Below are 288,358 nucleotides of genomic sequence, written 5' to 3'. Positions count from 1 at the left end.
TATAATTTGTGGAATTTTTTACTCGATCCTGGGGTGAAGTGTCCCGTTCCCCCCCCCCCACCCCTGCAGATGCACATGACCATATGATTGCATTTTCATTGATGTATGAAAGTTTTGAGAGTGCATAGCACATCGGCACCTATCTTAATTGCTCCAATGCAATTAATTGCTGGATAACTGAATAAGTCTGCATACAGTGAAGGAACAATCTGTTTGTTTTAGGATTTATTAGAAAACAAGAATTAAGGAGAATGCTATATTTGGTTGGTATACTTGAAATACCCAAAGATGTGAACCATCTTTTATAAGACATGTGAGAATAGGAAATGAAAGTAAACAATAAGTGAGAGCAAAAATACTTTCATTAATGGAAAACGAATTATTAATAATTGAAATTTGCAATATGCGTGTATCCTATAAGTAGCTGGGTAGAGAGAATAGCATGATCCTATAAAGTCTAGACATGAACAAGTGAATTTATAATGGTGTCACATCGTTACTTTCTCTTTATTTGAGGTAGAATAGGTCGAATAAAGAGAAAGCCTGCTTTCTAATCTACTGTTGTGCCTTTAAAATATTAATTCAGTACTATTTCCTTTTCGGATATTGGCAAAATTTATTTTATGTTGTGCCAGCCAATATCCTATAACAGAAGAGACTCTTGTTCAGGGAAACAATTCTAAATTCAAGAGGGATGCACACAATAATTAATCTTACACTAGCGCTGTGCAGATTCAGTTAGCAGTCGTGACCTGAATCTCACTTAAGCAATAATATCTAATTCCTCCCAGCCAAAAGGTTCTATTTCATAAGTGGTGGTTTGAATTCATAATCAGGCATAAACTCAGGTATAAGGTACAAAACATGTTTATTGGAAAAACACAAAACATTTCAGTTAAGAAAATTCAAATAGAACAAAACTCACTCTAAGTTAAGGTTCATACTAAATCACAACAATGAATTTGAGTAAGCTAAATCCTTCAGTTACAAAAGGATAAGATTAAGTGTAAGCATAATGCTACTAGGATATAATTCCTTTCACAAGTTATTCACAGAACACGCATTGAACACTTTCATTAATACACTATCAATAATATAAATTCTAAATTTCATTAGTCAAGCCTGGTCATTCTCAATCAAAATACTGCCTATCAATAATTCTTCTTTGTTCCACGTGGTCTTAACTAATTCAATCAAATTCTCACTTAAAAGTTCTATATTAGTGTCCTTAGTTTACAGTATACACAAATTTCTTATTCTTCTAAGCGATTTTTAACATAGAATGAAATTCTTTACATTACCAGATCCTTTCAGATTTCATGCTGCCATTTCATGCAGATATGGATTACCTTACTGTATAGTTATCGGCCGTCTTTTGCACCTGGCGATGCACTACGCTTTTCTTTGAATCATTTACAGACTGTGGCGTGCTGTCTACCACTCTGCAGGAAATTTTCTCCATTCTCCTCCGATGAGACATTCTGCTAAGGCTCGATTCTGCATAGGCCCTCATATCGCGATCAGCTCCGCTTGGAAATCCTTAAGCGTTCTCCTTAAGAATAGGCCTCGTCGTCCAACATCACAGTAGTCGACCCACTGCTCTCTCTCACAAATCCCCCGACAAACCTCCTAAAACTGGAATCCAGGAACCAAAGAAGAAAAAAGCCCTGTAATATCACGTGCATCATCTTTTATTCACCCTATCAGGTGCCCTCTTTTCGATGTGTTTTTTTTACCCACGAACCCCATCGTTCATGCCCCTTGGGTGATCCTACACTCTCCCTAATCTGTTGGGTTTACCCTATTCCAGGTAGTCATTCTGACATCACTTTCTGTGTAGGTACAGCCTCCATCGCTACGCTAGACTCGTTCAGATTATACACGATTATTCCGGATTACTACTTATTATCTTTCTGGAAATTTCGTAATGTACTAGACAGCTTAATGGGATTTACAAATAACTTAACAATTCCCTTACATAATTCTTACTATTCTGACACAAAATTCTCTGCTTCTCGTTTCAGTTATACAGGAATAAATTTCACTATATGGCACACATGGACTACACATTATCACATAACATAAAATAATTTCTCATAATTATTAGCTGGTATATTAATAATTAAACCTTAATTAGTAATATTTATCATGTTAAATCCTGAATAAAGAATTTACTTGTAAAGTTCTCCATTCAGAATCTAACAATGGCATAATTAAAAAAAACTTACGAGGAGAAGTATGGCAGGAATAAATATGGTTTGCTGGAGCAGCAAATCATTTCATAAAATTTGCAGCCCATGTTATGTGTATTTCTCTGGTTTGTGTATATTTTGCTCCATTTTCCATGATTTTCTTGTATTTACAGAGACTCAGTGTACATTACATCCCATCATTATCAGAATTATCCACACTTTTGGGAATCCTACATTGATCAGTTTTTTTTTTTTTTAGTATCAGCAGTTTGTCTGTCTTATCTCATATATGGTGGTATTTTTTGGTAGATCAGCAACGTCTTATAATACACAGATTATTCATTTTTATTCAGGAATGGATATTTTTTACTGTCTGTTGTTTCCGAAGACTAGAATAAAAATGTCTCTATACCATTAAAAAACTATGCAACCTCAACAGATGCCATACTACACAAGCAAGAGAAACATTTAGGCTTTTTTCTCCTAACATCCACTTTCAAATTTTCAGTTCCAGAAAACATGTGTAACAGCTGTTTGTAATACAGCCATCAGATACAGAAAGCACTTAACTCATGACAAGTGACAATGTTCAATTGGATTGGTTGACACAATAACCAATCACAGGTACTAGGTGCTGGATGAGCTCACCCAGCCTCACCTTCTGAGCAGTTTAAAAATACTAGAACGCTAAAAATTTGACCTGCTGTGCCCTCTTTACATCTTTTCAAAGGGCTCAAATGTGTATATGCATTTTGAAAGCACACCAGGGCTATTAATGTGAATGTGATGCAATGTTTACACGTCGAAAAGTGCCCTCTTCGAAGCACTAACATGTACATGGACATGTATAAAGCATTATACATGTCCGTAAGGATATGTCCTTTGTATTATGGGATACTTAGGTAAGTGATCAGAGCTTATACCACCTTTACCATGAGTTGCCTCGGACCTGGAAATACTTCAGGCGCAAACTTGGCTTGCTTGCTTGTTTGCTTACTTCGGAAAAAAAGGATTAAAACCAAGTATATAAAATTTAAAAACATGATATAGACTGGAATGCAACATCAAACATTCATATATGCCACAATGAAGTGTAATGCCACATAGTTGAATCCAAAGAAATTATCGTAGACTGTTCTCACATAAACAGTAACCTTAGTTATAGTTTGCCAGACTCACATAGCTCTGCCATCAGATACTGGTACACTCGTGAAGTCACACGCTCGTATATGCCTAACAATAGAACTTTAGCCCAGACTGTAGCTTCAGATCAAACTTAATTTCAGTTCATAGTCTGTTATTGTAGTGTACTATGTTTCTTTATGTTGTTTTTTGTGTTTGCTTTTAATGTTCTCACGCCTGAAGAAGTCAGCATTCCGAAGAAATATGTTGTGTGTTAGATTAAATTAATTTGTTTTTCTAATTCTCGGAATTCAGTCAGTAAATAATATGAGCATATATATATATGTGTGTGTGTGCATTTTTTTGTGATATGCTGCAGATGTAAGCAATTGTGATGAAGTGATACATTGTGTTTTCAATTTTGAAGATAAAATAAATGAACCTTAAAAACTAAAATAAAGTGATCCACACTTGACGGTCCACTCTCACATCCTGACTATACTTAATCCTATGCTTAAAGCTCCTATAACATTATAATGCAGTTATTTTTTTGGAAAGAGAATTTTTTTAGGGGGGAGGAGGGGGCTTTCTTTATAACAAAGGCCAAAATATGATTGGCTTGGGGTTAATGCTAGTAAAATTTGAACCAGTCCACAATATACATACATGCATAATGGATGTGACACTGATGTAAGGGCATGAGCTCAAGGGGATAGGGACAAACAGATGGCAGCATGGGAACAGCAAACTTAATTTTGCTTAGACAGTTGGCTAGAAGGCATATAATGTGAGTATAGAGTACAAGTGGCACTGGTAAGTGCATAATATGTAATATTTTTTTTCAGTTAATTCAGTGAACCATCATAAATTTTAAGTCCTGGCTCAGTAAACCTCCACAAATTCAAACTACCAGTTCCCACAAGCCAATGCAAACGGGCCACAGCCCATGACTCATTTTGAAACTCTATATATTTCAACAACCAATTTACTAATGTGTTCTGAAATGCAAATAAAATTCATTTTCAGTAGAACAAAATACTGACAAATGCTAAGAAGCAAATATATCTTAAAATTAAAAAGTCAAAAAAATTCAAATTCCTGACATGTACCTCACAGGGTGTACAGGATATTATGATAGTACTACATGAAGAACTACATCATTATTAACTTCCTATCAACAATTTTCCACCAAATCAATCAGTTATCTGTCAAGACTCCAACATAAACAGATCTTATATTTCTGTCTTCTAAGGCACTTTTTACTGTATCAATCCACCTGTATCTTGGTCTTCCTCTGGGTCTTTTTCCTGCAAACCTTGCAGAGAACCCTTGTTCTGCTAATCTTTCCTCTCCCATTCTGTTTTTAAGTGACCATACCACCTGAGATTAGCTCTGCTAACATATTCCTGGAATCTTGCAGACTTGTACTAGATTTATTTAAAAGTACATCATCTGCATAATGTAAAGATCTGAGATTAACATCTCCAATTTTGATAACAGGTTTAATACTGCTTTCCTTCATGATGTGATCCATATAGATAATGAATAACAGAAGGGATAATGTACATCCTTGTCTGACACCAGATTTAACATCAAACCATCTTCCTCTACTTCCTTCAATTCTAACTGCTGACTTACAACTCAAATAAAGACTAAGTATTGCTTAATATAATGCCCCATTGACACATATAACTGTAGTGTTTTGAATAGCTTTTCTCTTGGCACCTTATCATATGCCTTTTACAGGTCTACAAATATATTCCCACGATTTCTCAACTATTTGTCTTAAAGTGAAAATCTAATCCTGACAGCCTCTATTTGGTCTGAATCCAGCTTGTTCTTCACCACGCTTCCCTTCTGCAATCCTTCTCAACCGTTTCTCAAGTATATTGCATAAATCTTACCAGGAACACTCAGTAGGGAAATACCTGTGTAATTCTCACATTCAGTTTCTTTCCCTTCTTTTTTGTATATGGGTACTGTTATATAGCCTTTCTTCCTTTAACCGATGTTTGTGATTTTATATAACGATACTGATAACACCCTTCCTTGATAACACGGGATGCCTCTGGTTAACAAGAGAATTGGCTCTAGGAGGAGTCGATCCCAATGTCTCAGTCCTGAGATCAACTTCTCAAAAAGTTCCAAGATATTTATATTTTGGGACTGCACCTCTTAGAACTAAAGAATTTTATAAGTTATATTAAAAGAGAGATGATCTCAGGAAGGAACACAAGTGATATCTTAAATCTGCAGGTGTGTCCAAGGTCTTATTCCTTAATTCCCTGCTGAGGTTCTCATTAATCTTTCTATAAGCGATGCATCTGATTCCACATACAGACAAGTTGATTAGATTAAAGAAAACAAAGGTTTAATGAACATTATAAATGATACATAGAGATTAGAACACTACACAATTTCAGTCAATGGTTAATATATCAAGATATTAAAACTCTAACTGGGCCCAATCATTCCATGCTTAGTATTATCAATGATATTAACCAATAAATTTTCTTACAAGGCTAGAGACATGCAGCAATAATCACTTTTAGACTAAATGCTAACAGGCTATTCTGGATATCAGCATTATCATTAAACTCAATACAAAATTCTAGTAGCACTATCATTAAAACCATAATGCTAATCTTCAAAACCTTTTCTGAATCATCTCAACATTCTCCTAGTTAGTACAATAACTCAGCACTGCTACGAAACTACAATATTTTATCGTTCAAGATTCTGATCGCTACAGTCCATTCTTATGTTATCATTAATGCTCTCTCTTTAAATCGACCACTTAAACAATTCCTTTCATCCACAGCAGCTAGCAATTAAAAGTTTCTACTTATCTATCTTGGAGGTCATCACCGTTGTCGACTTGTTGGAAGCTGGCTTTCTTCAATAGAATGTCTCTCTTTTCCTTTCCTTAACTGAAAACAGTGGCAGGTGGTTCTCTGGGCTGTCAACAATTCTCCTCAACCTCCGTACAACAAAGGCATGGTCCCTCCTTCTATGGATGGCAGGCTCGGCTGTAGATCTACGGGACTTCAGATCTATTGTCTCTGCTGATGCATCATCCAACCAGCTCTGGAGTGGAGGGTCTGCCACTTTCATCCAACCTACAACCTCGGGAATCCCAATAATGTGAGACGATTCAGGAACAAAAGAGAGAGAGCAGGGGTGCTCTTGACCTTTTTATTTCCCGCTGGTCATGGGGATTCCCATACTCTATGATATTAACATAACGTTGAAAGCCTTATTCACGTGGGTCAAACGTCATAGCGACTACCTTCTCTTTTACCCCTCTCCTGCGCCGTTGGTATGCGATCGCCGGGGCGAACCGTCCTTCTCATATTAATGTTCCGGGACTTTGGGTGACACTCCCTTCCAAACTTCATGCAAGTCATGCTGCAACAGTCTGAAAGCTTGACCTATCCACCCAAGTTGAAAGGTGGGACAAAAATTGCCATATGCAGCTCAATTCAAGCAAAGACAGCAGGACCCTGACCTTGATTGATACTGGTATTGTGATGACAAAGGCATATCTTATGGACAACTTACAAACAACAAATTTTAATGTAAACTATACAACATTTGACACATTTACTTAGTTGCATTCCCGACAGGACCCTGCCCTTGATTGATACTGGTATTGTGATGATAAAGGCATATCTCATAGATAACTTGCTAACAACATAATTTAATGTAAATTATACAATATTTGATACACTTACTCAGTTATAGATAACTTGCTAACAACATAATTTAATGTAAATTATACAATATTTGATACACTTACCCAGTTGTATTCTAACATACTTAGACAAGGAAAACTGTACAGTATGGAACTTGGATATATTTACAAGGTTACACTACAATATACTCAGAGATAACACATTTATTTATTCAATCTCTCTAGTTTTGAGTGTTAAATTATGAAGAGACTGGAATTTCTATATTCTCAATCGATCACAATTTAACAGTACTATGAGAGCTCTGCTCCAATCATCTGGAATTCATTCCTCTGTCCAGGCTTTATGAACTATGCAACCACTGCAAGACTTTTATATTTCCATACTTGAGCATTTCTGCTCAAATATCATCCACTCCTGCTGCCTTTTCACAATTAAGGCTTTTGATGGCTTTTCAATACTCCAAGTATTGATATGTATTCCTGATTGCATACTTGTTGAGTGTTTTTTACTACTGTGCTGTCAATGCTTGTTTCATTTAGCAATTTTTCGAAGTAATTACTCCATGCATCAAGGATATCTTTTTCTCCAGTGTTCATGTCACCTTTATCATCTCTGATTCCTTTTACAACACTCTTTCCTCCATTTCTGAGCTTTTTCCACAACCTCCAGAAGATTTTGCCACCTTCCTGATATTTATTTTCTATGTTCTTGCCAAAGTCTTTCCATGACTTTTGTTTATCTAGTTTTACACCGTTTACATTACACAGTGCTTTCTTACATTTGTCTTTGTATTCTCTAAGAGCACAAGTTGACTTATTTGCCAGGAACTTTCAATATGCTTTCTTCTTTTTCTTCACTGCCTCTTTAACTTCCAGTGTTCACCACAGAGTTCTAAATTTTCTCCTTGCAACAACCTCACCACATGTGTATTTCTGTCTATAGCTCATCTGAGAGCTGCTCAACTTTTATTCATTTTAAAACTTTCTTACGTGTTCTTCTTTTTCAATAAGAAATTCAATTTTATCCTGCTCAAGACTAAATGGTGATCACTTAAAATTTCAAATCCTCTGTACACTCATGTTCTGCACCAGTGAGAAAACATCACTATCAACAATAACATAGTCAATAAGACTTTTCTTATTCTTTGCCTTTTCTCTCCATGGGAATTTGTGCACATTTTTATGTTGGAACATGGTGTTAGTAATAACCAGTCCATGTCCTTTGCAGAAATCCAACAGATATTTGCCATTATTATTAGCTTTGCTCTTTTCTCCAAATTTTCCCAAAATATTTTTGTATGTCTGACAATAATTTCCTACTTTAATAAATTTAGTTTAATCCTTTATCCAAGTGTGAGCAAACAAAGTTTGCGCCTGAAAGTATCTTCAGGACTGGGGTAAGGTGGTACAACACTAGGGCAACTCCTTGCAAAGGTGGTGCGAGCTACCAACACTCCTATCTCAGTATCTCCTATAATGTAAAATACATCTCCTTGCGGATATGTCTAATGTTATGCATTAAGGGAAGGGCCACTACCCAGACTAGTTTCGACCTTTATTGAGGTCTCTTCAGTGGGAGCCAGGCCCAAGTGGAGATACCAGGCAGAAGCATTAGCAAGTCATCTCTACCTATAGGAGTTGCCAAATGGTGTGCCACCCTTTTTTAATAAATTACTCTGGATTTAGAGAAAGATGTTGAAAGTTTATTTTTCACTTGGTTAGAGTATAATAAATTTAGTTAAATCCTTTATCCAAGTGTGAGCAAACAAAGTTTGTGCCTGAAAGTATCTTCAGGACTGGGGTAAGGTGGTACAACACCAGAGCAACTCCTTCTTTGCAAGGAGTTGCCCTGGTGTTGTACCACCTTACCCCAGTCCTGAAGATACTTTCAGGCACAAACTTTGTTTGCTCACACTTGGATAAAGGATTTAACTAAATTTATTATACTCTAACCAAGTGAAAAATAAACTTTCAACAAATTTCCTACTCTGCTATTTAGATCCCCAACAAGCACCAACTTTACCTTTTTCATTGTGTCAGTTGCTGTTTTAAGGACACTTGTGACATAAGATTGAATGATATATTCACGTTAACACAAAAATCCAAGAACATCAATCTTCCATTCTTCACAACAAACCTGAAAAGTCTAGATTTGTTCAACACGGGATTGAAACTGACCACAGCATCTTTTGGTTCAGGACTCACCTCTTACATAGATCCCGTTATAGGTTTGAACATTTGTTCAAGGAAAGCGTGGAGGCCTTGCTCCATCGTCCCAACCTGAATCTTAATGACTGTATATCTATATCAAAAATCTGGGAAAGTCTAATCAAGATTACTCATTAATTTTTTTTTTTTCCAGTCATGTCTCTACTTCAAAATATTCCGTTTCATACTTAGTGATATAACATCATACGGCGTGTTCAATTTTTAATGATCTATTGTTAGTATTCTAGCTTGTATTTTTTTTTTTTTAAACTGTTCTTGTAATACCACTGGGGATGGTCTGCTATTTCCAGACCGAAATATTTGGTTAAATAAATATCTTTGTTGTGTTTACGTGAATATATCATTCATTGTGTCAGTTGCTTTCTCTAAATCCTCAAAAAATTTCTTAATTTCTACCTTAGTAGAATCTTCTGTGGGACCATAGGCACGAACAAGTCTCATTGTCCACTTCCCCATTCTTATGTTTGCCCACATCACTCTAATATTGCCTGCCATTCAAGAAGCTTAGCCTCGTATTCAGTGTTGAATACTATGGCTACTCCTTCTTTTCCTTGATTGTCATTGTCTGAATATAACATTTTGGATTTATTGCCAGTTCCATTTCTTTGCCATTCAGGCTTCTTATGTTGAGAGTACCAATCTTAAACTCTGGTAATGATGAGTAGGTGTGTGTGTGTGTGTGCGCGCGCACACGTGTCTCAGGATTTCTTCCAGTAGTTGACTTTTCGCTGTTCGCCTGATTCCCTGGAGAAAACAATGGGGGGGGGGGGCCTTATTTAACTGGGTGACACTCCAACCTGCATGAAATTCTGTCATGTTGTACCATCATTTTAATCGTGGTTTAAGCCAATAAGCAATAAGAATACAATTTGGTCAGCTAAATCCCAAACTGCCAGTCCATCCTCGTTCGTTCAGTATCCAGTTAGATACCTAACAGGGTGCACCATGAGAAGGTGAGGACTGGACATTAGATCAGAAGCTCTGGTCAGTTCTCTGCATTTTTATAGCTATGCGTAAGTCTCCACTCAGTTATACAGCTTTGATCCTTAAGCATCCCAATGATAATTCAATAAATCATAATTAGCAAGGAATTATGTCCTTGTTTTATCCTTTACCCCAGAATGAGCAAGTGAAATAACTTGATAACTAGGCTTTATGTGTGCATGGAAGTAGATGAATTCACATCAGCATACTTCCTTTTGGATGTGTATATTGCCATATATTATGGAAAGGGTCACTATCCAGACTGGTTTCAATCTTTGCTGCAGTCTCATCGGTGGAAGCTAGGCCTGTGGAACAAAGAATCTTACTATAACCATATGTCCTTCAGAGTATTTTAATAATATGGTGACAAACATTTTCCTATTTGTACATGGAAATATGATTTCTGCTATGGATTAAGCTCTCAGTATCTCTATAGGTCTAGCTCTGATAAGACCTTAAGTCAAAACTGGTATAGGATAATGATCCTTCTCATAATGCATGGCAGTATACACATCTGAAAGGAAAGTGCTGCACTTCATGGAATATTGCTCAATTTGATGGGAAGTTATTTGCCTCCATATACAAGTAGCAGAATCAGGTTTACTTCAAGTGCTTACACTTGGTGAAGAACAAGAATATGATTTCTAGTTAATTTTAATTTGCTTTATAAAACCTTGCTAAAACAATAATTCAACTTGTAGAATATGCCTAAGAAAAGTTTGTTTCTAATGAATAAAAATTCCTCTTATAATTAAAGACAACAATACTCACAAGAAGGGCAATTTTTGTAGTGTTAAGAGACAAGTCAGTACTGAAACTTTCACTTCAGTGTGCACACTTGTTTTTGGCTTAGAAATTACAACATATTTTTACATGCAAATTTAAACTGCATATGGTTTCAAGACAATAAAGCTTTTGGCTCTACTAATGATTAAGATATACAAAATTGTTTAACTGCATTCAGAAATCCTTTTAATAAGATTTAAAAATTCATATCAACTTACCCTTGTCTTCTATTATTTGCATGGTACAAAGATCAATAATATCAGACTCTTCTGAACACTGCTCATACTAAAATATCAACAATTATTTTTAAATAAAATAAATTAGGTAAATAAGTATGTCTGAATTTGGTAGCAACACTGTTTTTTGAAACTTTTAATATACACATTAATTATTGTATAACCGATAAACAGTAATTGACTTATTATCTGATTGCGGGTTATTCAAACCAGTCCACCACCTACATAACCAGCATGGAAATTCTGTGATAACATCAAAAACAAAACAAATAAGAACAAACATAAATGGCTAATTTGACAGCTGGATTTTCATTAGTATTTTGTACATAACTACTTTATGCTCTTTAGTTCAGTTGGTCTGTGACAACAACACATATTATTATAAGACAGGAACATGATATTCAAGAGGTACATTGTATCACAAACTCTTTCATACAGTGATTAAAATTCAATGTTTGCAATGACCACCACTCTTTTGAACAATGAATTCCACTCACTCAGCAAAAAATGTTGAACTCACTCATTTATGCTCATTTAATTGATTAAATCACCTCACCAAAACTGTAACACTCAAAAATGGACAACGCTGATATCTGAATAGTATCCCAGAGATGGAAAGAGAGCTACAGAAAGACCAAAGAGATAGTGCAAGGATGAGATTAAAGAGACAGTTAGAATCCATTGGCATAGAAAAGCTCAAGGTAGGAGACAGGAATGAATGGAGGACTCTGGAGGAGGCATTTGTTCAGTAGTGGACAGAAAGTGGCTAATATAAAAGGTCCAATACCACTTTGTTCATAGCAGACAGAAGGCAAATTGTATCATGCAGTACTTGTCTATGGGCAGGACACAACAAATCGTGACATGTACTTTCCAGAGAAACCAAACTGATGTAGAAAATTTTAGGCTATATAAATAACTGAAAATTCAAATAGTCTATATATTTCAATGATGGACAGGACATGTTTCCCATACGGAAAATTACAGTATTCCTAAGAAAACAATAAATGATAAAATCCTTAGTAAAAGACCAAGGAAAACCTAGATCAAGATGGATAAACACCACTGGTCAAGATAGCAACATCACATTACAATATCTAAACTGGAGAAGCTTTGGATAGACAGAGTAGAAGGCAACAAATCCTGGAGACCAAGTTTTGATTTCGGCTATAGAGCCATATGAAGAAAAATATTTAAACGATATATTTAAATTACTAAATGTGTTGTGAATATATTTGATGTGTCAACCTACATTAATAAGCATGTCCATTTAAAAATGACCCTCCCGACACAAAGCAAAAGTAGAAGTTTTATAGTGTCTCTGATTAACTGATAAGGATTATTTATTATGAGAAGTTTCAACTTTTATTCTTATATCCTAAGAAAGAGCTTTTTAGTTTTCAGTGTTCATTTCCAAGAAAATACTTAAATCTCTTTTTATTTTTTTAGAAATCACTTAACGTAAAAAAGGCAGAAATAAGAAACTGTGAAACTTTATGCTAAATCTTCATTTCCAAACCAGTTTAAACTAGGGATTTTATCTGATACAGAATTTGTGATATGTCATAAGACTTGGATTGAGAATTTTCTTTGGTAAATGAAATCTAAATCAAAGAGAGTATACGATTATTTTATAAAAAGTAACAATGACTTTTGTGTGTGTGTGTGTGTGTGTGTGTGTGTGTGTGTGTGTGTGTGTGTGTGTGTGTGTGTGTGTGTGTGTGTGTGTGCACGCGCGCACGTGCATGCGTGCACATGCACGTGTTTTTGCAATGTTTTATTATATTTTTCTGTGACTGCAGGAGAGATAAATGGAAATTCTACCTCACATTGTGATTCTCTGTTATTAAAATAATTCAATAAAATGAGAATCATTTCGACATCTAATGAGCATAAATGAGAACATAAATGAGCAAAAGTGAAACATGGTTGGATGAGAATGATTCATTCTGACAGGAATAGAGATGAAAGGGTATGATGTTTTTCATGAAGATAGAAAGGATAAAAAGGGAGGTGACATGCTATTGACGATAGAAAACGAGTTATGTCCATACAAGGTAGAAATGCAAGGGGGGGGGGATATAGCGGTTGTGGTTTTGAGGAAATATGGTGTGAGACAGAGGTGAATAGAATGAAATACTTTGTCAGATGTTGGTATAGACCTGGTAATGTGGAGGATGGTAACCATGAAATGTATAAGCAAATTAGCCAAGCAAACAGGAAAAGGGTGATCATTATGGGTGATTTTAATTATGACTTATGACAATATATATTTCAATGACGAGAAAGCAGCTGTAACTAAATAAAAATTCATTTCTTGAGTTCGTAAGGAATAACATCAGAGGATTTTATTATAAATGAGGTGTCAAATCTCCTTCCTCCCAGATATGATCATCTCATCAGAGGATTATTATCAATGAGGTATTAAATCTCTCTTCAGTTGGATTGCAGCCATGTGAGGCCTTCTGTGAGGAAAGGGCATATGTGGAACCACCAGGCTAGTGATTATGAGAAACTCAGATTTGTGTGTTTGTGTGTGTGTGTGTGTGTCACACAGCTTACATGTATACATCTTGCCACAGCTTACAGTTGTGGCAAGCAATGGAGAGTTGGGTGAAAAGGAGGGTACTATTGCTGCTTGGGTACCATTTAAAAATATCTACTAGAAGTAATGTATAAATGTATTCCAAGGGTCAGAAGGATAGGTGCAAAATGGATGAATGAATGAAGAGATTAAGCATACAATACAAAGAAAGAAGGCATTATCGAGGCAACATAAGATGAGTGGTACTAATCAATTTCATGAGGAGTGCAAAGAATAGTCAAGGAGGGTGACTTAGATGGTAAAGGTAGCAAAAGTAGAGTATGAACAGCAGTTAGCTAATGAAACCAAAAAAAAAAAAAATCCTAAGTAGTTCTTTCAATATATAGCCAGCAAAAAAAAAATAAAATAAATATTATGTTGAAAGTAGGATAACACTGATTGGAGAAAATGGTACAACAGTTGCAGAGGATATATAGTTGAGACATTTAATGAGTAGTTCACAAAAGTCTTTCATTCTTGTGAATGTGATGTCATGGAGAGTTTGAGAGCAGTGGATGATGGGGACTGTGAGTGAGCAAGTGGTATATGGGGAAACGAGCAAACGTGATGTTAACGAGGCTGTAGGACTTTATGATATATCACCAGTTATTTTGAAGGAATGAGCAAGGGAGTTAACTGCCTTGGCATATTTGTTTAATGAGTCTTACATTGGGTCAAGTTCCAAAGGAGTGGAAGGAAGGTAAGATTTTACCACTTCATAAGGGAGATGACAAAACTCAAGCATCAAATTATAGGCCAATCTGTGTGTGTGTCAGTTGTGGTTAAAGTGCTGGAGAGACTAGTGAGAACCAGGATCCAGAATTGGGTTAACAACAGTGGCATTTTCTTTGACAGACGGTATGGATTTGCTAAAGAGTGGTCATGTTTTAGTAATCTACTTATTACGATAAGATGACAGCTGCACTGGATGAGGGAGATTGATACACAATAGTAAACTTAGATTTTGCAAAGGCTTTTTATTGATTGCCACATGATATGTTATTAGGCAAACTAGAGAGGATGGGGTTGGATATTAGACTTGCACATTGGACTGGAGATTGGCTATCTAAAAGGTATCAGCAAGTTGTGTATTGCAGGAGGGGGGGGGGCAATATCCCAGAAGAGAAAAGTCATTAGTGGTGTGTCTCAGGAGTCTGTTTTAGGGCTATTGCTGTTTAACCTGTATGTTAATGATATTGGGGAAAGATTTGAATGGGGATATTTAGTTGTTTGCAGATGATACAAAGTTGGGAAGACCTATGAGGAGTAGAACAGATGTGGTCTTATAAGAAGACTTGAACAGGGTGGGTGAATGGGCACAAGGGTGGAGATGCCAGTTCAATGTAGCAAAATGTAAGGTTTTAAAATTTGGAAAACAAAGATGTAATGCAGAATTTACTCCTGGCAGGGTCATACTGTTGGAGGTGGAGGAAATAAGAGATCTTGGAGTGTTGGTGAATAAGAATGTAGTTTAAAGGACACATTGACAAATTTAGAGATCGACACAAATTCTGTCAATGATGTGGAGGACACTGACTTGTAGAAGCAAGGAGATTCTGGTTCCATTGTGTAAGGCCTTGATTAGGCCAAATATGGACTACAGTACACAGACTTGCTCAATCAGTTTTCAAAACAATGAATAGAAAGGATCTAGATGCAACTGACTAAGATAGTCTCTGGAATGCTTAGTATGAAGAAAGATGAGAAGATGCAATTTGCAAAGTCTAGTGGATAGAAGGAAGAGGGGTGATATTATATAGATATACAATTTGGTAAGGGGGGTTATTATACGATTATTGTTGAAGTGGTTTTTCATGAGATGGAGGGAGAATAAGAGGTTATCCCTGGAAGCTGTATAAGGAGGGTGTGAACAAATGGAGTGAGAAGCAGTTTTTTGAATAGAGAGTTGTGAATGATTGGACTGCACTGACTGAGATTGTGGTGTCTGCAGAGAATCTGGAAGGAATGTATTTAAGGCATGGTATAATAAGCTGTGTGTATGATAAATGGACCTCTGGGATGAGAATAATAATAATGAAACCACCACTTAGAAAATAATCAGTCATTATCATTCAACACCCAGGCTCTGGTGTTAAAAGGATTTCAATGTTCTCTCTCTCTCTCTCTACTTTAAAAGTACTTCCGAACAAATATCCTGAATTCTTCGCAAATGCAATCTATATACTACTTTCAAACCAGCATGGAGGTTATTTTCTTTCCTAACATCTACTAAGGATTGGCCATTCTACCGATATCAGAATCCAAAAACACTAAGTCTACATAAGATTTTTAGAATCTAAAGGTTCTGGCCTTACTTCTTATGTCACAGACACCAGACAGTGTTCACTGGAACCAAACCAAGATTTTGTACTAGATTTAAATTCAAACATCTATTCCTTGAAACCTGCAAAACCTGATGTCATCACCATAATCTTAATCAGTCAGACTGCATATAAAAGTTTTGGAAAGTAATCACTATAAGCTGTTGATACACATACATAATATTTAATGTTAACCTTAAATTACAAAATTATTCTTGTTTCTTTGGAACTTCAACAGTACTTTCTCCTGTTCACTCAGATGTGACACATGAGACGGATATCTCTGTCTCCAGTCTTCCTGCCAGCCAGTCTTCTTTACTATCATTCTTTGTTAAGTTAATTTATGCCTTCCCCTTTTCTGTTTTTCCTTCTGAGATCCATGTCAAAGTCACTCTAGGAATTTCTCTGCTGTCCATTCTCAGAATGTCCAATCCATTTCCATCTGCATTTTTTATTTCATCATTGATGCTTTTTAGCACAGTCAGTTTATATAATTATTATACATTGGGATCAAAATATTTTTAATATTTGATGCAAACATTTTGTATGAAAATTATTTAATTTAGCTTCCTGTTTCTTGGTCAGCTTCCATGTCTCTGATCCATATAATAATATGGCCTTAACATTGCTATTGTAGATCTTCATTTTAGTTGTTTTACTATGGTATTTTAAAGATTTCCATATATTATTTAATTTTCAAATATTAAATTAAATTAGATATCAAATTCTAATTTTCCTTACATATTACTAATAAAAGCATTTATGAACATGTCGCAATGAGTTTGAAGAAATTCCAACTGACTATCACCTTTGCACCTGTGAACCATATCTGCAACCGCTTACCTTCTCCAGATAAACTGTCACCATTGCTGGTACGGTAAGTTTATCAAGATCCATGTTCTTGCAATTAGTTTTTATTTTGATCAAATGGGAAATCAGTTTAAAAAAAAAAACTTCAGAATACCTGAGTCACATCCAGCTATCAGAACTTCATAAATCTATTCTAGCTGAACATGTACCTGATAACACTAGTACAAAATCCAATGGAATACCAAATTTTTGCATAGCTATCTGAATAATTTTTCAAATTTATAAATACAAAGTGAAGCCTTACTCCAGAAGCTTAACTAAAACTGTAATAACTGCTTTTCTATTACAAAGGTATGGGAAATTGTTATCCTCATATTATACACATCACACACACACACACGATCAAAAGTATTTTAACCTCATGATTATGTGACTGAATGTTTAGAAGATTGCATTGTGACATTTGTCTGTTCATCTGTATTCAAATTTCTTTTGTTCTTCAACTCATAGTGATGATGTTTTATGCTACTTAAAACAAAATATTTGTGATTAATAAATAATAATTATTTCATATATGTGACATACATGTTTTTGTATAAATCATCAGCTAACGCCTTTTTGTTCCCCCGTATAGGGAGTAGGCGAGGCCGTTTTAGCCCTATATAACTTTTGGAGACAAAAATGGGCAGTTCAATCTCCACTGGTAGCCAATCAGAGATAGCTGGCTCAAGACTATCACTAATTAATCAGTATGCAGTGAAGAAGGTGGCTAACAAGTGCTGCCATCTCATGGATCCTAAGCCTAACACAAGATCCTAAGCCTACACAAGATATTTCTGAAAATAGTGCGGGTTCGATGGCCGATTTTCTTGAGTTTACTTGACGAAAAACCAGAGTTTCCAGGAGAAAAAACCTATTTGCCCATGCCAGAGATCAACTAAATCAGGAATCAGTCAAAAAAAGGTTTAGAAAAAGTTCCTCAAATCAACGATTAGACTCAAACTTATAAGCCTTTCTTCATGCAGTCAAGCATAATAAAGTGCCACTTCTACTGAGCTACACAGGCCATCTGTATAATTTTGTATAATTTAATATAATTTTTAAAAAAATCAGTGAAATTAATATGATAGTGTTAATATCCTAAAACTTGTAACATCATTCACAAAAAAAAAAAAAACTTCCTATAGAAATGGAGACTGTAGAAGTCAGATTTTTCAGAAAATAGTAACCTGGTGCCTTTGAAAGCTATACACTCTTATCTACCAGAGTACAGAAAGCAATAGTCAATTTTTTAAATTGCTTTATTAGAGATTGCCATTATTTTTTATATACTTATATGTGATTTAATTTGGGGTGTTGGGGGATAGAAGCAGATCACTAATTTATTAGTGATTTTATCCCCCACACCCCAAATTAAGAAAACAGATTTTTACAGATTACTTCTTAATTTTTTTTTTTTTTTTTTTTTTCGGATTACAGCTTGTTAAGAGATTCAAACAGAATGTAGAATTGTAATAGATGTAAGATTCTCTAGGGAACTGCTTAAGGATCAAAGTTAGAGAATGGGGGAGGGGGGATACCTCCATATAACCTTTTAAGGAATATAGAAAACTGAATGGACCTTCTGACTGATGCCCAGTCCTCGCCTTCCCATGGTGTAATCAGTTAATTGGTTTCTATCTAGATATTAAGTGAAGAAAGATTGACTGGCAATGTAGGATTTAACTGATCAAACAGTATTCACATTAGCTTAAACTGAAAGACAATAATGGTACAAGATGAACTGTCACACTGGCTAGGGTATCATACAGTTAAAAAACACTCCACTGTTTCATCACTGAACCATGACAAATAATAAAAAGTCAGCTACCAGAACAAACTCCATTGCAACATCAGGATCAAGATGGACACCATTAATGTAAGTATCAAAGAAGGGAAAAAAAAGTACCAGCAATGGTGACAGTTTTAGAGAATTAGAGAAATACCATGTTGACACAATTGGTGTTACTGAAAAATTAGAAAAACAGATTAGACTTTTTTACTAAAGAACAAATAAAAAATGTTATGATTAGTCAATAATAATCAGGAAAAGTGAGGAGTAGCTATAGTATTCGACACCAAGGTAATTATCTCAAATAGCAGAAAATTTCAAGTGGTGAGGATTTGAAGCTAGATGTCCAAGATGGTGTCAAGCCTATGTATGCTCCATATGAGGATTGAACGAAGGTTTTTGTGCGTGACAAAAACTAGTTGGGAGGCAGAGGAACAGAGACATGACAGATATGTATCAGTACTAAAGAGATTCTACAGAATTGATGCAATTCAAATTTTTCAATACATGACAGGAGGGGGAAAGAACAAGAGGTCACCAATAGCAGTTCAGTAAAAGTATAATGTGGCAAAAGTGTGAGGACAGGATTTTTTGCTTAGAGGATTGTGAACTAGTGGAATGGATTGTAGGAAGTAAATGTGAGTTCCTCGTCAAGTGGTGATGAGTCTTTAGACTTTATGGGGATTCCCTAGTTAATAAAATCGATTGCAGTAGAAGTATTGTTTCATTCAAACTTATATTAATTTATATCACACGACTGCTATTTTCTACATCATCTTTAAATGATTAAAATAAACAGGAATTTATTAATAGAAGTCGTTAAATTTATCTCACTTACCTTATGGAAAATATTTTCCATAGCATTCTGGAAGCGAAGATGAGAATTACGGGATATTTCATCCAAGATGCACTCTTTATCTGACAACATCATGTGTATATACGACTTGAGCAAAAATCTTTAAAAACAAACGTAGACGATCAAATCATAACGCTATAGCAGACAACTCTAAACCAAACAAACCGCTGAAATATTTACGAGAGACTCGTGGTTTCTATTTACAAAATAAAAGAATTTATATGAACTAATAGCAAAATGTAGCCCAAACGTTTATAAGACTATGATTTAAAGAAAATGCATTTACAAGCATAGATCATTTCTACAAAAACTCTATGTGGAGAGTACGAAGTAAATGTAGGAATGCAATACCAAAATAGATCATTATTGAAAACATTACTCAGTTCATTAGGCAAATCGTGTAGGATGCTGTATGAAGCGGTTAACAAAAGTCACGATTGTGTGATCAAGAAAGCAAGTTAACACAATTTTTTTTTTTTTTTTTTTTTTTGATTGTGGAAGGGGGAATGGAAGTGTAGACAAAACACAGAAATAATACACTGATTCTGATACCTAGCACTGCCAGATTTATATAACCGATTTAGAAGAATCTGACAACCGGTGTTTCATAATACTGGTTGTCATAAGCGAACGAGTTTACATGATAGCGCATGTTAAGTGATCACCATAAATAATCCTCTAAGCGTTAGAAGGCGCTTTCATAGTACCTATTGGAAACCTTATTACTTTGCTGACAGAATCTATTCAGCATAGATTTCGCAGCTCAATAGTTACTACTACAGAGGCAAAAATTCCCCACTTCATTCTGATGAAGGGGGGGGGGGGGGGATTACGATAATCGTTCCAATTACCGCAGACAGTAGTTGAACGAAGACTTGCAGTACAACACTTATTAGTAAATGATTTCATGTAGAAACTGATTACATGTGAAATTTCATTGACTGGTGATGGTTTACAAATTTGAAAAATATAACTTCGAAAAAAATATAACTTCGTTGAAATCAATAACCGCAATATTCACAGTATGTAGCCTCGTGAAAACACCCATGGAAGAAAGGTAGGATTTTTCATAAGACGAAAGAAATTTTTATTACACCTCACCAACAAAAATCAGTCATAGAACTCTCGATATCTTACACAATAATATACTAGGATCAGGAGCATACAATGATAGCAAGTGCTAGCCATATTCTCGTGTCACTTTTTCTCAGTGGCGCACTCAGGATTTAATCTTGGAGGGGGCCCGAACACTGAAGATTTAATCTGGGGGGGGGGGAGAGCTGAGTAGATGATTTACGAATACGCATTGCATACGACCTATGACTCAGCATCTGCAGTGATCGCCAATACATGACAAATAGTATAGAAATAGAAGACACAACATAAATTAAAAAAAATAAATTTTAATTAGGAAAAGATTTTTGGAAAAATTTCTAGTGTTTATTTCCTTTTTCTTTTTTGGGGGACCAGGGCCCCTTGGCCCCCTCCCTGGGTGCGCCACTGCTTTTTCTATCAGGGAAGAGACTGCGTGCCACGCATAAAGTACACAAGCCTATAGATTCCACTCTCACATTACATGGAGCATCTCAACCTAAGTATAGCTAACTTTCCTCAGATAAAATGCACTCAGCAGAGTACAGCTTCTCTTCTTAAAAGTTGTAGCTTAGAGTCACAACAACATTAAATACGCCCCTCTATATAGAGAGAGTTAGATAAGATACAGAGTTAGATAAGAGAAATAAATATGATGCGATAGTTTTTTTGGAAAGGCAGTTAACAGAATTCCACCCGTAAAGGATTATTGTTGCACTGGAGATTGTAATAACAAACTTGAGGGACGGATGTGCAAAATTCACTTGCGACAGGGACAGGAGAATGACTGTGCAGCAGGCATTGGAGATAGCATTTGGTGGTACCGAGTCTAAGATAAGGAGGGTGACCAGTGGAATACCACAGGGTCCTGTACTACTTCATCCATTGCTGTTTAACAACTTGCATATTGATGATATTAGGACTAAACTTAGTAGTTAGGAAAGTTAGGAAAAGTTAGGGGCATTTCCTGAATAATGATTCTATGGGCAAATCACGATGATCATCAATTCAGTGTTGCAAAGTGCATAGTTATGCAGTTTGTGTGAGGTCGTTGGAGTTCAAGTATTACACTTATGACAGTTAGCTACAAAATGTCAATGAAGTTAGAGACCTGACGCTAATGGTAGACAGAGAATGCAAGTGTAGAGACCACAATGATTTAACAGTAATTCCAATGACAACATTCGCATGCTAAGAATAAGAAAGTTACCACTGTACAAGGCCTTGATAAGTTGCCATGTTGACTACTGTGTTCAGATTTGATACCTCTGAACGTACTTACATCAGACGTCATGAGGAGATGAAGCGACCCACAGAAAGGCGACGAAGATGATATTTGGTCTATGAAATTGTACTCATGAGAAAAGACTGAGGAAGTGTGGTTAATGTTTGAGAAACATATGAAAGAGAAGAGATATGATAGAAACATATAAGTTGATAAGAAGGTCTTACAGTATAGATACTAGGGAACTGAATTTGCCAAGAAATTATATTCTTGTTTAATCCAAGTGTAAGGAAACAAACCTTTTACATGGCGCATCTTAACGACTAGATTACTTGTATATAGAGATTGATAACGTCACATTAATTGATTTAGTATCCCATAATGCAAAGCATGCTTCCTTTCAGTAGTTTATTTAAGCAAGATGTATTTTATTGCAGATTAGTTAAGATTTTTAAGCAAGATGTATTTTTTATTTTTAAGCGCCTCCGTAGCGCAATTGGAAGAACGACGGTACATTGCGCCCTTCGATTGGAATAGGCCTAAGTTCGATTCCCGTCGCGACGGGGGGAATCTTTATTTGGACGATTTCAATCGAAGGTGAGTTAGCCGATCTCATACGGAGGTAGCAGGGATTTTTCTCCCGGAAACAGGGTTTTTCATCCCGCATACACACAAATCGGCTCTTCAGAACACACGCAATTTACAGACAAAAATACTAGTTGTGGTGGATGTGGGCGGTAGATGGCGTTGATGGAGATGATTCGTAGTAGAGGTTTGGTGTAGTGGTTGAGACAGTTGTAGGTGTTTTTCCGCGATGAGTCTTCCGACTCCTTGGAAGTATCAGGAATAATAATAATAATAATAATGAGATGCATTAAAGGAAGGTCACAACTCAGACGGGTTTCGACCTTTATTCAGGTCTTATCATAGGAAGCCAGACTTATCTACCAATGTTGAATTAATGCAGAAGTAGACTGACGATATTTTTTTGAGACAAAAACGGGACATTAGGATGGCAAAAACGGGACGGGGTTTATGTAATATTCTGTATTCACGAAAAAGTAACATGATAAAAAAAAAGTTTTATTATTCAGTGACAGAACCCATGCAAAAATTAACGTTTACATAGATGGGGAACTGCATTTCACCACGATTGTACCGTGAATATTTCTCCAATGAAGTGATTTTAAGCAGCAATTTTCGGTCTTTATATACTTTATCATAAAACTTCTCACACTCCATGATACAATTTTGTAAGACAAAATTGTATCATGGAGTGTGAGAACTAACATAGCCCTCATTGTCTCAACACTTATTCTAGATTTCTCCTTTGACCACATACTTTTTATAATATTCTGTTGAATATTATTTTCTTTGTTGAACAGAATATTTTCTGTTGAGAACAGAAAATATTCTAACATAGAATAAAAGCCAAAAGGCTATTTCTGTTGAGAGAACAGAAAATATTCTCTCAACAGGTGTTTACTTCCTGGAAGACAAAGAATAAACTCTGCAATATTAAAAAGTCTTAAAGTCTAGGCATTTTTCGCTCATTTCAGAAAAAATCTCTACCCATCCATCAGATACAGGAATGGTTTCTTTATTCTATATATCCAGCTGCCTCACAATTATAGATTTTATGAGGGTTCACTGAATTCTTTCTGGAGATCGTCATTAAGACTGCAGTTTCGCCTCTTTGACATTGCAAGGATAGACTTAAAACTTTAAAAAAATATGAAATTTAAACCACCGGCATTGAATAACAAAACCACCGGTTAGCATAGGCAAAACAAAAACTATCGCGATAGCAGAACAGACACCGCGACTGAGACGCTCAAGTGTTTCCAACATGTAGGTTTTATTTTATCTGAATAAACCACTGCAGATATCGATATTTAGTATCGAACAATGCGACTCCATGGTTATACAAATTACTGGTACCATGATATTGATATACGATTATAGTTTATGAATAATAACTTATGACTGACCAATATTAAAGTATATTTATAGTTTTTATTGAAAACGGGACAAAATTGGCATTTTATTAAAACGACTGGACGGCCAGGAAATATGAAAAAAAAAAAAAAAAAAAGCGGTACTGTCCCGTTCAAAACAGTAAGTATGATCAGCCTATGCAGAAGTGATGTTTTCCATATACAAGTATCCAAAAGGTGCAACACCTTTTTATTAAAATACTCCGGATCAGAGATAATAGGTCTAGAAAGTTTTTCAGTTGATTACAAATTAAATTAAACTTGAAATTATGTTTGGCGATGAACACATACAGACACTAGTGCGATTTTACAGTTCATGGTAACTGGAGAGAATTTAGAATCATCCTTAGAAAATGAGCGTTAGTAGTAAGAAGCATGTGAGATCAAGTTCTTCTCTTGGAGTATGGTTAGGGATGGAATGTTCTACTAGTGAATGTTTTGAATACAACTTTAGTGAATGTTTTAAAAGAAACGTATATAGCCATTAAGGCAATGTGTGACCTGTATATGGCATTTATATAATGAGTCCTTTGCTCCCTGGAAGAATAGGCCTGTGTAGACCTGGGAGATGACGTTTGTATTCTATAGCACTAGTTCGCCGAAAGAAAGATTGCATTAAGTTCGATTCTATTCGCTGAGTAGAGGAACTATTTTCTTAGTCTTTTTTCGACAGTAAACTCAAGAAAATGCACAGCAGAACCCACACTTTTCAGACAGTAATATATTGTGTTACGGTTGTTGACCGCGAGATGGTGGTAGGTGTCCGCCATACTCTCTTTGCCGGATGCCATTTAATATAATTCGTAATATTGGCAGCTATCCCTGCTTGGCCAAGGCTGGAGATCGAGTGTGTGTCCCTATTCGATATATATATATATATATATATATATATATATATATAAGTAATTTTATATAAACTTTGTTTTTAATCCTATTTCCCAAGTGAGCAAACAGACAAGTAAGTCAAGTTTGTGCCTGTATGTAGTGCAAGTCTAGGCAACTCATGGTACTGCCACTGGCAACTCATGGTAGTGCCATACTAGGCAACTCCGGGTAAAGGTGGAATAACATCTGATCACTTTCCTTAGTATTTTTCCCTTAATGTAAAGCACATCCCCTTGTGGTGATGTATGATTCTATACATTAAAGGCAATGTCACTATCCATACCGGTTTCGACCTTTATTCAGATCTCGTCAGTGGGAGCCAGACCTGACAATTCTAATGTTAAAGTAATGCAGATCTTATGAATTTTACCTAAACAAGTAGCCACAAGGTGCTTTTACCTTATTAAATAAAATCTTGGGATGAGAGAAAGATGTAGAAAGTTTTTTTTTTAACTTGGGTTTATTATGTATTCAAGATACCAAGTAATTTTATATAAACTTGGTTTTTAATCCTATTTCTCAAGTGAGCAAACAGACAAGTAAGCACTTGGGAAATAGGATTAAAAACTAAGTTAAAAACGCAAAAATACAATTTGCATTTGTCAACGGAGATTAGATAATCTTCCATTTCAATACTAGACAACACAACTGAGCCCTATTCCCCACAAAGCAAACCGTTTCTTTCTAATGTTATCAGTGTTTTTCAATGTGCGGGTCGATCGATTAGTAGGTCATACCAGCTTACATTGATTATCAAAAACGAATTTTTATATAATGTTACCAATTCTAAGAACCGGTAATAGCTGTTTTCGCATTTAAAAAAAACTGGGTGGTGACAATTTGATTTTAAAAAAAATCAGCTAACGCCTTTTATTTCCTAATAGGAAGTAGGCGAGACCTTTATACCCTATCTAGCATTTGGAGACTGAGTAGCCAATCAGAGATAGCTGGCCCATGTCTATCACTAATTATAGCAGACACCGATGAAGAGGTTGGCAAACAAGTGCTGCCATCTCTTGGTACCTAACTCTAACATGATATGTTACTGTTTGAAATAATGTGGGTGCTACGGTCGATTTTCTTGAGTATACAGGATAAAAAACCAGAGTTTCAGGGAGGAAAAGCCCGCTTGCCCGTGCCAGGGAATCGGTCGAAGAAAGGCTTAGATGAAGTTCCTCCAGTCGGCGACTAGACTTGCACTTAAGTCTGCCTTCGAGCGACCAAGCGCCACTTCCACTGAGCTACACAGGCCCCAATTTAATTTAATTAAGATTTGTTTTCAGTGTGCTTAATTAAATATGACATTCCAATCACTTTGTTGAAAACAAAAGTTTCCTAATCGATCTACACACACTCCCTTTATCCACCATGACTATTTCTGACAGAACCAGCACGATATGTGATATTGAACACACACACACACACACACACACACACACACACACACACACACACACACACACACACACACACACACACACACACACACACACACATGTAGAAAGTTTTTACCTTGGGTATAATATACGTTAAAAATACCAAGCTATTTTAAATATAAACCTGGTTTTAATCCATTTACCAAGTAAACAGACAAGTTTGCGCCTGCAAGTAGTGCAAATCTGGATGACCAGCACGTAGTGAAAATCTTAGGCAACTCGTGGTAAAGGAGAAATAAGCTCTGATCACTATTCTTAGTATTTACCCTTAATGCAAAGCACATCTCCTTGAGAGATGTATGATGCTATACATTAAAGGCAAGGGGTCACTACCCAGACCAGTTTCGACCTTTATTGAGGTCTCTTCAGTGGGAGCCAGGATTAGAAATACGAAGATTTAAGTAATAGAGCGCTTATAAGTATTTTACCAAAACAAGTTACCATAAGGTGCTTTGACCTTATTAAATAAAAATCGCAGGATGAGAGATAGATGTAAATTTTTTTTTACCTTGGGTATAATATACGTTAAAGATACCAAGCTATTTTAAATATAAACCTGGTTTTAATCCATTTCCCAAGTAAGCAAACAGACAAGTTTGCACCTGCAAGTAGTGTAAGTTTTAGACAACTCGTGGTAAAGGTGGAATAAGCTCTGATCACTATTCTTAGTATTTACCCTTAATGCAAAGTACATTTCCTTGAGGAGATGTATGATGCTATGCATTAAAGAGGGACCACTACCCAGACTGGTTTCGACCTTTATTGAGGTCTCGTCAGTGGGATCCAGGTTTCAATATAAACCTGGTTTATATACCAAGCTATTTAAAATATAAACCTGGTTTTAATCCGGGTTTATATTTTAAATAGCTTGGTATCTTTAACGTATATTATACCCAAGGTAAAAAACTTTCTACATCTATCTCTCATCCTGCGATTTTTATTTAATAAGGTCAAACCACCTTATGGTAACTTGTTTTGGTAAAATACTTACAAGCTCTATATTACTTAATGGTATTTCTAAGCTTGGCTCCCACTGATGAGACCTCAATAAGGCCGAAACCGGTCTCGGTAGTGGCCCTTTGCCTTTAATGCATAGCATCATACATCTCCTCAAGGAGATGTGCATGGCATTAAGGGTAAATACTAAGAATAGTGATCAGAACTTATTCCACCTTTACCACGAGTTGCCTAATACTTGCACTATAGGTCACCCAAACTTGCACTACTTGCAGGTGCAAACTTGTCTGTTTGCTTACTTGGGAAATGGATTAAAATCAGGTTTATATTTAAAATAGTTTGGTAGCTTTAAGATATATATATATATATATATATATATATATATATTTAACGTATATTATACCCAAGGTAAAAAACTTTCTACATATATATATATATATATATATATATTAAAAAAACATAGATTTAATGACTAAAAACCGAGATAACTTATAAAGATTTTAATAAGAATAATACAACTAGTTTCAGCTTATAACAGCCTTCCTCAGATATTCTTAAAAGAAAAGAATAGTAATAAACATTGAAGTATCTGGAGCTGTAACAAACTGGAAATTACAGGTAAAAATTCCACACATAATTGATAGATAAAAAACGTTGTACTTTTTCAAGTTGTTCTAACAGGTGTGCCATTGTTTATTGCAAGTGTGCGTGCAGGCTCACGTGAACGCCAATATTGAATAACTGCAGCATGGCTATCTGGGATGTTATAACTCAAATTGTTGTTTAAGTGGACAGGGTTCAGCAGGATTTCCCTTGATTCTACAATTTTCCTCTCAAACTCATCATCCCAGATAGCGATGCTGCAGTTATTGAATATTGGCGTTCACGTGAGCCTGCACGCACACTTGCAATAAACAATGGCACTCCTGTTAGAACAACTTGAAAAAAGGACAACGTTTTTTATGTAGCTTCAGGTGCCTTGGGTTCTATATATATATATATATATATATATATATAGAACCCAAGGCACCTGAAGCTGGACCACGCCTTACTTCATGTAATAATATACAAGTGTTATATTATGTGTAGACTTGTCCCTACTCTTCTTTCCCTTTGTATTACTTTTCATCTTGCTCCTTCCCCCCAATGCTGTTAGAGTATTCGAGGGCTAGGGGTGATTCTTTCTTATTTTCCTATTTTTCATCTCATGCACCTGCCCATCCCCAGTTAAAAATGGTGAAGACAAATCAGAACTCTATACCGCATCGGTCGTCGCGCGGGTTAGCAAGGACCGCGCTGGATGTTAGGCTTCCTGGACATCCAGTGACAAATGAACTACAGGAACAAGATCCACAGAACTCGAAAGTAATTACTAGGAAAAAGTGGAGCATGGTCGAAAATCGACAAGCCGTGCATTGCTCTGCAGTTCAAACCCCTCAGTTAGGAGATTTCAGAAACGAATGTTCCAACTTTGGCTTGAACGACACCCAAATTCGGAAATTTCATTCGAAAGGCTGATGCAGCAACGCACCTTCATTATCAAACGCAAGATATTTAGTGAACTTGAGCTGGAAGCACTGAAACCTGGAGCTGTAAAAGGAGACTGTACTGACCCTGAAGTGACCAAGAATATGAATGGAGCAGAACCAGATTCCAACGTGCAGATCTTGAAAATCTTGAAAATATACAAATAATGGAAAGGAATCTATCAGAGAAGGAACAAGAACTCGCAAGATAAATTATCGAGCAAATGAACAGCAATCTGGAACGAGTTAGGCTTCCAGTATTGAGACAAGTACCTAAACAAAAACTGAAGGAACTCCTACAAGAGCCCAATTAAGTTGCAAGGGCTATTCCTACTGGAACAATTGGACAAACGAATCAACTTATGTACTCAATAGCCTACGTTGTAACATCTGAATTAGGATATAAGATTAGTGAACCCAAAAGCAGTAAGGCTCAGGAACCCAAATGGAAGCATCGACTTGAGAATAAAATTCTTAAACTCAGAGCAGACGTGAGCAATTTGAAAAAACTTTAAGGAAAAGAAGCTGAAAAACACGAAAATGCGAAATAACCTGATAAAGAGATATAATACTGGAACATGACCTGTTGATGAAGTGTTAGAGGAGCTGAAACAAAAAATAGTTGCAGTTGCAGCTAAAATAAGAAGATACAGTGCAAGAATTGAACAGTCCAAGTAAAATTCGATGTTTCGCGCAAATCAGCAACAATTTTACAAGGAAATTGATTGCTGCAGGAATGATAATCTTAAAGAAAACATAAATATAAATACCAAAGACAAACCAAATATACTTAAATTCTATAAAAACCTATGGGACAATTTTAAGAGGCACAATAACAAGGCAAAATGGTTTGAACAAATTACGAACGAATCTCAAGACAAAAAATGGACCAACTGAAAATAACAACTGAAATGGTTCAAAAGCAAGCTAAAAGATAAAAAATTGGTCAACACCCGGGAAGAATGAATTACATGGCTAATGGTTGAAATATTTAACAGGCTTTGACCAATTTTATGATATTTTAGAAGGACAAAGCAAAGAAGAGAGGCTCACAGCAGGGAAAACGTTTTCGATCATAAAGGATAAAGAAAAAGGTCCAAAACCAGAAAACGTCCGACCAATAACCTGCCTGCCAACAACTTTTAAGCCACTCACAGTCATACTAGCTGATAAAATTTACAGCTATCTTAAAGCAAATTCTCTTTCCCAATTGAACAAAAAGGTAACAGAAAAATTCAAGAGGCACAAAAGATCAATTACTGTTGATAAAATGATTCTGAAAAACTGCAAACGTAGAAAAACCAACCTTCATATGGCTTGGATAGATTATAAAAAAGTTCGGTGCCTCATAGCTGGATTTTAAAACGCACAGAACTATTCGACATTAGCGAAAACGTACAAAACGTTTTGCAATACAGCATGAAAAACTGGAAAACAACGTTGGTTCTGAATAGAGAAAAAATTGGAGAGGTAAACATCAAAAGGGGTAGCTTTCAAGAAGACTCGTTATCTCTTCTATTGTTTATCTTGTCATTGACCCCCTTAACCAGAATTTTAAATAAAACTGCTCATGGTTATCAAACTGTGCAAAAAGTGCAAAGATATCTTACCTTTTATACATGGACGATCTGAAGTTGTATGCAAAATCAGAGAATGAACTCGGATTATTGCTTAATATTGTGCACATATTCAGTCAAGATCTATCAATGGATTTTGGTTTATACAAATGTGCGAATGCTGGAATAACAAGAGGAAAGTTTGAAGATCTGAACGAAATCGAGCTGTTCAATGGTGAAATAATCAAGGCAATAAAATTCGAAGATAGCTACGTATATTTGGGAATTTTAGAAGCATCAGAAATCGAAGAGAAATAAGATCAAAGAAAGAACTAGAGCAGAATACATAAGACGACTAAGAAAACTCCTTAAGTCAATGCTTAATGCTGGAAATTTGATAAAAGCAATTAATACCTGGGCCATACCTGTTCTGAGATATTCAGCATGCATTGTTGAATGGACCTAGCTAGAGATGGAAGATTTAGACCGAAAAACTCGAAACTTAATGACAATGCACCATGCCCTCAATCCTTGCAGTGATTTTGATAGGCTTTATCTCTCATGCAAAAAAGGAGGCAGAGGATTATTACAAGTAAAGCAAGTTATCGAAGAAAAAAAACGAAATTTAAATGATTACCTGCAGCAAACAATGAAACATTTTCTAATTGAGGTAAGGAAAGAGGGTTTATTTAAACCCATGGAGACAAAATTGGAACACAAAACCAACCAACCAAGTAAAAGTAAGAACTCAAAGATGGAAAAATAAGGCATTTCATGGAAAATACCTTCACAGCATAGAGGACAGCGCAGACAGCAACTTGACCTGGCAATGGTTTGAGAAATGGAGCACTAAAGAAAGAAACAGAATCGGTAATTTTTGCAGCACAAGAACTGGCCATTAAAACCAACGTCATGAAGGTAAAAATACAAAAAATTCAAGAAGACAGTAAATGTAGATTGTGCAAAGAAAAGGAAGAAACGGTAGACCACATTATAAGTGGGTGCAGCAAAATCGCACAAATTGAGTACTGTAAAGGGCATGATAACGTAGCCAAGATAATTCACTGGCATTTATGTAAAACGTATGGGTTTAAAGTGTCTAAAGACTATTGGAAGCATAACGTTCACCAGAAAGTGGTTGAGAATGAAAAAGCTAAAATACTCTGGGATTTCAAAATCCAGACTGACAAAAGCTTGGAATGTAATACACCTGATATAACAGTGGTTGAAAAAAAGTGAAAAGAAGGGTGTTAAGTTTATCGAAATATCAGTACCAGGAGAAAGTCGGATTGACGACAAAGAAAAAATTATAAAGTATCGCGATTTGCAAGTCGAAGTTGAACGAAAGAAAACTAAAGTTGTTCCCATAATAACAGATACTTTAGGCGCCATCCCTAAAATATTGAAAAAACATCTAGAAGCACTCCAGTTAGATGGAGCTCGAACTTTATATATATATATGTAGAAAGTATTTTACCTTGGGTATAATAAATGTTAACGATACCAAGCTATTTTAAACCTGGTTTTACTCCATTTCCCAAGTAAGCAAACAGAAAAACAAGTCAAGTTTGTGCCTGCAAGTGTTGCAAGTCTAGTTGATCCTGTACGTAGTGCAAGACCAAGGCAACTCATGGTAAAAGTAGAATAAGCTCTGATCACTAATCTTAATATTAACCCTAAATGCAAAGCTTATTCTACTTTTACCATGAGTTGCCTTGGTCTTGCACTACGTACAGGATCAGCTAGACTTGCAACACTTGCAGGCGCAAACTTGATTTGTTTATCTGTTTGCTTACTTTGGAAATGGAGTAAAACCAGGTTTAAAATAGCTTGGTATCGTTAACATTTATTATTTATTTTTATTATTGTTCCGGGCAACTGCAAGGAGTCGACAGACTCATCGAGAGAGGCCCTAACATCATGTCAAGAACAACTATTCGACATTGACACAGTATCTATCATACCTTGCCGTGAAGTCATTCACGGCCGTAGCACTCACAACAGACTCTGGAAGCTTATTCCACTCATTCACCACTCTCCAAGTAAAAAACATAGCTCTAACACCCTTGCTAACCATATTCTTGCCCAGCTTCCATACATGGCCCCTAGTCCTCCCACCACCAGTCATATTTCCAAAAATATCTTCTGGATCAATCTTATAGAAACCCTTCAGTAATTTGAATGTCTCAATCATATCTACCCTCCTTCGCCTATCGTGCAATCTCTGCAACCCACAAATCTTCAAACTATTCTCATAAGGTTCATTCCACAGACCTGCTATCATCTTGGTCACTCATCTCTGGATCCTCTCCACTTCCTCCCCATCACGAAGAAACCCTGGTGCCCGTAACTTGGCACAGTAGTCCAGATGGGGTCTTATCAAGGCTCGATACAGAGGAACAACAACTTGTTTGTCTCTGCATGTTAAAGTATTTTTCAGAAGCCAAGTGATTTGATGAGCTGATTTAGTCACTTTTGCAATGTGCCCGCTAAACTTCAATTCCCTATCCACCAACACTCCCAAATCCCTGGCCTCATCAATCTCCTGGAGTACGGTTCCACCAATGCGATATACTGCTGCTATTCTCTTCACCCCAAAGTGCATAACCTTACACTTTGGCACATTAAATTGACATCCATTTTTCCTAGCCCAGTCCTCCAAACTATCCAAATCATCCTGTAAAATTTTGACATCCTGTGCACTCACAATTGCTCTACCCAACTTTGCATCATCAGCAAACAAGTGAACACTTGCTCTCAAATCCTTTCCTATATCATTGATGAACAAATTGAAAAGCAGTGGTCCAAAAACAGAGCCCTGCGGCACACCACTAGTCACAAGCCGTCTTTTAGATTCCACTCCTGCATAAACCACTCTCTGGTATTTCTCCTTCAACTACCCTCCTATCCATCTCACCAACCCTATATGGTATTCCATGTGGTATCCTGTCAAAGGCCTTGGCAAGGTCCAGTAGTATCACTGTAAACCCATTACCCCTATCCAGTTCAGCCGTCACTGCGTTATAAAACGTGAGCAAGTTACTGAGGCATGATCTACCCTTCACAAAACCATGTTATCCCCCAAAAAATATCCCATTTTCATCTATCCAATCTTGTATTCTTTTCTTGACTAATTTCTCTAAGACCTTCACAATGATTCCTGATATGCTAATCGGTCGGTAATTTACAACAGCAGTCTTGGAACCACCTTTATGCAGTGGAACTATTTTCCCCTCTTTCCACCCCCTCGGGACTAACCCAGACCCGAGACTCAAATTAAACAAAATGGTTAAGGGAACTGAATTCTTTAGCTGCTTCTCGTACGACACGAGCTGGAATTCCATCCAACCCCACGGATGTATTGACATTGAGGTTATGCAATAGACTACCCACCTCCACTTCATTCACCACAATTCCCGTATAATCTACTGGTTTATTCGTTTCTGCAATGTCACCACTTAGATGATATATACTTGCAAAGTGCTCACTCAGTAACTCAACTATATCAACTGATTCAGTTACCTCCATACCATCGGCATTCTTTAACATGTTCATTGCCAATCACGCGATATCGCGCGATGCGAGTTCTCACCAAGCGGCCGATCAAGTGTTATCGCGTTGACGTCGCTAACTAAATAAAAAAGTAAAAAAAAACTTGACCACCACGAAATTCCAATTTTCAGCTTGGCAATGAACGATATCGCGCAATCACGCGATGCGAGTTCTCACCAAACGGCTGATCACGCGTTATCGCGTGGACGTCGCTAACTAAATAAAAAAATAAAATAAATATGGCCACCACACGAAATTCTAATTTTCAGCTTGGCAATGAAAGTGTTAAAATCATTCTGCCATGTACATTTTTCCTTTTACTTGCTACATATCTAAAAAACTGTTTAGGATTCTCTTTAGCCTGCATGGCCAATGTTCTTTCGTAATCCTTTTTTGCTTTTCTTACCACACTCGTTACCCTTCTGGCCTGCGCTTTATACCGTTCATGTGCCTGCCGGTCACCTTTCTCCTTAAATTCCCTCCATAGTTGTTTCTTTTTTTGCAGCTCAAGCTTAATGGTGCTATTCATCCATTATACCCCTACTTGATTTTTTATTCGGAATCTAGGTATACAGTCAGCCATTGCTTCATGCAAACACTTCTTAACTGCCTGCCATGCACTATCAACATCTGGTCCTTGCAGTTGTACATGCCATGGTACTGAACCAATCAAACTCCTAAGCTTGTCATACTTTCCAGCCCAATAATTCCACATGTACCCTGTCTTAATTGAAAATTCCACACCTTTAGCCACCTCCCAAGGTCAAGACCCTATGATCACTCTCACCAATTGGTGACAATGTGGTCATATTTGTTACAGCCAAATGCTCAGATGTAATTACTAGGTCAAGCACTCTCTGACCCCTAGTATTTTCCATTACATGCTGTTGCAGATAGTTACCCATTAATAACTGCATAAAATCCAATTCCCTCCTCCCGTGTGTCCTCTCCTCACTCTACTCAATGCGACCATAGTTGAAATCTCCAATAATAATTACCCTCCTTCCGCTCATTTCTTCTATTTGCTTGTGCATACTGTCACCACCATCTTTTCCATCACCTGGTCTATAGCAGCACCCAATTTTATATTTAGTTCTGCTAGCCACAATCTCACACCAAATGGCCTCAAATATGCTCTTTTCTCTGTCCTGCAATTCAACTTCTATTCTCCTTGGCTGTAGCTCATCAGCTATCATCAACAATACTCCTCCCCCACCCCCATTTTATTCTCCCTGTCATTCCTGAACACACTTTACCCATCACATTCAATCCCACTAGCTATATCATCTACAGTCAGCCATGATTCACTAATACCAATAACCTGTGGTCTGGAAGTGCCAACCATGGCCAAAAACTCTTCCTTCTTGTTCCTAATACTCCTAGTATTAGTGTACATGAATTTAAGACCCCCATTAGCCCCAACCCTACCTTGATGCCATATATTAACTATCCCACTCTGATTTGTTGTCCTTATTCGCTCGGGCATATTATATTCATACAGACATTCAACTGCCTCCCTAAGGACTGTATATCTACCCCCCCCCCCCTTAATAAATCTAGTTTCCCTGAATTTGCACATCCTCTACATTCAGCAACACTTTCTCAAGTCTCCTTACACCATAACCATTCAAATGCAAGCCATCCATCTTATATACTGTAGATCCTTTCGCCCATCGAACTCACTCCACACATCCACAAATTCCACACCACTCGTCATACAAAACCCACGTATAAAGTCATTCGCAATTATGGCCCTCCTTTTAAACATTTCACTGTCATACCGTGGCAAAAGACTAATCATTCTAACTCTCTCACTCTTTGCTTTTGCTACCTCAAACAATTCATTCAGGTCTTCTATCATTTCCATTTTATCTCCTTTCAAATCATTCGTACCTGCCACAACAATCATTTCTTTCACCCTTTCCTTTTGCTCTCTAATAGACTCAGTTACGTTCTTGATGGTCGCACCAGGTTGGTACGATTTTGTCAAATCCTCTACTAACACACCTCATACTAACGAATCTCCATATAGCACTCTCTCCTTCATTTTGTTTATGTTCACACTCATACGCCTATTTTTCCTGTCATACTTTTTATTATTGGCTGGTTCATTCAGTCGACTTTTGCTCATACGCTCTAGCTGCTGTTTTGCCCTTTGTATCGCACCATTCAACAACGCGATCTCACTCATTGCATCTATCTCATCTTTTTTATTCTCTGTAAAACTATTAATACTATCATTCACATTTTCTACATTCACACTCTCACAATTCTCTGGTACAACCTCGCCATTTCTTGTCCTATCCCGATTTTCTTCATTCTGAAGTTTGACAAAAATATCACACTCACGATCCGAAATACACTTCAATTCCTCATTCTCCCTACATTTTCTACACATATTCACTCCTTTATTATCATCTAACCACACTCTGACCACACTCCGCAAAGCGTACATTTCGCAGATAGTACACTGAATCATCTCCTTTGCATTACCGTTCTTGAAAGAAGATGGCGAACCATCATTACTGGCCGCCATTTTCCTTCGTACTGGAGCCATTACTTACTAGTAACGTATTTTATCAAATTATAAATTATAAACACCAAAAACACACAAACAGAAACAAACAAAACTACGCAAGATTAAATGAAATTAATCAACGATAACTGAAAATAACGCTTATCTTATCCGGAGCTTTCACGAACACTACACACTACGAATCCCTCTAGCGGCGACTTCCCGACATAGATTATGTTATAAAACTGTTTAATACACTAACTACACTAATAAAACTACAATAATATACTAAAATTACACAATTAAATCTAACAAAATATTAATAAATCCTCAAAAATCACAAATCTTTCAGGAGCTCTCCGACAGTACGTCCTTTCACCAGCTAGCCTCGACACCAGACATTATACCCAAGGTAAAATACTTTCTACATTTATACCTCCTCCTGAGATTTTTATTTAATAAGGTTAAAACACCTTATGGTTACTTGTTCTGGTAAAATACTTATAAGCTCTGTATTACTAAAATCTTGGTATTTCTAGATATTTCCTGGCTCCCACTGATGAGACCTCAATAAAGGTCAAAACCGGTCTGGGTAGTGGCCCCTTGCCTTTAATACAAAGCATCATTCATCTCCTCAAGGAGATGTGCTTTGCATTAAAGGTAAATATTAAGATTAGTGATCAGAGCTTATTCTACTTTTACCATGAGTTGCCTTGGTCTTGCACTACATACAGGATCAGCTAGACTTGCAACACTTGCAGGCGCAAACTTGACTTGTTTATCTGTTTGCTTACTTGGAAAATGGAGTAATATAAATGGAGTGTATATATTATATATATATATACAGTATATAAAGCTAATTTTTATTGACTATTTTTCTTTATTTTTCCCTGTGTATATAATTATAAATAAATTCATGAATAATATTAAACTTCTGTTACATTTTTATATGTTAAAAAATTACAATAATCCCGCTAACCTTTCTTTCCCAAATGTGAGTAAATTTGCGCTCATTCTCCAAAAGCTAGATAGGACTAAACAGTCTCGTCTACTCCCTAAAATGCGTTATCAGATTTTTATGTGTTTTAAAACACAGTTTGGGTCGCATTGTAAAATGTATTTCGTCTGGCGGGTCTTGTCTTCATCAGAAAATTTGGAATAACGCTGAATTATAGAATACTCAGATCCCCAGACAAGATGAAATTTCTCTTTTTGGCATTATTCTAACATGAAGCCGCTCTTGGCATTACAACCATTGCCTGCTCTCATCCAACATATTAGGATTCCTCTTTCGCTCAAGGTGTTACTTACCTCCAAACAACTATCGACCTTATACAAATCAAAAATTTCGCCTAACTATCGGATATTGCTCTCACATTTGGGGGTGGTGTTGCCCTAAAAAATGTTTCCCTCAATACAGAAGAGGGCAAATAGGTTGATTAATGATACCGATTCTCTTTACCTACTTTCTCCCAGGCATTTGGCGTTCTATAAATACTACCATAGAAACTATTCATAAGAACACATCCATAATTCCTCCACCCATTACTAGATCAATTAAACAAGTGTAGTTTCCACACAACATCCCTTCACTATAATTATATATTTTATAATATAAAATTATCTATTTTATAATATAAAATATATAATTTCGATATAATATATCGAAAAAAAAGCTTAGAAAAAAGGTTTTTCTACTTGGTGTCAACAATCGAATCCATAATCTATATGAAAGCAAACATGATATCGATGCGGCTACACAAGGTAACCTTTTATCTTTTTACCTTTTAATTTTGATTACGAAAAAGTCACTGATAAGATCAGGAAATTAATTTAAATTTTTGAATATTAACATATTTAATCTTTGAATAATGAGATATTTTTTAAATCTGATATACCAGACAGTGATGAGGCGGAAAAAAAAAACAAGAAAGTAGTAGTTGGGACCTTCCTCACAAGTTGTATGTCAAGCAGTCTCCAAACATAAACACACTGAAAAATATAAATATGATTTTTATGCTATTAACTAATTCCGTTAGAAACGTTTTATTTATATTTGGAAAAATATCAATATGTCACACTTGTTGAAAAAAGAAAAAAAAACCATTTTCCACACATACAGTATATGTCAGAACTGTTAACAAATTTATACTGAATTATATCCAATTAAAATGTTTAATTAAACCAATGTTATTTCCATTTAGGGTTGGTTTATTAATATTCGTAAATTTTAGCTTGGAAAGAATGCTACTTTAGATTAATTTTTAGCGTTTCAAAAATTGAAATGAAAGATAGTGCAATTTTAAACAAAAATAACACCTTCATGTGTAAAATACAACGAAATGTACTCTGCACATTAAATAGTAAACAAAATTAATTCTCTAACACTTTTTCATTCCCTAAACCACATAAGGGGAGAAGGTTTTTTTTTTTTTTTTTCATATCTGTTTTGAACATCGGTAGGCAGCTGCCATCCATTCTTACCATCGCTGAGGTTGAGTGCATTCCCGCAGCTTGCTAGACTTGACAATGATTTTATTTTGCATTTGAGGATACCATGAGTTTAGAACATATTCTTATTAATAAAATATTTTAACTGTTGTCGATTTTTAGTTTAGTTTTTAAAAAAATACCGTTTTTAAGGTATATTGCATTCATTTGTTGCTTATGCTTATGCAGTAAAAGTTTATATTACAATGTGAACGACTATTTAATCATGTCATATGTACCTCTCTCTCTTGTGAGAAGCACGTTCTTCTTAATATTATTATTATCGTTAAACTTTTAATCATAAAATATCTAAAATAAATTACCTTTATTTGAATGTGAGTATTAAATGCAAGTTTTTATTATGATCACTTCTTTTGGATGCGCCTTTCTCCAATTTATAAATATAATGACTTTTACTTCATTAATTATAATAATCATTTTATTTTATTTATATTCATATAAAAATAAATTCTTATAAATATATTGTGCTATTAAAATTTAAATTATGCTCCATTTAAAAGTGAGAAAAATGAATATTTGAGCCTGTAAAAACTTGGAAGTTACTGTATTGCATCGGATGGACTAATACAGAATGGACTATAGTCTGCAGAATTTATAAATTGACAACTTCGTCCAGGTTTTCTTTCACAAAATATAATTTCCCTACTTGTAAATTGGATTGCTCATGTAGTAACAGTCAAAATATGAAGCATTTCAAGCTCCACCCTTTATGAATTATAGTGTATGGCTGCATGCTTGCTGAAAGAGAAGGAATTAATAATACAACCTCACCAATGTGCAAACCTTTACCACAGCTTCGCTGTTCTGCAAGCTGCCTAAATGTAGAGTTTGTACTTAGACTTCTACAAAACGCTGCACGAACGATCGACTTCTTAGTAGTTAACGTATCGTTAGTGAGGGAGCAAACAACTCAGAGATAACGAGCTTTCGCTCCCGCCTTTCCAATCTATAACAAAGGGTCCGATGATTCCTGCGTGGTTCATGCATCGAAAACATAAAACGCTAGGGAATCGCTTACATACGAATTGTCATTCTTCTTGCTATTAAACGGACGGGTGTCTGTAATGCGGATGCGTGGAAGAAGATATGGTTGGATAATAAGTGAGAGCATGTATTAAAAAAAAAAGAATGCAGGTGAGAAAGTATTAACTAGCTAATTAATGCATTATATGATTATAAATTTTCGGAAACTAATTGCTAATAATGTCAGTATGTATATATTTAAATATAACATGATAAAAATAGGAGAGTAAAGCCAAAAGATATTTGCTGACTCTAATGTAACGTAGTGAAATACCCATATTTTAACTCTTCAGCAAAACGAACCATCAAGCGACAGTTCTGAGAATAGTTAAAAATTAATTTCATAATTAAATACAAATATCAATAATTTTGTTAGTAAGTAGTAAGTTGTTTTTGTATTAAGCAGAATGCCAGAATGCATTCCCTTTTATATATATATACCTGGAGATATGAATCTGAATTATATTTTTATGTCTTGAAATCCTTCGACTAAATTCTTCATGGCTGAAAACTATGTATACGATATATGGAACATGCTAAAAGTACTCATGATGTGATCCACTATTTTTTGAGGTATTACTTGACGATTTGCGTAGTTGATGGAGAGATATCAAAGAGTAGTTTATTCAGGGTCCAAAAGACGGCCTGTGACTAGTGGTGTGCCACAGGGTTCTGTTCTTGGACCACTACTGTTTAATTTGTTCATTAACGATATAGGGAAGGATCTAAGAGGAACAGTTCATTTGTTCGCTAATGATGCAAAGTTGGGTAGGGCAATAGTGAATGCAGAAGAAGTCAAAATCTTGCACGACGACTTGGATAGATTGGAGTTCTGGGCTAAGGAGAATGAATGTCAATTTAATGTGACAAAATGTAAGGTTATGCATTTTGGGGTGAAAAGATTAGCAGCATTATACCACACTGGTGAAACTGCACTCTAGGAGATTGATGAAGCCAGGGACTTGGGAGTGTTGGTGGATAGGGAGATGAAGTTTAGGGGGCACATTGCAAAAGTAGCTAAATCAGCTCATCAACTCACTTGGTTGTTGAAAAATACCTTGACGAGGAGAGGTGGAGAGGATCCAGAGGCGAGTGACTAAGATGATAGCAGGTCTATGGAATGAACTACATGAGAACAGGTTGAAGATTTGTGGGTTGCAGAAACTGGTTGATAGGCGGAAAAGAGGAGATATGATTGAGACATTCAAATTGCTAAAAGGATTCTATAAGATTAATTCAGAGGATATTTTTGAGATCAGGACTGGTGGTGGGAGAACTAGGGGACACCTATGGAAGCTGGGCAAGAGTGTGGTTAGCAGTGGTGTTAGAGCTGGGTTCTTTGCTTTTAGAGTGGTAAATGAGTGGAATAAGCTGCCAGAGTCTGTTGTGGGTGCTATGACAGTGAGCGAGTTCAAGGCAAGGTATGATAGATACTGTGAGAATGTCGTATAGTTGTGTGGACACGATGTTTAGGGCCTCTCTCGATGAGTCTAAGGACTCCCTGGAGTAGCCCGAAAATAATAATAATAATAATAATAATAATAATAATAATAATAATAATAATAATAATAATAATAATAATAATAATAATAATAATAATAATAATAATAATAATAATGATGATGAATTCAAGGAAAGGTACAACAGAATAATGTGAATCTCCTGTAAAGAATCTTCAGACTCAGTGGAAGTTCCCACACAATAATAATAATAAAGGGTTAATATTTTTTATCATATAATTTATCACATATAATTCTCTCACTCTCTAACAGTTACTTGTTCCATTAAAAAATAATAATATCTATAGCTTTTAGTTTTTCAACTATACAATTCCTATATAATCATTAAAGATAAAAGTGACATAACAATCAAATTCTTACTTTTCTTTAACCTCTTTTTTCCATTCTATGAACAATTTCACATGACGTGGGCCATTGTATTTATTGGTTTTCCCATAAAGCTAAAACTTGGTCCAAAGCTGGCATATATAAAGATTTTTGAAAAATACCTTAACGAGCAGAGACAAGCAAGTTATTGTACCTCTGTACCGAGCCTTGATAAGACCTCATCTTGACTACTGTGCCCAGATTTGGTCACCTCGGTTCCTTCTTGATGGGGAGGAGGTGGAGAGGATCCAGAGGCGAGTAACTAAGATGATAGCAGGTCTATGGAATGAACCATATGTGAGAACAGGTTGACCTCAAAAAAGGTCGAAACCGGTCTGGGTAGTGACCTTCTCTCATAATGTTGAACAATAATACAGCTCCTAGGAGTTAAGTTCACATTATGGGTAAATATCAAGAATTGTGATCGGATCTTGCTCCACCCTTTCTATGAGTTGCCTCAGCTTGCACTACCTTCAAGGGTCAGTTGCTGCTCTATCCAGGTATTTGCTTACGCTTGGAATCGCCGAACTTTATATAGTTTCTATATTCGACATGAAACTCTCTGAGTTTCTTATTCGGCTAAGAAACAATATGGGATGTAATATCCCTTAACTTAAATATCAATAAGTTTTTGCAAAGGAGTCACTGGGAATTGGAAAGTGCCGTCTTTGTATGAAATTGGATAATTCTCAGTTGAAAACTTCTTTTAAATATCCCTCGCATCCTAAACAGGATTCGATTCCAGGTAGTCTTTTAGGCAAAATAGGCTGAGAATGGATAGGTGACATTACTGGGCTAGTCTTAACAGCTTTTTTTTTTTTTTGATGGAAAGGCTTGAGAGTAATATTCTGCAGTTAGCTAGCTATGAGATTTACAATAGCTGGTATACTTCCTCAAATGAGAAGTTATACTAATCTTTTTGATGCTGGGTACTCCCTTCAGCGAAATATGAAGAGTGGACAGCTCCGCTTTTTTAAGCTGATGTTATCAAAGACGAGATCAAATAAATTATACAGTATATTAAAGAGAAATTGGACGGTGTTGAATTTGAAGAGATTCAAGTCGATTAATCTCTCTCTCCTTCTTCTTCTTCTTCTTCTTCTCCATAGAGTGACGGATGCATGGAAAGAACAAGCACCTCTCTTCATTTAAGGTTATAACAGTAAAATGATTCAATAGGCTGACCGCAGATAATACATAAGCAAAATTTAACGAAATACTCTTGGAGGTTTCTCGGTCCTGGTGTAAGGCTATCAGTAACCATATATGATATGCTGGAGAGTTGGGATTAGTTGAAATTACGGACCAGGCGCTAAGGTCATATAAGGGTAATGTGAAACTGCAGACATAATATGGCTGCAGTTTTCCCTCCCAATAACTTGAGTTCCTGCAACCACAAAACACAAACAGGAAGAAGAAATTACGTCCGTTAGCTGCATGTATTCTTCTTCCTGTTTGTGCTTTGTGGTTGCAGGAACTCAAGTTATTGGGAGGGAAAACTGCAGCCATATTATGTATGTGAAACGGAAGTTGCTGAAAACATGCATCGAGGAGTCTGGTGCCCAAATGGGGCATCCAAGAAAGTTGGTTTTCTCACTCTTCGTATCTCTTCAAATCTTTTTACACAACTGAATCTTCTTCAGAAAGAACCTTAAAAAAATCTACCCGAATTCGCTTTCATACTGTATGCATACTAAATTCCAAACCTCAATAAAGTTCAATGTTATTTATAATTCTCACAAATCATTACTTCTCTTAACTAAAACTTGACGCACTCACTTTTACTATTCACCTCAGCTTTCCTTTCACAAATTTTTCTGTCTTAAAGGAGGAGAGGTGTGTGTGTGTGTGTGTGTGTGTGTGTGTGTGTGTGTGTGTGTGTGTGTGTGTGTGTGTGTGTGTGTGTGTGTGTGTGTGTGTGTGTGTGTGTGTGTGTGTGTGTGTGTGTGTGTGTGTGTGTGTGTGTTCACTTATTTGGGTTGTTTTATTCTCCTCCTGTGCATACATAAACATCATATCATAACTGTGAATTGAACAATTTTAATGAAATGTTGGTATTTGTAATCGTTAATGAAACCGGGGGAGTTCAACTTTTGATAAAATCAGAAAAGGATAAATTGCATAACTATGACATAACTATACCGCAAAATCTTGGTGGCGCGAAGAAGAAGAATGGAGTGCTACCAAAAAAAAAAAAAAAAAAAACTCCAAAGAGACCAGCTAAAGCTATCAAAGGGGCATTGAAAAAATTGTCGTGGAGGTGGCCGAAAAATCGTAGTTATGCTTCTACGGGGAGAAAGATAAAAAAGTAAAATCTGAGATGCGTGCATGTAAAAAAAAACATCAGGTTCTTTCCGAGCATGAGCTTTATAATTGTCAAATCCCGCCTCTCTTGTCATTATTTCTCATACCAAACCTTGTCATATGTGGAATAGCTATAGTACGCCCAGAGATACGAAACCCTTCGACACCTCTGCGCAAGTCAACAGAAGGAGAATCCATTCCGATAATAGGGTAATCAATCCATATTGTGGGATGAGTTGTTTATTATTACACGTCGGAAAATTAACTTCTCTTTTATGATCATTGTAGTTTTTAAAGTGGTAACTATTTTGCTTGTATAACAGTTGGGAAATTTTACCTATAAAGCACGTGATTTCGCGTGTTATTGACCAATTCGTTCATCGCCTTATTTCTTTCTCCCCTTCAACATGAACTGACTCTTCTTGGCAGTCTGCCAACGAGAGCTCTCCCTTCTGTGGTTGGACTATAGCAATAAGTTTATTGATACAAAATTAATAACGGAAAAAACTCAGGTATAAAGATTATTTAATAGTATAATTTTCGCCTGTGTGTCACAGGCATCTTCAATACATTAAGCTCAAATTAAACAATAACTGACAATTCCAAAAAGCGCCACCTAAGTAGCTGTTGTAAGATAACTAAAAAGGTCAATAACTTTCCTAAAAAAATAAAAAATAATAGAATAATAAAAAATAAAAAAAATAAAATATCAATACAATAAAAAGTTAGGAAAGATTAGCTGATTTGTAAAGTACTATCTCCCATAAAGGGGATAGACGTAAGCCGTCGGATCTGTTTAAGTTAGGAGAATGAAGTAGAGTTTCACATGTTTCTTTATAAAGGCGTTCCATGAGAAACTGACTTTTGTGAAGAACTCTTGTCTTTCTCCAATGAACTCTCTGCCTAGTGAAGATGGCATGTTCTGCAAGTCCAGACTTTTCAGGTTTAAAGTATTCAATATAAGATTGGTGTTCTTCTAGCCAAATAGAGGCTAATCTTCCCGTTTGTCCGAAATAAGATAATCCACAAGAGCACGGAATCTGGTAGACACCTGGATGATTAAGATGTGGAAGCTTGTCCTTAGGAGAAGTGAGAAAGGTGGAGATTTTTCTAAACGGTCGAAAGGCAACAAAAATTTCCAGTGGTTTTAAAACTTTTGTTATACGTTTACTGATGCCTTGTACATAAGGGATAGCAATGCGGGTTATTTTTTCTGTGTTTGAAGAGGAAGACATATTAAAACTACTCAAAGTACGTGAGTTTTTTCCGTTATTAATTTTGTATCGATATGTCTACTCACGGTATACCACTTTTAAAACTTAATAAGTTTATTAACCAGTTGATTCAAACTATCTCACAGGTTACTAATACAATGGAGTAGAAACGCTTCAGCATTACGATAGTTACTGAGGACGCCAGTGGAAAATAGAATAATGAAATCGTTGACTGTCAAATGAGTCCAAAAATTCAGGCCTTATTCAAAGACCCAGGAATCGACTAGATATCGTCGTAATATGTGAAGATATCCCTAAAAGTTCAGTTTTCTAGAGTTGAGCTGATGTTATATCTGGGAGGCTCAACTTTTCCACATGTTTCATAAATATTCTTGATATTGCTCCTAGCGCTGTTATGACAATTGGAACTGTTGTTGCTTTCTTACTGCGAAGTAGTTGAATTTCAATCTCCAGATCCCTATTATTATTATTATTATTATTATTATTATTATTATTATTATTATTATTATTATTATTATTATTATTATTATTATTATTATTATTATTTATACGGGTACTCTGTGGAGTCAAAAAAACTCATTGCGAGAGAATCATACTATCCATTAACACAATGCCTACCACACATCTCCTTAAGCTTATTCAGTGTTTGGGCACTCATAATCAGCTCTGGCAATTCATTCCACTCATTCGCCACTCTCCGAGTAAAGAATTTAGTCCGCACATCCTTACTGACCACACTTTTAGTCAACTTCCAAGTGTGACCCTTTGTTTTCCTACTTATGATGCTGAAAAAATGCAAACTTTTGATGCCTGTGAAACAATTAAATCAACGCTAGAAACATGAAATACGTTGAGGTTCTCTAGGGTAGTGTTTCGAGGCTTGAGGGATTCTCCAGAGCATATAGTTATGTTACTGTATTAATTGTAATTTTATGTATCACAATGCTTCTTGATTAAAATATTTTTCAGGGTCATTGTCACAATTCCTTTCTGAAAATTTATGAAAATTTTCTTAGAGTTCCATGAAAAAGAAATCTTTTTATTTTACATGCTACTTGTTGTTTTGCATGAACACTATGCTTTTATTGAATTTTATTTTGATCTCAATGCAATAATGATTAGGGTGTCAGCCTGTCCCTCTGCTGTCATATAACAGTGAGTTTTAACTTTGTGGATTTTGAAGAATTTTAGCATTTCATATCTTTGCCATTTGCAAGTTTAAATACATAGCTTAAGCAAAACGATACGCAGTTATTTCCAAAGTCTTCGTATTCTATCCACTATCCCTGTAAGTTGTTTAATCAACTGAGTGAATTACTTCTGTTTAATTGTTCTATATTGCCAACCCCAACTTTTTCCAGCATTTTCAATTGAAACCTGCACCTCAATAAACTCTCTAGCATGTTTTCTCATTTTTAGGACTGAATACTGTACACTCGTAGCTGTTTGGAATTTCATAGCTTTAGTCTAAGCGACTAAAGCTATGAAACCAATATATTATGTATTAATTGTGTGCGTTCTGCTAGAAAATCTGCTTGTTCTGTGGGACGAAAAAAATTTTCCTGGTGGAAAAAACACCTTCGCCTTCGTATGAAACTGGTTAACTCATCTAATTGGTAGTCTGCTCTTCCCTTTCCCATTCTCTTTCTACGACAGGTGCTCAGTACGTATACTCAAGACGACATAACAATAGATATAAGTTCGAATCCCGTCTATGACATTTAAAGGACTTTTTCAATGGTAGATGAATTAATCAGTCTTAGATAGATAGAAATTATAAGATTTTTCATCCAGAAAATTTAGATATTTGATTCTGCAAAACAAGCAGACTTGTCAGAATATCACACATAGTTAAAAAACACAACACACCGACTTGAAAGTCTTGGATACTTCGGCTGTAAGTCAAACCAAACCAAAGTAAATTCCTGACCAAACTGGTTCCTTCTTCTTCTTCTTCTGTTCATCCTCTTTTCACCTCCAACCTTTGAGCATTTTCTGGTTTTTCATTTCGTTTACCACTTCGTGTTTTATCCATTATTGATCTTAAAAACTTTCTCTCTCTCTCTCTCTCTCTCTCTCTCTCTCTCCGATTATATTCTCCACTCTTTTTTTCATGTACGATATGGGCGCATAGTACGACAGAAATAAAATATACACAAAAGAATTATTCATATTTCATAATTTCATATTTCACTTCATTTATCCATGTTTCTTGTAAAATCAGCGTGATCTTCTTGCGATTTCTTGAACGAGTCTTTCACATACTACACCAGAGCGCTCCAAAGATTCTTAAAACATTTACTAACTTTTAATGTCTTAACTTTAATATAATATAATTTCTCTCTTTTATGTTCAGCGTCATAATTTTATTATTCTTATTGCTCCTCTTCAAACGAAACTTCCAATGGTAAACTAAGCTTATAAAGTCTCCTTTGCAGCACCGTGGATGTAGCATAGAGGCCTGCCTCACGGTGAGGCTTAACAAGGGCGCTCGTTCAGCCATATTGTAGTAGGCGCCGTCGCTACGCTAACAATTCCTGTTAGGCAAGTTCGGAAAACGTTTTTCCAAGCTTAACTGATTAAAAATTATTTGCGAACAGCAATGACCCAAGAAAGATTATTTGGTCAAGCAACTATATCGATAGAGACGGATATAGCTTATAATTTTAAATTTAGAAGAGCTTATAAACAGTTTTATTGTGCGATATCCCCGTAGAGCAAACATTTAATTAATATTATTATGTAATCCATTTGCATTAATGTTTCTCTTGTAATGAAAACAAAATAGCAATTGGAGATTTTCTTAAATTTTTATCTTATAATCCATCAGGGGTGTTTTTTAATTGTTTGCCTCAGAGTGTGATCTCATCTGGCGACGGCCCTGCTCCTTTGTATAAATATACAAAAAACAACAAAAAAAGTATGATAAATGGAACTTATATTTAGCATTTTGTACGTAAATATACAATGAATGACATTAAAATTTGTCAGATTAATTCACCAGGTTTTCTCATTTAACATTAACTAAATTGATTAGTTCGATGTTATGTTTAGTGTTCATTAATATTTTTATCACTAAGAAAACAGTCAACGAATGATCGCGAAACACTCTATTTTTTAATATAAAACTAATCATTCTGAAACACGTAATTATTGGTTGAGTCTTTCTTGTACTTTGAAAATTACAGCCTTGAATTACTGTAGAATGCGATATTTATTCATATTCTACAAGTTGTGATTTGCTGTTTTTATAAATAGAGAGTCCACATAGCTCAATCAGTAAAGATGATGCTCTTCGATTGGAAAGATCTGTTTTTGAATCCCTTTTATGAAGAATCTTCATAAGGATTTTTCAACTAAGGTGGGCTAACTAACTTACTTTCAGTTGAAATGAGTGGAAGAGTTTTTGTCTCCAAAAATCTGCTTTTTCATCAGGCAAGATAGACAAACCAAACAGGGATACAATAGAGAATCTACTAGAATCAAATTATGCATATAAGATTAACTACTCTACTATAGCATTAATTAGGTTCTTTGAAACGATGTTCCTTGGTCATGACATATGATTGACCTTAACACGTCGAGGATAAGATAAATGGGTTATTCAGTAAAGGTAGAATTTTCTTAGGTATTTTATTGAAAATAAACTAATCTTTGATCTGGAATCTGACTTGTATTCACAATGCTATTCCTTTTTTTGGGGGGAAAATTCTTTAACTGTACGAATGAGTCCCTATTAGATTGCTAACGAGCAAAGCACTGCATCAGGTAAGTAACTGCGGATAGTCTACCTAAAGGGAAAGTTTGTCATTCGAACCCAGCAATTGAATAACTGTGCCCAAGTCCTGGTTTCCTTTTTTATCAGGGATAAGTCGAGAACTTTGTTTCGACCCATAACTTTGATCACAGGTGAGGTTATTGAGATGCTGTTGTTGTTGACAGATCCACTTCTAGGCTTGAGTTTTAATCATAGTTTGTTGCAGCAGTTAATTGCTATTGACTATTCGAAAACTTATTTCTATTTTTATTTCGTGGTAACTCCATACACAAAAGATTGTAGTCCGTGGCAGAGTCATAGATGGATAAACAGCGGAACCTACAGGGAAGAAGAAATTTGTTGATATCAGATCTGAATAACTATAAATTGTGCTTTTTTAGGAAGTATGAAAGAAGCTTGCTCCAAAAGGACTTCATTAATTTTAAATGGGAAATGAAATTTGAATGGATGCTGACTGGTCGCTACATGTATCCCAATAGATTTAGAAAATGGAGACTTGCTGATGCCAGATGTGATTATGGTCAAATTAGTTTACGGGAATACTGAGGTATGCATACAGTATAATCACGATATAAACTGTTGAAGAAACTATTAGATCGGCATGACTTTTAATGGGTGATGTTCTTCAGTTGCTGAAAAATGTTGTTCCCGTTTGACACCTGAAAGTAACTGCATTCTTTTCAGTTACTTTTTTGTATGACTGTGCATACATACACACAGTCTTAAAAAATGGATGTGATAAATGTATCATATTCAATAAATATTACATAGACCAGTTAAACAGTTAGATGCTAATGAATTATGTCGTTTTTGAATAAAGAAACGAAATATAATGTAATTGTAGTTCTACAGAACGAATTTTCTAATACACACATATGTCTACTGAAAATTAGGGAATTTTCAGTAGACATAATTAAAAAAAAAAAATTAGCAATCTAAATGTAAGATGGAAAAGTTTTCTTTTTATAACCGAGTAGTTGATTAACAAAAATTAGCAATTTGATAATAAAATTGGCAAAAAAAAAAGTAATTGCTTTAAAAGAACATTTAGTAATACCTTAAAAAATCTTGTATTTTATTAATATGAAATCCTGAATAAAATAAAGCACGCTTTATTTTGTTCATTTTATATAAAAATTCTAGTCCACCGCTAGAGGGGTGTAACGTTTTTAATTACTTTTCACAGAAAAGTAAATGCCATATAGAAAAAGCAATGCAATGCACGTAAACAGCGTTATTGTAATCAAATATGTTTACTTTGTGATGCACACAGTGTTAAATATGTATAAAGAGTGTTATTCAGATCAAATGTTTATTTCTGGACACGAAACTTTAATTATCCATTATAACTGTAAGTAATAAAATGCTGATTCGTAATTCTACTGGAAAAGTTAGGTAAAGCAAGTAGATTCGCATGGTAAGTATTTGTGGTATTTTAGCAAAAATTATTGTAACAATTTTCTGGAAAAAAAAAAAATCACTAGGTCACAAGAAACTGACGAATGGAAAGAAGAACAAAATTCATTTAGTAATTAGAAAATCAATTATTTGCATTCATTTATTAAAGGATTAAACAGTAATAGTATACAGAACGTTCAAAAATGTGAAACTTGTATGTATTTAAAAGCAACCTTAGAGAAAACAAAGACAACTAAACCATCCCAATTCTTCCTGCCATCATGTAAATTGGGTCTCCCGCGATGAGTCTTTTGACTCCATGGAGGCACCTTATATAATAATAATAATAATAATAATAATAATAATAATAATAATAATAATAATAATAATAATAATAATAATAATAATAATTAAGTCGTTTATATTACCAGGATTGTATTTTCAAAATGTGAATTTTTGCAGTACTACAAATCTGTATTACTAAGCTAATAATAGTGGCCAACATACTGTTTACTGTAAGCATAGCTACATCGCAATATGTTGATACACCGTTTATAATACTCATAAAATACCTGAATGAGAGATATATACATATATAAATACTTGCTTCGTTACATGTATGGAGACTGGGAAAAAAAACAAAGCAAATGATCTGAAATAGTATTCTTAACCTTTTTGAGCCTATTCTCTCTCTCTTTGTACACAAACATTTTACACTGTCTTCAAACAGGTTTGTCTCATTACTCCATATTTTAGCATACCAATTTAGAAAGAAATACCAGTTGAGGGGAACAAATTATGCATTACGCACTAAAGCTAAATGATTGTGCACATTTGTGCATGACAAAAACAAGATTCGTGCAATACTTGCACAGTACTTCAACAGTTATTTTGCAAGTAAAACCAAATTGCATGATGGTGCCCGTATAATAATAATATATAGTTCGTCCGCTTTTTCCATCAGACACAATGTCAGTTATTTTGTCAGTCCCACGCACGAAAACTAGAAACTTGTAGCACCTTTCTTAGTTCCTCAGGTGAACTGAGGGTTCAGTAATGCTTCAGCCCTCCTCTGAAACTAAAGTGGAACTTTTTTAAAGCCACTTGGATGTCTATTAAGTAGGGTAGTAGTCTCAAACCGTGTTATGAAAATCATCTACCGCCTTTCAAAAGTATTTATACGTCAGCAGTTCGAATCCATACCTTGTTGGTTGGAAAGCTGAGATATCATATAATCGGTCAACAAGGCGAGTAGTTGTTATGGTCGATGTGAGCATCGAGATGTGTGCCTACAAGTTTTTGGATTCCGGACGGTTTTGAAGAAAGGGCACATTGTAGATCACTTATGAGAAAAACTTCTTTTTTTTTATAATTCAAAAATTATTATTGGGTACATTATTTTTTGAGCTACACATCCGCTCCTCTGAGATCCCTCACCTGTTGAGTATCTTTCAAATCAATAATATATAAACAAAAGTGGCAAAACTAAAATGTTTTGCCACTTTTAAGCTGGAGGAGGGAAAACATGGAGCGCACAAGAATAGCGTTGCCATACTTCACAAATTTTATCTCATTATTATCTTTTCTTTATGAGTGGTTTGTCAATAATCTTAACCACCACCCATATTGAAAAAACTTGATGCAGTGCTTCAGAGTTACCCATTAAATTAAATACTCCCCCCCCTTGTTATTACGTTAACGTTCATGCTACAGTTATTTTCTTCGTGAAAAGCAAATCGATAGCTGGGGGTTTACGAGCGTGCCGTTTGGTTTTACTTGCATTAGCTGTTTAACTTGCAAAGATAACTATTGAAGTACCGTGAAAGTATTCTACAAGTCTCTTTTATGTCGCACATGAATGTGCATAACCATTTAACCTTATTGTGTAATGCATATTTTTTTCCTCCTCAGTTGGGATTTCTTTCTAAATTAATGTGCTAAACATTTGGGGATAATGAACGGCTTCCGAACAAATTCTGTTAATACATAATACTAAGAACATCGCATTATTGTCTACTTTGTAAAATGATAATTAAATTCAAGAAATTGAGTGTTTGTAATCGGCGATTCCAGAGAGCCTTAAGAAATATGTTCTCCATGGTCAATGATTTTTTTATACAAATCATTCCCAAGTTTATTTTGGTATGTGAAGTTTGAACACGATAATTTATAACAATTTGTTTAAATATTAAAGATGGATTCATTACTTATAATAAAACGAAAACGTCCTTCTGCTACTAGATCGTTTTATAAAATATCAGACATTGTCGCAATACGCCATAGTGCAGTGAGTATATTATTTTACAAAGATATAATAACCCTTTCACACTTCATAAATTAATATGGTCCGCGCGGTTAGCCTAGTGGCTTTGCGCCTGGGGAAGAAGTGTCCTAGGTTCGATTCCCGTCAGCGACGTGAGGAGCTTAAGGATCTTTCTCAGCCATAGCCAAGTTAGCCAATCTTGGGTGTGGACAGCAGAGTTTTTTCCACCAGTTTATCTGAAGTTTTTCATCCTGCAAGTAGGCAAACCGGCCCCGTTAACATACAGGATATAATCATAGGAAGGCAACGGGAAACTACCTTGATCATAGTTATTTCCCCAGTATGGTAGCATATATGGCTACCTCCACCAGCCGTAGGGCTTGGGGAATAGAATAAATAGGAATTAATATGTTTAATCATAGGAATATATGTGCTTAGAATGTCTTGAGATGTTTTGGAAAATGCGTAAGCACCTAAAATTATTTAGGCTGGATTGATTTTGTATATACAGTATATTGCTCCCACCCATGAGCACTTATAGGTCATTTATACTGTGGAGTTAAGCTCTTTTTTTTTCTATTTTTTATTATTTTTATATCTTTAGTTTGCATAATCCAAGAACTTTGCTCTAGAAAACAGACATAGGACTTTTTTAAGCCACTTCAGGCCTCCATTAAGTGGTGGCCTGAAGAAATATTCAGTCGATCTTCCGGTATTTTTTTCAAACACCGGAAGATCGACAGTCGAAAATTATTTTCTGAACAGTTTTACCGTGTATCATATGTAAATAGTTACAAGAGCTCATTTGGTGTAGAGTGGAGGATAGAAATTTACGTGGGTAAATGAGTCCTGGGTTCAACTTGATTGATAAAATATTCTTTTTTGTTCACACACATACTCTCTCTCTCTCTCTCTCTCTCTTAGTTATCATTCTCTTTTATTGGGAAAACAATTTGAAATGATTATGCTTTTTTTTCGCTAAAGCTGGGCCATTTTTAGTGAGAAAACTATCGAAAATTCTATCTCTTTCTTGGCTTGATGAAATTTGGTATTTAGGATCACTATTAAACTTTGTTGCATCGTTGATGTGTACAGTGCATGCTGGCTATAGGTACAGTTTCGATGTATTAATGAATCAATTCAGTGTACAAGCAATGATCAAACGCACCTTTTTATAGTTGTCTACAGTCATTTCCTTTTAAGTGACTGAGCCTAGTTACAATTCTTCTCTACATCATAAGAACGTAATATTGGATGATTTATTAAGTTAAAGACGATGTTATATTCAATAAATTCATGAGCCAGCGCTGACTAATCTGCTTTGTTGCAACCAACTGTGAGTAAGGATTAGCTGTGCGCAAGTTTTATGTTTCTAGAAGACTGGTTTAATTTGACCTGGCCTAAATTATAAAGTGAAACAGGTATACAGTTTCCAGCTCCTTTTGTTTCCTCTTCCTCCTAAAAGTTTCGTCTTATTTCGTTTTACTAACGTTTCCTCTTCTTTTATTCTGTTCCATTGTCCATTCCAGTTTTCAAAGCTTGATCCCCCCCCCCCCCTTCCCATTCCAGTGACCATTAATTTCGGCCTCATATCATGACTAATACTTTTCAGTTGTAATTTATTCTGTTCCCTTTCCTTCCTTTTTGCTTCTAAAACATGGGATAGAAGAGGGAAAGATGTGATTCCCCACGTAAGGGCGACTGGTTTTCTTCATATTGCAATAAACTAATGTCAATGGCTGTACTCATTTGAACGATTGCATAACTCTTGATATAATTACAAGTAAGCATTTGAATGTGCGCGCGCCACAAATATTCCGCATTTCGGTATCAAATCTTAAACATATGCTTTACTATTAATAATATAAACGTAAGAGAGAGAGTAGGCTGTATGAAAGATGTGTTTAAAATATTGTAACCTTAAATAGAATATAAACCATGCAGTTACTTTATGAACAATTGAAAACACCTACAAGATACCCAACCGTTGAAAATCTATGGCACGTGATAAGATTATTTATGTTAAATATTAACTTCCTTTTGGTTGCTCGTTTTGACAAATTTCGTTTATTTTTTTATGTGAATTCCATCCATGAACGATTGTAAACCCATAGTACATTATTAGTATCCTGGGTGGGCTGAAAGCTAGATAATCATGTTCCCAAATATGGAACTTTTTCAATTTACTTCAGGCGTTGGATGTGCAGGGTATGATCTCAAGCCTAGGGCGACAAAAGATTTCTCCCACCTAAAACTTTCACAAAAGACCCATGATCACAGTCGGATTCGAGTCCTATGACTTATTGGCTGGAGAGCAGTAAAGTACGCTATCTAGTTTACTAAAAACATTAGTTGTTTAGCCTATACTTCATTGTGGTTTTAAATGAAGCAAACATTGTTTTCACTTGGATGGAGCCTATGTATTACCATAACGATGCTCGGATGTAATACGCAGTCAGTAGGTAAATTATCCATTTAATCTAGTAAATGCAAATTGCTTAAATATCAAAATAAAAAAATAATAAATTCTCTAACACCTTTCCATTCCCAAACGGAATAAAAAGGGGCCTGGAGGGTAGAGCTCTTTGAGTCCTAATTAACGTTTTTGGAAATCGGAGAGGGGGTTTCACCTTTAGCCATCACCGAAAGCCGAGTCAATGATTACCGGTGATTTTATAAGGATCGAGAAGAATGGTAGACAACGACCGCCATCTTGTGATACTAAACTACTCTAAACTAAGATTCGTATTGTTTGATATAGATAAATTCTACGGTCAATTTGTTTGTGAGATGCAGGATTAAAAACTCGAGTTTCTGAGCGAAAACTCCGGATTTTAATGGGATTTTCTCCTTGCACCAAAGATCCACTAACTCGGGAGCCTGTTGGGAAAAAAAAGTCCAGAAAAATTTCCTTTTGTCGTCCTTTTGAAGCAAACCTATAACGGTCTTTTCTGGAAATGTTGCATTATGATATAAGATTTTCTACAAGACTACAGGCGCTTTATATAAAATTATTTGAACCAAAATTATGTGCTGTAAATAAGTTGCGCTGAATTAAATTATTTATATTTTTTAACCTCCAGTCTTCTGTATGCCATGCAGCTAAAAACTGATATTTTTGTTAAGGTGACTCCCATTACGAAAAGTCCAAATACCTATAACGCATTATTACAGTGGGGGTAACTCGGTTTTATTGTTTTAAATTTAATTTTATGAATACAGAGAAAGAGGAGAAAATCAAATTGAAGAACATAGTGGGCAGAGGCTGTATATCACGAGGGAGGAATTGAATCTAGCAATTCAAAATGAAAGAAGGAAAATCCCCTGGAATAGATGGTATACAGATAGAACTTATAAGGAATATAGGTGAAAAAGTATGGAAGTGTTATGGCAAATTATTAACGGAATTTATGAGGGACAATAATTACCAAAGGAGTTTAGAAGATCAATTTTTATCCACATTCCAAAAAAGACGCGAGTTTTAGACTGTAACAATTTTAGAACGATGAGTCTTATAACTCACACAGCAAAAATTCTGGCGCAAATAATTTTAGAGAGAATTAGGAATAAAACAGAAAAAAGAAATGAATGAGGAACAGTTTGGATTCCGAACCAATAGAGGAACTAGAGAGGCTATAACTTGTCTAAGAATTATTGCGGAGAAAACACTACACCATGGTGGAAAGTTGTTTTGGGGATTTCTAGATTTTGAAAAGACATTTGATACAGTGAAACGTAAAAGGCTTTTTGACATTCTAGAAAATATTGATATTGATTGCTATAAATTTTAAAGAGATTATATTGGTAACAAACAGCGTCAGTATGTGTAAACAGGAGAATTCCCGGTGGAGAGAGGAGTTAGACAAGGATGCAAGTTATCACCATTATTGTTTAACTTTTATAGTGAACAAATGCTTAGAGAGGCACTTGAGGATGTAGAAGAAGGAATACAAATAAATGGAAGAATCATTAATAGCTTACGATATGCGGATGATGTAGTGGTGATAGCAGAAAGTGAAAATGGATTACAACAAATTGTTCAAAGAATTGAAAACTCTTGTAAAGAGTACGGACTAAGAATTAACGCAAAGAAGACCCGATAATGATAATGGGTAGAAAAATAGGAAATAATGTAAAGATAAGATGTGGAGGAAAGCTTTTAGAAGAAGTGGAAAGATTTTCAGTATTTAGGTAGCTGGATCTCAGAGAAAGGAACTTCAGATTTGGACATTAGAAATAGAATAGGCAAAACTAAATCGGCATTTATGGAAATGAAGAGAATTTTAATAAAGAAGAATACTAAAACAGATGTTAGAATTGGAATAGTTAAAGCAACAGTTTGGAGTATTGCAAGTTATGGACACTCTTAAAGAGAGATATGGAAAGAATTAATGCATTGGAAATGTGGTGTTATAGAAAGATGGAAAAGATTAGCTATACAGAGAGAATATCAAATGAAGAAGTTTTAAGACGAGTTGGGATGGAAAGAACACTGCTCAAGAATATTATGCAAAGAAAGACCAGATTTGCAGGACATCTTCTGAGAGGTTCTTCGGGACACCTGACAAGAACTATATTACAAGAGAAAGTTGAGGGGAAGAGAAGACGTGGAACACCAACTAGAGAGTGGTTTTATGACATCGTGGATTGTACTGGTTTAAGAATGACGGAAGCGACAGAAAGAGAGAGAGATGGAGAAGGGCTGCTCATCTGCTGCAACCCTCTTGCTAGAGGATGCTACTGGACGACGACGAAATTTTATTTTATTTTTCACATAATTCGGAAACCCTGCTCTTTAGATCAAACACAGAATTTTTTCAAGCTACTTCAGGCCTCTGATAAGCAGGAAGATGGTCTTACACCGGACGATGAAGTTCATTTCAAACCTGGAGACATTTACATAAGTTCATGCCAATGCGAGATTCGAATTTACAACTTTTTGGTTGGAGGGGAGGTATCCTATCCACTCAGTCATTCGGACCAGCAATGACTTGTAGCTACAAATAAGTCTTAGAAATCTAATAAAGTCGTTGGCTCACTTCTCCGGGTCAACCACGATTATATCGTCTTCTCTTACAAAGTTTGCGCATGTAACTATACAGTTTCGGAAGTATCTGTAATAAATGGGAAAACTTTACACAAAAGTTGTCCCGGTGTCGCACTACTTAAAAGACACGTATTCCATCCAAGTCTTCATATATTAACATATAAGTTTATTTGGTTTCATTTGGGAACTGAAGATTCGTTCGGAAGCACATCTCTGGGGCGAAACAAATGCATTAATAAAACAATATGCTAACTTCTGGGCAAAGTTCATATCTTTCAAGTACTGCAATACCGAATCATTTATGCATTTTTCCCTCGTCCTCTTTCTCTATTCAGTCCAAAGTCCCCAAAACAGATAAACTGGCCAGAAAAATATACCTAAATTATTAGGGATAAAATAACTCACACAGCGTGAGTTCCAAAACCCTATAAAACGAGTGCTGTTGGGTGAGTTTGGGAGGCAAGTGTTAAGGAGAAGTAATTTATATGCTCAGTGAATAGCAGTTCTTGGAGAAAAACGGTGTGAGGAAGATTCTTCCAGAGATAGAGGTTTGATGGAATTAAAGAAAAAAGTCGGTTCGGTAAACTTGAAGCTGAACTGCATGTGGATGTTGACAACAGTTGCTTAGGTTTTATACGCTTAGTGGAAAGTGATGGTCAGTTCGTTGAAACATGCAATCATCATGTCACGCATTATTAATGTATTTGTTATAAACTATGCAACAAACTGAAAATTTGTTTCGCCTCGAAGCGAAAGTCTTATTTAAAGGAAGTAACCAAAAGCCCTTATCAATTAAACATGAGTTGGAGGAAATCCTATGGAGGTAGTAAGGTTTTTCATCCTAGAATTCCGATTTTTTTTTATTATTTTTTATTTTGCAAAACTTTCAAAAACGGAGAACATACACAGCTAACAAACACAATGTAGTCGTTTCAAACCGTAGTTAATTTAGCTTAAATGAAATGGCCACGCTATCAACCACTCGACTTTTGCTCAACTATCATAGCGGAGTAGTACTATATTACCAGGAATAACCACATGAAATAATTTGTATATTAACAGAAGAAATAAGAGGAAGAACAGAATTAAAGGTTATCTCCTCTCATTTATTAGATAATATGGATTAACTGGAATTACAAGTGAGGCAAAAAAAATAATGCCATGTAGTCAGTATGTCCAAAGGATAAAGTTATATCAATCAAATACATCCTGATACATAGTTTGAGACTGACTTCGGTCGAAAAGTCCTAATAAATATTCCTCTCGTCGTAAATGCGGTTCTGACCTAGCTCTTTCGAACAAAAGACCAAATATTGTCTCGGCCTTTCAACCGAGCTACGGAGGCATCCTATTAGATAAAATATTATCCTGTTAGAGCTTTAATTTGCGTATACTTAAATGATCTTATGAAATGGATATAAACTCGCATAACGCGGCATTTCTGCGGAACCTAACATCCGCGTTATACGAGGGTTACCTGTACATAGTTTTAAATGGTCAGTAATTCATTATTCCGCTAATCAGACTTCAATCACACCTCTCACTCCTTGAATGATAACAAGAGCAAGCGTAAATTTCAAGACCAGCATTCGGCCCTGATTCCTAGGTCATTCCAGCAGTGGAATCTTGAAACCACTTTTTGCACACAGCAGCAACATGGCATGGAGCTGAATCCTGTTGAAATATAAATGCTTCATTATCTTGGAAAAGATCACGTGCGGGGCTTCAGTTCGGGCTCAAGTATTTCATTTATGTATTTTTGGGCATTTATATTCCCATTAATCACGCAAATTCTGCCCACACCTTTTGATGTTTGATGTCATACAACCCAAGATCATAACACTAAGTGGGTGTTTCACGGTAGGTGTAATGCAATTAGAATGCAAATCTTCTCCAATTCTTCTCCTTACGTATTTTATGCCATCACTACCAAACAGGGAGATTTTGGTCTCATCACTCAAATAACACTGTCCCATTGTTCTGCTGTCCAGTTAACATGGGTTTTAGCCCAGTTTACTCTTTTCAACCTTTGTTTGAGAGATAAAAATGGCTTTTTTCGTGGAATTCTAGCATTTAGACCAACTTCCTGCAGTCTGCGCCGAACAGTCCTTGCACTCAACTTCACATTGTTGCGCCATTTCATCTTGTATACACCCAGATGATTTTCTTCTGTCACGTAGGCACAGTCTCTCAATTCTTCTATCATCACTTGCTGTTGTGCACCATTTACTGCCTTTACCAGTCTGGTTTTGTAGTGATTGAGTCTCCTTATACCTCTTCAAAAATTTAGAAATGCCACCTTTGGTTAAGTTCCCACCAATTTTTCTTCTAATTTCTTCATAACTGTAGCCTTGTTCATTTAATAGTATTATTTTACATCGCTTTCTGGGTGGCCACTGACCAGTCAACTCTTTGCGCCATTTCTTTAATTTTATGACGTTTAACAAGCTCACTAAATGAAAGAACACAAAAAAAAACCAACCAACTTGATAGCAATCACATAACACACTGACAAATGTCCTCCTCTCAGCTTCAATACATGCCATCAATAGTTGAATCCTACTGTGACCTTATTGTCTCATTTCCAAAACAAAATGACACCTGATTGGCTCTCTAAACACTCATGGTCATTGGCTACATTCAAATGAAGGAAGGCTACTTCATATCAACCTAAGCAAGTTGTGCTTCTTTTTTCTGGTTATAACTTTTCATAGAATACAGATAATTGAACAAACATCGTTGCATTACATTCTTGATTAAATTTTCTTTCCATTAATATATAATTTTACGGTATTACACCAAAACAAGTGGTATTATGAGCCATCAAACCTCAAAATACACTTTTTCCAAATGTGTATTTTTGAGGTTTGATGTGGGGAGCACATGTCTGGTAGTTCTGATCTCCCACTTTACATCTAAATTACAAATACTTTTCTTGATCAGAGCGGGTAAATGCTTGTTTCTGATCTTAATATCACTTCTCCATACACACACACACATAATAAAATGAGTCTACACTGTGCAACTGCAACTTCAGACGATGGGAAAAACTTCATCAAAATGCACTCCACAAAATTACTTTACGCCAACACCGCCTGTTAATAGAAAATAAATGCTAAATCACATGGTACAGAACCAGCCGTAGCGATTAGCGCTAGCTATATATCAGTCTACCCTTGCTCACCTTTATGCCCTGGAGAGTTTCGATCTTGAAGTGACTACGTACCTTCAATGTCTTCTTTCTCAAACAAAGGATGCTTTCCTAAAATATCGTTTTTGTATTTAGCGCATTTACTTATGTTTAAATCGCCTATTTTTGCTCACAGTCAAACTCCAGTCACCTTCTACTCTTTATGCAAAACTTTACTGCCAACTCATTTAATCACTTTAATTTAGAAAATAACATTTTCTTTTTTGCTTTTCTCTTTCTTCCTCCCTTAAAAATAGCCCGGATATCTCCAATAAGTATCTGAAATACATAAACAGACAAATAAAAATAATCTTGTATGATATACATTGAATCATGTGTATGAGACATGGAATTATACAGTCTCTATAAATAAGAAAGTACAAGATTTTTGTGCGTGGGGGGGGGTCTTTCTTACAGTACGGGATTCTTGGAGGAATATATCTATCATAGTCTTTGAGATTAACGTAAAATTAAATGTTTAAAAATATTATTTAAAAAAAAAAAAGACATGTATTGTGAGCGGATCAGGGAGAGAGTAATGTTTAATTCTTGAAGGAAACTAGAAAGAAGGTTTTTCTGATAGACCTAGAATTTTCTAATAATTCTGATAAATTAAATATATAATCGCGAAAGAAGAATTGTGGATAGATAAAAAGAATAGCAGAAAATCTAGTGCATCAACATTACTAACCATATTGGAGAGATACTTAAAAATCCTTCTTCATAAATCTCTCAATCCCATCATCCTGTTCTTCATTGCCACGTTTTTTTTTTTTTTAGTATTGGTGTTACCTTTATTATTCGCCTCTGAACCTTTTCCAAAGTTTATTCATTTTACATGAAACACTGTTTATATTTTGCATATTACAAAGTGTTATACTGATTGATAGTAAAATATTTGAAATAGTCATCGCTATGCAGCATATTCTGTTTCCAGATATTAGTGATTAAAACAACGGATACATGCGCGATTGCAACTCGTGATTTAGTTCGTTGCCTTCTAAAGTGTTATAATTCATTTTCAGTATTCCGTATTATTTCTTTACAAATTTAAACAATTTGAACGAAATGAACTTCACTACTTAGAACAATTAAATATACTTTTAAACTATCTTAACTTTCCCGTTACTTGGAAGCAACTATCCCACTGATAAGCTTATTACAAAGCAAGAAAGGAAATGAGCCGCTTACTCTTTGACTTCCTGCTGAACGCAATTAAATATTTCTGCATGAGTGTGTCATGATTTCGATTTTCATACATACAGCGAATATCTGCATATAGAAGATAAAAAAAGATTGAAATTTTGTCTCATTAGTTATAATACTAATATATTAAAGAGGAGCTATCGTTTAGGCTTCATTTCTTCAAATTAGAGCTTTTATTGGACCTTTGGTTATAGTATTGTAAAGCACTACATGCTTAAGTTGCGTTTTTCACATGTTTTTTATTTTATATGCCTTAAAATGGTTATTGTAAAAATTATCTACAGTGCATTTCATTCGAATTTTATAAAAATTGTCCTGTTGTACAAAGTTGTATATTTGGAACCCAAGAAATTAAGAACTTATTGCACTGGAAAAATAGAAATTCTTCTGCAGAAATGAGCATTTCAAAAATTAAAAAAAAATTCTGAAGGAAGTAGAACGTTGGGTAATATTAGAAGTGGCTGCTATACTGACATTATTTTAATAATTAGCATAATTCCTGTTTGTTTGTTTGTTTTTCTATGATACTGCTCGAATTTTAGAGGAATTTACATTTTCGACAGTTAAAACTAATAATAATCAATCAGCTACTTCTCAGACCTCTCAGACATCAATCAGACCTCCTACTTCCTCAGTATTAGGCCTACCTTTATTACACTTGATATATCAGCTATTTTTTAGATGAAGTAGATAAAACATATAGTGTTAAAGTGATAAATTATCGAAATCTTCTGATAATACCAACCGTATCGATGTCTGTGGCATTTTTGACTGCTGTTATTTCCCTCCTTTACAGCCTCTCCTCCATTCTGGTGCAGTTATTCGGAAATAGGTGAGCCCTTAAAAATAAATACAGCTATTTTTCTAAATTTAGTTGAAAACGTGCAACCTGTAGAGGCATTTGTGGAGAAAGAAAGAGACATTCTTCCTTGCAGTTATTCGTTTTTTAGTCCGACTAATTTTTTTTCAGGAGACCTTGAGTAACTTAAACAACTATATTCTGAATTTGGTTGAAATCAGTTAAATGATGCTATCTCCAGAAGTTTTTTTCTGGAGATAGCATCCAGAAATTCCAGAAATTTCACACATAGGAGTGTGAAAAGGGAGATTAGATTTTGTTAATTTATTATTTATTTTTGTTTATTTATTTGTTTATTTATTTTGCTATTTTCCAATGTCCTAGGTCGTTCATTGATTGGATGTAGCCCTTCGATGTGGCAAGTTGAGTCCTGTTAGTGAAAGTCGCGAATAATATTCAACTCAGAGCCGGAAATACAGCATATAGAATTTTTAGCCTTAATGATTCTGTATAACAAGCGTAGTCAGTTTTTATAGTTCTTGGCTTCAGGGTGACTGCTGTAGCATAATTTAACGTGCAAATCAAAGACTGCTGAAATTTCATTGTTTTGTTTTTACTTACTACACTGATATAACTAAATTTATTTTCCCTGTCGTACTGCAATGCAAGGTTTTTTATTTGTATCTTTTTTCGTAATCCTTTAACACACGAAAAAGCTATTAAGTTTTTAACGTTCTGTTTTCTTTAGTATAATTGTAACTTTCGTTCATTGACTCATTTTAATAAATCGAATTTATAAATTAGATTCCTGATATCTAATACCATTATGGGGGAGAAATGAATTATTTCTGCTGGTAAACTATAGGAAAGCATTAATTTTAATATAGCTATTTTAGCATTATTTTGATTTATAATACAAAAAAAAAAAGCATCTCAAGACGTTACAAAACAGAGAAAATGAAATAAGCATTTTAAATGTGGATCGGTATTGGTCACTCACTGATTGTACAGAATATCATTACTGTGTACAGTAGGCCTCTTGCGGTGAGTCATTGCAAGAGGCCCACTCTACATATCAGCTTATTCGAGTTTATTATTTATTTATGTTAATGATTGTCAACCTATTTATTATTTATTTATTTATAAACAGTAGTCACTTTCATGATGATCCCGCTGGCTTCATACAATATCTCATGCTTTTTCTTTAACCTGTTTCATGATCAATTCTCAAAATTTTCTTTCTCTCTCTCTCTCTCTCTAGCCAATACATATTCTTCTCACTCATTATGAAACAAATCTGCTCATAATATCCTGCTGACTATACTTTTATTATTATTTATATACATCACACATCCAAGTTCGAAGACATCACGAAAGGGCACTCTACACAACTCGCTATCTACCATATTTAATCATCTATCAGTATTTTTTTGTCTGTAAATCGAATGTGTTCTCATGGCCGATTGCCTGTGCGCCATATGAAAAACTCGAGTTTCCGTTAGAATAAGCCTTGCTATTTCCGTATGAGATCAGCTAACTTACCTTCAATTGAAAAATCCCATATAAATATTCCTCTCGTCATGACGAGAATCGAACTCCGGTCTTTTTCCAATCGAAGGGAGCAATGTTTCGCGTTGTTCTTCCAATTGCGCTGCAGAGCCGCTTAAAAAAAATGAATTGCAGAATTCGGTACACATGAAAATTAAAAAAAAAAAAAAAAAAAACAAGGAACGGTGCAATTTTCATTAAATCGATTTTTTTTTCATCGTTTTCAATTTGTTTTGCTGCTTGGTTGACAATGAATAACGTCTTAGTTTTCCAGCTAATAGGCCGTCCCTTCGAACTCCTGTGGCATGGATATTTGGGAGTGTCTTGAGTAGATGCTTTTCCATCACCCGATGCGAGATCACTACCCCTGCTAAGAGGCTGAAAAGTGCTATACTTTGTGCACTCTGGATGCTAATCGACCATTTATAGTTGTTGAGATGAGAAAGTCAGCCTTCTCAAGAAGCGTCGGCTCTTGTTAGTTAGTATTTTAGGTCTGCCTAGTTCCATATTGGTCTCATTGTCACCTGTAGATTTGTTTCTTTAGCACTTGTCTGTAGTGAAATAATCGGCGCAGACATTTTCCTCACCTAACATCAGATTAATATTCCTTGCTAGTGTATTTTACTTTATTATTTTCTTTTTTTTCGTATGCTGATCTCCTTCATAGGCAACAAAAAGTTTTCTATTGCCTAAGCAAGTTCTTGCAATCGTGGAATTAGCCAATGATTTTTGTTTAGCTAGTACTGTACAGGTATCTCTCGCTTTACGCGATTAATTGATTTTATGAAATAATCGCGTAAAGTGAGTTGAATTTAGCATGGGTGAGATAGGGATTTCTTCAGAAGGATAAAAAAAATGAAAAAAAAGAAGGATGAAAACTTTACACCTGTGAGCAAAAGAAATTTTAATGAATGAATTATTTAAACTTACAAACAAAACACACACATTTCGTCGAGATTGAACACTTGCTGAGGCAAATAACCATGTTCTTGAATTACACTTAGAAAGTTTGCTGGAAAGTTCTCAGCAGCAACATCATCAGCTCCCGCAGCCTCGCCAGTCAACTTGAGATTTTGGAATCCATGTCGCACATTGAAACGTTCAAACCACCCAGCACTTTCAGCAAAAGATTGCACTTTAGGATCAGGTTCTATAGCATTCAAATCACCAAACAAACTTTTTGCTTTAGCCTGGATAATCAAGGTGGATAACGGAATAGTACGTTGATATTCATGTTCAATCCACTGGGCCAACATCCTTTCCAATTTCTCCATAATTAGTTCCCTTATCTGTGTTATCTTAGTTGTCGACATTCTCGTCACACTTTTACAGCTTTCTTTTATTTTCTCTGCTTGATTTCGTATTGTTCTTAAAGTTGATTCTGAAATTCCTGTAGCTCTTCCTGTAGAAGTTATAAAGAGGTATGAATGTAACGAGCGCACAGTCGACACGTTCATACCTCTTTATAACTTCTAATTTTCCCTCCAGTTATAGTTTTTCCCTGTTTTTTTTTTTAGTCTTGGAAGCATTTTGATCACAATTATCTCTTTTTTCCATAATGTTTGCGTCGCAGAAGACTCCAACAATGGAGCTTACTAGTTCTACACCTTCTGTGAAACTGACCTGCAGCACGATGCCGCCTCGTCAAAGCGGTGCGCACACAAAGTCACGTGACCACGCACAGGGTGATTGCGAAATTGCTACCGGTTGCGATTTTTTAAATTAACTTTTTAAAATCACGTTATAGCGAAAACTCGTAAAGTGACAAAAGTATTCCCAGAATGGAAAGAGACGTATAATGTAAGGATTAACGTTGCATATATTCAAAATATCGCTGGCCTTGTAGTGATGTACAGAAAACAGATGCAATTATGCGATCATGGTTCGACGGTTTCGCAACCAAAGTTGTGAAACCGTAATGAAGAAATTTTGTCGCATTGAATGCCCTCAAATCACAGATTCAACACGACAAGCTATCCTAAATGCAATGAATTAAACAGCTTAATAAATCAGTCTTGGAGGAAACCTGCCATGATGACTAAGCAGAGACTGGATATATCATATATTAAAAAGTGCTTAACATGCAATGAATAAAGACTTTAATGAACCCATTTCAAATGATACTAGCACTTTCATGGAATTTCTTAAACCGCATGACTTTAGTTTTCGTGGAAGGGAGTGCTACTTTATTTATTTCCTAAGATCATATATATAGTGTTACATAAACTAACGTTCGAAACATCGAAATTTGAGTTCGACAGTGCCAATGGAGAAAAGGCTACAATAAACAAATGAAGGGAAAGGAAAGTCGGTTCTAAGAATACCATCTGATTAACATAAAAACAAATATCGCCGATCTTATTTTGTTGAATTTATAAATGAATAAAGTATCGTTGACATTTAGTTACGCATCAGTTTTAAGAATTTATGAAAACGAAATATTATCCTTATCTCTCAATTGGATTTTTATAGTAATAACAATTTATCTTTAAAATACTAGCTTAGCTACTTTCGACTTACTCTTTTCGACAGAAATGTCAGAGATACGTATTTCACTAAGCCATTAGGATTAATTATCCATACTGATTTTATTTTTTTTTTCTTAATCGAAGACATTTCAAATCCGACGTGTTTTTTTCTTCTTGACTCCACATTGCGACGGTATATATAACACATTTATCGAAACACTTCACTAGATTTTGGTATCGCTGGGAGGCAAGACTTTTTGTGGCTTGTATCCACTATCTTCCGGACTAAAGTAAAGTTTTAAAGTAATACAAACTATCTGTGTGTGTGTGTGTGTGTGTGTGTGTGTGTGTGTGTGTGTGTGTGTGTGTGTGTGTGTGTGTGTGTGTGTGTGTGTGTGTGTGTGTGTGTGTGTGTGTGTGTGTGTGTGTGTGTGTGTGTGTGTGTGTGTGTGTGTGTGTGTGTGCTTGCGTGCGTGCGTGGTGATCAAGGGCTTAATTACCACGTCGATACAATTTGACAAGATATATTTGTATCAGACATTTTTCTGTAAACCGTAGGAATCCTGTGTGCTTATTCAACAGAGTAGCTAATTTATTCACAAAACATTGTCGCCTGTCTTGCTTTGATTCACCTACTCCTAAATATCCCAGGTGTGTTTCATTGCATGGTGATCGGGAATTGTAGTAACCCAAGGTAGGTTTATTATTGCATTTGTCATTATTGACCTCGGATCCTCCTCTTTCGATCTGTTACGAACCAGACGACATGAAAATGAAGGTTGTCCTGATAAGGGTAAAAATTTTTACCAATGCAGGAAAAGTAAATTTTGCTGGAGGATGATATCAGGCCTCGTTCACGCGTTCATGGATGAAATTATTTGGCCTGAACCAAATCTTATTAAATATAATAAGATTTGGTCCCATACTTTTCTTTTTTTTTTTTCACATAATTTTCTTTTTGAAAATGTTTTGTGTCGCTAATATCCACGTGTTCATATTCTATTAGAAGACGTATCTCTTCAATTCTCTTTCTACTTCCTTTGCTGCAATGTCTGTTATCCTTCATTTGAAATGCCACATATCCATTATGCTGTGAAGTTGGTAGAAGATAGCATGGATTTGTAAGCTCCTCCATATGAGCACCTATATTTCATTTTCATAAGGAGCCTTTTTGCAGGTGTATGTCCAACAGTCATCTTTTGTTTTCTCAGCAATATCCCGTGTAACCTCTTCAAGTGCGGACGTATGATTGTGTGTCATAATATATTTTAAATGAGTAACGATTATTTGGTTTCAGTTGTAGCCTAACATTGGTTGGCCAAGCTCTCCAAACAGTTGACAATAGGTTGAAATCCAACCGTGTCATGGGGATGTCTTTAAGCGATTCGAATTGCGTAATGCAGTGTGAAACCGCTGCCGTGGTTATTGGAGGCCTGCAGTGGGTTAAATAACCAGGATCAGATTATATTACATAAGTAAATAATTCCTTATGTAATTCTTAAGGAATTAAGTAAATAATTAAGTATATAATTTAGATAAGGAATTAAGTAAATAATTCCTTATCTAAACCTTAGCTCCAACCCACACTACAGGTTTACCACCTCTCATTTGCGGGATATTCATATTATCATATAAAATATTAAAAAAAAAAAAATTTTGGATAGTTAATAGAAGTACTATTTTTAACACACCGTAGTCTTCCAAATCGGATCGGATTGTGAATAACGTAGTCTCTTACAACAATCTCTTAACGTGGCATTATATTACTACATCTACCATTTACAAAATTACTACATTTACTACTATTACTACATTTACAAAAGACATCTAACGAAGGTATTAGGATGATGTGGGACTTTTACCAAAATAGACATGCTGGATGTATGTATACATATCTGTGCTCCCCCTCCCCCACATTAATAAAATCTGTTCATAAGCACTTATCTACACATTACCTCTAAAGAATTGAATCGGATATATTCACATTATTCTGGCAGCGCCATGATATGATTTAACGATAGGGTGCCGTGGAGAACTTCTGCTATTCTTTGCATTTAGAGGTGAGTCAAAACCATATAAATTGTTTTAGAAATGTTTTAAAACTGTATGTAGTACTTCTCTCATATCTAGCAAACCTACTCAAAGTTGTTATAATAACTCGATTATAATGCTTATATTGTTACTAGGGGGCTCCTCCCCCATGGCGCCCCCCCCCCCGAGTTTCAGACTGGTAGGCCGGTTCTCCTTGAATTCTGATGACTCGAATTTTGAAGACTCAACACTCAGGGTAGCCCCTGAGTTTCAAAACGTTTCAAATAACTTGACAAAAAACGTTACAAAAAAGACTTATCATTTTATATTATAGAGTAGATAATGCTAGCGTCTCCAATCGATGTTTTTTCCAGCTATGCCATTTCCTCATTCATGCTATACCTCTTGTTTCTCAAGGCTTTTATATTATTTATGTAGCTGTGTAAATTTCGTGCATAATCTGATATGAAATTTCTGCGAAAGTAATGGTGGCGAAGGTTGCGCATCAGCTCTCGTTGATGCGCAACTTTGAGGGAGGGGGTTAGTTCTTAATGATCGTTTCGCTTCTGAGATCTTCATTTTTGTTTTCTCTGTATATCATTTTGCAAATAAGTGTGCAAAAAAATAAGTGCAAGTTACTTGGAATGTTTTTATAGCACATGAACGGCTTCAATTTTCATTAGCTGGTATTTATATTCCTGATTGCATGTTGTAACAACAGTCCGAAAGTTATGTACTGATGAACAGTGCTACAATAATGATTGACTGTCATTACTATTGCATTAGATAGGCTGATAGAACATTATAGTCATCATATCTGATGAATAATAATTCGTCAGCATTACAAAGAAAGAAAAAGTGTGTGTGAAAAGCATTACAAGAAATTTAGTGTCCAGCGCATGTGAAGAAGTCATTCGCACGAGCTAATTATCATAGTAAGTAAATAATAGCGATAAATAGTATTTGTTTTAGTTGCTTAATTTTTCATTTTTATTTACGGACTTAAGTACAAAAAGGTATCTGGAAAGTTTGTTAAAATATGCATAAAATCAACAGAACATACAAATGAACAGTTTCTCTACATTGCATCTTTTTTTTTTAAGAACACTTTGTGCAACAGTACACATAATACACAAACTTTTTTGTGTACTTACAAAAAGCTTATATTAAAGACCTTTTGGTTAGGAGATAAACCACGTATGCACTGCCTCCTGCTCCTGTTCAGTGTTTGAAAAAAATGCCGTCTCTTCCCCCAACAATACTTATATTGTTACTGATTGCTTTATGTAGTGTTTGTATGCAATCATTAAAGGCTCTTTTTTTTTTTTTAGAATTCCGTTTGTGTTCTTATCTTACTTCGACGTTATATAAGTTTGAGTTCTTTTTATCGGTTGTAATCCAAACAGATGACAATCCTAACCACAGTCTCGGCTGTATGGAAGGTGATGCAGGAGTCGTTCCACGCTTTAATCCGGCGTATAGGGATGTTGTCATTTAAGAACACAGCGCCTTATGAGAGCGGACCTCGTTGCTTACTCTGAGAATTTGGCTTCTTTTCGTTTAGTATCTCGCCGAAATGTGGAATTGGTCTTTGCGAATCCGAAGAAAGTGCGAGCGTTACTTCTTCAGTTGAAAAAATTATTTGAATATTTTGTTTCCAGATATATTTTTTTATTATAAACTCTGTCATTTGCAGTCTAGCTCGGAGGTGGATATCTTCTATCAGTAATGGTGCGATTAAAAAGCCATCACTTTTTTTTTTTTCCAAAGATGTCTGTTCAAAATGGTTAGTTTTTCCTGTACTTTTGGAGGCAAAGCCGTGAATATTTTCAGTTGTATAAACATAACATCGACAATCACCCCATCTGCTGTTAACGCGCGGGCTTTTTTTTAGTATTTTTATCACATGCTGTAATGAGTTCTGATTATTCTTTGCATTGACACTTTACTGCTGTTTTAAACATAGCAGTCTTACTTGAATAATTAACGTACTATCACCATATAGAAATTTACTACCGTATACTGTGGTAAATTTCTGCACCTTCAGTTTACGAAAACTGAATTATTGAATACCGTTCTGTAATGCATGCAGTTAGCAGAGCGTTCATTCACAGATAAGTAGACAAAACAACTGATTAGTAACTATTATTTAGTGGAACTAACTGAAAAAACTGCAAGTATATTGCCTAGCCCTCGTATATTCTGAAAGTTAAACCTTTAAATATGAAGTGCTTATCTCAAATTACAATTCAAGTTAGTTTTTTTTTTTTTTTTCATTTCAAACTCGTTGTACCAAATCCTTACTGATTACGAATTTCAGTGGCTGCTTTTCTCTTGAGTTATGCATCATCGTTACTTAAAAAATCTTGAGGAAATAAATCCTAACATATTTCCATCCAAAAAATAAGAAGCGAGATTTTCTAATCCTGACGTACTGATTTGTGTGTTCTATGATAGCTTTTGTTGATGACTTGCCTTCGCTAAAGATCGACTAACCCTGAATTCGAGCTGAAACGGAAAAGCTTCTCTTGTCTGACTAGAATTTAGTCCTACTTTGACTTCATGGATGAATGTTACACGCCTTAAAAATCTCAAGGATAATCCTTAAAGATTAAGGTAAACTTATGGGAACATTTTAATTGGGGGGGGGGGGGGGAATACCTCGTGGAAAAACGTTCCTCCAATCTGCAGCTAGAATCGAACTTATAACCGTTCTTATGTTGGCGATCTAGCTCTATGACAGCAAACGCCATTTCCATACACCTAATAAGAAGATAGCGAAGGAAAATATAAGAACACATATGAAGTTCATTTTTTTTCTATTATACTAAAAAATAAATAATGTGATCTTAGCAACGTGTTACAGAAGCAATGAATATATATAACTTGAAATTAAAAGAATTACTGTTATATGTTTGGAGGATAAGGTAATTGAAATTTATCTAATTTGCCATGTTGAATATTTCGGTATTATGTGTTTAAATATCTTCCCATATGTATAAATACATATGGGAAGATATTTAAAAAAAAAAAAGAAAGAATGAAAAAACGAGGTGACTAGGGGAAGAGAGAGAGAGAGAGAGAGGATAAGCTGTGAGTTAAACAATGCGTGGGTTGTGAATTTCGCGGTGTGTATCGATTTGGCCACAGTACTGATTAGTTATATCGTTCATTTTTATAGCATTGAGTCGGGCGGTTTCAGACTGAGGTTGGTTCCTTCCTCTCCGGGTGCTCCAGATTTCCGCTCACCGACCTTGAATGTATTTAGCAGTAGTGGCATGAACATCCAGTTATAAATAAAACTTTACATAATTACTGGAGTTCGTTCCACTGCCATCCAGAATAGATTATGTCATCTGGTGGAAGGCATCATAAACATTTTACTTTTATTTCGTGCGTTCTTTCCCGCGGGCACATATAAAAATGCAACCCATCTCTCAAACAAGTTGTATATGCCGGTTATAAACTTTAAATTCTGAACTTCGCAACTTAAATTGAACACTGTAACATTCATCCATAATAAACTTGTGCTACTAAATAGTAAAACAACTTATGTTGCTTTGTATCTGATACCCAAATGCCACTTCAGTTGTTAATATGAGTAGTAAACTAAAATCTCTTAGAATGACATTGAACATAAGTTATGAAGAGGGACGAATATTTCAAATATTAAAAACCTCTTACATTTATTTATATGTAATACGACTATGTCAGCCTTTTAAACCTTCTTTTAGTTTTTCTCCATATAAAATACAATTCTTTGTATTTTTCTTGAAGCATTTCCTCACAATTATGAAATTGACTCACTAGCAAAAACGTATTCGATGAAAACACATGACCCGATACAAAGTAATCAATAGAAGAATAATTTTTATTCCATTCATTATAGCGAAATGTATTTTATGTTCCAGAAGATAACTATTGTGTAAGCAACGTTGTCTCGTTTATGAGAAAATAAATCATGTCATCTGTATACAAGGAAACTGAAAAACGTAGCGTTTTATGTACTCTTCAAAGGATTTCCAAAGCAGATTCAAGAACAGGAAATAGTCAATTTGTTTCTAAACAAACAAACACTTTTATACAAAAGTAGTTTTTGTTGTTATGTATAAGTCAGTAGTTTATTTTATTAAGATGTCTTAATAAAATAAACTAAAGATGTTTTATTAGTTATGTCTCCGTACATAATAATATATCGGTTGCAATAAACTTAATGACTACTGAAGAACATAAAATGCTCAGTGTATATGAATGCATTCTGGAAATCAATTATTTCTGTTGGCTGTTAGAAAAAAATCCTTTTGAAAGAATAGGGGAAATAACGAAAGCTGTCTGTAAATTTTATTTTGTTTTATTTGCTAATATATATTTGAACATCTAAATAGATGAAAGCCAAACCTAGGCGTTTCTGGTGTTTTTCATTCTTTTTTAAAAGCATATTTTAATTGTCCGAACTTTTCTTTGAAATGTCTTCGTTTACTCTAGTTACTCAATGAGAAATAATGAGATGGCTGTAGCATGGATGAGTTGATGCAGGCCATCATAATTACACAGCAAGTTAAAAATAACATGCCGTGAAATCTAATCTGCTTCGTATTGTCATTCCATTGTTTTGTGCAGATGGCAGATTCTACGTAAACCAGTAGACTTTAGAGAAATCGTGTTTTAATTATAAAATGATTGCAGTTGAACATTTGACAGCGAAATGAATTCCATTCTAGTTTGACGTGAATTAATAAACTCTCACATAGGATAGGAGATGCACAATCAATCGCCTCTGCGTACAACTTTTTTTTTTTTTTAAGTTGAGAGAATTCAGACCTGTTTACTTACAATGGAACACAGTCAGTTGATTCTCATAATAGTCATTCTATAAAATGGCTAATTGAGTACGAATATCTCCATTTCATAAGCGAAACCTCCGATCATTTGGACGGACGTATTCCGAACGATAAGTACAGAACCAAACTCCTAGAAATGTTTCACTCAGTCGCCACCATCGTCTTTCTAATCGCTAAACCTATTTCTAACACCAACATTCATTGCGAAATATCTTTAATCAAATATGACTATTGGAGGTCGCTGCCGAAAAAATTGCAGCGTAGGTCGCGTGTATCTGAGAGATACATTCACTGCCAGTATGTGCAAAAATGCAATAAATAAATAAAAAACTGCAAATATAATATGATGGTTTATTTATTTTCAGTTACAATCTACAAATTATTGAACAAAGAAACAAAGAAAAAAAATATAACTAAACCAATACTATACTGACCTCGGAATTCGCGGTATCTCTCAGATACAATTTACTATCAAATATCACTTTCATTTCGCATTCTCATCATCGGACTCGAGTAACAAAATCATGAATCTCTTCAACATCTGATGGATTATCCAATCGATATATTTTTCGTCATTTTCAACGGTAAATAAACAACAACAAAAAAAAATAATAATAATAAACCAATACTATACTGACATCGGAGGTCGCGGTATCTCTCAGATACAACTTACTGTGAATAATATAAGCACGTAAACACAAGAAAGATATTTAATTAACCAAATATTTCGGTCTGGAAATAGCAGACCATCTTCAGTGGAATTACAAAAACAGTTTTTAAAAATAAAAATAAAAATAAATACAAGGTGGAATACTAACAATAGATCATTTAAAAATAGAACAATCCGCATGATGTTATATCACTAAGTATTAAAGGGAATATTTTTAAGCAGAGACATGATTGAAATAAAGATATTAATTAATAATATTAAATAACATAAAATTAATATGAATTAATGAGTTATCCCGATTAGACTTTCCCAGATTTTTGATATAGATATACAGTCATTCCGATTCAGGTTAGGACGATGGAGTAAGGCCTCTACGCTTTCTTTGAATCAACGTTCAAATTTATAACGGGATCTATGTAAGAGTCGATTTTTTGACCAAAGGATGTTGTGGTTAGTTTCAATCCCGTGCTGAGTCAATCCAGATTTTCCAGTTTTGTTGTGATGAATGGATGATTGATGTTCTTGGATTCTTTTTTTCAAGAGAACGTCCAGTTTGTCCAAAATAGGAGAGATATATCTTTATGTTACAAGTATCCTTAAAACATCAAATTTTAATCCTTCACGGGGAAAATGCCACCAAAATAACTGGTAAATTAGGAAAACTTTCAGTTATACAAGGTAGGTTACGAGCAAAGATCAATTTTTTTTAAAAAAATGCCGCGACAACAAGATTATTCCCAATTTCGCTAAGATTAAAGAAATTATAAAATCTCCTGGAGCTCATAAGATTTACCGGAACACCAGTTTATCGTTAATCCGTAACCAACTTATAGCTGCTAAACGTGATCTTGCTATTCACAGTCATCATATTTCTGATCTTCGCACCTATATTTCCACAAACTTGGATCCACATCTTTCACACATAGTTCTAAATGTGGCTAAACGTTCTACTCAACGAGCATATAATAAACTAAGTCAACATCTAAACCGAAAATATGAAGCTCTTTCGTCTAAACAATTCAAGCCCTTCAAAACTCCAGATAATTGGATTGTCAATATATCCGGACGTCCTCTAACTGATAACGAAACCCTCATCCTGTCAAAAGGACATGATTTTTCTATTGTTCCTAATAAGATACCATATCTAGATTTCCTAGTTAACATTGAACGGAATCTCAGTCATCTAACTAGTGATAAAGCTAATGCTCTTCGCCTAGAAGTCGCTTCTCTACTTAAGGCCAAACTTTCTCCTTCCAACATATCTCTTTCTGAAATGAAATCTTTACAGTCCTTGAGAAAAAACAATCACCTCATTATCACCAAAGCTGACAAGGGGAAAGCAACAGTAGTTATAGACTCAGCAAATTACAGAAGAAAACTTTCTCTTTTGCTTCGAGATCGCTCCACATATCAAGAAATTGATTATAATCCAACCAACAGACAACCAAAGAAATTAAATTCTCTCTTAGATGAAGTCATCAGTTTAGATAGAGACACAATTGAAAGACTTAAAACTCATTTTGCAAGACCTCCTAGATTTTATGGTGTTCCTAAAACACATAAGATTGACTTTCCTCTTCGTCCAATAGTAGATTGTATTGATTCTCCTACTTACCGTATAGCCAAATATCTAGCTAAATTATTGAAATCTCACATAGGCAATTCTAGTTCCTTTCTAAAAAAAACTCCTCAGATTTCTTAGAAAAATTGAAAAATATCTCATTGCAACCTACAGATCTTATGGTGAGCTTTGATATAGAATCTGTATATACAAATGTACCTCTCAAGGAGACTTTAAAATTACTTGCTGACATCTTTCCAGAAGACATTATAGAACTATTCGATTTCGTAATACACTGTGGATATTTCTTATGTCAAAACAAATTTTACAGCCAAGTAGAAGGAACTGCCATGGGAAGTCCTCTCTCTCCTGCTTTAGCCAACTTTTGTCCTCTTCTCATCTATTTTTCCTCAACCATCCTTTTGGGTAAGATATATAGATGACATCTTTACTGTATGGCCGCACAACAAAGATTCCTTACCTTCTTTTTTAAACAGTATCAATTCCTTACATCATCGTATAAAGTTTACTATGGAAATGGAAGAAAACAACCAGTTATCTTTTTTTTAGACGTTCTCCTCATCCGGTCACCTTCAAATACTCTTACAACTACAGTTTACAGGAAACCAACGTTCACAGGTCGTTATATTCTTAAAGAATCAGCCCATCATCCTTGTCAAAAAACAGGAATCATAAAATGTCTAATCAGAAGAGCCAAAACTAATTGTTCTACTTCTAATTTTCTACAGAAAGAACTTTCTACTGTCCAACAACATATGAAACTCAAAGGCTTTTCCGAAAAGAGTACTCAACATCTCGATTCTTCTAATCCACCACAAAACAACAAAGATTCAATACATCGAGCTCCAATTCCATACATCTCCGGGATTTCAGAACCTATCGCAAGAATTCTGAAGAAATATGAGTTAACAGCTACGTATTCACCTATTAACAAATTATCTTCCCATTTTCCTTCTCCTAAAGACAAACGCTCGACTATGTCTCTTCCTGGAGTTTATCGCATTCCCTGCAACTGCGATCTCTCCTATTTTGGAAAAACTGGACGTTCTCTTAAAAAAAGAATCCATCAATCCTCCATTCATCACAACAAACCTGAAAAATCTGGATTGGCTCAGCACGGGATATTGAAACTAACCACAACATCCTTTGGTCAAAAAATCGCCTCTTACATAGATCCCGTTATAAATTTGAACGTTGATTCAAAGAAAGCGTAGAGGCCTTACTCCATCGTCCTAGCCTGAATCGGAATGACTGTATATCTATATCAAAAATTTGGAAAGTCTAATCAGGATAACTCATTAATTCATATTAATTTTATGTTATTTAAAATTATTAATTAATATATTTATTTCAATCATGTCTCTGCTTAAAAATATTCCCTTTAATACTTTGTGATATAACATCACGCGGCTTGTTCTATTTTTAAATAATCTATTGTTAGTATTCCACCTTGTATTTTTTTTTTTTTTTTTTTTTTTACTGTTCTTGTGGTGCCACTGAAGATGGTCTGCTATTTCCAGACCGAAATATTTGGTTAATTAAATATCTTTCTTGCGTTTACGTGCTTATATTATTCAGTCTTTATGTCACAAGTATCCTTAAAACACCAACTTAGTGTGAAATATCACACACCTTCACATAACACGTGTTAAAGCAAAACTGACCGCATAAACAGTGTGGAATATCACTCGTAATATATGCATGCTCAGCTACTCATGATCTCCAAGCTATACACTGGATATGTGTAAGAGTATTTATATTAAACAATTTTTTTGTATCTGTCAGATCAGCCGCGACCTCCGCAGGGTTAAAAATTTAGGAGTAAAAATTTAACATCTGCTTTTCCTAATGTGTATTGTTTTTAGTTTATCCAGAAAAGCAGTGATTTTCAACATTTTTCATAACACGGCACACTTAGACTAATTATTAAAATTCTGCGGTACACTAAAAATATATTCTTTTACTTTTTTTAATGGTCTGGCACAAAATAGGCATAATTTTGATTGATTTACACATACAAGAAGATGAAAGACCAGACAATAATATATAAATGCGCAAATTACGACATTATTTCTTTCAATTAATTTGTTTTCATAAATCTCGCAGCATACGGTTGAAAATCGCTGCAGAAAAGGAAGTTGTCGGCGAGGAAATACTTAAGGCAAGTGCATAGTCTGTAAACAATTGCACAGATTTTAGACAAATCATGTTTTTAATAATTATTATTATTATTATTATTATCATTAAAACCTCTATGGAGTCAAAGACTCATCGTGGGAGGTCCACTGTTATACACAGAGTTTATCATACTGGGTCTTAAATAGTCTGGGTCTTCACTGTCTCTGCACTCACCACACTCTCGGGCAAAGCATTCCAATCAATCACCACTCTCCATGCAAAAAACCCGCTCCTCACTCCCTTGCTCACACCCTCCTTTTACAGCTTCCAGGAATGACCTCTTGTTCTCCTGCTATCCTCACCCATTCTGTGCAAAACCTCCCCGACATTAATCTGGTAATAACCTCTTAACAGCTTATATGTCTCAATCATATCCCCCCCCTCCTCCTTCTATCCACCGATTTCTGCAAATTGCATTTTGTTAATCTGTCTTCATACTCTACATTCCAGAGACCAGAAACCACCTTAGTCAATCACATCTGAACTTTTTCAAACGCAATTTTATCTTTTTGAAAACCAGGTGACCCGATCTGTGCACAGTAATCCATATGTGGCCTGATCAAAGCCTTATACAAAGGAACCATAACATCCTTATTTCTACAAGTCAATGTCCTCCGCATCATTCTCATTATCCGCTGTGTTGTTTTCAAAATTATAGTAACATCTCCCTGAAATTTTAGGTCCTTGTCTACAATCACTCCCAGATCTCTCATCTCCTCTACCTCTTCCAAGATATTTGAACCGATTGTGTACTTTACATCCCATCTCTGCTTCCCAAATTTCAAAACTTTACACTTTGAAACATTGAATTGACATCCCCACGTATTTACCCATTCAGCAAGTGTATTCAAGTCCTCTTGCAAAGCTACAGCATCCACACTTCTCCTGATAGCTCTCCCCAACTTTGCATCATCTGCAAACAACTGCACATCACCATTCAGACCTCTCCAAATATCATTTACATACAAATTAAACAGCAATGGACCCAAAACAGACCATTGAGGTACACCACTAGTACCTTTCCTCTTCTGGGATATCGCTCCTCCATAGACAACTCGCTGATACCTATCAGACAGCCGATCTTCAATCCAGCGAACCAATCTACTGTTCATCCCCATCCATTCCAATTTAATTACCAGCTTGTCATGTGGCAATTTATCAAACGCCTTTGCAAAATCAAAATATACCACTGTATATGCAACACCCTTATCCAACGCATTTGTCACTTTATTATAAAAAGTAAGCAGGTTGCTAAAGCACGATCTTCCTTTAGTAAATCCATGCTGGCCGCTAAAGAGTATTTTTCTGTTGCCAACCCAATTCTGAATCTTATTCCTTCCTAACTTCTCTAATTCCTTGACCACAACTCCAGACACACAGATTGGTCTATAATTGAAAGCCTTACTCTTATCACCTCCCTTATGAATTGGAACAATTTACCCTCTTTCCACTCTTTTGGAACTTGACCCAGTGAGAGACTCATGTTGAAAAGATACACAAAAGCTATTGTTAACTCTCTGGCACATTCCCTCAAGACACGTGGTGAAATAGCATCAAGTCCCACAGCCTTATTTACATCAAGTCTATTCAATTCCTCATATACCTCCTGTTCACTTACTAACAGTTCCTCCTCCTCTTTTCCCACTGCTTGCAAGTTCTGCATGATGCCACATTCACAAGAATGAAATGCCTTTAGAAATTTCTCACTAAATATCTCAACTTCATCCTCCGCAGCGGTTATCATTCCTCCGTTTTCACCAATCAATCCCATCCTACCATAATCACTCTTTCTTATTATAAAATGTAAATACAGTATCTTATATCTTTTTAAATTTCTTCACGTTTTATTAACATTATCCCATACTTTTTAAATTTTATTTTTGTGTTGTAATTTTGAATGCAATTTTAGTGCCTCTATGCTGCAGTTGGAAGAACGATGGGACATAGCACCTTTCGAAAGGAAAAGACCTGAGTTGGATTCTTCATGAAGAGAGGAAACTTTATGTGAGCTTTTCAACTGAAGATGAGCGAGCCGATCTCATACACTCAAATCTGCCAGAGAACACACGAAAATAGTCAAAAAATATCATAAGTGGGCGGTAGATGGCGTTGTGTGGATGGAGAATCAAGTAGATAAATACTAGATTGTACATGTAAAGTGCCTTCTCGCAATGAGTGCTTGGACTCTTTGGTGGTGTCACGTAATAATAATTATATCTATTAAAAGCAAGTCAAGTAAAATCGGTTGGAAAAATAATGTGCTTGGCTGATAAAATAGCGTAGTCAAGGTATTATGACCTCGCGGAATGGGAAAATTCATGCTTTCCAACCAGTTGTTCGATAATATACTCCCAAAATAGGAAACGATCACATTCTCTTATGTTAGTGTGGCAAGTAAGGTTACCCCTCCACAGGCACACACGTTAGTTTTTTGCTACACCATTAGTTATCACATTGGCTATAGGCGAAATCATACTTTGGTAGTCTGCCATACAGAGCGAAGTCTACTGTTTGTTTCATTTAGAAAAATGAAGAAAGCACAAAACAGAAACAGCATATTACATGCTGTTTCTTCTGGTGTTCAAAGACAATAGTTATCTTTTTGTTGATTGTCGTGGTCTCTCTCTCTCTCTCTCTCTCTCTCTCTCTCTCTATATATATATATATATATATAGAGAGAGAGAGAGAGAGAGAGAGAGTGTGTATAAAGAATTGAGTGACTAGAACTGAGATTTAAGTAAAAAGGTTTTAATATAAAAACACGACTAGTTTCGGCTTGTAACAGCCTTCATCAGGTGACATTATAAAAGAAAGAAAAAAGAAAAACACTGAAGCTTAAATAAACTATGAACATCATAGAGTCTCTATACATAATTGACATTAAATCGTTGTGTTTGTATTTAAAGCTGTTCTTTCGTTAGTTGTATTGTTGGGAAAGTGCGTGCTAGTAGCATCTCGTGAACGCCAGTACATGATTACAGCTGAATGACAAGCTGGGAGGTTGTAGCTCAAGTTATTATTTAGATGAACAGGATTGAAGATGATTTCTCTAGATTCCACGATTTTTCTCTCTAGTTCAGCATTGCAACAAAAGGTGTTAGTAGATTTTTCCCAGCAGATTTTGTGACTTTGGTTTTCATCATTAGGATTAGCCGAGAAAAGAATATGACTCGCTGTCTCTTGTAAGTAATGTCCATCATGTGTTCTTCCATACGCAATTCGACAGATTTGTCTGTCTGCCCAAAATAAGGAATATCACAATCACACAATATTTTATATACACCAGGGTATTTGAGTTGATGATGACAAGGTTTTGGGTGGCTTATTAAGAAATGGATCTTTGGAAGTGGAGTGAACAAGGTTCTGATATTGTATTTTCTTAGAACGTTTGCTAATTTATGTGAAACTGTACATAAATTTCACATAAATTTATGTGAAATTTATGTGGGTGATGTCTAGGAGGATTAAGAAAGAATCTTTCAACGAATCTCTTGGAATATCCATTAACTTCGACAGAAGTTTATAGAAAGCCCACACATACCATCAGATATCTGCATAGTCAGTCCCATCACTTCCCTCCTCATAAGCTTGGAATAATTTCCACCTTGGGACAAAGAGCCTGTTCTCTTCTGGATGACCCCAATGATCTTCTTACAGAAATAAACCATCTCAAAACTTCTTTCGAAGTTAATGGATATTCCAAGAGAATCGTTGAAAGATTCCTTCTTAATCCTCCTAGACATCACTCAGAAGTAACAAATAGATTCAAAGGCAATATATCTATTCTTTACATAAGTACAGTTTCACATAAATTAGCAAACGTTCTAAGAAAATACAATATCAGAACCTTGTTCACTCCACTTCCAAAGATCTGTTTCTTAATAAGCCAGTCAAAACCTTGTCATCATCATCAACTCAAATATCCTGGTGTATATAAAATATTGTGTGATTGTGATATTCCTTATTTTGGGCAGACAGACAAATCTGTCGAATTGCTTATGGAAGAACACATGAGGGACATTACTCACAAGAGACAGCGAGCCAGTGCATTATCAAGTCATATTCTTTTCCCGGCTAACCTAATGATGAAAACCAAAGTCACAAAATCTGCTGGGAAAAATCTACGAACACCTTTTGTTGCAATGATGAACTAGAGAGAAAAATCGTGGAATCTAGAGAAATCATCTTCAATCCTGTTCATCTAAATAATAACTTGAGCTACAACCTCCCAGATTGTCATTCAGCTGTAATCATGTACTGGTGTTCACGAGATGCTACTAGCACGCACTTTCCCAACAATACAACTAACGAAAGAACAGCTTTAAATACAACCACAACGATTTAATGTCAATTATGCATAGAGATTCTCTATGATGTTCATAGTTTATTTAAACTTCAGTGTTTTTCTTTTTTCTTTCTTTTATAATGTCACCTGATGAAGGCTGTTACAAGCCGAAACTAGTCGTGTTTTCATATTAAAACCTTTTTTACTTAAATCTCGGTTCTAGTCATTCAATTCTTTATAAAAAGATGTATGTTAACCGAGTTAATGATCATTCTTTCACATATATATACTGACTATAACCGAGACTAGAATAACAATTAAATTTATTCAAAACGCAACATGTTTCATCGGATTTTCCGATTTGTTCAGGTGTGAGAACATAGAAAGCAAATAAACACTATAAGAAACATTGTATCACTATAAAAACAACTATTATAAAATTCAGTTTTGAACTGTAGCTATAGCCCGTATTGAAGTTCTATTGTTAGGTTAGGCAGCTACATGCTACGTGCGTCTGATTTCACGAGTGTGCCAATATCGGATAGCAGACCTGAAAGAGTCCGGTAGATTATAGCTAAGGTTATTATTTATATGATGAGGGTCCATAACAATTTCCTTAGACTCGACTATGCGTGACCTCGTCACGGCATATATGAAGGTTTGAAGTTGTTGTCCAGTTTATCTCGTGTTGACGGCCTTCATCATTTGTGTTTACTGAAAACAGTACATGGCTTGACAGGGCACTTGCTCTAGTTCTTTTGTAGGCAATGTCTCTCTGATGTTCTTCTAGACGTAGGACGTTTTTCAGTTTGGCCATAGTATTGCTTCCCGCAGTCACACGTGATTTTGCATACTCCTGGGAACTAGAGCAAGTGCCCTGTCAAGCCATGTACTGTTTTCAGTAAACATAAATGATGAAGGCCGTCAACATGAGATAAACTGGACAACAACTTCAAACCTTCATATATGCCGTGACGAGGTGGAGCGCCACATAGTCGAGTCTAAGGAAATTGTTATGGACCCTCATCACATAAATAATAACCTTAGCTATAATCTACCGGACTCTTTCAGCTATGCTATCCGATATTGGCACACTCGTGAAATCAGACGCTCGCAGCTGCCTAACAATAGAACTTCAACACGGACTGTAGCTACAGTTCAAAGCTAACTGAATTTTATAATAGTCGTTTTTATAGTGATACGATGTTTCTTATAGTGTCTATAAACTTGGTTTTTTACTCCTTCTCCCAAGTAAGCAAAACGGTTAAGTTTGCGCCTGAACGTAATTCAAGTCTAGAGGTAGTACAACACCAGGGCAACTCGTGGTAAAGGTCTGATCACTATTCTTAGTATTTCCCATAATGTAAAACACATCTCACTAGGAGATGTATACTGTTATACATTATGGGTGTGTGGGAGGGTCTGGGTTTCAACCTTTTTTGAGGTCTCCTCAGTGAGTAGCAAGACCCTGAAATATCAAGGTTTTTAGTAATACAGAGCCTTATCAACACATCTTTATCTCATCCAGAGTTTCTTATTCAAAGTAAAAGCACCTTGTAGCAACTTGTATAGGTAAAGTTGATAAGGCTCTGTATTACTAAAAACCTTGATATTTCAGGGTCTTGCTACTCACTGAGGAGACCTCAAAAAAGGTTGAAACCGGTCTGGGTAGTGATCCCCCCACCCATAATGTATAACAGTATACTTCTCCTAGTGTGATGTGTTTTACATTATGGGAAATACTAAGAATAGTGATCAGATCTTTATCCACCTTTACCACGAGTTGCCCTGGTGTTGCACTACCTCTAGACTTGAACTATGTTCAGGCGCAAACTTAAGTTGATAAGACTTTGCTTACTTGGGAAAAGGAGTAAAAAAACCAAGTTTATAAAATTACTTGGTATCCTTAATATATATTATCCCCAAGGTAAAAAAACTTTTCACATATATATATATATATATATATATATATTGTATTTTTTTCCCCAATTTTTAAGAAAAAAAGACTTTTCTACAAAATGGCTACAATGATGAACGCATTGTCTCAGGACTCTTAACTAACATGCAATTCGAGGTATTTCCAATGATTTGGAACTCAAAGGTTTATTACTCTTCAATATGTTAGCTCTATTTCCATAAAACTTGCAAAAATACTTAGAGAACATAAAATCAAAACAGTATTAACTCCCATCTCCTTTGTCAAAATTAGATCATTATCCCGATCTATAGAACCTCGACATAGCCCCCTAAAATAGCCTGATCTTTACCAACTATGGTGCGAGTGCAGGACATAATACTATAGACACTGAAAAATATATCGAACAATTGAAGAACATATCAGAGATAGTAAATATCAACACGCCTCGGTAGTGAGACATGAAGTGCTATGGGATGATGACTCCGAACTATCACACTGGCGCTATGCTAAACAGCTTGGAGATAACATTGGATCCCATACACCTAAATATAAACTCTAATATCACTTGTGAACTTGTGAGCACTCACATCATGCTTAACAATGCAACAGATCATTAGAAATATTTATAAAGTCATCACATCTACACACAAATCGCTTACTGTTCTTTGTCTACGGGTTTTCGTTTTGCACCTGAAGAAGTCCTATGTAATTAGAATGAAATATTTAAAGTAATTATTGTCTTATTATGGTTTACTGGCTTTTGAACTATATAGGTGTGTGTGAGAGAGAAAGAGAAAGAAAGAAAGAAAGAAAGAAAGATTATATGTTACGTGACACTTTCGAGGAGCCTAAGGACTCATCCCGGGAGGGCGCTCCACACCACACAACTCAGTATTTATCTACCATAATTTAATCTACTTAATACTCCATCTACACACAATTTCACTATGTATAAAAGCAAGCATTTAGGTTGAAAATCCTCTAACCTTACGGAAAATTATATTCGGCCCTATCACTGTAGACGACTCTGTACGTCTGCAAGTATCTCGCAGGAGTTTGAAGCATTGAGAACATTGTTGTTCTTAAATGCTTCAAAGTTGCAAACACATTGCTGATACTGTTGTCAATTACAAAGACTAGATAAAATCAAGTGTTCTAATTCATGTAGGGAAAAACAGATCAGGAATGGCTTGAATGCACAGGGTTCGCTGGTGTCTGAAGCGGAAAGAATTGCGAAATCGCCCAAAAATGTCGAACAGGAAAGCATCAGAGACTGAAGATGGCAATATCGGAAGATTGATCAAACTGTGCCCTGCTGAATTGACTAAAGAAGATTAGACATCTACTTTAATGAACTTAGCCAACAGTTCAACGGAGGAAGATATTTTCAAATAGCTGATAGTCAACCTTTGAGAAGTCATGCATAAAGTTATCATTGAAGCCTCTATAGAACTCTAGCAATATATAAAGATCTTAAAGTAATCAAAACTAAATCATCTCATTCCTCAAGAAATTAAATATTCTAGATTAGTTAGCTATGTTCCATCCGCTTATAAGCCTTTAACGTGATACGATATTACATTATGAATGTTAACATATCATATTGAGAAAACTACCTTAGGTACAATAATTCGAATTACTGCACAGCAGGCATACCGAACTCACCGACGCCGCCCGCTTCACTCGCAACTGACACATTTAAAATCTGTGGTAGTTAGCGAACGACTTAAGATAAACAGTCTGACATACACAGTTCATTCAAAAGGTATTCAGGTACGAGTTGTTTTCTTCCTGCATAGCATTACACAATTGGTCAGTGACTAACTTTTAGTTGTATTCAAATTTATACAGAGGGCGCATTATGGTTGTGTGTACGTTGTTATATCATCAGTAAACTTTGCTGGGTTTTTTATTCCTGTTAGAAATAGCTGATCTAATATCAAGGTAAAACGTACACATTTCGGTTGTTTTTATGGATTAAGTTTTAAGCGAGTTAATTTCCAAAGCCATGTCGCTCTAGAAATTAATTTGCATTTCAAGGAGTGTATTCCTCTCAGCTTTGCCTTGTTAAGCGTATTCCTCTCAGCTTTGGCTTCTTTAGTGGCACCCTCAGAAGATTTGAGTTTGACATGCCTGCTGTACAGCTATATTTTTGTGCGTATTGCGTGCTCTATTTTGCTGTAGATCATTGGCGGACTAGGATAATTGTTTTGTTTCAATTTTTGCAAACTAAAAAATATGGTATACAACTTATTATTGAAGTGACTGCAAAAAATGCGCGTAAACAATTAGCGAAGTTGATTCCAAAGCTGTTTTTGAATATCTGTCAAATAAATAAAGCACTTATAATAGCTTCTCGGAAAGAGATCTTGAAATTAGAACGACCAGTTTCTTGCAAGTTTAATAGAACTGTAACAAACCTGCATCTAGATCAAAGCGTATTGACTTCCATTAATATGCCCGGTATAAACAAACTCAAGGACACTCCCAGAACTTTATCTGGTTCTAATGTGTTTTAATGATGGCTTGTAATTGGAAATGATGTTAAGATTATTCATATTTGATCTGTGTATATTTTATAAACACAAAACTTATTCTTATATAAGACCATCTGTTTAATAGAACTATGTACAAGAACGTCTACTAGTTTCGCTAGCCTACTCTGTCTAGCTTTGTCAAGACTAAAAATGTGAACAGAAAATAATAAATGCAAAAAACGAACTAATACAGAACCATTTACAACGGTTTACAAATTTGGTGTACTAACCGTTGTAAACGGTTCTGTATTAGTTCGTTTTTTGCATGAAATGTGAACAGAAAATAATAAATGCAAAAAACGAACTAATACAGAACCGTTTACGACGGTTTACAAATTTGGTGTACTAACCGTTGTAAACGGTTCTGTATTAGTTCGTTTTTTGCATTTATTATTTTCTGTTCACCTTTTTATAGTCTTGAGAAACTAGTAGACGTTCTTGTACATAGTTGTATTAAACAGATGGTCTTATATAAGAATAAGTTTTGTGTTTAGGAAATGATGTTACTTCAAGACACAATGAAATTATTTTGAAAGAAAAATTTTAAAAGAAATCACCAAAAAATAATAATTAATAAAACATAAAACATTGCCTAGCATAAAATAAAGCTAAAAAAGATATAACTGAATCAAATCCATCGTTAGAGGATCCGGGAAGTAGAAGGAAAGAAAAATAAAAACCTTAAAGTCAACTCTTAAATGTATTAAAAGCTCGTATTTATAGTCTTCCTTAGCTTGGTATTGGTTTCCTTTAATTTCGTGTAACAAAGGACTTAATCAATAAAACGAAGTTCTCCTTTTGTATAAGACTAAGTTAATAATCAATGAGAGTTATTTGTAAAGAATCTGCAGTCATCAAGATACGGAACTTAGAGACGTTTGTACTTGAGTGGAAGTGTTGTTGCATCGCTCATCGCTGCTAAAAACCATTCATATTAATTGAAGCCTTAAAAATATAGAATTGCATAAGTTTCAGCTTGAAACTTGTGCTTCATCTTATAAAAGATGAAGTAAACTAAAATTTGTAGTGAAATAATTTCGGCTAGAGATCTAAAGGATACAAAGAGAACAAATAAGTCGAAATAATCAACATAAATTATTATAATAGCAAGAATCAAAAAGAGTGAAATAATAAAATGGCAGCTTTTTAAGTTATATACTGTGTTTCATATGCAGTAGTACTTAATCAGCAACTTTTTGTGATGTTTCAAACATGAAGCAGGTCTTCGAGATCTTCATTATTTTTCGCGTACTCGTAGAGTTCATTAATTATCTATATTCATCAACTCTGCTTATTCCTGGTAGAACAAACAATGAAAGAAATGAAATGTCATAGTTCTTATCCAAATATTTTTGTGAAAATCTTATGTTGTTTGGCAAATGCCCTTACTGTCATATTCTCATGCATCGGATTAAAATCTAATCTCCAACTGGCAAACCATATTTAAAAAGGCGTATTAATTGTTCCGTACTGTCGGTGAAATTTTTATCTCACCAAAACAAAATAGAGAATTGAAGTTTAAAAAGGAATTGAAATTGATTTTCATTCCATTACAATTCCAATTTAGAATTATTCAGAATTTATAAAAAATCTGAGCCCATATTGTAACATGTTTATTTTTCCGATAATGAAATGTTATCCTCTATCTTGGCAACTGGCATCTTAAGCCTTCGACTTATGAATTCGCTTTATGACAAAATATTTTACTTAGTTTGCTCATTAATCTTATTTCAAAAATCATCGAGACCAAAATTCGACCATGTTAACTCCGAATTGAGTTAAATGTTATTGATTCATCACTTTCATTCGTCGAAAAGTATTGAACAGGACAGAACTTTCCAAACGTGAAGAGTCAAATCCAATCAATGAAAGAACCAGTTCATTTTAAAATTCCTAACAGTCATCGTTTTTCGTTTTCTCCTGTGTAAAAACCTTTTACAGATCTGATAGTGCAACTGATTAAAATAAAAGAAGAGAAATTACTGTCACTTTTTGTACTTGTGGACACCTTAATCGTTTTTGACCAAACCTGAAATATACTTGGTCTTACGAAGCTTGAGGTCCTCTGGGGAGTTCAATATAATCAGACAAAATGAATGAGCTTTGAATAATATGACTTCTGCAGGTCATATTATTTAGTTGTTTTGTAACAAATCAGAAATATATTGTTGCATCTGTTGCAGATTACTGGTAATTTCGGCACAGTTAAAACCAAAATTAAGGACGGTATTGTAAAGAAAAGAAAATGATGAGGATATCAGCCGTATCATTCAACTGATTCCGACAAATAATCCCTGGATTGAGTATTATTTTTTCCTACTTCATCTAAAAAATAATAGAGCTCTACACTGTCTAAAAAAAGATGTTTTAATGTAAAAAACAAGATTGTTTTAATTATTCAAAATACAATCAAATTTTGAGGAATACCATAATAGAAACATCACTATTGTACTTGTAATAAATAAAAAGAAGTCATTAAACCCATCTTTTCTTCTAAATTGTGACCAACTTCCTGCTCACATATGAGATAATCTTATATATTGAGATTTTCTTTATTATTATTTAAGTCATTTCTATAAAAGTTAAAAAAGCTGCAATACGCTTTATTTCAGAGACTCGCTTGCGCAAAATTTGTGTCATAGAGTAAACTGATATTTTATGAAAGCAGCAAATCGTCTGCGTGCACATAACCTAATCTTACCAAGAATTATGATAGAGTGCTAAACAGTGTAGAGCTATATTATTAGAAAATGTATTAGTCAGGAAAGAAGACTTGCGATTAACAAAGCTTACTTTGTTTTCTAGTTTCTATACTGTTTTGAGGCTCCTTTGTGCTGTTAGTTTGAAAGCTATGGTGCGGCCGACTGAGTTCGAAAGACCTGGATTTGAATCCCGTCTAGGATGCTCGGAAGGTTTATCAGAGCTTTTCAACTGAACGTGAGTTAACCAGTCTCATACGGTGGTGAAAGGGTTATTCCTCCCGGAAACGGTTTTTTCATCTCGTGGACAGGAAAACTCACGCCTTCTACAAACAAGAATATATATATACACACACACACACACACACATACAGGCATAAGATTAATTAACCACGTTATTCTAAAACTATATTAAAAAAATAAATAAATAAATCTGGGCATGTGGTGAGCTTAAGGGCTGCAAATACTGCTGATTATTATTAGCCTTGAACGAAGTGTATATTTTTTATGTGACTCCCGCTCACGGAAGGTTGTAAACCTCATAATACATTAGTACCGTGGATTAAGATTTTTTTTAATTTTAATTTTATATTTTCGTATTTTTATTTATTTTTTTACATTATCCGAAAACCTTGCTCTAGAGACCAAACATGAAACTTTTTCAAGAAACTTCATACCTCAGATAAGCGGGGCGCTGAAATTCATCTGCTACTTAAAGACAATCGCGAATATTGACAAGCTTATGACAGGATTCAAACCTTCTGGTTGGTGAGCGAATATGCTCTCCGCCACTTGGTCCGCCAGGGCAGCCAAAGCGGCTTACAATTGTGAAGGTCAGTTGTTTGTGCTGTTCCTAAATAAATAAATAAAGTGGATTACATGGCGGCTTTCTGATGAATACAAAATCGATTGTTACTCTAATAAAGAATATGGCCTTATTCCATACGCTTCTCTCTGCCCATTGTGCCATCACCAATACCGCTGTTAACTCCTCATTGTTATATCAGTAATGTGCGTTGTCTTTAAATATTATCTTCTCGGACTGCACGATATCACTGAAGCACGAACTCTGACAGTCTCGTCTTGTTGGTGCGGCCTGTTTATACAGGAGGAAGAGAGAGAAAGCACTTTTGTGTACAAAACATATACTTCCTATTTTATGAGTTGGCTTTGCGGTTAATGTCAGTTTTCATAAATAAAAGTATAAAGTATAACTTCTGTTTTATCAAAAGTTGACTCACCTGTCCGTACAATCCTGTCTGCAGTGTTGCCCACCATTACGAACTAAACATATCCCATTGATGATGACGACATTGTTAAGTACCATCTTTTATTCACGAATGCCACGGTCACGACTGATGACAGGAAAGAGCACAAGATTAAATAACCTTTCGAATAACTGCACATCGAACTGCTACAAAAATAGAGATAGTTTTAAGGAAGAAAGTTCAAAACACACAAAGATAATTGTAGATTAACCTTTATCATTTTAAAATGAGTTGTCTGTTTGCAGAAAAATATGGCCTAGCTTTATAAGTTAATACGTTCCGTTTGATCCAGCACTGCCGTCTATTGTAAGGCAAGTCCACAACTGTGTGTGCATCAATTTCAAATAAATTTCCAAGTCATTTTACCTGTTTTCATAACTTCGCTTACCTCATTTGCAACGAAAACTGTCCGCAGTAAAATAATAATAATAATAATAAAATAAAAAAATAATAAAAATTAAAAAAATAATAATAAAATATGTTATTAAATAAACATGGCCGATTAGTCAGAAACTAGTTAAATTCCAGAAATAATTTGGAGGAAAAAAAAATCCAAATTATTGCTTTGCTCTGAAGAAATTCCGATTACATCTTCTACGTGATAGATGACATTTCTCGCTGGTACAAAATCACAACTCAAATTATTTGGCTGCCAAAATGGCTAAAAAAGCAGTTTTAGTTTCCAGAGTTGGTCCCATGTCTTCCATTTCTTTCTCTTCATTAGTTTTATCATGTTATGTGATTGACATTCTATCCAGCAGCATGTGGCTGGCATAAAGAGAAGGCTCGCTCACCACGACCGTCGAGTTTTGAGGATTTCCTGTTGCAAACTACTGTGAGGTTTGTATATGTCATCTGTCCCAAACTCTTTTCACTTTTTCCTACTTAATGTTCCTTCTAAATTTGGAGCTTTATAATTAGAACAACTCGATCAATAAAAACCCAATTAAACCATGCTCAGTAATTAACAATAAATAAAATGAAAGTTCCCCGTACATATCAAAATACACCACAGTATATCCGAAACAAGATTCAGTTTATTGAGCTTTCTGTGCAGTACTACAATATATTTGAAATATCGACCAGTTTTTCCAAGCTGCACAGCTCTTCTCTCCAGAGTCCATCCGTCAGCCTGTTAACCTATAAAGAGTATCTATACTTATGCGATTTGATATCAAAGATAGACTGGTAATATTATTACCTCTCGTTCATCTAAATCAATAAACAACTCCGATTTTCGAGGTTTTCTTCAAATCTTGATTTTTCTTCAGTCCAATCCCCCCCACCCCACCCCATCAGTGAAATATTTTCGCTATTACTTCAGTGTTAATATCAACTATACTTCTGATTGATAATTTTGACCACAGCTCGATACGGATTTTGCTTCTTTTCAGTGGGATACTTCTCACATAACCATTCGCAACCTCGTTTAGCACCGTAACAATGGCAAATGGGAACCATAATTTTTCTTCCACTTCTTCATTTTCTTATCGCAACTATAGTTTGGTCACCCAATTCAAACACTGCAGTTATTCTCACTATTATAAATATAACTTTATCATTTACTCCTCTTGGAACTTTTTGTTTAAATGAAAGGGATATTAAATCCCACATTATTTTTTTGAAACTTTGATTCTCCAATATTGACTCCAAAAATGAATACTTGATAATGTTGTTCAGAGCCATAATACACTGGGGGGGGGGGGGAGAGATAATTTGATTTTTAGATATTGCTGTTATCTATCTGAAAAACCTTATTGTTTACTGTGATATATTTCTGAGTTGTAGAATATAGTTATTGCTGATGTGACTGCCCTCATTGGGGTACGAATGTTTTTCGATTTTGGCGTGTAATTAGAATTAAGATTATTGCATGCGTGGTTCAGAAAGTGCCGTACAATTGAATATTTCTTTAGCCTATTTTTCTAAATGTTTTAGTATTTTCCTACGTACATTGCTGGCCTGGTTGGCCGAGTAGTTAACGTCTTCTTAACGTAGTAGTTAATTCTTCAACAGGTGGATTTCATAACACGCTGTGAGAATGTAAACGAATGAGAACAGATCTGCACCTGGCGCCCCCACACACCACTACACCACTGAATGTCAAAATATTCTCGGCGACGAAGTGTTTGATGGTTCACATGAAACAAAGTGCATCAGATAACGTACAACTTGATATCTTTCCATTTTCTATTTTCATAGAAAATGGTTTTCTGTTTACTGTAAATGCTAAAAATGTATGTAGCAATTTTGTATAATTTTGCACGAGAAATAAAATCAGAAAAAGCATTTATTAAAAAAAATTACCCAAAAGATAATAGCTAGGCAAAAATATCTTCGGACCATCTCCTCTTCTTTTCCTATTCATGCCCAGGCTGTTCTTGCATCAATTATTTGCAAAGTCAAAAGACAAAGCTGACCTAATACTGAACTTCTCATTAATTTATTGCATTAATAAGAAAAAAATTTTATAAAGAACGTACTTAGTCTTCCTTGTTCTTTTGTAAAAAAATTGAGGAACATGGATACCATAAAGTATTCTGATTTTTAATAACTTAATTTGTTCGAAAAACGTGGGCTTCTGAGTTAATTTCTGTTAGGTCATTTTCACGCTGTTCGGTATTTACTGTGCTGCTTGAAGATTAGTTCATATTCAGCTTATCCAAATAAAGTAAAAATACTCTCAAACTATTTTCCCATTACTAAAACCCTAAAGTGTCAAAATGAAGAAATCCACCAAAACATCAAAATCCAACTACTTCGGCAAACCTCTCACCGAATTGACTATCACTGTCTGTATTTCATAGAAAATCTTCTTCCACCGCCTGGAAAGATTTTGAAATTCGCAATGTTGCTCAGAACATTCCACCAATTAATGTCGATATTTCGCACAAAGTGTAAGATTGGAAAATTTTTGTCCTTTACCTCTGTATAAAACCTAAAATACCTTAAGGCACATTTCCTGTTTACTCCAATCTTTCAGGATTTTCTTTGAGATGCAAATCCCATTTAGTTCGCTGATGGCAATACACTTTCCTCATTTTACAATGTGTACCAAGAATAACGAAGTTAATCTTCTTTTATGCCGTCTTCATACCATTTCCCACTGAAGATGGATACCTTCGAACTTCAGTCGTTCTACATCAATATTATTTCAAGGGGAAAATCTGATAGTAATGTTTCATCGTTGATCACAATTGGTTGGTCAATAAAGAACAGATTTCTCTTCTTGGAATAATAATTTCGAACGTTCCTTATTATAGAACCACTACATTCAAAACCATTCAGAAAAAAAAAAAATCTCGAACTCATTGGAACTGAGATTAATTCGAGCTTGTAGATTGATCGATCTTTGATAATTCTCAGCTTAACTGTCACCTGAAATTTTACCTTTCTTCCCAAAAATCTATCAGCAACAAATGGTAACTAATAAGCATTCTCTCACATTTCAGTTTCAGATCTATCAAAGTAACTCTTCATACCATTCCATTCATTCTTGGTGCATCTGTCTTTGGAAATAAATTTTCTCCATAAGTTCTTTCTCAAAAATTGCAATTAAAAGAGAATGAAAACTAACTTTGACTCAAACCGTTTGGGTTAGTTTTCATTCCATCTGTGACTTTCCCTACTCAATCTTTAAAATAATATAGCAAGTTTCTATTCACAAAATAGTTTGTTTTAATTTCTTTTTTTTTTTTTTTTTTTACTTCTGTAATGCCGCTTTAATGCATCCTGCTCATACTCATTTGCTGTTTATGGATTGTTCTGCCATCAGACAGAATCGACCAGGTTTGCATATTGCAAAACGCCATGTTACCATTCAAAGAGAATAAACAATTATATAATTAAAAGAAACACACGTATTAACCACAGTGAAAATTATTTAATTGTAAATATTTCATCCTAAGTATCTTCGGACATCATCAGTACAGTAGTTTAAAACAATAATAGCAATAACATACAGTTAGGGCGCATGATTACAATAGAATCTCATTGAACGTGCGTAACGTGTTACAGAAGTAAAAAAAAAATTAATTAATTAATTAAAAAATAAATAAATAATTAACACAATTTTGTATGACAATTTCCCATACTTTAGGAACAGTAAGAACGTCGTTGCGGTTTAAGTTTGGTCTGTGTAGTATGGCTTCAGAACTTTCTTTGTATAAACGTTCATGTTTATATAAAGATCTATGTAAAAGTTTAGACTTTTCCCAATGGATCCTATGGTTTGGATTTTCAATTCCGTGTTGAGAGAGACCAGATTTCTGAGGTTTAAAAATACGAATGTAGTCTTGATGTTCCGAGATGCGTTTCTGAACAGACCTACCTGTCTGTCCAAAGTAAGACAATTTGCATGAGCATGGAATCTCATAAACGCCAGGCAATATCAAAGGTGAGAGTTTGTCCTTAGAAGAAGGTAACAAGTTGTAAATTTGTTTGATTGGTTTGTAAGTAGTGGTAAAATTGTATTTCTTCATAATTTTAGAAAGACGTTCGGAGATGTCTTTGACGTAAGGTATGGGAATCCTATGGATTTCTTCCTGCCTGGTTTGATGTGTGGAGAAGTGACTGATGATTTTTTGAGTTGTTTTAGGATTATATCCATTTAGGATGGCTGTATTTTTGATTACTTCTAATTCCTGGTTTAAAGATTCTTCAGAGGAGCAGAATTTGTGTTCTCTGGATACTGGTGATTTAATAATGCCAGATATCTGAGATGGATGATGAGCGGAAGAATTGTGAATGTAGCGACCTGAGAATGTAGGCTTGCGAAAGACAGACGTGGCGATGGAACCGTCTTCTTTTCTTTGGATGTGTAAATCCAAAAAGGAGATACCCTGTGGAGATTCTTTTTCTAACGTAAAGTTGATGCGATGATGAAGGTTAATTTTATCTAGAAACAGTTGTAATTCCTGTTCGGAATGATCCCAGACTGCAAACACGTCGTCGACATATCTTAACCAAATTTTTGGTTTGGGTTCAAAAGTGAATATTTTTTCCTCAAGGTGTTCTAGAAACAAGTTTGCTAGGTTTGGTGATAAAGGAGATCCCATTGCTGTTCCTTCTTCTTGTAAATTTGACCTTTCCAGGTGAAGTAACCTGATGCAATAACAAACTTGAACAATTCAACTATATCAGACGGAAATTTTTGAGTTAGTAATTCTATTGTTTCTTTATGGGGAATGTTTGTGAAGAGGGAGACAATGCCGAAGCTGATTAACAAGTCAGTTTTTGATAGTTGAATGTCTTTAATTTTTGTGTGAAACTCAGTAGAATTTTTGATTGAAGAGACTGAGTGGCCTATGTGAGGGCGAAGAAGGTTAGATAAGAATCTTGATAACTTGTAAGTTGAACTGCTGATACAGTCTACGACGGGTCTAAGTGGAACATTAGTTTTATGTAGCTTAGGTAAGCCATACATTCTAGGAGGTCTTGCATGGTATATCTTAAATTTTTTGATTGTTTCTTCATCTAAGAGGAAGTTTCATTAAGTAGCTTATTTAATTTTCTGAGATGACGTTTTCTGGGATCATAATCCAATTTGGCGTAAGTATTACAATCTCTAAGAAGTAAATTCATTTTTCGGTCATATGAGTTTGTATCAAGAACCACAGTGGTATTTCCTTTATCAGCTCTTGTAATGATTATGTTTTTATTACGTTTTAAGAAAATAATAGCTTTCAATTCTGATGGTGGGATATTTAATTCTGAAGGCTTGGCATTGTAGATCACTTTAGCTACTTCAAATCGAAGTCTGTTGGCTTCAATACTGGAGAGATAGTTGACGTTTCTTTCTATACGATGTATGAAGTCTAAATATGGGAAACATTTTGGTGAAATCGCAAATTTATCGCCTCTTGCTAGAACATGAATTACAACTGTTTCTAGATATAATTAACCTTCATCATCGTATCAACTTTACGTTAGAAAAAGAATCTCCACAGGGTATCTCCTTTTTGGATTTACACATCCAAAGAAAAGAAGACGGTTCCATCGCCACGTCTGTCTTTCGCAAGCCTGCATTCTCAGATTGCTACATTCACAGTTCTTCTGCTCATCATCCATCTCAGAAATCTGGCATTATTAAATCACTAGTTTCCAGAGCACACAAATTCTGCTCCTCTGAAGAATCTTTAAACCAGAAATTAGAAGTAATCAAAAATACAGCCATCCTAAATGGATACAATCCTAAAACAACTCAAAAAATCATCAGTCACTTCTCCACACATCAAACCAGGCAGGAAGAAATCCATAGGATTCCCATACCTTACGTCAAAGACATCTCCGAACGTCTTTCTAAAATTATGAAGAAATACAATTTTGCCACTACTTACAAACCTATCAAACAAATTTACAACTTGTTACCTTCTCCTAAGGACAAACTCTCACCTTTGATGTTGCCTGAACAAACAGATAGGTCTGTTCAGAAACGCATCTCGGAACATCAAGACCACATTCGTATTTTTAAACCGCAGAAATCTGGCCTCTCTCTCAACACGGAATTGAAAATCCAAACCATAGGATCCATTGGGAAAAGTCTAAACTTTTACATAGATCTTTATATAAACATGAACGTTTATACAAAGAAAGTTCTGAAGCCCTACTACACAGACCAAACCTAAACCGCAACGACGTACTTGCTATTCCTAAAGTATGGGAAATTATCATACAAAATTGTGTTAAATAATAATAATTATTTTTTTTAACTTCTGTAACACGTTACGCACGTTCAATGAGATTCTATTGTAATCATGCGCCCTAACTGTATGTTATTGCTATTATTGTTTTAAACTACTATACTGATGATGTCCTAAGATACTTAGGATGAAATATTTACAATTAAATAATTTTCACTGTGGTTAATACGTGTGTTTCTTTTAATTATGATCGCACCACAGGTTTCGTTATTTAAAAAAAAAAAAATATATATATATATATAATATTAACACTTAAGTAGTAATCGCCGGCCTAGTTGGCCGAGTGGTTAGTGTATCCGCTCTCCAACCACCAGGTTGAGCTTTCGAACCCCACCGTAGGCATAAATGTTTGTGATTGTCTTTAATTGAGAGATGAAACTCTTCGCCGGGTGTAAAACTATCTCCCCGTTTATTGGAGGCCTGAAGTGGTTTGGAAAAGTTCCATGTTTGATTTCTACAGTAGGATTTCCGGACTATGTAAAAATACAAAGAATATAAAAAATCAATTAAAAATATCCTTAACCCATCCACGGTGCGAATGTGCTCTAGGTTTACAGATAAACCTTTCATGGTGCGAGCGACATAAATAAAAAAATATATATATTTATATTTTTCTTAAGAATGAATATTCCCTTACTTAAGGAAATCTGTTTCCCCCCCCCCCCCCCAGAGTTTCAGCTTTCAGATATGAAATACCTACTAGTGATGGCTGCAAATCACGGTCTTTGCTGTCCTATAAAAGTCCAGATTCATCGGACAGGAACCACCTGAAATGTAATAAAGCCCATAAAGACACACTGTTGTAAGTAAGACTACGGTTATTATTCTGTTGAATAGAATATACGACAGAATAGGGGATTAAGTTCACATTATTCTTAATCGCAGGTATAACTTTTTTTCTTTTTTTTTTTTTGAGATTTTAAAGCATGTTTTTCATAAATGTAGCAAAAATTGTTATTCTTAACACATTCACGATGCGAAGCTGAACGTCCAACTTTGCATAATATCACTGGCGGGTCGTGCATAGGCACCGTAGAACTGCAGCACCCCCAATTTTTTTCGATATATATATAAATACATTTATTAATTTATTTATATTTGCTTATAATATTTAATTTTATCATCAACAATCCTATACAATTCTCTTATTTTGTATAAAAAATAATAAAAATCCATCTTGTAGCACTTAGGAGGGCGAAGGACGCTAGCAGCACTGTGTTTACCACAGTGTGTCATATTGCTACGCGCGCAAGCATATGCACATCATAGTGAGATACGAGCTATTAGCTTAATGCGGCACTGTCCGTCGCGCAGTTCCACTGTTGTTTATATGCAGTTTGCGCCAGTAATAGAGTGTTCGTAGTGCTTATCGTGTTTACTCCGTCTCTTTAAATATTTGGACATTACATTATTAAGGATTTAATTGTAATGTCCAAAAATTGTAAACCCATTCCTTTAATTACAATTAAAGGAATGGATTTTATTTTTAAATAATTTTGAATTTTACCAAACTGTATAATTTTATCGATAATAAAGAATATTTTTTCATGTTTAATTTTTTTTAAATTTTTACCATAATTTTGATATTTTATCCAAACACGTATACACTGTACTTATAGTGTGTATATTTGAAAGTTTGCAGCACCCCCACGATTTCAAGCCACGAGCCGCCACTGCATAATTTAGGAATTCAATTAGTAAGTGGTGTAGCGGAAATCTTTCAACAGATAAAATGGACATCGAAAAAAATTTTTTTTCAACCAATAACTGCACATTCTACATTTACCTGTCTAGTATTATCAGCCCACGACACATTTGCCAGATAGCTCTCATTGGTGGGTCACTCCGCATGTAAAAATGTATATTATTCTACTGCAGAGTAAAATAAAATATTTCACAACTCTCCTGCTATATCCACTCAATTGAATTTTCAAAATTAAGTTTTATCTGCTGGATATTATGCTGAATAAAGCATTTAAGCTAGATTATGATTACCCATATTTTATATAGCCAGTCCTTTCTGAGCAGGTTTTATAAAATACACTCATGGCATTTCGAAGCTCATGCGGGCTAAAAACTTCGATATGACCATTGGCTACAAGCTGCAGAAGGCTGACCACCAAAGATTCAGCCCACGTCTTTAAGGTGAATTTAAATATCGCTAGAATTATACATTCCGCTGCAGGGAGGAGCACTGACAATCTCGAAAGTGTTTTTAGTTCTGTTATTTATCATTTACTATTATTCATCTGTGTTTCGGTATTAATATAAATGTTTCATGAACTCTCTTTGATTAGTTTCAAGTAGTGATCTTAAGGCAAATACTTAGTGAGGCACTGATTATTATAAGAATCATAAAAAAACCAAAACTCTTTAGTTGGATATTATTCAAATACGGTAGGCTGGGCGCAGCTATCATATTCGCATCGTTCGACCAAAAAAGATAAGGGCAGTGTAAAGTGTGTGTGGGGGCGGGGGTATTATCACTTTTCCCCACAGATAACTCTACAACTTGCATTTTTCGACTTATCTTGACTAAATATAAAATGCGGTTGTTTTTCTTACGTTGCTTAATTTACTCTAGGAAATTCACCTCAGTCGGAACCCCCCCTAAAGTGAAGGGGGGGTTACTCCTTAAATGTTTTTAGTCACACGTTGTCCAATCGGTTTCAGCCAGGAATATGGCTCTTTCCCATTGTTTCCAGTTCCCTTGACATTTCTGCACAGTATTACCAAAACTGAGGACAGGATTGTAAAGGAGAAAGAAGAAAGTAAACATTTGAGCTCGTATCAATCGACCAATGTCGATTGATACGAGCATTTTCTTCCTCTACTATATTACTTACTTCATCTTGAAGCCAAGTGATACCGAAGAGGAACTCTGCATATGAAGAAAAAAAAAAAGTATTAAGGAGGTAAGAGCTTGACTGAAATTACGGAGCGGCTATTTGGCTGACATTGTGTTGAATATAAATTCTCCTTCTAAAATTGGATCAATATCATAACTGTAACAAAAATAATATAATGTTTAATACAAACATCATGCTAAAAATAATACAGCAGCTGTTTCTAAATTGTACCTAGTACATGCATACTCTCGATGTACTTAGTTCAAAAAAAAAAAAAAAACCTCATACGTAACATGTTTTTTTTTTAAAGACAAGTATTAAGAGCTAGCAGGATGTATAATCTGCAGAAAGATATAAACGGGGTACTAACAATCATAAGTGATACTTATGACTCGTTGGACTTCTTACAGGAAGTCTAAATAACGGGTACATCGAATAGTGACAAAACCTTAAATACTCTTCATGTGCAGTATATGTGCATGTACAGTATTTGTGTGTAATCAACAGATGCAAGTTATTTGAGAATTAAAAGTTGGAGGAGTATAGCAACATCTCCCCCCACCCCACCCTCTTACGTATTATTACATTCCTTCTAATTGTGCAGATGACTTCATCTATAGTCTCGAGAAACGTGATTTTGTAAAAGTTTATAATTTTCCTTTATTGTGAAAACATACGTTGATAGACAGTTTTCCACTGGCGAAAGCACATTGCTACAAGTGATCCTTTATATGGAAGTGTTCCGATATCTTTTTAGCTGGCTCTTTGTCCTCACAGTAGTGATTTATATACAGAGACGCTTCCCCACGTACGAAACTAACGTGCACAGATTTCTCTGCCTGCAAACCGGTTTCTCCTTTCTGTTTTAAAAACCACGAGTTTCTCCTGAGGGTTAGATAAAGTGCTGTACATTTTCCTGCACGATATTACTCTTCAGATGTCGTCGTCGTTCTGCTAATCTTAGACGTTCTAGTTAGTGTGAAAATGGATAGGACATCTAAAAGATTAGGTATGAATGCCCTGGGTATTCACAGGTGAGAATGTTTTTTTGGAGGCAGAAATAACGTTGACCTAATTTTTTTAAACTGGAAATTTTTTTGTTTGTTTGTTTCTTTCTTTCTTTGCTAGTGTGACAGTTTGCAATTAGATTCAGAACTGCCTTTCATTAATAATATTCGTATGATTACTCAGATTTGCTTCTGTTCTTTGAAGTGCGCATTTTGTTCTAATGAAAAATTAAATATTTTGCTGCGATGGTATTGTGTGCGTTCTTTTGGATGAAATATTTAAATTTAGTAGAGTTTGGTTTCGGTTCCACCGGGGAAGCACAGATACAAAAGGAATAAATTTATAGGGTCTTTAGCTCAAGGTAGAATTATGACAAATATCTGTTGCGATAATGACTCGTTAATCCACTTACTTTGTTGTACTGAGGAATGATATGCAAATCATAACATCAGAGAATGAATTGATCCGTTGAAATGGGAAGACGAGTTGTTTACCATTCTGTTTCTTGAAAAGGAATGCTAAGTGCATTTTCTATTTATGAAAGAATTTATTGACATAATATTATATAAATTAAGTAAACACTGATGTTAGATTATAAATAACTGAAATTGTAAATATAAAAGTTTTCAACTGGTGTTTAGATTGAAGGCCGTACCTCACTTCTCTCCCCCCCCCAATCTAACTACTGCGTGCAACCAGTTAAGAATACATACCGTGCATGCAAATATGTAATAGTCACGATCAGATAATATGTATAAATTGAGGTGACCGTCAATAAGATAGTTGGGATTGAAATCAAGGTTACTACGAGAGAAACACCCAAGTGTTCAATAAGCGATGTAATAAGAACTGAACACATCAGCAGCCATGCAAATTCGGATCATATCAAGAAATAAAACAATACTATAAACTACTTTTTTGTGCGAAAAGGTGTACTTTATTAGTGGAGAGAGATTTGCATAAATAAAGATCAATAAAATATGCTTGGACTTGTGGGATTTTTTTCCCTCTCAAATTTTGAGAATAATAGATAATCTTCTAGGTTGAGAATGTGGGGGGGGGGTGAGTTTTATACGAATTCTAATTTACAACATGGTTTTATTTTTTATAGTTTCATTAATTTTTATGGGCTAAGAAAGGGAAACTGATATTGTGTCTAAAAAAAAAATAATTTTATCATCTGTAGTCTTTGAGAAGTGTACCATATCAAAATGGAATTACTAAAAAAAAATGTTAGATTCATGTGAGAAGCACTAGATATCTCAAACTGCGTGGTTGCATTCCGCGGTTGGAGACATTTTGCGGTGCATGCTGCATGTATACAATTGAAAATTGCTGAAATTTCAGCATCTGTACGCTTCTGTACTTGGATCAAAAAAAAAAAAAAATATATATATATATATATATATATATATATATATATAAACGTAAAAACGTGCTAAATGCAGTCGGAATTAACTTTGATTTAACTGTGTAGTTATATTTTTTTATGACGTGACTTGATATGGATGTTGGAGGGGGGGGGATTTGAAGCTCTGCTTCTAGGAGATCCAAAATTCCTGAAAAATGTGACTTTATTTGAGGATGACTGCATTATTTTACACATAATAATAGAATGACGATAAGTTCATATAAATGCCAACTGGTTTAATAGAGTTTAAAAATAACGGTTCTAACTATGTATTAACACATCTGAAAGTTAGGACGACATTATGCAGTGAAACTACGAACGAAACATTGACTGTCCAAACAGACAAATCACTTCATTGTGTTGGAACTTACACAAGGTAAACACTTCACCCGCTCTATTTCTCTCTCTCTCTCTCTCTCTCTCTTGCATGCACTCACATACACAGCTGCTGACTGAAACATTTTTAAAATTTTATACTGATAATTTTCAGCAGAAATAATTTTCGTTCTGAATTATAAGGGGCGATTTTCGTTGTCATTTGGTTTACGTGATCTGATATTTGTGTTGAATCATACGCCCATAATATCCATTTTTCTCTTCAATCACAATAAGGTCGCAACTTTCTTGAGTAAATAACTTGCAACTTTAGAAGAGAGGTCCTAGACAGTCGCTTATTTCATTAACCCGTAAATCTGTCTCTGAGGTGAAAACTCGTTGGCTTGAATGGTGAAATTTTCAGTTTCGGGAAATTCGTGTGCTCGGGAACAATCACACTGACTTGTATACAATAGCGATGACAACAAAGAAAGATTGGAAGAAGTGTTCAGTCTCAATAGCCGTTGGCACCAGTGGAGGCTCGTGGCTTGAAATCATGGGGTGCTGCAACTTTCGAAATGTACATACACACTGTAAGTACAGTGTATACGTGTTTTGTATAAAATATCAAAATTATGGTAAAAATTATAAAAAAAATTAAACATGAAACTATTGTTTATTACCGATAAAATTATATAGCTTGGTATTATAATTCAAAATTACTTAAAAATAAACTCCATTCTTCTTGTTTTGTTTCATGAAAAAATATTGTTAATTATCGATAAAATTATACAGTTTAGTATAATTCAAAATTACTTAAAAATAAAATCCATTATCATAACCCCAATAATGTTCTAAAATAAAAACTATAACAAATGTTATGTCTTTAATTGTAATGTCCAAATATTTAAAGAGACGGAGTAAACACGATAAGCACTACGAACACTCTACTACTGGCGCAAACTGCATATAAACGACAGTGGAACTGCGCGACGGACAGTGCCGCATTACGCTAATAGCTCGCATCTCACTGCGATGTGCGTATGCTTGCGCCCGTAGCAATATGACACACTGTAGTAAACACAGTGCTGCTAGCGTCCTTCGCCCTCCTAAGTGCTACAGGATGGATTTTTATTATTTTTTATACAAAATAAGATAATTGTATAGGATTGTTGATGATAAAATTAAATATTACAAGGAAATATTAATAAATATATTTATATAGCGAGAAAAATTGGTGCTGCAGTTTCGCAGTGCCTATGCACGAGCCGCCCCTGGTTGTCACAAATAGTCCGAAAATCATGGGACATTTCATTGATCAAGAAAATGCATATAACGTGCCAAGAGAAGAGCTGTTAAACTACAGTTACATGGGACATTATACAGAGCGATACATCCAATACACAAAGCTAATATGAAAGCAGCATTTAGAAATAAAGGATGGTGAACGATGGATGATAATTAAGTATAAAACAATGCACGCTTATCTCTGCTGTTATTTGTCACCTGTACCATCATGCTATTCAGGAAAACTAATATCAAAATTGGAGATATTAAACTTAGCAGTTAACTTAATGCAGATGATATTATACTCTTAAATAAACCCAGTATAAATCTAGCTATACACACTAAGATGGAAACAGCAACATTCTAAATGGAGAACTTATAGAAGTTGTTGTAAAACTTCTGAGCTTAAATATTGAAGCACGGTTTTTAGTGATGGCAAACTTCGCGTAGAATATGTAAAAGAATGAGCAAAATAGCGTGGTGGAGAGCCACTTTAATGCAAAGCAACTAATTCTGAGGGCAGTGTATTTTGTCTGTTAATTGCCTGTGTTCTTCTAATTAGTTGGCAACATTAGCATTAAAAAAGTTTCAGGTAAGAAAAATCCTGTGGCATAAGATCGTCTAGTTCACCTTCAGTTGAAAAGTCCTTTTGAACATTTTATCACATTCCAGATGAGAGTCGAACGCAGGTCTTTAGAAACAAAGGACATCGTCGTTACCAACAAAGCTTTTGAAGCTCGTCAGGAATAAGAAAGAGATTGGCCAAAACACTAAACTCGCAGCACATCATGGCAGTGTTCAACCCAATCTTAAATGATTTATCTGAGAGCTGGTTTACAAATAAAACAGACTAGAGACCGCACAATATGTTCTGAGAAAAATTAGGGGATGGAACAGATGACATCAATGGCACAATTATTAAAACTGAAAATATTAGAAAAGAAAATACAGGATTGAAAAAGATGCATATAGAAATTGCCAATAACTTTATTAACGAAACTTCTGAGCTAGAACGTCTTCTGGCCTTGCAGTTTACCAACAAAAGCATTTTCATTGATCCCTTGGTTCCTCCAACTGTATCACATTCTTATGCAATGAAACTTCGTACTTTGTTCTTGCGAAATAGTAGTGAAGCATCCAGACGGTTAGATAATTAAAACATTCTATAATGACAGTGATATTTTTCAATTCTATTCTTTATTAATTAATAAATAAAACCAACGAATCGAATGTTCATAACGTTTATTTAATGTTTAATATGGGTCTTGTAGGATACATTTGTGTTAATATTGGGAAGCGGGAAATGAATTTCTAACTGACACTCTAGAATTGTCCTGCTCCATCTGCGATTCTCTGGAAACTAGACCTTTTCGTGAAGGTAGTGAATCTAAAATAGCTGAAAAAGAGAGAGAAAAAAATGTACTTCTAACTTTTGATTATAAATAATTATTTGCTATTTTATTTTCAACCAGAAGAGCCAAAACCATTATCATTGCAAACTATACACTGCGACTACAGATGTGCTGAAAGCAGCACGACTTAAGACACTAACCGATTAAAATTATGCTAGTGTAGCGACAGTTATCGCTTGAGCAGAGAAAGCTACTATATCGATCAGTTTGATCAAAATTACGATGACTTATAAGAGAATCTTCAGCAGCGTCATGTGGAAACTTCATCTCAAATTTTGTTGCTTCTGTACAAAATGTAACTGCAAATACCAACTGTTAATTAGATATATTCTTTTGCCGCGTTAAGTTTATCCGACATTTTCGTTTTAAATGTTAGTTAATACTTCCAGTTAAAATAAAAATCTTTAAAGGAAAGAAAGGTGTAATTTTATTCCGGGCTTACTTGCTTGTACGGCATGCAAGCGTATATTTGCTGTCGCAGTTTGTGCGTATTTTTGAAAATACGCACAAACAAATACGCGGACAGAAATTCACATTTTGGAGTTTGTTGATTCTTTAAGTTGGTATTAGCAGCTATAAATTTGCTTGAAAGTGTGACTTGACATGCTTTATAATTAAAGAAAAAATGGAAGATGACGCTTCTGTATGATTTGGAAAATTTCCATTATTAAGCTGCAACTCCAAGTAGCATATTCGCTTTCCGAAGCTCACTTTAAGTTTAATGTACTGACAATCAAGTCCGCGGTTGCACCGGTATTTTCTGGTGAGCATTACTGAAATTATACCAGCCTTTTCAACGCACTACTTCAGAGACTATTAGTTGTAGCTAGGTAATTATTGTAATGTAAAACACGCAGACAAAATCGCAACGTCACGACTGAGCCTCTGGCTGATTCTGATACGGATACCTTCAGTTGAAATCTTATAAAGGCATTCAACTGAGGGTGAGTTTAGTCAGCCTCATAGTGGAAGAGTTTGATTCCATGAAAGTTGATTTTAGTCCTGAAAAAATAAAACGACCGACTGGAAAATATACACACAATGAAATGACATAAATATACTAGCTTAATACTTAGCTGCACTGGCCGTAATTGCAACCACACCGAATTAGAGGTGCTAAGTATTGGTCGCCGGGGGTTTGTAGCAATTTCTTTTGCTTGTTCATAAAGATCAAGCAAAAGAAATGCGAAGGCAAAATTATACCCAGTGGGAGGGAGAGAGAGAGAGAGAGGGAGGGGGCGTCTTCTCATTTGCTCACAAACTCTCTGTATCCTGTACATCACGCCTCGGGCTTGACTCGTATATTTATCTAGCAAGTCAGGAAGTATTCATATTTGAAGATGTCCCTAGTCGGAACTTGGACCAACTTTTTCATTTGCTTCCAATGCACCATTGGTGAAGTAGCATACACGGGTGGCTCGCGACAAAAGCTATCTTAAGCCTTCTATATATAATTTCAGTAACAAGAAAGATATTGTTACTGAAACTTTGTACTGGGCTTGAAAGATAAAGTCCAGTACAACGCATACATTTTAAGTCATAATACATGTCAGTATTATCCCAACTTTTCAAAACTGGTGACCAGTTTATTTTATTATAATTTCTCGGTGCTTTCGTGCAGCGGTTTGCTGAATTAAATAAAGATTTGTAATTTTGCATAAATATCAGATATTATAAAGATGCAGTTTCGAAGTGTGTGCATGTTATTAAACTTAGTTAAACAGTTTAAACATTGCTGTCATTTAATTATTTTTAATCGGTTATAGCTTGATATTCTCTATCGACAACTCATGTGCTTTAAAATTTTATATTTTCCAAGGACCGGTATTGGATCACACTTTATCTAAGTCCTTAGATAACTTAGGTTTTAGCAGTGCAAGATCTAAGTCTTTCTGTGTAATAAAATCGTTTCGTTATTTCTGGTTCACTAAGAAGGATGCTATGTCATGTTACCATAGCAACAGTAGTTCTGCTTGAACACAGTAATCAGTGCTTGATACGCTATCATCCGAAAGATACAGTACTGACTTAAATGTTTTCCTTCTGCTTGCTACTGGACGTCTGCTAAATTGTAAAGTAAATTAAGAAATAATCTGTTCATTTTGGTAATAATGTTTTGGGAACATCAGCCTTCATGTATAGCTTTTCGGATATTTTCGGTTAGCATAGTTCTAATATATATAAACATACTTTACTGAAAGTAATAACATAGATATAATTCCCCGACGGGAAGAAGGCCCACTAAATCCGTCGAGCCACGATCTTTTTTTTTTTTATTATTATTTAAATGCACAGTATGAGGAATATTACTTATGAATATAGCGCTAAGTCGGTTTCGATGCCCTTTGGTTGGAAAAAACCTGGGGTGCGACTCCCGTCTAGGACGCGAAGAACCTTTATCAGGGCTTTTCAACTGAAGATGAGTTAGCGGTCTCATACGATGGCGGCAGGGTTTTAGTCCAGGAAACTCTTGATTTTCATCCTGCAAAGCAGTTAAACCAGCCATTGAAACATACGCAATTAACAGAAATATAATAACATTGGCCTCATAACCTGAACTGCTTTGGCCGTAAATCCCAGTAAACCAAACCAAACTTATGAACAGAACTAATCACCACGATCAGTGTCCATGGAAATTTTACTATGAATTTATTGTATTTTATTTTGTATTTTCTTATCAATAGTCCTTGATCAATACCAAAGGCATCTATTATAAGAACTATATGTAGCAATTGCGTTTTACTCACACCCACAAATATCTACAAAAGTAGCTGTATGCACTGCTTCATATGAACTCAGTTTCTAGGCATTACTAATTTTGTCAATCCATATCTAGATCTCGGTCTTCTGTGTTTATATATATATATATATATATAAAGAATTGAATGACTAGAACCGAGAATTAAGTAAAAAGGTTTTAATATAAAAACACGACTAGTTTGGTCTTGCAACAGCCTTCATCAGGTGACATTATAAAAGAAAGATAAAACACTGAAGCTTAATAATAAACTGTGAACATCATAGAGAGTCTCTATACATAATTGGCATTAAATCGTTATGGTTGTATTTAAAGCTGTTCTTTCGTTAGTTGTATTGTTGGGAAAGTGCGTGCTAGTAGCATCTCGTGAACGCCAGTACATAATTACAGCTGAATGACAACCTGGGAGATTGTAGCTCAAGTTATTTAGATGAACAGGATTGAAGATGATTTCTCTAGATTCCACGATTTTCCACCCCAAACCTTGTCATCATCAACTCAAATACCCTGGTGTATATAAAATATTGTGTGATTGTGACATTCCTTATTTTGGGCAGACAGACAAATCTGTCGAATTGCGTATGGAAGAACACATGAGGGACATTACTTACAAGAGACAGCGAGCCAGTGCGTTATCAAGTCATATCCTTTTCTCGGCTAATCCTAGTGATGAAAACCAAAGTCACAAAATCTGCTGGGAAAAATCTACTAACACCTTTTGTTGCAATGATGAACTAGAGAGAAAAATCGTGGAATCTAGAGAAATCATCTTCAATCCTGTTCATCTAAATAATAACTTGAGCTACAACCTCCCAGATTGTCATTCAGCTGTAATCATGTACTGGCGTTCACGAGATGCTACTAGCACACACTTTCCCAACAATACAACTAACGAAAGAACAGCTTTAAATACAACCACAACGATTTAATGTCAGTTATGTATAGAGACTCTCTATGATGTTCATAGTTTATTGAAACTTCAGTGTTTTAGTGTTTTTTCTTTGTTTTATAATGTCACCTGATGAAGGCTGTTACAAGCCGAAACTAGTCGTGTTTTTATATTAAAACATTTTTACTTAATTCTCGGTTCTAGTCATTCAATTCTTTATAAAAATATGTATGTTAACCGAGTTAATGATCATTCTTTCATTATATATATGTAAGGAAATTAAATGACTTTATACCGAGAATGACAAATTTATTGTTAAGATACAATAAATTTGTCATTTATTGTATCTTAACAATAAATGAACGTTGAAATACAACTTCTTCAGGTATCATTGGCGAAGAGTAAAATAAAAATAAAAAAAATAACAGACACATGAAAAAATACATTAACAGATCTAGTATAAAACAAGTACATTTAAAAGGAATGCGTGCTAGAGTTCCAACTGAAGTTGATTACGTGCGTGAGCTGGTATTAGTGCGCCAGTATTGGACAGTGGCAATGTGCGCATCAGAAATATTATAGCTAAGGCTGTGATTAATATGAGACGAATCAAGTGATATTTCTTTAGATTCAATTATTCTTCTTTCCAGTTCATCATAGCACACATGGATATTACAGGTTTTTTTGCCAATCAACGATGTGTTGGCGGCCATCATCTGCGTTGACGGAGAAGAGAACGTGGCTAGAGAGAGCGCTGTTTCATCTGTTAATAAAGATCTGGCACGATGTGCCAGGGTTGAAATAATACCAAACTTTTCTGGAGGGTAGTGATGGGAAGAAGCAGGAAGGTATCTGTCTGTGTGAGTGGGTTTTCTAAAAATGGAGATTTTGATGTTCTCAGCGCATCTCGTAAGTTTTAAGTCCAGAAAGGGAAGACATTCGTCGGATTCTAGTTCACAGGTGAAGTTGATTTTCTGATGAAACTTGTTGAGGTGGTACAGAAAAGGGTTGGAGGTTGTTGATACCGTATTCCCAGATGAGAAATACATCGTCAATGTAACGATACCAAACTAGGTTTAAGAAGTGAGGAATTAATTGCTTTTTCTTCAAAATCTTTAAGAAATATGTCAGCAAGAATCGGAGAGAGCGGGCTGCCCATAGCTAAACCTGAGTTTTGTTTATAAATCTTGTTATCATATTTGAAGTATCCTGAGTTTACACAGTGAGAAAGTAAGGAGAAAAAACAGGATACTTCAAATATGATAACAAGATTTATAAACAAAACTCGGGTTTAGCTATGGGCAGCCCGCTCTCTCCGATTCTTGCTGACATATTTCTTAAAGATTTTGAAGAAAAAGCTATTAATTCCTCACTTCTTAAACCTAAAGTTTGGTATCGTTACATTGATGATGTATTTCTCATCTGGGAACACGGTATCAACAACCTCCAACCCTTTTCTGTACCACCTCAACAAGTTTCATCAGAAAATCAACTTCACCTGTGAACTAGAATCCGACGAATGTCTTCCCTTTCTGGACTTAAAACTTACGAGATGCGCTGAGAACATCAAAATCTCCATTTTTAGAAAACCCACTCGCACAGACAGATACCTTCGTGTTTCTTCCCATCACTACCCTCCACAAAAGTTTGGTATTATTTCAATCCTGGCACATCGTGCCAGATCTTTATTAACAGAAATTGAATATGAACTCAATTTTCTTAAAGTCTTTCATTAACAATGGATTCTCTCTTAAAAAGATTAATAAATTTCTCTCTGTCCACCACCCAACTGCTCTTGAAGATTCTTCTCCACCAAAACGTTTTATTTCGTTACCATACATCAGCTCTCTCTCCCCGAAACTGGCAAAAATGCTTCAGAAATTCAACATTAAAACTTGCTTCAATACGCTCCCTAAACTTCGCTCCATACTAAGTAGAGCTAAAATGAAACATCTTCCTACTCAGTATCCAGGAGTCTATAAAATTTTGTGTTATGTGGCAAGACATATTACTGCCAAACTTCTAAATCCATCCTTTTACGCATGGAGGAACATCAAAGAGACATTTCTTACAACAGAACCAGAGCCAGCGCTCTCTCTAGCCACGTTCTCTTCTCCGTCAACGCAGATGATGGCCGCCAACACGTTGATTGGCAAAAAAACCTGTAATATCCATGTGTGCTATGATGAACTGGAAAGAAGAATAATTGAATCTAAAGAAATATCACTTGATTCGTCTCATATTAATCACAGCCTTAGCTATAATATTTCTGATGCGCACATTGCCACTGTCCAATACTGGCGCACTAATACCAGCTCACGCACGTAATCAACTTCAGTTGGAACCCTAGCACGCATTCCTTTTAAATGTACTTGTGTTATATAGATCTGTTAATGTATTTTTTCATGTGTCTGTTATTTTTATTTTACTCTTCGCCAATGATACCTGAAGAAGTTGTATTTCAACGAAACTAGTTGTATCTTAACAATAAATTTGTCATTCTCGGCATAAAGTCATTTAATTTCCTTATATACTTAATACAAATGTGTTTTTGCTAGCTAAGACTTCATTTCCTATTATGCTTTTTTCTATATTATAAAAAGCGATATGTAAACAAACATAATGTGAAATTAAGTTACAAACATTGTTTACACATCTGTGCGTTTCTCCTACTTGCCTGCTTTGGCCCCATTACAGGCAATACTCTCTGGGTAAACTTGTCGCTAAATATTGATAAACGGACATGAATCCAGGGTTTTTTTTTCCCCCTCTGATGTAAGCCTCTCGTACATTAGTATCTTTTATTAGGATAAAGACGATCCGAGAAACTTACTATGGAGGATTCTTGCTTTGACTTTGTATTAATATTATGCAATGCTTTGGCGTGTTGTGCCCTGTGTTATTTGTAAATTATAATTTACAATTTTCAGGCGTTCAACCAACAAGGTCACATCAGATGATGAAATTCTTCCACCACTTAAAATTTCTTCATCGGCCTTGCTGCCATTTCTAGTAATGAAGTTCAAGATGTTTGTTCTCGACTTCAGTCGGAGTTCTCCCCATCGCCCCCCCCCCAAAAAAAAGGATAGAGATTGGGATTCTCTCTCTCTCGATTTCGAAAAAATGGGAGTTAAGATGCGTGTATTTCTTCAAACCACGTCTCCACATCCCTGGCAGTATGATATGGTGCATTGCCATGCACTCTATATCGATATAATGATATCAGTTCTTAGCCTTTTCGAGACACTCCAACAGAAGCCATAGAAGAATAATTATCACATTTAAGATCGGACGATTCATGTATCGAATAGTGTTCTCCTGGCAACTGCTATACTCAATTACCCAAATACGTCTATTTTGCTTGACGAGCTTGTATCGTGATTCTGCACTTCATATCACAGATTCCCAACAGCCTATTGTACAATCACGGACAACTCTCACCAGGCAAGCCACAACCCGGACTGATTGAAGATGATATTTAACCGAGGCCCGCGGAGTTCAGTAATGTTCTAGCACAAATCTCTACAGCTGTTGGTGCACAGAGCTTTTGACAGAATTCATGGATCCGCGACTGTAGGAGAAGAAATGCACCATCCTTTTCAGCACTTTCCTATCTCTGTTTGCCAGTTTAGTGTCTTTCTGTTTTCTTGGCTTATTTTCATTTTTTTTTCTTTTAATGATATCAACCATAATTGGATGTCTGACTGCGCTGTAGTCTCCAGAGCTGACTAATATGGCAGTCAAGTAACATAACACTTTGTTGGAAGTTAGTTATTGCACTGTATTGTACATGACCACAGCTATCAAGAATATACATATTCTTGCTTTGACTTTGTATTGATATTATGCAATGCTTTGGCGTGTTGTGCCCTGTGTTATTTGTAAATTATCTTTGCCCTTCGGTAGTTCGGCATATAAATGTGTGTGCGTACGTGTCTGTCATTTCCTGACAAATCCTCATAGTGGTATACTGGATAATGTGATGTTTCAACATAACATTTCATTCAATAGAATGTTAATAATTACGTATAGACAGTATTCTTCCAAACTGGTCTGTTACTTAGGTTTTATAAGTAACTAAGAGATTAATTGCATTAATCTCTTATTCATTTCTCGGATCTTTATCTGTTTATTTTGCTTCAAGCACCTGTTGTGTGAACCTATTATCAGAGGTTAAAGCAAGTTTACACACTATGCCATCTTGAATTGGTTCTGTTTACACATTTTTCATTTATATACTATTAATGTGGGCCTAGAACCTCCGTAGCCCAGTCGGAAAGATCTGGGTTCAATTCCCGCCCATCTGGTTTCTTTCGACTAAAGGCGAGTTAGTCGGTCTCGTACGGAGGTAGAGATTTTTTTTTCACCCGGAAATTCGGGTGGAAAAAAAATTATTCGTCCCTCAGAACAGGCAACCGGTCCCGTGAACACACGGATTTACAGCCATGTGGAAGAGATAGGGTCCTCATCACATGCCGTTACGCCCGTAGTTAGCCATGAATCACATCATGACAGCTAACCTGGATGACACACGAATAGGACTAACATTTGATCCTTCTGCCTAATTTTATTTAGAACGCTCTGTAGTCTTAATTTTTATTTTTAATCGACTGCGTTAGTTTTTAAGCCAAACTCTCAGATCCATATGCTAAAGTGGTGCCAACAGCATCTTGCATATATATTGTTTTTAACCGATTGCTTATTCGTCCTGTATTAATTAATTCAACCGATTACCATACCTGCTTTACTTACTATATTTTCATACTTGATTAAGTTTCTGAGTAGATGGTATTATCTTCGCCTTAAGCTTGCATGCTGTAAGTTCGAATTCCGCTGTGGCATGTATGTCTGTCTGTCTGTGAAAGTTCGTGGTTGGTAGATGACTCGTTGCGAGACCATCACCACCTTGCTTACTGAAATAACATTAAAAAAAATAAATTTGGTCTTTAGAGGGTACCCGAATTATCCTACTCGCATAGCCCACCTACATCAGGTAACGTAACGTTGGTTTATAACCTTTCGCGGATTGGATTGTCGTTAAAAAAAAAAGTACGCTAAAACTTATACCTAAGTATCCAAAATGTTTTATGTGTGTTGTATCATTTCACGAATATTTTTTTATCAAATTTACACTTCTCATTTATTTGCAGGATGACTTAGCGAGTTCTTCAAGCGGATGAATTAAGTATTGCCATCATGCCTGGATTGCGAGCGTGTAGAAGACGATGGGACATCGGTAGTGACGATTTAGTAATACCTGCTACTATTGAAATAATCATTTATTTACCGTGGTAAGTCCTTCTGAAATTCCTGTGGAGGTTGCAATAATTTGTTTATTATTATTCTTTTCATATCTCAATGGAATCGCACGTCTCATAGCGAGAAGTCCACAGTACCCACCACAATGCCACTCCTGCCTCTCCTTAAATTTATCCAGTATTAGTGCAAGCACTCCAAATGCCTATCCATTCCCCATGAAGAATCAGAACTGATACTTTAATTATAGAATTTCAGTGGACATTGGAAGGAGAAACAAAATTTCAATCAGGAAGAAAAATAAAACTTTATCCTAAGATGGATTTTAGGCCTGTTCTGGTCTCACGCCATCGCTTTCTTTGTTTTTCGATGCTTCATTTTCCATTTACTGTATTTTATATATGTGTAGTATTTTTTGGCAGTCAGCTATTCTCCATTCGATTCAGATGTTCTGTCCACTTCTGTTTATATTTCCTTATGTACACATTTTAGAGAATGCAAAATTTTGTCATTCGTTTTATGGGTCCACATTTGGCATATCCAGCTGTTCTGAGAAATTTCATTTCTGATATTGAATTTGTTTTCACCATTTTTTTTTTGTTATGGTTACGTTTCTCTTCCATCTAATAAAGTTCATTGTGAAAGGACATTTATATGGTTGATTCTGATGCATTTTATACCACGGATGGCTTAAGTGTATAATAAATAAAGTTGGAAATAAACTTCGCGCTTAAAATACGAGCATAATAAAATGACATAAGGATAATCATAAAGCTATAATTTTGGGTTATATGTTAATTGGTTTCTTCAAAACAATTAATATATAAACGAAACCAGCTTAAATGCAGCTGGATATCATCCCTGCTATCTTAGGTAGCAGAGATAGATCAGTATTTTCTCCGAAACTACGATCTACAGTTAAATTAATCCAAATCCGTACCGTTTTTTCTTGTCTGTTTAACTGTTGGTCTACAGGTTATCAGTACGAAATTCTGTCTTAATCCTGTCTAAGTTTATGTTCTGCTTTTTTTTTCTAGAGGTGGTAAATAGAAGGTGAGCTGTCCCATATGGCAGCGATAGTTCTTTAATCTCCAGAAACAGGTAAACCAGTCGGAAGAAACATACGCAGTATTTAATTGCATCTGTTTTCCAACTGGCACGCCAATTAAGTATAGTTGTCTATTGTGGGGGCACCCATCCGTCCTGTTTTCACAGAAATTGTCCCAGCTTCCCCAGACATGACTTCTGGACGCAGCATGTACCATACATAAAACACAGTTATTGCAGAAACAGAGTATTCTTATATCTGTTAACCTGTAAGGCATATACGGATTTATTTCATATGATCAAAATATTACTTTCTTTTGTTCTTTTTTTCGTTAAATGCCAACCAGTCAAAAGCCACTAGTAATATTGTTATTGGCCAAAGACGAAAACTGTGCATCGTAACGTATATAGGTGTCAACTCTCAATGAAGTGTCGACCGTACTTTTCGGTAATGCTTTCGAAGAGTAGCTAATTAAATGTGTTATTAATAGTATTAATAATGTGTATATGTATATAGGATTATGCTATGCTTTTATATGTTTGAGTTAGTTTTATTATTATATTTACAAGATTTAAACTGACCGTTGAACTCAATAGCCATGCCAAAAAGATGTAAAATTTAGTGAATTGGTGAAAGAAGAATTTCCTTTTTATATATATAAAAAAAAAAAAAAAAAAGTCAAGAACATAATGATAGTGAAATAGTTCACTGCACCATATGTAATAATTTTCTATCGGATGAGGGCATTCTGATGTTTTGCAACATATCAAAACAAAGAAACACAAAGAGTAACAACAAAATTTCAAGCGAAAAAAAAATTATTTCGGACAAATTTATGGGACCCGAAGAACAAGAAATGGGTGTTTCTCATGAAGCTACATTTTGCCTTTCATATAGTTACTATAGTAAAACATAATAGCTTGTGATCAATGGATTGCATAGCCATAATAATAAAAAAAGCTGCATGACAAAGTTTTCCGGCTCCCAAACCAAAACACAAGCAATAATTGTGAATGAATGTTTCTCTCCCTGTGAGCAATGGAACAAGTACTTACTAATTTAAATCAGTTTGAATTTATTACCCTGCTGGTTCATGGCTGAAATCATATTGACAATAACATTAGTAACAATTTTAATTCGTTACTATTATCCAGCAAAAAAAAAGAGTACGAATAAAAGTATTAGTTACTAATTTACCTAGAGAAATATCTGATTTAATCACTGATCATATTTTGAATCACTAATATAGCAAATGCTTATATTTTGGATAAATTCAAGCTATTGTAAAAAATGTCGACCTCTCAGCGGATAATACGAATGCTAATTTCGGTGATTCTAAATGAAAAGGAAAGCAAAACGTGTTTGTAAAAATTCTGGAATCTACAAAGAGAAATATCATTATAATGTTATTTTCTACCAGTGACTACTATATAAGTAAACATAAAAAACTGGGTTTAATTGGTCGGAGAGATGTACAAGGAAGCAGGGTTTTTCATCCCGCATACAGGCATATCGACCCTTCAGAACACACTCAATTTACAGACAAAAATAATAGCTGTGGTGGTAGTTCTGGGCAGTAGATGGCGTTGATGTAGGCGATTGGTAGTAGAGGTTCTGTGTAGTAGTGGAGACGGAGAGTTGTAAAGTAGGTGTCCTCCAGCGATGAGTCTTCGGACTCCTTGGAGGTGTCACGAATAATAATATAGCCGACTCGTTTCTGTTTTAAGAAGCTAATAGTAAAGTCGGCGAAACTAGTAGGCTATATCTGCATATCTCCGACCAATTAAACCCAGTTTTATGTTTACTTGTATAAAGAGAAATGTCATTGTCAATTTGCTTTTCGAAAATCCCCTGTCACTTATATTAATAAGCGACAGGGGATTAAATTATAGACCAGTCTGTGTGTCTCGAGTTGTGGTCAAGGTATTAGAGAAGTTAGTTAGGAATAAGATTCAGAATTGAGTTGACAACAGAAAAATACTCTTTGGCGGCCAGCATGGATTTACTAAAGGAAGATCGTGCTTTAGCAACCTGCTTACTTTTTATAATAAAGTGACAAATGCGTTGGATAAGGGAGTTGCATATACAGTGGTATATTTAGATTTTGCAAAAGCGTTTGATAAATTGCCACATGACAAGCTGGTAATTAAATTGGAATGGATGGGGCTGAACAGTAGATTGGTTCGCTGGATTGGAGATTGGCTGTCTGATAGGTATCAGCGAGTTGTCTATGGAGGAGCGATATCCCAGAAGAGGGAAGTTACTAGTGGTGTACCTCAAGGGTCTGTTTTGGGTCCGTTGCTGTTTAATTTGTATGTAAATGATATCTGGAGAGGTCTGAATGATGATGTGCAGTTGTTTGCAAAGTTGGGGAGAGCTATCACGAGTAGTGTAGATGCTGTAGTTTTGCAAGAGGATTTGAATACACTGGATGAATAGGTAAATACGTGGGGATGTCAATTCAATGTTTCAAAGTGTAAGGTTTTGAAATTTGGGAAGCAGAGATGGGATGTAAAGTACACAATCGGCGCAAATATCTTGGAAGAGGTAGAGGAGATGAGAGATCTGGGAGTGATTGTAGACAAGGACCTAAAATTTCGGTGACATGTTACTAAAATAGTGAAGACAACACAGCGGATAATGGGAATGATGCGGAGGACATTGACTTGTAGAAGTAAGGATGTTATGTATCCTTTGTATAAGGCTTTGATCAGGCCATATATGGATTACTGTGCGCAGATCGGGTCACCTAGTTTTCAAAAAGATGAAATTGCATTGGAAAAAGTTCAGATGCGATTGACTAAGGTGGTTTCTGGTCTCTGGAATGTAGAGTATGAAGACAGATGGGCAAAATGCAATGTGCAGAAATTGGTGGATAGAAGGAGGAGGGGGTATATGATTGAGACATAAGCTGTTAAGAGGTTATTACCAGATTAATATCGGGGAGGTTTTGCACAGAATGGGTGAGGATAGCAGGAGAACAAGAGGTCATTCCTGGAAGCTGTATAAGGAGGGTGTGAACAAGGGAGTGAGGAGCAGGTTTTTTGCATGGAGAGTGGTGAGTGATTGGAATGCTTTGCCCGAGAGTGTGGTGTGTGCAGAGACGGTGAATATATTTAAGGCACATTTTGATAAACTGTGTGTATAACAGTGGACCTCCCACGATGAGTCTGACTCCATGGAGGTTTTTATAATAATAAATTTCTTATGCAGTCAAACTCTTTTCATCTACAATTCAGAAAACTGGAAGACGAGACGCATCGGCATTTGAAGTAAGAGCTGTGAGTGAAATTTTATTGGTAAAATTAATGAAATGAAACATAATTTCTAGCCACTGTTGAAGAGTTATTGCATAATTTGATTAATGAAAATTTTGCAACTCATTCGTATTTTATGTAGATTAATTAATGTAGATCATGTGCAGGTATCCCTCGATTAACGCAGTTAATAATCCCTCGATGTTATCGCGTTAATCAAATCTAATAATCAATGGTAAAAATTACAATTCGTCCATGATCGATTCATCATCATCAGTCTTGGGACTGGTAACTCAGCAGCAATTTCCTCCATTCTGCTGTGTCATTGGCTTTCTTCTTAACCTCCTGGTAACTCCTCAAGGAGACCAAGGAAAGCTTTTCCTTGGTCTGCCTCTTCTTTGCCCCTCTATTTTTCCTTCAGCTATTCTTTTCATAAGTCCATCATGTCGAAGTATATGTCCAAACCACCTATCCCTTCTCATTTTGATCAATTTTATTAGTTGTTGTTGTTTCGTTTATCTCTCTCGGGACTTGTTGGTTTGATTTTTTTTCTGTCCATTTTATTTTGTTCATGCGATGCCAGCACCACATTTCAAAAGCCTCCAATCTTCTTGCATCTTCTCTGCCTAGAATCCAGGTTTCACATCCATACAGTGCAATGCTCCATATCAATGTCTTTACTAATTTTTTTTTCAATTGTAGGTTGAGGTTTCCTGTTAAAATGCTTTTCGTCTTAGAGAATTGGGCTTTTGCGTTGTTTATTCTTGATCTTATGTTTTCTCTTGTTCTTCCATCTTCTGTTATTAGGCTACCTAAATATTTAAAGCTTTTCACTTGTTTTATTTATTCCCCGCTGATGTCTATATGCTCTCTAGTGATAGGGATTTTGCCTGTAACAATTATTTTAGTCTTATCTGTTGATTTTCATTTTATATTTTTCAAGGTTATTATTTAGTAATTCTAGCATTGTTTTTAACGTTCTTCTGTTTTCTGCTACAAGGGCTATGTCATCAGCAAATCTTATACACATGACTTGCTCACCATTTATCTTTATGCCACTATTTATTTTATCTTTAGTTTTCTGAATGGCCTTTTCAATATATAAATTAAATAAAAGTGGTGAAAGTATACATCCTTGTCTTACTCCACTCCTGATATTTATTATTTTCTCCTTGTCATTGATTTTAATTCGTCCATTTTGATTTTTGTAAATTTGATAAATTATTTTCCTATCCCTCAAATCTATGCCGATATTAGTTAGACAATTTATGAGTATTTGCTGGTTTACTTTATCAAACGCTTTCTCTAAATCAACGAAGCAAATGTAAGTATTTTGACTAAGGTCTAATCTCTCTCTATTATTGTTCTTAAATAGAGTATTCCCTCTCTTGTTCCTTTATTCTTTCTGAATCCAAATTGGTCTTCATCCAATAGACAATCTATTTTTGAATAATTTTTAGCAGAATTTTGCTAACATGTGGGATTAAAGCTATTGTTCTAAATTGGCTGCATTTGTTTGCATTATTCTTTTTTGGTATTGGTATTATGGTTGATTTCATAAACTCCTTTGGTATTTCTCCTCTATCATAGATTTGGGCTATTAATTGATAGAGTAAGGTTTTTGTCTCATCACCTAGATTTTGTAGCAGGTCTATAGGAATATTGTCACATGATCGATTACTGTATTAATAATTCGTTTTATATGGTACTCTTTTAGGAAAGATAAAAATTGAATGCAAAGTAAATGTTTAATAAATACTTATGTTACTTACTGCAATTTTTTTATCAAAAGTTATCAAGAGTCGTTTGAACAGTTTTAGTTTTTTTCTTATCGTCATAAATTCTACGATAGCAAGCAAAATGACTCCAGACTAAGCAATAAAACAAAGAAAAAAACACTGCAAATATAATACATGATGCAAATTAAGTGGATATTGAATCCAACATTATTTCATAGCCGAATATAGAAACTACAAGAGTTTCGTGCCGAATATATAGAAACTAAAAGTTTCGGATGCAAGCATAAGCAACCTTATGGGCAACTCGTAGTAAAGGTGGAGTAAGCTCCACATCACTTTCCTTAGTACAGGTAACCCTCGTATAATGCGGTTTTGATAAAACGCGGTCTACAATTTCTAGAAACCTTTTTATTTATTTATTTTTTAATATTTTTCACCGCGGGATTTAAAAATCAAATTTTATCTTAGTTAAATTTGTGTCTGCCCGTATCGTGCAAGTAGTTATAAGTATCGAATTTAGTTTTATTGTATCACTGAATAAGGTACTGTACAGAAGGCTTTTGCAGCACGTGTCATTTTCAACAAATGGTGCAATTAGAGACAGAATAAAAACGGCGCTTACTAATAAATCACATCTCCCCTCTCACAGAAACTACGCTGTATAGACTTAAGCAAAACTATACGTTGCACCGAAACACAGTATCTATTGTCTAATAACTAAAAACTATTGTCCAATTTTTCAATTATGAAATAAGTGTTTTTTATTGCATTTGAAATTCTCGATGTCATTATGACAGATCACAAAGGCTAACTTAAAATAAAAGACTACCAATGAAACATGCCATATAATGAATGTGTGAGTTCGCCTGCCACCTCAAACGCAAACAAGAAGCCATAAAATTCAACCAAGGGTTGAAACGTTTCTGTGATTTGAGCCAGTCAGTAATGAGAAGTTCCATCGGAACGATAAATGACACCCTGTTGTGAATGTGTTAAAACTAATAGTGAATGTTGTTATGACAGTTTCAGATGTTATGGAATTCGATTGAAGAGAATTTGCATTTCAACTCAAAACTTGTCGGTTGCTTTTGTCTTTGGGTCGCGCGATCTTTTGTTAATACCGCACCAAAACGACTTTATACCTGCTGTCTTGTGTAAAACAAAATTCAGCTTGTATGTATTGTAACAATTAAAAAAAACTTGAATAATTTATAAGCGCATAAAAGGATATCACCTGTAAATCGTTAACGTGCCAGCAAAATTCTCATAGGTTCACCATCTAGGGTTTACTGTATAAAGTGTTTATTGTTGAAAATTGTCTTCGTTTTCTGCCAGGAAAGCGCATTTAAAATCATAAGTGTGTTATTCTCAAGCAGTGCAGTTTATTTTCTGGTGAGTTACATACACATGTAATGCTTTTTTTTAATGAGTTTATTGTAATGGGCACTAAATCTGGAACGAAAGGGGAAAAAAACAACATTGAAGAGGAAATTCATTTCTTTCGAAGAAAAAATTAAAATCTTGGATCGGTTGAAAATTGGAGAAAAACCAGGAGTTGTTGCAAGAACTCCGAATTTAAATGAATCAACAATTCGAACAATCAAACAAAATGAACATAAAATCCGAGAAAGTGTTATTGCTGGGTCAACGGCAAGTGCAAAGCGCATTGCTCATGTTCGCAATATTCTAATAGAAGAAATGGAGAAATCTCTAATGATTTGGATAGAAGATTGCACTCAAAAGAAAATTCCTTTGGATGGACACCTTATTAAGCAAAAAGCTCTCAAAGTTTATAAGCATTTAAAAGAACTTGATCAAGATTCTTCAAAAGAAATCTCTCAGCATGGATTTTCTGCCAGTAAGGGTTGGTTCGAAAACTTTAAAAAGCGGTTTTCTTTGTATAATCTTAAAATCCAGGGGGCATCAGCAGATGTTGAAGCTGCCTGGAAATGCCCAGCAGAACTTTTAAAAATCATTAAAGAAGGTGGTTACAGTGCAGACCAGGTGTTCAATGCGGATGAATCTGGGTTATATTGGAAAAAATGCCAAAACGTACCTATATTTCGAAAAATGAAAGATCAGCTCCTGGATTCAAAGTTTCCAAAGAAAGAATTACTGTACTGTTTTGTAGTAATGCATCAGGTGATTACATGACAAAACCAATGTTAATTAACTGATCTGCAAATCCTCGTGCGATGAAAGGGCTTGACAAGTCCATCCTACCTGTTTATTTGCAGGCCAACAAAAAGGCATGGGTTACAGCTAGCATGTTTGAAAATTTGTTTTTTCAAGTGTTTTGTACCCGATGTAGAAAGTTACACAAAGAAAAACCGATTGTGATGAATCCGTTTAAAGAATTCAGTTTAAAGAAATTAGCAGAAGGATTGGACTTGGCAAGAAAGTTAGGAAGTTATTTTACGGATAATGATCCCTCAATGGAGTGCTCGGGAAAATTCACGAGACAATTGGATATTTGTTTAGCGCCATATTACGAAGTGAATAAAAAAATTGCAACATAGTGAAAAGCAAAGTCTTATTACTGACTTCTTGATGACTAAACCAGCCGAAGTATGCAATGAGAATTATACAAATGATGTCCAAGAGATTTCAAGTGGTGACGACCGCCGGCCACTTAAAGAACATCTACGAAATGTTATTTCTGAAGACTGTGATGACAATTAAAATATGCGTTTTATTTTATTGTGTCTAAAACATTTATGCATTATGTGCAATGAAATTTATGTACAATTTGTAATTTTTAGAATTTTATACTACGTATTTGTCATAGTTTAAGTTTTGTTAACTTACATGAATTACCTGAATTAAATAAAAATATTGTTTTTGTTGGATATGTCATTGTTGTTTATATAAATTAAAAAAAAAAAAAAAAACGATTTCGGAACCTAACCCTACCTTTTCTATGTGATCTATGTCTCGTATAACGCGATTTATATAACGTGACATTTCTATAGAACCTAACATCGCATTATATGAGGGTTACCTGTATTTTCCATAATGTAAAGCACATCTCTTAGAGAACATGTATGATAAATATTGAATCCAACATTATTTCATAGCCGAATATAGAAAAACTCCGCCATGGGATCCTTAGGGGTCTCATGCCAGTCCCAAGCCTGGATAAAGGAGGAGGGTCGGTCAAATGAGTGTCGATGCTCTGACTGTAAAGAAAAAACACGATTGTTATCCGATGCCTATACAATCAACCGCTACAACATGCCGGCTCAGGCATCGCCCAGATAAACAAGGCCCACGATAACAATCAAGCGACCTGGGTTGGGTCGAAAAGTGGGATACCGAAAGGAAACTGAAACTAACAGAATTGTTATCAGTAGGAACGTGGAATGTGCAGACACTCTGGATGTCAGGAAAATTAGAACTACTTCATGAGGAAATGAAGAGATATCGGTGGGATATACTAGGATTGGCAGAGATGAGATGGACATCATCTGGAGAGATCAATGAATGCAAAGTAATATTGTCGGGACATGAAACCATGCACAAAGCAGGAGTTGAATTACTTCTTAGCAAAAGAGCTTGAGAGATATTGTTAGGCTACAAACCAGTCAGTGAATGAATCATAGTAGCAAGATTTTAGGCAAATCCATTCAACTCAACATATCAATAATCCAGATATATGCACCCACATCTGACAGCACAGATGAGGATATTGACTTATTCTACAAAGATCTGACAGAGACAACAGAAACAATACCAGAGCAAGATATGCTAATTATTGAAGGAGATTGGAATGCCAAAGTTGGAATAGATAATGATGGTTGGGAAAGAGTCATGGGAAAATATGGTTTCGAGAGCAAGATGTGCTAATTATTGAAGGAGATTGGAATGCCAAAGTTGGAATAGATAATGATGGTCGGGAAAGAGTCATGGGAAAATATGGTTTCGGAGAAAGAAATGAACGAGGTGAAAAATTGTTAGAATTTGCTCTGAACTATGAGATGATGATCTGTAACCCAAGATTCCAACAAAAGGAGTGTAGAAAATGGACGGCAATCAAATGATGGGAAAACCAAAAAGAAGATGGATAACATCAGTACAGCAATGTCGAACTTTTCAAGGAGCGGATATAGACTTGGACCATAGTTTAGTGATTGCAAACATCAAGTTGAAATTAAAAAAGAAATATAAACCCCAACATCAGAATAGAAGAGATACAGCACAAATAAGTGAAGCAGAAATAGGAAGAAGGTACAGAACAGTATTAGAAGAGAAAATTAAAAGTGTGGAGAAAGAAAAAAACTGTAATTTAAGAGTGAAAAGAGTAATGAAGGTGATAGAAGATGCAGTTGAAGAAACAGTACCAGAAGATCAAGAAGAAATGGATTACACAAGAAACACTGAAGTTAGTACAGGAGAAAAGAATGTTGAAGATAAGAAGGGATACATCAGAACAAATAGAAGAGCAATATAGAAGAAAGTGTAATGAGGTGAAAAAAGCAGTCAGAATGGATAAGATGAAATGGTTAGAAGCCCATTGCAACAATATAAAACAGTACTATGGAGAGCATAAAACAAGGGAGATATACAAAATGATCAGGATCATTAATAGAAAGTGGCAACCAAAACAGACCACAATTAAAGATGAAAAAGGCAAAGTATTGATGAATAAAGAAAAAAATTGTACAGCGGTGGACAAGATACTGTAGTGAGTTATATGAAGAAAAACTAGATTCAGATAGCGTTGGGAAACTGACTGAAGAATTGAAGCAGATATCACCACCAGGTAATGAGCATGATATGGACATTTTAAGAGGAGAGGTAGAAAAAGCAATAGGATGGCTAAAATAACAAAAGTCCTGGTAACGATAGCATTGCTGGAGAAATGATTAAATATGGTGGTGAGAGTATGGTTACAGAAATGCACCAACTATGTAATATGGTATGGAAAGAAGGGAAAATTCCAGAGGAGTGGGTGAAATCAATATTAGTAACATTATATAAGAAAGGAAATAAGCTAGAATGTAAAAATTATAGAACAATTGCCTTGATAAGTCGCCTTGGTAAAGTGATGATGATTATATTGACAGAAAGATTGAGAATACAATTGGAAGCATACCTTGCAGACGAGCAAGCAGGATTAAGAAAGGATAGAACTACAATTCAACAGATTTTGACAATGAGGTTAATAGCAGAGAAAGCTAGGAGAAAAAACAAAAACATATATACTTGCTTTGTTGATTTGCAGAAAGCATTTGACAGTATTGACCAGAAAGTGACATTAGCAGTTCTGGAATCCTATGGAATTGATTAAAAAAAAAAAAAAAAAAAAAAACTAATAGTAATAAAAGATGTTTATCAGAATGCAGTTGCAGCAGTTAAAATAGGTGATGATTTGGGGAAATGGTTTAAAACAAGCAGAGGTACTAGACGGGGAGCCCAATATCACCAAGCATTTTCATCGCACATTTAGAAAGAGCAATGGACAAACTGAAGGAAGATGCCAAAGGAATATCTGTACACGGAATGAGAATTAACAATCATTTCTCTTCCCAAATCTCTTCCCTTCCTCATTCAACAGTTTCAGTGTTTTTTGTAAATGACATTGTTATTATTGAAGAAGATGAAAGAGAACTACAAAAAACACTGAAACTGTTGAATGAGGAAGGGAAGAGATTTGGACTTGTTATGAACTTGGAAAAAACAAAGACAATGGTATTTGGTGAGAAGAACATGAAACAAAAGATACAAGTGGATGGAACTGATATAGAAAATGTAGAACAATTCACATATTTGGGAAGTAAGCTGACATATGACTTGTACTGTAAAAAAGAAATAAAAATCAGGATTGCAAAGGGAAGAACAAATCCTGAGGCCATGGATAACATCTGGAAAAGTAAAGCGCTCTGCCTGCAAACAAAACTAAGAGTACTGGAAATGTGCATCTTCAGTGGTGTACTGTATGGATCTGAAAAGTGGGTAATAAATAAGGAATCAAGAAAAATAATTTTGGCATTTGAAAGAACTTGTTAAAGGAAGATTCTAAGAATAGGATGGGTACAGAAAATCACCAATGAAAAGCTCTATCAGAAGATACAACCAAAACAAAATCTAATGCAGAAGATTATAAAATGGAAGCTGCAATTATTTGGACACATCTGTAGAATGAGTGAGGACCAGAAGATAAAGACAGTTATGTTTGGTATTTTGGATGGTTTAAACAGAAGAGATAGACCATACAGAGAATGGATAGATGATATAAAAGACTGGTGTGGAATGGGTGTACAAAAAATGCGACACCGTGCGGACAAAGAAAGGTGGAAGAAGATAGTGAAGCAGGCATCGGACATCAATGGGCAGTGAGTCCATGGTTCATGATGATGAATATAGAAACTACAAGAGTTTTGTACCAAATATATAGAAACTAAACATTTCGGCGGATGCAAGCATAAGCAACCCTTATGGGCAACTCGTAGTAAAGGTGGAATAAGCTCCAGATCACTTTCCTTGGTATTTTCCATAATGTAAAGCCCATCTCCTAGAGGACATCTCTATTTCAGTAATACATGGTTTATTTATTTTCAGTTACAATCTAGAAATTATTGAACAAAGAATAATAAAAAACAACTAAACCATACTATACTGACATCGGAGGTCGCGGTATCTCTTGGATACAATTTATTGTCAAATATTGCAAACCTTTACAGTATAACGTGTTAAACCAAACTGACAGCAAAAAACAGTGCAGAATATCACTCATAACATAAGGATGCACAGCTACTCATGATCTCCAAGCTATACACTGAATTGTGTAAGAATATTTATACTAAAGATTTTGCATGTATCTGTCAGATCAGCTGCGAGCTCCACAGGGTTAAAGGCACGTTAATCAAAACTCTTGCCGTCTATATCAAGGGATTGCTACAATTGATTTCGCCACATTAATCAAATCCCGCATTAAGCAAGGGATACCTGTAGATAGTTTGGGTCTCCCACGATGAGTCTTCTGACTTCATGGAGATACCCATATAATAATAATAATTCTGTAATACAATAAAAAAAAAAAAAAATAGAATACATACCAAGAATGCACTTGTCCTTGAACAGTTTAATTCTATGTCTTGGGCAACATTAAATAAAATGTACAGTGATAAAACGTCACCACTTGCCTAACAACTATAAATTCAGTGTCCACATTAGCACACGTCATGGACCCAGATAATTTATTTCATGAATTCTATTACCTGCAAAGTTATGCTGAAGGGGAAAAATGCATTTTTGGAATAACCATTAGACTTTTGTTAGTGATAGATGGAATGAAAATTTCCATCTAATGTCAAAATGAATCCTTTCCTTAATGATAATTATAAATAAAAAATAATAAATATACCCTTCAAAGGAATGAATTGAGATGTTTTCACGAGTTTATATGTAAGGAAAAATCAATGTTAAAAAAGGATGCGCTTAAAAAGCATAGAACAAGACAAGAACGCTCTAGTCACGTCACCCACTAAAGCAGAATTTCACGAGACAAAGTGGATCAACTTTTACGTTTTGGGGGACTCGTGTATTTTACTGTGGATTTCACTTTCTTATTTAAAAAAAAAAAAAAAAAAAAAAAAGTAATGTAAATTTAATTTCTTTTATTTACTATTTATCAATTTACCCCTTAATTACTTAAGTAATTAATTAACTGCTACAAACAACTTTTAATTTACATTAAAATAACAAAAAATGCCTAATTTTGTTCCAGTTTGTATTGTCGATTTTTTATAGTCCAAATAGTGAATTGTAGATCGTTGAAAATATCTTGGTTTTTTTGAAGAAATTGCAACCCTCCCCCCTCAATGTGCGATGTCCTTTTCTTTCGTTTTAAATTGTGGGCATCATAGTTTATTAAGACATTAATATACCAACACATGATTTGTCACTTCGGCCGTAATTCAGAAACAACAAACACATCAATGGGCATTGTACTCGTTCCAAGGATGTTGATGTCCATGTCTTGTTTGATATTTTGTAGTTTTTTTTCCCCAAATACACTCCATACATTCCATGTTGTTATGTGGGGTCTAATTTTTCTCGTTTTCAAAATGCCAACATCGCATGTTGAAAACCCAGAAAAGTTTACTCCAATATCGTCATTCTTGTGACGTTTACTTCTGTAGGCAATCCAGCCTCTTCCCTGTGGAAACGGATAAGATCACAAGTTTCCTAAACTGATCTATATCTTGCTTTTCTTTTAAATGTATTGTCATGGTACTCTTGGTATAGATATGTGGTAGGTTTCAGGGTGCTTCCACAGAGGATACACATATATGACTAACCAATTTTGTCTCATATACTCCTGAGATAATCCTCATTCCTTGCCACACACACACATTGCTTTTGTTGTTGTTTTTTGTGGTGTTAGTGCACTGAAATGGTATTGCTGATAGTTTAACAACAATCCTCCGATGAAGAAGAGCATTTACAAATGACTGAAATTTTTTTTTGTTTGTCTACTGCTCATCAGTTCAGCCAGTAAAGAATCAGATGACCAAAATTGTATGAAGCAATGCTTAAATAAGTAAGATAGTTGCTATTCGATGTCTGCAGAGGAATCAACTAAAATATAAAAGTGATTAGCTACTTTTCATTCCTCAAAGAAAAGCTAGAAATACTTAATTCTTGGTTTTCACTATTTATTGCCACAAGCTTGATAAAAACATTTTCCCCAAAGCACTTTTGTAACAAGAATACCTTCAAACCACTGCATCCATTAGGTTCCTAATCCTGAATAGTGTTGTATGTCACATATACATGCAATAATATATACATGTATTATTTTGAGACTATTTTCTGAGTAGCTGGGTTGAATCCTAAGATCATTTAGTTCTTTTATCAAATCTAAGAACTATACACAATGGCGGACACAGGTCCAGCCGGTGGTGGAGGAGGAGGAGGAGGAGGTGGTGGTGGTGGTGGTGGTGGTGGTGGAGGAGGAGGAGGAGGAGGAGGAGGAGGAAGAGGAGGTTTTCGTGGTGGATTTGGGGGGGGTGGTCGTGGACGAGGCAGAGGAAGAGGTAGAGGACGTGGTCGAGGACGAGGAAAGGAAGGTGAGAAAGAGTGGATACCAGTGACAAAGCTGGGAAGACTTGTTAAGGATGGGAAAATAAAGACAATTGAAGATATCTATTTGTTTTCACTTCCCATCAAGGAATTTGAAATAATAGATTGTTTCCTGGGTTCCTCATTAAAAGATGAAGTTCTCAAGATTATGCCTGTTCAGAAACAAACTCGTGCTGGTCAGAGAACTAGATTTAAGACTTTCGTAGCAACGGGAGACTCAAATGGCCATGTAGGTCTTGGAGTTAAATGTTCCAAAGAAGTAGCTACAGCTATTCGAGGAGCAATCATTTTGGCTAAACTATCAGTAATACCTGTGCGCAGAGGATACTGGGGAAACAATATTGGGAAACCACACACTGTTCCCTGCAAGGTAACTGGCAAGTGTGGAAGTGTTTTGATGAGACTTATACCTGCTCCTAGAGGTACAGGTATTGTTTCTGCTCCAGTCCCTAAAAAGTTGCTAACTATGGCTGGAATTGAAGACTGCTACACATCTGCAAGTGGCTCTACTTCAACTCTTGGGAATTTTGCAAAAGCAACTTATCTGGCAATTCAACAGACATACAGCTATCTCACCCCTGATTTGTGGCATGAAAAGGAGCTGATAAAATCTCCTTATCAGGAATTTAGTGACTACTTGATGACCCACAAACCCATGGGTGCTGCACAACGTGATGAGCGAGCAGATTGAAATTTGAACATGCTGAAATAAACTTGAAGTATTTAAAAAGTGGATGACAAACAATATTAAACAGGAATTGCATGCGAAAAAGAGGCTATGGAAGAGATATAAGGAGACAGGTGAAGAGATGCATGAGGAATATAAGACACAGGCCAGAAGAGTGACTAGTGTGGTAAGGAAAGCGAAACTGGAATATGAGAGGAGATTGGTCCTAAGATCCAAAGAAAATCCTAGGGAATTTTTTAGCTATGTGGCCAGTAGGAGGAGAAATGACTGTGGAAGAATGATATTGTGGGATAAAAATGGGAATAGAGTGACTGATGCAGAGGACATAGTGGAATTGTTCAATGAACACTTTATTGGAGTATTTCATCCTAGAGGAGTCAGTTTTAATGCTAGAGGGATAGGACTGGTACGAGGTCTGGAGGTACAGGAGGAGAGTGTGTTTCAGATACTGAGTACTCTGGATGTCAGTAAAGCTGTGGGACTGGATGGTATTTCGCCACGAGTTTTGAGAGAATGTGCTAGGGAATTGACAGTACCTTTAACGTGGCTTTTCAATGAAAGTCTGGCTTTGGCAAAGGTGCCCAGGGAATGGAAGGAAGGTAAGATAGTGCCATTGCATAAGGGGGGTAACAGACTGGAAGTGTCTAATTATAGGCCAGTCTGTGTGTCATCAGTAGTTGTTAAGATCTTGGAGAAAGTAGTGAGGGACCGTGTACAGCATTGGGCAGATGAGGGTAATGTTATCTGTGAGAATCAACATGGATTTGTGAAAGAACGCTCTTGTTTTAGCAATATGCTAGCCTTTTATAATAAAGTTACAAGAACATTAGACGAGGGAAAGGCATATACTGCAATTTTCTTAGACTTGGCGAAGGCATTTGACAGGGTGCCACATGATAAGCTGATATTTAAGTTGCAGCACATGGGTCTGGATGTCAGATTAGTCAACTGGATTCAGGATTGGCTGTCTGATAGGTATCTGAGAGTTGTGTATGGTGGAGCAGTTTCCAGGAGGCAGAGGGTTACAAGTGGGGTCCCACAGGGCTCAGTACTAGGACCTATATTGTTTAACCTTTATATCAATGACATAGCCAGTGGATTGCAGGGGGATATTCAGTTGTTTGCGGATGATGCGAAGCTGGGAAGGATTATTAGTAATAGTGCAGATGTGGTAGCTCTGCAAGAGGATTTAAATAAGCTAGATAGATGGGTAAATGAATGGGGGTTCAGTTTAATTCAGCAAAATGTAAGGTCTTGAGGTTTGGGAAACATCGATGGGATGCTGTATACTCTATGGGAGGAGTTATACTGGAGGAAGTAGGGGGGGGGAAAAGAGATCTGGGGTTGATGATTGATAGAAACCTGAAGTTTAGGGGACATATTGCAAAGGTGGTGAAGGTAACACAGAGGATTGCTGCTATTATGAGAAGGACACTGACCTGCAGAGATAAGAGGGTTATCATTCCATTGTATAAGTCTCTGATCAGACCACACTTGGACTATTGTTCTCAGATTTGGTCCCCAGGATTTGAAGGGGATAAATTAACTGTGGAAAGGATACAAAAGGGTGACAAAGATGGTTTCAGGACTGTACAAGGATAGTTATGAGGATCGGCTGAGAGAATGTGGACTGCAGAGTTTGGTGGATAGAAGAAGGAGAGGTGATATGATTGAGACTTTTAAACTGTTGAGAGGTGGTTACAGGGTTGACATTGGGGAGTTCTTTCGCTTGGTTGATCAGCTGGAAGGAGTGATGACAAGAGGCCATCCCTGGAAGTTACGAAAGGAAACTGTGAGCAAGAGGGTAAGGAGTGGTTTCTTTGTGTGGAGGGTGGTTGAGCCGTGGAATGCATTGCCTGATGGAGTGGTGGGAGCGAGAACGGTCAGTGAGTTTAAAGAGTGGTATGATAGACTTTGTGTTTCTCAGGGGGGGGGACCTCCCCTCGATGAGTCTTGACAGACTTTATGTCTTAGGAAGGACCTCCCTCGATGAGTCTTTTGACTCCTTGGAGGCCTGAATAATAATAATAATAAATAATAATCATTTTTCAAGTAAAATCAACCCGATTTTTACCAACAGGGCCAACTATTATTATTACGGGTGACTCCAGAGAGTCCTTAGACTCATCAAGGGAGGCCCTAAACATCATATCTACACAACTATTTGGTTCTCACAGTATCTATCATACCTTGCCTTGAACTCATTCGCTGTCATAGCACCCACAACGGACTCTGGCAGCTTATTCCACTCATTTACCACTCTAAAAGTAAAGAACACAGCTCTAACATCCTTGCTAACCACCCTCTTGCCCAGCTTCCATAGATGTCCCCTAGTTCTCCCACCACCAATCCTGATTTCAAAACTATCCTCTGAATTAATCCTATAGAAACCCTTCAGCAGTTTGAATGTCTCAATCATATCTCCCCTCTTTCACCTATCAACCAATTTCTGCAATCCACAAATCTTCAACTTGTTCTCATAAAGTTCATTCCATAGACCTGCTATCATCTTGGTCACTCGCTTCTGGATCCTCTCCACCTCCTCCCCATCAAGAAGAAACCTAGGTGACCAAATCGGGGCACAGTAGTCGAGATGAGGTCTTATCAAGGCTCGGTACAGAGGAACAATAACGTGCTTGTCTCTGCTCGTCAAAGTATTTTTCAACAACCAAGTGATTTGATGAGCTGATTTAGCCACTTTTGCAATGTGCCCCCTAAACTTCATCTCCCTATCCACTAACACTCCCCTGGCCTCATCAATCTCCTGGAATACAGTTCCACCAATGTGGTAAACTGCTGCTAATCTTTTGACCCCAAAATGCATAACCTTACATTTTGTCACATTAAATTGACATCCATTCTCCTTAGCCCAGAACTCCAATCTATCCATATCATCCTGCAAGATTTTGACATCTTCTGCATTCACTATTGCTGATGATGCAAAGTTGGGTAGGGACCCAACTTTGCATCATTGGCAAACAAATGAACTGTTCCTCTTAGATCCTTCCCTATATCATTAATGAACAAATTGAACAGCAGTGGTCCAAGAACAGAACCCTGCGGCACACCACTAGTCACAGGCCGTCTTTTGGACTCTACTCCTGAATAAACTACTCTCTCATATCTCTCCATCAACCACCCACCTATCCATCCGACCAAAACTAACAAAAAGTCCTAATGAAAATTTCTTTAGACTGGCTAGAATTGAAATAGTTTTTCTTCTACCTATATAGCACTGTGCCAGTTATCATCACAAGACTATGCAAACAGAAAAACATTGCATTTAAGTAAATTATATTAATCAGTAATACAATTATCATTGATTATTATTATTATTATTTGACACATCCAGAGAGTCGAAAGACTCATCGAGGGAGGGCACCTGCTCTACAACTCTGTCTTCTCCACTACTCAATCCACCAGCTGACTGCAACTACAACAATGAAATCTAATTTTAATAAATTAACAGTAATGAATCTTTTAAAAAATGACAAAAGGATGTTACTGGATGTTTTTATTCTCATTGATTATAAATAGTTTTCCATCATTCTTGTATAGATATTTGATACTATCTTTCAACTCTTCAAAATAATTTCATTATTGAAAGAAAAAAAAAATCAAGATGGATAGTCCCAAAGGGTTCATTGGACCATTACTGTTTAAATGATATTAATGATATTTTGAGTGGTTTTCAGAAATGCCTCCTTTATGCAGTGGTACTATTTTGTCCTCTTTTTACTCTCCTAATACCTTCTCAGAACTGAGGCTTAAATAAACAGCTTGGTTAGAGAAGGGTACCAATTCCTTTGCACATTCTTGTAACATACAGGCTGATATGCTATCTAATCCCATCAGTGGCGCACCCAGAGGGGGGGGGGGCAAGGGGCTTGGGCACCCCCCAAAGAAAAGGAAAAAAACACTAGAAAAATTTCCAAAAATCTTTTCCTAATTAAAATTTATTTATTTTTTATTTATGTTGTGTGCTACTTATGAATTAGCGATCACTGCAGATGCTCAGTTATAGGTCATATGTGATGTGTAGTGTGTATTCGCAAAACGTCTACCCAATTCGCCCCCCCCCAAAGGTTAAATCCTGAATGCTCAGCCCCCTCCAAGATTAAATCCTGAGTGCGCCACTGAATCCCACGGGCACGTTTGCATTAAGGTTGTGCAACATTGTAAGCACTTCCAGTTCATCTACCTCCTATTTTCTCATCAGTCAGTGTTACATATGGCACTGCAGTATTCCCCAGGGATAGTACACCATTGCAAAATGATCAATCAGTAACTCAAATATTTCATTTGCCTCTGTTCCTCCCTACCATCAGCACTCGTTAAAGTTATCTTTTCATAGTCAGTCTTACTTTCCCCATAGCAAAACAACTTTTTGGGATTTCTTTTGGCCTCTTAAGCTACCTTTCTCTCATAAAGCTAATTATATTTCCTTACCATATACATGTTACCCTTATAGTTGTGGTTGTTATTATTAACATTTGACCTTCATGGAGTCAGAGACTCATTGTGGGAGGTAGACACAATGCTCATCCAACCATGCTTTAAAGTGATTCAGTGTATCTACACCCACAACACACTCAGGCAATGCATTCCACTCTCCATGCAAAGAATCTACTCCTCACTCCTCTGCTCACATTATTCTTATACAGTTTCCAGTGATGGCCTCTTGTTACCCCCCCCTCCCATTCTATGAAAAATCTCTTATATGTCAACCCGATAACAACCCCTGACTAGCTTATGTCTCAATCATATCCCCCCCCCTCTTCCTCCTATTCACGAGGCTCTGCAACTTATATTCTCTCAATCTGGCCTCATACTCCACATTCCAAAGACCACTGACCACCTCGTGGATCTTCTCTGGACTCTTACCTGCATATCCTTCACCATGAAAACCAGGCAACTAAATCTGTGCAATATTTAAATTTCAGGCCTCATATGCACAATAATCCATATGAGGCCTTATACAATGGCATCATAACCTCTCTATTTCTGCATGTCAGGGTCCTCTGCATTACTGCCTTATCCAATGTGATGTCTTCACAACTTGTGCAATGTGGCCCCTGAATTTCAGGTCCTTGTCCACCATCACTCCTAGATCTCTCATCTCCTCTACTTCTGTTAAAGTTTCTCCACCAAGTGTGTACTTTGCATCCCATCATTGCTTATCAAATCTCAAAGCCTTACACTTTGCAACATCGAACTGACAGTTCCACTTACCTGCCAATTCATGCAATCGATTCAAGTCCTCTGCTTGACTCTGCATTGAGTTATTATTTGATAATGATATTTCATGTGAAATGACAGGAGATGATTAAAAAGAGTAATGCTTCTAATTCTGTTCAGAAAGCTTTGAAAAGACTTTTGGATTGGACAAATGATTGGGATTGTGTTTTGGAGAGTAGATAACGTTGTGTACTATATTGGTGTACTTCATGAGATAGATGAGCCTGAAGATTTGGAAGCAGTGGTTAAGAGATCTGAAGTTTAGGGATACATTGCAAGTGTTGTGAATATTATACAGTGCACTGGTGTGACAAGAAACAGGCTAACAAGTTGGGCTAAGGAGGTTGTCAACTGTATAAGTCATTTGGCCATCTAGTTTCTATTGCCATTTGGCAACACTGGAAAAATTCTATATACAAGTGAATAAGTCGGTATTAGAAGTCTGGAATATTGGTTTTAGAAAGAGATTGACAGAATTTAAATTGCAAAGTTTCTGGATAGGTAGAAAAGAGACATTGTAGAGACGTTTAAGTTATAATTTTTATTATTACAGTTAACAAGAAGATTTTACTGGATTAAGCGCCTCCGTAGCGCAATTGGAAGAACGACGGTACATTGCGCCCTTCGATTGGAATAGGCCTAAGTTCGATTCTCGTTGCGACGGGAGGAATCTTTATCTGGTCGATTTCAATCGAAGGTGAGTTAGCCGATCTCATACGGAGGTAGCAGGGTTTTTTCTCCCGGAAACTCGGGTTTTTCATCCCGCATACATACAAATCGGCCCTTCAGAACACACGCAATTTACAGACAAAAATTACTAGTTGTGGTGGTGTTGGAGGTGGGCGGTAGATGGCGTTGATGGAGATGATTCGTAGTAGAGGTTAGGTGTAGAGACAGTTGTAGGTGTCCTCCCGCGATGAGTCTTCGGACTCCTTGGAGGTATCAGGAATAATAATAATACAGAGGGGGATTATAAAGTTGAGAGTAGAAGAATGAAAGACCATTCCTAGAAGTTGCTTAAGGGTGTGAAGAAGGGAATGAGGAGTTTCATTACAAAGAGAACAATGGATGAGTGGAATACATTGGCAAAATGTGCTGTTGAATGCAGGAGTGTGAATAACTTTAAGGTTCAGTATGATAAATGTGTTGCTCATGAGTGAGATCTTCCATAGCGAGTATGCTGATTCCTTGGAGATTTGCTTACTTATAATAATATTTATTTGTCCCCACCTATAAATAAAATTTATATTGAACAGCATACTACATGTTATTCTATCATTTTCAACTACAAAATAATAATAAATATATATATTTTAGGGTTGTGTCAGCTCTTTTGCTATATATCTGTGGGCTTAAAGAAGTATGGTGTTTTGGAACCGAACTGCTTCACATTTTCCTTCAAGGTTTAACTGTGGTGCTGTTTCTTAGTATTCTGCTGGATGTTGTTATTGCATATATTAGTGTACAAGGAACTGTATTTGAGGTAAGAAGTTATTAAATAATTAGTTATCCCACTCTTGCATCAATTAACCCTTCCATGTTGTTATTGTTTATTAAATCATAAATGTTTATTAAATCATAAGATTTATACTAAAGAAAATTTTTGACAGTTATTATTAATATCATACTTCCATGGAATTAACCACTGGAGGAGATTTTCATTACCCTAAATATGCTTGCATACCATACCATACCTCAAATTCATTCGTTACTTTCATTCTCTGTCCAGAAAACCTCTTCATAATCCAGAAGCGGTATGATAGGTATTGTGTGGATAGTTTGGGTCTCCTGCAATGAGTCTACTGACTCCATGCAGATGCCCATATAATAATACTAATTCCTTATTCACCATACCCTTAAGCAATTTCAGAGATCGCTCATTTCCTTCGAAAATTTTCCCAGTATCTCGGGTAAGGGTATGGTAAATCAATATCATGAATATCGATTTGCCATAGGTTTGCAATTGGAAGAAATCATATCCAGGTTATTATGCAGTGAAACAACCTGCTTGTCCCTACATGTCTTTCTTGCTCACCATAGTAGCAATACTATGGTGAGCAAGAAACAGTGGTAATACTCACATGAAATTTGAGCTATAATCTCTTTTTTTTTAAGCAAGTGATGTATGATGAAATGATCCTGTCATAGAAATTCTGTCCTAGGTTAGGAAATATGGATATATTTTATTCTTCTTCATTAATTATTGAGCAGATGGAGTTGGATATTAAATTAGTGCATTGGATCAGAAACTGGCTATCTGATAGGTATTAGCAAGTTTTGTATCTGGGAGCAATATCCCAGAAGAGGAAAGTCACTAGTGGTGTCGCTCATGGGTCTGTTTTAGGTCCATTGCTATTTAACTTGTATGTTAGTGATATTGGCAAAGATTTGGATGAGGATTGTTGTTTGCAGATGATGCAAAGTTGGGACGAACTATGAAGAGTAGAAAGATGTTGTGGCCTTACAAGAAGACTTGAATAGATTGAGTGAATGGGCAGGAACGGGGAAAGTTGAATGTTGCAAAATTTGGGAAACAAAGATGGGATGTAGAATTTACTCTTGGTGGAGATATATTGTTGAAGGTTGGAAGAAATAAGTGATCTTGGGGTGATTAGCAGATAAGGATCTGAAATTTAGGGGACACATTGCAAAATTGTGAGCACAAAGAATTCTGGGAATGATACTGAGGACACTGACTTGTAGAAATAAGGAGACTCTTGTTTCATTTATAAGAGTTTGATTAGGCCACACATGGACTTCTGCACACAAATTTGATCACCTAGTTTTCAAAAGGATGAAGAGATGTTGGAAAGGGTCCAGAGGCAACTAACTAAGGTAATTTCTGATCTCTGGAATGTCGAATATGAAGAAAGGTTGAGAAGATGTAATTTACAGAGTCTAGTGGATAGGAGGAAGAAGGTGATATGATAGACCTACAAGTTAGTAAGGGGTTGTTATAAGATCAATGTTGGAGGGTTTTATAGAAAATGATGGGAGATCAGGGGAGAATCAGAGGTCATCTCTGGAAGTAGAAGGAGGGTGTGAGCAGGGGAGTGAGAAGATTTTTGCATGTAGATTGTGAATGATTGGAATGCTTTGCACGAGAATGTGGTGTCTGCAGAGAATTTGAGTGTTAAGGCATAGTATTGTAATAATATGTCGTTTAATGCATTATTTATTATCTTTACTATTCTACATGTTTTTTCTATATAATTTTTCTTTCTTACTCTACCTCCTCTATCTTACTATTGTTTATTAACCATCTGTATTTACTAGTCATATGCCTATGAACACTGGAAAATTTATTTGTTAGACTGCACCATCCAATATATCGATATTCGGCATAAGACTCAATAAAACATCCGGTAGATCTCTCTTACTAGCGTAAATTCCTTCAACAAAGTTTACATAAACAGTTGTGGTTCTTAAGTAATTCAATTGCGCTTTTAATGCCTTGGTTGTTTCCCGTTCACAAGTCCGATTATTTTTAGAAACAGTGCATTATAAGATAAAGGATCAGGCAGCACTCTTTTAACAAATAATTAAAACATTTATTTACATTAATATGAAATATACATGAATCAAACGACAGGGAGATTGCTTTCTCTACCCATCTAAAAAAATCTTTAGCATAAAATTAGAACCCTTGTACTTCAACACTAAATAACCTCTTTAACTCAAAAACTTATTTACTCTCTGCTTACAAATTCAACTTATTACACTTCTAGTGTACTTGCAAAGAGGTTAGCTAACTCTCTGCTAAGTTATTTTTACAATTTTGATATCAACTTCTAACATGCCAATTGACTCTTATGGACACTTCTTATTACTATTAAACTAATTCTTGACAGTCCATATATAACATATCTCCTAGATTATAAGAGAAAATGTACAAAAGGATGGAACTTACAGAGGCTCTATATTGCACATTCAGTCAAGAGTCTTGCACTAAAGTTTTTATGGCATTTCATTCATCTGGAGTTTTAGGCTTCCTTCAGAAGTGTCTTCCTTCAGCGATATCACGTCGGGATATTGGCTCTTGGACTGCAATCTGTGGTACTGGAATAGCACATGCAAGAGGTTTCGGCATACGGGCAAATTCTCCTCTGGATCCTACTTCGGGAACTTCTGCTTCTAACTACCGATGACTGACTGTGCTTCTAACTGCTGACTGCCGATGACTGTAACTGCCACCAACTGGCTCTGGCTCTCTTCAGTAACAGCGCTTCGCCTTTGCTCTCTTGGCACTTGGTTCTCAGCTCTCCTCTGTCAGTAACTGAACCTGGACACTTCTCTCTGCCGCCACTGCTCTGGTTCCAACTGCCTCTCCTCTGCCGATGACTGGAAGCCCCTTATGCTTGGCTCGGTCCCCTTTTATTTTCCCGTTCTCCGGATCTTGCACTAAGGATTGTAAACACCGAAGAATTCGGCATGAGTCTTTCATCTTCTTTTAAGTTCGGCCTGCTCTTTGTTCTCCTCCGTGCACTCTTTTGATCGTATTTTACCGGGCAGCAGAAACTTGTCTCTAAATGTAGCGGACCTCTTTGATACTTTGCTTGTCCTTTCGGGCCACAGAAACTTCTCTAAACCTAGCGGCACTCTTAGATACTAACTTCAAAGGTGTTATACGCAGAACTTGTAAGTAACTTTCTCATACACAAAAAGAGTAAACAACTTTCTTGTGCTCTTACACATAGCTATATACAAACTTCCGATGGCAAAGCATTGCCTTTTGTTTTTGACGTTAAAACAGTAAATACAGTCACTTCCCATAGGGTTAACTACATTAATATTTAGCAAAATATACATAGAAATAAAGAAGGTTATTTACAGTTCTCATGAGACTTGACCTATGTAAAAATCGATGTAAAGCGCTTTGGTATTTTTAAACTACATCGAATTTTACAGTATGATGAGCTGGGTGTATGACAAAAGGACATCCTAGAAGAGTCTTTGACTCAATGGGGTCTTGAGATGATAATAATTATAAAATTTAATTTTGCTTAACATGGTTTCAGATTGTGTAATATGTGAAGACTTTAATTTTCAAATATTTTTTGACAATTCAAGAGCTTAACATATGCTGAACAATGCATCGTAGATCTCTCAGAGAGAGAGAGAGAGAGACATCCTCTAGGCAGTATAATTGTAATAATAAACACTAACTATACAAAAATAAGTGGAGGATTATTAGACAAGCAACCTAAAGTTCTAAGAGGATATCATCTATGAACACTGGGAGAGTGTTGAGCAGGAAATCTAAGAATTCATATTTTCCCAAAATCTTTAGGAATTTCACTCAATCGTATTTGTTAAGATTTGGTCTTCTGAAAGATCTGTTAACATCTTTCTTGAAGAACAAGAAATATATTTGCTAAAATAAAGAGCCAAAAGGCTTCAGTTTGGCAATGCAAAAATGATTAAAAAAAGTTATAAAAAATAGGAAATATATTTTTCTTGTGTAGCTACAGAATCACATGTATACCACAATCTGCCACTACAATTATGATCAGTCAGGTCTAGCTGGTCTCTCTGTTTTTGATACTTTGAACATTTGTAAACAAACATAATACTCTGTAAGACTTAGAGATTTTTGCACAGGACGATGCAGTGTCGTAGAATATCAGGCTCGACCCAAGAACAGTTATTCATGTCTATTATCTTAATATTCAATGCCCTTTCTTCAATGGAGAAATATAATTCTAACTCTTTCAATAATATTTTTTCACTATTAAAAAACAGTGTTTTATTAACAAGCTGCTTATTCAAAACTAAGTATTTAAACCTGGAATTTACTTGTCCGGCAGTCATAAGATCCCTAGACGAGAGATACTGAAGAACTTCATGAAGGATTTCATCAGGAATATCTAGTATACTAGGTTCCTTTATCTCTTTGCTGTCCATTGTCTTCCGAATTATTTTCGAACACAAGTCATACTTTTAATTAGGCTTAGCCGTTATGGAACAGAATATTGTTGCGACATAACTTTTACTTAAAAACCTACATTAAACACCAGCAATGAATATCACAGTACTCACGAAATTGCCCCTATACATTTGATATTCCTAATAAACATAATACTCGTATCTGTTTCCAGTATTTCATCTCTCTCTCTCTCTCACGCGCGCACACGCATTTATGCCTTGGACAACTTGCACAGAATCAATTAAAATGACTTCAGTGCAGCAAATACAAACATGAAAGTCTTTTGGAATCGGCAAGATTGAAAAACTAACTAAACATTATTAAATATATTTCTGTGACACTCCAAAATACAAACCATATAAAAATAAGTGCTTTGTGTGCATTATTACAATTCTTGCATTGCATATTGTGACGTTGTGACAAAGGTATTGGAACCATTGAATCTTAACACAAGCTAGTGTTGTTCAGTGTGCATGTGATTTATCTTGTGTGATCATATGATAATCTTTGCTTCTTTTATTTTATATATGACTAAAATACCAAATAGGTATTTACAGATTTTTTTTTTTTTTTAATTCTGGACTTTAATTTATCAGTTTAACTTATTCACTGAATTCAAAATCATAGTTGTTTATATTCATTACTGCTACTGTTTATTTATTTGTTTTTTTTTTAATTAGGAAAAATCCAGACGACATATTGTAAAATTTCTGTATGTGAGGTGTTTGATGGTTCTTCTAGAAATTGCTTGTAATATTATTGGTACCATCTGGGCATTTGCTGTGGAAAATCATTATTGTGAAACATATCGAATTGCAGTCTTTGTACAGGTGAGTACATTTTCTCTCTCCCTCACTCCAAGATGTTCTGGAAATATGTTATAATATGAAACACAGTATGATAATCATATTGGTAACATTTTAAAGCCTATTCAACTAACGTTCAATAACAGGCTATTCTTTTAAACTAATTTCAATCTAATAAAAACATGAGCTAGTGATTGTTAGATACTGTTTCTCTCAAACAATCCTTGGCCACTTTCTGTGCATTACTTGACACTCTTTCCTTTTGCCTTCCAAGCTATGGCACTGCTCTATGATGCCTCCTAAGTCTGTCATAATTACCAGCTTTAAAGTTTAACATAAACCCTTTCTTCATAGAGAATTCCACATGTTTAACAACTTACCAGAACCAGACTGCATGGTCAGTCTCCCCAATTGGAGGCAGTGTCTAAATTGGTTATGGATATATCTTCTGGTGCTATTACCAGATCCAGCAATCTCAAACCCCTTGTACCCTGTATAACATATTGCTTTATGTAATTATCCCTGAGAACCTATATAAATTCCACTTCCATCTTATCATGACTGCTGTCCCTTCCTGCCATTCTATATCCCCATAGTTGAAGTCTTCATAATAATTGTTCGACCCGCACTCATTCTGCTAATTTGATGACTGGTCTTATTTTCATTAACCAACAATATAGTATAGGTTAATGAAAACATGATTTGATATCCCTTTAACTATGTGAAAGAGGTTGGATATATATGGCTGAAGTTGTGTGGAGACAAAATGTACAAATCTAAGTGAACTCTTTTTTTTTTACATAATGACATCTGTAGTGAATTCATCACTAAAATACACACGTACTAATCACAGTGATAAGTTTTAATACATAAATATTTCATCCCAACTATCTTGGGACATCCTCAGTACAGTAATACTAGAAATTCAAACAATACTAGGAATAACATACAGTTAGGGCACATGATTACAATGGAATTTCAATATGCATGCAGTAACGTGTTCTATAGAAGTAAATTAAAATATTGCCAGCAAAGGTTGGTCGATTGGTAGAGCCTCTGCTACTAATGGCTCAGTTAAGTAAGTTTGATCACGGTTAGTAGTTGGAAGGGGCAATCGTTCGATGTGGTTGGCACACGCTCTCCCTCGATGAGTCCTTGGACTCCCTGGAGGTGTCAAATAATAATAATAACTGGAAAAAAAAAATAATAAAAAAAATAACAACATATATAAAGAGACTTTACACAATTTTGTATGACAATTTCCCATACTTTAGGAATAGTAAGAACGTTGTTGCAGCAGCTTACATTTGGTCTGTGTAGTAGGGCTTCAGCACTTTCTTTATATAAAACGTTCATGTTTATATAAAGATCTATGTAAACGTTTCGACTTTTTTTTCAATGGATCCTATGGTTTGGGTTTTCAACTCAGTGTTGAGAGAGACCAGATTTCTGGTGGTTTGAAAAGATGAATGTGGTCTTGATGTTCTGAGATGCGTTTCTGAACAGATCTACCTGTCTGTCCAAAGTAAGACAAATTGCAGGAGCATGGGATCTCATAGATGCCAGGTGACATCAGAGGTGAGAGTTTGTCCTTAGGAGAAGGTAACAAGTTATAGATCTGGTTGATGGGTTTGTAAGTAGTGGCAAAATTGTATTTCTTCATAATTTTTGAAGGACGTTCGGAAATACCTTTGACATAAGGTATGGGAATCCTATGGGCTTCTTCTTGTCTAGGTTGATGTGTGGAGAAGTGACTGGTGATTTTTTTAGTTGTTTTAAGATTATATCCATTTAGTATGGCTGTATTTTTGATTATTTCTAGTTCTTGGTTTAGAGATTCTTCAGAAGAGCAGAATTTGTGTGCTGTGGTAACTAGTGATTTAATAATGCCAAATTTCTGAGATGGATGATGAGCGGAAAAATTGTGAATGTAGCGGCCTGAAAATGTAGGCTTGCGATAGACAAACGTGGCAATGGAATCGTTTTCTTTTCTTTGAATGTGTAAATCCAGAAAGGATACCCTGTGGAGATTCTTTTTCTAGCATAAAGTAGATGCTAGGGTGAGGAAGGTTTATTTTATCTAGAAACATTTTAACAAGTCAGATAAAAATTTTATCTGACTTGTTAATTAGCTTCGACATTGTCTCCCTCTTCACTAACATTCCGCATAAAGAAACAGTAGAATTATTAACTCAAAAATTTCTGTCTGATATAATTGAATTATTCAAATTTGTTATTACATCCGGTTACTTCACTTGGAAAGGTAAAATTTACAAGCAAGAAGGAACAGCAATGGGATCTCCTTTATCACCAAATTTGGGCAAACCTGTTTCTAGAACACCTGGAAGAAAAAAATTTCCCTTTTGAACCCAAACCAAAAATTTGGCTATTGATATGTCGACAACGTCTTTGCAGTCTGGGATCATCCCAAATATGAATTACACCTGATTCTAGATAAAATAAACCTTCTTCACCCTCGCATCAACTTTACGCTAGAAAAAGAATCTCCACAGAGTATCTCCTTTCTGGATTTACACATTCAAAGAAAAGAAGACAGCTCTATCACCACGTTTGTCCATCGCAAGCCTACATTTTCAGGTCGCTACATTCATAATTCTTCCACTCATCATCCATCTCAGAAATTTGGCATCATTAAATCACTAGTTACCAGAAGAATCCTCTGAAGAATCTCTAAACCAAGAACTAGAAATAATCAAAAATACAGCCATACTAAATGGATATAATCTTAAAACAACTCAAAAAATCATCAGTCACTTCCCCCCACACATCAACCTAGACAAGAAGAAGCCTATAGGATTCCCATACCTTATGTCAAAGGCATCTCCAAACGTCTTTCCAAAATTATGAAGAAATACAATTTAGCCACTACTTACAAATCCATCAATCATATCTATAACTTGTTACCTTCTCCTAAGGACAAACTCTCACCTCTGATGTCACCTGGCATCTATGAGATCCCATGCTCCTGCAATTTGTCTTACTTTGGACAGACAGGTAGATCTGTTCAGAAACGCATCTCAGAACATCAAGACCACATTCATCTTTTCAAACCACCAGAAATCTGGTCTCTCTCAACACTGAGTTGAAAACCCAAACCATAGGATCCATTGAAAAAAAAGTCGAAACGTTTACATAGATCTTTATATAAACATGAACGTTTTATATAAAGAAAGTGCTGAAGCCCTACTACACAGACCAAATGTAAGCTGCTGCAACAACGTTCTTACTATTCCTAAAGTATGGGAAATTGTCATACAAAATTGTGTAAAATAGTTTCTTTATATATGTTATTTTTTATTTTTTTTTTTCAGTTTAATTTTAATTTACTTCTATAACACGTTACTGCACACATATTGAGATTACATTGTAATCATGCACCCTAACTGTATGTTATTCCTAGTATTGTTTGAATTACTGTACTCAGGCTGTCCCAAGATACTTGGGATGAATTTACGTATTAAAACTTATCACTGTGGTTAGTATGTGTTTTTTAGTAAGTGAACTCTGGTAGTAAAAACGAATGTCATGAATCCCTATAAACTAGGGATGATCAACCTCCTTTCCAAAGTATCCTTCAGACCTTTGCCAAGATTACATAGACTTGGTGCATATTTTGGGACACATACACTTCTGGTTGTGTGATCATATTATTATTTGTGAAAAGTTTTTTACCTTAGGTATAATATGTGTTAAAGATACCAAGTCATTTTATAACCTTGGTTTTAATCCTTTTTCCCAAGTAAGCAAACATGCAAGTTAATCAAGTTTGCTACTCACTGATGAGACCTCAATAATAAAGGATGAAACCGGTATGGGTAGTGACCCCTCACCCACAATGTATAACATCATGCATCTCCTAGGAGATGTGTTTTACATTTATGGGAAATTCTAAGGAAAGTGATCAGAACTTAATTCATCTTTACCACGAGTTGCCTTGGTGTTGCACCACCACCATAAGTCTTGAACCACGTTCAGGTGCAAACTTGACTTACTTGTCTGTTTGCTTACTTGGGAAAAAGGATTAAAACCAAAGTTATAAAATTACTTGGTATCTTTAACATATATGATTATTTGATTTTCAGTGTAAACATTCAATTTAATTTTAATTTAAACTATTTCTCTCTATATCTTTGAGTATCTTATTCTCTCACTCAATCATTTGGACAATTTAATTTTGTTGTGAACAATACCAAAAATAAATCCAAATATTGAAAGTTTTTAAATGAATGGGGAAAAAAAATTAAATGACATTTTCTTTATTCATTATTGATATATGTTACAATTTCTTATCATCAGTTTTGATGAAATTTTCCTATTTTTAGTATTCCAGTTAAGTTTTAATGCCAGTAGTTATTATTATTAACATCTAACCTCCATGGAGTCAGGAACTCATTGTGGGAGGTACACTATCATACACAAAGCTCATCCAACTGTGCCTTAAATTGATTCAGTGTGTCTACATTCACATGCTCAGACAATGCATTCCACTCGCCAACCATTCTCCATGCAAAGAACCTGCTCCTCACATCCTCCTTATACAAATTCCAGAGATGGTCTCTTGTTCTACCATTCTTTCCCATTTTATGAAAAATCTTCCATGTCAACCTGATAACAACTCCCCTGACTAACTTATGTCTCAATTACCCCCCCCTCCTCCTCCTCCCTCCTCCTATTCATGAGACATTGCAATTTACATTCTTTCAATCTGTCTTCATATGCCACATTACAAAGACCGCTGCCTACGTTTGTAAAACTTCTCTCGACCCTTTCTAGCATATCCTGGTCACTATTAAAGCCTGGTGACCAAATCTATGCACATTAATCCATATGAGGCCTTTTCAAGGCTTTATAAAATGGAATCATCTTTTTATTTCTGCACATTAGAGTTCTCTGCATCATTGCCATTATTCAATGTGAAGACTTCACAATTTGTGCAATGTGGCCCTGAATTTCATGTCCTTGTTCACCACCACTCCCAGATCTCTCATCTTCTCTACTTCCTTTAAAGTTTTCCTACCAAGTGTATACTTTGCACTTTGTTGCTTACCAAATTTCAAAACCTTACACTTTGCAACATAGAACTGATAGTTTCACTTATCTGCCCATCATACAATCTATTCAAGTCCTCTCATAAGACCATAACATTTGCTTGACTGCATTGCTCTCCCCAATTTTGCATCATCTGCAAACAGCTGCATATCACCAATTAAACCCATCTCAATATCATTAATATACATGTTGAACAACAATGACCCTAATATAGACCCCTGCAGCACATCACTAGTGGCCTTTCCGTTTTGGGATACTGCAACCCCATATACAACTTGCTGATACTCATCTGACAACGAATTACTGATCCATCTCACTAGTTTGTTATTCGGTCCTGTTTATTTAACAGCTTTTCTTGTGGCAGTCTATCAAAAGATTTTGCAAAATCTAAATGCACCACAGTATATACTCTTGTCCAACATGTTTGTCACCTTATTTCAGAACATAAGTCAGTTGATAAAACATACCTCCCTTTAACAAATCCACGCTGACAAGCACAGAGAATACTGTAGTTATCAACCTACTTCTGCATCCTAAATCTAACCAACCTCTCCAATATCTTATCTACAACTTCAGATATACAGATCAGGATGTGGCTACAATTTTTAGCCGCATCCTTATTACCACTTTTATGCAGTGGAACAATTTTACCTTTTTTCCACTATCTTGGAACTCTTACTGTTGTAAGACTTATTAAACAGGCATGCCAATGCTACTGGCAATTCCCTGGACCATTCCCTTAAGACAAGTGGTGATATATCATCAAATCCTATTGTCTTAATGACATCAAGCTTATTTATTTTCTCATATACCTCCTGCTCACTGACAATTAAGCCATCCTTTCCTTATCCTCTACACTTGAGTTTTATCATGATTTCACCTTGATGAGGATGAAACACCTTTATAAACTGTTCACTGAAACCTCAACTATGTCTTCTGCAGCATTTAACATTCTACCACTTTCACATATTTTACCACAATCATTCTTCCTTCTACTTGCTACATATCTGAAAACTCCAGGGTTTTCTTGTTTGATTTGCCAATTTCTGCTCGTATTATAGTTTTGCTGTTCTTACTGAGTCATATTTCTGGCCTGCTCTTCACCCTCCTTATGTAATTGATTGCTATCATTATTCATCTTGTGCTGCCTCCACAGTATCCCCCTTCTTGCAATTTCATACTGAATCGATTTATTTGACATATACTTTATTCAGTCTTTTGACCTTTAGAATACATTTGCACACTGATGTTGTTAAATATATTTTGTCAGTTCCCATGAAGCATTTATTTCCCTCCTACTTAACACCTCATTGCATACTATAACTTCAAGAGACAGAGGATGTCTCCTCTGTCTCTTAAGCTTTTCATAATCACTAGCCTTGTAATTCCACATATATCTTTTCCTCACAGAAGTCTTCTTCATATGGCTAGTCACAAACTAGGTTATCACTTCATGATCACTCACCAGCTGAAGGAAAGTGTGAAACTCTATTCATAATCGCATCCTCTGATGAAATGATCAGATCTAAAACTCTCAGTTCTCGTGTGCCCTCCTTTACATACTGTCTGAGATAGTTCTCTCAAGAAATTCATGTTCCAATCTATACTGCTATAATTAAAATCACCTAATATTCACCCTTCCCTTGTTCACTAACCCAAGTTGCTTATACATTGCTTCATCACCAACCTCCACATTCCCTGGCCTATAGCAGCCTCTAACTAAATATCTCTTCTTGTCAATCCCCCGCCTCTCACCATATTGAATCAAAGCTATTGCCACTATTTACATCTATCATCTCCACTTTTCATGGACATAATTCGCCTTCTATCATCAACAGCACATCCCCTCCCTTGTTCTTTCTATCCTCATGGAACAAAACATCATACGCTTACATTTCTATTCTCATTAGGATATCATCCTTATCCAACAGTGTTTTGCTTATTCCAATGATTTTTTGGCAAGTAAACGGAATAAATGAAACTATTTCATCTCCCTTATTTCTGACACCCCTGAAATTTGTAAATAAACAAGCAGTTCACTTTTAGGTGTATAGCTGGTCCTGCCCATGCGACTTGTTGGTTTGTGATTTCCCTTACGAATGCCTAACCATTCCCAGTTGTCTTTATCATCACTTAACCTATCTATCTCTTCAGACCGAGCTACATCCCATATATCAGAGGGCATCCCATTCCCATACTGACCATCCCCAAACATGCATTCACTACTATTTCCAACATCCATTCTCTTTATCAGTGTCTCCTTGACCACCCTGACTCCTCCTGTTTCCATGTCCATCTTGCATTCTCATTCTATTATTATCACCATTCATAGTAGTCTCATTTACAATAACTTCAATCTCACCAGTTCTGATCTCTTGCTTCACCTCTTGCTTTTTCTACTTTCTTGCTCACATCATTCATTCCTCCTTGCAGCAATAGTCTTTCTAACTGACCCAAACCAAATCCATTCAAATGCAATCTATCACTTTTGTACATTTCCATCTTTCCTTCAAATGCATCCTATACATTCACTCCCTTCTTGCATAGCTCTACCAACATGCCATTCATGATCCCTTCTCTTCATCTCAATTCGCTACTATCATATCTAGGCAGCTTACTGAGCACCCTTCCAACTATACTGTTATCTTTCACTCTCCTCAACAGTCTACTGATATCCATTCTTGCATACTCTACAGAGGTTGGTTGATAGGCGGAGAAGAGGGGATATGATAGAAACATTTAAATTACTAAAAGGTTTTTATAAGATTGATGCAGATTGATGTGTGATAGTGATGGAAGAACAAGAAGTCATCAATGGAAATTAAAGAAAAGTGTGGTTAACAATGGTATGAGAAAGAGGTTTTCGCCTGGAGGGTGGTGAATGAGTGGAATTCATTGCCTGACTCGGTTGTGAGTTCTTTGTCTGTAAATTAATTCAAGAAGAGATTGATAGATAGTTTTGCTAGTTTGGGTCTCCCGCGATGAGTCTATTGACTCCATGGAGATACCCGTAATAATAATTTTCAGGGCCGACGGAAGCGGGCATGCAGTGCATGCGGGCGTCACTACGAAAGGTGCGGTGCTGCCAGGGCACCGTTCATAAGTTCATTTTTAAGAAAAAAAATTTTTATCATAAAAAATCCTTAGAATGATCAATGTTAAAATAAACAAGGCCGGATACACCGAATAAAAATTAAGAAAAATTGTATATATATTGCCACCTCTTTGATCAGTCGGCTGTTTACAATTTTGCAGTGAGAGCAGGCTAAATGCTTGCGTAGAGAATGTTGTGTCTACTGCAGTCTATCTAAAGTGAAATGGTGAACGGTTTTTATGTGCAGAAACGAATTTTCGTAGAAAACATTTGTTGCTAGTTAACCAGTCATATGGTACGCATCTCAGTAGGCTACCGACCGTAGCGCAGTGCGGACTATTATTTCGTCTCTGTGTCGTGTTGTGTAATAATTTCTTGTGGATATAAAATAGAAATGGAATCAAAAAATTAAAAAAAAAAAAAAGTTATCTGGTGCACAAAATCGTACGCGACATGCTGCAAAAGAAGATGTTAAGAAACAAACTGGGGCTCTTAATAAATTTGTTAAAATATCAAAATATTCTGATGCAGATTGTAACCAACTCAATACATCAGAAATCAGAGTTCAAGAACTGTGCACATCATCCAATTTGCATCAAAGTACTATTGAAACTATGAACAAGATAACAAGATGCATGATTTAAGTGAAAAACAGTTAGGAGAAGGTTTAGTTGTAGTTGACCACGAAATTAATACATTGTTAGTCTCTGTAAATTTAGAAGATCCAGGTGAATGGTGAAATATTGATGAAAAGTTAAGAGTTGTTTTAATTGAAATGGAGCCTGTTCAAAAGAAAAATATAATATATCCCAGAGATACATATGTTCGTAAATTTGGCGACACGTATTATAATAGAAAAATAGAAAACAGGGAGCTTGTGCCAAGAACATGGCTCATTTATTCAAACTTTAAATTCTGTTTTTTTCTTTTGTTGCAAACTTTTTGCACCTACTGAATCAAGTAGTTTTGTAGAAGGTTATAATGATTGGAGAAATGTAAGTACAACTTTGCATAGACATGAGACTAGTTTAACTCACATGAAAAATTTCTTAAAAATGGAAGGAACTTGATAAAAATGTAAAACACAAAACTACTATTGATTGCCAGACTCAAAGCATATGAAATGGAAAAGAAACATTGGACAAGTGATTTAGAATGCTTGATTGAAATTATAAAATTCCTTGGTAGCCAATTTAGCTTTTTACGGATGATAAATTATATGAAAGGAATAACAGCTAATTTTTTAAAATTAGTCGAACTGTTTGTGAAGTTTGATCCCATTACGAGAAAAATCATGTTGAAAGGGCCCTACATCGAAATAATAGAATACACTATTTGAGTAAAGACAGACACAAAATGAAATATTGGAAACTTTAAGAAACACAATCAGAGATACAATTTTATTATCAATTCGAAAATCTAAACATTATTCCATAATTTTAGACTGCACACCTGATGCAAGTAAAACAGAACAAATGACCATTATTATTCTCTTTGTTTCCTGTGAAAATGGAATTGTCAAGATCAGTGAAAACTTTTTAGATTTTGCAGATATATCAGATTCCACAGGACGTGGTTTATGTGCAACAATAATGGAACAACTGAAAAAATGGAACATCCCCATTGAAGACATGTGAGGTCAAGGGTATGACAATGTGACAAATATGAAAGGGAAAAAAATATGGCTCCAAAATTTCCTTTTGAACAAAAATCCTCGAGCTTTTTACGTGCCATGTGCTGCTCATACTCTAAATTTAATCATTAATGATACAGCCAAAGTACATGCAGATACAATTAGTTTCTTTGCAATTATTCAAGAAATACAATTTCTTTTCATTCTCATACAAACATTGGGCAATCCTTTTAAAGTTTGTAAAAATTTTAACATTTAAACAGCCATCAAAAATGCAATGGGAAAGTAAAATTAATGCAATCTGCCCTCTACGATATCAGTTAGGAGAAATTTACGATGCACTTTTTGAAATTTTTAATAATGAAAATTTTAATAAAGAAACTCAGCATGAAGCACAAACATTGTGTGCTAAAATAAAGGACTACAAATTTATTTGCTCTCTTATAACTGGGCAATATTTACTTAACAGAATAAACCCTGTGAGTAAAATGCTTCAAGACAAAAATATGAACATTACACTTGCTTCAGAATCAATCGAAAACTTTAAAAAATATTCTTACAAGAGTATCGATCAGATACAAATTTTAAAGAAGTTCTAAAAACGGCAAAAGAACTGAGTGAAGAGGAGGATGGAGAACAAGAATTTAAAACTGGTACGGAAGTTCGACGACGAACGAAGACACGACAATTTGACTACGAGCATCATGACGAAATGCCACAATCTCCAGAAGATAAATTTAGAGTGAATGTGTTTTATACACTTCTAGACGTTGCAATGTGTTCGTTAATAGAATGTTTTGAACAACTAAAAACATATGATAATTTCAATTTCTTGTATAGATTACTACAAATTATTAACGAAGGTTTACAAAAAAAATTGTGATGATTTAGAGATTCTCTTGAAATGTGGCAATAGAACTATATGACCAGTTATGTGCTTTCCGGGATATTTTTCGGAAGGATAATTTAAATATTCAAAACTAAATATTTAAATATTTAAATATTCAAAATATTCAAAGGATAATTTAAATATTTAAATGCAAAGTTGGGACGAACCATAGAGTAGTAAAGATGTTGTGGTCTTGCAAGAAGACTTGAATAAATTGAGTGATTGGGCAAGCAAATGGGGATGTGAGTTCAATGTTGCAAAATGTAAGGTTTTAAAATTTGGAAAACAAAGATGGGATGCAGAATTTATGCTTGGTAAGAATATATTGTTGGAAGTAGAGGAAATAAGAGATCTGGGAGTGATAGTGGATAAGGATCTAAAATTTAGGGGACACATCGCCAAAATTGTGAAGACAACACAAAGACTTCTGGGAATGATGAGGAGGACACTGACGTGTAGAAGTAGGGAGATTCTTGTTCCATTGTATAAGGCTTTGATTAGGCCACACATGGACTATTGTGCCCAGATTTGGTCACCTGGTTTTCAGAAGGTTGAAGAGATGTTGGAAAGGGTCCAAAGGCGACTGACTAAGGTAGTTTCTGACCTCTGGAATGTCGAGTATGAGGAAAGATTGAAAAGATGTAATTTGCAGAGTCTAGTGGAGAGAAGGAAGAGGGGAGATATGATAGAGACCTACAAGTTGGTAAGGGGTTGTTATAGGATCAATGGTGGAGAAGTTCTACAGAGAATAGTGGGAGATCAGGGGAGAACCAGAGGTCATGCCTGGAAACTGTATAAAGAGGGTGTGAGTAGAGGAGTGAGAGGCAGGTTTTTTTCGTGCAGAGTTGTGAATGATTGGAATGCCTTGCCTGAGAGTGTGGTGTCTGCAAGGAGTTTGAATGTGTTTAAGACCCGGTATGATGAGATGTGTGTGAGATAAAAGGACCTCCTAGATGAGTCTTTGACTCCATGAGGTCTTGTTTAATAATAATAATAATAATAAAACTCTTTCGATATTCTTAATTTTATTGTATCCAATAATTTATCTTTCCCTAACTTTTCAATTGCTTTAAGAATACTATTAACCTTACCTGTTAGTGTAGTGAGTGGTGAACATTCCTTTTCCAAGTTGAAATTGATTAAAACCTATTTAAGAACAAGTATGTCACAAAAAAAAGGCTTGTTAGTTTGGTGTTAATAGCTATTGAAAATGATATATGTGCAGAATTAGACGTTAAAACCATTATTTCTAATTTTATGAATATGAAATCAAAACCCCTAAAATTTTAATTATAAAACCTTCAAGTATATTTATGTAATTTAATTTATTTTCTGTTATTCTGTTAAGATGTTATTTTTTGAATACTTATATTAAATGTTCTAATTATTTCTGAATTCTTTTCTTATTTTCTCATCTATCTTGAGTTTCTTTTATTTCACTTGTAAAAATTTTTTTAAATTTTTATAAGTTACTAAGAATTTAGTAACTTGTAAAATGCAAGAATTTCTTAAACTTTAGTTCAAATAAAGTTTAACTTTAATTAAAATTCATTTTAATTTTGTTAGCGATTCGGTTTGGTGAGAAGGCTAAAATCCCTGTATGATTATATATTCAACAATTAAATTGAAGTGACTTTATCAAAATTTGCTTTAACTTTTGAGAATTTTTTGAATATATGGGTTTTTAACGATTATCCGGCCTAGTCAACACCCCCAGTTCATTACATTTAGGGACCCAACATGTGGCTGTTCTGTCAAAATTTATTTAAGAAATTTCAAATAATTAAAATTTTTATTATCGTAAAAGAACCACACATGCCCAGATCGTTACAGGGGCGCTTAGATAGACATTGCATGCGGGTGGCAAAGACCCTAGCTCTGGCTCTGATAATTCTACTCTTTTTCCAAACAAGTCAGTTGTTCCAACCACCACCAACTTGCTCGCTCATCTTCTTCTCTTATCTAACACATCAATTATCCTGTTAATTCTCTCTCCAGGAAAATGCACCTTAATGAATCTCTTCTACCACACCTCTAATAATGGAATCTCCATAAACAACTATTCCTGAGTCATTTGTCACCTCTTTTCTATGCTTTCCTACATTCTAACTTTTTATACTAATCCATTCTTATCCACCAAATTTCTAATCTCGCTACTCATATTTTTCATCTCACTTTTCATTCTTATCAACTCATTTTTCAAGCCTTGCATCCTGACAATTAAGATATCTGTTAGTTTATCATTCCGATGTTCCTTCACTTCCACAGTGTCACTCACTTTCATTTCTTCAGCGCTATACTTTCTTTTGCTTCTGTAGTTCTGCTAGTTTCTGTTCCGTGATTTATATAGTCAATTGCTCCTGTTCCGTGATTCATATGATAATTTTCTCCTGCAATTATGCCTCTTTTATTCCATCGTCAGCCAGTTTTGCAACTTAGTAGAATAAGTTCATTATTTTGTTGTTGATAGTGATATCTTCAGAATAAGATTATCCAGAAGATTTGAAATAGCAGGTGAGCAGCATTGTTTTAGGTAGAATAAAAATGAGAATTATATTGAAATGAAAAATAAGTATAAAAATTTCAAAAAAAAAAAAAATCCAGACCAACTGCTATATTCACATTGATATTTTTCAATAATATACTGAGTACCTCCTGTTCATCTACCTCAGTGCTCACATAAGTCTCTGTCACCTCAGTAACTGCAAAGTCACCACCTGGATGATATAACCTTGCAAAATGATCACTTAGAACAGTTACTATCACTTTCCTACCATCAGCACTGAGTAAATTTATCCTTCTTGCTTGCTGCATAGTAAAAAAAAAAAACTCTTTTTGGATTTCTAGTTTCTGTATGGATTTACTTACATATGTATTCACTTATGTATGGATTTACTTATGTAAGATTTTCATATGGATTTTCTTTTTGGATTTACTTTAGCCTGCTTAGCTAATTTTTCTCTGATTTAACCATCTTAACCATACTAGTTGCCCTGCTTGCCTGTGCTTTATACTGCTCATAGGGGCATGCTGATAACCTTGTTGTTTATATTCCTTCCACAATGCTTTCTGTTTTTTTTTTTTTTTTTTTTTTTTTTTTTTGCAGCTCCTGCTTTATATTGATAGTCATCCACTTAATCCCTACTTGATTTGTTCTCCTGACCTTGGGTATGCACTCTGATACTGCCTCGCTCAAAACAATCCTTGACAATTTCCCATGCACTAATGGCATTCATTCCATGTAGTTTCTTATGCCATGGCACTGCTCCAAGTTGCCTCCTAAGTTTGTCATAATCACCAGATTTGTAGTTCCACATAAACCCTTTCTTGACTGAAATTTTCACATGTTGAGAAACCTCCTAGGAGAAGACTGTATGGTCACTTTCTCCACTTGAAGGTAAGTTGCTACTACAGTTATAGATATTATGATGCTATTACCAGATCTAATGCTATCAAACCCCTGGTCCCTTCCATCATGTGCTGTTTCAGGTAATTATCCCTTAGTAGTAACTGTATAAATTCCATTTTGCCATATGCCCTTTCTTCTTTCCAATCTATATCACCATAATTGAAATCTACCATGATAATTGGTCGGTCTGCACTCATGCTGATGCGTGTTGTCCACATTTTCTTCTGGACTCCCAGGTCTGTAGCAGGAACCAACAATATATTTTATCCTATTGGCCTCTATCTTAGACAGCTTCAAATGAACTATTCCATCAGATCTACAATCTTCCTTAACTTCTATTTTTGTTGGTTGGTTGAATTTCTTCAGCTATCATTAATAATACCCCTCCTTCTGCCCTATTTCTTTATTCTTCTCTGACAATACAATATTCATTACAGTCTATTCTTGTAACTACATCATTCTCTGACAACCAGGTCTCACTGATGATAATAATTTTTGGCCAAATTGAGCTGACCAATGCTAAAAAACTCCTCCTTTGTTTGTAATGCTTCAGGTATTCGTGTATATGCATTTCAGCATCCCCTTGGGCTCACAGTTATCCTTACATAATGTCATTACCTGCCCATTCTGATTCGAAACCTACGAAATTGCAACCCTCTCTTCATAATCATTCCTGCACTCATGCTTATCTATCCCAGGGGTGGCCACACATACACACGTGCATAATTGCTCCTTCTCCCTAATATCACTGGTTTCCCTAGTTTTGCACTTCCAAATTCTCGCTGAACAACACTCTCTCCAAGCACCTAACTTCAAAACCATTTAGGTATAGTCCATCGGTCATATACAGGTCCTTATGTCCATCAAATTCACTCCATACATCCATAAACTACACCCCCATTCCTCCTGCACAATCTTTTCATTCGCAATCATGGCCCTTCTGCTCAATTTCATCCTATCATACAGAGGCAGCCAACTCACAATCTTTATTTCTTGCTCTTGGTTTTTGCTTCTTCTAACAACTCTTTCATATCTTCTCTCATTGCATATTTCTCGCCTTTCAAATTATTTGTGCCTGCCAAAACAATTAATTCATTTGCTTCTTTCCTCTACAAACTTACAACTTCACTAATACCCTTTCTCTTTGCACCTGGGAAACATGCTTTCGTCACTTTCTCATTAAGTATATCTCCTATCATCAACATCTTCATACAATACTGTCTCTTTTCTTCTAGTTTCTTGCACTTTTATGCTTTTCCCATTCACTTTTTCTTTCATTCTCTGTCCTTCTGCACCACATGCCATTCGTTTCTCCAGTTGAAGTTACTAATCAAATTCAAAAAGTTTTTAATGGGCAGGACATGTTTTTCATATGAAAAATGACAATATTCTTACAAAGACCATAAATGGTAAAAGACCAAAAAGTAAAACCTAGAACAAGATGGATAGACATTATTAGTCACTGATAGTAACATCATATTACAGTGTACAAACTGGAGAAGTAAAGTTTTGAACAGACAGGGTTAGAGGCAACAAATCCAATAGGCAAATACTCGATCTTAGCTGCAGAGCCATAAAAAGAAGTGTGTGTGAGAGAGAGGTTAAAAAATGTTTTTTTTTTTATTATTGTATAATTCTTAATAATTTCTCACATTTTTGGTATGGAAAGTCCATCGTTAAGGTTGAGATTTGGGCACTGTGAAAAAACTTTTGAAATTTCTTTAAAGAGATTTGTGGGAACATCTGTGTAGTAATTTGGTGTCATTCCAAAAGATCCTGTGGGTAGTATTAATAATCCCATGTCCTGCTAGACCCGACTTATTGCATTTCTTGAAGGTAATGTAGAATTGATGTTTAGAAATGTGTATAGAAAAAGACAGGTCTGTTTGTTCAAAGTAGAATAACTTAGTTTCATGGGACTGAGTACACTCCAACTAGCAGTAGTGGTAGAATATTATCTTTAGGAGAGATGGTATCATAGAACTTATTAAATCAATAGGTTTGAACATGGTGTAGATATTAAACTTCTTTAAGAATGAGGAATAGATTGAGATCTTTTAATTCACAGCATGGTGATTCTATGTGCATCATCTCTTCAAACAGAGGATGGAGAAAAATGGTTGATCTTCTCTATTGTTTTAAAATTTTAACCATTGACAATGGTTAAAATTCATTATCTGTTCAGATGAGGAACAGATAATGAACTCTTGAAAGATGGCAATTAATACTACCATGTTTCTGTGAGGGATGGTGAGAAGAAATGTGGTGGATATACTGACCAGAGATGGAAAGCTTGCAAATAAGATATTGACAAGGAACCATCCAAATAATTTCATGTCGACATCTCCATATCCATTGGTATATACATTACACTTCTGCCCACCATCCTTCACAGAAATTTATTATTGATTTATTATGAACTCTTGAAAGACGGCAATTAATACTACCATGTTTCTGTGAGGGATGGTGAGAAGAAATGTGGTGGATATACTGACCAGAGATGGAAAGCTTGCAAAACAGATATTGACAGGGAACCATCCAAATAATTTCATGTCGACATATCCATTGGTATATACATTACACTTCTGCCCACCATCCTTCACAGAAATATGGTATTATTAAATACCTTCTTTCAAGAGTCATTATGTTCTGCATCCGAACTGTTTCTAAAGGAAATTTCTACAATCAAAGAAATGCCCATTCTCAACAGTACAATCCTAATATAACAGAAGAATATCAACCATTTTTCTCTGTCCTCGATTAGAAGAGATGATTCACATAGAATTGCCATTCCATACATTAAAGCAGCGTTTCCCAAACTTTTCCGAAGACGGAACACTTCACAAATCCTGAAATTTTCACGGAACACCTTGGTTATTTTGTAATGTATTAATTAATTGTTAATTTAGCTGATTTTTTATTATTAATTAATAATTGATCATTAATTAAACATTGATTAAACATCATTAAATTAATTTGCTGATTTTCATTGACAATGTCATTGATTTCATCCCATTCTGATCACCAAAAATTTATAATATTATAAGTACACATTACAAGTACTTACGAGTGAATGCAGACTTTTTCTCCTGTGTGCTGGAGTTTTTCCCCCTCCTTTTGTACATCCTTGAGATGGTGGTGGATGACTCACTATCTATTGCATCACAAAAACCTTCAATTAGAGATTTCTTAATACCAAAATTAAACAAAGTCCCTTGTCTCTTATTCATATTAAAATTTAAATCTGCAGGCCTATAACTTTCAAAAAATCATGGCACTACGGTTTCGAAACTTTCACCCTACAATACGAACTTGCGAAGAAAGTATTCGGTATTACTAGATTTGAGAACCAGATACAGACTACCTTGATCTTCAATTTTAGTGGAAAAATTTTCTTTATACTTCCTTGCTGATTGGTCACTAACATTTGCAACATAGATGTTATTTCTGTCAGTTTTGAGAACAGAGGATACACCCCACGTTGTTGTAATCAGTTTGCAGGCAATTTGTATGATCGGTCATAAACAGTGGTATTCTCTTTCTGGATTGTTGAAAGATTTCGATGTGTGAAAATTAATGAGAATTCATGAATATTTCCATGTTTAAAAATATGCCGCTTGGTCACTGACATTTGCTACACAGATGTCATTTCCTTCAGTTTTGAGAACAGAGGATATGCCTACCCCCCCCCCCAAGTTCCGGACTGGTAGGCTGGTTCTCCTTGAATTCTGATGACTCAAATTTTAAAAACTTGAAAGGGGGTTTTGCCCACCTGACACCTAGGGTAGACCCTGAGTGTCGAGTCTTCAAAAGGGGGAGGCTCCTCCGGTGCCCAACACCTCCCCCCCTCGAGTTCCGGACTGGTAGGCCGGTTCTCCTTGAATTCTGATGACTCAAATTTTAAAGACTCGAAAGGGGGGGGGTTTGCCCACCTGGCACCTAAGGTAGCCCCTGAGTGTCGAGTCTTCAAAAAGGGGGAGGCTCCAGCACCCAACCCCCCTGAGTTCCGTACTGGTAGGCGGTTCCCCTTGAATTCTGATGACTCGAATTTTGAAGACTCAAAAGGGGGGGTTCTGCCTACCCCCCTGATTTCCCCGACTGGTAGGCCAGTTCTCCTTGAATTCTGATGGCTCGAAAGGGGGGTTCCTAGCATAGCCCCTGAGTGCTGAATCTTCAAAGGGGGGGGGTATCCCCCTGGCACTTATGGCGCCCAACCCCACCGAGTTCCGGACTGGTAAGTCGGTTCTCCTTGAATTCTGATGACTCGAAATTTGAAGACTCGACACTCGGGGTAGCCCGAGTTTCAAATCATTTCAAAAAACGTGACATAAAAAGCTTATCATTTTATATATATATATATATATATATATATATATATATATATAAAATGATAAGCTTCACATAACAAAAGTGGCTAAAGCAGCTTATCAAATCACTTGGTTACTGAAAAATACTTTGTCATGCAGAGACAAGCATGTTATTTTTTTCTTTATCAAGCTTTGATAAGACCTCATCTTCACTATTGTGCACTGATCTGGCCACTTGGGTTTCTTGGCAGTGAGAAAGAGGTGGAGAGGATCCAGAGGTAAGTGACCAAGATGACAGCAGGTCTATGGAATGAACCTTACGAGAACAGATAGAAGATTTGTGGGTTAGAGAAACTGGTTGATAGGTGGAAAAAAAAAGTGATATATAAAAGATAAAGAGACATGGAATGAAATGAATGACTAGAGAAATCAAGTTATGGAATAAATATAGAGAGGTGGAAAGCAATTGCACATGGAATATAAGGCTGAAGCTAGAAACGTGACTAGTATAGTAAGGAAGGTTGATTAAGTAATAACTGCATTTACCTTTAATAACCTTTGTCCAGTCTGCCAGTCTATCCAAATCATGGAAACTGAGTAAGAGTGTAATTAGATAGACTGGCAGACTGGACAAAGGTTATTAAAGGTAAATGCAGTTATTACTGCATTTACACTTTAAGTGTAAGAATCATGTATATGACCCCTGTTACCATGTGAGATAAGGATGAAAACTCTTCAGTCAGATGCTAAGACCTAATCCCAAACTCCTGATCATTTCTCATCTCCCCTCCATCATCACCACATAATGTCAACATGTGTCCCTCAAAAAAAATTCCAGAACTGGAGCTATTGTATTATCATATGCTGCTTCCACTTTCCAATCTATATTATACTAGCTGAGAAAATCTTTCATAATGATTACATGCTTTGCATTTGCTACTAGTAGTAAGACTTATACGTTGGTTAGACATAACTGGTAATTAGTTTACGGAATTAACAACGCATATAAAGTATATTAATTAAAGGTAACTTTAATGAATAACTTCTATATTTCGGCAATGTCACATTGCCATCTTCGGGAACATAAAGATATGGTATGTGCACTCAGGAACTAACACAAAGCAAATGAGGAAGAAAGCAAGAAACTAATATTGTTCCTAAAGTCCTAATGGTGCCCTCTTGCGGGCTAATTTGGTAGTCTTGGCAGTTGGGCTGAAGTTCTCATAATGAAAGTCTCCCAAATTTGGGGCAGTTTCATGCACCCAAATTTGTTGAGGTTAGGAACGTTTTTTAGAGCTGCTGAAGATTCTTTGAATAATCTTTCGTATTTAAACTTGCTGCGATGGATTATTTTTGTTTTCTTCCAACGAATTTTATGGTGGGTATCTAAGGCATGGTCTGCCAGCCCAGAGCGGCTGTACTGGTGAAACCGGATGTAGTCTTGGTGTTCTGAAATCCTGATATTTGTTGTTCTGCCTGTTTGGCCAAAGTAGGACAATTTGCAGCTGCAAGGGACCTGGTATACACCAGGTAGGTCTAGGGGAAGTGGTTGGTCTTTGGTAGAGCGGATAAGGGATGCCAACTTTTTATATGGTCTGTAGCAGGAAGTAAGGTCATATTTTTTGAGGATATTGGTTATTTTTTCAGAGGTGCCTTGGATGTAGGGGATGGTGATAGACTTGGTGTAATCTTTATTGTGGAGGGGGGGAGGGGGTTGTGGTTTACAGGTTTTAGTATTTTTTGGATTTTTTTGGGGTTATAGCCATTGGCTAAGAAAGTGTTGAGGATGTGGTTTAGTTCAATAGTCAGGGCCTTGTCATCTGAGCAGATTAATTTTGCCCTGTTATATAGTGTTTTTATCACCCCATATTGTTGTGAGGGGGGGGGGGATTGCTGGTGAATGTATCTGCCAGTGTGGGTGGGTTTTCTGTAAGCAGAGAAAACCAAAGATCCATCAAGCTGGCGGGTGATTAAAGTGTCTAGGAAGGGGAGGGTGTTGTTTTCCTCTTTTTCTAAGGTGAACTGGACTCTGGGATGTTGGTTGTTTAAGTGTGTTAGGAAGGAGTGGAGTGTGTCTGAGCCATGTGGCCAAATAGCAAACACATCATCCACATAACGAAGCCAAAACAACAAAAAAAATAGTAATCACCAAAGCTGATAAGGGAAGCGCCACTGTGGTACTCAATCAAAAAGACTACAAAGGTAAGCTAAATTCTTTAGTATGAGACCGTACTACTTACCTCCCCATTGGCCAAATAGCAAACACATCATCCACATATGCTGTATCCTTCTATTGTTATCAGAACATTATCTTCTGTGAATCATGCCTTTCTGACCAGTAATATTTGGGCATGATGAAACTATCAAAGCCACATACTCGTTCCCTTTATTCCTGTTACTCCTGGTATTTGTGTATGTAAAAGCAGTATATATCTTTTATATACCTCAGTATATACCTGAGAGACTGCAGAATACTGCAGTCTCTCAGGACACTATCCCAACATTTGCCCCCCCCCCCCCAAAAAAAAAAATCTTTTCATTGGCTTATATCCTTTCATGCTAAAATGTATTCATCTCTTGCATAGAGCTCCCATCTGTCATATTATTATTTGGTAACCTCCATGGAGTCAACAGACTCATCGTGGAAGGACCATTCAATCAGCAACATGTCTGTCATAATAAGTTTTGAAGTTATTTATGCTATCTGCACTCAGGCAATGCATTCCACTCACTAACAACTCTCCATGTATAAAATCTACTCCTCACTCCCTTCTTCACCACATCTCTATACAACTTCCAGGGATGACCTCTCATTCTTAACATTCACTCTTTTTATAATTCTTCTGTATTAATCTGATAAATCCCTTAACTAACTTGAAGGTCTCTATCATATCTCCTCTTTTCCTCCTATCCACCAACCTCTGTAATCCACGTTCTCTCAAATGCTCTTCGGAACTAACACTCCAGAGTCCTGATATCACTTTGGTTATGTGATGTGGAAACACTAGAGAGGGTCCAAAGACCCTGTCTAGTGTTTCCACATCACAATGAAAACTAGGTGATCAAATCTGAGCACAATAGTCCATATGTTGTCTGACAATGCCTTATATGTTAAAAAGTACATGTTAATGTACTTTTTATCATAGCAGCAATACAATGTGCAGTCTTTGCAACATGTGCAATGTGCCCTTGAAACTTCAGTCCATTGTCCACCATCACTCTAAGATCCTGAATCTCATCCACTTCCTGAAGTGTAGCTCCATCAATACAGTATGTAGCCTTATATCTTTGTATCCCAAAGTGTAACACTTGCATTTATTAACATAATTATGTGCCACAAATATCCATCCCCCCCCCCTCTCTCTCTACATATTCTCACTGTCATATCATTCTCTTTTCTTTTTCTCTTTAACTGTATATCATCATACAAAGACAGTGCATTCACTAGTGCATGCTCATGCTGTCCTTGTACAAATTCCGAAAATGGCTACTTTTTGTTCTTCCTCTATCTCCCTGTAATCCATCAAATGTTTTCTGCATTAATCAGATACAAACATCTCAACAACTTGTGTAACAGTCATATCACTCTCTCCCTCATATCCATCAGGCTCCTCTGCAAATGGCATTCCTTCAATCTGTATTACAGCCAACATTCCAGAGAAATGCTATCACTTTTTGGATGCTTTCTGAAATCACTGCTCAAAAAAACAGGTGACCAAATCTCTGCACCTTTTTATTATTATTATTATTATTATTATTATTATTATTATTATTCAGGCCTCCAAGGAGTCAAAAGACTCATCGAGGGAGGTCCTTCCTAAGACATAAAGTCTGTCAAGACTCACTGAGGGGAGGTCCCCCCCCTGAGAAACACAAAGTCTATCATACCACTCTTTAAACTCACTGACCGTTCTCGCTCCCACCACTCCATCAGGCAATGCATTCCACGGCTCAACCACCCTCCACACAAAGAAACCATTCCTTACCCTCTTGCGCACAGTTTCCTTTCGTAACTTCCAGGGATGGCCTCTTGTCATCACTCCTTCCCGCTGATCAACCAAGCGAAAGAACTCCCCAGTGTCAACCCTGTAACCACCTCTCAACAGTTTAAAAGTCTCAATCATATCACCTCTCCTTCTTCTATCCACCAAACTCTGCAGTCCACATTCTCTCAGCCGATCCTCATAACTATCCTTGTACAGTCCTGAAACCATCTTTGTCATCCGTCTTTGTATCCTTTCCACAGTTAATTTATCCCCTTCAAATCCTGGGGACCAAATCTGAGAACAATAGTCCAAGTGTGGTCTGATCAGAGACTTATACAACGGAATGATAACCCTCTTATCTCTGCAGGTCAGTGTCCTTCTCATAATAGCAGCAATCCTCTGTGTTACCTTCACCACCTTTGCAATATGTCCCCTAAACTTCAGGTTTCTATCAATCATCAACCCCAGATCTCTTGTCTCCCCCACTTCCTCCAGTATAACTCCTCCCATAGAGTATGCAGCATCCCATCGATGTTTCCCAAACCTCAAGACCTTACATTTTGCTGCATTAAACTGAAACCCCCATTCATCTGCCCATCTATCTAGCTTATTTAAATCCTCTTGCAGGGCTACCACATCTGCACTATTACTAATAATCCTTCCCAGCTTCGCATCATCTGCAAACAACTGAATATCCCCCTGCAATCCACTGGCTATATCATTGATATAAAGGTTAAACAATATAGGTCCTAGTACTGAGCCCTGTGGGACCCCACTTGTAACCCTCTGCCTCCTGGAAACTGCTCCACCATACACAACTCTCTGATACCTATCAGACAGCCAATCCTGAATCCAGTTGACCAATCTGACATCCAGACCCATGTGCTGCAACTTAAATATCAGCTTATCATGTGGCACCCAGTCAAATGCCTTCGCCAAGTCTAAGAAAATTGCAGTATATGCCTTTCCCTCGTCTAATGTTCTTGTAACTTTATTATAAAAGGCTAGCATATTGCTAAAACAAGAGCGTTCTTTCACAAATCCATGTTGATTCTCACAGATAACATTACCCTCATCTGCCCAATGCTGTACACGGTCCCTCACTACTTTCTCCAAGATCTTAACAACTGCTGATGACACACAGACTGGCCTATAATTATCCTAACATATGTATCAAAAGGAATAGGCATAACTTAAAATGTAAGTTCATCTTCCCATGCATTAGAAAGTATCCTTACAGTGATGAGGAGGATTCTACCATCAGTGAAAGGCCGAATCTCCTTTCTCATGATGAGTCTTTTGATTCTATGGAGGTGTGTTGTAATTATAATAAATAACATGCAATATTAGAGTTAAGTTTAGAGTTAAGTTGTATAAAAACCTATATAAAAATCTGTTCTGTACAAACTTTGCAATATTTCAAAACAAACAGAAAAAAGCACTTGTGCTCGATTGTTTCCTTGCGGTATATGGTTGTTAAATAAGAAACTTTTTAATCAATTTATTCTAGCCAGCCTAATAAAGCATGTTATTTTGTTAGTGATTCTATTGTATGCACTAAAACTGTAAAACTCATCAATTTTCATTCCTTCTTGCAATAATGAAAGTTGCTCTTTTATATTTGGTATGCAGTTTAAATTGTAAACATGGTTTTATTATTTAGTTTTAATTTTACTTGTATATACAGGGTGGCCATAATTAAATAAGAGGTGTTCAGATCCCTGTAGCAAAAAAAAATTATATATTGGATGAAATTCAACCAAACTTGGTGTAAGTACACTCTGGAACATGAGGTTTTTATTTACAGATGATAAGAAGTAGTACAAAATTCTACCACCAGAGGACATTTGGCACTAAGCACATGGTTTGAGATTAATTAAACAGTAATGGCTAGAAGAGACACGACAAATCAATGTTTGTGTTCGTATAACTTACAGATGTGATTCAATATGTCTTCCTTTCAGATGTTCTAAGAAATGCAGTCTGTGAATGATGTTTTCTACAGTGGAATGCAACAGATCTGCATTGATTTGCCTCGCATGCTGATTATTCTCTCTTTCCAAGTTGCTAAATCAGGAACATGTCCATCATACACTACACATTTCAGATGGCCCTACAACCTAAAGTCACAAGGGTTGAGATCAGGTGAATGAGGTGGCAATGTTGTGGGAAATGCATGACTATTCATTCTGTGTTCTGTGAAGTGTTTTTGTAACATTCGCTGTGCCAGCAATCCAGTGTCAGGTGGTGTTTTATCCTGCACTAGTATAGTAGGTCAAGGCATTTTCACTGCTGCAGTTGTGGAACAACAAAGTTGCACAACATCTCCCGATACCTGACAGTACAGGTCACTGGTCTTATCGGGTGAAACTCTTAGAAAAAATAAAGACCAATAAATGATGCAATGAAACCACACCACTGTGACTTTCTGTGAGTGTAAATGGGTCTGATGGAACACATGAGGATTATTCACAGCCCAAAATGCAGCAGTTGTGTGAGTTAACATTATTTAGATAAAAATGTGCCTTGTCACTCCACAAGGTCTTTCATGGCCATGTATCATTCACCTCTATTCGAGCTAAGAATGTCAGGGAAACTGCAGTCGAGTTTTTGCATCATCATAAAGCAAAGCTTGAGTATAGGAGATCTTGTAGGGAAAACACCTCAGCATTTGATGCAGAATTTTCAACTCAGTCGAGTATGGCATGTCCAGTTGCCTTGATATTGCCTGAGCACTGCTGGACCTCTTGTGCATTATTCATCCTGTGTTCCACAATGCCAGTTGCAACTTTGTCAACTTTTTAAAGGAATAATCTATTTGCTTCCTCATCCTGGCCTCACTGCTAAAGATTCGCTATTTTCAAATCATAAAATCATTTTTCTAAGGTTTGTTACTGTCATTGGATCTTTTTTCCTATCCTTCAAATGCCAGAATTCTTGAAGCATGGCATTAGCATTACTGCATTGTTAACAGTAAAGCTTGACTAGCAATGCACCTTCTGGTAATGTGAGAACCATAGCACTTCAGTTTTATCAGAATGACATGAATCTGTTTTGGTCTTCCTTATATCCACCAACTTCCAGTAGAAACAGTGAGAATTTGATACTTTTTTATCTTATGTAAATACCCCCCCCCCCATGATGTTTCAGAGTGTACTTACACCAAGTTTGGTTAAATTTTGCCCAATACATTTTTTGCTGCAGGGCTCTGAACACTTCCTCTTTAATTATGGTCATCCTGTAGTGTGTGTGTGTGTGTGTGTGTGTGTGTCTAATATAATTAATTTGAAGATTTCAAAATTTTAACATTGCACAGGTATCAGTAATAGCTGGATGGATAATACTGGGATTTAAAATATTTCTGATTCTTCTTGTCTATGATCCTATGGGTTCTCTTTCATTCATCAGTGCAACTAAACACATGAACAGTAATCAGCTAAACCAGATAAATATTTCTGACTGGACTGGTGCCTATGCCCAACAGAAATTACATACGTGGAAAACCAGGTAACTATAAATTGTTTTGGTATTTATTTTGTATCATTTAAATAACTTTCTTGAAAGAAAAGCATTTCAGACTTTTCTTTTTCCCAGATTGGCCTATTTATAGTGAATTAAAACTGAATTACCAGAATGGTCACTAAATTCAAGTGACCATTCTGGTAACTTTAATTAAAGAAGCAGGGCCATATTGGCCCTGCTTCTACGATCTATTCTCTATTTAAAAAAAAAAAATGGTTTCTGTATTTGAAATCCTTCTCTTAAACATTCCCCAATGTTTATTGGATGAACTTAGATATAGGGAATGGGTTAGACCTATCTATCTTTGAACTATCTCTTCAGTCTCTAAATCTCCACCAGTAGCCAATTATGCCCAAAACTATCAGTAATTATAAATGGCATCTGGTGAAGTGGACAGCAGACAATGTCACCATTAGTGCAATTCCTAATACAATATGTTATTGTCTGAAATAGTATGGGTTTATGGTCAATTTTCTTTAGTTCATGGGACAAAAAAAACCTCCTTGCCCATGCCAGAGATTGACTAACTCAGGAACCAGTTGAAGAAAGGTTTAGAAAAGTTCTGCTAGTTGTCAACAAAAATTCCTATATTTAAAAAGAAGCATTCTAGGAGATAACAAATTTTTGGCTAGCTGGTGCAGACTACCCACATTATGCAATATTCACCAGGGGAAGATAAAATTCTGCCTACTTTTGCTATGAGAGGTTTTTTAAATGGTTCCATCCTGCTAATTCAATATGGTCTTATGGTCATTTGCTGAGATGACTGGAGAGCAATCCCAGGTAGAGAAGGCCAACTCAATGTGGTTACTCGGATAAGGCTAGTTGGTTTAGGTAAAGCATAAAAGATGACTGATACCCAGGGTATCAGTCATCTTTTAAGCTTTAGTTTCAGTTGCTCTTTTGGTTGTTCATCTGCATGAGATTAATGAAAAAGGAAAACTAATAGCCTTTGACTATATGCTGATATTAAAGAGCTGAGGCCTTTCCTCTCTCTCTCTCTCATTACTCTCTGTCTTTTCTTTCTCCTAATACTATCAAGTATTAGGAGAAAAACACCTCAATAAAGATTGAAATCAGTCTGGCTAGTGGTCCTTCCCATAATGCTATGCATTATGGGAGTAGTTATACTGGAGGAAGTAGAGGAGACAAGAGATCTGGGGTTGATGATTGATAGAAACCTGAAATTTAGGGGACATATTGCAAAGGTGGTGAAGGTAACACAGAGGATTGCTGCAATTATGAGAAGGACACTGACCTGCAGAGATAAAAGGGTTATCATTCCATTGTATAAGTCTCTGATCAGACCACACTTAGACTATTGTTCTCAGATTTGGTCCCCAGGATTTGAAGGGGATAAATTAATTGTGGAAAGGGTACAGAGACGGATGACAAAGATGGTTTCAGGACTGTACAAGGATAGTTATGAGGATCGGCTGAGAGAATGTGGACTGCAGAGTTTGGTGGATAGAAGAAGGAGAGGTGATATGATTGAGACTTTTAAACTGTTGAGAGGTGGTTACAGGGTTGACACTGGGGGAGTTCTTTTGCTTGGTTGAACAGGGGGAAGGAGTGATGACAAGAGGCCATCCCTGGAAGTTACGAAAGGAAACTGTGAGCAAGCGGGTGAAGAGTTGTTTCTTTGCATGGAGGGTGGTTGAACCATGGAATGCATTGCCTGATGGAGAGGTGAGAGCAAGAATGGTCAATGAGTTTAAGGAGTGGTATGATAGACTTTGTTTTTCTTAGGAAGGACCTCCCACGATGAGTCTTTTGACTCCATGGAGGCCTGAATAATAATAATAGTAATAATTATACATGTCTGTAAGGATATGTGCAGTGCATTATGGGACACTAAGGCAATTGATGTGAAGTTATTAGTCTCTATATACAAGTAACCCAGTCGTGAAGTGACTTCATGTGCAAACTTTGTTTGCTTACACTTGGATAAAGGATGAACCCAAGAATATAATTTCTTGTCATCTTGAATTTGCAATATAACTAAGTAACAAAAATTTCGACATCCATCTCTATGCCGGAGTATTTTAGTAATAAGGTGTGACTCCTTTTGGCTACTTGTATATGGAAATATGACTTCTGCATTACTTCCACCTTTGTATCTAATTGTTTGTATATTTTCCCTTTCCATGTAAAATAACCTGCCTATACAATGAATTTGAATAGTTGAAAAGAAATGTTGATGACGTATGGCTGTATAAATTTGCCAAAGATTTGGGAGACAGTCGTCTTGAGACCAAATTAATACCTGTTTTCTCTCTGTTTTTTTTTTTTTTTTTTTTTTCCCCCCAACATACATGCCGCCTAATTAGGACTTTAGTCTTTGTGTTGTATGTTACAATTGTTCAAACTAATTCCACTGTTATACCAGATTGTGGTTGTCTTGCATACTGTGACAAACTGTTTTTGTGCTCTGAAGATTATTACTTAACACCTCCAGGTAGTCCAAGGACTCATCGAGGGAAGGCACCTGCTCTACAATGCTCAGTCTTCACCACTCCACCAACCGCAACTATCTACATCGACACCCATAGACCACACCACCACTAGTATTTTCAGACAATTACAAACATCCATGCCTAAGGCGGGATTCGAACCCTCAGCCTTTTGGCCTAGAGAGCAGATATGCTAACCACTCGGTCAACCAGGCCAGCTGGATAGAATACCAGCAAAATATCAGCAATAAGTTAATAAATAGTTATTTTCTTATCAGTCTGTGTTCTCATCTATACCATTAAAATTAATCAACATGTACGGCTAACACATAAGCCTTCCCACGTGTCATAATGCCTGTAACTTTTGTCAAAGTTGTAACAACCAATGCAAATAACTTCTCCCTCTTATTCTTGATACTTTTAGCATTAATATACATAAACTGAAAAAAGAAAAGGTGAAAGAAAGTAGTTTGGCTACAGACTACTTTCTTTCACCTTTCCTTTTTGCATTCTGACATCCTAACAAAAATATTAATTTTTGTATTGGAGGAACAAGATTTATGACCCTTCTTAAGCATCCCTCTTATCATAGAACTGCAAAATTTTCTCTTATTCTCCTTTGCTTGCTGAGTCATATATTCTTACATGTTTTGCTTTTTTTTTTTTCTCTCTAATAATATCAGAACAATGATATCATGCTAATTCAAAATCCACAAATGCTCCACATATGCAAAATAAATCTGACAGTGAAAGCAGCTGTCAGTGATCCAGAAGTATTTGCAATTTACTTGGATTTGTATAAGCATGTAGTTGATGCACAACTTTCTCTCTTGAGTTGTGATTCAAGAGATAAAGTTGTGGAGGCATCACAACTCAAGTTGTGATACCTCCACATGTATTCACCAGCAATTCACTTGACCTCTTCCTATTTAGTGAGTTGTATTCAGTGTGGGTTAATATGTATTCCTTGCTTGTTTTTCAGGTTAAGATGTCTACGTTACTGCTGTTGCTGCTATTGCTGCATAAAAAATGACACCTATTCAAAAGATGTTGTTGAAAATATTTCATATCTAGCTGTTTATATGTGGGGAGTGAGTATGGTTTAACTATTCTAGTTATCATTATTGTTGAGATATATTTAAAATAGTAAGTATGACTATTATTATCACATACAAATAATTCCCATATAAACATTAAAAAAAAAACATTTGTGATCAGAACTAGAAATATAAAGGAAGTCATAGACTCAGATATAAAAGTTTATTGTAACATTCCATAATTTAAGATATTATTGAGATGTTTAAGTTGGTATGGGGTTGTTACCGGGTTAATGTGGAAGAAAGTTTTTATAGAATGGGAAGGAGGGGATAGAACAAGAGACTATCCTGGTAACTGTATAAGGAGGGCATGAACAAGGATCAGGTTCTATTACAAACTTCAGCCTGAGGGATGATTGTGCTTTCCAGGAGTGAAGGTAAAGATGTAAGTGGTGCTGTTATTTTGAAATAGGGAAGATTGAAAGAGTTGATAGTTTTGGCTGACACGAATTATTACTAACACCTGACGAAGTCAAAAAGACTCATTGTGGGAAGTACACACTTTTACACTCAATGCTCATAAAATTGTACTTTAAACTCACTCAACATGTCCATATTCACCACACTATCAGGTTCTTTGCATGGAATGCATTGCCTGACAGTGTGGTGAATAATATCTCCTTTTATTCACAAGGCATTGCAAATTGCATTCCATCAATCTGTCCTCATATCCCATGTTCCAAAGGCCATTTACTACTTAGTCTTCTCTGAACCCTTTCTAATGTATTCTCATCACCATGAAAACCAGGTGATCAAATCTGTGTGCAGTAATCCATATAAGGCCTAATACAATGTAACCATAACCTCTGCATCATTTCTGTATGTTAAATCCTCTACATTACTGCCATAATCTGCTGTGATAACTTTGCAACTTGTGCAGTGTTGATATCTGGTCCTTGTCCATCATCTCTCCCACATTTCTATCTCCTCAACCTCCTTCAGAATTTCCCCACCAAGTGTATGTTTGCATGCCATCATTGCTTACTAAATTTCAGAATCTTATACTTTGCAACATTGAACTGATAGTTTCACTCACTTGCCACTCATACAATCTCAAGTCCTATAAGACCACATCTACTTGACCGCTTATTGTTCTCCTTAATTTTGCATCCTCTGCAAAAAGCTGCATATCTATAAATAAACCTCATTAGCATGTAAGTTAAACAACAGTGGCCTCAAAACAGATCCCTTCAGAATATTCAGTAACTTTCCTCTTTTGGGATACCACACCCATACTCAACTTGCTGATACCTATCTGACAGCTAGTTGCCTATCCAGCTCACTAATCTAGCATGTAGTCCCATTTGCTTCAGTTTAGTTAAAATCTATCTAAAACCTTTGCAAAATATAAGTACTGTATACCACTGTATCTTCCTTGTTTACTGTATTTGTCACCTTGTTATAATACATAAGTAAATTGATGATACGTGACCTCCTTTTAACAAACACATGTTGACAATCGGAGATAGAGAGAATACTGCTGTTATCCTAGCTCTTGCCAACCTCTGCAACACCCTAACCACAACTCAGATATACAGATTGGCCTATAATTTGTAGCCTCAACCTTAGTGGAACAGTTTTACCTTCCTTCCACTCCTTTTGGCCTTGTATGAGGGTGGTCTGAAAAGTTCTTGGCCTCAACCATAGATGGCAACACTATCAGCAAGAGATTTTTTTTCTAAGTTGGTACTGTTAAACTGTGAATGAAATTATTATGTATATTTTGTTCTTCATTCACATTTAACATAACCTATCATATATTAAGCATGACTTGTTTAAAAATTATTTGTTAATCCCTTGCTTAAGAATTATTATTTATGTATTATTCCTGAATTTTATCAGCTATTATTTGATTAAATAATTTTAATGTATATTTTACTATTGGAAGGACTCAGTGATAAATATCATTTATCTTATTTACTTTATTCCTTCAATAATATTATGAGAAATTATATGTATATAATTTAATGTACCTTATATATATATATATATATATATATATATATATATATATACTGTAACATATATTTTATTATTGTTATTTGTAAATGAAATGAAAGAGAAAATTAAGTAACTGGAATATTTTTATTAATGTTTTTCATTACTCAATGTAAAAGTATAGCCTTATGTAACGTTAATGCGAATGTTTACGTTTTGTTCGTTGCCATGGAGAGAGAAATAAAATGGAACACGCGTGGGTAGACCGTGAGCTTCGATAACGAGGAGAGAAGAAATATATGAGTAGTGATATAGAGAAAAGAAAAGAAGAGTTTTTGAAGCAGGAAGAAGGAAGGATATAAGCAGGGAGGTGAAAGTAAATAAAAAGGACTGAAGGGCAGGAATTCAAGGGAGTAGTATTTAGAAGTGTGCAGAGACGAAGTGAAAACTTATAGATAGCTGAAAGTAAAGTCAGCAGTGGCAGTAATAGGAATTTAGTGCTGTATTTGGATAATTAAAGGACTGGAAGTTTAATGAAGGATTCAGAATAGATCCAGTTAGCTTAGAATTACTACTTATTTCTATATTGCCTTTAGGAAGAATTGTACGGAGCTTAATTTGTTGTGAAGTAGTAAACAAGGATATCAATCTGTCCTATAGTTGCCGTCGAGAATTGTGAAGCGCAACAAATAATAATCTAGTTATAACCTTGAAGAATTCTTTTAAATGTGTTCCATAGGTGTAATAAATATAATTTGAAGATGTGCTCGCATTAAATCTGATGTGCTGAAGATTAATTCCGGTAAGGACAGTCATATTTTATTTGTTTCTGTGTATGAAGATTTGAGTGATAGTTCCATTTCGCTTATTCTAACATTATTATTATTATTATTCAGGCCTCCAAGGAGTCAAAAGACTCATCGAGGGAGGTCCTTTCTAAGACATAAAGTCTGTCAAGACTCATCGAGGGGAGGTCCCCCCCTGAGAAACACAAAGTTTATCATACCACTCCTTAAACCCACTGACCGTTCTTGCTCCCACCACTCCATCAGGCAATGCATTCCACGGCTCAACCACCCTCCACACAAAGAAACCACTCCTTACCCTCTTGCTCACAGTTTCCTTTCGTAACTTCCAGGGATGGCCTCTTGTCATCACTCCTTCCCGCTGATCAACCAAGCGAAAGAACTCCCCAGTGTCAACCCTGTAACCACCTCTCAACAGTTTAAAAGTCTCAATCATATCACCTCTCCTTCTTCTATCCACCAAACTCTGCAGTCCACATTCTCTCAGCCGATCCTCATAACTATCCTTGTACAGTCCTGAAACCATCTTTGTCATCCGTCTTTGTATCCTTTCCACAGTTAATTTATCCCCTTCAAATCCTGGGGACCAAATCTGAGAACAATAGTCCAAGTGTGGTCTGATCAGAGACTTATACAATGGAATGATAACCCTCTTATCTCTGCAGGTCAGTGTCCTTCTCATAATAGCAGCAATCCTCTGTGTTACCTTCACCACCTTTGCAATATGTCCCCTAAACTTCAGGTTTCTATCAATCATCAACCCCAGATCTCTTGTCTCCCCTACTTCCTCCAGTATAACTCCTCCCATAGAGTATGCAGCATCCCATCGATGTTTCCCAAACCTCAAGACCTTACATTTTGCTGCATTAAACTGAAACCCCCATTCATTTGCCCATTCATCTAGCTTATTTAAATCCTCTTGCAGGGCTACCACATCTGCACTATTACTAATAATCCTTCCAAGCTTCGCATCATCTGCAAACAACTGAATATCCCCCTGCAATCCACTGGCTATGTCATTGATATAAAGGTTAAACAATATAGGTCCTAGTACTGAGCCCTGTGGGACCCCACTTGTAACCCTCTGCCTCCTGGAAACTGCTCCACCATACACAACTCTCTGATACCTATCAGACAGCCAATCCTGAATCCAGTTGATCAATCTGACATCCAGACCCATGTGCTGCAACTTAAATATCAGCTTATCATGTGGCACCCTGTCAAATGCCTTCGCCAAGTCTAAGAAAATTGCAGTATATGCCTTTCCCTCATCTAATGCTCTTGTAACTTTATTATAAAAGGCTAGCATATTGCTAAAACAAGAGCGTCCTTTCACAAATCCATGTTGATTCTCACAGATAACATTACCCTCATCTGCCCAATGCTGTACACGGTCCCTCACTACTTTCTCCAAGATCTTAACAACTACTGATGACACACAGACTGGCCTATAATTAGACACTTCCAGTCTGTTACCCCCTTTATGCAATGGCACTATCTTACCTTCCTTCCATTCCCTGGGCACCTTTGCCAAAGCCAGACTTTCATTGAAAAGCCACGTTAAAGGTACTGTCAATTCCCCAGCACATTCTCTCAAAACTCGTGGCGAAATACCATCCAGTCCCACAGCTTTACTGACATCCAGAGTACTCAGTATCTGAAACACACTCTCCTCCTGTACCTCCAGACCTCGTACCAGTCCTATCCCTCTAGCATTAAAACTGACTCCTCTAGGATGAAATACTCCAATAAAGTGTTCATTGAACAATTCCACTATGTCCTCTGCATCAGTCACTCTATTCCCATTTTTATCCCACAATATCATTCTTCCACAGTCATTTCTCCTCCTACTGGCCACATAGCTAAAAAATTCCCTAGGATTTTCTTTGGATCTTAGGGCCAATCTCCTCTCATATTCCAGTTTCGCTTTCCTTACCACACGAGTCACATTTACTGTGGCATATCGCCGAAGTTAGAAGTTGAAAATAATTGCAAATAATATCTGCCGTGATTAATGATATGATAAGTGCCTGCTGAGAGTTAAGTATGGAGTATAACTGAGAAATATGATCAAACTAATTAAACAAGAAATTCTGTTGTATTAATCTGAGTAAGGAATCTTGTAATTGAGAAAACTGTGAATCTTGTATGTGAAGATTTTGAAGACTGAATTAATATGAATGATTTGACCTGATGTACTAACTTAATTGTATTGTCTTATTTTAGAAGTGGAATTCATGTATTTGTCATATAACCTTATATTAAATGTTTTGTTTTGTTAATTTCAATATTGTGTTTGCCTGATTCTTTTTTATTGCACCGTTCATAAATAATTCGAATCTTGCGGGAGCCTCAAGTGGAAAATATTAAATTCGGCCTGAATGAGTAAGGAGACTGCTAATTTAATTGAAAATTGATTCTACTATTTTATATAGACTAATCTAAATATAGGATGGCGCAGTATAAATATAAATTTCCCTACATTTGGATTAGTGATCAATTAGCAATTAATTGATTTTATTAATAAGAGTACGTTACAACAAAATGGCGGATTCGAAACTAGGATGTACGTTCCAACAGTACATCTGTCACAACCATGTGAAATTGCAAGTTATTCTATCAAGTAGTTTGTTTTATACAGCTGTCTGAAGCAAAAGTGTTGTCTATATCCCTTGAAATGGATAAAATTGAGTATTGTGCAGTTATAAAATTCTTTGTAAAAGAAAGTTTAATGCCAAAAGAAATTAATTTTATGGGCACCCTTCTCCATTTTTGACAATTAAGAAATGGGCTACCCAATTTAAACGTGGCCGTACCAGCCTTGAAGATGACCCACGTGAAAGATGTCCAAGAAGCATAACACCAGAAATCATTGGTCAGTAGTGTACGATATGGTATTGGATGACCGGCGAGTCAAAGTGCATGAAATTGCTGAGACTGTAGGCATTTCATACATGTAGGATATATTTTCCATGAAGAATTGCATATGAAAAAGCTGTAGGCAAGATGGCTGCCGCGCTTGCACACAGCAGATCATAAACGCACTAGCATGAAAATCTGAACAGTGCTTGAAGCATTTTAACAAGAATAAAACTGATTTCGTGCATCAATTTATTACTATTGATGAGACTTGGATTCGCCCTTGCACACCAGAATCCAAACAGCAGTGTGGACAGAAGCTGGTTGTTCAGTGCCAAAGAAGACAGTCAGTTCCATCAGCAGGAAAGGTCATGGCATCAGTGTTTTGGGATGCTAAAGGCATTTTATTTATTATCTTAAAGGGTAAAACAATAACTGGGGAATATTATTTCAATCTTTTAACCAGACTAGATGAAAAAATTTGTGAGAAAAGACCCAGTTTGCAGAAGAAGAAAATCATCTTTCATCAGAACAATGCTCCTACCCACGAAAGTGTTTTGGCAATGGGAAAATTAAGGGATCTGTACTATGAATTGTTGGAAGATCTATGCTGTTCCCCAGATTTGGCTTCCTCTGACTTCTATCTCTTCCCAAAACTAAAACTCTTCCTTGCTGGTCAGCATTTTTCTTCGAATCAAGAGGTGATTGCAGCTGTAGAGGGATATTTTGCAGATCTTATTGAGAACCACTACAGGGATGGGATAATGGTGCTGGAGCACCACTGGAATAAATGTATTAGTCCTAAGGGAGATTATGTTGAAAAATAAAAATAATTTTGAAATTATAAATTCGTTTTTTCATTGTTAGGCCGAGAATAGTTCAGACTACACTCGTACTATTGCAAGACCTTTGTTAAAAAGGTAAGTCAAAGTGGATAACTCCATAGAATATTTCCTTAAGGGGCATGATGATATGTCATCAAGTCATATTGCTTATGAACAATAAATTTACTTAACTCATCATATACATCTTGCTTGCTCACCAGTGAGCCATTTCCTTTATACTTGAGCATCTCATGATTTCACACTACTGAAACGCCCTGATGAATTTTTCACTGAATACCTCAACTGTATCCTATGAAGCAGTTATCAAACTACCATTTTCATCCATTAACATCATCTTGCCATAATCATTCTTTCTTCTGCTTGCCACATATTGAAAAAGAAAAAAAAATTCCTGATATGCCCTCAGTGGATGTACAGGATAATTATGATAGTATACTACATGAAAAAGTTACACCATTACTAACTTCAAATCAATAATTTTCCTCAAAATTAATCTGTTATCTGTCAAGATTCGAATATTATCAGATCTTATGTTTCTTTCTGGAGTGCTTAAGGGGGTCAAAGCTATATAACTGAGAGGAGACCTCCACATAGCCTTCAAAGGAATGTGGAGAACCGACCAGAGCTTCTGACCTAATGTCCAATCCTCATCCTGTTAGGCATCTACCTGGATACTGAACAGACGAGGATGGGCTGGCAATTTGGGATTTAGCCAACCACATTATATTCTTATTGGCTTAAACCAAAATTTCAAATGATGGTACAACATGACAGAATTTCATGCCGGCTGGGGTGTCACCTAGTTAAACAAGGCCCCATTGTTTTCACGAGGGAACCAGGGCAAACAGTGAAAAGTTGGCTACTGGAACAAATCCTAAAACTTACCTCAACTCAACGTTACCAAAGTTCAAGATCGGTACTTTCAACATAAGAAGCCTGAATGGCAAATAAATGGAGCTAGCTGAGGAATTGGATGAGTACCAGCTCCACATAATAGGGGTGGCTGAAACAAAAAAGACAAAAACTGGTAAGATCTTTCTGAGCAATAAATACAAAATGTTATATTCAGGCAATAACAATCAAGGAAAGAAGGGATAGCCATAGTATTCAACAATAAATATGAGGCTAATCTTCTTGAATAGCAGGCAGTCTCAAGTAGAGTGATGTGGGAAAAATATGAGAATGGGGAACTGGACAATGAGCCTTATTTGTGCCTATGGTCCCACAGAAGATTCTGCTAAGGTAGAAGTGGAGGAATTTTTTGAGGCTTTAGAGAAAGCAACTGACACAATGAAAAATGAAAAGTTGGTCCTTGTTGGGGATCTAAATAGCAGAATAGGAAATGATTTTCAGACCTAAAAATATTTGGGGAAAATTTGAAGAAAAGAGCAAAGCTGATAATAATGGCAAATACCTGTTGGATTTCTGCTCAGGACATGCAATGGTTATTACTAACACAATGTTCCAACATAAAAATGTGCACAAATTCACATGGAGAGAATAGGCAAGGAATAAGAAAAGTCGCATTGACTATGTTATTGTTGACAGTGATGCTTTCCCACTGGTGCAGGACACCAGAGTGTACAGAGGATTTGAAATTGGAAGTGATCACCATTTAGTCTTGAACAGGATAAAATTGAATTTCGTATTGAAAATAAGAACATGTAAGAAAGTTTTAAAGAGAATAAAAGTTGAGCAGCTCTCAGATGTGAACTGTAGACTAAAATACATTATTCAAGAATGTATTTTTGAAGAAATATTATTCAAGAAAAAATGAAAGAGTTTGAGAGCAGGAACCAAACCTTGGAGATTCAGTGGGAAGCGCTGAAGAAAACACTGATTGATTGAGTCAGAGAGGCATGTGGTGAGGTTGTGTGCAAGGATAGAAAAATCAAAACTCCATAGTGGACACAGGAAGTTAAAGAGGCAGTGAAGGAAAAGAAGAAAGCATATCAAAAGTTCCTGGCAAATAAGTCTGCTTGTACTCTTAGAGAATACAGAGAAAATGTAAGAAAACTAAACATTGTGTAAATCTGGCTAAACAAAAGGAGGAGTTTGGGAGGAGTTTGGCAAGAACATAGAAAATAAATATCAAGAAGGTGGCAAGATATTCTTGAGGTTGTTGAAGCTCAGAAATGAAGGGAAAAGTGCTCTAAAAGGAATTAGAGATGATAAAGGTGACATGAAAACAGGAAAAAAAGATATCCTTGAAGTATGGAGTAATTACTTTGAAAAACTGCTAAATGAAACAAGAAGTGATGACAACACAGTGGTAAAAAAAACGCTCACCAGGCATGCAGTCAGGAATACATATCCATACTTGAAGTAGAAAAAGCCTGAAATGTGGAAAGGCAGCAGGACTAGATGATATTCGATCAGAAATGCTCAAGTAGAGGTATAAAAGTCGTATAGTGGCTACACTGCATAGTTCAGAAGGCCTGGACAGAGGGACGAATTCCAGATGATTGGAGTAGAGCTCTCATAGTACCCATATATAAAAAAGGGAAATAAAACTGAATGTGAGAATTACAGAGGCATTTCATTACTGAGTGTTCCTGGTAAGATATATATGCAAGTATATCTTACCAGGTTGAGAAACAGTCGAGAAGGATTGTGGAAGAGAAGGTTGTTGAAGAACAAGCTAGATTCAGGCCAAATAGAGGCTGTCGGGACATTTGTCTTGACATTTAACAAACTGATTTGTAGGAAAATTGTAGATAGGAAGTTAGTAATGATGTAAATTTTTCATGTAGTACTATCATATCCTGTACACCCCTTGAGGATATATATCAGGAATTTGATGATCACATTTCTGTCTTCTAAGGCACTTTTTACTGTATCAGTCCACCTATATCTGGGTCTTTTTCCTACCAACCTGGCAGAGAACACTTGTTTTGCTAATCTTTCCTCTCCCATTCTGTTTAAGTGGCCATACCACCTGAGATTAGCTCTGCTAACACATTCCTGGATGCTAACAATGTCAAGTTTGATCTTTGGACTCCCTGCAGGTGTAACGTAATAATAATAAAAATCTTTCCTAATATCCTCGTTTTTAATATGATATTGCCATCGATGTCATCTATTCACGTCCCTAATTTTTCTCAGACTCATATCTGTAGTCTATTGTCTCTGATCAAGTGTTTTATTTCTAACCCAGCTCTCAGATCCTTAAGTTAAAATTGGTTTAAACACGGTCTTGTGTACAGCTAATTTAGTGTTTTGGCTAATTTCTTTCTCATTCCATATAAATTTATTCCGCTGACTTCCTACCATACCAGCTTTACTAATTGTTGTCTATTTCCATATTTAATTTACCATCTTCACTAAAAATTGTGCCTAAATAGCTGAAATTATTATTATGTGACACCTCCAGGGAGTCCAAAGACTCATTAAGGGAGAATGTGGCAACAGCATCGGACGATTTCCCTTTCCAACTACTAACCGCGCTCAAACTTGCTTAACATTTTGCACACCATTAGCAGCAGAGGCTCTACCAATCGACCAACCTTTGCTGGTAATGTTTTACTTGTTCTAAAGGTTCACCATTCAGGATACAGTCGATATTTTCAATGTTTCTACCTATTTTCATTGTCTTTTTACCTTTACCACTGATTTTCTTATCAAATTTATTACAACAGTTATTCAATTTAGTCGGGGAATCTTGCAGACTTGTACTGGATTTATTCAGAAGTGTAACATTATCTGCATAAAGTAAAGAGCTAAGATTAACATCAGCAATTTTGATATCAGATTTAATAACTCTTTCCTTCATTATGTGATCCATATAGATAATGAATAGCAATAACAAAAATAAATAAATAAAAATAAGAAATGCCAGGATTTTTCTTGGTCTGATTTGCTAATTTCTTCTCATACTGCACTTTTGCTGTCCTTACCAACTGAGTCACTTTCCTGGTCTGTACTTTATACTCTGATATGTACTTTATAAAACTTACTATTACTGTTATTCATCAAGCAATCACCTATACAGTGCTGCTTCTACAGTGCCTGCTTTCAGATTTCATTCTTAATCCTTTCTTTCATCCATTTGACACCTACCTTATTCATCCTTTACACTTTCAGAATACATTCACATGTTGATACTTGATCAGTGCTCAAGCAGCATTTATCTCATTCCCACTTAATTCTTTATTCCATAAAATAACTCCATTCTGTCCCTAAGTTTTCACTATCACTGGCCTTGTAGTTCTGCATATATCCTTTCCTCAAAGAAGTCTTCATTCCTGTCAACCTTCACCATATACTTTACTGTTTCAAAACGACTGTCACTATTTCTCTCTTGCATCTCCATCTTATTTGGACATAATTACCCTGCTATCATCAGTAGCACTCTCTCTCTCTTTTCTTGTCCTTTCTGTCCTTGCAAAAAACCTCATATCCTTCCATTTCTATTCCCACGAGGATCTTATTCTCATCCAACCACACTGCTTTTATTCCAACAATTTTTGGGAGAATAAATTCAGTGAAACAATTTCACCTCTTTTATTTCTAATGCTTCTGGCATTTGTAAATAAACACAGCAGTTCGATTTTAGATCTATGACCAGTCCCACCCATGCCACTTGTTAGTTGTGATTTCCCAACACCTGCCCACACTTAATTGCTTTTATCTCCTCAGACTCAACTACCCCATCACATCTCATCAATAACCTCCTGATATCCATCTTCACATTCTAATGTTATAAAGTGCAAAAAAAACTTTCCAGCATTCTCTCTAATAGAAAGATACAGATCCATATTGATGGGAAAAAGAGCAGACCCAGATTCCTCCACAACGGTCTCCCACAGGGCTCTGTGTTAGCCCGTTTACTCTTCAACATCTAAATGTCTGACATACCACATAATCAGCTCAAGCAAATAGATGTATGCTGATGGCCTAGGGATCCTACACAGTCTACCTCCTTTGCCAACTTGGAAACAACCTTGAACACAGACTTAAACATCCTGGAAGAGTACTTCAAGTAGTGGTACCTGAAGTCAAATCCAACAAAAACTGTGTCCACAGCATTCTGCCTAAACAATGTAGAGGCAAATTGACACCTCAACCTCTCTTTCTGCAGCAAGATGATAAAACATGAGCCTCATCCAAAATACCTTTGGAGTGAACCTGGACAGAAGCCTAACCTATAAAAGGCACATCACCAACCTGTCCAACAAAACTGAAACAAGAAATAATGATTTCAAGGCTTGCTGAAACAACCTGGGTTTGTGGGGCAGAAGTCCTATGATTCTCTGCAGTAGAATACTGTTTCCCTATCTGAGAAAGAAGTGTGCACACTAACATCATAGATTCCCAGCTAAACTCTACCATGAGCACAATTAGTGGGACACTGAGAAGCACCCTTCTTCCCTGGCTGCCTGTCCTATCCAACATTGCTCCACCAAATATATGGAGAAGACAAGCCTCGATTAAAGAATTTTTTAAAGTAATGAGCAACCCACTCCTTCCCCTGCACCAGACTCTCAAAAATCCACCTAGTCTTCGCCTAAAATCAAGAAACCCTTTCTAGTCCATGGATGAACTCTCTTCAGCTGCTTTACCATCAACATCTTAACATGTGGAGAGAACATTGGTCCAACAATCTCCCAACAAATGACTTCCTGGCTGAAGATTCCTGTGCTCTACAGCCTGGTTTTGCTCTTACTAGGAAGGTTTGGTGATCTGTCAACAGGATCAGAGCTAACCAAGGCAGATGTGGCTACCTACTACACAAATGGAAACTGTCAGATCACCCTTATTGTTACTGTTTCCCCATAGCCCAGACAATCATTCATATTGTGAACGACTACCCAAGGCACCAATTTCATCAGAACCTCCGGATGAGGCCCTGGATTGGCTTTCTGGACTAGACATTGGCCTATAGCTGTATTGTATTCTTTTCACTATAAGAATAAATAAATATGTCCAACCAAATTATTTGTTCCAACAACCACTACTAGCTCTCTTGCTTGTTTACTTCTCATATCCAAAGCATCAGTTATCTTGCTCATTCTCCCTCTTCAAAAACAGACCTTGTGGACTCTCATGAACCACAAATAATGGCTCTCCAAACACCATTATTCTTTTCTCTGCTGTTTTTCCTGAGCACATGATGAAAATTAGTTGAAAGATGATATACAGAATGGAAGAGATAAAAGAAGAGTAAGAGATAAAAGAAGAATAAGAGAGTAAAGTTTGTAAGTCTGTTGCAACAATATAACAGCAGGGAATTGAAAAGGACCATGAACAGTAAGTTGGTGTATAGTTGTAGAGGAATAGTATACAGTTTGTGGAAGAGTGGAGTGGTTTAGCATTGAACAACAATGGATTTGGACTCACGTATCTGGAGAAAGTGTTGGTCAGTGAGAAAATGTTATATAAAATCGGATACACTAGAACTGTTAGAGTGGAAACAGATTAATATATGTATACCGTGGAGGTAAATGAATGCAAGAATAGGAATAATCAAAGAATGCTGAATGTGGTATCTCAGGTTACTGACAAGAGTACCTGTGTAACTAAGGGGATATTGCAATACAGATGTACTGATTACAGAAGCATCAGGAATAAGGGAAGGAAGTTTCAACATTCACTAGTTTGACTTAACCAAAAATATAAACATTACTGAGACTTGGTTTGAAGACCTAGCATCCCCCTCTCAGTTTGAGGGGGGGATGCAACTCTTCGTGGATATATTTGATGAGGTAGTCTATAGAAAACGCACACACAGAGGTGAATACATCCACCAACAGTCACATCCTTCTGGAAATAATTACATATAATCTTATATAATCTTAAATAAAACATATAATCTTAGAGCACACAAGGGATGTGCTCTAAGATTATATGTTTTGAAATTAACATCATCTACCTTGTTAATTTCCTTAAAGAACATTATGAATAACAATCTTTCCACATCTACAATCAGATCTCTGTTTTCCAATTTTCTTGAAGATTTCATGAATCAACCATTTCTTTCACAGTTGAACAAAATTTCAGCTCTTTGTTAACTGTGGTAGAAATAGTTGACTGAGAGAAACCAGTCATGCACCAATGCACTAATTTTAGCACCATTACCGTATTTTTCAATATTTCTTTTTTAGTTTAATTGAAATTTTATTCTTTATTGTGCTGTTTAGAAGCCATGGTTAACTTCAAGGAAAAGAAACATTACACTAAATAACTCGCTGATGTGAGTCAGTGGCTGAAGTTTGTCCCCACATGAATATGGCCAGTATACAAATGCTCTTGTTGTACTAACTTTTTAGAAATTATGGACTTTACAACTGTGTTATAAGTAACTATTTTAATTTCCTGACGTTTCGACCTTCATATTAAGGCTCATCATCTGGAGTATATGCTGTACAAGGACAAACTGAGTTAAATTTTACACAGTATGTTGCAGAAAACAATGATTTGATCAACGGTTATTCTACTGGCATGACCTCTAGTGATAATATAATATTAAAAAAAAAAATACAGACAAAATTAAAAAATTATTTAGAAACTACATCAAAGCTAAATTCTATTTAAGATAACATATGAGAAACATTCTTTCATATAGAGTTTTCTTACAGTAACAATGATGTCCTATTTTAACATGACAATTGTTATATTAGATTTAAGATTCTGGATTATCTACAGTTCTGTTTATAGTTAACTCTTAGGGAGAAAGGTTCTGTGGGTAGAATATATGCCTTCCATATGCTTGGGATTTTTAGATCATCATTATTGTTCAGAATCAGGGTGGTTGATAAGAATGTTCCTTTATGTTCTTTTTGTCAAAAAGAACATAAACGACACATTAAATATAATAACTATGGTGAAGCTGGCCTTTCTGATCATGCCCTTTACATAGAATTGACTGGAAAAGCACCAGTTGTTCACATCACACCAAAACATGGTATGACCATAAATTTAAATAAGCCTGTGAGATTCATATCAACACCCTAATCTGAACAATGATGATCTAAAAATCCCAAGCATATGGAAGGCACATATTCTACCCACGGAACCTTTCTCCCTAAGAGTTAACTATAAATAGGACTGTAGATAATCCAGAATCTTAAATCTAATATAACAATTGTCATGTTAAAATAGGACATCATTGTTACGGTAAGAAAACTCTATATGAAAGAATGTTTCTCTTATGTTATCTTAAATAGAATTTAGCTTTGATGTAGTTTCTAAATAATTAATTTTATCTGTATTTTTTTTTATATATATACAGCTATCCCTTGATATATGCGGTTTTGATTACCGCACAAAAAATTGTGACCATAAACTTGATATATGCGGTATCAAATTTGATTGGTGCAACCCAGAAAGTTTGAAAATAAGCAAAGTGTTAGACTTGGTCGATGAAACCGATTAGATCACGTGGTACGAGTCGTGCTCCAACGTTAGTAACTCACTCTTGGCTTCAGTCTCAGTGTTTCAATTTATCAGCAGAGTGTGGCGCATACAGACGTGTATGTATTACAGTGTACACTTATGGCCTATCTGCATATCACGTAATTTTCAAATTATGTAAAGCATTAACCTTCATAACCATGGCCTCGAAAAAGAGTAATAAATGAATATTTATTACTTTGGATACTAAAATTGACATTATTAAAAGGTTTGATAACGGAGAATGCAAAGCAAACATCGGAAGAGCACTAGGCTTTGGTGAATGAACTATACGAGCCATTTTAAATAAAGCGACTGAGTACCGTGAACAAGGCAAAGTGGCATCTGCATCTTTGAGTATGCAGTGTACTAGGAATAGAAGCCCATTAATGATCAAAATGGAAGATTTACTATTTCTTTGGCTAGAAGATTGTAATCAGAAGCATATTCCAAAAAAAAAAAAAAAAAAAGCTACCACTGTTCAATTTGTTAGATATTTTTTTTTTTATAAAAAATAAATATTTAGATTAGTTTTTATGTAACAAATATGTATAAATAAAATATATATAAATACATGTCACCTTAAAAAATAAATGATGTTTAAATTTTTATATTTTGCAGGATTCATTATAATTATTCCCGTTAATTCTTAACATTGAATAATGCAGTTTTGATAGGTGCGGTGTCCATCAAGGATTAATTAACCGCATATATCAAGGGATACCTGTATATTATATTTTCACTAAAGGTCATGCCAGTAGAATAACCATTGATCAAATCATTGTTTCTTTAGCATACTGTGTGACATGTAACTCAGCTTGTCCTTGTATATTTGTATATACTCCAGATGATGACCTTAATATGAAGGTTGAAATATTGGGAAATTAAAATAGTTATTTATAACACGGTTCTAAAGTCCATAATTTCTAAAATGAATTCTGATCACCGTGTAACACTAAGAGAAAGGATTGTTGTACTAACCTACCACACATAGCTATGTTTTGGCTGATATAATCATTGATTACAGTTGCATCAGCTGAAACATTTGCATGAGATAGTTTACAATTATACAGAGAAAAAAAGGCATTATGAAGGCAGCATGAGTGAAATAGTAATAGCCAATTCCATGAGGATTGCATAGACCAGGCAAGGAGGGTGACTTGTTTGGTAAAGGTAGCAAAAGTGAAGTGTGAGCAGCAGTTAGCTAATGAAGCCAAAAGAATCCTAGGGAGTTTTTTCAATATGTAGCCAGCAAAAAAAGAATGATTATGAAAAGATGACATTGATTGGAGAAAATAGTATAAGGACAAATACTGCGGAAGATATAGTGGAGTTACTTAATGACATCATGGAGAGATTGAGAGCAGTGGATGATGATGAGGAGGAGGTGAGAGACTAAGTGAGTAAGCTGTATATGGGGAATTAAGCAAACGTGATGTTAATAATGCTATGGGATTTGATAACATATCACCACGTATTCTGAAGGAATGTGTCAGAGAGTTGACATTTGCCTTGACATATTTTTTTAATACGAGTCTTGTACTGGGTTGAATTCCCAAGGAGTAGGAGGGCATGATTGTGCCGCTTCATAAGGGAGGTGATAGAACTCGAGCATCAGATTATAGGCCTATCTGTGTGTTAGATGTTCTGGTTAAGCTGTTGGTGAAGCTGGTGAAAACTAGGATCCAGAAGTGAGTTGACAACAATGGAATTATCTTTGATGGACAGCATGGATTTGCTAAAGGGAGATCATGTTTTAGCAATCTACTTGATTACTAAAACATGACCATAATACATATGATAAGTTGATAGTCAAACTAGAGCAGATTGGGTTGGATATTAGATTAGTGCATTGGATCAGAGACTGGCTATCTGATAGGTATCAGCAAGTTGTGTATGGGAGCATCATCCAGGAAGAGGATAGTCACTAGTGGTGTGCCTCAGGGGTCTGTTTTAGGGCCATTGCTGTTTAACCTGTATGTTAATGATATTGGCGAAGATGTGGATGGGGATATTCAGTTGTTTGAGGATGATGCAAAGTTGGGACGAACCATGAAGAGTAGAGAAGATGTTGTGGCCGTACAAGAAGACTTGAATAAATTAAGTGAATGGGCATGAAAATGGGGATGCGAGTTCAATGTTGCAAAATATAAGATTTTAAAATTTGGGAAACAAAAATGGGATGTAGAATTTATGCTTGATGATGATATATTGTTGGAAGTGGAGGAAATAAGAGATCTTGGGGTGATAGTGGATAAGGATCTGAAATGTAGGGGACACAATTGCCAAAATTGTGAGAACAACACAAAGAATTCTAGGAATGATGTGGAGGATACTGACTTGTAGAAGTAAGGAGATTCTTGTTCCATTGTATAAGGCTTTGATTAGGTCATGCATGGACTTTTGTGCACAGATTTGGTTACCTGATTTTCAAAAGGATAAAGAGATGTTGGAAAGGGTATAGAAACAACTTACTGAGGTAGTTTCTGATCTCTGAAATATCGAATATGAGGAAAGGTTGAGAAGATGCAATTTACAGAGTCTAGTGGATAGGAGTAACAAAGCATGTGGAAATGATAATATCAATGCTGAAATGTTCATCTCAACATTAAAAGCTGATCTCAACGCAACTACTGCCAAATTACAAAGGTTATACAATGAAATATGGAAGACAGAAAAAATTCCTGAACAATGGAAAAAAGCAGTAATTATAAAAATCCCTAAAAAAGGAGATATGACTGAATGTGAAAATTGGAGAGGAATAAGTTTGCTGTCAATTCCTGCAAAAGTTTTTACCAAAATTTTAATTAATGTATTAAAAAAGGAAATCGAAAATTTACTAAGAGAAGAACAGGCAGGTTTTTGAACTGGTTGCAGAACCATTCAACAAATATTCGCTCTTAGAAATATAATCGAACAATGTATAGAATTTCAAGCCCCACATTACCTAAACTTCATCGATTTCAGTAAAGCATTTGACTCAGTAAATAGAGAGAAACTTGGGAAAATATTAGAAGAATACGGAATACCTTATAAATTTATCAAGTAATTTATCATACATATTAAGAATATGTATGATGGTAGCAAGTCTTGCGTGGAAGTAGATGGAAAACTTACAGACTTCTTTATCATTGAAACTGGAGTTAGTCAGGGTTGTGTGTTATCTGGTCTATTATTTATAATTTTAGTTGATTGGATTATGAAAAACTCAATCATCAAAAGAGAGGAATTCGTTGGGACTTTACATCCGCACTGGAAGACCTTTATTTTGCTGATGACATAGTGTTCCTGTCCTCCAAGTTAAATGACTTACAGCTAAAAACTGATGTCTTTGCTCACTGCGCAGAAACTGTGGGTCTACATATAAACAAGAAGAAAACCAAGGTCATGCGAATAAATGAAAAATCAAATAAAGAAATTAAGTTAAAAAATGAAACAATTGAAGATGTTGATACTTTTACATACCTTGGATCAATAATAAATAAACAAGGCGGCACTGACGAAGATGTTTTACAAATAATTGCTAAAGCACAAAATTGTTTCAGGTCGCTAAACAAATTATGGAAAGCATCAAATATTACAGTTAAAGTGAAAATTAATGTCTATAAATCTATTGCGTGAGCAATATTGCTATGTGGCTCTGAAACGTGGAAATTTAATAAAGCACAAAGTAATAAATAAATTGGACATTTTCCAAAACAAGTGTTTAAGAAGAATTTTAAAAATCTTCTGGCCAAATACAATTACTAAGGAGGAACTTTTAAAGAAAACCTTCTCCAAGTCAATAGATGAGGAGATTCACCTAAGAAGATGGAAATGGACCGAACATGTTCTTCGCATGGGGATAAACAGAATTCTCCAAGTAGCATTGAATTGGGCTCCAGAAGAAAGATGCTCTAGAGGTCATCCAAAATTAACTGGGAGAAGAATGATGGAATCCGAAATGAAGGAGGCAAGATGGGCGAGTTGGGCAGAAGCAAGAGCAGCTGCGAGGGACAGGGGCAGATGGAAAACTAGCATTGCAGCCTTATGTGCCAGTAGGCATGGAAGGACTTGATGATGAGTGGATAGGAGGAAGAGGGGTAATATGATAGAGACCTACAAGTTGGTAAGGGGTTGTTATAAGATCCATGTTGGAGAGGTTTTACAGCAAATGGTAGGAGGACAGGGGAGAACCAGAGGACATTTTTGAAAGCTGTATAAGGAAGGTGTGACCAGAGGAAGTGAGAAGCAGGTTTTTGCATTGCAGAAAATTGCGAATGATTGGAATGCCTTGCCTGAGAGTGTGGTGTCTGCAGAGAATTTGAGTGTGTTTAAGGCACAGTATGGTGCATGTTTTAATTATATAAAAACTCATTTTATTATGTGGAATCAGTTATAAAATGATTTGATTGCATACCAAGAGTCGTAAAGTGGGGTCAGAGTAGTTAACTACTTTGCTATGTAGTTTACAAAGCAGAAGTTGACTGCTCAGTTAACAACTTTTTTATAATACCATATTTGTTGAGGTGGAAGATGATGAGAAAGTTTCACTGAATTGTGTGAGTTTGTTTTCTCTAAATAGAGAAGAAAGCATACTGTTAGCAAGATATGTAATTAAAGTGTTTAGAAAAGTCAGACTATTATCTGGCTTTATTTATTTGTAATGACAAGCCTTATAAAATCAAAGAGCTATACAAGCTTGTCAGGAGCAGGCTTTTACAGAGATCCATACCCACAACCTATTGGCTGGCAAGCAGTATGCTATCTGCTCTGCCAACCAGGCCAGCTTTCTGCAGTAAATCCTGTAATACACTGGATTCTCAGCTGTTAACTGTTGAGGTGGAGAATGAAATAATCTAATGTGTCTGAGCCATGCAACCATACATGGGAAACACATCAGTGTGTCTTAGCCAAATAGAAGACTTTAGATAATAGTTAAGGATTGCTGATATGGATGTAGTTCAAAAGTGGTGTGGAGATTATATTTATTTAGCACTTTGGATATGTTTTCAGACTTATTCTAGCTATGGAAATATGGGAATAGTTTTGCTGTCATCTTATGTCATGGGGGGTGGAAGGATAAAAGCTTTTTATTTATTTTATGCAGGCTCTGCCTATCTGTCAGCATTTTAAGTATAATGTAATGCGAGTATACTGTATTGTCAGGTTACACTGTAATGTCAGTATACCGTATTGTATATTGATAGCTTTGCAGCCTGGTTGGCAGAGTGGTTAGCATATCTGCTCTCCAGCCAAAAGACTGCAGGTTTGAATCCCGCTCTGGACATGGATATTTGTGATTGTCTGTGGAAATATTAGTTGTGGTGGTGGGCGGTAGATGGCATTATTGTAGTTGTGGTTAGTTGTAGAGTAGGTACCTTCCCTCGATGAATCTGTCTTTGGATTCCCTGGAGGTGTCATGTAATAATAATACTGTATTGACTGTTTCTATAAGTATCTTCCATCATGTATTGGTTTTCAATAAAATATAGTTAATTGTTTGAAATTATCTATGCTACGGTTTTTTTAAACTAATAGCTACAGCCCTATAAAAAATACATAAAATGCTATATCTCCTAAGGACAATGAAATATCAACAGCTTGATATATATATATATTTGTTGTTATGTAGTATTATGAGTCAATATCATAAAAAGTTAACGCATCATTTGTGTTATAGCTATGTATGTTGATGAAAAGATTGTGATTTAACATCGAAACTAACTTCAGAAGATTTTCTGATTTGAAGGATTTCTTAAAACTATTATTTTTCCAGAAATAATGTACATTCAAATATTAATTATAAAAGCTTTAATCAATATTTTCCTATATTTTAGCAATGTTATATTGCCACCATAAAGGATCACCAAAAAAAATGAAAATAAAAAAATAATACACTTAGACACATGAGGTTGAATATTGGACCTAGAGGCCTAAACAACACCTCCTAGTGGGCTGAATACCAGAATAGAAGACTCCCCACCCCCAGAGTGTCGTTTTGGTTTTCTTCTAGCTGGAAAAATGTTTGTGTGTGACAACTTCTATGGAAAGCCTGATCAAATACAAAAGATTTTTTGCATTTTTCTGTGCTATAAAAATTGGCCTATTATTCTAGCAATTTTTCAAAGTTTTTGTTTAGCACATAAAGCCTTGTAGAAGAGTGACTTACTAAAGCATAAGTTTATTTAATATTACTTTAATTAGTTATTAATTTAATATCAGTTTAGTATTGTAATCATGAGCTTATTGCTTTTTTTATGATCCTTATATTTTCAGGATCGTGATTTAGTATTTTCTGATGTAATCGGTGGTCTTAAACTGCTTAAACAGAAAAATCTGAAGGAACATAAAGAAAGTATAACTAATCTTGAAAACTCTGCTACTGCCAAGTCCTTAGGAGGTAAAAATGGAATGAAATTATATAACAAAAAAAAAAAAACTAAAGATTCATTTTATGATCAGGATTAATGAATTTGCATAAAAATTATTAGTTGTTTTTTTCCATTTTATTAGTACTATTCTTAGCATATAAGAAAATTTTAATATATTATCAAATGCTCTTCATGGAATCATTAAAATTAACATGAGAGATCCACTTTAGGCATATAATGTCTATTGTATCAGTGTGGTGTCTGCAGAGAATTTGAGTGTGTTTAAGGCACAGTATGGTGCGTGTTTTAATGAGTTTCATCCTTGAAACTCATTTCCTGTCTTCCTTCTCACCACCTTCTCAAGCAATACGTTCCATACATCTGCCATTCTCTACGCAAAAACAATTAAAAAATAGTCTCTCTCTTCACTCTTCTGCACAATGCTAGGGATGGTTCTTATCTCTTCCTTTTGTTCTGTTCTGTTTGAAAAATTTCCCATTTACATTCCTTGAAATGTTTTTATTCTCTTCAAATTCCAATAACCAGATTCTCAGTTCAGTAGCCTAGAAGCGGTGTAATAAGGACATTATACAGTTCTGTTTCTAATATTGGGTGGTTGCAAATGAATGACTGTCAGGTTTCTACTGGTTGCTGAAGAAAGCAAGCGCTGAGGTATATGCAAATTTATTATGTAGTGACAGCATCACACGTGGGTGATGCAATTGTAGTATTTGTTTCGTTCAATGAGCATTAAACATTGAATACTACTGACATCAAGTCAATCATGGAACCCAGTCAATTAAGGTTGCTATACCTTTACGAGTTCAAATTGAGAAATTCTGCAGCAGCTGCAGTAAAAGACATCAATAAAGCACCCGATGGAGGAACAACTAATGAAAGATCCACTTGCCATTGGTTTGTAAAATTTCGCTCAGGAGATTTGAGGCCAAAATGAACCCTGTGGCCATTGTCCTTCCTCCATTGATTCCAATGAATTAAAGGATTTGATCGAATCAGATCCACGACAAACTGTACGAGAGATTGCCCAGACACTACTACTAATCGTATGATGATACACGGCCGTGAGTCCCCTTTACGGGGAGGTACGGCACCATCTTAGTTCCCCAAATTTTATCCAGGCTCAGGAACCAGCATAGCTGACGAATCAGACCTATGGCTGGGTCAGGATTCCTGACTGTAATCCGTGTGTGTTCACTTGACCGGTTTGCCTGCTTGAGGGATGAAAAACCCCAGAAAAACTGGTGGAAAAAACCCTGCTGTCCACGCCCAAGACCTGCTAACTTGGATATGGCTGAGGAAGATCCTTAAGTTCCTCGCGTTGTCAACAGGAATCGAACCTAGGACACTTCTTTCCCAAGCATATGGTTGCAAAGCGCATAGCCACTTGGCTAACCGCATGGACACCCAGACACTAAATGTACACTTCTCAACTGTTTCACAGCACGTGGCAATAATAGGAAAAGTAAGGAAGCTCGACAAGTGGGTGCCTCATGAACTCAATGATGAAAACAGCACAGTGTTTGGATGTGTGCTCTTCTCTCTTAAGAAGCAAAGAAGAAAGGTTCCTGCAACGAATTGTGACTGTGGATGAGAAGTGGATATTCTACGACAATCATACACGTTCGTGGCAGTGGTTGGGAGTGAAAGATGCTCCAGGAAGGACTTCTTTTCCTCCCCCCGACTTCATTTGCAGATGAAAGGAAAGCGATATGACACCATTGAAAACCTTCAAGCGGCAGTAACCCAGACTCTCAACAGTATCCCAAAAACAGATTTAAAAAAAAACTCATTTAACAAATTAATTGACCTTGCCAAATGCTGTATCAAAGCTGAGGGAGAGTATGTTTATCGAAATAAATGATTTGAATAATTATAATTGGCCTGTGTTTTATTTTCTATCAAAAGTTCCGTTTCTTTTTGGACAGCGAGTGTACTGAGGTTGAGATGGTTTGGTCATGTGATGAGGAGGGAGGACGAATATGTGGGAAGAAGGGTCATGCAAATGGATGTGCAAGGAAAGAGAAAGCGTGGGCGGCCAAAGAAGAGATGGAGGGAGCTGGTAGAAGAGGACTTGAGGATGAAGAACTTGGATGTGGTGACAGCCCAAGACAGGAGGATGTGGAGAAGACTCATCATCAACAGTGACCCCACTTAAGTGGGAGAAGCTGCAGAAGAAGAAGAAGTGTACTAAAGTATAATGATGTTGATATTAAGTAGCATAAGGAGCACTTATATCCCACAGCAAGGATAAGAAAAGGATGAAAACAAGGATGAGAAAAGCACACTGCTTTCTTTATTCCTTCTAGGAAAAAAACTACTATTATGCAAGACTTGGTCTCTCTTCTAAGTTGCCTAAAAACTCAAATTCATTTTCTGCATACTCAGATGCCATTTATTCATTCCAGTCTATATTGCCATAACTAAAATCACCCATAATGATCATCCACCCCCTCCCTTTCTTGTTCATTTAGCCAATTTACCTACATTTCCTTGTCACTATCCTCCACATTCCTTGGCCTATACATTCAACTAAATATTTCTTTCCACCAACCTTCACACCATACTGCTGCAATGCCACTGCCACTATTTCCTTCTTGAATGTCTGCTTTGTGCAGGAATATCCTCCTTTCTTGTCCAAATAGACCAGAGATTCATAAAGAAATAGGATTCCCAACATTGTGTTGGGATTCATATTCTCACACTGGATGTTTGTTTCAAGAAAAAGCTCTCATCCAGTCCAGAAAGTAACTGTTGATATTCAGAAAACATAATTTCTCCAAGAAGTCAAGACATCGTGGAAAGGCAGTCGACACCACACAACCCACCATCTACTGTCCATTAATAATATTTTTGTATATTAATTGTGTGCATTTGCTGGCTGTTTTAGCTGTATGCAGGATGAAAAACTCAACTTTCCAGGAGAAGAAATCCTTCCATCCTCATGAGATCACTTAACTCATTTTCAATTGAAAAAGTCCCTATAAAATTCTTCTCATCATGCTGAATATAAAGTCTTTTCCACTTGAAGAGTGCAATGTCCTATTCTTCCAACCGTGCTATGGAGGTGCTCTCTTTTTGCTATTTTGGTATTTTTATCCAAAATAAATATACTGAACATATTTTCAAAAAAATACTTGCTGCAAGCTCTTAACATGTTGCTGCCTGCAGCAACATCCAACAATAAGGCTGTTGTTCACAGAAGCAAAATTACTATTACTAATGCAGTAGAGCCTGTTAATTTTATGAACAGGAATACAAAATCAGGGTAAAAGAATCAGAAAGTGTGACTGATTGAAAATTTTGCATACCACTTAACCCACAATCTATTGGATGGACAAAAGTACTATCCACTTGGCCAACCCAGACAGTTTGCTATTCAAATTAGTATTCGCCTTGTATATAATCATTCTAGTATTTTTACTACATATTGCAATAAAATCACTGATTACTTGTGCAATGAATAAGGACTACAATCTGTTTGCAATTCAGTTCTTATTTTACTACTAAATAATAAGATAATAAGCATTAATCAGAAAGACAAAAACTTGCATCACGTGATTTCTTTAACTAGCTAATTAATTCATTACATTATCTGTATGCATGTAATGAATTAATTAGCTGTTTATATTATTGAGTCACTACATTTTAGTCACTTGCATGACATTTGACCTTTCAAACTTTGATTAAACATATGAAAATCAGTTGTTTCAATGGTGTTATTTGTAGTTTTTATCCATTATCTGAACATCAGTTCTCCAGATAACATTGGAAATGTCTGAAAATTATAGTCATTCTGACACATAATTGACAGTTTTACTGATTATTTCCACATTGAACTCTAGTCTAACATTGGAAAAGTCTGAATTTTAAGTTTTGCTGATTATTTGATTATGCAAAACAGCTGACATCCCTTGAACTGAGGGAGCAGGATGCCATGTAACTCACTATTTGTTGATGATATTGTATTGGATATGGAGGGGATTTTTTGATTATGCAAAGTTTGGGAGAATTATAAGAAGTGATGTCAGATCTAGTAGCTTACACAGATGAGTTCATTTACATTCTTAGTGTCACTAAGAATGTAAGTACACCATTGGAGTGTAGAAGTATAATACTGCATTGTGTCCTGCAACAGTGCCACTCAAGGAGGCAGGCAAGATTTGTGAATGTGTGGGAGGGGGGAGGGTTGAAGTCAACAAAGGCATGAAGTTCAAGAGATATATATTGCAAGATTTTAAGACCACACATCATATTGCTATGATGAGGAGGACACTAACATAGAATTAAGCAATATCACAACTCCAGAATGTTAGTTATGAGGAAAGGTTCAGAAAATGTAAATTGCATATGATTTTAAATTTTGTTGCAAAACTGTATTGTTAAAATATCTGTATATAGTTTCTGACATGTTTTTCTTCTTATCATTTGAAGGTAACAAATATGCAATATTTCCACCCAGATTATATCCTCAGTGGATGACACTTCAGTTAGCTTGTCACATTTTGAAGTTTGCAACCTTGGAATTTCTGTATGAGGGTGGTGAGCAGCATGATGATTACTATTTCATGTGTAGAATAATAAAAAGACAGGAATAAATAACTGGAGGATGTGAGCATAGAGACAGTAAATGGAAAGGGAGAGCCTCTCTCTCTCTCTCTCTCTCTCTCTCTCTCTCTCTCTCTCTCTCTCTCTCTCTCTCTCTCTCCCTCCCTCCCTCCCCTCTCCCCCTTTATACAGTGGAGTGAAGAGATGGGAGGCCATCCTTGGAACTTCTGTAAGAGGGTGGTGAGCAGCATGATGACTACTATTTTACGTGTAGGATAGTAGACAGGAATACATTACTGGAGGATGTGATCATAGAGAGATGGTGAATGAGTTTATGGTACATTATGTCAGTTATGTTGCTGATTGATAAAGACCTCTCTTGAGTAAGACTCTGTGGAGGTCTGTTAATAAAATTTTGTTCTACTCAGTTTTATCCCATTTCTATTTCAAATTATTGATCTGTATCCTTTAACTAAAACATTTCATAACTTAATAATGTTTTAAATCTTGTTGCAAAATTCTGATAAACTTGAAAATATCTGTATATAGTTTCTGATATGTTTTCTTCTTATCATTTGAAGGTAACAAATCTGCCATAACAGCATTTCCACCCAGATCATATCCTCAGTGGATGACACTTCAGTCAGCTTGTCACATTATGAAGTTTGCAAGAGGAATATTTGGTTGGCCTTTTGTTATGTATACTAACTTTGCTTGTGGCATTTGTCATATCTGGAATGATCTGATGTAAGTTGAATTCTGCTAGATATGAAATTAAGCTGCATTTTACATGCTCTGGTCAGTTATAGTTAGAATAAATTTTGAAATCTCAAAACTGGGACACACAACTGGGAACATAACAAAATATTAGTCTGATGTGCAAGCTTATATGTTGAGTATCACTCGCTGGCATTTTTAGGAACTAAAATACTTTAATCATCGTGTCCAGTATTTCTCCAAAGTCAACTTATTATCAATAAGGAAACACTACACTGGTATATTATTAATTTATGAATACATGAATAAGAAAGACTGGTGCAAAGAAGGGGAATCAGTTTACAGTCCTGAGGAATATCACATGGTGGGCAGAGTTGAGTATATTTGGCCCTTGTAAGTATATGAAGATTAGGCTTCAAAATACAGTAATCCTGAAGTATTCAATCACAACAAGGGAAATCAGTTTGCTAGTCAGATAACTGAAAGTCCTTAATTGAAGGATCACTTATATAGCACTGTCCAGACATCAGTCTACATACTAATCCATTCCATGATTGTTAGGATTAAAGGTTTATTTATTTGTAGGTCAGATAACTGAGAGATCATTGTATGTTGTTTCATAAAGCCAGATTTGCTGAAGTGGGAGTGATACTTCTGAGAAGAGACGAATTCATGAAAGTCTTCCATATTTAGATTTTCATCTATGAAGTAAGGTGGCTTTTCCTTTTTTTCAGTGGATCCTTGTGACACTTGTCCATGGCATGTTAACTAGACCTGCGTGACAAGGTCAGATCTATTTTGAGGTAAATTTTAATCTTGTAAATTTTAAGAAAATTTTATCAAGTTTAGAATATTTAACATGTGCCCTACATTCACAAACTTGCTCATTATTATTATTATTATTATTATTATTATTATTATTCAGGATCTCCATGGAGTCACATGAGTAAGGAGACCCATCCTAGAAAACACAGTCTGTCATACCACTCCTTGAACTCATTCACCATTTGCCCTCTCACCAATACCAGGCAGTGCATTCCATGGTTCAACCACCCTCTATGGAAAGAAACTACTCCTCTTCCTGATGAGTTCCTTTTGTATCTTTCAGGGATGGGCCCTTTGTCCTTGCTCCTTCTCTCTGTTCTACCAAATGAAAGAACCCATTGTCAACCCTGTAACTACCTTTTTAACAGCTTTAAATGTCTCGATCATATCACCCCTCCTTCTTTTATCTACTAAACTTTGCAGTACACATTCCCTCAGTCTATCCTCATGCCTCAGTAACTTTCTCACGTATTATAACACAGTGACGGCTGAACTGGATAAGGATAATGGGTTTACAGTGATTCTACTGGACCTTGCTAAGGCCTTTGACAGGATACCACATGGAATTCTAATCAGTAAATTGCAGCATATGGGGAGGGACATAGGGTTGGTGAGATGGATAAGAGGGTGGTTGATGGAGAGATATCAGAGAGTGGTTTACTCAGGAGTAGAGTCCACAAGACGGCCTGTGACTAGTGGTGTGCCACAAGGATCTGTTCTTGGACCACTGCTGTTTAATTTGTTCATTAATGATATAGGAAAGGATCTGAGAGGAACAGTTCATTGGTTTGCGGATGATGCGAAGTTGGGGAGGGCAATAGTGAATGCAGATGACGTCAGAATTTTGCAGGATGATTTGGATAGATTGGAGGTCTGGGCTGAGGAGAATGGATGTCAATTTAATGTGGCAAAATGTAAGGTTATGCATTTTGGGGTGAAAAGATTGGCGTCAGTTTACTGCATTGGTGGAACTGTGCTCCAGGAAATTGATGAGGCACGAGATTTAGGAGTGTTGGTGGATAAGGAATTGAAATTTAGGGGACACATTGCAAAAGTGGCCAAATCAGCTCATCAAATCACTTGGTTGCTGAAGAATACATTGACAAGCAGAGACAAGCAGGTTATTGTTCCTCTGTATCGAGCCTTGATAAGACCCCATCTCGACTACTGTGCCCAGATTTGGTCACCTAGGTTTCTTCTTGATGGGGAGGAGGTGGAGAGGATTCAGAGGCTAGTGACCAAGATGATAGCAGGTCTGTGGAATGAACCTTATGAGAACAGGTCGAGGATTTGTGGGTTGCAAAAATTGGTTGATAGGCGGAGGAGGGGGGATATGATTGAGACATTCAAATTACTGAAGGGTTTCTATAAAATTAATTCAGAAGATATTTTTGAGAACAGGGCTGGTTGTGGGAGGACTAGGGGACATCCATTGAAACTGGGCAAAAGTGTGGTTAGTAAAGGTGTTAGAGCTAGGTTCTTTACTTTTAGAGTAGTGAATGAGTGGAATGCACTCCCTGAGTCTGTGGTGGATGCTGTGACAGTGAATGAGTTTAAGGCAAGGTATGATAGATACTGTATGAATGTTGAATAGTTGTGATGAATATGATTTGGTGCCTCCCTCGATGAGTCTAATGACTCCCTGGAGTTGCCCGTAATAATAGTAATTAACATTGTACAGTCCTGATATCACCTTTGTTATCTGCCTCTGCACTCTTTCCAAGGTTAATTTATCTCCTTCAAATCCTGGGTAGGACAAAATATGAGCACAATAGTCCAGGTGTGGTCTGATCAGGACTTTATACAATGGAATGACAACTCTTTTATCTCTGCTGGTTAGCATCCTTCTCAATATTGAAGCAATCCTCTGGGTTACTTTCATCAGCTTTGCGATGTTCTCTGAATTCAAGTTTCTAGCAATCATCACACTAGGATCCTTTGCCTATCCCACTTCCTCCAGTACAATGCCTCCAACAGAGTAAGCAATCTCCCATTGATGTAGCTCAAACTTCAGGACTTTACATTTAACTGAATTAAGCTAAATCCCCATTCATTTTCCCAATGTGCAGATGTGGTAACCTTGAAGGATTACCACATCTGCACTATTACTAATAACCCTTTCCAGCTTCACATCATCTTCAAACAACTGAATATCCCCTTGCAATCCATTGACAAAAATGTTAAACAATACAGGTCCCAATATCCCACTTGTAACCTTCTGCTTCCTTGATACTGCTCCCTCATACACAACTCTGATACCTATCAGATAGCCAATCCCCAATCCAAATCACTAACCTGACATTCAGACCCATGTGATGCAACTTAAATATCAGCTTATCATGTAGCACTCTGTCAGATGCCTTTTGTAAAATCCAAAAAAATGGTAGAATATGCCTTTCCCTCATCATCTGCTCTTGTCACTTTATTATAAAAAGGCAATAAAATTACTAAAACAAAAGTGCCCCTTAATAAATCCATGCTGACTCTCACAGATAACATTACCCTCATCTGGCCAGACTGGCAGTATCACCAACATCAAGATTGCAAAATTACATTGCATCCGGTTCCACCATTATGATTGTTCATCCCTGATAACAGTACCAAAGCATTTGAATGAATTTAAAACTATTTGATATGATGATTCAGGGAAAAATATTTAGAAAGATATTTAGATTAAATACATATAGATCAAAAGCAGGGAGTAGAATATAAATAACAGGGGGTAAAATGATTTTCTGATATTAAATAATATGACCTTGGCATATGACAGACACAAAATTTCATAAACTTTTAAATTTTAAATTCAAATAAGAATTTTAAAATGTGATTTAAATAGGGTGTCAACTTTGCTTCTGGTAAGCAAAAGTGATCACACTGACCTTGGGAGAGGAGTAAGCATGCGAGATCTGGGATAAAGGTATGCATGTAGAATTATAGGATGGAAGATTATGACAGACTTGGAGATAGAGTAAGAAAACTGGGTTGGAAAGAAAAATTTGGGAGCATTTTAAGTAGAACATTTGGAGTTGGCAGTAAGGAATTGTATACCTAAAGTTAGAGAGGACAAACAGAGTGGAAGTTAAATGGATAGTTTAAAGATTAAGAAGTAAAAACTAGTAGCTATAGAAAAAGTATTAAAAAAATGAAGAGAGAACTAAATGAAGAATATGAAATGTGAACTTAGAAAGTGATAGGTCTACTAAGGAAAGAGAAATCAGAATATAAGAAGCTAGCAGAAGCAGCCCAAAGATAATAACAAGGAGTTTCCTTTCTTGTGGATTGCAAGGGGGGGGGAATGAATAACTTATTAGACAATGATAGAAGACCTAAATGAATTGTTTGAGGTAGCAAAAGAAAAGAGTGAGAGAGTTAGAATGATTAGTCTTTTGCCACGGTATGACAGTGAAATGTTTAAAAGGAGGGCTATAATTGCAAATGACTTTATGCGTGGGTTATGTATGACGAGTGGTGTGGAATTTGTGGATGTGTGGAGTGAGTTTGATGGGCGAAAGGATCTATATAAGATGGATGGCTTGCATTTGAATGGTTACGGTGTAAGAAGACTTGAGAAAGTGTTGCTGAATGTAGTGGATGTGCAAATTCAGGGAAACTAGATTTGTTAAGGGAGGGGGGGGGGGTGGTAGAGATACAGTCCTTATGGAGGCAGTTGAATGTAAGAATGAATATAATATGCTAGAGCAAATAAGGACAACAAATCTGAGTGGGATAGTTAATATAAGGCATCAAGGTAGGGTTGGGGCTAATGGGGGTCTTAAATTCATGTACACTAATACTAGGAGTATTAGGAACAAGAAGGAAGAGTTTTTGGCCATGGTTGGCACTTCCAGACCACAGGTTATAGGTATTAGTGAAACATGGCTGACTGTAGATGATATAACTAGTGGGATTGAATGTGATGGGTATAGTGTGTTCAGGAATGACAGAGAGAATAAAATGGGGGGAGGAGTATTGTTGATGATAGCTGATGAGCTCCAGCCAAGGAGAATAGAAGTTGAATTGCAGGATAGAGAAAAGAGCACATTTGAGGCCATTTGGTGTGCGATTGTGGCTAGCAGAACTAAATATACAATTGGGTGCTGCTATAGACCAGGTGATGGAAAAGATGGTGGTGACAGTATGCACAAGCAAATAGAAGAAATGGGTGGAAGGAGGGTGATTATTATGGGAGATTTCAACTATGGTCGCATTGATTGGAGTGAGGAGAGGACACACGGGAGGAAGGAACTGGATTTTATGCGGTTATTAAGGGATAACTATCTGCGACAGCATGTAATGGAAAATACTAGGGGTCAGAGAGTGCTTGACCTAGTAATTACATCTGAGGATTTGGCTGTAACAAATATGACCACATTGCCACCAATCGGTGAGAGTGATCATAGGGTCTTAACTTGGGAGGTGGCTAAAGGTGTAGAATTTTCAATTAAGACAGGGTACATGTGGAATTATCGGGCTGGAAAGTATGACAAGCTTAGGAGTTTGATTGGTTCAGTGCCATGGCATGTACAACTGCAAGGACTAGAAGTTGATAGTGCATGGGAGGTAGTTAAGAAGTGCTTGCATGAAGTAATGGCTGACTGTATACCTAGAGTCCGAATAATAAATCAAGTAGGGGTTAAATGGATGAATAACACCATTAAGCTTGAGTTGCAAAAAAAGAAACAACTATGGAGGGAATTTAAGGAGAAGGGTGACCGGCAGGCACATGAACGGTATAAAGCACAGGCCAGAAGGGTGACGAGTGTGGTAAGAAAAGCAAAAAAGGATTACGAAAGAACATTGGCCATGCAGGCTAAAGAGAATCCTAAACAGTTTTTTAGATATGTAGCAAGTAAAAGGAAAAATGTACATGGCAGATTGATTTTAAAGAATGCCCATGGTAGGGAGGTAACTGAATCAGTTGAGATAGTTGAGTTACTGAGTGAGCACTTTGCAAAAGTATATCATCCAGGTGGTGACATTGCAGAAACGAATAAACCAGTAGATTATACGGGAATTGTGGTTAATGAAGTGGAGGTGAGTAGTCTATTGCATAACCTCAATGTCAATACATCTGTGGGATTAGATGGTATACCAGCTCGTGTTGTACGAGAAGCAGCTAAAGAATTGTCAGTACCCTTGACCATTTTGTTTAATTTGAGTCTCGGGTCTGGGTTAGTCCCGAGCGGGTAGAAAGAGGGGAAAATAGTTCCACTGCATAAAGGTGGTTCCAAGACTTCTGTAGTAAATTACTGACCGATTAGCATATCAGGAATCATTGTCAAGGTCTTAGAGAAAATAGTCAAGAGGAAAATACAAGATTGGATAGAAGAAAATGGGATACTGTATCGGGGACAGCATGGTTTTGTGAAGGGTAGGTCATGCCTCAGTAACTTGCTCACGTATTATAACACAGTGACGGCTGAACTGGATAAGGGTAATGGGTTTACGGTGATTCTACTGGACCTTGCCAAGGCCTTTGACAGGATTCCACATGGAATTCTAATCAGTAAATTGCAGCATATGGGAATGGACATAGGGTTGGTGAGATGGATAGGAGGGTGGTTGACGGAGAGATATCAGAGAGTGGTTTACTCGGGAGTAGAGTCCACAAGACGGCCTGTGACTAGTGGTATGCCACAAGGATCTGTTCTTGGACCACTGCTGTTTAATTTGTTCATAAATGATATAGGAAATGATCTGAGAGAAACAGTTCATTTGTTTGCGGATGATGCGAAGTTGGGTAGGGCAATAGTGAATGCAGATGACGTCAAAATTTTGCAGGATGATTTGGATAGATTGGAGGTCTGGGCTAAGGAGAATGGATGTCAGTTTAATGTGGCAAAATGTAAGGTTATGCATTTTGGGGTGAAAAGATTGGCGGCAGTTTACTGCATTGGTGGAACCGTGCTCCAGGAAGTTGATGAGGCACGAGATTTAGGAGTGTTGGTAGATAAGGAATTGAAATTTAGGGGACACATTGCAGAAGTGACCAAAACAGCTCATCAAATCACTTGGTTGCTGAAGAATATGATGACAAGCAGAGACAAGCAGGTTATTGTTCCTCTGTATCGAGCCTTGATAAGACCCCATCTAGACTACTGTGCTCAGATTTGGTCACCTAGGTTTCTTCTTGATGGGGAGGAGGTGGAGAGGATCCAGAGGCGAGTGACCAAGATGATAGCAGGTCTGTGGAATGAACCGTATGAGAACAGGTTGAGGAATTGTGGGTTGCAAAAATTGGTTGATAGGCGGAGGAGGGGAGATATGATTGAGACATTCAAATTACTGAAGGGTTTCTATAAAATTAATTCAGAAGATATTTTTGAGAACAGGGCTGGTTTTGGGAGGACTAGGGGACATCCATGGAAACTGGGCAAAAGTGTGGTTAGTAAAGGTGTTAGAGCTGGGTTCTTTACTTTTAGAGTAGTGAATGAGTGGAATGCGCTCCCTGAGTCTGTGGTGGATGCTGTGACAGTGAATGAGTTTAAGGCGAGGTATGATAGATACTGTATGAATGTCAAATAGTTGTGATGAATATGATTTGGGGCCTCCCTCGATGAGTCTAATGACTCCCTGGAGTTGCCCGTAATAATAGTAATAGACTCTGCTAAGGCTGTCAGGGATGAAACAGATTACAAAGAAGTACACATAATTTTATAAACTTTTACTACTGAGAACATTGGGAAGAAGTGAAATGGAGATGTATGGAATACTGAGTAATCTGTCAGTAAGTTAGCAGAATTGGATGGGATTGTGGTTTAAGAGAATTAATAGTACCCCTGACTTTGCATTTAATGAGGCTTGTTCTTGACAGTTGCAGAGAAATGATAACTGCAAGTGAAATGCGTTGAAAATTTAATTGTGATATATTTCAAACAGCAAAATTTGAACGCATGCACGTTGGGCAGATGAGGGTAATGTTATTTGTGAGAATCAACATGGATTTGTTAAGGGGTGTTCTTGCTTTAGTAATATGATTGCCTTTTTATAATAAAGTGACAAGAGCAGTTGATGAGGGAAAGGCATACTGCCATTTTTTTAGATTTTGCAAAGGCGTTTGACAGGGTGCCACATGATAAGCTGATATTTAAGTTGCAGCAGATGGGTTTTGATATCGGGTTAGTCAATTTGGGATTGGCTGTCTGATAGGTATCAGAGAGTTGTGTATTGTGGGACAATATCAAGGAGGCAGAAGGTTACAAGTGGTGTTCCACAGGGCTCAGTACTGGGACCTGTATTGTTCAACCTTTATATCAATGACATTGTCAATGGATTGCAAGGGGATATTCAGTTGTTTGCAGATGATGTGAAGCTGGGAAGGGTTATCAGTAATAGTGCAGCTGTGGCAGCCCTGCAAGAGGATTTGAATAAACTAGACAGATGGACAAATGAATGGTGGGGGGGGGGGGGGCGGTGTCAGTTTAATTTTGGGAACCATTGATGGGAGGATGCATACTCGATTGGAGGAGCTATACTGGAGGAAGAAGTAGGGGAGACGAGATCTGGGGGGGGGGGTGAGATTGATAGAAAACTGAAATTCAGGGAGCATATTGCAAAGGTGATGAAGGTAACCCAGAAGATTGCTGCAATACTGATAAGGACGCTAACCTGCAGAGATAAGAGTTATCATTCTGTTGTATAAGACCCTGATCAGATCACACTTGGACTATTGTTCTCAGGTTTGGTCCGCAGGATTTGAAGGGGATAAATTAACTGTGGAAAGGGTATAGAGGCGGATAACAAAGATGGTTTCAGGACTGTACAAAGTCAGTTACGAGGATCAACTGAGGGAATGTGGACTGCAGAGTTTGGTGGATAGAAAAAGGAGAAGTAATATGATTGAGACTTCTAAACTGCTGAGAGGCAGTTACAGGGTAGACATTGGGGGAGTTCTTTTGGTTGGTCGAACAGCGGGAAGGAGTGATGACAAGGGACTATCCCTGTAAGTTAGGAAAGGAGGCTGTGAGCGCGAGAGTGAGGAGTGGTTTCTTTGCATGGAGGGTAGTTGAACTATGGAATGCATTGCCTGAGAGAGAGAGAGGCTAAAGCAGGAACAGTCAATGGGTTCAAGGAGTGGTATGATAAACTTTGTGTTTCCTAAAAACGACCTCCCACGATGAGTCTTTTGACTCCATGGAAGCCTGGATAATAATAATAAAATTAGTAAGCACTTATTCTGTATATTTTATTATTGCTCAGGCCTTCTATGGAGTCACAAGACTCATTGTGGGAGGTCCATGTCTAACAACACAGTATTATGCCACTCCTTAATATTGTTCCCTTTTTGTGCTCTCTCACCATGTTATCAGGCAGTGCATTCCATAGTCCACCGACCCTCCATGTGGTGGGTGGACTGTGGAATACATTGCAAAGCCAGTTCTAGCTGCTTCCAATTGCAACTATCAGGTATTTCCCCTTGTTCTACTGTACAAAAGATCTCCCTAGTGTCAATCTTATAACCACTTCTCAGCAATTTAAATCTCAGTCATATCACCCATTCATCTTCTATCCATCAAACTTGGCAGTTAATGTGCCTTCATTTTATTTTCATGACTAACGTTGTATGGTCTTAATATCATTTTTGTTATCTGCCTCTGCACCTCTCCAAGGTTAATTATCCCCCTTCAAATACTGGTGAACAGGCACACAGTAATGTAGATGTGGTTTGAACAAGGCTTTATACTATCTTCTATCTCTACTGGTCAATGTCCTTCTCAATACTGGAGCAATCCTATGAATTACCTTCACAATATGTCTCCTAAACTTCAAATTTCCATCAAATCACCACCCCAAGATCACTTTCCTCCTCTATTTTAATATAGTTCCATCAATTGAGTATAAAGACTCCCATTCCTTTGCTCATATGTCCAGCTATTCAAATACTTCTAAAGAGTCATCGCATTAATACTATAACTGATAACCCTTCCCAGTTTAATGCCATCTGAAAGGGGGGGGGGGGGACCCTGTAATCCTTTGAAGTGTCATAGACATGATGATTAAACAGTAGAGGTTCCAGTACAAAGTCTTGTGGTACCTCACTTGTGACCTTCTGCTTCCTTGACACTGCTCCCTCATAATACACAACTCTGGTTAGTATCAGCAGCCAGTCTCCAATTCATTTCACTAACCTAATATCTAAACTCATGTGTTGTAACTTATATATCAGCTTATCAAGTGGCACCTTCATGAGTATCTTCAATGAATCTGGAACTCATTGAGGGAGGGAACCTTTTGTAGGTCATGCAATGCCTAAGAACCTATGATACCTCTCCTTGAAAACATTCACAGAAGATGTACTCACACTGTCTTCTAGCAGCTTATGGTCAGTGAATGGAATGTATTACCAGAATATGTCGTTAATGCATGAAGTGTTAAGGATTTTAAAATTCTAGCAGCTTCATGCCATGAGAAGAACCTGAACCTCATATGCTTCCTAACCACATCTGTACTCTGCTTCCAAGGTGACAGTGTTCTCTTCCAACCTGCCATGAGCTTCAAGACTGATGTATCAATAGTGTAAAATTCCCCTTTCCTCCTCTTCCTAGTTCTCAACCTTTGAAGAATTCCACAGGCAAGATATCTCGGTTTCCTAATGTTGAATCTTTAGCTGCTTCTTCATCCTAAGTGTGGTCTTATGAAAGCTATCTGAAGTGGAAGAATAACCTCCTTATTTGTATAAGTTAATTTCTCTTTAATATTTTGATTATTATCATTATTACGGGCTACTCCAGGGAGTCCTTAGACTCATCGAGGGAGGCCCTAAACATCATGTTCACACAACTGTTCAATATTCTCACAGTATCTATCATACCTTGCCTTGAACTCGCTCACTGTCATAGCACCCACAACAGACTCTAGCAGCTTATTCCACTCATTTACCACTCTAAAAGTAAAGAACCCAGCTCTAACACCCCTGCTAACCACGCTCTTGCCCAGCTTCCATGGGTGTCCCCTAGTTCTCCCACAACTAGCCCTGTTCTCAAAAATATCCTCTGAATTAATCCTATAGAATTCTTTTAGCAATTTGAATGTCTCAATCATATCTCCCCTTTTCCGCCTATCAACTAGTTTCTGCAACCCACAAATCTTCAACCTGTTCTCATATGGTTCATTCCATAGACCTGCTATCATCTTAGTCACTCGCCTCTGGATCCTCTCCACCTCCTCCCCATTAAGAAGGAACCGAGGTGACCAAATCTGGGCACAGTAGTCGAGATGAGGTCTTATCAGGGCTCGGTACAGAGGTACAATAACTTGCTTGTCTCTGCTCGTCAAGGTATTTTTCAACAACCAAGTGAGTTGATGAGCTGATTTAGCTACTTTCGCAAGGTGTCCCCTAAACTTCATCTCCCTATCCACCAACACTCCCAAGTCCCTGGCCTCATCAATCTCTTGGAGTACAGTTCCACCAATGTGGTATACTGCTGCTAATCTTTTCACTCCGAAATGCATAACCTTACATTTTGTCACATTAAATTTATCTAATTGGCAAGACTTTGACATCTTCTGCATTCACTATCACCCTACCCAACTTTGCATCATCAGCGAACAAATGAACTGTCCCACTTAGACCCTTCCCTATATCGTTAATGAACAGATTAAACAGCAGTGGTCCAAGAACAGAACCCTGTGGCACACCACTAGTCACAGGCCGTCCTTTGGACTCTACTCCTGAATAAACTACTCTTTTATATCTCTCCATCAACCACCCAGCTATCCATCTCACCAACCCTATATCCATTCCCATATGTTGTAGTTTACAGATTAGAATTCCATGTGGTATCCTGTCAAACGCCTTTGCCAGGTCCAGCAGTATCACTGTAAACCCATTTCCCTTATCCAGTTCAGCCGTCACCTTGTTATAAAACTTGAGCAAGTTACTGAGGCATGATCTATCCTTCACAAAGCCATGCTGTCCTCTGTACAGTATCTCATTTTCATCAATCCATTCCTGTATTTTTCCCTTGACTACTTTCTCCAAGACCTTGACAATGACTCCTGATATGCTGATCGGTCGGTAATTTGCAACCATAGTCTTGGATCCTGCTTTATGCAGTGAAACTATTTTCCCCTCTTTCCACGCCTTCGGGACCAAGCCAGACCCGAGACTCAGATTAAACAACATGGTCAAGGGCACTGATAATTCCTTAGCCGCTTCATGCAAGACCCGTGCCGGTATACCATCCAGTCCCACAGATGTATTCACATTAAGGTTCTGTAATAGACTATTCACCTCCACTTCATTCATCACAATTCCTGTATAAACTAATGGTTCCTTCATTGTTTCAATGTCACCACCTGGATGATATACTTTTGCAAAGTGCTCACTCAGTAACTCCGCTATATCGACTGGTTCAGTGAACTCTTGACCATCGTCATTCCTTAAAATCATTTTGCCATGTACAGTTTTTTCTTGCTTACAGCATATTGAAAGAACTGTTTGGGATTCTCTTTTGCTTGCATAGCTAGTTTCCTTTCATAATCGGCTTTTGCTGTTTTTACCACACTCGTTACCCTTCTAGCCTGCACTTTATACCATTCGTGTGCCTGCAGGTCACCCCTTTCTTTAAATTCCCTCCATAGTTGTTTCTTTTTTTGCAGCTCAAGTTTAATGGTGTTATTCATCCATTTAACCCCTACTTGTTTCACTATTCGGACCTTAGGTATACAATCAGCCATAACCTCCTGTAAATGCTCTTTGACCACTTCCCATGCTCTATCGACGTCCAGCCCTTGCAGTTGTACATGCCATGGCACTGATCCAAGCAATCTCTTAAGCTTGTCATACTTGCCAGCACGGTAATTTCACATATACCCTGTCTTAATCACAAATTGCACACCTTTAGCCACCTCCCAGGTCAAGACCTTATGATCACTCTCACCAATAGGTGGCAACATGGTCATATTCATTACAGTCAAATTTTGAGATGCAATTACCAGGTCAAGCACTCTCACACCCCTAGTATTTTCAATTACATGCTGTTTCAGATAGTTATCCCTTAATAATTGAATAAAATCCATTTCCTTCCTCACGTGTCCTCTCCTCCTTCCAATCAATGTTACCATAGTTGAAATCCCCCATAATAATTACCCTCCTTCCACACATTTCATCAATTTGTTTATGCATACCATCTCCACCATCTATTCCATTACCTGGTCTATAGCAGCACCCAACTGTATATTTTATTCTGCCAGTGTCAATCTCACACCAAATAGCCTCAAATGAGCTCCTTTCACTATCCTGCAATACTTCAATTCTCCTTGGCTGCAGTTCATCAGCTATCATCAATAACATCCCTCCCCCAATTTTATTCTCTCTGTCCCTCCTAAACATACTATAACCTACACATTCTATCCCACTAACTATATCATCTTCCGTCAGCCATGTTTCACTAATTCCAATAACCTGTGGCCAGGAAGAGCCAATCAAGACCAAAAATTCTTCCTTCTTGTTCCTAATACTCCTGGCATTAGTATACATGAATTGCAGTGATCCCTTTGTCCCACCCCTATCTTGATGTGTTATTCTAAATGTCCCATTCCCATTTTTTGTCTTTAGTGCTGGCTCAGGTACATTATATACATTTTTACACTCAACTGTCTCACTGATGTCTGGATATCCACTTCCCCCCCCCTCCTTGGTAGTTCTAGTTTCCCTGGTTCTGCACATCCATTTTCACTTCATTCAGCAACACTTTTTCCAGTCTCCGCACACCAAGTCCATTCAAATGCAGGCCATCCATCTTGTATAAGTCCTTTCGCCCATCAAACTCATTCCACACGTCCACGAATTCCACACCACACCGTCCGCATAACCTGTGCATAATGTCATTTGCGATTATGGCCCTCCTTCTAAACTCCTCTCTGTCATACCGCGGTAACAGACTCACCATTCTAACTCAAGATAACTTATCCAATGTAATGATTTCAACCACCTTGGCAATATGGCTTTAAACTTCGACTGACTGTCCATCATCACTCTTAGATCTCTAGCTTTAACAATTTGTAGCAAAGTCTCATGTAATATGCTCCCTCAGTTTCTGCTTACTTCAGTCCAAGATGCATAACCTGCACTTAGCAACATTAAACTGACAGTAACATTTACACTTCCACATAGAATATCATCTATTCAAGTCAGCCAGCAAAGTTTCTGGATCATATATGTCCCTTATCTCCTAACCTACCTTAGCACCATCAGCATATAATTGGATGTTCCTCTGCTGACTATATCCAATGTCATTATTATTATACCCTCCATGAAGTTGGCATACTCATTGTGGGAGGTTCATTCAATTGACATATCTATCATACCAAATTTTAAAATCCTTAACACTCCCTGCATTAACAGCATATTCTGGTAATGCATTCCATTTACTGATAATTCTCCATGTAAAAAATTACTCATCACATCCCTCTTCACCACATGACTCTTCTTATAATCCTCTCCGGATTAATACGATAAAATTCCCTCACTTACTTAAACATCTCTATCATATCATCTCTTTTCTGCCTATTCACCAAACTTTGCAATCCACATTTCTTCAATCTCTCTCTCTCCATAGTCAACATTCCATAGTCCTGATATTGTCTTAGTCACCCTTCTCTGGATCCACTCCAATGTTTCCACATTGCATTGAAAACCAGGTGACCAAATCTGAGCACAATAGTCCAAGTGTGATCTGACCAGTGCTTTATGCAGTAGCATAACCACTTTCTTATCCCTACATGTTAGAGTACTTCGTATCGTAGTGGAACAACAATGTACAGTCTTTGTAACACTTGCAATATGTCCTCTAAACTTCAGTCTACTGTCCACCATCACTTCGAATCTCATCCACTTCCTGCAGTACTGCACCGTCAATATAGCACTCATCCTTATATTAGCCTTATATTTATGTGCTCCAAAATATAACAGCTTGCACTTACTGTCAAAGTCAAAAGTCTATTCAAATCTTCCTGAAAGGAATTAACATCAGCAGTGCTACTTATAATATGTGGGAAGGCTTTTGTGTTTGTCGTACATGATAATTAATTTTAACAGTATAGATAAGAACACAGACTGATACAAAAATAACTATTTATTAACTTATTGCTGATATTTCGCTGGTATTTTATCCAGCATCTTCAGAGCACAAAAAACAGTTTGTCATAGTACACAAGACAACCACAATCCAGTATAACAATGGGACTAGTTTAAACAAATTGTTTACACCTTGACTACAAGAGCAGTAATACAGACTGGTGTATAACTGGAAGCTTCTGTCCTAGAATCATGCTTGTGGAGCCATACTATTTTGCTTTCTTTCCACTCCTTAGGAACCTTACCCACTGCAAGACTTTGATTAAATAACCAGGTCAAGAGCATAGTTAACTGTTATTCACTTTCCTTAAGAATATGAGATCAGTAAACTCACCTTCAATTAAAAAACTCCATATAAAGATTCCTCTCATCATGAGAGGAATTGGATTCAGATCTTTTCCAGTCAAAGGGTGTAATGTCTTGTCATTCTTCCAATTGCTCTATGGAGGTGCTCAACTTGCCTGTGCAAAAAGATCAAATGACTTGGGGAAATGGCTAAACAAAGGCCTAGAAAAAGTTACTCTAGTCAGTGATTAGAATTGAACTTATGGTCTTCCTTCAGGCAGACTATAAGTTCAATGAGTTATGGAAACATCACTTCCACAGGACTACACACAAACATCCATGCCCGTGGCCAGATGTGACCCAACAAACTGTAGAAGGGAGAGTGGATATGCTAACCACTCAGCCAACCAAACTGAGAAACTGGGATAGAAGAATATTTTTGTTTCTCTTAGGAAACTTCCACTAAATCAGATTACTTAAACATTTTGGAAAGAATGCAGTTTGAAGTTTAAGGACAAGATTAGTCATTTTTCTTAACTATTCATACTTTTGTGTTTTATTCATGGATTGACTGTTTTTGTCTACACACGCATTTTATGAATAATATTTGAATAATATTAGAGATGTCTGACCCTATAAATTTTAAGGTGTGGGTGTGAATAAAAGGGTTGTTATTGAATTCTCATATATTCTCAAAGTGCCTCCATAGTGCAATCCAAAGAACAATGGAACATTACAGCTTTTGATTGGAAAATTCTTAAGCTTGATTCTCATTGAGAGAAATCTCTATAATAGTCTTTTTAATTGAAGATGAGTTAGCCAGTTTCATGTGGAAGTAGCAGGGTTTTTATCTCCTGGAAACGTGAGTTTTTAATAGCATCAAGTAGTATTAAAAGCCTGAGTAAGATGCAGTTTATATATTTAAAAAATAATAATTTTTTAATGTAATGGTGGTAGATGGTGTTGTATTGTAGAATGGCATGTGTAGATGGAAGATTTAAGAGTGTAGACAGTGGATTGTATGGAATGCTCTACTGCAATGAGTTCCTGAACTCCTAAGTGGTGTCATGTAATAATACACACACATACACACACACACACCTTGATAATAAAATGCAAAAAAAGATATATCTTAGCTTTCAGACAAATAAATGTCTGAAAATATGTATCAAAGTGAAGTAGCAAATACATAGGCCTTGGAAAGATAAGAACTTGGTTAGTTAAATAATAAAGTGGGGGAAGAGAGAGAAAGACATTAATTTTCTAGGAAATTCTTTCTTCACAAACATTTCTTTTAGAGAGAAGTAGTAATTAGCATTTTGACATGACAGGATTAATAAATGCATTTAAAAATTATGGGTACAGCTTTGACAGAATTTAAACAGCTGAGCAGCCAAGTTGTTTAACACCAGATATTAGTGATTTCTCTTCCCTTTAACTGCTCATGCCATGGCAGGTCACCAATCAGGAGGAGAAGGGAAGAGCAATCTCTAAACTTCAAATCCCTGTGGACAGGGATTTGAAGTTTAGAGCATATTGCAAAAGCATATTGCAAAAGTAGCCAAAACAGCACATAAGATTGCATGGTTATTGAAGAACACTAACAATCAGGGATTTGAGAAGTTATTGTTCCCCTTTATAAAGCTTAGTAAGACCACATCTGGGCTACTGTGTGAAGATCTGGATACCCATATTCTGTGGGTATGAAGAAGTGGCAGAGAGGATCCAGAGGAGAGTAACAAAGGTTGTGACAGGTTTATGGAATGCTCCCTATGAGAACAGTTCGAAGATCTGTGGGCTTGAAAAACTAGCTGATAGAAGCAAAAGAGGAGACATGATACAGCATATGTTATTAAATTGGTTTTATAGGATTGACGCTGAAGACTTTTTTTCAATACATGGCAGGAAGGGAAGAGAATGAGGGGTAACCAATGGAAATTATGTGAGAGTGTGGTTAACAAGGATGTTAGGACTAATTTTTTGCTTGGAGGATGGTGAATGGGTGGAATGGGTTGTTGTGAGTGATTCATCAGTGAATTAGTTTAAGGAGAGGTAATAGGTTTGTGTGAATAATGTATCTCCTATGATGAGTCTTCTGACTCCATGGAAATTCTTGTATAGCTATAACATTTCAGAATCATTCTACATTTCCTACTCTGTAACAACTCTGCTAAATATCTAAAATTTGTGCTCGCCTCAACCTCACACCAAATGGTCTGGGTCTGAAAGATGTTATTATTGCTTCATTAAAGTTCCACCTGGAGGGGACACAACTCTTAAGATTATCAATAATACTCCCACCCTCTCTTTATATCCTTTCTGTCTTCCTTGTTATTATTATTATGTGACACCTCCAGGGAGTCCAAAGACTCATCAAGGGAGAGTGTACCACAGCATCGAACGTCCCCTTCCGACTACTAACCATGCTCAAACTTGCTTAACTTTTTGCGAACCATTAGTAGTAGAGGCTCTACCAATCGACCAATCCATGTTCTATTCCCCCTTAATATATCATTTTCTGATAAACAAGTCTCAATTATACCAATAATTTGTGGGCCAGCTAATTTTATCAATTCCACAAATTCTACCCCTTTATTCTTAATATTCCTTGCATTTGCATACAATAGCTTGCCCTCTCCCTCTTTTTCTTTTAAAAATTCATCATTCTATCATTCCAGAAAACATTTGACTTCACTGCTTCCAGTGAGACCATACCTAAGCCTTGTCTCTCATACTAGCATTGCTCATCTTGTATCTAGTTGGCTACACTCACAGCCATCAATCTACTTGTTTCTTACCAGAAGATCTCTTCTTGCAACAGCAATCAACCTAGCTTCACACTACCACTGTCAATCAAATGCAGAATATCTCCTGCAAATGGCTCTCTCTCACACACACACACCTTTAAATTTATCCTATATACCTATGTACTCTGGACTTCTCTTCCTACACATCCTAGCTATCATACATTCATAATCATCACCCTTCTCCTCAGCTCTCTGTTATCATACTTGAACACACAGCTGTCCTCTCTCATACTCTTCTGCACCATTCCTTCCAACTAACATAATCAGTTCTTCTTCTGTACTTTCTCTCCTCTCCTCTACACAGCCCCAGATACTCTACTTATTGTTCCTCCTTTCATACAACCTCCTGCAATACATTTGAAAATAATGAATTGTACAGCATTCTATTGTTGAAGTCCAAATTGTAAAACCATATATAGCAAAAATAAATTTTCAGCCTTGCATTTTTTATATAAATCCAATCCACAAAAGGTTGTGGATTGCAAAGTCTATATACATTTGTACCTTGCTTTGATGTGAAGGAACCTGTGGGATTTCCATTCTATACTTTATTATTATTAATGCTATTGTTATTATTATATGGTCTCTTCAAAGACTCAATGGGGTGATCCACACTTTGAAATCACACAATATCTAAATATCAGTCATACCATTCCTTGAACATATTCACTGTAGACACTCATAACTCTAGTGGTAGCTCATTCCACTCATTCACTTGCCATGAGAAAATCCCATAAATAACTGATAGTGATTTCACATTTCCTAACCACACCATTACCCAGCTTCCAGGAATGACCCCAAATGACCCCCCCCCTCCCACATCACACACACACTCATATCACAAAATCTCCTCCTCCCATTGTATGTCTTCCCATCTTCATAGAATCTAAGCAACCATATCAAGGCATGGTAGGCCAAGTGTGGTCATATCAAAACCCTGTAAAGTGGGAGATTAACTTCCTTCTTCCTATAAGTTAATGTTATTTTTCAATATTGCAGTTGTCCAGTATGATGAGGTAACCACCTGAACCACTGTGGACCATAAACTTGAACTCTTGTATCACCAATAGGTTTTGTGGTTCACTATCACTTGCAAATTTCATTAATATATGATATTTAGCACAGATTGGAGACCATAGTATGAGAGTCATGAGAAAGATTAGGAGAGTGAACAGATAGCATCAATAATAGCATCATATTAAAAACAATGATATTAGGAAAGAGTTTGATATTTTTAGCATTCATGAATGAGTGTGAGCAGAGCTGATCTTAGCTGGTATGGTCACTTAAACAGAATGGGAGAGAAAATGTTAGCAAAACATTTTCTAGAGCAAACATTCATCTAGAGTTTGATCTTCCCAGAGGAAGATCAAGCTCTAGATGAACTGATACAGTTAGAAGTACCTCTTCAGAAGATAGAAATATTAGATCTGGTAACATTCAAGTCTTGACAGATAACAGATTAATTTGGAGGAAAACTGTTGATAAGAAGTTAGTAATGATGTAACTTTTACATGTAGTATTATCATAATATCCTGTATCCCCCCCCCGAGGGTATACATCAGAAATTTGATGTTACCCAGCTTGTGCTTAGCAACCACATCCTTAGCCATGCTGAATTGATACTCATTCTCATTTGCCCATAGACCAGTCTGTTCAAATCAGACTGTGGTAACTCTGCATTATCAGCAAATAATTGGATATTATCCTTCAAAACCTCACTAATATCATTAATATTCAAATCAACCCCATTCATCACTGATTGTCCTCCTCCTTTTAGACTCGGTCCCATCCATGTTACAAACTTATTTTATTTATTATTCCTTTCTTTGAGTTTCAATAAGTCTTCAGTGTGCAATTCTGTCAAATGCCTTGGCAAAGTCCAATAGTATCATGGTATATCTTCTATCCTTATTCAACTCTGCTCCCACTTTATTGTAAAACATGAAAGATTGCTAAAACAAGACCTGCCTTTTAACAAAATGTTTCCCTCTATAGAGGATCAAAGTTCCATCTATCCACCTCTGGCTGGTCCTAACTGGCATATCCAATATCTAATCACATTCTAGAGATACCGATTTGATCTGATTGTCTGTATCGGTCCTAGCTTCACCTTTTATAGTGTAATTATCTTGTCCTCTTTCTACTCATTAGGAATCATGCCAATGTTGCCACTCAAACAATCAAGGTTAGGATAATGCTCATAGATGAGATTTCATCAAGAATGCTGATAAACCCCATTGCTATGTTTGCATCAAACTCTTGAAATACACAAGTTCAATAACTGTGGCCCAAGCAACAACAGAACTGTATGGTAACCACTTGTTACTCTTGTTTATGTTGTAAACTCTTAATATATTTCATTATATATCAATCTTTGTGGCATTTTGTGTTAATTTTTTGTGTGTTTCCATGTAAACCTGATGACTACCAGTGTTTGGATAGTGAAACTTGTTAGTTTTATTCTTATTACTTTTTGTTTATTTTGAAATAGAAATGGTGTTCTGCATAGTCTTTGTAGTTCTTGTATTGTGTCCTTTGAGCATCAGGTTTCCATCATCCCCAGACCCTGAATCTCATCTTTCCAAAGTGCAGTTCTGCCAAACTATATACAGTCCTATACTTCTGTACATCAAGGCAATCAATACCTTGCACTTCGTAACGTTAAAAAGTAATACCACATAATCTGCCCAAGCTAAAATTCTAGTTTAAATCTTTCTGAAGGCACTTGATCAGCATCATTCCTTATATCTCTCTCCCTGATTTTACATCAGCAACAAACAACTGAATATCCATTTTTCAACCCACATGAAATGGCATTAACATTATCAATAAGTTTAATGGGAGTGGCCCAAGAACAAAAAATGCCATTGATTTCAGGGATGTTACTACCTCCATATAAAATTTGCTTGTTAACTTCCAGACAGCTAATCTGCTCCATCTAACATATTATCTATAAATTAAAGATGCCAAGAAATTATATTCTTGGTTTCATCCTTATACAAGTGCAAGCAAACAAAGTTTGTGCATGAAATAACTTCATGACTGGGCTACTAATATATATATATATATATATATATAAGGCAATTGATGTGAAGTCATTAGCCTCTCTCTCTATATGTATATGTATGTGTATATATATATATATATATTACTAAGGCAATTGATGTGAAGTCATTAGCCTCTCTCTCTCTCTCTCTCTCTCTCTCTCTCTCTCTCTCTCTCTCTCTCTCTCTATATATATATATATATATATATATATATATATATATATATATATATATATATATATATATATATATATTGAGAGAGAGAGAGGCTAATGACTTCACATCAATTGCCTTAGTATCTCATAATGTATCTCAGTATTTTAGTACCTATATGCCACTACCCAGACCAGTTTAAACCTTTATTGAGGTTTCAACCTTGGTATCACTTCTGGGTCTGGCTCCCACTGATGAGACCTCAATAAAGGTAGAAACTGGTCTGGGTAGTGGCCCTTCCCATAATGCATAGTAAGGATATGTGCATTGCATTATGGAATACTAAGGCAATTGGTGTGAAGTCATTAGCCTCTATATACAAGTAACCCAATCGTGAAGTTACTTCACGTGCAAACTTTGTTTGCTTACACTTGGATAAAGGATGAAACCAAGAATATAATTTCTTGGCATACTTAATTTATAGTTTAATCAAGTGAAAAAAAACTTTTAGCATCCATATCCATCCATCTAGATAATATTTGGTTTTCTGATATGTTTTCATAAGTTTTAAGCTTCTGAATTTATATTTGTGCTTTTGCATTGTTCTTTATATATGTCTAGAAAACTAATATTTTCATTTTCTTTTCTTTTTAAGGTGCTGCTTTTGTGTAAGAAAACCTCCAAACATCATAGATGATAACAGCTGTCGTTGCAATACAGCAGCCCTAATGCACCTTACAGGAATAAAGCAGGATGAATTAATTTATGTTTCATTTTATAATTATATATACCAAATACCATTCTGTGTTGCCCTGGACCACCAAACTTCATCAGTTATTGTAGTTTTTCGTGGATCAATGTCAGTTCCAGACTGCATGACCGATTTAGCAGGAGGGTTTGATCTACTGACTGTTGATGGATGTCCTCAAAACACCTTATGTCATCATGGCATGCTTCAAACAGCATTATATTTAAAATCAAAACTTGTAGATGATGGTATTTTACAGACTGCTTTTAATCAGTGTCCTGATTATACCCTTGTTTTAACTGGTCACAGTTTAGGAGCTGCTGTTGCTTGTATTCTTGGTTTTCTGTTGAGGCCAATATATCCCACTTTACGGTGCTATGCATTTGCACCACCTGCAGTGATAACTGAAAGTGCCCTAAAATATTCAGAACAGTTTATTTTAACTGTGGTTTATGGTGATGATGTTGTACAAACTCTCGGGGTTCATGGAGGAGAAGGACTTGCAAATGATATTATAAAATGTCTTGCTCATAGCCAACAACCAAAGGTAATGAAATTATAGTATGTGTATGTTTGAAGTGTTAGTGAAACAATATACCATTTTATATATTTTTATTTTATTTGTATTAACATATATTAACAAGCTAACTCATATATGAGAGAGATTCGGTAGTAACAAATTTAAATGAAAAGAAACAAAAATAGAAATTAAAAGTAGAGTCAGACAGGGAGACTATCTCACCAAAATTATTTACTACAATCCTTGAATAATATATGAGAAAACTGAACTGGGAGAAGAGAGTATACTGGAGAATACTTAAGTAATCTACAGTTCACTGATGATATCATACTAATAGCAACACATCACCAAAAGAACTAGAACACAATTATTAAATTAATTTAAGTAAGTTTGGAGATGGGGGGGGGTGAACTATAAATATGGATAAATCAAAAATAATGTACAGTGAAAATACTCCAGAACAGAAACAATCAAAATAAATCAAAGACCGAAACAATGATTTTGTACTATAATAAATTTAGTTTAATCCTTGCTCCCAGTGAGAGCAAACAAAGTTTGCACCTGAAAATATCTTCAGGACTGAATATAGTGTTGTACTATCAATGATGAAATATTTCAATGATTATCTAGGACAAATCATTATCAACAATTATCTAGGACAAATCATTATCAACAATTATCTAGGACAAATCATTACAAACAGCCATAAACTTGACAATGAAATTTCAGATAGAATAACAGCAGGATGGGAAGTTTTTAATCATTATAGAGATATATTTAAACGAAATTTACCAAACTGTCTAAAAAGAAAGCTCTACAATTGGTATATACTTCCAACAATGACCTATGGTAGTGAAACCTGGAGCCTGACTGAAAAACACCTAGAGAAACTGAAAAGAACACAGTGAAACATGAAAAGAGCCATTTTGAGAATAATACTTGGATAAAAAAAAAAAAAAAAAAAAGTAATGGACATTGCATTAGTAATAAGAATACAAATAGTGCTAGGCAGGACACCTAATGAGAATTTCTGACAACAGATGGACAAAGAGCAACAGATAGACCTGAAGAACAGGGTATCAGAAACCAGGTAGACCAGCAGTAAGACAGAGTAATGAGATTTTATGGGAGATCAGCCATAAAACATGATCATGCACAAGATCAGCCAAAAATGGAAAAAATTCATGGAGAGGCATTCTTCCAGTATTATACTGAAGAAAGCTGTTAATGATGATACCATTTTATGAACAAAACAACTATCTTGTTCATAAAAATGAATGCAAAAGTTGCCTTAACTTTTATAAACATATCAAGTTTTCATTTTAGTTGAGCAAAAGTGAGTCATTTAATGGGGCTATTATATATGAGTACACTCAGATATAAACCTATTTTACATATACAGTAGGTATAAAACTAGTTGATCTAATGAAAAGCAACTATTATTTAGATATTGGTCAAGTGTAGGTGAATAAATAATTTAATTACCAACTAGTTTCGCCGGCTTATGCTGCCTTAACTTGTGCTTAACTAGTTGGTAATTAAATTAGTTATTCACCTACACTTGACCAATATCTAAATAATAGTTAATTTTCATTAATCTTTGTGGTCAAGAATTAACAATTCCTAGTTGATCTAAATTCTATTTGTTTATATCATCATGATATGTAATCACAAGTGTGTTGTAAATGTAGATACATTGAATCAGTTTAAGGCACAGTTGGATGAGCATTGTGTGTGATAGTGTGTACCTCCCATGATGAGTCTCTGACTCCATAGATGTCAGATGTTAATAATGTAATCACAAGTATATGTGCCATTACCTCAAATTCTGTTATTCTGAATATCATTATTATTACTTTAATTTTTTTTATTAAAGATTGCATAACCAATTATCCAGGCATCTGCATGTAGTTCCCATTATTCCACTTGATTCTCTCTGGCAACCCACTCCTTATATCTTCTTTTCTACCTGTCAACCAACTTTTGCATCCCACAAACCTTAATCTGAATATTCATCATTATCTTATACATTCCCTCAGTACTACACAATTAAGTTCATGTTATTATTATTATTATTATTATTATTAAACAAGACCTCATGGAGTCAAAGACTCATCTAGGAGGTCCTTTTATCTCACACACATCTCATCATACCGGGTCTTAAACACATTCAAACTCCTTGCAGACACCACACTCTCAGGCAAGGCATTCCAATCATTCACAACTCTGCATGAAAAAAACCTGCCTCTCACTCCCCTACTCACACCGTCTTTATACAGTTTCCAGGGATGACCTCTGGTTCTCCCCTGATCTCCCACTATTCTCTGTAGAACTTCTCCACCATTGATCCTATAACAACCCCTTACCAACTTGTAGGTCTCTATCATATCTCCCCTCTTCCTTCTCTCCACTAGACTCTGCAAATTACATCTTTTCAATCTTTCCTCATACTCGACATTCCAGAGGTCAGAAACTACCTTAGTCAGTCGCCTTTGGACCCTTTCCAACATCTCTTCATCCTTCTGAAAACCAGGTGACCAAATCTGGGCACAATAGTCCATGTGTGGCCTAATCAAAGCCTTATACAATGGAACAAGAATCTCCCTACTTCTACACGTCAGTGTCCTCCTCATCATTCCCAGAAGTCTTTGTGTTGTCTTCACAATTTTGGCGATGTGTCCCCTAAATTTTAGATCCTTATCCACTATCACTCCCAGATCTCTTATTTCCTCTACTTCCAACAATATATTCTCACCAAGCATAAATTCTGCATCCCATCTTTGTTTTCCAAATTTTAAAACCTTACATTTTGCAACATTGAACTCACATCCCCATTTGCTTGCCCAATCACTCAATTTATTCAAGTCTTCTTGCAAGGCCACAACATCTTCACTACTCTTTATGGTTCGTCCCAACTTTGCATCATCTGCAAACAACTGAATATCTCCATCCAAATCTTTGCCAATATCATTAATATACAAGTTAAATAGTAATGGCCCTAAAACAGATCCCTGAGGCACTCCACTAGTGACTTTCCTTTTCCTGGATATTGCACCCCCATACACAACTTGTTGATACCTATCAGATAGCCAGTCTCCAATCCAATGCACTAATCTAATATCCAACCCCATCTGCTCTAGTTTGCCTGTCAACTTATCATGAGGTATTCTATCAAAAGCTTTTGCAAAATCCAAATATATTACTGTGTATCCTTCTCCTCTGTCCAAGGAAGCAGTCACTTTATTGTAATAAGTAAGTAGATTACTAAAACACGACCTCCCTTTAGCAAATCCATGCTGTCCATCAAAGATTATACCATTGTTGTCAACCCAACTCTGGATCCTAGTTCTCACAAGCTTCTCCAACAACTTAACCACAACACCTGACACACAATTATTACTAATGTCATGTCAGCAAATCTTCTCCAAATTATCCAGTCACTAGTCAGCACTCCAATATTGTTCTGATCTTATATTTCTGCCTTCTAGGGTACTTATGACTGCATTAATCCACCTAACTCTTTATTTACACTGGGTTGTTTTTCCTGCCATTTTGGCATCAAACATCTGCTTTGCTAACCGTTCTTTTTCCCATTCTAATTAAATGACCAGACAGCCTTAAATTGGATTCAGTGCTAACAATGTGAAGTTCCTTCCTAATATCTTCATTTTTAATACAATACTGTCATTGATACCACTGTTCACTCAGTTAAATTTTCTCAGAACTCATGTGATCTCTAGTCTTTGATCAACTGCTTTATTTTTAAAATCCAACTCCCAGATCCACAAGTTAAAACTGATTTGGACACTGCTTTGTATACTGCTAGTTTGCCGTTTGGATAATCTCTCCCTCTCTCTCTCTCTCTCTCTCTCTTTGTTATTCCATACAAATTTATTCAGCTGACTCTCCACCATAGCTTTGCTTATTCAATTGTCCATTTTCTTTTTGTAATTTGCCATCTTCTCTAAAACTGTGCCTAAACAGCTTAAATAATTGTACTAGTTCTATAGGTTTACCATTAAAAATGCAGTTGAAATTTTCCATGTTCTTGCCTGCTTTCATTGTTTTGGCCTGTGTACTATTAATTTTCATGTCAAATTTCTTACAGCTGCCATTCAGTTTAGTTAATCAATCCAAGTGCAAGTCCAATCCTGGAGATTGCACCTGGATTTGTTTAGGACATCTGTATAATGCAAAGAGCTAAGTTTGATATCTCCCAATTCTAATATCAGGTTTAATGCCACTTTTTCATATGTGATCCATATAAATGATCAATAAGAGTGGAGATGGTGCAAGTGCATGCATCTTTGTCTCACACCTGATTTTACATCAAACCATCTTCTTGCACCTCCTTCAATTCTAACTGCTGACTTAGAGCTTAAATTTGCACTGTGTATTACTATGTATCATGTTCAATTTACCTCATATATCTAAAGTGTGCTGAATAACCTTTGTCATATACTTGGCACATTGTTTTTTCCAGATCTACAAAACTTGAATACTGATCCTTGTAATATTCCCACAATTTCTCAACTGTTTGTTGAATAGCGAAAATCTGATTTTGACAACCTCTTTGGCCTGAATTCAGCTTGATCAAATTTCTCTTCCACAATTTTCTTAGCCTTTTCCAAGTATACTTGTGTAAATTTTAAGTGGAATGCTTAATAGATAAATTCCTCTGTAATTCTCACTTTTAGCTTTTATTCCCCTTTTTTATACATGCAAATCATGAGAATTCTACTCCAATCACCTGGAATTAGATCTTCTGATCAGGCCTTCTGGATTATACAGTGCAGCCACCTGTAAAACATTATGCCTTCATGTCTGAACATTTCTGGTAGAATATTTCTGGCATAAGCAGCAAGAGATTAACAAGGCTAAGAAGAGAAAGAAGTAGGTGGTCCAAAGTAATCAGACTGAGAGAACAAATAAGAAAAACAAGTTAAGGAGAAAATTATGTATGGAGACTTGATGATCAGGGGAGTACACTTAATGAAAGTAACAAAATCTGTTTCTCCCAGTGCAAAATTCATGATATTAGTCAGGCAACCAGATGAAAAAAGGTAAGGTGAAAGAATTGTCTTGGTTGGCACAAATGATCTGAGAGACAATAAGTATTCTATGAATGAGGTAAAGGAGTTGTTAGACAGAGCAAAACTGAAGAGTTAGAAGGTGAAGATTGTAAGTCTTCTGCCACACTGTGATGGAGGCAAACTGAGGAGGAGGGCATTGGTAACAAATGAATCAATACATTGGTTGTGTAGAAGAATGATGTAGGATGTGTGGATTTATGGTCTGTGTTTGACCAAAAGAAGGATTTGTATAATACTAATGGACTTGTTAGTTGATTTGTTGCTATAAGCCGCAGATCATCTGAAAAGCATGCATCAGCAAATTAGTACAATGAGTGCAGATCAAGTGATTATTATGGGGGACTTCAACCATGGAGATATAAACTGGAAGGAAGAAAGATCACATGGCAGGAAGAAAATGGAATTTATACACCTACTAGGAGGTAATTACTTAAAGCAGCATGTGACAGAGGAGACTAAGGATATGAGAGTATTGGACCTGATTATAGGATCAGGAGAGCTATTCATGACCAAGGTGGCAACATTGCTTCTAATTGGTGAAAGTGACTATGCGATCTTGACTGGGAAGTTTATAAAACATGAGGAATATTCTGTCAAGGAGGAGTATATGTGGAACTACAAGGCAGGTGATTATGACAAACTTAAGAGGAAGTTTGAATCTCTGCAATGGCATAAAACCTTGCAAGGGATGGATGTTAGTTGTCCATGGGATATAGCTAAGAAGCATCTAGAGCACACAATTTAATATTGCTTCCTCTAGATGCCTCTTAACTATCTTCCATGCACTACTAACATCCTTCCCTTGCAGGATTTTATGCCATGGCACAGATTCCTCTTAAGTTTGTCATAATCACCTGCCTTGCCTACCTGATTAATACCATTCATATTAATCAGGTAGGAGTTGATCGATGAGTAATATCATTCAGCATGAGCAGCAGAAGAAAATTATCTGGAGGGTATATAAGGAGAAAAGTCACCAGCATAATCATGAACAGTGCAAGGCTCAAGCAAGAAAGATGACCAACATGGTAAGGGAGGCAAACTCAGATTATGAAAATAATCAAGCCAAATGAAATACCAAAAGTTCTTTCATTATGTGGTAAGAGGAAGAATGACTATGGAAGATCAAACTTAATAAATGCCGACAGCGAGGTGACAGAAGCAAATAAAGTGCCCACTCTGAGTGACCAGGGTATATCATCCAAATGAGGTTACTGCTGTAACATATGTGACAGAGACTTATGTGGGAACAGAGGTGGATGAATTGAAGGTTCTTGAAATATTGCAGAATCTCAATGTAACATACAGCTGCACAATTAAATAGGATATGAGTTCATGTTCTGCAGGAATGTGCAAGAGAACTGATACATCTTACTAGACACTTTAAGTCTCATGAGTTTGCTGGTCAGCTCTGGTAGAGCTTCAAGGTAATGGAAAGAGGATAAAATAATTCCCTTGCAAAAGGGAGGTTCTAAGATTGCAGTAGCAAATTACAAACCAATCAGTATCTCAAGTATGGTGGTAAACATACTGGAAAAGTTCTTCAAAAAGAGCATTCAATAATGGGTGGATAAGAATATGATACTGTATGAGGGGCATCATGATTTTGTGAAGGGTTTGTCATGCCTTAGTAATTTACTAACTTTTTATAATAGAGCAACAGTTGAGTTGAATAAAGGAAATAGCTACACAGTGATTCTGCTGGATTTTGCAAAGACATTTGACAGAATACCACATGGAACTCATTATGCAAATCATAACACAAATGTGGATGGATTATGTGGATAACAAGACGGCTGCTAGACAAATATCAAAAAATGGTATGTGGGGGGGGGGGGATAATCAAAGCAAAAACAGGTGACAGGTTCAGTGCTAAGACCACTACTGTTTAATATAAATAATGTAGGAAATAACCTGAAAAGAAATATTCAGTTGTTTGCTGATGTTACAAAATTAGGCAGAGTAATAGTTAATCAAGGCTTGGATGATTTAGGCTGTCAGTGCAAAAGATAGTGGGTGTCAGTTTAATGTGGAGAAATGTCAAGTATGCATTTTGGGATAAATAGCTTACAAGCTGTGTGCCACATTGATGGAACTGTACTCCAGGAAATAGATTAAACTAGACATTTAGGGGTGGTGGTAGACAGAGTTTAAATTTAGGGCTCATAAGATTACTTGGTTATTTAAGAACTCACTAACAAGGAGAGATAAGAAAGTTGTTATTCCACTTTATAAGGGCCTCGATACATGCACATCTGGATTACTGTGCTCAGGTCTGGTCTCCTAGGTTTTTTGGTGATGAGGAAGTGGTGGAGAAGATTCAGAGGTGTGCGACTAAGATGATGAGTGGTCTGTGGAATGTTCCCTATGAGGATAGACTGAAGGTGTGTGACCTGCAGAAATTGGTTGATAGGAGAAAAAGATAGGATATGATAGAAGCATTTATGTTACATAAAGAGTTTTATAGGATTGATGCAGGGGAAATGTTTCAGCACTTGGCTAGAGGGGGCCAGAACAAGAAGTCATCCCTGGAAGATAAATAGAAGTGTGATTAGTAGGACTAGATTTTTTGTTTGGAGAGTTGTGAATGAGTGGAATTTGTTGCCAGTCAGTTGTGAGTGTTTTATCTGTTAATGGGTTCAAGGAGAGGTATGATAGATTATGTAAGTAGTTTGAGTCTCCTGCAATGAGTCTGGACTCCATGGACAACTAGTGATATATAGCTGTTTGCAGATGATGCAAAATTAGGGAGAGCAATGCAGAGTGAAGCAGATGTTATGGCTTTACAGGAGGACTTGAATAGATTGCATGTATGTAAATGGAACTATCAAGTGTAAGGTTTTGAAATTTGGTAAGCAATGATGAGATTCAAAGTATACACTTCATGGGAAAACTTGAAAAGAGGTAGAGGAGATGAGGGATCTGGGTGTTGTGGTGGACCTGTCTGTATTGCCTGTATAATAATATTATCTACTCAGTTGCCTCTCTACTTTTCAGGCTTTTGATAATTTTATCTAGCATGCATAATATTCTCTGAGTAAGTGTTCCACATCCATGCGGTTAGCCTAGTGGTGATGCGCTTCGCAACCATATGCCTGGGAAAGGAGTCTCCTAGGTTCAGTTCCCATCGACATGAGGAGCTCAAGGATCTTCCTCAGCCATAGCCAAGTTAGCCGGTCTTGGGCGTGGACAGCAGGGTTTTTCTCCCCAGTTTATCTGGAGTTTTTCATCCTGCAAGCAGGCTAACCAGCTCCATGAACACACACACACGGATTACAGTCATGAATATTGCCCTTAGGGGATGCAGAATAGGAGTGGCAAACCAGCTGCATTAATACGCCAGTAACCCCTCATTAGGAGGGGACTCAACCCATCCTAGGACAGATGAGAGGGATTGGAAAAGTTCCACAGACACGTTGTAATGTAGGTCATTTGCTTCTGAATCCTCTCTACCACTTCCTGTTCAGTTTTTTTGATGGACTCACAGAAAAAGATTATAAACCTATAGCACATTAATATGGTAGGTGGGCTCAAGGTTTAATCTAGAAATTTCTTTAGAGACCATGAATCTCCAATAATTATATAGGAAGTATATATCCACCAAATATATAAGAAGTATTTCAAAGTATGGATATTTAGGCTTAGTCATGCTATCTGTACAGTCCTAAACAAAACAAGTTTATTGTTGGCTGTTGGTTGGAGAAATTGTTAGCTGGTGTGTGTGAATTCTTGGAGAAATTGGATAGCATCAGAGGTAAAATATAGGGGAACCATGAGAATGAGGGATTAAGTGAACAACAGCCCAAATCTTTGGGAATTCATGTCATTTCTGGTTATGTTAGTAAATTAAGCTGGCACACTTCCTTAAGCATCCTTTCATAACTTACTCTTGTATAATGATAGTTTGCTACTTTCTGTTTAATTCTGAAAGCCAAACTTGCAATGGTGTAAGAACGTAATATGCTATTGTTGTTCCTGTTTTTTTTTATTAGAAAAGAATGCCTGTTTCTCCATCGCAGCATACTTCAGTATATCTAAATTAGTTGAAAATGTTTAATTACAGTGCTTTTGATTTCATATTTTTGAAAGACTACTAGTTTTCTCTGAGATACCATCTGCACAATCAAACCTACTATTGTTTAATATCTTTACTAATGGTTTTTTTTTTGTTTGTTTGTTTGTTTGTTTGCTCTGTTACCTATAAATCTGTTGGTTGGTGGTTTCTAATTCCATTGCAATAAATTATGAAAGATACACTTGTCATGGATCTTTTTTTAGTGTATCTAAGAATGAAAATCATTTTATCTTTCTTTAGTGCAATAGCAAACTGGATACATTTATGCCACTTGTTCAGTTGGTTGAGGAAGGAAGAAAAGATTGAGAGAGAGAGAAAGAGAGGGGTAAATTGTGCTCAAATAAAAAAAAAAAAAAAGAGAAAGTGTCACTGATGTATCTGAGCAATGACCTAAGTTTTAAAGAAAAATTGTTTGCTCAAAAGATCCTATATGAAAATCCACTATGAATGGGAGGGAAAAAACAATCATTACATCCAACTTTCTTGCAGATAGAAAGATCTGGCAAACTAAGTATTCCAATTAAATAATGAAAGTTTTACAGCTAAAATATCAAATGGAATCTGTTATATGGAGAACAATGATATCACTGATCGGGACATTTTTGAATAGGATACCAGAAGTCAGAAAACCTTGAGGCTTCAGTTTCAGTAACATTGATAGACAAGTTGAACAAAAACTTGTCACCTTTCTTCTCAGAGAGACATTTTATATCTGTCAGATAGTCAGTCCTCAACACAATCATCTAACCTTATCCAAACTTTTATTTGCCTTAATGTAAATTTGCATTGGCAAGCCTGTGCTAAATCTATAATAATTATTATTATTAACATCTAACCTCCATGGAGTCAGCCTCATCATGGGAGGTACATACTATCACACACAAAGCTCATCCAACAGTGCTTTAACTGATTCACTCGTCCTCCTTATACAGTTTCCAGCAATGGCCTCTTATTCTACCCTCCTATTCCATTCTATGAAAAATCTCTTCCATGTCAACCTAATAATATCTGACTAGTTTATGTCTCAATCATAAACTCCTCCTATTCATGAGGCTTTGCAATTTACATTCTCACAATCTATCTCCTCATACTCCACATTCCAAAGACCCCTAACTACCTCTGTGAATAATAATATTTGGACCTTTTCTAATATATCCTCATCGTGAAAACCTAGTGACTAAATCTCTGCACAATAACTCATATGAGGCCTGATCAAGGCCTTATACAGTGGCATCATAACAACTTTATATCTGCATCATTGCTATTATCTGATGTTGATGTCTTCACAACTTATGCAATGTGGCCCATGAATTTGAGGTCCTTGTCCACCACCACTCCCAGATCTCTCATCTCCTCTACCTCTTTTCAAGTTTCCCCACCAAGTGTATACTTTGGATCTCATCATTGCTTATCAAATTTCAAAACTTTACACTATTCAACATTGAACTGACAGTTCCATTTACATACATGCAATCTATTCAAGTCCTCCTGTAAAGCCATAACATCTGCTTCACTCTGCATCGCTCTCCCCAATTTTGCATCATCTGCAAACAACTATATATCACTAGTTAAACCCATCTCAATATCATTAATATACAAATTGAACAACGATGGTTCCAAAACTGACTCTTGCAGCACACCATTAGTGACACTCCTCTTTCAAGATATTGCACCCCCATATACAACCTCCTTATACCTATCTGACTGCCAGTCACTGATCCAATTCAGAAGTCTGTTATCCAATCCCATTGGTTTCAATTTATTTAACAGCTTGTCATGTGGCAGTCTATCAAAAGCTTTTGCAAAATCTAAGTATACCTCTATATATGTATCTCCCTTGTCTAAGACATTTGTCACCTTGTTATAGTACATAAGTAAGTTAGTAAAACATGTTCTCCCTTTGACAAACCCATGCTGATAACTACAGAGAATACTGCTGTTATCAACCCATTTCTGTATCCTACTTCTCACTAATCTTTCCAGTACCTTCATCACAACTCCAGATATACAGATTGGCCTATAATTTGAAGCTACAACCTTACCACCACCTATATGCAATGGAACAATTTTACCCTCCTTCCACTCCCTTGGAACCTGTGCTGTTGTAAGACTCTTATTAAACAGGCACATGCCAATGCTGCTGCTAATTCTCTGGAACATTCCCTTAAGACACATGGTCATATGGCATCAAATCCTATCACCATATTGATATCAAGGTTATTTATTTCCTCAAATATTTTCTTCTCACTCACAATTAAACCATCCTCTCCTATGTCCTCTACACTTAAGTTCCTCATGATTTCACTCATCATGAAACGCCCTTATAATCAACAAGTATGGGAGTGCGATACCCAGGAAAAGAAAGTCACTAGTGGAGTGCCTCGGAGGTTTGTTTTAGGACCATTACTGTTTAATTTGTATATTAATGATATTGGCGACGATTTGGATGGAGATATTCAGTTGTTTGCAGATGATGCAAAGTTGGGACAAACCATAAAGAGTAGTGAAGATGTTGTAGCCTTGCAAGAAGACTTGAATAAATTGAGTGATTGGGGAGTTGAGTTCAATGTTGCAAAATATAAGGTTTTAAAATTTGGTAAACAAAGATGGGATGCAGAATTTATGCTTGGTGAGAATATATTGTTGGAGGTAGAGGAAATAAGAGATCTGGGGGTGATAGTGGATAAGGATCTAAAATTTAGGGGACACATCGCCAAAATTATGAAGACAACACAGAGGCTTCTGGGAATGATGCGGAGGACACTGACGTGTAGAAGTAGGGAGATTCTTGTTCCGTTGTATAAGGCTTTGATTAGGCTACACATGGACTATTGTGCCCAGATTTGGTCACCGGGTTTTCAGAAGGATGAAGAGATGTTGGAAAGGGTCCAAAGGCTACTGACTAAGGTAGTTTCTGACCTCTGGAATGTTGAGTATGAGAAAAGATTGAGAAGATGTAATTTGCAGAGTCTGGAGAGGAGGAAGAGGGGAGATATGATAGAGACCTACAAGTTGGTATGGGGTTGTTATAAGATCAATGGTGGAGAAGTTCTACAGAGAATAGTAGGAGATCAGGGGAGAACCAGAGGTCATCCCTGGAAACTGTATAAAGAGGTTGTGAGTAGGGGAGTGAGAGGCAGGTTTTTTTCGTGCAGAGTTGTGAATGATTGGAATGCCTTGCCTGAGAGTGTGATGTCTGCAAGGAGTTTGAGTGTGTTTAAGACACGGTATGATGAGATGTGTGTGATAAAAGGACCTCCCAGATGAGTCTTTGATTCCATGAGGTCTTGGAGTAATAATAATAATAAACTGATCACAGAATACCTTAACAAAGTCTTCACAGCAGTTAACATTTTATCATTTTTATCCATTAACATCATCTTACCATAATCATTCCTCCATCTACTTGCCACATATCTAAAATAAAAAATAAATAAAAAAAAAACTCTAGGGTTTGCCAATTTCTGCTCATATTGCACTTTTGTTGTCCTTGCTGAATCACTCTCTTGGCTTGTTCTTTATACTCTTCATGTAACTGATTATTACCATTATTCATCTTATGCCTCCAAAGTGCCTTCTTCCAGATTTCATGCTTAAGCCCTCTCATTAATCCATTTTACACCTATGTTATTCAGCCTTTTGACCTTTGCAATACATAGCATCATTAATGTGTGAATGTATTTTTTCTCTTTATTTAAGTTAAGGGATATTGCATCCCATATTGTTTCTTAGCCGAATAAGAAACTCAGAGTTTCATGTTGAATATAGAAACTATATAAAGTTCGGCGATTCCAAGCATAAGCAAATACCTGGAGAGTGCAGCACCTAACCCATTTGGTAGTGCAAGCTGAGGCAACTCATAGAAAGGGTGGAGCAAGATCTGATCACTATTCTTGGTATTTACCCATAATGTGAACAGCTCCTAGGAGCTGTATTACTGTTCTACATTATGAGAGAAGGTCACTACCCAGACCGGTTTCAACCCTTATTGAGGTCTCATCAGCGAGTAGGTAGACCTAGTTAATACCAAATTTCTAGCGAACAGAACTTACATCCCTTCTATGAGAATTGCCAAGAAGGTGTCCTAATAAATTACTAATTATATGAAGAGCCAAAGGCTTCAATTCGGCGACATGAACTTATTTAAGTTAAGGGATATTGCATCCCATATTGTTTCTTAGCCGAATAAGAAACTCAAAGAATTTCATGTAGAACAGTAATACAATACAATAGAACAGCTTGGAATCGCCAAACTTTATATAGTTTCTATATTCGACATGAAACTCTTTGAGTTTCTTATTTGGCTAAGAAACAATATGGGATGCAATATCCCTTAACTTAAATAATTTCATGTTGCCGAATTGAAGCTATGGCTCTTCATATAATTAGTATTTTTTGTCTGTTCCCAAGCAGCATTTATTTCATTACTGCTAAACTCCTCATTCCATGCTATAGCTCCAAGCTGTCTTTTAAGCTTGTCATAATCACCAGCCTTGTATCTCCATATATATCCTTTCCTCACAGCATATGGCTAGCCACAACCCAGATGATCACTTTCGCCAACTGGAAAAAAGTACAAAACCCCACTTATAATTATATCCTCTGATGAAATTATGAGATCTAAAACTCTCAATCCTCGCATGCCCACCTTTACATGCTGCCTGAGATAATTATCTTCCAAGAACATGAGAAATTTATTTTCCTTATTCCCAAATACTATCTCTGCATTTCAGTCTATACTGTCATAATTAAAATTGTTCATAATAATTACCCTTCCTTGGTTCACTAATCCAGGTTGTTTATACATTTTTTCATCAAGACCCTCTACATTCCCTGGCCTATAGCAACATCCAACTAAATGTCTTCCTGTCAACCTCCACTTTATATCACACTGCCTCACAATCATTGCCACTATTTTCCTCTTTCATAATAATAACATTATCATAATAATATTACTTATTTGATAATAAAGTCTACCTTATGTGGACATAATTCCCCTGCTATCATCAGCAGCACTCCCCCTCCCTTCTTGTTCTTTCTATCCTCATGAAAAATACTTTATCCTTCCATTTCTATTTGTTAGGATATCATCTTCATACAATCATGTTTCACTTATTCCAATGATTTTGGGACAAATAAACTCATCGAAGCCATTTCATCTCCCTTATTTCTGATACTTCTGGCATTTGTAAATAAGCACAGCAGTTAATTTTTAGGTCTATGACCAGTCCTATCCAAGCCACTTGTTTGTTGCAATTTCCCCACTATACCTGCCCTTATATACTTATTTTTCAACTACCACTGTTATCTTTTAAATTTAAAAGATAAGAGCAAATTAGAAAAAATAACATAAAAGAAGTGATGGGCAATGAGAAGAGTGCTGAGGTAGCAGTAATGAAAGAAAGAGTAAAACTCTTTTTCAGAATTTGAGACAGGATGAAACATGATTTACAGCAAATGAAGAAAATCTAGCAAGCAGTGTAGAAGAGAAAGGAAAGGTGCAAGAAAAGCTAAAGTATGAAAGCATGATAGAGGGGGGGGAAGACAGTATTATATGATTATTATTATTATTATTATTATTATTTTTTTTTTTTTTTTATTATTATTACGGGTATCTCCATGGAGTCAGTAGACTCATCGCGGGAGACCCAAACTAGCAAAACAATATCTGTCATATCTCTTCTTGAATTCATTTACAGATGAAGAGCTCACAACAAAGTCAGGCAATGAATTCCACTCATTCACCACCCTCCAGGCAAAAAACCTTGTTCTGACACCTTTGTTAACCACACTCTTCTTTAATTTCCAGAGATGACCTCTTGTTCTTCCATCACTATCACACAGCTGAAACATTTCCCCTGCATCAATCCTATAAAAACCTTTTAGTAATTTGAATGTTTCTATCATATCCCCTCTTCTTCGCCTATCAACCAATCTCTGCAATCCACAAGCTCTCAATCTTTCAATGTAGGGAGCATTTTTTATATCACTCACCAACTTGGTCACTCTTCTCTGAACCCTCTCCACAGCCTCCTCATCTCCAAGGAATCCAGGTGACCAGACCTGAGCACAGTAATCCAAATGTGGAAGTATCAATGCTTTATAAAGGGGAATAATAACCTCTTTATCTCTGGATGTCAGTGTGTTCCTCAACAACCAAGTAATCCTATGTGCAATCTTGGACACCTTAGCAATGTGTCCTCTGAACTTCATCTCCTTATCTACCAATACCCCTAAGTCCCTAGCCTCATCAATCTCTTGGAGTACCTTTCCATCTATGTAGTACACAGCTGGTAATCTTTTAATCCCAAAATGCAAGACTTTACACTTTTCCACATTGAACTGACATCCATTTTCTTTTGCCCATTTTACCAGCTTATTTAAATCCTCCTGCAAACTTTCAACATCAGCTTGATTTTTTATTGCACTACACAACTTTGCATCATCAGCAAACAACTGAATATCTCCCTTTAAGCCGTTTCCTATATCATTTATATACAAATTAAACAACATTGGCCCAAGCACAGAGCCCTGAGGCACACCACTGGTCACCTGTCTCATTCTGGACTCGGCTTCTCCATACACCACCTTATGGTATCTCTCCCTGAGCCATTCTCTTATCCATATCACCAATTTAATATCCATTCCCATCTGCTCCAATTTGCGTAACAGTGTTCTATGGGGTATCCTGTCAAAAGCCTTAGCAAAATCCAGAAGTACCACTGTGTAGCCAGTTCCTTTGTCCAACTCTGATGTTATTCTATTATGGATAGTTAATAGATTGCTAAGGCAGGATCTACCTTTAACAAAACCATGTTGGCCTCTATAGAGTATCATATCCTGATCCACCCATTCTTGAATTTTGTCTTTAACCAACTTTTCCAATACTTTTACCACTACTCCTGAGATGGTGATTGGTCTGTAATTCAATACTGCAGTTTTAGAGCCACCCTTATGCAAAGGAACCACTTTGCCTAACTTCCACTCCCTAGGGACCATACCAGAGTTCAAACTTAAATTAAATATCCAGGTAAGAGGGGTTGACAATTCATTTGCACATTCACGCAACACCCGAGCTGATATTCCATCTAAGCCTACCGCAGTGTTTGCATTTAAGTTCCGCAATATATTTAATACCTCTGATTCTTTAGCTTCAATTCTCACATTAGGTATTGCTATAGGTATAGAGATATCCTCACTTGGGTGATAGACTTTTGAGAAGTGATCACTCAGTAACTCGACTATTACATCTGATTTTGTCACCTCAATACCATCAGCACCCACTAAGGTTATCCTTCCGAAGTCATTCTTCCTCTTACTTGCCACATAGCGGAAGAACTCTTTGGGATTACCCTTGATCTCTTTGGCTAAGGTCTTCTCATAATCTGATTTAGCTTTTCTTACTATGCTGGTAACCTTCCTAGCTTGAGCCTTGTACTGCTCATGGGTGTCCTGATCACCCTTCTCCTTGTAAGTTCTCCATAACATTTTCTTTTTTTGTAGTTCAAGCTTGATACTACTGCTCATCCATCTAATGCCTGCCTTGTTTGACCTCCTGACCATGGGGACACAATCTGATATTGCTTTCCTCAGATACCCGCTGATTTTATCCCAAGCACTGCTAACATCTTTCCCTTGCAATATGTTCTGCCATGGGATGGCTGCAAGCTCACTCCGAAGCTTGTTATAATTGCCTAACCTGTAGTTCCGTACATACCCCTTCTTAATAGAAAAATCCACAGATTTTGCAACCTCCCAAGTCAATACCACATGATCGCTTTCACCAACTGGAGGTAACGAGGTCACCTTACTTATGCATATAACCTCTGAACCAATAACCAGGTCCAACACTCTCACACCACGTGTCCCTTCAGTTACGTGCTGTTTCAAGTAATTATCTCGTAGCAGATGTATGAACTCCATTTCCTTTTTGCTACGTGATATTTCCTCCTTCCAATTGATATCACCATAATTAAAATCCCCCATAATAATCACTAAGCCTTCACTCATTGCACTAAGTTGCTGATGCATGAATTCAATATCTCCCCCTGTACTCCCTGGCCTATAGCAGCATCCAACTGTATATTTGGTTGCGTTGGTCACTATTTCGCACCAGACTGCCTCAAATGAACTCTCATTCACATGTCTATCATCATGATATACTACTTTCTTTGGCTGCAACACATCAGCTATCATCAACAGAACTCCTCCTCCTGTTCTATCTTCTCTATCCTCCCTGAAAATACTGTACCCATCACATTCAATTCCAGTGACCACATCTTCTGCTGACAGCCAAGTTTCACTAATGCCTACAACTTTTGGTGAGATTTCACTGACTAATGCCAAAAATTCTTCTCTCTTATTTCTAATGCTTCTAGCATTGGTATACAAAAATTGCAGATTCCCTCTAGATCTTGTACCGGCTTTAGAACTGATATATAAGTCACTAACTACCGTAGTCCTATGCCGATTTTTTTCCCCTCTCTTCTGCAATTTATTCTGCCTATAAGGATCAATAAATACACAATCAGTGCTAAAGTTTCTCTCTCTTACACTCAACCTTTTCAATATTAGTTTCCCTGCCCAATAACTTCAACCTGTTCAGAAAACAATAACTTCTTCAATCTCTTATGTCCTTCCATGTTAAGATGCAGTCCATCTCTAGCATACAACTGCCTTTTTCCTTCAAACACACTCCAAACATCAACAAACTCCAGACCTCTTTTTCTGCACATTCTTGCAATCATATCATTCATTATCATTGCTCGTCTACTTAACTCGTAATTGTCAAAACGAGGCAGCACACACACTATTCTCCCATTGACACTTTTCCTCTTCACAATATCTAATAATGTTCTTAAATCTTTTCCTACCCGATTTATACTACCTCTCAGGTCATTCGTACCCACCATAACTATCATCTTGTCTGTTTCATGCCCTCTCTTTATTGCTAAAGCCACTCTTTCTATTGTACCATCAGCCAAGCACTCCTCATGCATACCACTCTCCATACCCTTAATCATAGAATCACCATATATTTTACCACTATTAACTTCATTCAAGTTCACACTCATGGACTCATTCTCTACACTATTCAGCATGACTCTCCCAGCTTCATTACTCAACTCTCTATTACTTACCCCCCCACTCTCACTACATCTCATTTCTTCTTGGCCACTTGTGGTTTTATTATGTTGACTCCCAATCACTCCCATACTATTTATTACTGAATCATTCACCAAAGACTCACCCATATGTAATCCTGTTCTAGTTACTTCAGCTAAAGTGATCTCTATAGTCCTAATTTCTCTGTTTAACACATTAAACTCAGCTTTAACTTCCAGTATCTCCTTACCGATCACTTCCACTTCCTCATGAAGAAGATGAAGGTCATTTTTCATTTTCATAAACTCCCGCCGAAGTTCTTCCGCTACGGTCCCGATGTCAGCTTCCATTCCTAAACGCTCCAGCCTATCCCGACACTTCTCACATACGTCGACATTTTCTTTCTTTTCATTTTGCCAGACCGACCACAGATCCTTCACATTTTTCGGTGCATACATGTAGCAGTTTCCGCAACGCATCCATTGCGAAAAATCTAACGCTGAGCCAGCCTTTCGTGTAGTAGTAGAAGTCCTGCGTGCCGCTGACGTACGTTTCTTGTTGGACGCCATCTTTACACGGGAGACCCAAACTAGCAAAACAATATCTGTCATATCTCTTCTTTTCTGAGATGGATGATTAATCTGAGATGGATGATTAATCCATCTCAGATTGTACTTGTTGAGAGTGTGATGAAATCATGTTTTCCAGGAGTGAAAAAAGATATTATCAGATATTAAAGATTTTTTTAGTCAAACAGTGGATCCCAGTACTCATCCTTTGCTAGCAGGAAAAGTTTAAAATTAAAATAGTACTCCATCTGTATGTCACATACAGTATTTATTAACAGATGCAGTACAATAGTACTGCATCTGTTAATAAATGTCTGGTATGCCATACCATTGCATACTGTCCCAAAAAAAGTACTGGATATTATTAACACAAGACCTCCATGGAGTCAAAAGCCTCATCACAGGAGGCATACATAGTGTTGTACAAAGCCCATCAAACATGTCTTAAACTCATTCAGTGTATCTGCATTCACTATAATTTCAGACAACACATCCCTTTCTCCAACTATTCTCAAAGAACTTTATGTCCCTGCTCACATTCCTTGTACAGCTCCCAGGGATATCCTCTTGTTCCTACCACCTTTCCCCTCCATTCTATGAAAAATTTCTTCCACATTAACCTAGTAACAACCCTTTTCCAACTTAAATGTCTCAATGATATTCCCTCTCTTCCTCCTATTCACAAGGCTTTGCAAACTACATTCTTCCCCAATCTGTCTTCATATCCCAAAGACCAGTGACTACCTTAGTCTGTCTTCTCTGAACCCTTTCCAGTATATCCTCATCACCATGAAAACCAGAGGACCAAATCTGTGCATAATAATCCATATGAAGCCTGATCAAGGCTTTATACAATGGAACCAAAACCTCTTTATTTCTGCATGTCAAAGTCCTCTACATCATTTCCATAATCTGATGTGATGGCTTCACAGCTTATGCAATGTGATCTCTGAACTTCAGATTCTTGTCCACCACCAAGGTCTCTTATCTCCTCAGCTTCCTTCAAAATTTCCCCATCAAGTGTATACTTTGCATTTGTTACCTACCAAATTTCATAACCTTACACTTTGCAACACTGAACTGACAACTCCATACCCACATATGGAGCATTGTATGGAGTTGTCATACAATGTCCAGGTCATCCTGTAAGGCCACAACATCTGCTTAATAAGAGAGAAGCTATTAGAACAGAAAGAGAAAGTGAAAAGAGGTAATAGTCCAGGCAGGTATAAATTGTTTGAAAGGCAATAAGTACAGAATGAGAGAGAGGATATGAAAGAGTTACCTGGAAAAGATGAAAGAAGAATAAAAGAGAAAAGACTGTTGCTGAAGTATGAAAAGAGCAGATGAGACCAGACATGATAGAAAATGGGTCAATGATTAGGTTGTATTTCATTTGGTTTCATTTGCAAATGTCTGAAGTGAATTTAATAGACTAATGAGTGACAGCCTAAACTTAAATGAATTTATTTGTGTTAAAGAAAATGTTTGTTCAGCGAGATTTGGATTTATGGAGTTTTTGGAGAAAACTACCTTAGGCAGTACATAACATAGAACAGTGCTTCCCAAACTTATGGATGTAAAGGTCCCCTTGGAAAAATGAAAATATTTCACAGCCCCCACAAAAAAAAATCATAATACAGACATATATTATAATATTTATTGTATTTATATTCAATACAAAACATACACAGTGAATATTGCAATAATCAAATGCAAATATTACATTTTTAGCATCTTACATACACATTTGACATGGCACACACTTAATATTAAAACATTTTAAATTTACTTAAGTATAAAGAGCTAATAAGCTTCATTTCGGCAATGAAATCATTACTAAAATTAAGGGGATATTAAATCCCACATAGTTTTAAAACCGAATAAGAAACTCAAAGATAGGAATCAGAGAGTTTCTTGCCGAATATAGTAAACTATAAAGTATCGGCGAACACTAGCGTTAGCCAATGCAAGTGATCCTAGTACGTAGTACAATCTCGGGCAACTCGTTGCAAAGGTGAGTAAAGTTCGGATCGCTATTCTTAGGTATTTTCCATAATGTAAAAACACATTTCCTAGAAAATGTATGCTGTTATTACATTATGGAGGGAGGTCACCACCCAGACCGGTTTCAGCCTTTTTTGAGGCTTCATCAGTGAGTGGCTAGACCTAAGCTTTAGGTCTAGCCACTAGGTCTGAGTTTGTTATAACCACCAGCCATATTGTTCCACATATATATCCCTTCCTTACATAAGCCCTCATATGGCTGGCCACCATTCAAGTGATCATTTCATGGTTACTTGCACAATTGGAGGATGATTTGATACCTCATTCATAATAACACTCTCTCATGACATCCCTCATCCTCGTGTATTCTAGCATTAGGTCTAGCCACTCACTGATGAAGCCTCAAAAAAGGCTGAAACCGGTCTGGGTGGTGACCTCCCTCCATAATGTAATAACAGCATACATTTTCTAGGAAATGTGTTTTTACATTATGGAAAATACCTAAGAATAGCGATCCGAACTTTACTCACCTTTGCAACGAGTTGCCCGAGATTGTACTACATACTAGGATCACTTGCATTGGCTAACGCTAGTGTTCGCCGATACTTTATAGTTTACTATATTCGGCAAGAAACTCTCTGATTCCTATCTTTGAGTTTCTTATTCGGTTTTAAAACTATGTGGGATTTAATATCCCCTTAATTTTAGTAGCATTTTAAATTTGTTTTCATTATTTCACTGCCCCCCCTCAACAAAACTAACGGCCCGAAAGGGGCCGCGGCCCATAGTTTGGGAAGCGCTGACATAGAATACACGAGGATGAGGGATGTCATCAGAGAGTGTTATTATGAATGAGGTATCAAATCATCCTCCAATTGTGCAAGTAACCATGAAATGATCACTTGAATGGTGGCCAGCCATATGAGGGCTTATGTAAGGAAGGGATATATATGTGGAACAATATGGCTGGTGGTTATAACAAACTCAGACAGTTACATCTATAACATGGAACGAAGAACTGGATGGTAAGAAGATCACTGCTGCTTGGGTTCTATTTGGGAACTACTGACAGAGGCAATGTCTAAATGTATTCTAATGGTTATGAGATTAAATAAGATAGGTGCAAAATGGATAAATGAAGAGGCAAATCAGGAAATCTGGAAGAAGGCATTATTGAGGCAGCACAAGATGAGTGGCAATAATAGTTGCATGAGGAGTACAAAGAACAGGCAAGAAAAGTGAATGTTTGGTAAGGGTAGTAAAAGTGCAGTATGAGAAGTGGTTAGTTAATGAGGCAAAATAATTCAATAGAGTTCTTTTGACATATACCCACTAGAAGAAAGAATGATTATAGAAGGATGAGAGTGATTGGCAAAAATGGTACAGTGATAGCCACTGCAGAGAATATAGCTATTCTTGTAGCAAGGCTTATATGTTGGTCATACATAACTGGTAATTAACTTAAGGAAATTACAATGCATAAAACAGATATTAATTAACTGGCAACATACCATCACAAAAAAAAAAACTCAGCCCACTTCAAAGCCAGTATAGAAAACCTCTCACTCTAACACACTGACATAATGATCAGTTTTGACATCTCCTCCCTATTCACAAATGTCCCACTCAAGGAAACTCTACAGCTCATCCAAGCCAAACTTCCTCCTGATATCTCAGCCCTATTTCAGTTCACAATGAACTCAGGCTATTTCGTTTGGCAAGGAAAATTCTACAAACAGATAGAGGGGACATCCATGGGTTCACCACTCTCCTCACCCTTGGCCAACTTCTTTATGGAGACTTTGAAGAGAAAGCCTTTGGGGTGGGGGGGGGGGGGGGTGGGGGGGGGGGGGGGTGGGGGGGGGGGGGGGTGGGGGGGGGGGGGGGTGGGGGGGGGGGGGGGTGGGGGGGGGGGGGGGTGGGGGGGGGGGGGGGTGGGGGGGGGGGGGGGTGGGGGGGGGGGGGGGTGGGGGGGGGGGGGGGTGGGGGGGGGGGGGGGTGGGGGGGGGGGGGGGTGGGGGGGGGGGGGGGTGGGGGGGGGGGGGGGTGGGGGGGGGGGGGGGTGGGGGGGGGGGGGGGTGGGGGGGGGGGGGGGTGGGGGGGGGGGGGGGTGGGGGGGGGGGGGGGTGGGGGGGGGGGGGGGTGGGGGGGGGGGGGGGTGGGGGGGGGGGGGGGTGGGGGGGGGGGGGGGTGGGGGGGGGGGGGGGTGGGGGGGGGGGGGGGTGGGGGGGGGGGGGGGTGGGGGGGGGGGGGGGTGGGGGGGGGGGGGGGTGGGGGGGGGGGGGGGTGGGGGGGGGGGGGGGTGGGGGGGGGGGGGGGACCACTCTCAACTTCATTCAAGTCCACACTCATGGACTCATTCTCTACACTATTCAGCATGACTCTCCCAGCTTCATTACTCAACTCTCTATTACTTACCCCCCCACTCTCACTACATCTCATTTCTTCTAGGCCACTTGTGGTTTTATTATGTTGACTCCCAATCACTCCCATACTATTTATTACTGAATCATTCACCAAAGACTCACCCATATGTAATCCTGTTCTAGTTACTTCAGCTAAAGTAATCTCTATAGTCCTAATTTCTCTGTTTAACACATTAAACTCAGCTTTAACTTCCAGTATCTCCTTACCGATCACTTCCACTTCCTCATGAAGAAGATGAAGGTCATTTTTCATTTTCATAAACTCCCGCCGAAGTTCTTCCGCTACGGTCCCGATGTCAGCTTCCATTCCTAAACGCTCCAGCCTATCCCGACACTTCTCACATACGTCGACATTTTCGTTCTTCTCATTTTGCCAGACCGACCACAGATTCTTCACATTTTTCGGTGCATACATATAGCAGTTTCCGCAACGCATCCATTGCGAAAAATCTAACGCTGAGCCAGCCTTTCGTGTAGTAGTAGAAGTCCTGCGCGCCGCTGACGTACATTTCTTGTTGGACACCATCTTTACACGTTGATATAGTGAAACAAACGGCAGTGAAAACACAATATATACAACACAGTTCTAAACAATAATACCACTGAAGGACACTTGTTTCTAACCGATGCACAATTGCAGCACAATTTGTGACAAAAAGCCACACTATATTTAACTTTAAAAACACGTTTTCTAGACTAGCTAAACTCGACCGCCACATTTACCAAGGACACTAGCGCCACCACCTAATGCCTGCCTTGTTTGACCTCCTAACCATGGGGACACAATCTGATATTGCTTTCCTCAGATACCCGCTGATTTTATCCCAAGCACTGCTAACATCTTTCCCTTGCAATATGTTCTGCCATGGGATGGCTGCAAGCTCACTCCGAAGCTTGTTATAATTGCTTAACCTGTAGTTCCGTACATACCCCTTCTTGGGGTATGTACAAGGACAAGGATCTAAAATTTCTGGACAAGGATCTAAAATTTCTTGTACAGATTGCTAAAATTGTGAGGACAGTACAGAGCACTATGGCAATGATGCAGAGGACGCTGACCTGCAGAAGTAGGAATGTTATAGTTCCATTAACTATGATCAGGCTGCATATGGATTATTGAGCACAGTTTTGGTAACCTAGATTACAAAAGGATGAAGAGATGCTGGAAAGGGTCCATATATGATTGACTAAGTTGGTTTCTGCTCCCTGGAATGTTGAGTATGAAGACATATTAAGGGAATGAAATTTGTGTGTGGGTGTGGAGGGAGGAGGGGATTGGATCCAGAAGAACATAGGGTGACCAGTGGAGTGGTGTACTGCAGTTACTCTCATTTAACCTAGCCATCAGAGATATAGGAGGTGATTTAAGGTGAAATATCCAGTTGTTTGATGATGTTGCAGAACTAGGAAGAGTGATAATTAATAAAGATGATATAGACAGATCCTGCAGGATTATATAAGTAGACTGACAATGTCAGTAAAGGATAACAGCTGTCAGTTTAATGTAGCAGAGTGCAAGGTTATGGGATGCCAGAAGTTAGAAATAGACTGCAGGAAACTGATGAGGCTGGGGATTTTGAGGCAATTGTGGACAGGAGTTGAAGAGTAGAAGGTATATTGCAGTGATGGCCAAAAATAGTTCAGTTGATTATGATTACCTGGATGTTGAAGCATATGATGCACAGGCAAGCAGATTTAAGAGTTATTATCACTCATAAAGTTACATATTATAATAAAATATAAGTTAAAGTTCTTTATACTTATTGTAAATAAATTTTCTAAACAATGTATAGAAATTATAGAACACTTTTCTTCTGTTATTTAAAGGAGGTAACAGAAATTAAATTAGAAATTACAGATCCATATCAGTATTATCTACAGTCTCAAAGGTTATTGAAATCTTAATAAAGATTAAAAATAAAGACCCTCATAGGTCTAAATAATGTTGACATTTTATTTTAAATGCATATTATAGAAAATTAATCTAAATGTGTTATATATTATGCCTCAGTTTTTCTCTCTGTATCCATGTGTCCTCATAGATACAGCCATTTAATTTTTTTAGTATCGCCTACATTGTATTTTTATAGTATGTATGGCTATGGCCCTTGGTTACACACATTGTGCATTTCTTTCTAATCTATTTCCATTTTCTTTTACTAAAATAAAGAGCCAAAAGGCTTCAATTTGACAATGCAAAATTAGAAAAATCAAGTGGATATTAGATCCAGTATTATTTCAAAGCCGAATGTAGAAACTATGAAAGTTTCATAAAAATAAGTTGACCAGAGAGCTTACAGGAATACGCCTGCCGGCATTGACGAGTTGCCCTAGCGCAGACCTGATAATTATAGCATGGAATTTATAATTTTTATATTTCTATTTTCTTTTCTTTTACTATCAATCTCTATATTATCACTTGGAAAATAATTGTTGGATATTTTTTATAGAATATGTAGTATTACTTTTTACTATCTATTATTATCACTTGTATTGTTCTAAATAAATACTTCCTGTATCTATTGTATTATATTTTCATTTGACCTATTTATTCATAAAATTTCAGTTTCATAAGGTTTTAATAAGAGCTAATAACAAATAACTGAGCACAGATCTAATCACCTGGATTCCTTGGGGATGAAGAGGCAGTGAAAAACATTCAATAGATCTGCCCAAATTGTGCAGGTCTATTGCATATATTCTGTAGTTCACAAAACTAGTTAATAGATGGAAAAGACAGAATATGATAGAAGCATATAAGTAACACAGGAGACTTTTCAATACATGACAAGAAGGGAAAGAACAAGGTTAAACCTGGAAATTGTTTAAAAGTATGGTTAAAAGAGTCTCAATGTGGACTAGATTTTTTTTCTTCGAGAGTGAATGGGTTGCAAGAGGCAATGTGAGTGCTTTGTCAGTGAATGAGTTCAAGAAGTATGATAGCTAGTGTGTGAATAATAGTTAGTGCCAGGCTTCTTGTGATGAGTCACTGAGTCCATGAAAATGTCTGAGAAAATATGAATAATATGTTAAGAAATATATCGAAAGTAGGGATAAAGATGTTGTTATCCCTCTTTATAAAGCTTTGATATGACTACATCTGGATTACTGTGCACAGATTTAAATACCTGGATTTCTTAGGGATGAGGAAACAGTGAAGACAGTCCAGCGACGAGTAAACAAAATGGTGACAGCTCTGTCGAGTTGTCACCATTTTGTTTTTCCCTCTGTCTTCATACCTATGAAGACAGAGGGAAAGTCAGTGAGACAAAGTTTGAATAGGCAGAAACAAGGGAATATGACAGAATATAAGGGACTTTATAGGACATATGGAGAAGAAATTTTCCAATAGATGATGATAGGAGAAAAAGGGGACCATCCCTAGAAGTTGTGTATAAAATTGTGATAAGCAACAGAGTGAGGACTATGCTTTTTTGTTTGGAGAATTCTGAATGCACAGAATGGGTTGACAGAGGCAGGTATTGAGTGCTTTGTCAATGAATGAGTTTAAGGAAAGGCATGTGAATAATGGATAGTGTTTTAATGATGCCTCTTTGGACTCCGTGAAGCCACTTGTATAGTAGTAGTAATAATAATAATAATGAACTTTAAATTTTTTGATTATCTCTTTCTCTGAATTTGAGTAAAAGAAAATATACAAATTAAAAATGTGTCTAAATAAAAAATGGCTAACTCTTGGACTTACTGCTAAAAATAAGGTAATATTTTGTTATTTAATGAACTGTAAATGCAATAATAACATTTTTTTTTTTATGTATCATGAGTATCTTTATATATTGCTACTGTTATATCTAAGAACAGAAATTCTGTTTTTATTTCAGTATTATCCTTAAGCTTTTTTTCATTTTATATTTGTGTGTATGTACACTTTACTTAGATTACATATTTTACACTATCATAACTAAGCAAGTGTGAAGTGTTGATCCTCGATTTTTATGTATTTTTATATTTTAGTATAAAATTTTGCTTGGATGCCTGCATCCAGAATCAACCACAACTCCTCCTACCTCAGATAAACAGTTCATCCATACTGAACAGGTGCATAAGAAGTCTGAAAACTGTTATAAGGTATGAATGATATTATTTTTATCATCTAAACATCTCCATGGAGTCTGAAGACCAATTATATAAGGTGAAACTAATCATAATTCACAATCATACCAATCATACCATTCCTTAAAAATTCACTGACAGCGTTCTTGCAACCACTGTAGGTAATCCTTTCTATCATTTATTTACCAGAGGTGGATTTTCAGTGCTTCGTTGGCAAATGCGCTCAAGGAGTGATATAAGTATTGTGCAAAGAATGGTTTTAGAGCAGGCCTCCCATGATGAGTCTTTGACTCGAGGAGATGCCTGAGAAATAAAAATATCAATATCAAATCCTTTTAAAGTAAGTTTAAATAGGCCAGTAGTTTCAAGAGTAGCAGTTTGAGCATGCACCCCTACCATAATTTTTGTTTGTCTCAATCTATCACGTTTCCTATAGAAGTGGTTCTTTCAATGGAGAAAAAACATCAAGTTTTAAAGAGACTAGAAAAGGCAAGTCCATGCAAAGAACTGCATCCAAACTTGGCATAGGTAGAATTATTATTGGCAATTGGTAGGAAGAAAAAAAAAAAAAAAAAAAAAGCCGGTTACAGAAGTGGTGCTCCCATAGAGCCTCTAATTATGAAATTAGCATGAAAATTAAAAAAAATAATAATAAATAAAACTATGAAGAAATGTGAATATAAAAGAGAGAGAGAGAGAGAGGAAGAGATTAAAGCTTCCCCGTGGTTCACACAGCAAAGAGAAAAAGGCATGCCTATATCAGGCCTTAATACTGCAAGGTAAAACTCTGGTTTTCCAAAAGGAGATTAATGAAACCAGATTTCATGGCCAGTATATGATGAGTTGATTGCTGGAAAAAATGAAATAGAATAAAGAAGCTACTGACAATGTTATTGAAACATTGGTGTGACCTCACAACAAGGAAGAGAAATAAAATGGAAAAACAAAACTGCGGTCACTAATTTGTTTTAAAATAACTTTTACATTCACCATATATAAACTCATGATTTTGCTATGTCTGTAGTTATATAAATGGTGATTGTATTAACAAATAAGATTTCAAACTTATACTGGATTTCAGTTCGATATGCATTTCTTTCATTCCATATCTGCTATTTCCATATTATCTGACAATCTTGTTTATCCCACTAGATAGGCAAAACTAACTTGGGAGAGATTCCAGCAGAGGAATGTAACTAATGCTGTGTTGCAAGGATCTGTTTTGGAGTTATTGTTATTTAAGAGACTCCTCCAGGGAGTCAAGGACTCGTTGAGGGAGCCCACATACCATCTATCATACTTATTCATGAATTCATTCACACTGTTTGCATACACACAATATCCAATGGCAATCCATTCCAATCATGCCCCACCCTGTGAGAGAGAAAAATCTAGCCCTCTCCCTCTTCTTAGTGGAGTTCATTCTCGGCTTCCAAGGATGTCCTCTTGTTCTTTCCCCACCCTCCACAAAACAAAGTTCCATCAACTGAAATTGTCTTGAAGTCATAGTTGAGACAATGAACTAGAAATCCATTGGGATTTTCCCACAAAGTTTCGAATCCTGTTGACTGCAAAAAGTTCTTCAGCTGGCCTGGTTGGCCGAATGGTTAACATATCTACTCTCCAGCCAAAAGGCTGCAGGTTCAAATCCCACCATGGGCATGGATGTTTGTGATATTCTGTGAAAATACTAGTGGTGGTGGGTGGTTGATGGTGTTGGTGTAGATGATGACAGTAGTTGTGGTTTGTTGTAGTTGGTGGAGTGAGTGAGGGACGGAGAGTTAGAGTTGAAAAAGACACTAATAAGTAAAGACAGAAAAGTTATCATCCTTCTTTATAAAGCTATGATTTGGCTGCATCACTACTGTGCACAGATTTGGTCACTTGGATTTCTTGGGGGATCAGGAAGTGGAAGAGAGAATTCAGAGACAAGTGACCAAGCTTGTGACAGGTCTGTGGAATGCTCCCTATGAGGATAGGGTGAAGATCTTTGAGCTGCAGAGTTTAGTCGATAGGCAAAAAAGAGGGGACATGATAGAAACTTATAAGATATTAAAAGGGTTTTATAAAATTGAAGCAAAGAAAAATTTTCAATATATGACAATCAGAGAACTAGGGTTATCTGTGGAAGTTGTGTAAAAGTGTGGTAATTAAGGGTGTGTGGACTAGATTTTTTGCACGGAGAGTGGTGAACAGGTGGAATGGATTACCAAAATTAGTTGAGTGCCCTGATAGGAAATGAGTTTAACGAGAGATAAAATTAGGTTTGTGTGTATAAATATCAGTGTGAGTCACCCGTGATAAATCTACAGCCTTTCATGGAGATACCGTATAATAACAACAACAATAATAATAAATAATGTAATCTGATCAAAGCATTATACAATGAGACCGCTACCCTTTTATCTCTCATAGTCAGTGCATCAATATTGCAGCAGTTCCTAGAGATGGCTTCACTACCTTTGCAATATGTCCTTTTAATTTCAAATTTCCATCTAAAATCACCCTAAGATTCCATGCCCCCTCCCCGCTTCTTCCCATGTAAATCCACCAATTGAATATGAAACCTCTGTGGATCCCAAATTTCAAACTGTAATATTTATTTGAAATTCTCTTGAAAAGCCAAAACATTAGTACTATTACTTATATCCCTCTCAAGCTTCACATCATTCATCTGCACATAACTGAATATCTCACTGGCCCCACCTAAAGACAGTCACAAACATCCATGTTCATGGTGGGATTTGAACCTGCAGCCTCTTGATTGGAGAGTGGGCACACTAACCACTTGGCCAACCAGGCAGTGAAGATTGAAAATTAATGGTCCACTACTTGAACTCTGTGGAACTCATAACTGCCTACTCTCTGATACTTCCTTTCCCCCATTACAACTCCGACATCTTTCAGAAAGCCAGTTACTAATCTGACCCACTAACCTGATATCCAAACCGATATGCTGCAACTTAAAAACTAACTTCATATGACAATGCCTTTGCAAAATCTGAAAAATAATAGCATATGCCTTACCCCTCATCCACTGCTCTTGTTATCCTATTGAAAAAGCCAACCAGATTACTAATACAGAGTGCTCTTTAACAAATTAGTGCCAGCCTGCATAAAATATCATCCTGAATACCAAATTTACAGAACTAGGCAATTTACATATTCTTACCAATTTTTCCAAAATCTTAACAAAAGAAATACAAGCTGGCCTATATTTTCATACCTCCATGCTACCCTCACCTTTATGCAATGCCACTATCTTACCCCTCCTTCCATTCTCCAGGAACTTTCCCATTGTAAGATTTTCATTGAGCAGTCAAGTTAATGGCATGGCCAGTTCTGTGGCACAATGCCTTGAAATGTGCAAAATTCCATCTAGTTATCCCCCCCCCCATCTTACTGACATTTAGCATATTTAGTATTTGAAATACATCCTCTTCATTCATTTCTAATACTTCACCACTCTTTATCCCACTAGGAATAAAGTCTTCTGTATTAGGATGGGACACCTTGTTAAAGTGATCATTAAATAAACATTTGGTGTGGCTTTCTTAGTTATTAAAGTTTTTTCTGTAAATCAGTTAAATCCATTTCCATTAAATCAGTTGCTATGAAAATAGGATTTCAGATTTCTAAACCTATTCTGTGTGTGTGGGGGGGGGGCATATATTTTTTACTTTATTTTTGGTTTTATTTTGTGCATATAATCCTTTCGGTGCACAATTAATAAATCTCTCCTATGCTGAATGATTTGTTTAACTCTGGACCTCAAAATAAAAAGAAAACACCTGAACTAAACTACAACTTACACTTGCACACAGATTTTGTATCCCAGGATATTATTTAAATATCTTATCTTCTAAATTAACAACCTTTAACTCATTTAAACCCATTAAGTCTTCAAACACCTTATAACCAAAAGAAAAATCTTTAATTTACAAAAAACGCAAATATATGCAACATAAAATTAAAGAAAAATATGTAAATTAAAGAAAAATCTTTAATTTACAAAAATATGCAAATATATATAACATAAAATCACTTTAATTTAACTATGTAAGTGCCAACATATTCTTCAGATTACAACAAGAAAAATACTTTTGCAAAGCATCCTTTATGCACAAAACTTCTTGAATCTTTGTCTCTTGCCTCCTACAGAACTTTCATTCTTTCTTGATTTTGCACAAGAGAAAGGCTAACACAAAAACTGCTCTATATGACAGCAACATAAGTCAAACTCTTCTTGCATTTTAAGTCAGGGAATACTCAAGAAAACATCTTGCATTCATAGAATGTACCTTCAATAACATAATTTTCTATATCAAAGTAATAACAGCAAATTCACTGAATAAACTAGTAAAATAAACCTTATTAATAGTTTTTTTTTTTTTTTTTTAAACTTCTGAACAATTTTGCCTTCTGTATGAAAGCTTCTGATAAAAATAACTGGAACCATATCAACTGTCTCAAATATCAGACTGAGAGTCCTAAATAAAACACTTTACTGGGTCCATTTCTATATGGATTGAACAGCCTGAAGTTCTTATTAATTGAAATAAATCCCTAATATGGATTAATGACTACTAAAATTAGGAGATGGAGAATTGGAGTCCAAATGATGAGTCTTTGACTCCTTGGAGGTACCAAATAATAATAAAACTTTTTCTCTTTTAAACTATATCATATGTCATTGATTTCCAGTCTTCTAATTTCTGTTCAGTCTTTATACATTGAAGATGCAATTTTTTTTTTTTTTCTGTGTTCCTTTCCTACTTTCCGTGCATTGCTGAGAAATAGAGCTTCTGCTTCAGTCCATCATTGTGTGCTGCCATTACTGCTTTCACTCCTGTGCTTGAAACGAGGATAAATTTATTTTCATATTACAGGAAAGTTACTTAATTATAATTTCAAAATAATTCAAAATATACCGATGAGCCCTAATTTTTTGGGGGTTGTGCCATGATAATTAAAAAGTAAGAAACTGCATGATATGCAAATTTTGAAATTTCAGGTGTATTACTCTACTCTTCAGTTTTACCATCAGGCCTAGCCCAAGGTATTTTTGCGTCCCAAGTGCAGAGCCTTTGGGGCACCTTTTAAATCAATTTTTGAATCAACTTTCAAATCAACCTGCACCCCCAATATTTTGCTGTCCCAAGCAATGCTCGTTTTACTTGTATGTATGGTAGGGCCGGCCCTGTTAACCATTAAACTTTATTCTGTTATGTTGTGAGTGAGACATATTGATGTTTTGTCTTTGACCCGATAAGTGCTGAAAGGAATGAAGTAATGGTTCCTGATATGGTTTTAGCCTTATGACTAAATTTAACAAATTTATTCAAATTAGATGTAATAGATTAATTATAATTTTGTACAGAGCTATTGTGTTTAAATGTTTGTAGTCTTAAATCTAAAACCAAGGGACCATTACTTTGCCCCTTCAGCACTTATCATAACAGCAAATTCACTGAATAAACTAGTAAAATAAACCTTATTAATAGTTTTTTTTTTTTTTTAAACGTCAAAAACAAAACATCTCAATATGTCTCTCATGAACACAAAAAAATAGTTTTGACAACTACAAATACTGCATTATTAACTTTTGAACATTAAATTCAGTTCACCTATTATTAGTGGTGTACCCCAAGGGTCTGTTTTGAATCCATTACTGTTTAATTTGTATGTAAATAATATTGGGAGAGACCTGAATGGTGATATGCAGTTGTTGGTAGATGATGCACAGTTGGAGAGAACTATCAGAAGTAGAACAGATACTGTGGTGGCTTTACAAGAGGACTTGAATGCACTGGCTGAATGAGTAAAATTAATAGGGTTGTCGATTCAATGTTGTGAAGTGTAAGGTTTTGAAATTTGGGAAGCAAAGATGGAATGTTGAGTACACAATCAGTGAAAATATCGTGGAAGAGGTAGAGGAGATGAGCGATCTTGGGAGTGATTGTGGACAAGGACCTAAAATTTCAGGAACATATTACTAAACTTGTGAGGACAGCACAACGGATAATGGGAATGACAGCAATGACTTGTATGGTTCCCTTGTATAAGGCTTTGATCAAGCCATATATGGATTACTATGCACAGATTTGGTTTTTCAAAAACCTCCTGGTTTTCAAAAAGATGTGCATTGGAAAGGGTCCAGAGATGACTGACTAAGGTGGTTTCTGGTCTCTGGAATGTTCGGTATGAAGACGGATGGAGAAAATGTAATTTGCAGAAATTGGTGGACAGGAGGAGGAGGAGAAGAGATACAATCGAGACATATAAGCTTTTAAGGGTTATTACGAGATTAATGTGGGGGGGGGGCATAGAATGGGTGAAGATGGGGAGAGAACATGAGGTCATCCCTAAAAGCTATATAAGAAGAATGTGAGCAAGGGGAGGTCAGAAGCAGGTTGTTTTTTTTTGCATGGAGAGTGGTGAGTGATTGGAATCCATTGCCAAGAGAGTGTGGTGAGCACAGAGACAGTGAACATATTTAAGGTGCGGTATGATAAACTGTATATATAACAGTGGGACCTTCTGCAGTGAGTCTTTTGACTTTATGGAGGTTTAATAATAATTTGTGGGACACTATCATTCATTTTGTTTAGTTTCATATGTTCTAGTGAGAATTATTCTCAAATTTAACACATAAAAAAATGTAATTTACAGTATTTTTATGCTTTTCTTACTTTAAATGTGTTTCAAGTTATTTCTTTATTAATGCCGCACTTTTTTTACTAAACATCTTTTACTAATTATTATTCTTGGAGATTACTCAAATTTATATCACAGATGCATAAATAATATACAATACAACAGTGTTTTTTATGTAAAGTTAAATTCAATTCTACTTCGAGAAACTTAAGATTTTATCTCAATTCATTTTTTTTTTTAATTTCATGTACATTCTAATTCTAATAATTATTGCAACATTATGGTGACTGCTGAGTGAGTAGTCACAATAAGGAATTGGGATTTATCCAACTAAATTGTATTCTTATTGGCTTAAACCACAATATAAAATGATGGTACAACATGACAGAATATCATGCCAGCTGGGTCATCACCCGATTAAACAAGGCCCCAATTGTTTTTGCTGGGGAACCAGGGCAAACAGTGAAAAGTCAGCTGCTGGAACAAATCCTGAAACACACCCCAACTCAATATCACCAGAGTTCAAGATTGGTACTATCAATATAAGAAGCCTGAATGGCAAAGAAATGGAGCTAGCTGAGGAATTGGATAAGACCAGATCGACATAATAGGGGTGACTGAAACAAAAAAGACAAAAACTGAGATCTTTCTGAGCAATAAATACAAAATGTTATATTCAGGCAATGACAATCAAGGAAAAGGAGTAGCCATAGTATTCAACACTAAATACAAGGCTAATCTTCTTGAATGGCAGACAATATCAAGTACAATGATGTCGGCAAATATCAGAATGGAGAACTGGACAATGAAACTTATCTGTGCTTATGGTCCCACAGAAGGTTCTACTGGGGGATTTTTTGAGGCTTTAGAGCAGTATTTCCCAACGTTTTTTTTGGATCATGCCCCACCTCAATGCCTCAAAGATTTTGATGTCCCCCCCCCCTCGCCGACAATGGTGAGTGTTTTGAGTATATCAGTGATCAGGTGATGAATGCAACATCATTTTTCTAATTGCCTCCCTGTGGGGCATACACCCCCATGTTGCAAAACACTGCTTTAGAGAAAGCAACTGACACAATGAAAAGGAAAAGTTGGCCCATGTTGGGGATCTAAATAGCAGAGTAGCAAATGATTATCAGACATACAAAAATATTTTAGGAAAGAGCAAAGCTAATAATAATGGCAAATACCTGTTGGGTTTCTGCTCAGGACATAGACTGGCTATTACTGTCATCATGTTCCAACATAAAAATATGCACAAATTCACAGAGAGAGAAGAGGCAAGGAATAAGAAAAGTCTCATTGACTATGTTATTGTAGATAGTGATGTTTTCTCACTGGTGCAGGACACTAGAGTGTACAGAGGATTTGAAATTGGAAGTGATCACCATTTAGTTAGCAGCTCTTAGATGTGAACTGTAGACTAAAATACACAAACATTATTCAAGAAAAAAATGAAAGAGTCTGAGAAGGAACCAAACCTTGGAGATTCTGTGGCAAATCTTGAAGATTCAGCCAAAGAGGCATGTGGTGAGGTTGTCTACAAGAATAGAAAATTCAGAACTACATGGTGGACACAGGAAGTTAAAGAGGCAGTGAAGGAAAAGAAGAAAGCATATCAAAAGTTCATGGCAAATATGTCAGCTTGTGCTCTTAGTGAATGCAGAGACAAATGTAAGAAAGCTAAACACTGTGTGAAACTAGCTAAACAAAAGTCATGGGAAGCCTTTGGTAAGAACATAGAAAATAAATATCAGGAAGGCATAAAAATATTCTGAAGGTTGTTGAAAAAGCTCAGAAATGGAGGAAAGTGTGCTGTAAAAGGAATTAGAGATGATAAAGGTGGCATGAAAACTGGAGAAAAAGATATCCTTGATGTATGGAGTGATTACTTCAAAAAATTGCTAAAGGAAACAATCAGTGACAGCATGGTGGTAAAAAAACACACAACAGTCATGCAACAGGAATACATATCCATACTTGATGTAGAAAAAGCCATCAAAAACCTGAAATGTGGAAAGGCAGCTTGAGTAGATGATATTCGACCAGAAATGCTCCAGTATGGAGGTATAAAAGTCTTACAGTGGCTGCACTGCACAGTTCAGAAGGCCTGGACAGAAGGACGAATTCCAGATGATTGGAGTAGAGCTCTCATAGCACCCATGTATAAAAAGGGAAATAAAACTGAATGTGAGAATTACAGAGGTATTTCCCTACTAAGTGTTCCTAAGATTTATGCAAGTATACTTGAGAAATGGTTGAGAAGGATCATGGAAGGGAAGGGAAGCTTGGTGAAGAACGAGCTGGATTCAGGCCAAATAGAGGCTGTAAGGATCAGATTTTCACTTTACGACAAATAGTTGAGAAATCATGGGAATATAACAAAGATCTCTATTTAGGTTTTGTAGATCTGTAAAAGGCATGTGACAAGGTGCCAAGAGAGAAGCTATTCCAAACGCTACAGTTATATGGTGTTAATGGGGCATTATATCTAGCAATACTTAGTCGTTATTTGAGTTGTAAGTCTGCAGTTAGAATTGAATACAGGAAGATGGTTTAATGTTAAATCTGGTGTCAGACAAGGATGTACATTATCCCCTCTCTTATTCATTATATATATGGATCACATCATGAAGGAAAATGGTATTAAACCTGATATCAAAACTGGAGGTGTTAATCTCAGCTCTTTGCTTATGTGGATGATGTTATACTTCTAAATAAATCTGCTACAAGTCTGCCAGATTCCCTGACTAAATTGAATAACTGTTTTAATAGATATGGTATGAAGATCAGCATTGCAAAGACAATGGATTTTTCGCAATGGATGCGTTGCGGAAACTGCTATATGTATGCACCGAAAAATGTAAAGGATCTGTGGTCGGTCTGGCAAAATGAAAAGAACGAAAATGTCGACGTATGTGAGAAGTGTCGGGATAGGCTGGAGCGTTTAGGAATGGAAGCTGACATCGGGACCGTAGCGGAAGAACTTCGGCGGGAGTTTATGAAAATGAAAAATGACCTTCATCTTCTTCATGAGGAAGTGGAAGTGATCGGTAAGGAGATACTGGAAGTTAAAGCGGAGTTTAATATGTTAAACAGAGAAATTAGGACTATAGAGATTACTTTAGCTGAAGTAACTAGAACAGGATTACATATGGGTGAGTCTTTGGTGAATGATTCAGTAATAAATAGTATGGGAGTGATTGGGAGTCAACATAATAAAACCACAAGTGGCCTAGAAGAAATGAGATGTAGTGAGAGTGGGGGGGGTAAGTAATAGAGAGTTGAGTAATGAAGCTGGGAGAGTCATGCTGAATAGTGTAGAGAATGAGTCCATGAGTGTGGACTTGAATGAAGTTAAGAGTAGTAAAATATATGGTGATTCTATGATTAAGGGTATGGAGAGTGGTATGCATGAGGAGTGCTTGGCTGATGGGACAATAGAAAGAGTGGCTTTAGCAATAAAGAGAGGGCATGAAGCAGACAAGATGATAGTTATGGTGGGTACGAATGACCTGAGAGGTAGTATAAATCGGGTAGGAAAAGATTTAAGAACATTATTAGATATTGTGAAGAGGAAAAGTGTCAATGGGAGAATAGTGTGTGTGCTGCCTCGTTTTGACAATTACGAGTTAAGTAGACGAGCAATGATAATGAATGATATGATTGCAAGAATGTGCAGAAAAAGAGGTCTGGAGTTTGTTGATGTTTGGAGTGTGTTTGAAGGAAAAAGGCAGTTGTATGCTAGAGATGGACTGCATCTTAACATGGAAGGACATAAGCGATTGACGAAGTTATTGTTTTCTGAACAGGTTGAAGTTATTGGGCAGGGAAACTAATATTGAAAAGGTTGAGTGTAAGAGAGAGAAACTTTAGCACTGATTGTGTATTTATTGATCCTTATAGGCTGAATAAATTGCAGAAGAGAGGGGATAAAAATCGGCATAGGACTATGGTAGTTAGTGACTTATATATCAGTTCTAAAGCCGGTACAAGATCTAGAGGGAATCTGCAATTTTTGTATACCAATGCTAGAAGCATTCGAAATAAGAGAGAAGAATTTTTGGCATTAGTCAGTGAAATCTCACCAAAAGTTGTAGGCATTAGTGAAACTTGGCTGTCAGCAGAAGATGTGGTCACTGGAATTGAATGTGATGGGTACAGTATTTTCAGGGAGGATAGAGAAGATAGAACAGCAGGAGGAGTTCTGTTGATGATAGCTGATGTGTTGCAGCCAAAGAAAGTAGTATATCATGATGATAGACATGTGAATGAGAGTTCATTTGAGGCAGTCTGGTGCGAAATAGTGACCAACGCAACCAAATATACAGTTGGATGCTGCTATAGGCCAGGGAGTACGGGGGGAGATATTGAATTCATGCATCAGCAACTTAGTGCAATGAGTGAAGGCTTGGTGATTATTATGGGGGATTTTAATTACGGTGATATCAATTGGAAGGAGGAAATATCACGTAGCAAAAAGGAAATGGAATTCATACATCTTCTACGAGATAATTACTTGAAACAGCACGTAACTGAAGGGACACGTGGTGTGAGAGTGTTGGACCTGGTTATTGGTTCAGAGGTTATATGCATAAGTAAGGTGTCCTCGTTACCTCCAGTTGGTGAAAGCGATCATGTGGTATTGACTTGGGAGGTTGCAAAATCTGTGGATTTTTCTATTAAGAAGGGGTATGTACGGAACTACAGGTTAGGCAATTATAACAAGCTTCGGAGTGAGCTTGCAGCCATCCCATGGCAGAACATATTGCAAGGGAAAGATGTTAGCAGTGCTTGGGATAAAATCAGCGGGTATCTGAGGAAAGCAATATCAGATTGTGTCCCCATGGTTAGGAGGTCAAACAAGGCAGGCATTAGATGGATGAGCAGTAGTATCAAGCTTGAACTGCAAAAAAAGAAAATGTTATGGAGAATTTACAAGGAGAAAGGCGATCAGGACACCCATGAGCAGTACAAGGCTCAAGCTAGGAAGGTTACCAGCATAATAAGAAAAGCTAAATCAGATTATGAGAAGACCTTAGCCAAAGAGATCAAGGGTAATCCCAAAGAGTTCTTCCGCTATGTGGCAAGTAAGAGGAAGAATGACTTCGGAAGGATAACCTTAGTGGGTGCTGATGGTATTGAGGTGACAAAATCAGATGTAATAGTCGAGTTACTGAGTGATCACTTTTCAAAAGTCTATCACCCAAGTGAGGATATCTCTATACCTACAGCAATACCTAATGTGAGAATTGAAGCTAAAGAATCAGAGGTATTAAATATATTGCAAAACTTAAATGCAAACACTGCGGTAGGCTTAGATGGAATATCAGCTCGGGTGTTGCGTGAATGTGCAAATGAATTGTCAACCCCTCTCACCTGGATATTTAACTTAAGTTTGAACTCTGGTATGGTCCCTAGGGAGTGGAAGTTAGGCAAAGTGGTTCCTTTGCATAAGGGTGGCTCTAAAACTGCGGTATTGAATTACAGACCAATCACCATCTCAGGAGTAGTGGTAAAAGTATTGGAAAAGTTGGTTAAAGACAAAATTCAAGAATGGGTGGATCAGGATATGATACTCTATAGAGGCCAACATGGTTTTGTTAAAGGTAGATCCTGCCTTAGCAATCTATTAACTATTCATAATAGAATAACATCTGAGTTGGACAAAGGAACTGGCTACACAGTGGTACTTCTGGATTTTGCTAAGGCTTTTGACAGGATACCCCATAGAACACTGTTACGCAAATTGGAGCAGATGGGAATGGATATTAAATTGGTGATATGGATAGGAGAATGGCTCAGGGAGAGATACCATAAGGTGGTGTATGGCGGAGCCGAGTCCAGAATGAGGCAGGTGACCAGTGGTGTGCCTCAGGGCTCTGTGCTTGGGCCAATGTTGTTTAATTTGTATATAAATGATATAGGAAACGGCTTAAAGGGAGATATTCAGTTGTTTGCTGATGATGCAAAGTTGTGTAGTGCAATAAAAAATCAAGCTGATGTTGAAAGTTTGCAGGAGGATTTAAATAAGCTGGTAAAATGGGCAAAAGAAAATGGATGTCAGTTCAATGTGGAAAAGCGTAAAGTCATGCATTTTGGGATTAAAAGATTACCAGCTGTGTACTACATCGATGGAAAGGTACTCCAAGAGATTGATGAGGCTAGGGACTTAGGGGTATTGGTAGATAGGGAGATGAAGTTCAGAGGACACATTGCTAAGGTGTCCAAGATTGCACATAGGATTACTTGGTTGTTGAGGAACACACTGACATCCAGAGATAAAGAGGTTATTATTCCCCTTTATAAAGCATTGATACTTCCACATTTGGATTACTGTGCTCAGGTCTGGTCACCTGGATTCCTTGGAGATGAGGAGGCTGTGGAGAGGGTTCAGAGAAGAGTGACCAAGTTGGTGAGTGATATAAAAAATGCTCCCTACATTGATAGATTGAGAGCTTGTGGATTGCAGAGATTGGTTGATAGGCGAAGAAGAGGGGATATGATAGAAACATTCAAATTACTAAAAGGTTTTTATAGGATTGATGCAGGGGAAATGTTTCAGCTGTGTGAAAGTGATGGAAGAACAAGAGGTCATCTCTGGAAATTAAAGAAGAGTGTGGTTAACAAAGGTGTCAGAACAAGGTTTTTTGCCTGGAGGGTGGTGAATGAGTGGAATTCATTGCCTGACTTAGTTGTGAGCTCTTCGTCTGTAAATGAATTCAAGAAGAGATATGACAGATATTGTTTTGCTAGTTTGGGTCTCCCGCGATGAGTCTACTGACTCCATGGAGATACCCGTAATAATAATAATAATAATGAAAATAGGCAGAAACATTGAAAATATCAACTGTATTTTGAATGGAGAACTTATAGAATGGAGGACTTATAAAACACTTCAGCTACTTAGGCACGATTTTTAGTGAAGATGGTAAATTAAATATGGAAATAGACAACAGAATCAACAAAGCTGGTATGATAGGAAGTTAACTGAATAAATGTATATGGAATAAGAGATAAATTAGTCAAAACAATAAATTAGCTATATACAAGACAGTGTTCAAGCCAATTTTAACTTATAGATCTGAGAGTTGGGTTAGAAATAAAACACTTGACCAAAAACCACAGACTGCAGATATGAGAGTACTGAGAAAGATTAGGGGCATGAACAGATGGCATCAATGGCAATATCATATTAAAAAGGAGGATATTAGGAAAGAACTTGACATTGTTGGCATCCAGGAATGTGTTACAGAGCTAACTCTTAAACAGAATTGGAGAGAAAAGATGATCAAAATAAGTGTTCTCTGCCAAGTTGGCAAGAAAAGGACTCAGTGGAAGACCAAAATGGATTGATACAATAAAAAGTGCCTTAGAAGACAGAAATATAAGATCTGATAGTCTTGACAGGCAACAGATTGATTTGGAGGAAAATTGTAGATAGGAAGTTAGTGGAGATGTTTTTCATGTAGTAATATCATATCCTGTACACTCCTTGAGGGTACATATCAGGAATTTGATGATGATGATGATAACTATTATAGAACAACTTTATTAAAACTCAAATAAAACATTAAATAATCCTTCTAGAAGAAAAATTATTCTTGCCATGTTTTTTTTAATAACTATCTCTTTCGCTGTACTTTTTTTCTAGAAAATCTTTCAGTGGAAAAAAGTCATTTGATCTACACTTAATTATATATTAGAACGCAAACACATTTACAAAATAATGCAAATAAATTATTTGTCTAAATTTTGGGTATCGCACAAAATTCTTATGATAAACGAATGTACTTTTTTTTTCCAGAATCACAGTGAGCAGCCTGAAAAATCTAGCATTAATAAAACTTTCCCACCTCTACAAATTGAAGCTCCTCGACTTTATGTTCCTGGAAAAATTTTACACATAGGTGTTACTCCAGCAGGGTGAGTTGGTACTTTTTATTACTGTTTTGAATTTATTGGTTTTACTCAGTTTTACTTTATACTGCAAATTCTGAGTAAAAGCTGCATGTAATGAAAGGAAGTGTATTTTGCTATATCTGCTAGCATGAATATTTTGCCCTGATAAGAATACCAATGTAGTTTTTATATAAACTTAATTTAATAAACAGCTAAATTAAAAAGTAATAATTAATACAACTTATTAGTCGTCTATCAAAACCCGCATACATCTGAACAAATTTGTTTGAGCCTATGGATCTACAAAATTTGAAATGCTGCAATTCTCCATTAGCTTTTGAAATGGGTAGTGTAGGTTTATGGTAATTGCGAGCTAATTATCGAGTGGATAGCTTTTCTGCTCTCAACAAACAGGCTGAATCTGAGTCTCAATGTTTGTGAATTCACAAACGTCATGTGAATGTCTAAGTGGTAGATGATTTTCATTAATTCATACAAGATTCCTTACCGGATTCTACTTAACAGAGGCCTGAAGTAACTTGATAAATTAACCCATTTGGTTGCCTGGATAAGCTTTTCAGAGCATATAACTGTAAACTCACTCATAGTATTAATCTATAATATGTTTCCAACCTTTTGTAGGTAGGTTTAACATTAAAAAAAAAGTTATAAACACTAATTTTGTAAAATATTATTTATTACTAGAATAAATGAACAGGTTTTTGCATCAAGTGAAGATATCTATATATGCATAGCAAGAATACAGATTTCATAATTATATCATAATGATTTAGAGCCTCCATAGAGTCACAAAATTCATGGAATACATGTCAGGCCATGTATTCCATGGTCCAACCATCTGTCATGCAAGAAACCACTTTTCACTCTGCTATCCACCACCTCCTTTTGCAACTCCCAGGGATGGTTCCCTCCTTGTTCCTTTCTATTTTTCTGTAACATTAAAAATAAATATCTAGTGTCAGTCGTGTAATTACCTCTCGACAGTTAAATGTCTCATTCATGTTACCAGCATTATTACATTCCAAACTCTGCAATAAGCATATCCTCAGTATGTCCTCATAATATACATTGTGCAGCCCTATCACTTTGCTGTTATTATTATTATTATCATCATCCAAGATCCCATGGAGTCAGACTCATCTAGGAGGTCCTTTTAATCATACACACAGCTCATCATACCATGCTTTAAACATGTTCAAATTCTCTGCAGACACCACACTCTGAGGCAAGGCATTCCAATCATTCACCACTCTGCATGCAAAAAAACTGCTTCTCACTCCCCTGCTCATACCCTCCTTATGTAGCTTCCAGGGATGTCCTCTAGTTCACTGATCTGCCATTGTTTGCTGTAAAACCTCTCCAACATTGATCCTATAATAACCCCTTAGTAACTTGTAGGTCTTTATCATATCGCTCCTCTTCCTCCTATTCACTAGACTGTAAATTGCATCTTCTCAACCTTTCCTCATATTCGACATTCCAGAGATAAGACACTACCTTAGTACAGGGGCAGACTTAGGCATGGGCTTTATGGGCTTCAGCCCACGGGCCCCGTTCAATCAAAGGGCCCTCCCTTTGCTGTCAAAAAAAATAAAAATAAAAGCAATTTAAATTACAAATTTAAGATAAAATAAATTATACAAAATTTTTTCGTACCTGAGTAACGTTAAAATCGTTAATTTGCAACATTATTGGAGTTGAATTAAATATCAAATATGAATGTTTTAAATGATAGTAAATACGGCTCTGTCTTCTATCCCCTCTGTCAGTAATCAGTAAAATCAAAATATACTTTGTCATTTGTCAATTATGCAAATAATATAGCAACGTCGGAATGGAAGTGCAAGTCTAGCTCATCTAAAGCTTGTTAGCTTAGCGTAGCTCTCACATATATACTTTCTGCTCTCACCGTTTGACATTTGAGGTTATGTATAGTACAGTATAGTTGAATATTAAATAGTCATTTGTTCGGGTGTTTCGTTTCTTCACTGGTAAGTATCGGCAGAGTTTCCTAAATAAATATACGTTAAACAACCTAATGTGGTGATGGGTTTTTTTTAGGTTTTTTTTTATTTCTTTTCAGATTAAATAAATACCTAAAAAAAAAAAAAAAAAAAAAAAAAAAAAAAAAAAAAAATGTCTGGTAGAAAATATAAAAGTGAAGCTGAAAAACGAAAAATACAATTAAATAGAGAAAAAGAAAGAAGTAAATGTGCCAAAACTTGAATTTTTTTTTTTTTTTTTTTTTTTGAAAAATGAAAATCTAAATGATATAGGTGCAGTAATAATCGAAAGAGAGAATAACTTAACCGAAGAGAAACAGAAAAAACAACAAAATGTATATAACAATAACGAAGAATTACTAGGACTAAAATCACAAGCGAGAACCTCTAAAAACAATATTGATGTTGACAGACATTCAGTATCAGATAAAAATATACAAGACCTAGATGATGACCAGCTCTGAAGTCTCTGTTGCTGTTTTGCAAGAAGATAGTGATCAAGAGACAGAAGAGGCTTTAAAAAATGCAGAGTTGCTTGCTAAATATGTTGACGTAGGTGTGTGGCCTACACAGCTAAATGATAATTTTATTAATCGCTGTCTCTCACATGAAATGACTTATTTCCAAAATAAAGATCCAAAAAATATATATCCAGTTTCAACAAGGTATTACAAAGAACAAAACAGATCATTTTCAAATAAGTTCTTTGTGAAAAAAATTAAAAATGGTCCATTACTGGAAAGGTCTTGGTTGTGCTATTCTACCAGCATGGGAAGTGTCTAGTGTGCAAACTTTTCTCTGAAATCCCTTCTCAATACACAACTGGATTCTCTGACTGCAAACATATAGGACCATGTTTAGAAAGTCACGAAAATTCTAAGAACATAGGAAATCATTGTTAGTATGGTTAACATGTAAAGAAAATAAGTCTACTATTGACACACAGTTGCAGGAGCAACTAAGAAAAGATACGGAATATTACTACAATGTCCTAAAATGTGTTATTGCAGTTGTGAAATATTTAAGTGTAAGAGGCTTAGCATTTATGGGGGCTCTGGAATTACTAGCAGAGTTCAATCCATTCATGCGCAAACATATCCAATAACGAGAACTGCGACCAAAGCCTTCCACTTCGTACTTATCAAAAACAGTTTATGAACAAATAATAGAGATTATGGGAAAACAAATAATAAAAAGAATTATAGCTGAAATAAATAGTTACGATGCAAAGTACTACTCAATTGTGATGGACTCGACACAAGATTTGTCCCACAATGACCAACTAGCTATTATAGTAAGATTGTTTTGAGGGAAAAGTGTATGAAAGATGTGTATCTTTCATCAAAATTTGTAGTCACATTGGCCTATCTTTATTCAATTCCTTACAAGAATTTCTAGAAAAAAATGGACTGCCATTGGATAATTGTAGAGGACAGACTTTTGACAACGTGGCAAGTATGTCTGGCCGATACAATGGTGTGCAAGCACATCGCAAACAAAAAAATAAATACGCTGATTATGTGCCATGTGCTGCGCATTCCCTAAATCTAGTTGGAGAAGCGATTAAAGTTGCAACTCAAATTGTGAACTTTTTTGGAATAGTGCAACAAATATGTTTTCTTTTCTGCATCTACCCATAGATGGGAGCTTCTAAATCGTGAAACAAAACTAAAATTTTCGATAAAAGGTTTAAGCCAGACTGGATGGTCTTGTCACTATGATGCTGTTAGAGCTTTAAAAAATAGTTACGGTGATATCATGAACATATTAAAAATCTTTAGTGACAATATAGATGAGAAACTTGATTTTCAAAAAGAGGCACAGAAATTATATAATGATTTGGTGAAACTTGAAACTGCGATTTTAACTGTTTTTTGGGAAGAAATTTTAGAGAGATTCAGTTTAGTTAACAAAACATATTCAGACCCCAGGCTTAGACATATGTGAAAGTGAGAAATTGATTACGTCATTAGAAGTGTTCGTGAACAACTTACAAGAACAATCAGATCAGAAACTAAACGAATACGAGGAGACAGCCAAAAAATTAAGTACTAGCGTGGAAAAATACAGTGATTTAAAAAAGAGACTTATTACTTCAAAATTTTTGGAAAAATCTACAGAGAAAGTTTCGCTAAATGAAGCAGAAAAATTTAAACGGAATACGCTATACGTTGCATTAGATAATCCATTGATTATAGATTTAAACAGAAGAGGCCATGTCTACAGGGAATTTAGCAAAAGATTCAAATTTTTAATGGATTTGCAAGACATTAATATCGAAAATATTGACTTGGAAAGTGCACGTAGTGTTATTTATTATTATTCTGATGATATAGACGAACATTTAGTCAATGAATGCATTCAGTTAAAATCCTACTTACAGACTAATATGACTCGTGCGGTGATATATTCAAACTAATTTTTGAAAAGAAACTTGTCGATGTTTTTCCGAATTGCTATACAATCTTAAAAATTTTTTTGGCCTTGCCAATCACCAGCTGTGAGGTGGAGCGATCCTTCTCCAGGATGTCCTATATAGAAAACAAATATAGGACAACAATGACGAATGAAAGATTAAATTATTTATCAATTCTTTCCATAAACTGTGATTTAACCAATGTGATGATCAAATAAAAGAATTTGCAGTGCAAAAATGCAGAAGAGTTACTCTTTAAATGTCTCTTTAATGTATTAAAAAAACTTACATTATATAACTCCTAGAATGTTTTATTTATTTTATTTTTAAGAATAAGTGTTTTTTTTTCTTAGTCTTTATTCTTGACGTGAGAATTTGTTGTTTTGTTTTTTGTTTGTTACTAAAAGTAATACCTAATATATTTTATTTTTTATTTATGTTTCATGTTTGTTATGTATACAAAACCTTTTTTCATTATAACTGTATATAAAAGTTTGTATATCCAAGTGCATCAAATAAAATAAAAAAGTTCTTCAATGTCTGTTGCCTATAATTATTTCTATTAAAAAAGGATAAAAAAAAACTTTTTTTTTTTCGACAAAATGGCAAATGAGTCGACACAACTAACCCAAACTTGGGTTAATTTTGGTTAATTGGATAGGCCCCCAAAGTTAACGGTCTGCCACTGCCTTAGTAAGCCATCTCTGGATCCTTTCCAACATCTCTTCTTCCTTTTTAAAACCAGGTGACCAAATCTGTGCACAGAAGTCCATGTATGTCCTAATCAAAGCCTTATACAATGAAACAAGAATCTTCTTACTTATACAAGTCAGTGTCCTTCGCATCATTCCCAGAATTCTTTGTGTTGTCCTCACAGTTTTGGCAATGTGTCCCCTAAATTTCAGATCCTTATCCACTATCACCCCAAGATCTCTTATTTCCTCCACCTACAACAATATATCCCCACCAATCATAAATTCTACATCCCATCTTTGTTTACCAAATCTTTAACCCTTACATTTTGCAATATTGAACTCGCATCCCCATTCCCATGCCAAATCACTCAATTTATTCAAGTCTCTTTGTAAGACCACAACATCTTTCCTACTCTTCATGGTTCATCCCAACTTTGCATCATCTGGAAAAAAGTGAATTAAACTGAGAAAAAAAATCACAGATGAACAATTGAAAACACATAAGCTTTTCCATTAGTCAGTATAATAGCAAGCTTATTTTGTTTAAAAATCCCTTTTGTTAAATTCATTGGCTTGAACTCTGTAATTTAGTGATTAAAACATAAAAATAATTGAATATATATATATATATATATATATATATATATGCTAAAATAATTCCAAAAACTAAAATAGAAATGATCAAGTATATTTTAATAAAAACATACCTTGTTATATAAACATTCTTTGATTTTACTGTCATTCATAAACAATTTTTAATACTGACAGTGAATTTAAATGTGTTGAAACATTTCATGAACAAATCTGAGCCACCAATGTAAAAAGGATAAGTATAAATTAAAACCAAGGAACAATAAACTGTGTTCAACTAAAAACATGAAAGATTGTATGCAGAAATTTACTATGGAATAAAAGTTAGAACTGAAAATGTAAAAAAGAAATAGTTCTGTAAAATATGGATAATATAATAAAACAAGTGTGGGGTGGCTATTTTGAATGTGGCTCTGTCTGCAAAATACAATAAGAGTGTGAAAATGAAAGATAGGTGGCACAGTACACTAAATAGGTTACATTAAATTGCTAATTATCCTGCTATTGGTTTGAGCTTAGGTATGATTTTAGTATTGTTGGAGCTGCCAATTTTCAGAGAGCACATAGGGATGATGGGTGTTTATAGCATCATTACTGGTCCTTATTGCTATGGTTTCTAAAACACACAGGTATTAGAGAGATGATAATGTGTCCCTGGTTCTTTCCAGGTCAGAGTACACTTGGTATTGCTTTGTAGAGCAAATCAGAACGTGTTTGTAAACAATATCACAATATGTCTTGCAGTCGTGGCTGAGTGGTTAAGGTGACGGACTAGAAATCTGTTGGGGTTTCCCCAGGGCTGGTTTTATCATTAGGCGAAGCTAGGCAATCGCCTAGGGGCGCTAAAGACTTCAGGGTGCCACATTTTGCTACATAATTTGGGGTAAATTAGAACTTTCGAAAAAAATTAGTAAATCCTTGATTAATAATAAAAAACAAGCCGTCCTGGTGTACACTGATGATCCTACATTATTTCTGCCTTTCTCTATTTCTTCCACTCCCCTTCTCTTTGTATACTTAACCTCAAGTTTAGAGATTTTTCCTCCTGGCTACTGTCCCAAGATGAGCGGGGAAGTTCTGGGGTATCCCTCAAACTAAATCAAAATTTAGGCGCCCCTATACATTGTCTCTATTATAGAGACAATGACAATGTATAGGGGTGCCTAAAGTTTCTTTGCCTAGGGGCATCAGATACTCTCGGACCGGCCCTGGGTTTCCCTGCACAGGTTAGAATCCTGTCGGCTGTGTAAAATTCTTAAGATGCCCTCGTAGCATTGGAAGAACGATGGCACATTGTGTTTGCTGGAATAACTGATTTGAAGTGGGACCATGTGTCCCAGTTCCGAGTGGTGTTTTTCCCACTGAAAACAAGGATGAAAGTGCTGAGTATCTCCAGGGACCAGAAACAATCTCATCTTTTCCTATGAAACCGAACTTAAGTAAGCCAAGTTCATGTTTAGCCATGCTGATAAGTTTACATGTGACATAACATGATCATCACATCACCACTAGGCTACTTGCTGACTTCAGCATCTTCATGGTCTTGCTCTCACTGATGAGACTTCAGTACAAGTCAAAATCAGACTAGATAACAATTTATGCAAAATTCCCTAATATTGCAATAGTATGTCTACTTAATATCACTGTATGCCCTGCATAAAGGAATATTTGATCTAAATTCAAACTTTTTTTACTATTGCAATGTAATGCACAATAACTTTTTGTAACTTTTATATATCTATGCAAAATCAAAAGTAAAATATATTTTGTTGTTTTCAGGTTCTGTCTGCGGTGGCTCTCTCCAGATTCATTCAAAAATATAGTTTTCAAACCAAGGATGATCTCGGATCATTTCCCCCATTTTCTGTATGATGTTCTTGTTCAGTTTGATCAAGATCCAAGCCTTTTACAATCGTGTTCAACACTTTCTTGATTTTTAAGTGACAATGTAAATTTGTTTTAGGTATTTCTCTTAAAATAAAGACTTCAAAAAAACTTCTTTGAAACCTCTCTATTAAAAAAGATTGCAACTCTCAGTAATAAAAACAGTTAACTTAACAAATAAACATGTATAAGGAATACTAAAATTTATTGAAAAATAAATTTTATTACTGTAAAATTTCAATTCTGAATTACATCAGAATACAAGTGCTGTTTTCTATTTTTGTCATGTCATAACTTGGAAAAATTAAATTTTAAAAAAAAAAGTAATTTTAAATTAAATTTAATTTACTTTTTAAAAAAATATATTTTTTTAAAATCTATTTTAAAAAGTATCAAAGCTATTTTTATTGAAACTTAGAAATAATACTTTATTTCCAAGTTCTTAATGAACAATGCAGCCAATTTGAATGACATAAAAAAGCATTCATCATCATCGTGAGTATCAAGGATTTAGGCCTAGCATGGCCTGTTCCTGCCTTAGAAGTCATTGTTTTTTATTATTATTATTATTATTATTCAGGCCTCCAAGGAGTCAAAAGACTCATCGAGGGAGGCCCTTCCTAAGACTGTCAAGACTTAGGAAGGGCAAGTCCTCGAGGGGAGGTCCCCCCCCCCCCGAGAAACACAAAGTCTATCATACCACTCTTTAAACTCGCTGACCGTTCTCGCTCCCACCACTCCATCAGGCAATGCATTTCACGGCTCAACCCACCCTCCACACAAAGAAACCACTCCTTACCCTCTTGCTCACAGTTTCCTTTCGTAACTTCCAAGATTGGCCTCTTGTCATCACTCCTTCCCGCTGTTCAACCAAGCGAAAGAACTCCCCAGTGTCAACCCTGTAACCACCTCTCAACAGTTTAAAAGTCTCAATCATATCACCTCTCCTTCTTCTATCCACCAAACTCTGCAGTCCACATTCTCTCAGCCGATCCTCATAACTATCCTTGTACAGTCCTGAAACCATCTTTGTCATCCGTCTTTGTATCCTTTCCACAGTTAATTTATCCCCTTCAAATCCTGGGGACCAAATCTGAGAACAATAGTCCAAGTGTGGTCTGATCAGAGACTTATACAACGGAATGATAACGCTCTTATCTCTGCAGGTCAGTGTCCTTCTCATAATAGCAGCAATCCTCTGTGTTACCTTCACCACCTTTGCAATATGTCCCCTAAACTTCAGGTTTCTATCAATCATCAACCCCAGTTCTCTTGTCTCCCCTACTTCCTCCTGTATAACTCCTCCCATAGAGTAGGCAGCATCCCATCGATGTTTCCCAAACCTCAAGACCTTACATTTTGCTGCATTAAACTGACACCCCCATTCATTTGCCCATCTATCTAGCTTATTTAAATCCTCTTGCAGGGCTACCACATCTGCACTATTACTAATAATCCTTCCCAGCTTCGCATCATCTGCAAACAACTGAATATCCCCCTGCAATCCACTGGCTATGTCATTGATATAAAGGTTAAACAATATAGGTCCTAGTACTGAGCCCTGTGGGACCCCACTTGTAACCCTCTGCCTCCTGGAAACTGCTCCACCATACACAACTCTCTGATACCTATCAGATAGCCAATCCTGAATCCAGACCCATGTGCTGCAACTTAAATATCAGCTTATCATGTGGCACCCTGTCAAATGCCTTCGCCAAGTCTAAGAAAATTGCAGTTTATGCCTTTCCCTCATCTAATGTTCTTGAACTTTTATTATAAAAGGCTAGCATATTGCTAAAACAAGAGCATCCTTTCACAAATCCATGTTGATTCTCACAGATAACATTACCCTCATCTGCCCAATGCTGTATACAGTCCCTCACTACTTTCTCCAAGATCTTAACAACTACTGATGACACACAGACTGGCCTATAATTAGACACTTCCAGTCTGTTACCACCCTTATACAATGGCACACCTTCCTTCCATTCCATGGGCACCTTTGCCAAAGCCAGACTCTCATTGAAAAGCCACGTTAAAGGCACTGTCAATTCCCTAGCACATTCTCTCAAAACTCGTGGTGAAATACCATCCAGTCCCACAGCTTTACGGCCATCCAGAGTACTCAGTATCTGAAACACACTCTCCTCCTGTACCTCCAGACCTCGAACCAGTCCTATCCCTCTAGCATTAAAACTGACTCCTCTAGGATGAAATACTCCAATAAAGTGTTCATTGAACAATTCCACTTTGTCCTCTGCATCAGTCACTCTATTCCCATTTTTATCCCACAATATCATTCTTCCACAGTCATTTCTCCTTCTACTGGCCACATAGCTAAAAAATTCCCTAGGATTTTCTTTGGATCTTAGGGCCAATCTCCTCTCATATTCCAGTTTCGCTTTCCTTACCACACTAGTCACTCTTCTAGCCTGTCTTATATTCCTCATGCATCTCTTCACCTGTCTCCTTATATCTCTTCCATAGCCTCTTTTTTGCATGCAATTCCTGTTTAATATTGTTTGTCATCCACTTTACTCCAAATTGCGTCCTCTTCTTCACTCGTGGTATACAACTTACCATTGCTGATAACAAATATTCTTTCACAATTTCCCACGCACTAGTGATATCCCGGCCTTCCAATTCCTGCCTCCATGAAACCTCCCGAAGTTGACATCTAAGACTATTATAATCACCTGCCTTATAATTCCACATAAGTTCCCGTCTCTTTGATACTCCTGCATGTCTATTCATTTTCCAAGTCAACACCATATGGTCACTCTCCTCAACTGGTGGGAGAGACATCAACTCAGTTATTATCAACTCTTCTGATGCTATAACCAAATCCAAAACTTTTGAACCTCTTGTTCCCTCTGTTACATGTTGCCTAAGACATTTGTCCCTCAAGAATTATAGAAATTCCATTCCCCTATTGCTACATGCATCTTCCTCTCTCCAATTTATACTACTGAAGTTAAAATCTCCCATAACAATCATTCTTCTTGCACTTGCCAAACTTAGCTGTCTAAACATCTCCTGGTCCCCATCCTCTGTGCTCCTGGGTCTGTAGCAACACCCCACTAAATATCCTGTCTTGCCTACCTCTACCTCACACCATACGCTCTCAAAATCATTTGTCTCGCTTCCTTCCAAATTCTCCACTCTTAGAGGACATAGGTCATCACTTATCATAAACAGTACCCCACCACCACGCTTTCCCCTCCTATCCTGACGAAAAATGCTATACCCAGCGACTTCTATTTCTGTTGTTATATCCCCTTCTGTCAACCACGTCTCAGTGATCGCAATAATTTTTGGCCAGGCTGATGCTATCTGTGCCACCAATTCCTCTCCCTTATTCCGGATACTCCTGGCATTAGTATAAAGCATATAAATGCCATTGTTTCTATACCCAGCATTATCCCTTCTAGACTCCACTGGGCTCAGTGTTACCTGGCATTGTCTCCCTTCTCCCAAGTGTCCATTCCCACAAGAGGCCACCCCTGCTATCATCCTCCCTGGGACACACTGACTCGTTCAGAACAGCAATCTCTCCAGATGCCTATGTCCTTCCTCATTCAAATGAAAACGGTCTCTCGCATACAATTCCTCTCTTTCCTCAAACGCACTCCAAGTATCCACATATACCAGTCCTCTCTTGTCACACATTCTCGCTATTATGCCATTCAATATCACCGCTCTTCTTCTCAGCTCATCATTATCATACCTAGGCAACAAGCACACTATTTTTCCTCTCTCTGTCTTCTTCCGTACAGTCTCAAGCAAAAATCTCATATCTCTCGCTGCCCGACTTACATTACCACTCAAGTCATTCGTTCCTACCATCCCAATCATCTCATCCACCCTTTCACCTCTCTTAATTGCCATAGCGTTAAGAGGACGTCCTGGTTTTCTTTTTCCTAATGGCTTGTACTTTAAGGCTTGTTTTGGTAATCTTTCTGTTTTCATTCTTTGAACGTGTTCCATCCATTTATGTTTATATTTTTTAAATTTTTTCTATTACTGGTTCTTGGTTTAATTCTTTCATTATTTCTTCGTTTCTTTTGTGATCAAATATGGGTATACTTTGCAGTTTTTCTCATAAACTTCATTTCTGCTGTTGTTAATCTTTGTCTTTTTGTTTTATTGTCCAGATTTCGCTTCCATACATTAAGACTGGTAGGGCTAATGTATTGTATACTTTTAGTCTGGTTTGTTTTTGAACTAGGTTTGGTTTAAATATAGAGTTAATTAACCTAATCTCTCCAAATATATGAATATATTTTTATTTTTAAATATTTTGCAATTTTTACATTTATATCTTTTTCATTTTCATATGTGATCATACATCCTAGGTAGTTAAATGAATTCACCTGTTCTAAGATCTTGTTATCTATTACTATTTTAGTTCTTGCTGGATCTTTTCCTTTAAAGGCCATAGTTTTTGATTTTTCCGTTGATATTATCATACCATAATCTTTGGATATCTCATTTAGATCTAAAATAGCTTTCTGTAAATTATCTTTAGAATTTTTAATTATTATTTGGTCATCGGCAAAGAGGAGAGTGTTTAAGTTTACTGTAGAAGAAAGTTTAATTCCTTGATGTAAATTTTTATTCCATTTTATTATTATTTCATTTAAGTAGATATTAAAAAGAGTTGCTGAGAGGGGACATCCCTGTTGGACCCCTTGGTTTATCTCTCTCGTATATGATAGCTCGTGATTTAATCTTATTTGTATTTGATTATTTTCATATATACTTGTGATAGCTTTTAGGATATTATTTAGTATTTGTCTTTCTTTTAATATGTTAAATAATATGTTTCTTTTAACTTTGTCAAATGCTTTTTCAAAGTCAATAAATGCAATATGTGTTTCTAAATTGTATTCTCTTCTTTTCTCTATTATTAATTTTAGGCAAAAAAGCCAGGTCTATACATGATCATCCTTTTCTAAATCCATTCTGTACTTCTAAAATAAAGTTTTCGGAATATTTCATTAGTTTGCTATTTGCATCCAAGACAGATATAACTGCATCGCTTTCTCTCAAAAAGAGTTCATTTTGCTGATTTTTGAAATGCGAAGTGAACTATCTGGCAGTGCCTGCTATAAACCTGATATGCCAAAATAGCTGAGTTGGGAGAGCATTAGGTTGAAGATCTAAAGGTCCCTGGTTCGATCTCTGGTTTCGCTGGAGAGCGATCATGTGGTATTGACTCGGGAGGTTGCAAAATTTGTGGATTTTTCTCTTAAGAAGGGGTATATACAGAACTACAGGTTATAGGCAATTATAAGGTGTGAGTCGCTTGGAGAGACTGCTGCTGGAAAGTGGAGAAGTGAATAGAGAGCATGAATCAGATCGAGAGGGGAGTGATGTGGAAGAGCAGGAGAGTAAGACAGAAGAGATTGAAGAAGTGGAAATGAATGGGGAAGTGAGTGGTATGAGTATAGAAAATGAGAGAATGGGTGTGCAAGAGGAGCAGGGAATCGGGGAGGCTCAGGGTGGACAGGGATACACAGCGTGAGAAAGGTGGATGCTCCAAGAGGAGGTGAGAGCATGTGTAGGCAGGAAAGTAATTGGATGATCAGGGATCAAAAGGAAACAGATGGAATTGCAAAGGGTTCTAAAATGAAGAAGCAGAAAGGGAAATGGCCCCAGTCCAGCATGGAGAGATCACATCGAGTGAGTGGTATCAGTGGAACTAGCTGTAGATCCAGAAATGAGTTGTTGTGTTTGTATACCAATGCCAGAAGTATAAGAAACAAGGCGGATGAAATGGTTGCACTAATTGCATCTGTGCACCCAGAGATTGTCGGAATAAGTGAGACATGGTTAGATGAGGATGACATCCTGACAGGAATAGAGATGGAAGGGTATGATGTGTTTCGTGAGGATAGAAGGGGTAAAAAGGGAGGGGGAGTGCTATTGATGATAGAGAAAGAGCTATGTCCATACAAGGTAGAGATGCAAGAGGGAAATGGGGCCAGTGGTTTTGAGGCAGTATGGTGTGAGATAGAGGTGAATAGAATCAAATACTTGGTGGGATGTTGTTATAGACCTGGTAATGTGGATGGTGGTGATAGTGAAATGTATAGTCAAATAGGCCAAGCAAATAAGAAAAGGGTGATCATTATGGGTGATTTTAATTATGGCAATATAGACTGGAATGAAGAGATAGCAACTGGAAGTAAAGAAAATGAGTTTCTTGAGTTTTTGAGGGATAACTACCTCAGACAGTACGTGACAGAGGGCACAAGAGGATTAAGGGTCTTGGATTTGGTCATCTCATCGGAGGATGTAATTATCAATGAAGTATCAAATCATCCACCAATTGGTGAAAGTGACCATGAGGTGATTACTTGGGTGGTTGCCAGCAGTGCAAGGACCCCCTGTGAAAAAAGGGTATATATGGAACTACAAGGGGGTGGTGATTATGAAGAGCTCAGGAGACAGCTTGCAGGTGTAGCATGTAATGAGGAGTTAGCTGGAAAAGAGATCAATGCAGCTTGGGGGATTTTCAAAAAATATTTAGTAGATGCAATGTATACCATGGGTGAGAAGGTTAAATAAGGTAGATGTGAGATGGATGAATAAAGAGATTAAGCATGCAATACAGAGAAAAAGGGCATTGTGGAGGCAGCATAAGAGAAGTGGAAGTAACCAATTTCATGAGGTCTACAAAGACCAGGCAAGGAGGGTGACTTGGTTGGTGAGAGTAGCTAAAGAGAGGTATGAACAGCAGTTAGCTAATGAAGCTAAAAAGAATCCTAGGGAGTTCTTTCGATATGTAGCCAGCAAAAGAGAGAATGATTATGGAAGGATGACATTGATTGGAGGAAATGGTATAAAGTCAGCTGATGCAGATTGTGTGGTGGAGATACTTAATGAGCAGTTCATAAAGATCTTTCAATCTTGTGAATGTGACTTCATGGAGAGATTAAGAGCAGTTGATGATGGGGAGGAGAGACTGACTGTAAGTGAGCAAGAGGTGTTTGGGGAGTTGAGTAAACTAGATGTAAATAAGGCTGTGGGACTTGATAATATATCACCGCGTATTCTGAAGGAATGTGCCAGAGAGTTGACACCTGCCTTGACATATTTTTTTAATACGAGTCTTGCACTTGGTCAAGTCCCTAAAGAGGAAGGAGGGCAAGATTGTGCCACTTCATAAAGGACGTGATCGAACTCAAGCATCAAACTATAGGCCTATCTGTGTGTCAGGTGTTGTGGTTAAGTTGTTGGAGAAGCTTGTGAGAACTAGGATCCAGAGTTGGGTTGACAACAATGGTATAATCTTTGATGGACAGCATGGATTTGCTAAAGGGAGGTCGTGTTTTAGTAATCTACTTACTTATTACAATAAAGTGATTGCTTCCTTGGACAGAGGAGAAGGATACACAGTAATATACTTGGATTTCGCAAAAGCTTTTGATAGAGTACCTCATGATAAGTTGACAGTCAAACTAGAGCAGATGGGGTTGGATATTAGATTAGTGCATTGGATTGGAGACTGGCTATCTGATAGGTATCAACAGGTTGTGTATGGGGGTGCAATATCCAGGAAAAGGAAAGTCACTAGTGGAGTGCCTCAGGGATCTGTTTTAGGGCCATTACTATTTAACTTGTATATTAATGATATTGGCGAAGATTTGGATGGAGATATTCAGTTGTTTGCAGATGATGCAAAGTTGGGGTGAACCATAAAGAGTAGTGAAGATGTTGTGGCCCTGCAAGAAGACTTGAATAAATTGAGTGATTGGGCAAGCAAATGGGGATGTGAGTTCAATGTTGCAAAATGTAAGATTTTAAAATTTGGAAAACAAAGATGGAATGCAGAATTTATGCTTGGTGAGAATATATTGTTGGAAGTAGAGGAAATAAGAGATCTGGGGGTGATTGTGAATAAGGATCTAAAATTTAGGGGACACATCGCCAAAATTGTGAAGACAACACAAAGACTTCTGGGAATGATGCGGAGGACACTGACGTGTAGAAGTAGGGAGATTCTTGTTCCATTGTATAAGGCTTTGATTAGGCCACACATGGACTATTGTGCCCAGATTTGGTCACCTGGTTTTCAGAAGGATGAAGAGATGTTGGAAAGGGTCCAAAGGCGACTGACTAAGGTAGTTTCTGACCTCTGGAATGTCGAGTATGAGGAAAGATTGAAAAGATGTAATTTGCAGAGTCTAGTAAAGAGGAGGAAGAGGGGAGATATGATAGAGACCTACAAGTTGGTAAGGGGTTGTTATAGGATCAATGGTGGAGAAGTTCTACAGAGAATAGTGGGAGATCAGGGGAGAACCAGAGGTCATCCCTGGAAACTGTATAAAGAGGGTGTGAGTAAGGGAGTGAGAGGCAGGTTTTTTTCATGCAGAGTTGTGAGAGATTGAAATGCCTTGCCTGAGAGTGTGGTGTCTGCAAGGAGTTTGAATGTGTTTAAGACGCGGTATGATGAGATGTGTGTGAGATAAAAGGACCTCCTAGATGAATCTTTGACTCCATGAGGTCTTGTTTAATAATAATAATAACAAGCTTCGGAATGAGCTTGCAGCTCTCCCATGGCAGAACATATTGCAGGGGAAAGATGTTAGCAGTGCATGGGATAAAATCAGCAGATATATGAGGAAAGCAATATCAGAATGTGTCCCTATGGTCAGGAAGACAAACAAGGTAAGCGTTAGATGGATGGGTAGTAGTAGTAGTATCAAGCTTGATCTGCAAAAAAAGAAAATGTTATCGACAATTTACAAGGAGAAAGGAAATCAGTACACCCATGAGCAGTACAAGGCTCAAGCTAGGAAGTTACCAGCATAGTAACAAAAGCTAAATCAGATTACGAAAGGACCTTAGCCAAGGAGATCAAGGGTAATCCCAAAGAGTTCTTCCACTGTGTGGTAAGTAAAAGGAAGAATGACTTTGGAAGGATAACTTTAGTGGGTGCTCATGGTATTGAGGTGACCAATTCAGGTGTAATAGTAGAGTTACTGAGTGATCACTTTTCAAAAGTGTATCACCCAAGTGAGGAGATCTCTGTACCTGTAGCAATAACTAATTTGAGAATTGAAGTTAAGAATCAAATGTACTTAGTATATTGCAAAATTTAAATGCAAACACTGCTGTAGGTTTAGATGGAATATTATTATTATTATTCAGGCCTCCATGGAGTCAAAAGACTCATCGTGGGAGGTCCTTCCTAAGAACATAAAGTCTGTCAAGACTCATCGAGGGAAGGTTCCCCCCCCCTAAGAAACACAAAGTCTATCATACCACTCCTTAAACTCATTGACCGTTCTCGCTCTCACCACTCCATCAGGCAATGCATTCCACGGTTCAACCACCCTCCACGCAAAGAAACCACTCCTCACCCTCTTGCTCACAGTTTCCTTTCATAACTTCCAGGGATGGCCTCTTGTCATCACTCCTTCCCGCTGTTCAACCAAGCAAAAGAACTCCCCAGTGTCAACCCTGTAACCTCCTCTCAACAGTTTAAAAGTCTCAATCATATCACTTCTCCTTCTATCCACCAAACTCTGCATTTCACATTCTCTCAGCCGATCCTCATAACTATCCTTGTACAATCCTGAAACCATCTTTGTCATCCGTCTCTGTACCCTTTCCACAGTTAATTTATCCCCTTCAAATCCTGGGGACCAAATCTGAGAACAATAGTCTAAGTGTGGTCTGATCAGAGACTTATACAACGGAATGATAACCCTTTTATCGCTGCAGGTCAGTGTCCTTCTCATAATTGCAGCAATCCTCTGTGTTACCTTCACCACCTTTGCAATATGTCCCCTAAATTTCAAGTTTCTATCAATCCCAGATCTCTTTTCCCCCCCTACTTCCTCCAGTATAACTCCTCCCATAGAGTATACAGCATCCCATCGATGTTTCCCAAACCTCAAAACCTTACATTTTGCTGCATTAAACTGACACCCCCCATTCATTTGCCCATCTATCTAGCTTATTCAAATCCTCTTGCAGGGCTACACATCTGCATTATTACTAATCATCCTTCCCAGCTTTGCATCATCTGCAAATAACTGAATATCCCCTTACAATCCACTGGCAATGTCATTGATATAAAGGTTAAACAATATAGGTCCTAGTACTGAGCCCTGTGGGACCCCACTTGTAACCCTCTGCCTCCTTGAAACTGCTCCACCATACACAACTCTCTGATACCTATCAGACAGCCAATCCTGAATCCAATTGACCAATCTGACATCCAGACCCATGTGCTGCAACTTAAATATCAGCTTATCATGTGGCACCCTGTCAAATGCCTTTGCTAAGTCTAAGAAAATTGCAGTATATGCCTTTCCATCATCTAATGTTCTTGTAACTTTATTATAAAAGGCTAGCATATTGCTAAAACAAGAGCGCCCTTTCACAAATCCATGTTGACTCTCACAGATAATCAGCTAGGATGTTGTGTGAATGTGCAAAGGAATTGTCAATGCCTCTTACTTGGATATTTAATTTAAGTTTGAACTCTGCTATGGTCCCTAGTGAGTGGAAGTTAGGCAAAGTGGTTCCTTTGCATAAGGAACTTCTTCATTTACAGACAAAGAACTCGCAACTGATTCAGGCAATGCATTTCACTGATTCACCACCCTCCAGGCAAAATACCTCATTCTCACACCCTTATTAACCACACTTTTCCTTAATTTCCAGGGATGACCTCTTGTTCTCTAATCACTATCACACAGCTGAAACATTTCCCCTGCATTAATCTTATAAAAGCCTATTAAAGGGATAAAAATGCTATGTTGTTATATAGCCAGTAAATTTCACTTACTGGCTATATAACAACAGGATTTTTATCCCTTTAATATCTATTAAGTTGCCAGAAAACTAGCCATGTGGCTTTTCATTTTAACTTATAAAAACCTTTTAGTAATTTAAATGTTTCTATCATATCCCCCTCTTTTCTGCCTATCAACCAACCTCTGCAATCCACAAGCTGTCAATGTAGGGAGCATTTTTTACATCACTCACCATCTTAGTCACTCTCCCCCTGAACCCTCTCCACAGCCTCCTCATCTCCAAGGAATCCAGGTGACCAGACCTGAGCACAGTAATCCAAATGTGGAAGTATCAATGCTTTATAAAGGGGAATAATAACTTCTTTATCTCTGGATGTCAGTGCGTTCCTTAACAGCCAAGTAATCCTATGTGCAATCTTGGACACCTTAGCAATGTGTCCTCTGAACTTCATCTACCAACACCCCTAAGTCCCTAGCCTCATCAATCTCTTGGAGTACTGTTCCATCAATGTAGTACACAGCTGGTAATCTTTTAATCCCGAAATGCATGACTTTATACTTTTCCACATTGAACTGACATCCATTACCTTTTACCCATTTTGCCAGTTTATTTAAATCATCCTGCAAACTCTCAACATCAGCTTGGTTTTTTATTGCACTACCCAACTTTGCATCATCAGCAAACAACTGAATGTCTCCCTTTAAGCCATTTCCTATATCATTTATGTACAAATTAAACAACAATGGCCCAAGCACAGAGCCCTGAGGCACACCACTGGTCACCTGCCTCATCCTGGACTCTGCTCCTCCATACACCACCTTCTGGTATCTCTCCCTGAGCCATTCTCCTATCCATATCACCAATTTAGTATCCATTCCCATCTGCTCCAATTTGCACAACAGTATTCCATGGGGTATCCTGTCAAAAGCCTTAGCAAAATCCAGAAGTACCACTGTGTAGCCATTTCCTTTGTCCAACTCAGATGTCATTCCATTATAAAAAGTTAATAAACTGCTAAGGCAGGATCAACCTTTAACAAAACCATGTTGGCCCATATAGAGTGTCATATCCAGATCCACCCATTCTTGAATTCTGTCTTTAACCAACTTTTTCAATACTTTTACCACCACTCCCAAGATGGTGATTGGTCTGTAATTAACTACTGCAGTTTTAGAGCCACCCTTATGCAAAGGAACCACTTTGCCTAACTTCCACTCCCTAGGGACTATAGCAGAGTTCAAACTTAAATTAAATATCCAAGTAAGAGGGGGTTGACAATTCATTTGCACATTACTGCAACACCCGAGCTGATATTCCATCTAAGCCTACAGCAGTGTTTGCATTTAAATTTTGCAATATATTAAATACCTCTGATTCTTTAGCTTCAATTCTCACATTAGTTATTGCTACAGGTACAGAGATATCCTCACTTGGGTGATAGACTTTTGAAAAGTGATCACTCAGTAACTCGACTATTACATCTGATTTTGTCTCTTCAATATCATCAACACCCACTAAAGTTATCCTTCCGAAGTCATTCTTCCTTTTACTTGCTACATAGTGGAAGAACTCTTTGGGATTACCCTTGATCTCTTTGGCTAAGGTCTTCTCATAATCTGATTTAGCTTTTCTTACTATGCTGGTAACCTTCCTAGCTTGAGCCTTGTACTGCTCATGGGTGTACTGATCGCTTTTCTCCTTGTAAATTCTCCATAACATTTTCTTTTGCAGATCAAGCCTGATACTACTACTCATCTGTCTAACGCCTGCCTTGTTTGACTTCCTGACCACGGAGATACAATCTGATATTGCTTTCCTCAGATACCCGCTGATTTTATCCCATGTACTGCTAACATCTTTCCCCTGCAATACGTTCTGCCATGGGATGGCTGCAAGCTCACTATAAAACTTGTTATAATTGCCTAACCTGTAGTTCCGTATATATCCCTTTTTCTTAGAAAAATCAACAGATTTTGCAACCTCCCAAGTCAATACCACATGATCGTTTTCACGAATTGGAGGTAATGAGGACACCTTACTTATGCATATGACCTCTGAACCAATAACCAGGTCCAACACTCTCACACCACGTGTCCCTTCAGTTATGTGATGTTTCAAGTAATTATCTCGTAGACGATGTATGAACTCCATTTCCTTTTTGCTATGTGATATTTCCTCCTTCCAATTGATATCACCGCAATTAAAATCCCCCATAATAATCACTAAACCCCTGCACTAATTTGCTGATGCATGAATTCATTATCCCCCCCCTGTACTCCCTAGCCTATAGCAGCATCCAACTGTATATTTGGTTGCATTGGTGACTATTTCACACCAGACCGCCTCAAATGAACTCTCATTCACATGTCTATCATCTTGATATACTACTTTCTTTGGCTGCAACACATCGGCTATCATCAACAGTACTCCTCCCCCTGTTCTATCTTCTCTATCCTCCCTGAAAATATTGTACCCATCACATTCAATTCCAGTGACCACATCTTCTGCTGACAGCCAAGTTTCACTAATGCCCACAACTTTTGGTGAGATTGCACTGACTAATGCCAAAAATTCTTCTCTCTTATTTCGAATGCTTCTTGCATTGGTATACAAAAATTGCAGATTCCCTCTAGATCTTGTACCGGCTTTAGAACTGATATATGTCACTAATTTCAGTAGTCCCATTCTGATTTTTATCCACGCTCTTCTGCAATTTATTCTGCATATAAGGATCAATAAATATACGAGCAGTGCTAAAGTTTCTCTCTCTTACACTCAACCTTTTCGATATTAGTTTCCCTGCCCAATTACTTGAACTTGTTCAGAAAACAGTAACTTCTTCAATCGCTTATGTCCTTTCATGTTCAGATGCAGTCCATCTCTAGCATACAACTGTATTTTCCCTTCAAACACACACTCCAAACATCATCAAATTCCAGACCGCTTTTTTTGCACATTCTTGCAATCATATCATTCATTATCATTGCTCATCTACTTAACTCGTAATTGTCAAAACGAGGCAGCACACACACTATCCTCCCATTGCACTTTTCCTCTTCACAATATCTAACAATGTTCTTAAATCTTTTAGTGCTATAAATCTGAGTAGTGGTATAAATCACTTTTGGTGGTGTAAACCTGAGTGGTGGTATAAATCCCAATTTATACCACCACTCAGGTCATTTGTACCCACCATAACCATCCTCTTGTCTGCTTCATACCCTCTCTTTATTGCTAAAGCCACTCTTTCTATTGTCCCACCAGCCAAGCACTCTTCATGCATACCACTCTCCATACCCTTAATCATAGAATCACCATATATCTTACCACTCTTAACTTCATTCAAATCCACACAAACGTCACTCATGGACTCATTTTCTATGCTATTCAGCATGACTCTCCCAGTTTCATTACTGAATGCTCTATTACTTACCCCCCCCTACTCTCACGACATCTCATTTCTTCTAGGCCACTTGTGGTTTTATTTTGTTGACTCCCAATCACTTCCATACTATTTATTACTGCATCATTCACCAAAGACTCACCCATACATAATCCTGTTCTAGTTACTTCAGCTAAAGTAATCTCTATAGTCCTAATTTCTCTGTTTATCACATTAAACTCAGTTTTAACTTCCAGTATCTCCTTACTGAGCACTTCCAATTCCTCATACAGAAGATTATCATTTTTCATTTTCATGAACTCCCGCCGAAGTTCTTCCACTACGGTCCCAATGTCAGCTTCCATTCCTGAACGCTCCAGCCTATCCCGACACTTCTCACATACATCAACATTTTCGTTCTTCTCATTTAGCCAGACTGACCACAGATTCTTCACATTCTTTGGTGCATACATGTAGCAGTTTCCACAATGCATCCATTGTGAAAAATCTAATGATGAGCCAGCCTTTCATGTAGAAGTAGAAGTCCTGCCCGCTGCTGACGTACATTTCTTGTTGGACGCCATCTTTACACGTTAAACTAGTGAAAACACAATATATACAACACAGTTCCAAACAATAACACCACTGAAGGACACTTGTATCTAACCGATGCACAACTGCAGCACAATTTGAGACAAAAAGCCACACTATATTTAAATTTAAAAACACGTTTTCTAGACTAACTAAACAGGACCGCCACATTCACCAAAGACACTAGCGCCACCTATATTGTTTTGATAGTTTGGGTCTCCCATGGAGATACCCGTAATAATAAGTGATTTTCCACCAGATAATTTATTTAGTTTCAGAAATTGGGAGAAAGGGATTCACTTTTACCTGTATGTCATGCAATGTATTTGCACACAAATTCAGTTTCTTGCATGCATTTTTGGTTGTGCATATTTAATAGGTTTCATTAAAAACACAGAATCATATTATGCATCAAGTTGTGAAGCTATTAACTTTTCTTTCTTCAACTGTATAATAATGCTGATGGTAACTTGAAACAGCTGCCTTCTAGTACTTTTAAAGGGAATTTAATATTGAAGAGGATTCCCTTCTCCATCTTATTCTTTGGTGAGTCACTAATGAGTACTAAAAGATGCAGTGGTGATAAAAGGATCCAGAAAGAATAATTTATTCTCAATTACCAAAATGGCTATTTTTATTTCATGATCCAGCTAACTACAATAAATAATATTTTTTTTTCCAAATGATTGTAACAAAAATGCTGGTAACTGATTGCTTCCTGCAGGAATTTTTCATTATTGTTTTGCAGCACAGAGCCTCAGTGAACTGGATTATTATGATGTAAATTAATATTATCAACAGACCTCCATGGAGTCAAGACTCATTGGGGGAGGTCCCACTCTCACATGCACAGCTCATCATACCTCAACTTAAATGTATCCACTGTCTCTGCACACTCTAGGACAATGCATTCTCCATGCAAAAAATCTACTCCTCACTCCCTTGCTCACATATACAGCTTCCAGGGATGGTCTCTCATTCTCTTCCCATCTCCAGATATTCTATGACAATCTCACCCACACAAATCTAGTAAATTACTCCTTACCAACTTATGTCTCAATCATGTCTTCTATCCACTAGAAGACATGATTGAGACATAATGCAATTTGCATTCTCTCAATCTGTCCTCATATTCCGCATTCCAAAGATCAGAAACTAACTCAGTCGATCATCTTTGGACCCTCTCCAACATATCATCCTTTTGAAAACCTGGTGACCAAATCTGTGAACAGTAATCTATATGTGGCCTGATCAAATTCTTCTACAATGGAATCAAACATCCTTACTTCTACACACCAATGTTCTCTGCATGATTCCCATAATCTGTTGTGTCGTCCTCACAATTTTTAGCAAAATGTTCATGAAATTTCAAGTCCCTATCTACCACAATCCCCAAATCCTTCATCTCCTCCAAAATATTCCCGCCAATCCTATACTCTGTATCCCATATTTGCTTACCAAATTTTAAAACCTTCCACTTTGCAACATTAAACTGATATCCCCACACACTCACTCATTCAGACAGTCTATTTAGGTCCTCTTGCAAAACTACATCTGCTCTACTTCTCATAACTGTCTCCAACATTGCATCATCCGCAAACAACTGTGTATCATCAATAAGCCCTCTCCAATGTCATTTACATGCAAATTAAACAATAATGACACCAAAACAGACCCCTGGGGCGTGCCACTAGTGACTTTCTTCTTCTGGGATATCACTCCCCATACACAACTTGTTGATACTTATCAGACAGCCAATCTCCAATCCAACACGCTAATCTACTATCCAACCTCGTCTGTTCCAATTTAATTACTAGTTTGTCATGTGGAAATCTATCGAAAGCCTTTGCAAAATCTAATTATATTATTGTATATGCATTCCCCCCCCCCTTGTCCAATATATTAATCACTTTGTTATATTAAGTAAGCATATTGCAAAAACACAATCTTCCTTTAGTAAACCCACGCTGTCCATTAAAGAGAATTCTACTGCTGTTAACCTATTTCAGGAGCTAGTGAGGACTGTTAACCTAGTCCTTACTAGCTTCTCTAACATCTTGATCACAACTTCAGACAAGCAGATTGGCCTATAACTCAAAGCCTTAGTCTTATCACCTTCTTTATGAAGCAGAACACTGGACTAATCTACGAGTCATGTTAAAAATGTACGTTAAAGCTGTTAATTTCCTGGAACATTCCCTCAAGACGTGGTGATACTACCAAGTGACATAGATTTGTTGATATAAAGTTTACTCAATTCCTCATATACATCCTGCTCACTCACTATCAGTGAGTGAGCAGGATGTATATGAGGAATTGAGTAAACTGCTCTCAACTTCTGCATTATGTTACAATCACAAGGATGGAATACTTTAATGAACTGTTCATTTAACATTTCTACTATATCCTCCTCAGTGTCTGTCATTCTCCCATTATCATTGACCAACATCATCCTCCCATAATCATTCTTGCTTCTACTGACCACATATCGAAAAAAACTCCCTAGGATTTCTTTTAGTCTATTATTTTTATGGCTATTTTGTCTGCTTCTGTTTAGGAGTGCCCCTTTTTTAATGTCATTGTCTTTTTACTCAAGAATTCTTAGGGCATTGCAGATGTATTTTTAGAGACAAATATATGTAGCATAATAGAAGAAAATTCAAACATACCTTTTCTTGGATGTTGTTGCTTGTCTTCTTTCTGCAGTGTGCATACTTCTGCTGCTATGGTGTTGAAAGGGGAGTGGGGGAGGGGATTTGGCAATGTGGGAGAATTAATTTGAAAAAAAAAAAACGTTTTTTTTTTTTTTTATATATATACATATCTATTTAAAGGTGGGTAGAGCGCTTTTTTGTAGGGTGGGTAAAGATGAAAAAGGGGGCTGAAATTAGAAACTGTTTTTTTAGAGGAAGGGTTTATGGGGAAAGGGGGCTGGGGATAGGGTTGATGAGCCATTTCAACA

The 288,358-nt window shown here is 36.4% G+C and overlaps 1 protein-coding gene and 1 pseudogene across 1 annotated transcript; both read left to right on the top strand.

The window, feature by feature from the left end:
- The first annotated feature begins 50,413 nt into the window (after positions 1 to 50,413).
- LOC150109053 (diacylglycerol lipase-beta-like) lies at positions 50,414 to 270,752 on the top strand. Its single transcript, XM_090405133.1, has 12 exons — positions 50,414 to 50,540; positions 114,832 to 114,972; positions 137,312 to 137,477; positions 142,601 to 142,750; positions 168,431 to 168,621; positions 172,072 to 172,180; positions 193,284 to 193,407; positions 198,526 to 198,691; positions 220,517 to 221,156; positions 248,380 to 248,493; positions 262,943 to 263,061; positions 270,543 to 270,752. Exons 2-12 carry the CDS (start codon positions 114,878 to 114,880, stop codon positions 270,694 to 270,696), a joined length of 2,028 nt encoding a protein of 675 aa, XP_090261259.1. The 5' UTR covers positions 50,414 to 50,540; positions 114,832 to 114,877; the 3' UTR covers positions 270,697 to 270,752.
- On the top strand, positions 129,863 to 130,798 carry LOC150109054 (small ribosomal subunit protein uS5 pseudogene; annotated as a pseudogene).
- Positions 270,753 to 288,358: the final 17,606 nt, after the last annotated feature.

Source organism: Typopeltis vanoorti, chromosome 2 (assembly GCF_054136105.1).
Source record: "Typopeltis vanoorti isolate ZY-2024b chromosome 2, IOZ_Tvanoo_1.0, whole genome shotgun sequence".
NCBI classification, from domain to species: domain Eukaryota; kingdom Metazoa; phylum Arthropoda; class Arachnida; order Uropygi; family Thelyphonidae; genus Typopeltis; species Typopeltis vanoorti.
The sequence above is the reverse complement of the archived record's forward strand: the minus strand, read 5'-3'. Positions and strand labels throughout refer to the sequence as shown.

Coding starts and splice junctions, on each gene's coding strand:
- LOC150109053 (XM_090405133.1), top strand. CDS start 114,878: ATGCCTGGATTGCGAGCGTGTAGAAGACGATGGGACATCGGTAGTGAC. Junction 114,973..137,311: donor ATAATCATTTATTTACCGTG/GTAAGTCCTTCT, acceptor TATATATTTTAG/GGTTGTGTCAGCTCTTTTGC. Junction 193,408..198,525: donor TACTGCCAAGTCCTTAGGAG/GTAAAAATGGAA, acceptor TATCATTTGAAG/GTAACAAATCTGCCATAACA.